General features: G+C 39.6%; 11 protein-coding genes and 2 long non-coding RNA genes across 41 annotated transcripts; 6 read left to right on the plus strand and 7 right to left on the minus strand.

The window, feature by feature from the left end:
* Positions 1-4,484: 4,484 nt before the first annotated feature.
* Positions 4,485-8,528, minus strand: LOC130177753 (TLR adapter interacting with SLC15A4 on the lysosome). Of its 2 annotated transcripts, none has more exons than XM_056389687.1 (3): positions 8,442-8,528; positions 7,114-7,955; positions 4,485-5,974 (listed from the first exon to the last, which is right to left on the minus strand). In XM_056389687.1, exon 3 carries the CDS (start codon positions 5,971-5,973, stop codon positions 5,032-5,034), a length of 942 nt encoding a protein of 313 aa, XP_056245662.1. In that variant the 5' UTR covers position 5,974; positions 7,114-7,955; positions 8,442-8,528; the 3' UTR covers positions 4,485-5,031. The 2 variants fall into 2 exon arrangements, with proteins under 2 accessions (XP_056245662.1, XP_056245663.1); XM_056389688.1 differs by lacking the exon at positions 8,442-8,528 and having other exon boundaries at positions 7,114-7,184; positions 7,868-8,236.
* Positions 8,529-8,698: 170 nt separating this feature from the next.
* Positions 8,699-11,390, plus strand: LOC130177755 (uncharacterized protein C13orf42). Its single transcript, XM_056389692.1, has 3 exons — positions 8,699-9,118; positions 9,206-9,350; positions 10,978-11,390. The coding sequence occupies exons 1-3, from the start codon at positions 8,699-8,701 to the stop codon at positions 11,220-11,222; spliced, it is 810 nt and encodes a 269-aa protein (XP_056245667.1). The 3' UTR covers positions 11,223-11,390.
* Positions 11,391-12,672: 1,282 nt separating this feature from the next.
* On the minus strand, positions 12,673-17,214 carry rnaseh2b (ribonuclease H2, subunit B). 2 transcript variants are annotated; one of them, XM_056389689.1, is made up of 11 exons: positions 17,002-17,214; positions 16,590-16,658; positions 15,739-15,846; positions 15,189-15,265; positions 14,772-14,886; positions 14,335-14,399; positions 14,113-14,218; positions 13,718-13,799; positions 13,579-13,624; positions 13,201-13,278; positions 12,673-12,842 (listed from the first exon to the last, which is right to left on the minus strand). In XM_056389689.1, exons 1-11 carry the CDS (start codon positions 17,063-17,065, stop codon positions 12,732-12,734), a joined length of 921 nt encoding a protein of 306 aa, XP_056245664.1. In that variant the 5' UTR covers positions 17,066-17,214; the 3' UTR covers positions 12,673-12,731. The 2 variants fall into 2 exon arrangements, with proteins under 2 accessions (XP_056245664.1, XP_056245665.1); XM_056389690.1 differs by lacking the exon at positions 13,201-13,278.
* A 204-nt stretch (positions 17,215-17,418) lies between these two features.
* On the plus strand, positions 17,419-31,364 carry LOC130177756 (uncharacterized). Its single transcript, XR_008829053.1, has 3 exons — positions 17,419-21,800; positions 26,801-26,939; positions 30,307-31,364. It is a non-coding gene; the product is annotated as an uncharacterized LOC130177756 (long non-coding RNA).
* A 19,389-nt stretch (positions 31,365-50,753) lies between these two features.
* On the plus strand, positions 50,754-64,159 carry LOC130177318 (uncharacterized). Its single transcript, XR_008828998.1, has 2 exons — positions 50,754-51,672; positions 63,391-64,159. It is a non-coding gene; the product is annotated as an uncharacterized LOC130177318 (long non-coding RNA).
* A 2,962-nt stretch (positions 64,160-67,121) lies between these two features.
* Positions 67,122-69,467, minus strand: trim13 (tripartite motif containing 13). 2 transcript variants are annotated; one of them, XM_056388928.1, is made up of 2 exons: positions 69,305-69,467; positions 67,122-68,652 (listed from the first exon to the last, which is right to left on the minus strand). In XM_056388928.1, exons 1-2 carry the CDS (start codon positions 69,335-69,337, stop codon positions 67,450-67,452), a joined length of 1,236 nt encoding a protein of 411 aa, XP_056244903.1. In that variant the 5' UTR covers positions 69,338-69,467; the 3' UTR covers positions 67,122-67,449. The 2 variants fall into 2 exon arrangements, with proteins under 2 accessions (XP_056244903.1, XP_056244902.1); XM_056388927.1 differs by lacking the exon at positions 69,305-69,467 and adding an exon at positions 68,751-69,298.
* A 751-nt stretch (positions 69,468-70,218) lies between these two features.
* spryd7b (SPRY domain containing 7b) lies at positions 70,219-77,644 on the plus strand. Its single transcript, XM_056388929.1, has 5 exons — positions 70,219-70,387; positions 71,552-71,668; positions 72,107-72,273; positions 74,070-74,172; positions 76,404-77,644. Exons 1-5 carry the CDS (start codon positions 70,282-70,284, stop codon positions 76,499-76,501), a joined length of 591 nt encoding a protein of 196 aa, XP_056244904.1. The 5' UTR covers positions 70,219-70,281; the 3' UTR covers positions 76,502-77,644.
* A 252-nt stretch (positions 77,645-77,896) lies between these two features.
* On the plus strand, positions 77,897-96,305 carry kpna3 (karyopherin alpha 3 (importin alpha 4)). The gene is made up of 17 exons (XM_056389270.1): positions 77,897-78,055; positions 80,765-80,809; positions 84,936-85,025; positions 87,278-87,307; positions 87,917-87,969; positions 88,059-88,154; positions 89,592-89,677; positions 90,391-90,477; positions 90,644-90,813; positions 91,134-91,178; positions 91,333-91,464; positions 91,592-91,720; positions 92,103-92,207; positions 92,504-92,575; positions 92,865-93,027; positions 93,290-93,384; positions 93,473-96,305. Exons 1-17 carry the CDS (start codon positions 77,987-77,989, stop codon positions 93,569-93,571), a joined length of 1,566 nt encoding a protein of 521 aa, XP_056245245.1. The 5' UTR covers positions 77,897-77,986; the 3' UTR covers positions 93,572-96,305.
* Positions 96,306-98,321: 2,016 nt separating this feature from the next.
* Positions 98,322-111,260, plus strand: LOC130177470 (RCC1 and BTB domain-containing protein 1-like). 3 transcript variants are annotated; one of them, XM_056389269.1, is made up of 13 exons: positions 98,322-98,619; positions 100,188-100,433; positions 101,951-102,101; positions 102,184-102,350; positions 102,752-102,910; positions 103,008-103,115; positions 104,018-104,160; positions 104,250-104,440; positions 105,477-105,603; positions 105,707-105,858; positions 105,966-106,096; positions 106,980-107,133; positions 111,152-111,260. In XM_056389269.1, exons 2-12 carry the CDS (start codon positions 100,308-100,310, stop codon positions 107,118-107,120), a joined length of 1,596 nt encoding a protein of 531 aa, XP_056245244.1. In that variant the 5' UTR covers positions 98,322-98,619; positions 100,188-100,307; the 3' UTR covers positions 107,121-107,133; positions 111,152-111,260. The 3 variants fall into 3 exon arrangements, with proteins under 3 accessions (XP_056245244.1, XP_056245243.1, XP_056245242.1); XM_056389268.1 differs by lacking the exon at positions 111,152-111,260 and adding an exon at positions 109,995-110,284 and having other exon boundaries at positions 98,323-98,619; XM_056389267.1 differs by lacking the exon at positions 111,152-111,260 and having other exon boundaries at positions 98,325-98,619; positions 106,980-108,406.
* Positions 109,071-118,292, minus strand: phf11 (PHD finger protein 11). 4 transcript variants are annotated; one of them, XM_056389264.1, is made up of 18 exons: positions 118,041-118,291; positions 116,707-116,811; positions 116,476-116,609; positions 116,294-116,322; positions 116,130-116,200; positions 115,720-115,790; positions 115,544-115,593; positions 115,386-115,465; positions 115,254-115,276; positions 114,916-114,986; positions 114,739-114,827; positions 114,605-114,630; positions 113,968-114,002; positions 113,814-113,878; positions 113,378-113,522; positions 111,398-111,748; positions 111,232-111,303; positions 109,071-110,083 (listed from the first exon to the last, which is right to left on the minus strand). In XM_056389264.1, the coding sequence occupies exons 1-18, from the start codon at positions 118,149-118,151 to the stop codon at positions 110,007-110,009; spliced, it is 1,605 nt and encodes a 534-aa protein (XP_056245239.1). In that variant the 5' UTR covers positions 118,152-118,291; the 3' UTR covers positions 109,071-110,006. The 4 variants fall into 4 exon arrangements, with proteins under 4 accessions (XP_056245239.1, XP_056245238.1, XP_056245241.1 ...); XM_056389263.1 differs by having other exon boundaries at positions 116,130-116,322; positions 118,041-118,292; XM_056389266.1 differs by lacking the exon at positions 115,720-115,790 and having other exon boundaries at positions 115,544-115,556.
* Positions 118,293-119,419: 1,127 nt separating this feature from the next.
* mcf2lb (mcf.2 cell line derived transforming sequence-like b) lies at positions 119,420-179,783 on the minus strand. Of its 15 annotated transcripts, none has more exons than XM_056389251.1 (33): positions 179,162-179,783; positions 164,215-164,298; positions 162,029-162,143; positions 158,212-158,302; positions 154,863-154,982; positions 154,622-154,738; positions 153,998-154,147; positions 153,762-153,886; positions 153,057-153,171; positions 152,860-152,979; positions 151,817-152,008; positions 151,549-151,740; positions 151,093-151,252; positions 150,234-150,295; positions 150,042-150,127; positions 149,790-149,856; positions 149,584-149,699; positions 149,368-149,437; positions 149,179-149,271; positions 148,996-149,088; positions 148,761-148,886; positions 147,624-147,845; positions 147,441-147,533; positions 146,847-146,937; positions 146,615-146,687; positions 146,394-146,500; positions 146,045-146,137; positions 122,894-122,959; positions 122,656-122,733; positions 122,083-122,192; positions 120,860-120,972; positions 120,664-120,767; positions 119,420-120,569 (listed from the first exon to the last, which is right to left on the minus strand). In XM_056389251.1, exons 1-33 carry the CDS (start codon positions 179,238-179,240, stop codon positions 120,490-120,492), a joined length of 3,603 nt encoding a protein of 1,200 aa, XP_056245226.1. In that variant the 5' UTR covers positions 179,241-179,783; the 3' UTR covers positions 119,420-120,489. The 15 variants fall into 15 exon arrangements, with proteins under 15 accessions (XP_056245226.1, XP_056245224.1, XP_056245222.1 ...); XM_056389249.1 differs by lacking the exon at positions 179,162-179,783 and adding an exon at positions 173,927-174,399 and having other exon boundaries at positions 146,615-146,684; positions 146,859-146,937; XM_056389247.1 differs by lacking the exon at positions 179,162-179,783 and adding an exon at positions 173,927-174,399.
* Positions 179,784-185,354: 5,571 nt separating this feature from the next.
* Positions 185,355-220,547, minus strand: LOC130177663 (phospholipid-transporting ATPase IH-like). 6 transcript variants are annotated; one of them, XM_056389567.1, is made up of 31 exons: positions 219,089-220,545; positions 209,192-209,314; positions 208,848-208,937; positions 207,448-207,528; positions 206,676-206,783; positions 204,420-204,548; positions 202,859-202,962; positions 202,695-202,745; positions 202,511-202,575; positions 202,338-202,419; positions 202,084-202,234; positions 201,781-201,978; positions 201,486-201,659; positions 200,569-200,735; positions 199,362-199,433; positions 198,440-198,513; positions 198,208-198,311; positions 197,370-197,551; positions 196,699-196,932; positions 196,366-196,543; positions 196,164-196,266; positions 195,482-195,627; positions 195,019-195,078; positions 194,275-194,402; positions 194,015-194,150; positions 193,522-193,545; positions 192,402-192,467; positions 192,023-192,126; positions 191,758-191,923; positions 190,920-191,034; positions 188,283-188,420 (listed from the first exon to the last, which is right to left on the minus strand). In XM_056389567.1, exons 1-30 carry the CDS (start codon positions 219,125-219,127, stop codon positions 190,957-190,959), a joined length of 3,417 nt encoding a protein of 1,138 aa, XP_056245542.1. In that variant the 5' UTR covers positions 219,128-220,545; the 3' UTR covers positions 188,283-188,420; positions 190,920-190,956. The 6 variants fall into 6 exon arrangements, with proteins under 6 accessions (XP_056245539.1, XP_056245540.1, XP_056245542.1 ...); XM_056389566.1 differs by lacking the exon at positions 190,920-191,034 and adding an exon at positions 189,521-189,726 and having other exon boundaries at positions 188,285-188,420; positions 219,089-220,547; XM_056389570.1 differs by lacking the exon at positions 188,283-188,420 and adding an exon at positions 189,601-189,726 and having other exon boundaries at positions 219,089-220,546.
* Positions 220,548-234,852: 14,305 nt separating this feature from the next.
* sox1a (SRY-box transcription factor 1a) lies at positions 234,853-248,723 on the minus strand. 2 transcript variants are annotated; one of them, XM_056389956.1, is made up of 3 exons: positions 246,995-248,720; positions 242,862-242,908; positions 234,853-235,956 (listed from the first exon to the last, which is right to left on the minus strand). In XM_056389956.1, exons 1-2 carry the CDS (start codon positions 247,835-247,837, stop codon positions 242,888-242,890), a joined length of 864 nt encoding a protein of 287 aa, XP_056245931.1. In that variant the 5' UTR covers positions 247,838-248,720; the 3' UTR covers positions 234,853-235,956; positions 242,862-242,887. The 2 variants fall into 2 exon arrangements, with proteins under 2 accessions (XP_056245931.1, XP_056245930.1); XM_056389955.1 differs by lacking the exon at positions 242,862-242,908 and having other exon boundaries at positions 246,995-248,723.
* Between the last annotated feature and the right edge of the window lie 39,635 nt (positions 248,724-288,358).

Here is a 288,358-nt window from a genome sequence, read left to right on the forward strand (position 1 = left end):
TTGGGGCCTTAGAGTGACAATATAAAGCTTAGTGTTTTGTTGAAGGACTCCAATTTTAAATCTAGTTTTAAGGCTTGTACTATTTCAGTTTATACTGTATTTACACTTTGTATAGCCCTAAATATGTATATACAGTCAGATTACCACAAAGTAAATACTAATTACTAACCACAACATACACAATGCATAGAGGGTGGAGCTAATAGGGGCTCCCAGCTCATTTTTGCCCTGGGGTCCCTTGGCCATTTAATCCGGCCCTGTCAGCAATAAGGACTCACAGTGGTAGCTGTTTATCTTCTCCATCTCTTTAATTACCTTTTGTATAAATCAATCAAAGATTAGATTTCACTAAAACCTTTGAAATTGAAACACCAACTTCTCTTTTCTGTTTTGGCTCCATATGTGCTTCTATTCGTACAGTGTATGTATACGGTTAGACAGCACAGTGAACTTCACTTACATGTGAGGCTGCTGTTATTTCTAACTTGCAGTGTAGTGCACATACACAAACTTTTTTGCATCAAAAGGAGTCATGTACATTTTTTTCCATTTTATTCAAGCCCATTAACCTTGAGCTTTCTGTGAAGGTATAAAGTACTTGAATATCTATTAATTTTCTTACAGCTTTTACATGAGGTAGTGAAAGACTGTTTGAAAGACAGTTTTTAAAGGTGTGTAAATATTGTGCTCTTGAGCTCAAAACCCCTGAACTTTGAGGAAATATGATGTTCAATTCAGTTCAGATTTTTATTGTTACACAAGAAAAAAATCTTGCAGCAAGATATCACAAAAACACAGTGAAACAATGGAAACATTAAAAGTGCTGATAGCAAAAGGGCAAAACGGAGTCCAGTAAAAGGTCCATGTGATAAACACAAAGAAAACTTCAATTAGAAGAATAGGTAAAAGATCAAAAATGATGTGTTTATTGCAGATTGGATAAAAAAAAAAAACTTCAATCTGTTTGACCTCATTTCAGAAACCTGTGTCTCTGACCAAAGAGATGTCAAAATTCTTAAAGGGAGGATGGTGCAGATTTGCAGTGATGGATGCAGCTTTCCATGTGACAAATGAGGCTGATTTTTTCCATAGATTTAATCTACTATTGGGGTCAGGATAGAGGGCCAGGAATCTTGTGGCTTGGATTGTACCTCATTGTTCGTCCTATTGCACAGAAGTTTCTTCTTAATGAATAAGTGTAAATGTAAATGGATCAGCTTACAACTTTCTCTCTCTTTCTCCTCCACAGAATTGAGTGTGAAGAATTAAGTCTAATCCATTCATAAAGATCTGGTAACAGATATATGACTGTAGTTGGTGATTTATATCATACAAAGGGTTTATAAGCAGATAAAAACAAGAGACATGACAAGGGATAAACGCTCCAGAAAAAGGGGGTTGTAATGTGTATGATCATAATCATTTTTCATTTAATCAACCATGTGAACAAAGTGTTGCTTTCAACAAGACATTATTATAAATGTGCGTATATCACAAAATTGTGATGTATTTGTTTTTATCACCCATTTTGCAAAATCATATGGGCAACCAGGTGAAATGTCATTGATCCTCAGATAAAAGTAACACCACCAAAATACAGTTTAAACTCGTAAAGAAGAATAAACATGAGTGAGTGAATAAAAGTGTTTTTCCAGTCAGTTGCCATCCACATTCACATGGGTACTGTGTGCTGTAATATATAGTCGTGCATTGCCACATTATGTTCCCTGGCTCTTTGAGCGCCAGATCCTGCTGCCCTGCTGTCTCTCAAGGTCTTTCTCAGTCTGCTCTAGCTTAGCCAAGGTCACCCGCTCTGCTGCAGGCTCCCTGCAACCTTGAGTGGCTAACTGACCGGGAAATGTGTGTTCTCCCGTTCTGCCACCTACGTATCTCAGTGTCAATCAGCCAGATACAGAGCAGAGCTGTCATTAAATGTTCCAGCACGCTGCCACTTGGACATTAGGTCATTCCAGTAGATATAATCTGGAAAAAAAACACATTTGCTCAAGGCCGTCCAAGAAATTTGCAGTAAGAGCTCGGCTTCTGAACAAATGTTAATTGAATTAAGTGCCTCGATATGCCTGTGTGATACATGAGTGTGTGTGTGTGTGTGTGTGTGTGTGTGTGTGTGTGTGTGAGAGTGTGTGAGAGCATTGCATTTGTTGAGGCTTTACATTCAAATGCTGATGGGCAAAAGTGTTGAGTTAAAAGCAAAAGACTGGAATTGTGTGTATATGTGTGTGCATGTATATCCATGTCTAAGTCTGTAAAGAGCTCAAAGGATCTTGACTATCAATAGGCCTTGACAAATTGTAATGGGAGTTTTTAAATTGCACCAAGGAAGAAAAACTATAAGTAAACAGCCTATGACTGTTCCAATTAACAAGGCTTCACACAGTCAGGTCTGAAAGTCTTAGACCACTTCCCCAATGGAAAAGTGGTCTCAGACTTTAGAACCAGTGTGCAAAAAGCTTTTTAAATAAAGGCAAGCCACAGAGCGCTACAGAGCATTAAAGCCACAATAGTGAGAGTGTATCTAGGACCTTGACTTTGATATGAAATCTTGTGGCCTTGCTTCCACCGCCCTCCATGTTAAAAGCTCTTTGTGACAAGGAAATTACTTTATGAACCTCTGAAAGACACTCCAACACTTCACCCTCCCTGTTAGTTTCATAGCTAGACCATGAGAGAAGTGTGTTTTTTCCATTTTTTAAATCACTGCAGTTTACCATTCGCTCCCTGCTCTTATTTCACAGCTTCTCCATCAGTTTTTGTCTCCCTTTTTCTTAAATAAAACTACTAGTAATTAAATTAAGAAATGCAATTTGCTTTTCTATTTATGTTGTATTTGCATGCAAATAAGCAAAACACAATGAAATGTTTTCCAATCTGATGACAAGGAGAGGTAAATAATTTGCATATTATGTGTAACATGGTGAAGGTTTGTGAATAAATATACACAACCCTCGTGTATGAGACTGCAGTATGTAGCTTTACCTTCAGCCCTTTAAACAATTCTCATCCTTTGCTGGAACAAGAGGTCTGTTTTTCATTTTTCCAAGGTCTGCGGAAAACAGTTTGTTTGAATACGCTCACACTGCCGGGTCTGGCATTGGGTGAATGATATTTATATGTGAGAGTGTGTTTTTGTTTAGGTCTTTAAGGACTCGGTTCCTTTAACATGTACCTGGAATGTTCAATCCGGATAGAGGCAGAAATACCAAACATGTGTCTCTGTGGCCTTGAGACTTCACAGGGCTCCGACTCAGTGCTCAGCTCGGTAAACACGGTTTCCTCCTGTGGTTTTCTGTTTGGACAGGAAACAAGGAAGCCGATCAAACACTGGCTCAGAAGGCCACGGCTGCATTGAGCTGGAATGGAGTCGCGGGACTTTCAAAGCACTTTAAATACAGGGAAACGTGAAAAATAACATGTCACTTGTTTTGTGCAGATCCCCTGGTTTACAGCCCTGTTGAGTTGCTCATTTGTGCTTGTGCAATATTTCCATAAAATTATTCATGCGGTGTAGATTCCCTTATCTCAAGTTTGTGTTTTGTTTACAAAGTAGAGGAAACACTATCACAAACACTGTATGAAATTTGGTGTTAATTCCCAACTACCTGCGTGCTACAGATTTATAGCCCGGTCCTAATGACATCATAGATTAGGAGCAGCAGGACAGAGGCGATAGGAAGCGTTGGCTGGATGGACAGACAGTGAGGAGGAGGGGAGAGTAACAGAAAAGAGATGAGCAGGAGGTGTATGTCAAAGTCATCAGGGTTAATAAGTTTGGTGATAATGCTTCCCCCTTGTGACTGTTTATTAAACTGCACACATTGTCAGAAAGTCACAAATGACCTCCATCATAGCAGGAGCATAAAAAATAAAAATAAATGACCAAGGATGTCAAAAATCAATTTCATTATTTTAAAAGCTGTTTTGATAGTGGTGTTATACTATTTGTATGACTGAGAGATCATTTGATTGCATTTAGCTTTGTACTCTGCTTCTCAGCAACATAGCCAATAGACATGACTATAATCCCTGCTCAGAAATCTACTCCCCACATGTTTTAAGGGGAAAAAAATTACTCTGCTTTTATTAACAATTTGAGTCTGATATGTTTTGTTTTTTTTTCACAAAAAAAGTTTGATTATTTAGTTAAAAATTCTTTAAATACATTACATTAAATGACACCTATTACATCTTCATTTTAGAACTTTAACAGTTGGAAACAAGATGTCTTCCACTTCCATGAAACTCTCGTAAGCTGAATATTGAACCATGATTGCCTTCCAAACAAGTTGTGATGCGACAAAATAATATGTGCACAATTTAAATTCATATTTAAGGTTGAGCACAGAGAAGAGATGAATGGGGAAACAGCCTTCTAGGGTCTGACTCTGCACATCCATCATTCAACATGGTGAAGGTCAAACAACCAGGTGAAGTAACAAAAAGCAAAAACACATTTTTGATTAGATTTGAAACTTGCAGCACAAGTTTATTCTGTTGAAATAAACAGTCTATCTTATATTATTTTGTTACCTAAATGACAGGGACGCCATGTTCTCCTGCATCTAACCAACAAAGACACATTTATAACAGATGAAGATATGGCAGTCATATGTGCAGTATATGTGTGTTAACAATAGTTAAGTAGGACATGACGTGTTCTGTTAGAAGTGAATGTTATTTGAAAAAAAGGGAGAAAGCGCAGTTTCAATTTTCAGGTCCTGTCTATGTTTTCCTTTAGGAAATGAAAAATGCACATACAGACATGCCACACACGTCTCACATACAAACATGCCAATTACATAACTGCATATTATAATTGTATTATTATATAAAATAAAATAATTAAAGAAAGCACAAAAATAAATACAGCACATTCTCCTGGCAATTAATAATTATATGCAGAACATTGCAACATCCTCTCAACAGCTATTAAAACAAAAAAGTAAAATAAAATGCAGTCATCAGTTTCATCTTATTTTTATCATGTCTAAAGTGAGTTTCTTGACACTGGGGTTACTCCTCCTTATTCTCTGTTAGCTGCTCCCTGGATGCCTCATTTGAAATCTGCAGTATAGGAGTGCTGAGCTCACTTGACTGCATGTCACCAGCCACCCGCAGCAGGCAGCTCACAACCATGTCCTTGGCCAGGTTGGCATCCAGGTTCCCTTCTCGACTCAACTTCAAAGTGATCTGGTCCAGGCTGGTCAGGACCAGCTCTGACTCCAGCAGAGGGCAAATGGAGTGTGGGTGAGAGTCTTCTCTCGCCATGTTTTCCATCATATATTGCTGGTACAGATCCAGGAGCTTCTGCTCCAGGTAGTGATTTAGAAGGGAGTTGGAGAATGGCCCCTCTCGCCCCTGGAACAAAAAGCTCCGATCACGACCACTCCCCAGTCTCCAACGATTGGAGCCTCCCCTCACTATATGCTGAAGCCCACCCTGAGATGTCTGCCCTGGGAGAGAATCCTCCACGGCTGAGGGGACATCGCAAGACTGGAGAAAGGGGCCAGCAGGCTGGGCATCAGTGCAAAGCCTCAGCTCACCATCATTAGCTGAGAGAGGCAAAACCTGGTCACCTCCAATGTGGAGGTCACTGTAGTTTTTGCAGATGCTCTGACAGAAGGAGGGAACCAAGAAAGGGGAATCGCCACCTGAGCAAGCCTGAGCTGGGATCTCTATTTCTGGAGAGATCTGTCTGCCTGGATGGGCTCTCTGAAGATTCAAGGACTGCAGAGGAGAAATGTACAGCTCCGCTGAAGCACTGTTGTCCATGCTACCTGTCGCCTCAGGGGAACTGCAATGAACAGGTGGAGCGCGTCTAGTGGAGCCTGACATGAGGGTGGCAGGTGCTCTTGGCAGCCCATAAGCACTCTGAAAAGCCTTTTGAGGTGCGGGGGAGTCCAGCTCCTCCAATTCAGCAAAGGCCATGCTTAACAATCTCCCTTCGCAAAGCATCCTGCAACAAAGAGCAAATACTCAAAAGGTGTGAGTCATCAAAGCACACTGCATGTCAACATGTGATAAGATGCAGCTTACACCATGAATGTAATGATCTATTTCATTTATATATACAGTTGGCCTATATATGGGGACACACAGCATGGACCAATGCTACATAGCACAGCATTATAGCCTCACCTGGCTTGCAATGCCTATCCCTAGATGGGCTTTTATACAAATACACAAAACTCAATGACAAGCTCAAGATCAGTCGTGATTACACGAGCGGCTACTCTTTCAAAGCTGTTTCAACTTCAGTTTAAAATATCTTGTTTACAGTGCATTCAGAAAATATTCAGACCCCCCTTCAGACCCGACCCCCACAAGTTACCTCATCATGGCAAGGCAAAAACAGAATTTCTGTTTCTTTGGTTTAGGATCTCTGGAGCTCAGCCAGAATGACATTCGGGTTATCCCCTGATTGCTCAGTTTAGCCAAGCAGCCATCTATAGGTAGAGTCCTGATTGTTCCACAATTTTTCCATTTCAGAATTATGGAGGCCACTGTGCTCTGGTCAACCTTCAGTGCAGCAGAAATTCTTTTGTTGCCTTCCCTAGATCTGTGCTTCGACACAATCCTGTCTCTGAGCTCTGCAGCCAGTTCTTTCAGCCTCATTGCCTGTATTTTTCTCTTATACACATTATCAGCTGTGAGACCTTATATAGACAGGCGGATGCCTTTCCAAATAAATCGAATTTACCACAGATAGACTTAGATCAAAGTGAGAAAACATCTCAAAGATGATCAAGAAAAATAGGAGGCACCTAAGCTACATTTCCAGGGTCTGAATATTAATGTCAATGTGATATTTCAATTTCTCCTTTTTTATAAATTTGAAAAAAATCTAAAATTCTGTTCTGTCATAATGAGATATTGAGTGTAGACTAATGAAGGAAAAAATAATTTCAATGATTTTAGCATCAGGCAAAATATGAAGAAAGTGAAGGGGTCTGGATACTTTCTGAGTCCACCGTATGATCCACTTTGAGTTCTGTGAATTCGCAGGTCGACATATTGATGCCCCACCTTACATCTTACTTATCTCAAAAACATTGAGAGATAAATCATATTACTCTGTAACAAATGTCTTCCTACCTTGACTGGATTCAAATTCTCTCAATCAGCTGGTCACTTGATTTCAGGCGCCAAATGTCCTTCCACAGTCTCTATCACAGCAGAGAAAAGCACTTCTTATAACCATTTCATTGTCTATCAATGCAGCATACCAAATGTGCATGCTGTGTTTGATTCAAAGTCTATATGGAGAGCAGTGTGTGAGAAGTGGTTGTTTTGTACCTCCCCAAGAACTTCTAGCTATAAAAAGAAACCACTGAAGTTATGTTTCTCTGTAAAAGAACAGGTGTGTGATTGAGGTTCAGTTAAAAGCAGAAAAGAAAGTCAAATTTAATATGATCAAAATATCAGTAAACAGAAACTTCTGCAGTTGCTGATTCCTGTTTTCATTTTCTGATGGGTCACACCACAGATTCTGAGTGGCCTCTCTGTGAGCGCAGTTAAACCTGCAGGTTTTCAGTGGAATAATAGCTCAGAGCTTCTACTTTACTCCCTCTGTTATCTGTCTCTGCAGCCAAAGCAGAAGTGTGACTTCATGCTCAGTTATGTATGACACATAACTCCCTATTTCCTCTTTGAAACCAAACCATCTCTTCAGCATGTTACAGTTGGACTGCCATAGTAACTTTGACCTTAGAATTATGTTTTTCCACATTTGATTTGAGCTCCTCTGTGGTATGAACTCATTTTGACTCTTTTATGTTGGTAGTGGTGTGAAAGTGAGGGAAACTTGTAGGCTATATTTATGGCCGGGATTTTTCCCAGATGAAAGCACCTGATCTGTGTATATAAGCCACCTCAGTTAAGACTCTTTTATTCAGACTTCCTCCGCTTGTGCCAGGGAAGCCCAACAATAGAAGAACCTGAAACAGGAGAGAACATGATCTATTATTGACAAAGTCAGGAATCCTAGACATGAATCAACACCACATAATTTCTTCAGTATTTGTTAGGTCATGTGTAGCTCATTATATAACTGATATAGGTCTCACAATTTTTTACTGTGTTTTCATGTTTGGTCCAAAATTTGGACCAGATAAACACAACTGCAGTTTATCACGTTTTTAAGTTAAAAACTGTCTTGTCCAACACAGTTTATAAACAGGTGGAGTCATCCTCACAAACAATTAAACTATAGGCCCACAGTTTGTAGGATTGCTGGCGGTTGGTATTTTGTCCACTAAAGTCAACCATGAGTCAGGATATCTGACTCAGGAGGGCTGCTAAAGGTAGTAATGGCAGCACAAAGTGTCGAGTTACCGACCCGTTGCTACAGCAATGTTGCTGAGCAACATCCGATAACAGTAAAGACATGTTGAGATCAGGTTAGACAACAGAGCTGCTTTTACCTTATGACACAACAGAGAAGCGGGTTGTCGATTTCAGCACCATGGACAGCGCTTGGTCCCAGTGAACAGCTCCAGCCAGGCTCAAAGGCATTTTGTTTGTTTGTTTGTTTGTTTGTTTGTTTGTTTGTTTGTTTGTCTGTCTGTCTGTTTCTATAAATATTAGTTTATTTTGAAGAGGCGGCTATGGATGGAAGCCTAACATACACTAAGGAATCTAAAGGCAAGTCTGTGACCCTGAAAGATTCCTTTTGAAAGGGATGTTCAGAAAAATCAATAATGTGTTCCGTCCCAACCATCACGGACACAGAGGGCGGGATGGTGGCGGTGGTGGGTTTCGGTCAGAGCAGGACTATCACAACGCCTGCACCGTCAGGCTGGTCCGCAGTACCTCCATGCTCGTGGTGGGAGAGAAAAGTCAAGCAGCCGCGGGCTCAGCAACTTTAAAACGAAGCAAAAGCACAGTGAGCATCGAGTCGACCTTGTACTACTATCAGAGACAAGAGGACAGGATATGGCTCTACTCTCAGAACCAGAACTGCCTGGAGTACCTGGAAGCACTTGTGGCTTTGAGGCGGCGGTACACAGAGAGTGTGAGTGACCTGAAAAGTAACGACATCAAGGCCACGGTGTCCTCCAGGAAGAAGCCTGCACCTCCGCCGCCTGATAAGGAAGAACCGGTAAGCTTATATCATCTCTCCCAGCACACACGGCGGGTGATATCACAGACACATGTTCTTTTTTTTTTCTTCTTTTTTTTACCACAGATACGAAGAGCCAAACCCTCTGCTCCCCCAGTCTCCAGCGAGGAGGACACTTTGCAGTTCTTTGATGCGGTCATCGCCAGCTGCGACAACGAGCCTCTGCGCAAACCTTACCTGGACGATGGACACGCAGACGTGGATTTCATAGGCGAGTTTGAAAATCTTCCCTATAATTGTAATGATTTTAGGATTTTGTCTGAGTATTCAACGCTGCCTCGCGGTAGATTATCCCCTGGGGTCAAATCCTAACTTAGGTTTTGAAGATAAAGTCTTTGTCAGCTTGTCTGGGTATCATAAATAAACCCAACTTTGTATAAAGTAATTATCTCCACCTGAACCAGCTCCCATATTCAAATGCATTAATAAGAATAGTCAAATGCATTATAGTGATAATACTCACTTTTACCTAAGTAAATGTTTGAATACAGGACTGGGGTATTTTCATTTTCTACTACACTTAAATCATATATACATAAAATGTGATGTATTGTTAGTGATGAAACCATCCAGCAGTATTCAAAATGAAACCCACATAGACCAGTTTACATTAAAATACTGTATGTAGTGATGTAGTAATTATAGTCCAAACACTGTATATGACATTACACTGAAAGGGCCATTTTGCATAATGAGTGTTTTTACTTTTGATACTTCAAGTACATTTTACTGATAATACTAATCTACTCTTGCTTACGTAAAAGTCACTTTTCCTTGTGACAGTTTTTTTTTTTCCTTTCCTGTATTTCTGATTTCACTTGAGAAAAGGATTTTCTTGAATGGTCTAGGTCACAGGTGGAAAGTAGCTAAGTACAAATAGTGTGTTAGGATGGGGCACATTACAAGCATTCTTAATAGTATATGGAGCTTAATGACAACATGTAGACCTGTGTGGATATGTAGGACCTGTATAGTACTTTCTACCTCACACTTCACTAAAAGGGAAAAGAGTATTTTTCCATTTATTTGAAAGCTGCAATTACTATTTACCCACCAGATTACAGTTTTTACATGTTAAACGCATAAACTCAAATTATATTTTTAATTACTGTGTATTAAAGGCTAAATATTAAGCTGGCAGTACTACCAGTAGTAGTAGTAGCATCACCTGGACCAGCTATAACCAGACCATTGAAATGCTGTTCACAGGTTAATATATCAATAATTTATAACACTGTGAGAGAGGCCACTCTTCACCACTCCTTTTGCCACTGATACGTTTGCTGCCATTGTTTCCAAACCTTCAGTTAAATACTACTTTTACTTCGACTTGTGAAGAATCTTTTCGCTCCAGACATTTAGGCATGTCCGTGTAAGGAAAGCAGCGGTGCAGTGAATCATGTTAACTCGGGCTCAGTTTGTCCAAGTAAGCCAGCACACACCAAGGCCATAAAGCTGAACTGCTGTACGTGAATTGAATGCAGTCATTGTTAGTGTTATTAATTACACCTGAGCTCTTCCCTCTATGACATGTCAAAATGTATGCTGTGAAAAAAGTCTATTCTTCAACCACTAGTTGTGTAGCGTAGGTAAAGGTCAAGTATGGTTAAGGATTGGAAATGCCGGGCATAATTTGTAAGATACTCATTTATACACTGGCCTAGCTCTTTGTGACTAGCTTTTTTTTTACCAGATACTTCATCTCATTTTTGTGATGCCTGTTTAGTTAGAATGAAAACATGAAGCATTTTGGATCTTAAGGTCCAGAAGTGAAAGCTACTGTAGTAACAGCTTCAGCCTCAGCTAAGGTCCTGGCTCTCTGCCCTTCTCTCCCACAGTGGCCTCCAGCTCAGCTGAACACGACCTCCACTCCAATTGGGTCTTGCGAGTTCCTCGGGTCGGGGATGACTCCAAGCAGGAAGTGGTTAGGAACTGTGCCAATGAAAGTGCCCCGAAGAAGAAAAACCAAAGCGGGTCCACAAGCAGCAGACTGCGACTTCAGAGGAACCCGATCCACCTGCCCAAAGTGGTGGAGAGCGCGTTCCAGACTCTGCGCTTCAAGCCCAAATTAAAAAAGCAGTGAAGCTTGTTGGACATTTGAAACCAGCAGCACTGCCACACTGCTGACGTAGAGCTCAATCGAGTATGTTTGAACAGACACCATGCTCTGGAAAAAATCCCTCCGGACATTTAATATATACATAAAAACAATTAAGCCTAATTTTAATAAAGCAAATGAAAATGAAACCTCTCACCAGTGTGATAAAAGTAATTCCTCCTGGTCCAAAAGGGGCCTTTTTCTAGACAGACATTTTGACATGTCATTGTAGAGAAACAGAGGTGTTACTGACATTGACAATGGCTGTTTTTAGTGTCCCAGTAAGTCATGCTAGTGGGACAGTGATCCAGCACGAATAATATCCAGACTCTGAAACTGAAACAGCTAAATGGAATTCAGCCATTTTATTATTTACACCTGTAATTTTGCTGTGTCATGCAAAATGTCCTAAGAGAAAAAGGTCTATCCAGGCCTATCATTTGTTTCATTCATCCTTTCATTTACAGTTGCAGATTAATATTACAAATAATCTCAATTGATATCGGATTGATAAGTATCAATAGGGTGCCACTTTAAAGGGGAAATGGTTTTTGCAGCATAGCCCAAAATAAAAATGTATTAATTCCTTCCAATATCTCAAGGTTACTTTAGTGTTTCTTTCAAGTGCTTTTGAATGAGTTTTGAATCAAGTAAGAGAAAAGTTCAATATTGTGACGGATATGTAATTTAGGTTGAGTACAGTTTCTGGTTCAGGCCTGCAGAGACTACATTCTACCCAGGTATCAAAGCCAACCGTAAAATGCAACAATAGCTCCTCAACAGCAACAAGTGCTGCGTGAATGCCTGTTTCATTCAACAGAGAGATTCACATTTGCAAGGCGAGTCCAAGGGCTGAGCTGTCTGAATAGTTCAAACCCAGCTAAGGTAATTCTGTTTCTCACTGCTTAAGATTAAATGGTGTTAAAGTTGAAGGGTAAATTCGGATAAGATGCAAAATATTACCTGACATAACCTTTATGGTATGCAGCAGTGTTGATATTTCTGCTTTTATTTGCCCAGGTTTTGAGATACCCGCCACTGAAATGTCTGATACAATGCCGCTGAATTAATTTTTCTTAGGTGCTTACGACATTGAAAAATATAAATAAACCATGACCTGTCTGCAGGCTAACATACCACTGGGGTTATACTTAAAAAAACTACAGGGGTGGAAGAAGTATTGAGTTGACCCTTGACTTAAGTAAAGGAAGAAATACCATATTCTGAAAAGTCCTGAATTCAGACTGTGTACATCAGCAAAATGAACTTAAAGTATCAAAGGAAAAAAGTACTCATTGTACAGAATGCCTCCTTTTAGTCTTATATTATTTATATTATTCTTTAGATTATCATATATTAAAGTAAAATAAATAACGTAAAATTATTATCCCATTTCCCTTCTCGAGATTCAAACTATTTGAAATGAAAATATGACTCATGTTTTCTTTTCTTTATTACAAATTTATCATGTACAAACCAGAAACTATACAACATTCATTTCTTTTCTGCCTTGCCCTTGGGGCTGAAGAAGGATGACATAGGCTTCATGCCGGTCTTGTCCACCTTAGCCAGAGTTTTCTGAGCAGCCGTCATCTTCTTGGGTGGCTGGAAGAAGGGGGGAAAAAAATCAATATGATAACTCGACGACCTTGCACAGAGACAGCAGGGAATTCATTACATATCGTGAACCTCAATTCAAGCTAAGAAAAACCACATTTGTACAAGGTAAGTCTCATTGACCCATGTGTATAAAGTCTACACAGCTTATCTACGGACAAATAATCTACAGACAAAGCTTAAAGAAAGCGGCCAACAAACAAGAACTACACAAACAATCACTCAAGGTTTAAAAGGAAAAAAAACAACTGCAGAGATAAAAGCAAAGAAACGACCACTTCAGGTTTTTTTTTTTGCTGCAATAATTGCTCGGTCTTTTCAGGCAGACGGCTCCATATACACTCACTTTCCGCGAAAAGTCTGCACTGTTGAATTTGGTGTAGTCCTCTCCGGCCTCCACCGGTTTATCTGACAGTTTCCGCTTCTGCCAAACGAGGAAGTGAGAAATGCTTTTCATGACAAAGAGCACACCTTTCACCAGAGAAACACACCACCAGCTCTAATGACCTCACACTATAGATGAAAAAGGCCCTAATAAGCAAAGTTAAAATCCCACAAGCAGTGACTTAAGATGGTGCAATCATTTCTCCTCAAAACGATGCGAATGCAGCAATAGAGTTAGAGTGAGACTACAGAAAACATTCAGCGTGGTTTTGACAGCATGCACAAAGAGGAGGATGTGTTATTCTGACTTCATTCATGTCTAAGAAAGACACTAACATACCTTGGAGGGCGGCTCTGTTTCCTTTGGGCTTGTGAGCTCTGGTAACCTGTGAAGGAGGAGGAGGTGCATGGCGGCATTATGACCATACCTTAGCACTACTAACAATCATGTTGTCAAAGTTTTAGATGTCTTAACATACTGCAGGTGTTTGAGGAGGGCTTTGCTCAGGTCTTCACTGATGTACTCCGATATCAGGCCGTGGGCATAGCGAAGGTAGTCCTCTGTGTCATGAAGATGACAGAATTACAGTGATTATCAATATAATACTAATTATTTTTAGATAATTTAAGAAAAAAAATGGAACTGAAAGGTGGAGAAGTGCTTCAGTGTTTTTTCACTAACCCTAACCCATAGACAGAAACTACGTCAGTAGTGCCATCTATTGGTCAACATCATATCTACTACAAAAACACAAGCTGGAAATGTTGGAAAAAATGGAAATTTGTGTTTTCGTCAGAAGGGGAGACTGGAATTTTACACAGTTGCAAGACACTGTCTTAAACACTGAAGCTCCCTGAAGATGAATCAACTTACCCTCATGGTAGTCTGATTCTGACTTCATTCTGACATATGTTGTGGATTTGACTCCTTCTCCCACTGAGATATTTCTCTTCTTGAGGGCAACGACTGTCCTCTCCACCTATAATAAGAAGTAATGCATTTTCACATGAACACATTTTTTGCCTATTGTACTGCAGTCAAACTCGCACTGTCTTTGGACCAACACAGAAAGATAATAGAATCAGTTATTAGTACCTTTTTCTTTAACCAGTTCATTGTCTTCTCTTGGCTGTATCGATGAAATTTCCGGCTTCCCACCTCTGGAAGAATGAAACACAGCATTTCAACAAAGTAATTAGTAAACCCTAAAACCTACACTGCTGGTTTGTGCATTCTCATTCTCCCGTTCATGTCCCCTTTTAACTTGGCTTAGTGCCATACAAGGTGGGCATGTCAAGAGTAGTGACGTATGTACTACAGGTGTCCCAGGTATTGTGTGTATAAAAGCAGACTGCAGTGAACATACATTGCGCTCTTGGTCAGGAACACTCTCTGTTGTTGGCTAGGGTGTCCACTTGCAAGTGTCAGAATAAACTAGAAAAAACACTCTCTTGTTGTCGGTCCTCTGTTTCCAGAAATTCCCACGACAAACCTTACAGTTGAGAGATATCGGCTTCAAAAATAAACTTGACCTTTTTCCTCGGCAATGTGGTGCAGGGTGGCCAGGGAACGTGTGCAGCTCAGCAGCCTTGAGCAAACTGGGAATTCCTCATCCATAACAACCTGATCCACAGGCTGGAACTTCCCCTGAGCAGCAGATAACATTAACAAAATAAAAGCAGATATTGTGACTTTCATGTGCATGATCTAAATTAAAAAATAGAAAAGATTAAAATAAAGTCCAATTCACGATCATTCATATACTCCCATGGTTATATTAGACACACACTATTGCTGTACAAAATTGTACTGTATATTTAGGAATATTAGTATATAAGATAAGTTATATATGAAGTTAAAGAATTAACTGTGAACTAGGCAGCATTACACCACAATGATCAGCATGAAAGCATCAACAGCTGTGACATGTTCAGATTTCTGTTTCTCACCTCTTTTCCAGCCGTAATCAAATAGGGCAAAATGAGATAGAGAGGATCCATTGGTGTTATGAACAGGAGTCTCCCATCTGTTTAACAAAAGAGACAACTGTAAAAACACAGAAGCCTGATTAACACACACTCTAATTCTGACCCAGAACCAATTAAAAGTAAGGAATAAGAATTCAACATCCACATATCATCAACTTTGCGATAAACCACCCAAACTCAAATAATTTAATCAACATTTCAGCCGGTATGTCAAGACTGCTTGACCAGTTTGCAGTGTGTGAACCTGATATTTGGCTACTTTGGCTACTTTGTGTCAGCAGCTCCTCTTTCTGGTTGTCTGTCTGTGCTTGGTGTAGTTATTTTATATGGACACTGTTCTTTTGGACATGTTAAATATTATTTTTCAGTTTCATTACCATTGCACCTAAGATTTCTGCATAGATGACTTGGTTCATTTGGATTTCTGTTATTTGTCTACCATACCTAGCAGGGTTTGTAATAATGATTAAGTTTCTTCAAAGTTTACACTACAAAGATTAATGAAACAAACCTCTTTGTACAGTCTGACCAACAAACCAGGAGTGGAAATCTTCTTCAAATGCTTTGACCTCATACAGCTGCATATCACCACTACCCAGCATATACAGAGATGCTGCATCTGCAGGATTAAAAAAGCGGAACAATATTATTTTCACTTCCACATTTGCGTGTACTCGCAACGTAATCAGACTGCGGTGAAAACTGAAAGCAAACGTCCATTTTATAGAATTCCTCATGTTGACTTTTACTGTGTTCTGACTTACTTTTAACAGATGCTAGTGGTTAGGACCGCAATTAACAATTATTATATTAGTATTAGTATTTGCAACAATTTTGACCATCAAAAAATCGTTGCAAATGCCAGTTTGTGACAAGCCTGGCTGTTGTAAAGGTAAAAATGTGGCATCTTACAACTCAAAGGCGGTCTTGCTGTATCTTGCTAATTTCGCACACACACATACTTAAAATGACACATATTGGATTTTGTGTTGGAATAATTTTTCAACTACAGGGAGCGACGTTTCAAAAAGTCTGTGGGTTTACTGTGTTTTATTTCTTTCTCAAAGCCAAAGTGCCAGGTTGCTAATGGTTTTCACCAGTGCTCAACTAGCTAAAACTCAATGTCAGTTTCTCAAATGTTAATACTTGCTGATATTCATAATCTTCTATGATGATAAACTAAATATCTTTTAGGCCCCTTTAGGCTGCTGGTTGGACAAAACGAGGAATCTGAATGCATCACCTATGGCTCTGGGAAGCTGGTATGGATATTTATCACTATCATCTGTATATACCATACGATAATGAAATTAATTGTTAGTTAAAGACCTAGATAAATGTATTACAACAAAAAAGTTAAACCTGTAGATGGATTCCTTAGTCTCACAAAAGCTGGATCACTGTCGGGCTTCTGTGTGTCGATGACAGAGTCTGTGCACATCAAAACACAAATCATGCACATGATAGCTCACTGTCAGCTCATTGAGAAAACATCACTATTTAATCTGTGGGAAATAATCTCTGTAGGGCTGCATGTCATTCTGAGAACAAAGCTAATTCACAGCATGTTATGCACTAATGAATAACTATCTAGTAACTAACATTAGCCGACTTTGTAGTTACGCGTTATTTCCTTTATCATGTAGCTAACCATCCATCACGGGATTCAGTAAGTAATGACAAAATTATCAGGGTCTATTACCTTGGCTAAGGTGTCTTATGTTTGTAGCAACTTAGCTTAGTTAGCTCACACTGACTGTACTGTTCAACCTACCTGCAGCAACGACAACCCAGCTGTCATTTTGTACATTAGGCGTTCGCTTCTTTTTAGAGGCCATTTTGTATAATTCAGCCTAAACGGATGAGTTTCTGTTTACGTGGTTTAGTACAGATATGAATTTAATTCTTTTCTGGGCTAAAACACTCTCGGCCCTGAGGAAAGTAAACGCTACTTTTCCAAACAACATGAGCTCAGAAAAGGCGCCTCTGTGTGTCCATCTGAGTTTGTACCACAGGAAAAAATGGGAGAAAATCATTCATTTATTATTGCACTGTGAGCCCATTTCTATTGTTTTTTAAATGAGCAACACTAAATACTTAGAAAAAAAATTAAATTAATAATATGCAGTTCAAAAAAGCTCAAAAAGAAGCGGAAAAGACACCGTGGTAGACGTTTAATTCACCCTGTTCACATTGCAGTGGTACGTTCCGTTGTGACGTCGTCAGTATGCAGTTCCTCAGTGAGACCGCTAGAGGTCACCCAAGACCTGTGATTAAAAACACAGTCTATGGTAACATTTGGGTTTGTGCTGGGCAGTTTACCTCCCAGTTGCTAATATGTGAGAATTATAGTTTACTCTCCTCAGAGAGCAAAACGGCCTCTGCTCTCAGGTGCAGGATGTTTGGTGACCAATCGTCCCTTGGCACATGTGCACATAACAGATTGGGGGATCCATCTGTCCTTCAGTAAGAGAAGGGCATCTCTCACTCTCACTCTCAGGATGTGACACTGTGGGTCCCAGTAGGTTTTCAGTGAGTCACTTGTTTTTTTCCCCTCCTGCACTGTGTATGTGCACGCTCAACTAGGGATGTGTAGAACGCTTGTGTGTGTTTCCTTCCCCGTTAGAGGACTATCGCTGAGTCATCAATTTGTTTAACTGTTCAGGGGTCCCTCTGATATGTTTATATAGCTTTTTTGAGTTGTGGATTTCCCTCTCTTCTAAAGACACCCACAGCACAGCCCATTAACAGGTTTTTAATTAGCTTGTTTTGGTAATGAGGAAGGGAGGGATTTGTGTGCTGGGTGACTGATCATTTAAACAATGCCATACAGTGTCCCTGTGGGGAGCAGCATGATGTAGAGGAAAACCAGAGCCTACACAGGATGACTTTTGGCTTAATGTCTCTCTGATTCACTCTTTTTTTGTAATGTCACCTCTTTTTGCATTTTCTTTTTGTGTGTGTGTGTGTCTTACCTTTGTGTCTTCCTTGTTTTTTTTTGTCTATTTAAAAGTAATATTGCCTTGAAGGACCATTTGCCCAGACTTGAGCAACACATGCTCTAAACCCTTTGAACACTGTCTCAACTCCTCCTTAAAATCAGTTAGATTTATGTTACTGTAGACTGCGGCAAAAAGAGCATGGGTGAGATATTGTCCGTGAATTACTTGTTTTATGGGTCCCGGGAGTATCATACACAACAGTCTGTGCAGCTAAACAGAATATTCCATGAAAGCTTTCTTTCTTTTTGGGCTGCTTGAGGGAACGTCTGCGTTTCTGACTGCCAGGGAGAACAACAGCAGCCTTTCTGATACACTGGACCACAGACAACCCCAGAGAGCCCAGTCCTCTGTCACCAGTGTGCAGACAAGAACAAAGTGGGTCTAAATTTAGGCCCTGATGTGGCTTTGTGGACACAGAGTCCGAGACCCCCCCTCTATCCTCTCCCAAACGCAACTCCACAATCCTCATCAATCATACATCCAACAAAGAGAATTCTAACACAACCAAGGCCATGACTGTTCTTTCTTTCTCCCCCTCAAGCCCAACTTCCTCCTTCTCGATGTAACTCACTTTTGAGCTCGCTATTTCTTGTTAAAAAATAAGATGATTGCAGTAAACTCCTCTGTGGAGGTAGGAGTGTATTGCTGCCAGCAGGCTGTAGACGGTTGGTCACACTCTGCTGAGCTCATTGAACAGCCCGTGGTTCCATCTATCTCTGTGGCCTCATTTGTGGTGGTCCAGTGCAAGGTGACAGGTTACAGCTTACATATCGACTCAGCCCTGAGCTGCCATGTCACCACAATGTGCTGTGCATTAACAAGGGTGTATTTTTTACCCTCTTCATAGTCAATCTCTGAGATTTATAGAGTGAGAAGAGTTGATTTCAAGAGCATACATATTCACCATAGTGCATTTTTAACTGTCATGGCTGCCAGGAGAAGCAGGTTATAAATAGAAAGAAAGCATCACTCAGGGTGCCACATTTTCTGTATAGATACAGACATTGGCTGTTATTCCACGCAGCTGTTAAAGCCACATTACCATTTTGAATTCCCCACAGATGTAAACTCCATCTTTAGCTCAAGGAGGTAATATACACATCGATACACTCACAATAGACATGCACACACGTACACACACATAAAAACAGATGTGGAGAGAATTCCCCTTGGCAGCAGAAGCCTTTGAGTCATCATCTGGGATTCCCTTCCTCTCACTTCCAAATATGGGTGGGATTGTGAGAAAGAGGGAGGCAGAGTGTGGAAGCAGAGTGGAACCCCCTCGTGATGTCAGAGCTGTGGAACAGTGAGGCTCACGCTGACTGGAAATCCACAGGAAGGAATGTCGGGAATGCAAGGATCACCGAAACGCTTTTTCCTCCTCACGTACGTTTGTAAAGTCTGGGTTGTAGCACTCATGCCTCATGTGCACCCACACACATTCACACACACACACACACACACACACACACACACACACACACACACACACACACATATAATGTTTTTCGCTGGTCCTCTCACTGGGGAGATATTCCTTCCCGTAAAGACTTCTTCCTCTTCACCCCCACTCACCCCGCAAGATGGTGACTCCTTATTCCCAGCATCAGCTGCTCTGTGTGAGGCCTCTGGATCAATGTGGTATTTCCCTTCGCCCTGAGTGAGAATGGTGTGAGGCCGGGCTTGTGCTCAATGAAGCCCTTTATGTTTTGAAATCATGCAAATTTGTTACTTTTTTGTAATAATCACAAAATTGATTTGCTGCAGTACTTTAGTTAAGTATGCTTTTCGCTACATTTCAAACTTTTTACTTCACTACATTTATCTGAAGGTTAGTTTGCTTGCAGAACAAATTCAAACATAAAATCAGCTTAGAAAGATTTAAGTTGAAACCACCCAACCAGGGCTCTGACAACATGCTAGATGTCCCTTGGGGCATAAATGAACTGTGGGCCGCTATTGGCGTCCTTGTTCTTCCCACTCACACACCTGTTGTCTTGAAGAACCCATCGGGTACAGTAATTTACCACACACTACTCCCATATTTGAATACTACCTGCCCCAGGTTTGCTGTGTGTCAATTAGTTTGTGGTAATTTCACACAAATATATTTATAAAGTCAAAAGGTGTTACATTTTGACACAAAACAAACCCTCAAGAATAGCCAAAAACACACAAGCCTTTTTAAAGGAGGACTATATAACATTTGTTGAGCAGCAGCGACAGTGGCCTCGTTACTGGACGCAGGCACATTAAAATGTGTTGGGCGCTGAGTCAGAGCGGTGAAGGGGTACTGGAAACAAGAAGAAAGCAAAATATCTTCAACTGAGGTTAAAAGAACAAAAACATCTGAATCCACAGCAGTTTTGTGCTAAAATTTAGTCTCAAGGAATTAACTTTACTCCGACTGAGTGAAGCGGCTGGGAAGGGTCAGCAGGATTGGCAACTCAAGCCCTGGTAATAGGCAGTTAGTGAGTTACCCAACATGTGAATATGTTCCACTAATGTTACAGTCATCTTCACACACTGTGGAAAATACAGTCTGGTGGCTGTCAGTATGTAGCTCAGCTCTGTTGATGACCAGCAGGTCGTCTGGAACTTAGCTCTGCTGATTATAAGCCAGCTTACATATCAACGAGATAATGAGCTAAAGAGCAACTGTACCAGTGAATTACATGATTCATTGAAGGGGCTGATAAATGAGATAAAGCAATTACGATGCACATGGCAATAAATGTGGGTATTAGGTTATTAGAGATAAAGTTACGAGAAAAACAAACCTGGCCATTGTAGTTGGTGTAACGTTAGTTTACTTTGTGACATTCTCCCTCCTAACTTTAAATTATAGCCACAAAAATGACAGAAAACACAGAAAACAATAAGCACAGGATTGTTGCAAATCTAAAAAGTGATTGTGCCAAACCATTTTAGAAAAAGTGGGATTTAGCAGCCAAAATCATCAGTACATCATTTGTATTGCTTGGAAATTTACCTTTTGTTTTTCATGTGAAAGAAGAGAAAGAAGAATGTAGTTGTCTGTACATTTAAAAGTTCAGAGTCTTGCTTGTTTCTTTGTCCTCGATCAGAACTAGTTAATACTACATCCTGTCCAAACCAGGTGGCAACCTCTGGGGCAGAAAAATGAAGCCAACACGGAAGTGCCAAAAACTGCAGTACCTCCAATGGCCACTTGAAGCTGGCTCCAAAGGCGAGTATATCCCCATGGTGTTGAATAAACATGTTTACAGCCTGTTACAAAAAACGGTTTTAGTCTCTATAGCTAATTTCCCCCTTCATGAAAACTGTAAGGGGGTGATTTTTTTTTTATATATAACTCACGCATTTAAATTTTATTCAGGCTTAAAGTTATGCATAATTGGGGGCGTGGCCGCTTCAAATGTCAGGTGGGTGTCGTCACAGTGCTCGAGCTGTATCCTCGGCGTCACGTCAGCTAACTCTGCGCAACACCGCACGGCCGTATTTGTGCCTTTTGGAAGATTTTTATGGCTTTCTGTCGGATAATTGACCGACAGAACGTGAGGTAGTCTGTATTCTTCCCTTGTATTCTGAGGTGAGTGAAATTTTAGTATTACTTTATTTATATGTCAGCACTAATTAGCAGGTGTTGTCTGCACTCACCATACCTGGCTTGTTTGCTTAGTTAGCTTACCATCGAATTAGCCAGCTAATGAGTTAGCCTTAGGTTAGCCTGTGAGCAAGACACCCAGATGCTCAGCGTTGATAACAATGTTTAAGAGAGAGTATGCTCGCCCCAGTTATTAAACTGCCATGCACTGAAGTCTGGGCTCCGTACACGCCCCATCTCTTTGCCCATTTTTGGATTAGCCAGAAGGTAGACCGAATCAGGAACCACCAAGATGGCGACGGAAGAGCAGTAAACTTGAAGGCCCAATCCCAATGTCCCCCCTAAGCCCCGAACCCGAACAGACTTAATTGAATTCACCTGGTAAGCGATTGAGTGTGAGAGTCTACAAGGGCTCAAAATGGTATAAAGAGGATTGGGACTTTTGTGACATCATGTTACTTCGATGACGCCAAAAAATGTTGAGTATACTTGTGGGTTTGGGACATTACATTTTTCACTCCCTCCCTTTGCTCGCTGTTTGTAAACAAAATATTAATGTCGGGTAAGATCTGATAAAAGCGTATTTTGAATAAATCATCATGCCATCATAGTATAAACAGCTACACACAGTTCTGGCTATGAATCATCAGTGAGCTATGTGTTTGTAGTTACATGATAATTTCTTTTCTTTCTTTTTTAAATTTTTCAATGTTAACGTTAGGGTTAGTTCCTTACATACTTGTTTGTTAACCGTTCTTCTAACTTCTCCTTTTTTCTGTTTCATACCAGTTGTTTACCATTTTTTAATGCTTCCGGGCATCCCTTGGTAGCCATGGTAACTCTGTGTTTAATGTCACAGCACTATGAACTGTGGGTAATTCCCTCAGGCAAAGTCTGCAGAAATGTGGACTTAAGGAAAATGTTCATAAATGGCTCAATGTTTCCTAGAGAGCCTTCATGCGCCTCTAAGTCTGTGAGGGTGGACATTGGGGATTGTTCAGAACTTCAAAACTGAACTTCACAGACCTATAGATGAAGTCACAGAGGCTACGTCCATCTTTATTTGGAGCCTATGGTCCAAACACATTGGAAATCTAAAGTGTTTATACTTGTACTGAATGTCTATACAACACACATTTTTAGACAGTCTCTCCAGGAAGACGCTCATGGTGTTGCATGTGGTTGTTCACATGAAAAGTGACAGAAATAAGAAGGAAAAAAGAGCTAGAGGGAGAGTTCAAACACTGGCTCCTCTTCTTGTTAAGCAGTCACACACTCTTTTTTGTCATTTTTATATTGTTTAGTTAAATACAACAAACAAAGGAGCCCTTCTTCCTGTTGTCAGGAGGTTATCATCATGTTTTCTAGTGCACATGTGGATAATGTCCGCATACACATATCACTGATTGTAGTATGAATAGATAGACGTCCATGTTTGCTGTCTGCATCCATCAGAAGGTGAGCAGAAACCATGAATTGGCCTTAACCAAGGGCTGTCAGGGCCCTGAGAGTCTGTGGCCCCAGGGCAGGTCTCCACTTTTCTTAGTTAATAATATAGCCTTGCACCTCACGATGAACCTTGTCTAGTTTAAGATACTCTGTTGAGTTTTTGACTGAGAAGCTGAATAGCTCTTTTTGACGTAAAGTTACAGGAACTATGGAATTGTAAGAATTAGCAACAGGAACTAAACTAGGAACTAAAAGTCCCTTTTCTACATTCAAAGAACTGTGACGATCAAATTACTTCAATGACAGATCAAACAATAGGGGCTTTTGAAACTTCACATATGAGAGAACGACAGCAAAGAGGGACTAAGTTGTTTTGTGACTGATGGTTTAAGCAAACGTAATGAATGAATGAAAGTAGCTGTTTTGATGAGTGGGTTCCCATCTTGTTTGAATCTCACGAAGATCACTTAGGACACGAATCGTATGACACACATTTTTGCCAATGGTTTCACACTGATTGCGGACGGTGATAATGTTCCAAGAAGAGTAGCACTGAGCCAGTAAATTGCAGGGAAGAAAACAACAAGCTAGCAAACGTGGATGTGGAAATGAAATGAATTCAGCAGTTTATTAAACCTCAATAATACACACAATGCTTTTTGTTGAGAGACACTGAATATAGAAGATGCTTGTTAAAGGGAAAACTCCACAGGGTACCTATAATGGGTAGGTTATTTAAAACTGAAAGGAACATTGCGCTCCTAAGACTTCTAGTCTTAGTAGAGCAAAACATTTTATATTAGGTACAAATTACTTTGCCATTTAGGCATTTGCTACTTTTTAGTACTGGAATTTGCCTATTTCTTCATTGTGTACCTTTCACATCTGTTTTTGAATTACTCAAAGTATATTAATCATGGAGGTTGGGCTGAAGTAATGAGGAAAAATAACTGATCAATCAACATGCAGAGCCATTAAGCAAAAATACTAAAGATTCACTAATTGCAGATTGTCAAACGTGATGATTCATGACTTTTCTTAAGAGTTTGTCGCAGCCCCACATGAACGTTGATGTGTGGGATTTGATAAAAATTGAAACTTTCACTCTTTCAGGGGGTGCTGTCTGTCCCAGAGACTTTCATCTGCCCATGATCCCTGCCTGTCTCCTTTCTCCCTTCTCTTTCCCTCTCTTTACTCTGTCCCGCCGAGTAGACGTCCCACAATACACTATCCCCAACCCTAATTATTGTTTACTAGGATCAATCTCTCTCGCTCTGTCTCACTCTCAATCTCTCTCTCTCTCTCTCAATCTCTCTCTCTCTCTCTCTCTCCCTCTCCCTCCCTCTCCCTCCCTCCCTCTCCCTCCCAGTGTAACAGGGACCAGAGATGATGTGGTAATTACATCTGCCGACTGCTGGTCTGCCGCAGACGGCTCCGCAAGTCTCTATGCTGAGAGAGAAATTAGAGACTGCTCAGCACATGTCCAGGACTGCAATTAAAATAAGTACTCTGTGTATGAAATGTGTTTATTTGTTTATTTATGAGACCCCTGAATTCCAGGGCATGTCTGTTTGCTTCTAAGGCTGGGTCATGTCAGGGGATGTGCACCAAAGCCCCTGTTGGAGAGTTAGGAAAAAACAGCTGTAGTGGTAGTTCTTCTCCCACTGCATTTATTGTTAAAGCATGTGTCTCTGTTTGATACTGTTTTGGTGTGATTCACATTTTTCCACAAATGTACTTCATAAATGGAAGCTAATATGAGACTTCAATATTTTTATTAATCGTATGAAGTGAATATCTTCCAACGTTACAGTCCTTATATTTCAAAATTCCCTTTATGTTTTTCCCCAGACAGTGTGTCTGGGATTAGCTGCAGTGGAGGGATCGTAACACAAAAAAAGAGGGACTTTAAACTAAAAAGACTGTAACTTTGGAAGATACTCACTTGATTTTACTTTAACTCAGACTGCTGAACTTTAGCGTGCAATTTAAACTGAATGTGATTTCGGCCCCTTTTCATTTTTTAGGGAGGGCCCAGTATGAACAGTTGATTACAGTGACTGATAACTTCTTCAATGTACATATAAGGATGTGAGTTTACTTTTGCCTCTTCTTCCTCTTTGTGGATGGTACTAGCATCTCTTAACTCCATAAATTAAGACATTGTATCTCGTTTCTAATCCCTACAAGTGTAAAGATTACACATTGTGGTTTTACATTATGTGTCGGACTATTTCTTGGCCAGAAACAGAAACTACCTGGTATTCTGTAACCAGCAGAGCCTCATATTTACCACGCAGCTGTGAGAGTGGTATCAACCTTCTCAATCTAACACTCAGCAAGAAAGAGAATAAGCATATTTCCCAAAAGGTTAAAATATTTCTTAAATCGTCTACCCGTGTCTTTTTACCGTCACTTGTAGCCAATGTGGCTGCTGTTCAGCAAAAGTTACATAGGTTCATCTCAGTATTATATCTTATTTAATTAATTTACTTAATGTTGTCACTCTGGTCCTCTACATTATAATTCTACTCTGTACCTACAACACCTATTACACATGTTTCTGTCCTTAATGAAGCAGTTCCTTTCTGTTGCTCCTCCTATTGTTTCTCACCTTTTCCATTTTTCAAAGGAGACTTTTTTTATTTTATTTTTTTCCTGATCTGAGTCAGGACAGAAAGTTTTAGATTTTGGGCTATGTATTAAATTGACTTGATATAAAAGAAAACATGGAGAAGAAGTTGTTTTGAAGAGGCTGGACCAGGAGAGATTCAACTGTAATTACACAAAATATCTTTCTTTTCCAAAACTCTGTCTTTCACAGATATATTGAGAGAAAATCACAGTTTTATCAAAATAAAAAGACACAACTGGTAACTACACTTTCAGTAAATGTACACTAACTGTTTTCCTTGACTACCAATCCAGCAACAGGACTTCCAAAAATCACTGAATCTCTCAAACAAAGGAAAGACCCACTGTTTCCTCATCTTTCCTGATAGCTGCATGTCTCCCCTTTCACTTTGAAGGGGTCCAATTTCAGACACAAAATAGTCAAGGGGACCTAGAGCTGCAGAGGGGCGCTTTCTCCACTCCCAGATTTATGAGCTGCGCAATGAGACAGTCGACAACTCAGGCCATTAAAAGATTATCTGGATTTTTCACAGGCATACTGGGATAATTTGGGAGCAGAGTCATTATGTTCATACCATATAAATCTACAAGGTGGAGGGTGACACAGTGGGGAAAGAACAGCCTATTACAGTGTATTTGTGTGCATGGATGTGTATGTTGCAGTATGTGCTGTTACATGTCTGTGGTTATTTTGTGTTTCCCCCTTAAGACATAAATTCTCCACCATTTACATCCTTCTTCGTGCTTTTCTTTGTTTGTAGGACATTATAATTTTGATACCAAACCACTGTCATCATGTATTGCACACCATCTTTTATCAAAGATAGCTGAATGATTTAGCCATGAGGTTTTGAGTGTTTACAAGCAGCTTTGCAATTTAATCATCTTCACTTCTTTTTCAGCCCTCTCACACTCCATGATCTGAGAGTCATTACTGGAACGGAAAAGCAGATGCTGGATGAGAGCAGAGGGCAGACCGAAAGGCAGACACATGAAGGTGTTCATGTTGAGGGAGGCTAAGCGACTACACAGCAGTGACAGGTACCGGATGGCTGAGAGCCCCGTGTATAGCCTTTAACTTACCTCAGAAGATGGATTGACCAGGCTGCTTCATAAAATAACAAGTCAGTCTTTTAGTGAAATTGTTCCCATGATGGATCTATGCTTTTATGTCAGAACTGTCATTTTTCCGCCAAACTAAAACGACTCTCATCATGATTTCATGTGCTCTGAAGGACTTCACATTAAGGCATTGCTGAATTTCTTGAGCCAATGCACACAATCAATGAACACATTGGCATTTTAAACACAATCATCTTTAAGTAATGCATGAAATTGTGTATGTAAGCAAATATTTATACAGGGATGTGGATGGATAGACAGTGTGTAAGACCACTGACTTCATTATTCGTGACCAGAAAGACAAAAAGGTAATTCATGTGACATAAGGGTTTTGGCCAATTTCCATGCTATAGGTAATGACTACCTTACTTGCCAACACCATTATCTCAGAGTGTGAACAAGAACTTTAATTTTACCAATAAGCTCGTCTGACTGGACAACAATAGCTGAAGCAGACGCTTTCATCTCAGTAGTAAAAGTGGTAATTACTCTCCTGACTGGACCCAGTCTCACACAGTCTGCATTTTGTCCTTGGGTTTTCATGGATAAGGGTCTTGGCATGAACTAGCCGAGTGTAATGTAATCGAAAAAGGCAAAACCATGAATCTGGTGGTGTGATGTCATCACTATGAGACACTGTGTGATATCATAATTGTGAGGTAATGGCGGGAGGGGTGTGCAAGTTTATGACTTTGGCACACGCTCAGTTTACCGTCGGCCGACTGCAACAGGGTACTAATGAGAATAGATGGCCTGCCTAAAGCTATCCATGTGTGCCTGTGTGTATGAGAGGCAGAGTGCACATGTTCATACTATGATAAATTGATGGTTATTGACCGAATGATGTAGTCAAGAAAGGGTTGATGCAAGGACCTACAGGTACACACCAGGGGACGGACACATGAGGAAAGCATGTGAGGTCTGGAGTTTCACATGAATCTGATTCAGTTTTCCATTGACACATAGTGTTTTTAGACAGTGTCTCAGGCATCCAGACAATACAAATCCACTCACCAGATGAGTATCATTGTGAACTCAGCCAGTCAGAATGAGCAAAGGTTGAGTCTATTTCCAAATTTATTCTGTGGTCTGAGCAATCGCCACGTCCTCTCACACATAATTTACTAATGCCTGAGTTTTAATCTACCTACTGTCCTGAACCGGTCGCTAGTTAGTTTGATAATAAAGCAATCAAAGTTTCTTCAACCGTTGGATTTAATGTCACTCACTCTCAATGAGAGAACCAGTTGAGTGAATAAAGTATAAATTGCTAAGTTACTCAGGTTTTCTCATGGTTTACATAACATTGTCATTCTGACAAAACTCCTCAGTGTAATTTGTTACTTTAGTCTACGCTTTACATATGACATCTAATGCACGTCTGTCCGTCCCAGAGGAGGGATCCTTCCTCTGTCGCTTTTCTCAAGGTCCTGTCCTGTTTCCCCCTGTTAAATGTTTCTCTGGGGAGTTTTTCTGTATCCAAACTAAGGGTCTAAGAATAGAGGGTGTTATATTCTGTAAAGACTGTAAAGCCCTTTGAGACAAATTTGTGATTCTACTCTACATTGTGAATAGGTTGTTGAGCAAATCACCTCTTAAAAACGAATGGAAACCAAAGTAAGTCATTTTTTCCCCTATATTTTGATCCCAAATAGTTTTCTCTTTTGATTTCATTTGTGTTTTGTAAGTTCCTCCTTCTCTTGGCCTCTTTATGACAAGGTCACTGTAAGGGGTCAACTCATGCAGAATGCCAGATCCCATCTACTAATGTTTGGACATTTGGAAACCGAATAAAAGAAATGTCCTAACTGATGCAGACATTCAAAACCCTTTTTTATATCATATATTGGTGGCAAATTATTTTAGTTCTGAATCATTTAATGTGAAAATTATTGCTGTAAAGCTCATAGAAAAAATTGGCAAGCCAGTATAAGATTTTTCTTAACTCCTTTTATATGAATGCACATATGGAGAAAATCTTAACCTCAGAGTTACACTTGCAATAACCTTGCTCAAGCAGTGGGCTATATGGTGCACAAAAGCACACGACACACATCGATACAGTCCTTATGATAGAATCAAGTATCAAATCCAGATCTTAATTTAATTTTTTTTTCACGGTTAAAAGATACAGGCAATTAGTCTCACAAAATGCATCCTATGTTTTCAGTTTTTTATTAAATTGGTAACATGTTTTCAAAAATGTTAATCCTGACTACCTAATTGGCTGCCAAATTTGACATGGCTCAATCTGCAGCGGTGACCCACTGTTTCATTGTCAATTACAGTGAGTTAGAAGTGAAGGTGTGACCTCACCCAAACGATCACATGTGCCAAAGTCACCCTGCAGAAATGACATCATGGATAATGATGTCATCCCAGGATTCCAGACCCTCTCCCATTCCCGCTTAAATGCTTTTAGGCTTGGCTGCACACACATACACACATACACACGCAAACACACACTCATATACGCACGCACGCTCAACACTCAAGCGTGTGTGTGTTTACACACTGGTGCTCATACACACAGACTGGCACGCACATACATGCACACATACACACGTAGGCAACACACACGTGCGCACACCCACTCGAGGAGCCTCGCCCAAGACTGAGTCGTGATATAAACAAGACAAACATACAACAGATGCGATAAGGATGTCATTTGGCCTCAGAACAAATAAAACAAGTCTGCAGAACTAAACATGCCTAATAATAAGCTTGTAAACCTTCAGTTTTCTGACAAAAGCCAGGCCGCAGCTCCTCATATTCTGCCAGGAAAAAAAGCTACTTTAAATCAGACTCTAAATGTAATTACATTGAGCTTATTTTAAATAAGCCAAAAATAGTATTGTAGGCCACTGTGTTAATGTTCTGTAGCTTATATATAGAGTTCCTCACTGAGTAAAAAAAAAAAAAAAAAACCTTTCCTTGTGTGTAAAAAGAGTTGTGTGTTTAGTTACAAACTTTTAACACAGCCAGGTGCCTTCTCTGAGCATGTGTACTTCTGGAGTCTGAATATTAAAATTGCTATATTATCTGGATTTATATTGAACTCCTACACAAAGCTTGAGTTGACAATTTGTTGAGACTGTTATGCTTCTGTGCATTCATTTAGATAGGCTGCACTAAAATTTGCGGTGTTATGATGGCAGCAGTAGATTACAATTAAACTAACTTCCTTCTCTCTCTCTCTCTCTCTCTCTCTCTCTCTCTCTCTCTCTCTCTCTCTCTCTCTCTCTCTCTCTCTCTCTCTCTCTCTCTCACCGAAACCCGTACACAGGCTCCCCCCTGGTCTCTGTGCCCAGTGCCTGACCTTAGTAAATACGTGGCTAATTTGAAGCATGTGGCGGCAAATTGGAAACACTAAGCTTTTAAAACTGTGGACTTTTCTTTTGCACATGCTAATTCCTCCCAGGAGATCCCATCAGATGAAATGACCCAAAACATGTCAATGTTAGGGTGACATTTGGGCCTACAGGGTGAAGGGGGGTGGGTGAAGAAGAAGGGGGTTTGAAGGGTGGACAAAGAGCGGCTGAAGGGCAGAAGAGTGAGTTAAACAGGGTGTGTTTAAAAGGGGGAAATTCATTCAAGTTATCCCTTAATAAAACACCACTGCTGCTCTCCTCCCTCTTTTATTGTCTCTCTCTTTATCTGTCACACACACACACACACACACACACACACACACACACACACACACACACACACACACACACACACACACACACCTCCCACGCACAGGTGGAAATTCTTAGTGCTCTACCTCCTGTTCAAGGGAGAGCTGCATGTTCCATATAGGACAACAGGTGCACACAAGGCAGGAGTGCACATGCACTTGTGCGTGTGTGTGTGTCTGTGTGTGTGTGTGCTTGCACGCGCTCATGTTCAATCTACGATTCTTTATTTTGAGAAGTGCAGAGAAAGAGAGAGAGTGTGAGCTTTTGGGCAGGGTCCACATCTCACTCTGGGTGGACTCCTTACCCAGCCCCCTCAATACTGCAAAAAATGTCCGGCCAATTTAGGTTATGTCCACACTAATACTTTTTCCTTTTAAAACAGTGATTTAACAATGAAAACAATGTTTGTCCAGATGACCATTTTATCCCCGTATCAGAAATAATATCCATCCATACTAACACACCTGAAAGTGCTTGTCACATGACTAATGTACACTGGGAATACACCTGCTGGTGTAAACAGGAAGCAGATTTGTCTACTCTGCAGTTGTTAGTTAGTTGCAGGAAATATTACCAACGAGGAACAGCAAAGGCAATTGTAACCTTAAAATGCAAAATTTAACTGCATGAGCAAAGACAATAAGGTCAGCAACACATGTAATTTGTTATCTATGTGGTATTCATCACTGGTAGTCTACGCTGATAAGATCCAATCAGGAAGCAAGGCAGGTGTCTGCGTCATCATTTCAAAGATCTCTCTTTTTGCCTGCCCAGACTAAAACGCAACCCCAGAGTTTGTCAAACTAAAATGGGGCCAGCAGCGTTTCCAAAATTCTCTGTTTTATGAGGTCGAAAATTCCGGAGTCGTGTGGACGCCAGATGTAAACGTAGCAAAAGTGATGCATTTTAATACAAATAAATTGTATTGGTGTGGACGTAGCCTTAGTCTTCAAGTGAGGTTCACAATCGTCCTGTTTTTCTCACTATCATATTTGCCTATAATATATTTCAAATTATTTACTAAAATAATTTCCTTGTTTACTTAAAATATGTGTAAAAGAGGAGTGTTTCAAGACACAAGTTGACTTCACGGTATCAAATCAGAGTACTCTAAATGAAAAAACAGGATTAAGTGACATGGAAATGCAAAAATTGTGTTGCACTTTAACACACATCATCACCACATTTTTATTTACATAAAATAAACAGTCATCACAAGAACTCTTGTTGCAGAAATGTTGAAATTCAATTAAATAAACACCTCTAATTTCAGATAAACTACTAAGCATCTCAGTTGCCTTGTTTTAGTAATTAGACCATGTTATAACAAACAAACAGTCTGCAGCTGTGCTAACATCATCATGCAGACATGTTCACATGAAGAAAGGTCAGGAGGATCACCAGAGTTATTGAGGTGCATCCTCTGGGGACCATGAATGTTCATCTAAAATTAGTTGAAATATTTCAGTCTGGACCGAAGAGACAGGCAGACCCACATTGCCATCTCTAGAGGAATGCTGCTAGCTAAAAATTCAATTCACAGTGTTGCATAAATATTTAGAAATTGTTAAAATGGCACGCTTAAGGTCTTGAAAGGGAATATTTTTTGCAGTAAATACTATCCCTCTATGCTTGGCACAAAGATGATGGCCCCAGTTTTCCAACAATCTGGAGGACCTCTATCCCGCTTCGTTTCAACAGACGAGCTTCTTTGTCGGTCTAAATTTAGCCCTGGTCCCCTCTGGAGGCTGGAGCAGGTGGAGGTGACGGGGGCCTTGGCCTGTACTCATGGGACAGACGGGTGAACGCCATGACCAAAGCCCCGGACCTCACAATCTAGTTATAGAAATGATAATGACATCCTCCATCTCAGCACACACACACCTCTAAAAATGAGTCTGTTATGGCCTCAAACTGATGGTTATAATCTGTGTCATGCTAGGTTACAATCCCAAACTGAAAACAACAGATTTCACTGGCAGAGTCTAAAACCACTTATCAAAACTCTTCAGCACCACCACATGAAAACCTCCAACCATGCCTCAATATTTTCAGACTTGCAACATGTAATTTGAGACCAGCTTTTGTGGGCACATAGTCTCCAAGGCTCACCATTGTCCCCTCGATAGAAAAAAACACACACACACACACACACACACACACACGCACCAAAATGCTGCAGCCTTACCTTTCTGCCATAATGACTCCAATATCTGCTACTACACATGATGTCTGTCCCCAGCGTTTCTCATTTCAGAAACTTGCTGATCCCCATATTGCTGGCCCATTCACCAGGATGACATCATTGGTTCAGACCGTGCCAACTGTGCTCAATAAAGCCCAGGCGTGTTTCAGTGTGGGAGTGCCTCTGCTGCATTGAGACTTGTATGAAAGACGTGAGTGAGAAGATCTTTGTACTAAATTAGTCATGGTAAAAATTTGAGAGTATAGCTTGACACCAGTACTCACCTAGTAATTGTAATTAAGAAATTGAATCATTATAACAACATCCTCTCCTACCTAAAGTAGATGTTAGTGTGCAGGCTGAGCTCAGATAGGGGAACTGCTGCCTGGTGATGCCTTATATTGTAAAACGGTTTGTAGTAGGTTCTATTTAAAGAAATATGAAGTGTTAATTTGTGAGTTTTAGAGATGCTTGCAGGTGGTTTGAGTCAGTACTACCAAAAAGAATGATGGTATCAGTCAGTTCAGCCAGTGCACACCACAACATATTTTTATGTTCAAATGACAAAGCCTTCAAGCGGACGTAGGAGTTATGATAGGAGCAAAAGAGGAAGTAAGGTGCCATTATCATACAGTGACAGAGTTTGTGCAGGGTGGAGGTCAGGGTGGGTGAATGGGTCAACAAAACATCAGACTTTAACAAGGGAGACCACTATTTGATTCCTTTTTCAAATCGATAGCTGCCGTCGTTTCTTGTTTTAAAGTATGACCAAGATCATTCCACAGCCCTAACCGCCTTTATTATTGTAACCATCATGACAAAAATCCCCCAACCTTAACAAGGTAGTAATTTTAACATAAACTATGTCCTTTCCCTAAACCTAACCAAACCTTAACCATAGCATTGTCACATTGTAAAACTGATTTATTTCTCAACAGTGCATTTGTAATGGTTTTAGGTACAGAGAAATGCTGTTGTCCTGCTGGTAGGAGCATCAGGACAGAAGACACTTCTACATGTCATTCTACAGGGCGTGGACAAACACATTTTGTCATTTAGGAAGAGGACTTAGAGGGGTAGTCTACATTCCTGCTGAAACATGGCCTTTAGTATAAATATGGAGTTACAGCCAGTAGCAGGTTAGCTTATTTTAGCATGGAAACAGGGGAAAATAGCTAGCCTGGCTCTGTCCAATGGTAACAAAATTAGCCTAACAGCATCTCTAAACCTCACTAATTAACACTTTCTATCACATTAATATAATCCATATAGAAAGCAAAATGAACAAAACAAAAGGGGTTTTACAGGGCGTTATGTGCAGGAGTATTTCTTGGCTGGGCGCAGTGACTCCAAGATACAGTTCAGCACACAACGCCCTTAAAACCACAACCTCTCCTTTTTATGCGTCAGTTTTGTCTGGATTTAACAAACAAGATACAATATGTTAATCTGAGTTTTAGAGGTGCTGGTAGACAGATTTTGTTACCAATTAAGACAGAGCCAAGCTACTGTTTAACCCTGTTTACTGTCTTTGTGGTAAACTAAGGTAACCAGTACAGATATATTGATAGTCACATGAAACTCTCAACAGTCAAGTGAATAAGCGTATTTTTCAAAATGTCAAATTATTTCTTAAGATCATTAATTTATCGGAATTTTTACACCAGACCGTGAAGTCTTAAATATAATGATTTTAACAACAGACTTTAAATAATAAAATGATTCAGACAATCTATGGCATTCCTCCATGTACCAGTTTTTATCTTAATGACAGTGTATGCTGAGGCTTTGTGGTGTTATGGTAGCAGCAATATTGTGTAATTAAACTAACTTGCCCCTCAGAGCCCATCCCCTCTCCAAGCCCTCCCCACACCTCCACTCTTCTTTGTCTGCCCTCACATCACACCACTACTGCTCTAAAGAATACCTCACCTCCTTCTTATGCGTGCGTGCGTGTGCGTGCGTGTGTGTGTGTTTCTGCCTTCCTGGCAGTCCGTGTCTATCGCCCTCATTCTCCTTGCTCTGGTCTGTGTGAGCACTTGTGCTAGCATGGCAGTTTGGCCGATGGTCTGGGTATAGCGGGTGTGTGTCAAACAGCACCTTCCCTCCGAGGAAAGAAGCGGAGGGAGGGCTGCAGGAGGAGGGGGGGGCACACACACGCTCACACACACATAGCACAAACACACATACACTGCATGGTGATGTCATCTAAAATGACATCATCCAATGGAGGGGAGCCAAGGGACCTGATGGGTTAGCATCCTCCAGTGAGTTAAAGGGAGAGAGCAAATAGGAGACACAGAGAGTGAGACTTGTAAATAAAGAGAAAGAAAAAGGAATAGACACTGTGAGAGAGACAATGACTGATCTGAATTTCAGCTCTTTGTTTTCTACATGACTGCGTCTCCTTGTTCAATCTTCGCAGAGCCATGCGTCTCTCTTTTAGGAATACTTGCTTTATTTCCATTTGCAGGTGTTACCGTCCTGAGGGAAGTATGCATGAGTGCAGCTAAAGTGCAACTAGAGTGCAAGTGAATCAATACCAGTCAGCGAATACACACTCACATATAAACACATCATACACACAGCTACAATATCTGCCAGCCAGCACACGCATACAAGTGTACAAGTGCATGTGCTGCAGTAGTATACTGTACATGTAGCATATGAGCACATGCTATATGCACGACAACATATTTACACGTGGACACATAGACACAGTCTCACAAATAAACACACTATCACACAATTAGTAGGGACACCTGTGTCTCTGCGTGTTTCCATTGTTGTCCACTTGGCTGTGCTGTGCTCCACACTGTGCTCCCAGCATGCCTGCCATCTGAAACCAGACACCTATGGACCAGCATCCTGCTGGAGTGATACACCTCTCCTTCTCTGGAGCCACTGCCGATGCTGAGGACATTCCACTTGGCAGACACTGATGTGTTCTCTGTAAAAAGCTTACTTTGCTCTATTTATTTGATAGCATGGTTATGATTATGACCACTTTTCTTTGTAGCAGGGTCATATCTTTTTAACACTTTGATTAACTGCCAGTAACACTCTGTTTGCTTTTAAGACAGTGAATTGATATATGAAAGCTGGTGTTTCTAATGCATGATGATTCAATCTTCCTTATCGCTCACTGCTGTCAGTGGCAAACTGACTCAACTGTATAAATAGAGAGGCATGTAGTGTGGGACAGAGAGGAGCAGGGATGAGCGATAGGAAGGGAATGAGGGAGGGCTCGTCGTGATGTGAGGGTGTGAGTCCACAAAATGGAGGAAAAATTTGGTCAGGGATAATCAAACAAAATAACCAGAAAAGAAGAAGCAGACAAATGTTCTTTTTGCCCTGACCAGCATCTATTCTTGGCAGGGTTATTACTCACAGCCATCAGATTTAGTGGCCCTGCACTTCTTCAGAGCCTCATCAGATTCGCTCCTTATAACTTAAAACGCTGGCTTCAGTGCAGTTACTCGTGTTCAGCAAAGTTAGCAAGAAAGATACACTTTAAACAGAAAAGAGGAAGCAGACCATTTTAGTGATTATTTCCCCTTTAAGTTCCTTCTGTTCGTGTAGTGTTTTGTTGAAATGTCTGCTTGCATGCTGTCCCATCCTTGACTTTAAAAAGCACAGCACATGTCAGGCAGACATGATTAACACAATAAATTGATCATTCACAACCACAGACCTGCATTTACTCACATACTGTACGTGCTGTGAGAACAACATTCTGATTGTGGGGTCAAAGAGGTCATCAAAATGTAAATGTTTACTTAAATCACGGGGAATTTCACTACCTACCGCTCCCCACACTCTGCCTATTTTTGGTCTTATTTGGCGTATCTGTACCCAGTCCAATCACCATCCACTGTTTCTTACCTTCTGTCTTTTCGCTGCAGTATCGGTATGGCAACATTGGCACAGGCACACTCCTACTCTCTTCCGATCTTAGTCATAGGCCTCACTCATGAGGCACCAGCTGAAGCCCTCCAACAGTTGATATGTTTGGTCACTTCCGTGTGTTCTCTCTCTGCGCCTTTATCACTCTTATACACACACACACACACACACACACACGCCAATGGCACCTGTGTCCAGCTCTCAAATGAGAATAAAAAATGAAACAGGATTCAATTTAAAGCAGTCTCCTTGTTTTATCCGGTTTAGGTAAGTTAGTTTTTGCATGTGTCCATATAATGCTGAGCCTTTGTAGGTCAACAGAAAGGGAACATATATACCGTTGCAATTAGCCATTGTATTCAGGTTTTCAGGTTTGGCTAAGGCCTCTAAGTTACCTGTTGATTCCCATTGTGCTGACAGGCTGAGCAGAGTAGGAGAAGGAACTTATCATGGGAACACTTGTTGTCTCTGGACACCAGCCCATAAGCACTGTGAATATAGGCCACCTTTTGTGCTTGCAATAGTTTGCATTGAGTGTCGACCTGCAGTGTGTGACTTCCTGTTAGCTTGTTTCAGGTTATGCTATCTTCATTACATAACCATAGACCATACAAAAGATAAGAGACAGATGTTGGTAATTTTGCAATGTATGTTACAGTAATTGATTCTTAACACTTCATCTGTGCTTGGATTAAAGCTCGGTCTGTGTTGCAGTTATACATTTCTGAATCATACTGTACATCGTCATCAGGAGAACTGAGCTTTGTTTTCGCAGCTCTACATAGGTTGCATGTAAGCTTTGCTATTAATATTTTACTGGTGCTTTTAAGGTACAGTGACATCCAAGCCTCAGGGAAGGGAAAGGAATAATGTGGTGACTAATAACGGCTTCAATGGGCATATGGGTACATGAGTATTGTTTTAAGACAAACTTTAAAAGCGGTGCCCTTACTGTAAGAGTGCAGATTCTGCAAAGCCTCAGGAGAGTGACCGCTTTCAAATCACTTCTCTTTCACCATAAAGTATCTTAAAGTCTTGTTTTATGGCCTGTCATGTCACTGTTTGTGTTCATGACTGTCCTGTTCTTTTCTTCATGTAATGCACTTTCCTTGTTCAGCAAAACACTTCAGAAAAATACTAATTCAGTCCAGTTTGTCATACTATCTTTACTGAAGCTGTGCCGTTAAATACACCCTACAGCTTTATATTGTGGCAAACACTGTAATTGACTGAGTGCTTTTGCACACTGAATATCTCCGAGTGTATGTTGTGACAGAGACAAAGATGGAAAAAAGAATAAAGAGACCTTTGAACCTAGGCAGGCAACTTGCCATTAAAAAGTATAATTGGAGGGGTCCAGGGAAGGGCTCAACATGCTCTCAACCCACTCCCCACTAAATGGCCAACGGTTTATTTAAGGGGACAAATAGGTCAAACAGTCTCCAATTATCCCTCAATCGAAGGCAAGGATTTTCTTCTCCTGCTTTTTTTTTTTCTCCTTTTCTTTCCTGTGTGTGAGAGAGCAGCATCGTTCCAACTCACCAACCAGCGGTCTCTGTTGACCTAGTTCTGCTCTGGACACAGGGTGCTTTAGTAGGGACAGGCCTCACCCACTGTCTCCTCTGGGCCTGTAGACAGACAGTCCAGGACGTAAACATATTCACTCAGAGTAAAGCTTTACGCTCTCACATCCATAACCCCTCTGACATTTTATCCATCAGGTTAATTGAGTGAACATCATTGATCTTGGATGGCGTCCCCAGTTGACAAGGATGCCATTGTCAGAGTGACAGTGATTATGTTTGCATGCTGGCAGTGCATTTTCAGTCTATATAGCATGAGTGAAAAGTGAGACTGTCCTGTGCAACTGTCAAGATCTTACTGTAGATGTCTAATTTAGTTTAGAAGGAATTCACAGTGACTGAAGCCACCAGATGCAGGTTTACTTTGACTCAGCTGCTGACTACATTTGAGCCCAGGCTAATATTGAACACGTGTTCAATAGCAGATTGTTTAAGAGAAATGTTTTTACTCATGACATTTCCACCGGGTACCATACTAATAACCTAAAAACCTCTTTACAGTCTGACAGGGGAGATGATTTGTTACCAGTATGTCATGTGCGGCTAGAGACACACACACACACACACACACACACACACACACACACACACACAGAGAGAGAGAGAGAGAGACAGTTGCTGAGTTTCTCGTTTTGAGTAATATAGATTCCTCCCACTCAATATGACCTTTCAGTTGCTTCTCATATTCTAAATATCTTAGTTAAACATTTACGCAAACGCTCTCCTTTTTACGCTCTTGGGTCATGTTTGCGTTTTGAAAATGTTTCTGATACATAATCGATTAAAAAGTTAAAAGAGGAACATTTTGTAATCGGCTGTGACAAAGCGCAGAGGAGGGACGATCTAAATCTTGTAGCTTTATCTTCGGTTGCTTTTCCTCTTTTTTGTAAGACTCTCCAAACTGTGCGTAAAACATTTGACATCTGAGTTGTCTCTTTTATTAATCCTTTCAAATTCAAACTTCAATTCACATAATTTGCATGAAAGGGTATTAACTATTGGTTGCAATATGATATGTCATAACTTTGGCTTGAAAGCCCCGTGAGAAGGGAGAGGTCAGCGCTGGTCAACTAGAGAAAGTTTAACGATGTCCTTTATGCGCATCGCTCTTAATTTTTCAAAAAAGTCAGCATTTAGGTGTTAAACCAGAACAAAGGAAAGACGGGGAACCTACATAAACTCTCTGAAACAATATGTGAGTTTGTTTTAAGGTAAAAAAAAAAAAAGGACCTGGTTGATTGACATATTTTAAAGTGGAAATTATAAAACCTCTCCACGACTATTTTAGACGACTCTCGTCGCAGTCTTGTTCTTCATCGATGACCTTTAAGGGGAACCGCAGCCCATCAGATGATTTTACTACTGTTTCTTCTTTGCATTCTGACTGTGCATCAGCCCACACATCGGGCAAATATTCAAATACTGCTGCATAACTGTGAGGCTGACACTCCCAAAAAACACGCTCACACGCAGTTAGGCATCTTAACAGTTCCTTTTCTTCAGCCCTGTCAGTTGGTCACTGTCATTTACACACACAACAGTACACACAACTGAAGGTGTGTTATCAGTCAATACGTGTCAGTAATAAGGAAATTGTATTATGTGCGTATTTAGAGCTTCATTCTGTTTTTTTCAGCTCTCAAAGCCTCAAGTTTTAACCTCATTTCGTTTTTTTTTTTGTTTAAAAAAAAGTCCTGTCGAACTCAACAAATAGAAGATGTTAAAAATCTGCTCATGACAATTAAATATTTGCAGTTTTACCAGAGTTTAGCGAAATCGAATGGTGACTATTTAACTGGCTATAATCAAGCCCCATTTTCAGTAAAAGGTTTTGTTTTCCCCAAAGAGAAAAAGACTCACACCATGTTTTTCCTGTAATTTAGTCAAACCGGACACAATTTCACTACTTCATCCAGTAACTTCAGTATTTAAATGTCCTCATGCACATGAAGCTGCATATATTTCAATGCAATTTTCGAATACAATTCTCATCAGAGTGCAAATGAGCTCTGTCAACACTCGTGAAGTCCAAAAACCATTTTATTTTTCATCGTATGTTTTGATTTATTGTTTTATCCCTTTACAGCACAAACAGTGAAGACGTTTGTATCCCACTCCTTATAACAGATGACCTGTGGCACACAGCCGTACAGTGGCTGCTGTGCACCTGCTGTTGTGGGGACAAAGTGTGAAACCAGCATAAATCAAAGCTTTTTTCTCAACGTTTTAAAGTTGGTGTTAAAAAAAATAAGCTCACCTGGTCATTTAAGACGTGGTGGCGCAGCGCTGGTTGGACAGTAAGGACCGTGTCAGTGGACTGGCTCCTCAGTAGGCTACTGGGGAAAGAGTAACCTTTTGTCTGCTTATGATAACAAGCAGCATTCTTCTGGTCTTGTCCTATCAAACATACAGGCTCATGCAGCGTTGACGGCTGCTTTAATCCTCCCCTTCGTACACTTTAAAAAAAAAAAAAAAAAAAAAAGTGAGTGCACAGTTGGTGGGCAAAAGTGCAGACTCTGCAAAGGTAGCTTAATATTTCTATGCCTCAAACAGGATATTTATTAAAATCAAACTCCTATATGCTTCCAGAACTCTACAAAAGTCTCTTACACGGTGACAAATCAGAACTTCTCAGGCTTGTACATCGCCCTTTTACGCATATTCTGTTTTATAATGCTTGTCTGTATATGCCACACTTATTATACACTCTCAGACTTCGAGGTTGTTGGCTTATTGTGGAGTTCCTAATGCAAAAAATCCTTCACAGGCCTTGTTTTTTTTAAGTCAGTAAATTTAACATAGCTTGAAAGGAGTTTGTAAAGCCAGGATGCAGCCTACAGTAGGCCTGAAACTGCAGGCCTGCATGCACAAGGAATCTTTGTTATGAGCTGTAAACGCTCACAGTTCATTTGTTGTGATTAAGCTGCCACACACATCATATGTGGATTTTTCTCTTCCCTTATTCGTCTACAACCTTTGAAATTGGCATCCTTGTCAATGAAATGTGCAGCCTTTTATTTCCATCGCACCAAACATTTTTGTCACAGCCTCTCGCGCTGTCAGGTCAAAATATTTTCAAGGACATTTAGGAGCTGAAGGCACTGGCTGCTTTTCATTTGATATAGGACTGATCTGAGCGGGCTCTGTTAAGCGTATACGCTGCTAGCCGTCAGGCTGGATGGAGAGAAGAAGAAGGGCGTCTTGATGGTGACTTCACTGACACCAACAACTTCCTGACGCAACGCTGCTGTAACAGCGGCGGGGAAACAGGGAGCTCACCTTTTTATCCGATGAACCTACATGATCCTATTTCTGCATAGTAAGCCGCCTCAGCTCCCCCTCCCCTCGGTTCCAAGAACAGCGACGGGCTCGTTATATTAAAGGGTCTGTTCGTGTCTCAATTTTTACAAGATGAGGGAAAAAGCCTCTTTTGTTACACTATACTTGTTGCATTGCTCTGTGGTCCTCGTTTTTGTCGTTAGAAAGCAGGAAATCAAATTACCTGTCCTGTAAGTTGTGTCCAAATTGTCTCTCCATCTTTGTGTTTGATAAAAACCTGCTTCCGCTCTCAGAAAGTGAACTTTTCTGCCTCATATAATCTGTGACAGAGAGCGAGTAACCTGTCGAGAGAAGGAATGGGTAGATGGGATAATTACTCAACTTCAGTCCGGCACTCAGGCTGAGGGAAAGGTGAATTCATGTGAGAGCAAGAGTTTTTTTGAGTGGAAGGAAATCTGAAGTCTCTATAGGCCTACTCCCTGCTGGGGAAGCGGCAGTAACGCGTTACTGAGCGTGTCGTTACCGCCCTGTTACTGTCCGGGAACTAGCAGAGGTTGAAGTGGAGAGGCGTATAGGCTGCATGCGTTCTCGTTTTGAAGACTCCAGCTCGGTGAAGTAACAGAGTGAAAGCCTGTGAGCGCCATTGAAAGCAAGAGAGGAAGCGTGTCTGCGGTTCGGAATCTGTAGTTCTGTATAGAAATCCAAGTTACCGAGCCGGGCTATGCAAATGTCCCCGCTCCTCTACGCGCGCACGGGGCGCACCGATGTGTAGTAGCCTGATCTTGGATAGCCTATCGGACCCGGGCACCGTGTGCTGTGCTAGTGTATTTCACTTTGAAGGGATGCTGGTCGTCCCAGACACGTGAGCTGAGCTGATGAGACGACTTTATCGCGGATTTAGATGAGGGGTTCTCTGTGCGTTAATGGCCAGGCGTGCGAACTAGGCTATGGTGCGCTCAGATGTTTTTTTTCTTCTTCTTTCTCTCTCTCGGTCGCTCTCTGTATCCACCGCTCCGCCTCCCCCTTTTCGCAACATTGACGCAACCAAAAATACTGGAACAAAAGAAACAACTTCCTTGAAGCTTTGCTGAAACTGCACTTAGTCGGAGAATGGAAGCTTGTTGTCAACTTGCCTTGGATGGAAATGTCGAGGTGAGGGTGTCACCAGTGGCCGGCTGGCAGCGAGGGAGATGCAGTCGATCACTCCGAAACGCATCCAGGCGATCGAGTAAGTGCCATTAAACATTCAGTGGAGTAATTTCAACTTTTGGTGTGTGACCTCTCGACTACTTGAGTTTGCCGTACGGTGTCAGTCACTGGAAAAATAAAGTCGTTTTGGTCGATTCTCTGCGACACTGAGCACAAAGTAAAGCCCCTTTAAGGTAATGCTGTCGAATTGACGAGGTAGAATATAAGTTATAGGCCTATATATCATAATCACAGTGGGAGATGTCGATGTGCATGTTGTTGTCAATTTGACAAGTTTGTACTCTTTTTTGACAATTTGACATTTAGGGGCCATTGACAACGAGGCTTTAACTATTCTTCTGTCAACCTAAAAGACTGGGGCTGTAGGTTTAGTCCTAATCTATTGTGAACAAGAAACCAGTTTGTATGAGGTGGATGTGAACAATCACTATTCGAGTGAACGTAAATGTGTTTGCATTGACAGGACTTCAACACAGGCTCCCAGTTTATTATTGTTATTCATGCAGCAGCCTTGAGCAGTCGCCGGTTGCATGAAGATCCCTGTGATCAACAAACATGTCCACAACAGAGCAGCAGTGCGATCATTTTATTCCACAGATATGGTGTCATCATTTCTAGGTGCTGTGTCTAACTTTGCTTCGAGGTTCGGTCCGCAGTTTGGGCGGACGATCACTCCGCTTTGTCGCGTCGGTGTTTTTACTGCATGAACAAAGAACTGGATGGAGTAGTCGGCTCGGCACAGAGCGTCGGTGGAGAGCAGGCGGGCTGTTTACAATAATAACACGATCGCGATGACGTCACGCGACTGACAGCGGCCTCGGCCAATGAGAAGGCAGCGTAGCCATCAGCAACACGCTATATTTGGAAAGTGGTTACATCATCGAGGTACAACAGCAGCCTGTGTAGGGAGGGACTTCCGCAGGAATTCTCAGTTTGTAGTCCAGAAACAGGACAATGAATAGACCAGTTTTGTTTTTGGAGCTTGAACTCTGATATGTTTTAGGGCTCACATCCACTTACAGAGCCTGTTTATGCTTTCATACAGCCAAGATGCTGCTAGGTGTGCCTTAAACAGTGTTTATGACTGTGTCATTACAATGCAGTCATGCTCAGGTAACACACATTATAACTGAGTAACCTTTCAATCTGTCAGCATGCTTCTAGTTTCAATGCTAAAGATACTTGACTGGTGAAGATTTATGAGCCTGCTGTTTAACTCACATATATACATAAAATTTCTCAGCAAAAGCACACTCCTTAATGTCTACTGATCCCCCAAGATGTCCAGTAACTAATGATTGGCGGTTCTGTACCAGAATCATTGAGTGCAATGGCTGCATCTTTTTGTAAAGTGTCAGTTTTAGCAGGATAGGCGTATTGATACTAGCTTTAAAGATTGCAACCACACAACATGCAACTGTAGCCACCAAGTGTCAAAGAATAGATTTGCCACAGTCCTCAGCTCCTACAAGGACTGAGTGACAAAACAGCTAAATTGGTCAATCACCTTGCTTATTAATAAAAATTATATCAACTTGGTGGACACTTGACTTCAGTGCTACAAATTTGTTCAGACACATCAGAGCCAATCACCAGAAAGGGCCAAACGAGCTGCAACAAAAGAAAAGCAACTGTGTCCAAAATTATTTTCAAGTTCAGTTCACAGTTTTGAGACGGACTGAAGTTATTGCAATGAAATCCTATGTGCCCGTGACAAACTGCATTACTGCTTGATTATTATAATCACTATTTGTAGTAGCAGCGGTAATTGTATGTTGTATGTATATGTTGTAATATAATAATACATGTAAGACTGTAGACGGTTATGTCCTTAATTGTCTAAATGTAATGTTATGTGAAGTATATTCTTCAGTTTAGATGTGAACACTGTGAGCAAGTACATGCGGCCAGGAGTGCGCAGGATCTGTTTTTTTTTTTTGTTTTTTTTGCCATTTTGTTTATGTGCAAATCCTCTCATCTCCATGAAATTACATTCAAAGTTTCTATCAATGCAAAGTATCAATATTAGTATCAGTGGCACCTGCTCTGATATTATTTGGTGAAATTCAACCTTAAATTTAAGGTATTGTCCATCACTACTATACTATAAGAGCGGAGTCACTTCTCACTCTGATTTTCATGAGAGCATAAAATCATTAAATATAAGCAGTGTACCTGAGACAAGGATCCAGGAGCTATGGTTGTTTGTCGATCTTTTTAATGTACATTGGCCTAATGTTTAATGAATATTGGACTTTGATTACCTCAGTGCAGTTGTAGAAAATGTAAACGGTCATCACCCTAGAAAACTATGTTTTTTCTAGCATTAGAAAACATTAAAGTACCCAGTGCGGTGACATTAGCGTGATATCAACTGTAGAACTACCAGCCAGTGTAAACACACTTTGCAATTTTCATCATCATAAACTAACATAAATCTAACATATTCAATGTAACATGATTTTAGAGGAAACTAATGTCTGATTTATGGAAAACAAGAATACTGGTTGTGACAATCGAGTCTCATTTAGCTGATAAAATGAGTTGACTCCTGAGTATATTAAAAATGGGGGGGGAAAAAGCCTTAACATTTTGTACACTATATGTGCTTTGTTTTCAACATCATCTTGTCATTCCAGCAATCACTGTCCATACTGTCTGATAACTTGAGTTTTATCCACAGTGATGCCTAAAATAATTGCACTCGGATTGAACTCTTCTGATAGTTACAAATGTGTGTTGGAATGTATTAAGTATCGCTTACAGTGGAAATCGGTGTGTAATGGTGGCTCGTAAATTGTTTGTGAACACAGACTTTGGGCAAGAATGAGGACATAATCTAAACGTTATCTAAATACTGATATTTATACAATATGGACATAGGAATGTTGTTGCACACTCATGAATGCAATGTATGAAATCAGTCGGAAGATGCTGTGGTTTGTAACTGCACTGTGGTTAAAGTTACATGTAAGAGATAGCAACTGAAAGACAAAATAGAGCTTGGACAATCTTGTAAGAAAATAAATTGTCTTGTAGGACAGTCCAATGAGTCTCCTTCAGCCTTTTAAATGTCATTAGAGCTAGTGACCAATGTTATATACAGTATAATCCAGTATATTAGTTTGCAAATAGTCTATCGGCTATGCAGATATTGCTTATTCCTCTGTGACTTACTGATGTCGCTTATAGGTACACCTGTCTATAACCTGACTTTTAAAATTCAGTATTAAGATTCAAATGCACACAAATGTGCATATAAATATTATTGATATCATTTATTTATATTATTTCCATCCAGGTCTCAGTGGAGTGTTAAGTCTTATGGTGAAGCTGCTGTTCATACCATACTTGGCTTTATTTTTTTTGGCACCGTCATCCTCAAATTTAAAGATAAAGAATGTCAGCACAAAACATCCTCAATCACCAGCTTCAGGCAAAAAATAGCGCTGTTAACATCGGCCTTCAAAAAACTTATTCTTCAAGGGCCTTCTGTAACTCTGCTGGCCTAGGATTAGATCTTGCTTGTGTTTAGCCTTCTCTGTAATCCCTCTCAGCAGTCTGCCTCAATAAAGAAAAAAATACGAAGGGGTGTGGACAATCCAGTCAAGATAAAAAAATAAAAAAAATACTACTAGAGCAGGAAGCAACATGAATAATGTTTTGTTGGGTGATTTAAACCTGTCCCAAAAATAACGATAACATTTGTTTGGAACGGAAAATGTCTCTCACCAGATTGAAACAGCCCCAACCAGTGCACTGGGTGTTTGATTCTCGATGTAACACATGTCTCTGAGGTTAAACATGTTATATTTTTTTAGCACATGACTCTACAATTAGTCTGCAAAATAGTATTTAATACATCCAGTAGACAACTGGTGTTAACAGATGTAACAGCAGCCAAAAGCACAGTTTTGGGGTGAAATTAAGCTTCTCTTGAGAATCTTGTCAGTGACTGTACACTGTTAGCAGACTACACATCTCTTGCAGTGTCTACGTTCATGTTTTTGCTGAGCCTTTTGCTATTTAACAAGTCTCAAACCAGTGACTTTCTTAGTGGAACATAACTTTACTCTCGTCACTTTGCCTTCCTTTCCTTTTACCAAACACTTTTACCCTCCTGTGTTCATGTTACCATTGCAGCTGGCTGAGTTTTTCCCCTTAATTGTGTCCAGTTTGTAATGTAATTTTAGCCTGTTCTATGAATTATGCCCACTTAATTTGATCGCTATGTGTGAGAATGTCTGTAAGATTATAGAGAGACTAAATATAAAGGGCTTCTTGTGCTGTAACATATGAAATTGCTGGCCAAGCATGTGATAGTGTTTAGCCGAACCCTGGCTATCTGTTCTTTTGCTTTTACTTTAAGTTAAACAATTAATTTGTCATGAGATTAGGTTAGGAGAAAGTTTGACAGAAAGTAAAACAAGAAACAATATTTCATCATGTTTTCTCACAGCAAATGCTGATATAAACATGTTGAGTGTGTGTACACTTTTTTATAGCGCCTGGGGGCTAATGTGACCACCTTACAGCCTTTGTGCTAAAAAGAGGTCAGAGGTCTCTGTTGTGTTTTCAGGGTGACCTGCTAGTGACTATTAGCCATTGATAAATGTGATGTCCCACAAGTGTGCAGGCCGGACCCCTCCAAAGGGGGAGGTTTCATAACACGCCCCACACTAACCTCCCCGCCAACCCCACCTCAACTAGTGCATACACACACACGCAAACACGCACACTCTGCCCTGCTGACAGGAGCACAAGGGGGCAGCTGCTACAGATGTCTCATAGAGAGAGGGGGAGGGGAACCAAGGAGACATCAATGGAGAGTCTCTCTCTAGTATGGAGTTCTCAGTGGGGCTCATTGTGTTCTCTAAAGACCAAGACGAGGGAATAGGCCACATTAATATAGTAAGCCTATAGTCTCTTATACTTTCTTCTAGGGTGTTGCTCACTTTGACTGTTGTGTTGCTTCATGCATGTACTGTGTTCACAAGAAATTGTCTCTTGGTGTGCACTGCCAAGTGTCAGTTTACACAGGTTGATATTTACTATGAAGAATGAAGTTTTTTTTTCGTCACTCTTCTTTGTGAATTGAATGATAAAAGGAAATAATTTAGTTTCAGGTTTTACTTGAAATGATGGGGTGTCTGATATTTTTGGAGAATGGAAAAAAATATATTTAAAACGATGATCATCCTAAATTCACCTTTACAGTGAGAAAAGTAAGATTGATTTAGTGTTACTGCGTACTCTCATTTCAGCCAACACCCATGACGAAAGGTGATTTCACTGTATTGCACATTCAACAAGACTGAAGGGAATTCACCTACTGGTGCCTCAAGTTGACATGAAAGCTGCAAACTGTTTATTTGCTTTTAGTCTTTTGTGATAGGGATGTTTTCAAGGTATCATTTAGTATTTTCTTCATTTCAGTTATATAGAGGGATCTTCTGAAAGGTTTTGCTTTTGAAACTCTTGAAGCTTGTTGTGGTTTGAGCTGTCTATTTCCCCATCATTTGATGTGATGCAGTCCAATGTCTGGTGGTGTGCTATGGCTATCTTTTGATTTGCGTGAGGGAAGAGAGAAAGAGAAAAAAATTCATAAAACTCCTCTTTGAATGAGAAGCAGCTGAGTGTAACAGCCAACTATGCACGCAATTTATCTGACATGAAATCAAATTACATTGAACTAAAACTGCCCCAGCATGGCAACTTTGCAGCCAGGTTAGCCTGCTGTGCTGAACCCCACGATACATGACACTGTGGCTCTTGTTCAGCTCGTCTACCAGAAGACAAGGGAGAGCCCCACTCAGTCTCAACCCTCCTAATGAAGAGATGCATTATGATGTGATTTCATTTGGGCCTGCAAAAAAAGCTGCTGTGGGTAACAGAGCAGTCTGAGTAGCATGGTTCATTTGTGTAGTGACATGTGACTTGTGTTTTCGTGAGTCATAAGGATCTCCTGCCTAATGGAAGGCAGTGTGTGCTCATGTGACGGTGACACAATGCAGGATGAACTGTATAGTATTCACCAGCGCTCAGCTTGGCTACTGTTTGGCACCGCTAATAGGGACCCATGAGTATCTTTTTATCTTGTTAATTTTTGTCGTAGTGAAACTAAGGAAACCACAATTTCTGTTCATGTTACTGACAGGATTTGGCTGAACTGGTTACTAATCTTTTGGAAACATACAGTACTAATCTGCAAATCTGCAAGTACTGCATATGTGTTTCTGTAGATATTAATGCATGTACATCCATTTGTGTGCGTGCGTGTGTGTGTGTATGTGTATGTGTGTATGTGTGTGCGTGTGCGTGCACGCGCGCAGTGTCTTTGAGTACTGCATCATGATCTTCCCTATGGTCACAGTGGTGTTTTTGCTGGCTCATCTCTGCTTCTCCACATGCCTGTTTAACAACACAGAGCTCCTCCTTACTGGCTTCCTGTCCAAACCAGTTTATCTGTAAACAAGTGTGTTTTTTTCCTCTCCGCCCCATTGTCCACACTACACCAGAATGCATACACAATGGGCGCCCTCTCTCTCCCAGTCTGCTTTTGTACTCCAAAGTAGGAAACATTATGTTTTACTACAACACACAGCAATGCAAAGAAATTATATGTTTCTTCATGAGGGCTGAAGAAATATAAAGTTTAAAATGTCATTAGTATGAAATGGCATCTGTAATTGTGTAAAAATTTTTCAAAGGGAAGTAGAATTAACTTGCTTAAAGTTGCGTTCAGGAGATTGGTCTCTATTCACTTAAGCAAACCCCACAACTAATGGCAGGTTGCAATTAATTCTTTTTCCAGTGCACCCTGTTGGAGCCAACTACTGGCATAGCAGGTGAATGTTGTGCATTGTTATTATGTGTGCATTGGGATGAAATGGCTGTCTCTGTTTATCTTGCCCGAGGTACACTATGCTACAGTAGATATGATAACAGCAGGGTTATTGTGGCAGAGCCCAACCCGTCCGTGCTTTGGCCATTGCATATACACCACAATGTTGTGTGTGCTCATGTGGTAGCGAAGCTTAAATTGAGTAGTTACACCACAGAATTTACTTATGGAATTTGTTTCTTATAAGCTTGATACCCCAGTCCCTTTGAAAGGTGTGGAAAACAAATCAGTCAAGAGTAAAAAAAAAAAAAAATGGGGCAACTGAAAAGGAAACTTAATTAAAATTAGAGAGGGCACTATGATGTCACAGCAATTTAAGATAAGAAAGCAATGTCCTCATTCAGACTGTGGAAAATAAACTAAGACAGAGCGTCTTTCAAACCAAACTCCACAATATGATCAAGAACAGGCTCAAAGGAGAATATAACAGCTGATGTCTATGATTACCAACCTCTTTACCTCACTGAATCAGAGTTAAACCTTTGCTGCCTTTTGTTCCCTGACATGATTTTTTTCACATCTTCTTGGCCTTGGGACTTAACTTGTTGACCTAATAATACACATATACCAGATGTTATGTTAAATGTTCTGTCATCTATAGCTGCAATAAGGTGTTTTATTTGGCTATTCTTTGATTGTTTTTGATAGGCCCGTCACTCCAAGACACACACTATTGTTCTAACTGCAGATAACCACCCATTCCATAAATAAGGGACACACTTTGAATAGACATCCATACTGCTTGTATCAAGGATGGTTATAAAAGTATTGCAGTGTAGCATTCTTATACACTCACAGGACCATGCCTTTATATGTACTTTATATGAAAAACTCTCCTTTTATTTTGCCCATACAATGTGCTGTAACATGTAACATGTGAACTAGAAAGTGTGTGTTTATGCATGTACATTTTAAAAAGTGTCCTTAGCTATTGACAAAATACATGTACATTTTTATTTAGGATCCCTCTGGTAAGGAATAATTGGTGAGTGAAAGTGCAATAGCAGAAAGCTAACACATTTTAATCCAGGTCATCTGGGTGAATAACAGTGTATTTAAACCATGAGGCCAATAGCAGCTCTCAATCATTGCTGTTTTGTTTTGGATCACTATGGAGTGAGCCATTGAATTTGCTCAGTTCAGTTGGTACCATGGATATTTATCATGCTAAAAGGGACAGCCTGTGGAGCTTTAATTAAAGTTTTTGTCATTTTTATTCACGGGTGGTAAGAAACTTGACAAATGATCATGTTTGGTATAACTTTTAGTCAAGGAATTAGATGCAACTATGATATTTCTAAACTGCATACAATATTTATTTTGGTCTATGAGTATAGTTTGTCTATAGTACCTAATAATGTCATTAGTATTTACTTTATTCAACTTTTTTTCTCTCAATCTCCTGTTGTATCACCATGGAGTTTTGTGGACATTCATTTTGTGACTTATAAATGTTGATTTGTATTACTAATAGTGCATATAGTCGTTACTAATGATAACATTAATTTAATATCAAAAATCCTGTTATGAACAAGTTTGAAGGTAAAGGCTTTCGAGTGATTGCTGTAAAAGTCGTTGAGGGACGTAAAGAGTTAATTTGTCGCTCTCTGTTGAACGCTGTGATGGGCTGCGAGATCATTCGAGAGTGCATTTTCAGCGTCCAATCAGCTGCGCGGAGTCCACTCCGCATTCAGCCAATAGGGAGAATGGGAGGCTCTATCGAATTTGAATGAGGAGTGTATCTTTCGGCGCCATTTTCGAGTGAGCAGCGATTGCCTCAGCAGCTGCGGAGAGAGGATGCTGCGAATATATGAAGCTGTCGCTGAGACGGGGAGAAACCAAGCGCTCAAAATTAAACTGCGCTTTTAGAGAGGGAAATCACGTAATTTCAACGGAAACACAGGTAACTGCAGCCACAAACGATTGAAATTGATTTTAATCGGACAAAATAAACGGAGTGAAGGAGAGGAATACGTGGAAAAGAGAAGAGACCGACCGTGGCGGGGAGACGTTAGCCATTTGGCCAGCTTTGTCAGCTTGTACTACTCCTAGCAGCTAGCCTGCTAGCTTAGCGTGCTAGCACATAGAGAGGGATTTCTGACTTTGCTGCGCTGTAACGGTAAAAAAAAAAAATGCGCTCATACAGCGGTCCGTTTTATCCAGGAGGTGAGGGGGGCATATTAGAAAAATACACGAATAGATGGAATATTATTTTGTATGGACGAGACACTTAACTTAGGGGTTATTAATCAGAGTTGAAGTAAAATGGACTATATTTTTTTCGCATTGGAGCCCAGTTTTGAGCGGGAGGTGCAAAAGCAGCCAGGCTCGAGCAGAGGAGAAGCACGGTCGGCAGTGTCAACAAATGCACACGGCACCTACACTGGCTTGGGAGGGAAAAAATCAAAACGAGAGACCGAGACAGACACAGTGCCTTTTGTGGTAACATAATTTTTGCCAAGCTTGTTAGCTAAGGTAGACTTTTTTGTCCGAGCTGGTAAATTGCATGACGTTGTGTTTTGTTTCAAACGTATTTTTGGATTGTAAGAGAGAGAGAACACCTGGTAAGTTTGTAATATTATAGGTTTGACTTTACAGTCAGTGATGCCTTTAGTAGTAATGACGGAGTTTGTTTTATTTTCCCATCTGTGTCGCATAGTTGATGTTAAGCTGTATTTGCAAGCTTAACCTTACTGCTGACAGCTCTTGTATTAATATAACTACGATTAATAATTAACTTGATCTCATCCAATGTTAAGTACTTGTTTCATGTTTGTATCTGTGAAAACGTTTCAGTATCTTAAATTAACGTTAGGTGATCAACGTGGCTCTCAGCCAAGTGACAACAGTCATAGGTCGCAACTTCTGATGGTTCAACTTTAATAGCTGTGTTAAACGTTAGACGAATGGCTGTCATAACCACTAACGATGCAGTAAAGTTGAATTAATGTTAGTTAATAAAAAATAAGAATTATATTGTTGGTTGTGGTGCTGCTCGTGGCTCGCTGTAATGTTGAGGTTTTTTTTTTTTTTTTTTTTTTTTTTTTTTTTTTTTGGTTTAACGTAGTTTGATGCTGAAGGCTTTTCAGCCATTGCCTTCTGTCTGATTTTGCCTTTTTTTGCCCTTACTAGCCTCGCTCCACTTTCTGTGTGCCCTAGACCCTGATTAAATTCAACTACATTGAAGAAAAAAACTCTCTTGTGGTCTAATCGGTTTAGCAAGGAATGACAAAATTGAGCTAATCATTCATTTCTGGAGAGGTTAGATGTGTGATATTTTATACTGCCTTATGCTTCTCATCATGAACATGACTACTTGACTGTTACAGCATAAGAGAGGAAAAGAGAGGCTGCATATAATTGTGAGTCTAAACCCGCCCCTTCTAAGTAGAGATCGGTTTAATGTGTTACATAATGTGAGGCCTTCCTATCTTTTACAGTGTTACATTTATTTAAACAAATAAGTGTCTACATTGTCAAGTATCATGTTCAAAATTCTAAAAATTCCTTATTTAAATTAACCACGTTGAGAACATGAGACAGAGTGAAGGTACTTATGTCCATTTTCCCTTGAATCTGTTTCTTTAGCCAGTCACATCTGACAGTGTGCTTACTAATAGCATTTTTCCAGGATTTTTATTTTGTTATACATATACTGCAGAGTAAGGATAGGACTTGAGTTTCTATTTCGATTAGATATACATGACCCGAATGAAAATGTAACTAAATACCATAGTTTTAAGTATAGCTGTCTTAACTGAAATCGCAGATTGTACCCTCAGTGTAACAATTGTTGCAGAAATGGGACAGCATTTTCTCAATGAAACCACCCCCACCCCCCTTTTTAGAATGATTTTTATTTTTGAGGGTATTTAGTTGGAGGGAAATTAGCCAATGTGATAGGAGGGAAAGATCTTTCACAGCCACATACCAGAGTAAAGAGGTGGAGGAGGAAATTATTGTACTATGAGATCTGATGTGTCACTGACAAGAAAACTTTAATTTGGGGGTGTATGAAACACAATGAATATGATGACATAAAATGTGACTGGCATATGATTATCTGCCTTAGGAATAAATAAATTTGTTATTTAATGTACACCACATGGTGTATTTAAAATTGATGGGCAAATTATATTTATCCCAGGTTCCCATCTTACTCTAGAAGGGCATGTATGTTAACTGTCATCGCCAATATGAAATACACACATAATGATAAAAAAAAGTCCCCAACTGTTTATTGAATATATAAATATATAAATAAGCTTCTTGATAAATTGATCTACAGAGGGGAGGGGGAATTCCGATCACAACATAAGGTGGGGTGTGTTTTGAAATATTATTTTTCACATTACCTGATCTAATGGATGAAAATTGGTGCTTGAAAAATGTAATTATTCAAAGCTCAATATCTAATATTTTTTACAGTATGGATTCACAACATTTTGTAAATTACTATTCTGGTATATATCTTTGAGTACATTCACATACAAAGTTCATCTGGTGGCTTATTTCTTGCTAAAAGTTGAAATTTGGCTGTCTCTGTCTTTCATCATGTGATTTCACCCAAATAGCTGATTGCAGTCTTAAAGTTAGGAAATCAAGAAGCTCTTGTAATGTAAATGGATAAAAATAATACTGATGGATGGCTATTAAAAGTGGCGATATGAAAAAAATTCTATTGAAAGTGTTAATGATTCACAGTGTCAGTCTAATTGTTAAAATGGGGGGGGAAGCTAAAATATATATTATGACACTTAATATTTCAGTTGATGCATCATTGATGATTATTAAAATCAAGTTTCATCAAATTTAGTTGATGGAAGCAATGCAGTGTGGGCTTATTGCTAATATTGTTGTTTCATAAAAACTACAGATTTGAATTTGTAGATCTAATCTCTAGAAGGGAGGCAGTAGCAGTTTGTCAAAGTGGAATTTTAAGATCAAGAGTCTTAGTAATATATAAACGTTTACTCACTGGTTGGCTCATTTCAGAATGTGTATCTGTTGTGCTCATACAGGTGAAATAGGTGTAAATATTTTGCTCATTCTTTTGAAGAGGGATTACAGCATTGTTGACTCTGTCTCTGTATGCAATTGTCAGATTAGTACTGGTGTATTTTAACAGTTTTTATTTCTGTGGTGCCTACAGTTAATCTCCTTTAAATGCTACAGGTCTATGTCTCCCCTCCGTTCTCTGGTATTTGCCTTTTCACTCTCTTTGTAGAGCACCGTTGTGCTGTTTCAGACTGTTAGCATGACATTCTGTGACTCATCATTCTGTCTTCTCAGACCCCTCCGGCAAAATGGGCTCCCACCCCCATTTCCTGGTGAAACTGTGCCTCTCTTCTTGTACTTGCTCACATGTGTTGTAGCTAGGCTACAGAGAACCCCCACCCTTCTCTTCCTTCTTTCTGCACCACTCAGCACAAACTTTATAGTATTCAAATTTGCTGTGATGGGAACAGGTTTTCACAGGTCTTGTTGGTTATTTTCCAGAAGTTGGCCTTGGTTTCAGTTCTATGTCTCAGCAGCATTAAATAGAAGCTGTCAAATGGTTTTATATGCATCACTCAGTTCTCTCACAGACATAACTTTAGTGCTGGAATAATCTAAATAATGGTAATTCTAGGTAGACCTTAAATTAAGATGTAGTTTGTATTAAGAGGATGACTCCTGAAAATGAATGTGTGTTTACTTTTTTTTCTCATGTATTTAACCATGAAGTTAAGGCTGATAACACTAGTGGCAGCAGTGCACCATATGAGGGTGCCAGGCCCTCGCATGCTTCTTACAAGCATATGTTTTGCATTGGCTTTGATTTTTTGCATACAGTATGTGCTGCATCACTGTAGTGCATAGGGCTTTACACCTGTTTTCATTAAATGGTGAAAAGATTAAAAAACAGTTTATAGGGATTGCAGTAACATTTTTAAATAATTGTCAGCTATGTGCTTAACTGCTGTTATGGTTTGTGTGTATTTCACCACATTTTCAGTAAATCCGGTAAGTTGAAAAAGTAAGTGGGATTTTGTGGCATACTAAAGCAAGATCTGTTGTGTACACACTGTTGTGTTAAGGCTGGCCAATTAGCTGCTTCAAAAATGTTACTTAATTTTCAAAAGGTCAAACAATCTTTTCTTAAAAATCAGGTCTTTTGTGGCTGTTGCACTCAAAAAGTTGTAGATTCCCTTTTATTTTATTTATTTATTTTATTTCATTTCTTCCTGTAGTGACAAAAGCACTTATGAACTTGGACAACGTGTTTAGAAAGGGTACGTCAGCTGTTACAGTGCTGGTGAATTCTCTGCTTGATAATTAAATTTTAGGTAGTAATATGATAACCTGCAACATCACTGGCAGTAAGATCTGACATGGCAAGAGTATGCCTCCTCTGACTAGACACACATGGTGTTTTCATTTCTGCTGCACCAGCCTTTTTTCACCTGAGGGTGCTAGATTAGCCTACAGTATTAACATGTAAGCAATTAGATTGGAAAGATTTATAATGATCCTAAAATATTGGTGGTTGGCTTGTGTGTGTCTGTTTTATTAGCCCTAACTTGGTAAGCAGGTAACACCTCACCCACTGCTCCACAGTCAGGCAGTGTGCTTGGGTGCACAGAGACCAGATACTTTGACACACACTGTGACTAACAGTGTCTTGTTTAGTCCGTTTTAAAAGTTTGATTCAGACAACTAATTTGGTGTATTTACAACCGTAATATTAGCAGTCATAATTTTGGATTTACTGCTGTAACTAATGTTGATCTGCTGGTGTGTAATTGCCACTGTCTGTGCAGTTGTAAGTAGGTAGGTCATGTCTAGCAAGGAATGTGGTGAAATCTATAGAAATATCAAAGCCTGCATTTACATGTGATTCTCTTTTTTTAATTTTAATTTTATTTTAATTTTTTAAATATAAATATGCAACAGCCATTATACAGTTTTATTTATTCTTTTTTTTATTTATTTGTGTCAATATCTATACTCAATCGTCAATAGTGTAACAACAAAACTTTGAAGTCCTTGGAAAGCCTTATTATTTTTGGTTTTGGTTGTGGTATGTGTTTACCAAACATTTTTACACCGTGGACCAGAGTAATGTCAGTATCTGAATTTGACCAAGGCATTTGAATTGGAATATACAAAAAACCGAGTATAGTCTGTGTGTTTGTGTAGTCGGTGTATGGGTGTGCCATTCAACTCTCGCACTTAAGCTTTGCTTCCTCTTTTGCCTCTCTTGCTTATGTGTGCATGCACATACAACATACAGTGCACTCTTTATTGTATATTAATTTCTGCCTTACTGATGATTGTTTAAATAGTGATTCACTGTAAAGAAAAAAATATGGTAGTCATATTAAAGGTAGTGGAAGTTATCAAGACTTAATTTGTTGAGGTGGTTGTAGCCATGCTTTTTTTATAGTTTAATGCTATTGGTCAAGTGTAAATCAGGTCCTCATGTCGTAGTTTTGAAATTGCATCACAGTGTACTGCTTTGTCTGCATCCTGTTTATTGCTGCTCTGTCTTTCGTGGCAGTAGGAGAAAGCTTGAGACAGTTCAAATGAAGTAGTAAATAGCTGGAGAGATTAGAAATGAATTTGCTGAAGAATAGTAATATTGAGTTGAAATGCATTGTTTATACAGTAGGAGCAGGAATAGGAATTGTGTGTTCACTTTAAATATTTCACCAGACACATTGTGGACACACTGGTGTGTTTAGAGAGATGACAGATACTGCTGTTGGTCTTGGTGGAATCTTATAATGTGGTCCACACTGGTAAAAAAATAAAATAAAATAATAATAATAAATGGCTTCAACTATTAGTAAATCTTTGAGGACATGCACTGCCCTTTTGTAAGACATGCTTTCAATAACTAATTCAAAACAGCACATTGAATCATATTAATCATTACTTTATATGTTAGAGGGTTTTTGTGTTTTCACTAGCCAGTTTCAGACATTGGTTAATTATACTTTTCATTTATTTATTACATTTAAAACTTAGTTTCTAATCCTTTGTTCCAAATAATTTTACTTATTAGAATAGATGTGTACCTCAAGTGTAAACAGTCCTTCTGTCACAGTCATACCTGAGAGTAAATCGAGGGGGTGGTTTATACCTGTGGAGTGCAATAATGAATCAGAGGTCACTCTAATATCTGCTAGTGTTGTCCTGTGAAATAGGGTTATTCAGTTTCCGATCCCAGGTATGTGTTTTCACGAGTCTCTAGAGTTTTCTCTTATTCATTTGACATGATATGGCTGTAGTTTCCAGGGAATCCCAGTCACTCTTCCTGTGCTCTGCTGGACATGTTTTGCTGGGTGTGCAAATGTAACAGGTTTTTCTAGGATTCACACATACCATTATAGTAGTGTGTATGCAACAGAGCAGCGCTTCATAGGTAGCATTTCTGTTCTACAATGAACAATAAAACTAATCACCGCCTCCTGGGTTGCTTTTAGATTTGCACACCCTCTCTAAGTATTGCTGAACACTGAAATATTAATTTTTTTTTCTCCATTATTTACTTGTCATCACAGTAAATTGCTTTGTTACTATGGAAGAACTGGTTTAGGTTTTACTACTGTATAGATCTCATGCTGTGCACATGCTACCCCAGTAGCTGATGAAACAATTACAATTTGTCACATCTTTTAAAGTGGTGACATGGTGAACATAGAATATTTGTAGTGTGTGTGTTGCCAAACACAGGACAACAACGATGTGGCTAGCTTAATACCTGGTGTTTATCTGGCTTAAAATTTGACAAGTAATGACTGTGTAATTGTGTAGGTAAATATTTTTGCACATTGCATCTACCTTAACATTCACTGTATCCTGGACTGATGGCTAAACATACTCTGAGACTAGTATTAATCAGTAATGTTTGTTAATTGTTATGGCTGTTAAACTAGGCTGTTGTGTCTGCAGATATTTAACCTGGAGTTGTTTCCTCCCGTGCCCCAATGACTAAAGATAGAAAGTATTATGGACATGAGAAACTCATATTTGCATGGATCTTTTCAAGTGGATAGATGCGATTGCCATTCAGGTTTTTTTTTTCCCACAGCTTAGGATGTCATTGCAGATCTCTCTTTGGTTTGTGCTTGTACAGACAGGGGACTGTGTAACACAGACTAGAAGAGGCCAGCCCAGACCACTTGATCCAGGGAGGTGATGGGCTGTCATGTCCATGTCCCTGTACCCGATGGGGTGTAGGAGGTTACTTGACCCTCAACCTCAGGGTCAGGTGACTCTTTGAGGCCATTGTATGGGGAGCAAATGTTGTAGGAATGGGTTAAAAAGGCTGAGCAGTGAAGGTGACATGTCCGGGCATGCTTCCTTAAAGGAAAGCAAGAAAAATAGGGAGAGGTTAGAGTCATTGATGTGAACAATTCCACTTAGACTTGTAAAGAAATGATCAGTTAAAGGGAAATTATACATCTTACCTGGTTAGTTCCTTTGGGCATGCATGTTTTGTAATTTATTAGAATGAACAAGGTAAAATTGTTATGTCATGACAGCTTCAGTTTAATTCAGTACTGTCTGAGCCTCTAGGTAAATGAGCTAAAAGAGGGACACATTCTACAAATGAAACACAAGATTAGGAAATGATATGCTGTATTTTCTGTATGCAAGTCCAAGTTAGTGTACATTGTGTGTTTCGTGTGTTTTTCTTCTTTGTGTCATAAATAAACAGTCGGGGGGTCTATAATTGTAACTGACAATAATTTTTATTATCAGTTTTGTCTTTTTTTCTTATATTAATTTACTAATTAATTGGTCAAATGTTGGAAATGATGTAAGGTGCCCCTTTCCACCCCAATTTTCCAGAGCCCATTTGTGTCTTCAAATTTCTTATCGTGTGAACATCTAAAACAGGTGATTGAGTTTACACAGATGAAAGCTGAAAACCCTAATGTTTCCAAAGCTGAAACCAGCCAATGTTTGGCATTTTATCTTTTTTTAAAAAAAAAAAAAGAAGAACAAAAAAAAACAATTTATTGATTTAGGTTTTCTTTTCTTTTTTCCTTTTCTTTTTTTTGCACACAAACTTTTTTTTTTTTTTTTTTTTTGGCACTGCTTCCAATAGCTGTCTCTGTTCCCCCTTTTTTGCCAGGAGATCTGGACCTTGACAGGAGATGTGGACCCTATTAGCCCAGGGCTAATGCAAGGAGATCACAGGAGTCATACCCTCAGAGATCTAACAATAATACCCCCTTGATGTGAAGTTGTGAACTAACCACAATATAACATAACATGGTATCAAATGTCTTGCATATAATTAGTTGACTTTTTGATACCTTGTATTTTAAACTGTTCCCCCATTAAGTGCTCTGCACCAATTTAACAGCATTGGTTATCAATTAACGTCTTTTTTTTTCTTTTTTAAAAAAAAATTATTATTATACATTTTTTAAAAGATAGTAATTTGTAATTTAGACGTTATACCAAATTTTGCGATGGTCCTGCAGGATTTGTGCAAAAGATGCATTTTTGAGATGCTAGGTATAATTTGTAAAATTGGTTCTAAGTGTAAACTATACATTTTCTTGGGAGTGCTTCATTTTCATACTAAATTAGCTTGTATCATGTTTTTCCATGCTATGGTTGTAAGACATTTTTTATGTTGTGGCATAAATGTCATTTGTAATTAAAGGTCTGGGCTCCAACTCTCCAATTTAAAAAAGCACTGCACTCACTGGTCCTCGCTGTCTTCCCACCCTCCTGCTACTGTTAAGTGTGTCTGACTTTAGATAGCATTGTTGCACCTGTGTTTTCAGCCTTTTGTCTACCTAACAAATTCCAGCTGCAGTGATTAATGTACTTCACTAAGAATTGCACGTATTATGCTTTGAGATTTAACGATGAGACAAATGCATATCAGTATTACTAACATACAATGTGCATCTTAAAACTCTGAAACCCTCCCATTTTATTATTATTTCTTCCCTGCTTGCACTAAGATTGATTTGACATTACAAACCAATATCTGTGGTTTAAGCCTCTGTGCAGAGATGCACATGCAGTATGTAATGATGGCACTGGGGGTGAAGTTGATGAAACGTCTAGGCCTCTGTCAATTTTACTTCAGCAGTTGCACAGTTTATGTGGTAACTGCTTAACATTTTCTAAACTATACCACGGGGTTTTAGATTGACTGCTGGCCTTTGCACATCTTATCTGTTGTTTGTGCAATCAGTGAACAGTTTTTTTTTTTTTTTTTTTGGGACAAATTTTGTTGTTGCATGGTAATGTAATTTAGAGCAGGGACCAATTTGAAAACTGCCTTTTGGTGGTTGTGGGACACTGACATCCTTAGTAAACAGGAAAACAACCCAATTCATATAATCCCCTCCCAGTGTTTAGCTTCTGACTTTGTCAGACAGTATACAATGAGAGCAGTGCCTTTGTGTGGCTGACCCTGGCATCTTAAAAAGGGCTTTTTTAAAATATAAGTTATCCCCGCTTTGCATCTTCATTACTATGACAAATATAGATAGAATAAAAGCTACAAGTTGTTAATGTTACCTTTCCCCAAACAAATGAATGAAGTAGCTCTTTTAAAATAAGTCGTCTCTGAGCTGTACTGGAGTTCGTGTGAGAGAAAGAGAAAGACTGCACATCTTGTCTTTTTTTTCTCTTTGAGAAGGACGTATGTAAGAGATATCATTAGGTTCAGGCTATCCGGTCCATTTCAAACCAAGGTCACAATAATTACAGGTCCATTGAGACCTCTAGTGGCAACACAATCATTGGACCCCATCACCTACAGGATTATTATCAGGATACAGTTTCTTAACATATTTGCATAAAAACAAGGTTTTGTTAAAGAAGATTTGGTTTTTAGATTCTCAAAATTTGGTCGATGTTTCCCAGGATAACCTAAAGCATCTTACTATAAAAGTTGACACATTCTTGTATTTGGAAGTGGTACCTTTTATGGCAGTTTGATTCCTCCAGTTGACTAATTCTATTTTTCAGTTGCTGTTTTCCATGTGTGGGGTAATTTTTTCACTTTTGTTTTCTATTTTATACGTATATATGTTTTGGCTTATATACAGTGGTTTCTGTTGGGTGAGCACTTAGCTGAGTGCAATGGAGTAATAATTATCTTTGAACTTAAAAGTGCTCATCCACTGAATGAGATACTGCACTATCCCTCTGACCAGTAACCATATTTGTAAATCTGGTCACATGTGTTAATAGTTCTAATGTGTGCTACTAAACATGAAAATGCCACGGTATTATAGAAGTACACTCTTTAGAAAACGTGATTTAATTCTGAGTCATGCAAAGTATAGATTGGCTTTTTTTTCTCCATCAACCACTTGTTTTCATAGTTCTTAGCTGACACAGACCAGTATGATTAGTTAATTTATTTATTTTTTGCCTTAGTCTTGTAACGTCACCTATGCTACTAAACCATTTTCAAATTGGCGAATGCAGTCTTTCCTTCTAAGAGTTATAGTTTTGCAGCTTTTGCTTTTGGCAAAAATGTGATTATTTTAAACGTCACATAGTTTTACTGTTTGTACTAAAATGCAATCACATGTAATGTTCAACTGTATTGGAAAAGGAGTCTGCACAAATTCTTGGACTTAAAATATGAAATTGCTTCAGTGCACTAAGGCCCTGCTCAGACCTGGCATTAACATGTGTCGTGGATGATCACAAGTGGACAGCTTTAAGTACATCAGTTCACATCTGGCATTAAGATGCCTGTTCAGTGTCCACTTGTGCTCAGATCTCACCTCCCTTTACATCATTTCTGTGTAAGTAAAAACCAAACGCATTGTTGTTAGTCAGTCCAACTATGACAGACAGGGCGAGCCACCACAAATCTATATGATGCACTGGGACGTGTAAAAGTGTTTTTCAGTTCATTATGAAACTGTAGTTGGACAAATTGTGACAGTGACTCAAGTCACGTGACTGTGACAGAGGACTGCAGTTGAGTAGGTGGTCCTTCAATGTGGCCCAGGACACATTTGCGTTCACACTCCAGACCACCACCAAATGTGGTCTGAGTGATTGGATCTCAGTTGAATCCTCAATGCATCTTGGGTGTGTTAACACCTGTACTTAGAGCTGTCCACTTGTGATGGGATCACTCAAGAAGCATGTTAATGCCAGGTCTGAACAGGGTCTTAATGGCCAGAATGTGGACAACCCTACCCATATTCTGCTTGATTTTCAGTCAAGAGGAGTCCTATTGTTACAGCATACAATGTCATTGTAGATAACTATGTGCTTCAAGTGTTGTGGGAAAGCCCATTACTGTTTACATTTGACAATGCCACAGTGCATTAAGCAAGATCTATAAAGAAATGGTTTTCTGATCTTGGAAGAACTGTCCAGCAGAGAGCCCTGACCTATCACCCAACATCAGTGTCCAACCTCACATTGTTTCTAAATAGGTGTAAATCTCTGCAGCCAGATTCCAAAATGTTGTGAAAAGTTTTCTCAGAAGAGTGGAGGCTGATACAGCATATACGTTTGGTTATATGGTGCACTTGGATTATTGTTAATAATCAATTTTGACAGGCTGACCTCAGAATTAAATTAACATCTACTGTATTTTGTGTGTGTGTGTGTGTGTGTGTTTCAGTTGGAGAGCCTCGCCTGCTTTCGGAGTGGACAGGAGACTTCGATCTGCAAAAGATGCTGATGATCATCTGAACGTCCTTTAGGTAGATAAACGATAGGTGATAAGTCTGTACCCATCTGTGAACATATGGTAAGGACTTGAAGCCTGGAAGATGAAGAGAGTGCAAACAACACAGTAGATGAGAAGAGCTGGAAGCGGAGGGACCATGACTGCAGTTCTGGCAATGCTGTAGCAGCACGGAATGGTTTGTGGGTTACACAGAGATGCAGGCCATACTGTGCTGCAGCAGTAAAGCCTGAATGTACAACCTGGCTGCCACCTATCAGTTCTTTAACATGCTGCCTTTGTTCAGTGATTGAAGTTTGTTGTTTAGTATCACTCTTGCATACACAGTAGTCTTCACTGTCTGAATTAATGTCACATAGTCAGCTGTTTTCCTGATAGTAAATTTATCCTTCTCATTTACTGGTCGCTTTACTGTAGCAGCACGTAAATATTGGAGTTAAGACTAGCTGAAACCTCCAGTATTGATCGTGCTGCTGAAGCAAAGCTGACCACTCACAATCAGTGCAACTGACCACCCAGTGTACTCAGTCAACCCTGGTGGTGTTAAACAGTGGATTTGCTTAAGAGATGCTCACAGGTACATTATTTACTCACACATTCTGAGTTAATACGATATTGTTTTGATAGTTAAAATGTGAATACAGCATATTTTTACATTTCATTGTTATGTCTGCACACTTGCAAAAATAAAATTTTAAATGGGGTTTTGTCTGTAATGTGTTTTGAACATGACTAAACTTTTTTTTACTGAATGCCATGCATTTAGTATTGATTTTCTTTTAAAGTAATACTTAAAAGTGTTAGTTTTGCTGACACTGAAAATAATTAACATGGCTTTAAGTAGCACTGCCATCTACAAAGAAGAAATCATGCACACTGGCCTGCGTGGCCTTGATGCAGCGCTACTGGAATGGCGGCCTGTTCAACATGTTCACAGACAGATTTGCTGCGGATTAAAATCATTACAGTTTTATTGTCGACTATACGCCAGAATTCTTTCTGAAATATCAAAATATAAATATATACAAATATTCAAGTCAATATATTTTTCTGTTGAAGATATTTTATAAGACCGATTTCTTCTCTTAAAGGCCCGATTGCCCTGATCGTCTTTGGTATCTATTTTGTCGCTCATAACGACGCAGTCGCTTTACATTGTATATTGTGTCGGCCTTATGCCAACAACCCTATGATGATATATTCTTTGCAGGGCTGAGACACATTATATGGTGTCCTGTGACTGCTGTAAGCCTCCATTTTAAGCGCGTGTGAACGCCATGTAGGCATCTCTGTACCAGGACATCCGACGACAACGATAATCCCAAATCAGACGTACCTAATAAAAATCACAACATTCATGTTTTACGGGCTTTTGGAATAAATCGCTGGCTTTTGTAAAAAATTTGGACTGCAAGCTGCAGGTGAACTCGCAGGGTAAAATAAAGCACTTCAAAATCAGATAGGTGGAGAGAAGAAGCTGAGAAGTGGTTACACCTGTTTACGAAATCGTATAGAGCCGACCTTGGTTTTTGATGAAAATATTTGAAATAAATAAACGTGTTGCACAATATTACTTAAGTGATTACATTTTACACGGTGGCCATGCTTTTTTTTTTCTGACAAGTTTAAGGCCCAGTGATATTTTGCTGTATACTGAACAAACCTACGTTGCATCGGTTTTCTTCCATTTGGCCTTGTGGGCCTTTTTATTGATTCTGAATTCTTAGATTTGTTTGTGCAACTATAATTATAAATAAACTAATTATAACTAAATTACGGGATTTGGCAAAAAAAGTTTTTTTTCTAAGTAGGAAGGCTGCTTGGAAATGGAAAATAAATTTATATCAAATATATATATTTTAACATCCGGGCGTTTTGTTATAGGAGGATAAGCCTGAATACAATAATATGCCTTATTTTATAACGCAATGGGTACAAGGTGGACTTTGAAATTACATTTTCTGTGTGTGTGTGTGTGTATGTGTGTGTGAGAGTGTGTGTGTGTGTGTGTGAGAGAGAGAGAGAATTAATAGCATCAAAGTAATCCATCAATAATTTTGTAAATTCTTAAATCATTTCCTAAATACTGTGATTTAAATCTGAAGTATGTTTGGATTATTTCGCGAATTTAGGAAAGCTGCTGACTCCGCACACCGAACATCAAAATGTGGAAGCAGTCTTGATAATGATGTCCGAATGTCCACATTTTGTCTTACACTTGTTAACTTTCACATTTTTTGCCATTTTTACCAACCTACATGTAGGTCGTGAATATTTTAATAATCTGTACAATTGTACAATTATTCACTCAATAGCATAGTCACCCACAGGATTTGATTGCGCTTGTATTCTTTGCAACCATACTTTCCGGAAAATGTGAAAAATGCTTTCTATGTAAAAAATAATATTATAACAATAGTAGATTATATTGAATAAGCTGTTTAATCATTAAACAGGTCTTTACTTAAATTACCATCACACGCTAAGACCCACAGTGTATAAGGGTGTGGGACCTGATCCAGGGATGTGATCAGACACGGATAAATATTATTCGCTTATTTGTTCATTTAGTCACGTGCACTGATTGTGTACATGGTGACTTGAAATTTATTTTGATTAACACTCACCATAGGCCCGGATCTGATTTAAGTGTCTGACCGTGCGCCTTGGCTTAATGATCATTTTTCAGAAAAGTCTTAGTTATACACCGTTATTCACAATAGTTTCTTTTGATTTGGCTTGAGTTAACGTTTGTAAGGCTATATTTAAATTTGCGTGCAGTCACAATTAAAATATTAATGTGGTGTGGTACTTTTATTTTCATCCTATATTTGCCTGGCAACAGAAGGCTATATATGTACCAGCGTGTCATGACGTACATCCTGAATTATGGTCAGTGCTGACATCACGGATTCACTTTGTGGTCTGATCTTAGGATTTTTAAAAATGTATTTATTTATTTATTTCAAAATGCATATGCTCAGGGGAACAAATGAATAAAAGGTTACATGATCAATGTACAATTCATTGTTTGTCCGTTTGCTCCGACCTACTTTAAAGAAGACCACAGTTGGTGAGAAGCCAAAGATTTCACTGAGCAAACCCTAATTTAAAAGAACTTCAATTTGCCTGCATAATTGCACTTTGATTTTAGGCTTAAAATCACGTTTTCTTCATATTAAGATGGTAGAAAATATACTTTTAATTTAACATCCTGTAGATGTTTGACTTTATAGACCGGAACAAGTCGTGCTACGAATGACTCGCATGAACCTTCGCAAGTAAATTTTGTGCAGAAACGAAATGACTGCCGAGTACGCGTGTCAATCATGTAGTCTTAGGTAAAGGTGTATTATCATTGGGTAGAAGAAATGCAGTTGCAGATTTCATGAAAACAACATAACACCACGGGGCCGTGTTCTTTTTTACCTCTCGCACCGTGTCTGCAGCCTGCTGAATATTTCACACGGGCCCTGTTATGCAACGTTTGTAACCTTGAAGAGGTTGCAGCATCACTGGTGCGGACGCGCTCTGCGGGGAAGAAGCCATAGATTACACTGTATACTTGTTTAATTACTCACTTGCGTAGTTCACTGGCTCGCCACGGTTCCTAAATAGATGTCTGATTTGGCCTGTTACACTAAATAAAAAATCAAACATGGATGTGTCTTACATTTCTCAGTTTTATTTATCAAGATCATCTTGGAGAAGTATAAAAGTGTCATCGTATTAAGAATAGATCGCACATTTGTGGAAAGAGGTGTGATTTAGTGTCTGTCCTATGTAAATGAAGGCTTGAATCTCTGAATGAATGATTGATTCTGTGGCTTCAGAGAGGTTGAGCAAAAAAAGAGCAAAAGACATAATAAACAATTAGATAAACAAATGTTTACATATGCTCAGGTGCATATTTGTCACTACTTTTGTGCATCACACGGGTCACTTGGGAAACAATTTGTAGCTGTGAGTGCGTGAGATGCCACAGGCTAGTAATTAAAACAACTTACAACTGCCAATAAAACTGACAGTAGAGTCAATTAAGTGCACGACACATTCCTGGCCTGCGCTCATTAAACTTGTGCACATGTCAGTCATTTCCCGCAGGTACACAGCAGTGTGGCTGAGGTGCGAGGAAACTGTAGTAAGAAATGGTTCAATCTGAGAGGTTACGTAGGCTGTAAGGTTGTGCGGCTGCAGCAGGAGCAGAGTTGACAGCAACAAACTCATAAATAAGGTGATCCACCGAGGCGCTGCCATCCGTGAGCCCCCCACTCTGTACGAGCCATTCTCATGGGGGACTGAGATCTTGTCCACGTCTCTGAGCCTTAGTGAATCCCACTTTTTTACATCGAAATTGCGCACAAGGGGGCCGACGTCCATCTCTTTCCGGGAGGGCAGGGGAGTCTCCTTAAGGACCTGTAATCTCTCCCGAAACTCCTGCATCTGCTGCAGAAAGCACAAGGGGTCGGAGACGCTCCTGAAAGACTCCGCGATGCTGAGCGCCAGTCTCTGCTCTTCCAGTGCTGCGCTCAGCTTGGTGATCTCCGGGTCATATGCTTGCATCACCACCAGCTTCAGTGTTTCAAAATCGGAGAGGATCTCATTCTTTTTGCATTCAAGTGCACTGATGAGCTTGTCGAAATAGTCTGTTACCTTTTCTGCGTCCTTGGTCACGGACTGAAGAGCCTTTTTCTTACTGGTTTGTAGTGTCTCCAGGCAGGACAGGATATCTGCACTCTGCCAGCTCTCCACCCCGTGAAGCAGCTCTTCAAACGCCTCCTTCTCATGGTCATATGCCTCCTCCAAGGAGCAGAATTTATGCCCTTTGTGGTCATCTGTAGTTGCGCAAAACCCACAAATTAGTTTTAAGTCCGTGGCGCAAAATATGTTAAGAGGCTGGTCGCAGTGTTGTTTACAAGCAGACATCTTAGGCAGAACCCTTATTTTGCTGTACTTCTCCACTATTCCGCGCAGAGAGTAGTTGATCTGCAGGCTGTTTGCGCCGTTGTGAGGGGTCTCTTTGCGGCATGTGGGGCATTTGAAAGGTGTTCTGAAAGCTGGACCTCGGTTTCCTTCCAAGAGTCCCTCCAAGCATTTCTTGCAAAAGCTGTGTGAGCACAGCAAGACCCGTGGGTCCTCGAAGAGACCGCAGCAGATTGGGCAGGTAAGTTCCTCTTCTAGCTGCTCCATGGCATCCTGTAAACACATTACCCAGGCGTCAAATCGTTGCCTAATTTAAATAAAAGAGCAATAAATCAACACTTCATAAAATAGACTACATAATACGCACTCACACTCAGAGATGCTGCCACGTAAGGGAGCAGCAGCAATATATTACACACGAAAATGCTGTAGCATCACAAAGGATACAGATTTTGCAGTCATGTTCCAGCTGTGTCTGGTGTATTCCCATCCTCAAAATGAAACTGACTTGCATTGCTGTACCCGCGCAAAAGGCTGACAGGCGCTCTGCCAAAGGCTCCGTTTGCCAATCTAATGTTAAGTAACATCCTGTGTTTGGTGTCTCTCTGTAACCAGCTGGCGTTGTAAAAAAAAAAAAAAAAAAAAAAACTTAAAAACGCGTCGCAAAACCAAGCTGAATATAAGTCAAAATCAATGATAACTTTACAGACGATTTTCTCCTAGCTTTGTATTACAGAGTAGCAGGACGGTGGTTAGCTGTGATGAATCCTAAATTATCGCCGCCTAACCAATCCAATGCGACAAATTAGCGACAAACAGGGTTCACGTTTGCGTTGCTCCTGTTGGCAAGGTACTGAAGGAGGGCTGTGACAGATTTTGCAAGCGCATAGTAACATGCAACTACTGGACCAAAAGAATCACTCACCAGCTGCTGAGACGCACAGTGCAACGCAATCATGGCGCTTGTTGCTGTGCAGACTTCGCCCTTTCCGGGTATGGAGTTAACTGTTTCAGTGGCGCACAGAAAATTAAGATACGCTGCTTCCTCGGTATTTGCCCACACGTACACCCACGAGCGTGATACGATGCCATTAATATGAAAGCTACTGGTATTTCGATTTATTCGACAGTTTAATTTTGAACATGACGGATGTTTACGTTTTTGTCCCTGCAGGGTAACTTGCAGAGGATCCCTGCCAGTTGGATGGGGGAGGGGCTGTTGCTATGCAAAACATTACAGCGTGAAAAACTGTCAACTAGGTTTTAGTCCGAGCTTGGCACCACAGGCTTTTTATACTGCCCCACTTCAGTCACTCGTGTGGGCACTTGTCAATATATGCATGTGTAAACAGTTAACACGATAAAGGCGCCCAAGTGCATCAACTGGTATGAAGAGTAAACTTCAATTCTGTGTCGCACTGAACAAAACAAGTGGCAGATTATCTGCGCACCGTGAGCGAACAGAAACGGAAATAAGCTAGAAACATCAACACCATTGGCTTCATGTTTCAGCCAGTTCAAATCAGCCTCTTAGAGTGCTATTCACTTATCAATTTATATTAGCATTTCAGCACTTGTGCACTACTAAACATTTGATGTTTTCCTCCCAAAACTCACTTTTTGTTCACTTGTGATTATGTAACTTCGATATCCAATAGTTACTTAGTCACGTGTAGAAATTTTGACCTTGATTTTCTTCCCTTGTTTCCATGCCATCAGGAGCAACTGCCTATCTTAGCCACTGTGATTGGATACAGTGGGGTAGCGGGGGCTTATGTAGCTCCGACCTCTGCCGCGGTGTGTCGCTGTTGTTTGAGGGGAGTCTGACGTTTGAACGGCGAGCGCTCTTTGGTTTGATGGTATGAGTTTGTTTCCGGATGTTTAGCTTAGTATCGGACAAGAATGGCTGCGATGTTTACGTGTTGTCTAGGCTGCTGCGGAGATGGCGGATCCGGGCATATTCCCCTCAAAGAAATGCCCACGGTTCAGTTAGATACCCACCACATGGGTAAGTGAGTTTGTCTTTAATTTTCACAACTGATGTACAGATAGTTTATGTCTTCACACGTCGACATGGTTGTGTCTGTGACTTGATGGTTTGCTACTTCCGTTACCATTAGCTAGCTAGCTAACTGTGCTATTGAATGTTTTGTGGCAGAGTGGTTGCAGACAGTTGTGTCTATTAAACAAACCGTCATTATACCGCCCATGAGGTTATCGCGTTGTTTTATACGACACGACTTGGCGCAGCGACACGAACAAATAGAAAAACTGGGAAATCTGACCGCTTCTCTCTTGCAAAGACATGACAGATAGTTTTCAGAATAGACATTTCTCAGTTTTTCACCAATTAAACTTTAAAGATCCCCTCAGTTTTACGGTAAACACAGAAACTTTGATTCTACACTGCGAAGATCAAACATACAATGGAAGTAACAATAAGAAAAATACATTTTTGAGTTGAGGGACATGAGGTATTATTTGTCTGAGTTGTATTTCATTAATCTTAGCTAACCTAACCTCAGATAAGCAAGGATTCACAGGGGAAATGCAACTGAAGCTTTAACTTATTATAATATAGTGTCGAGTGTTGATTTTGAAATACAACAACTGGTTATTGAACATAAACCTAAAATACTCCTCTTGAATAACTGACCCACCTTTTTACCCTGAGGAATATCTGGATTTTCAAATGGCACCTGCAGAGAATTCATACTGTCCAACAATAATAATAATAGTAATGCTGACACGATCAGCAGATAAACCAACCACCAAAAAATTAATCAACAATTTTGATCTAAAAAGTCATGTATTTATTGTTTATTTGTTTTCACTTAAAAAAGGTTCAATTATTAAAAAAATATAGAGATGTTCACAAAGACCCTCACACATATGGAAACACATTTTACCTACATATAGTCAGATATAGATAGATAGATAGATAGATAGATAGATACTTAATTCATCCCCTTCATTGGACAAAGCAAACTGTTAGAAGCTGAGCACTTGGAAAATATAAGGATTTTATAATATTATGACTAAATAATTCCTTGATAATTCAAGAAATAGTTGACAGAGTAGCTAACAATGAATATCAGTTCTTGTCAAAATTACTTATATGAATTGTATGTGTTTGAACTGAAAAATGTATTCTTTTTTTTTTTTCTTCCAGGCACAGATGTGGTCATTGTAAAGAGTGGTAGGAGGATATGTGGCACTGGAGGCTGTCTGGCCAATGCTCCTCTGCACCAGAACAAAAGTTACTTTGAGTTTAAGATCCAGTCCACCGGTAGGCATTTGGTTTTTAGTTGATCACCCTACTCTCATACCTCTCATGCCTTCTTTCCCTTCCAGATTGCCATTTTCTAGTGCATTCCCAGTGGTGGTTATTGATTCTGACACACTGTACTTTTTAGTAGCTACACTATCTTGTGACTGCATGAAAACTGATGGAATTCTGTTTACTCACAAGGACAGCATCTGAAACCACGAGATATTTTCTTTCTTCCACATAAGATTTTAAGCAAGACCACCCTCATGCAGCTTCACGCTAGTCACAGACTGGTTTTGCTATGTAACATTTATTTTTCAATATGCTATGTATGTGAATCACACCTACCAACTTTTTATTGCAGCTGGTCTTTGTTATAAATATTAATGCGTTATAAGCTTTGTGTTTTAAGTGTTTGAAAATAGCAGGTACTTTAGTGTTGTGCTTTGTGTTTAGGTGTGTGGGGAATAGGTGTGGCCACGCAGAAAGTGAATCTTAATCAAGTGCCTTTGGGCAGAGACACAAACAGCCTAGTCCTGAGGCATGATGGGTCTGTGTACCACAATAATGAAGAAAAGAATCGTCTACCTGCAAACAGCCTTCCCCAGGAAGGTGACATTGTTGTAAGTTCAAAATGTATTTTATTTGATCATGAATTGAAGTTTGAGACCAAATCTTTGAATATTTTAAGTGTTACCAGTTGCTTGTCAAGCTGAAACTTTTTCTTATCTCAATCTTCATCTTGTCAAATAAATCAGAACTGGCAAGTGTAAACACATACAGACACCAAATTTATTAATGAACTGGACTCATGAGCAGGGAAACCGGTTCCAATCCAAAGATACCTGTTGCCTGACATGGGGAGTGACATGATTTTGTGCAGAGTAAAGGTGCACTAATGCTTGCTGGAATTCCTTTTATCAGTCTAGTCTGTACACATATTGAGCTATCTCATGGTCTTCCAACAAGCATGTGACTTTAGATTGTGTGTATTTACAAAGTTAATCAACCTCTAAAGACTAATCATCTATTAGGAGTACTGCAGGTAAGCCTGTTCCAGCAGGCCTCTGAGAGGCACAGTAGTAATAGATATTTTGGGTTTTTCCTATCAGAACTCAATGGACAAATGGACTGTGGAGCAGTTTGTGTCCTACGGGTGCAGGTGGTTGCAGCACAAAGCACAGCAGGGGCATGTGAGAGCTGTTTTAAGACACATGCCGACCTCTGCCTGTCAGTGTCAACAAGTGTGTCATTATCTGTATGGTGGAGTTTGCCACTTTTTACCTGTTTATTATAAGACAAATCACATTTCTTTCTTTTTCCCAGAGCTAAAAGCTTTCTTGATTTATACTTACTCATGCTCATTTTATGACACTATATGGCTCGGCTAAAGAATAGACCAAAACAGCTTGGAGCTACCACAACTGGAACTTAACACTGGCTAACTTTGGAGACCCTCTAAGTCCTTTAGTGGCAGTACTGTATTTTTGTGAGATGTATCAGACCCCCACAACCACCACCACTATATACATGTGCAAGTGTACATAAGACATGTATGCCGGCGAATGTCGATGAACTTGTCATACTGCAAACTAACTAATTGTGCAAAATAATGGGAAGGAATTCAGGTTAGCTAGTGAAACTGTTATCACACCCTGAATTCAAATATACAATGCTACCACCACTGAGATCCATGCATGCAAATATGCAGTGCAATAAGTGTGTGTTTATGACTAATAGGCTGCAGGTTCATGGAGCAGTGTGTAAAACTCACATGCATTGTCATCAGTTCACTTTATCATTTATTCCTGGACAATGACTCGAAGCTCTGACTTTGTTCAACACATATTTTCAATACAAAGGTCTTTTTTTGATGGTTTTAACTGATTTAGGCCACACACACACACACACACACACACACACACACACACACACACACTTCAGAGGCAAAAGAGGCCACCATAAAGACATGTAATACACAGATTTTGTGCAGATACTAAAATCATGCATTTATAAAGTCTATGATATATTAATAAAATGTTGTCAGGTAGTGAAATCCTTAATCTACCAGAAAATGTGTAATCATGTCATGTATTTATATCCCAATTTGTGTCAGACACATTTTCTTCTTTGATAGAGTCTCATTGTAACTGCAGGAAGGAGAGGAAGGCAAAGAATACTGCAGGACAAAACATATACATACTTGGGTTTTGATTTTATTTGGCTAAACCAAGCCTTTCCTGCTCCTCTTGAATTAGACTGAAAATAGGAAAGAGTCTCAATCTTCCACTAGTTTTCATCAGAAACTTTGGATAGCCAGGCTATAAATATGAAAGTTTCTTTTTGACAGTTAAACCAGGTTTAAATGTGTAATCATATTCACATTGATTAGTTTTAAATTTTTGTCTATATTCCTCAGGGCATCACATATGACCATGTGGAGCTGAATTTATACCTGAATGGAAAGAACATGCATTGTCCTGCCTCAGGAATCCGAGGCACTGTATACCCGGTTGTTTATGGTAAGTTTATTTGTTGGCTTGTTGACTTGTTAACCAAGGTTTGTACTAATTTCTTTAAAATTGAAGCTAATTTATGTGAATATTATTGACTGTGGAACTGCTTTCTCAGAAATGCCATTATAGCGGTTACAATTTTATTCCACTAGAGGGCTGCATTTGTACATTTTTACATAACATTGGCCAGCTCGGGTCATTACCATGGTCATTAGTTGTACTTTAGAAAAAAAAACTTTTTTTTGAGCACAAACAGATTTTACTTTCCCAAGAGTGAGTTACGTGAATGAAACCAAATAAGGTCTTTAGAAGAAAGGGGCAGTCTTACCACATAGAAACAAGACATGCAGGTTTTATTCTAGTCAAAAGCTATAGCAGATGATTTCACTGACTGTCTTGCTTTTTGTTGCATGTTGAGCTAGTCAGTGAAATCAACTGGTGAGTTTATGTTGGAAAGAAAACATGTAAACTGTTGATATTTAGTGGTAGCTTTGTATGTTACTGGCCTACAGCAACAATAATGACTAATTTGTTTGAGCTTTCTTGTGCAAATACCCTAAAGCACTGCTGCTTTTTTTTTTTTTTAGAAAATAATATCCATGTGATCAGAGCATGACCCTGGGTGCTTTCATAAATCTCATGTCAAACTATTAACTTTATTTTCTGTTGTGTATGAACAATAATATTATCCATATCCAAAGGGCAAGAGAAACTTTTTTGGCAATCAGGATCATGACTTCACTATTCACCATATTCATATTCATGTCATTTACAGCAATGTCAGCTATCTACAACTCTTGACTCAATTTTGTAATAATTGCTCCTGAGTTTTCATGGGAGAACAACTGTTTTTCTGTTTTAAACTACACTTTTGAAATGTGGGGCATAGACAGTATCTTATGAAACCAGTGAATGACACTTATCTCAAGTGATAACTAAGTTCCTCAAACATCGCCTCTGCTGTTGCCACACCTCCAGTTGATAACTAGTGAACAGTACTGTAAATTGGTGTGGCTTAGAAGTGGTGCTGCTTCTCTAGCTGAGAACCAATTTGCATAACAAGTCAATTACAAGTCTGACCAGGTATTTTAAGCTGAATTTGAGTTGATATCATTCTAGCACCCTAAGATTTCAGTATTATGAAACTTGAACAGTTTTAATGTTGACATCTGTTCAAATGAAAGGCCTTTCTCAGGGCTGATAGCTTGTCAGAGCAGGAAAAACACAAGTGTCAGTGCTAACATCAGAAACTACAACATCTTGTAATGGGATCACACCGCAAAGCCTGTCAACATTTTGACGTTCCAACCTATAAGTACTCATAGTCATTACTACATTATTACATGACTACTCAGTACTCATGGATCAGACCACACTCATCTTCATTTGAAAAAATCTGTCCACAGACAGACATATAAACACCTACCAAAGTAGTCAGAACTGCTACTAGGTGTCTTCAGGACAACAGTTTGCCATGATTAAACACACACACACACACACACACACACACACACACACACACACACACACACACACACACACACTCTCACTCTCACACTCACACTCACACTCACACACTCGCAAGATGAAAACAATACTAGCAATGCAGTTGCGACGGGTACAACTGCTTTCTGTTTACATGAGCTGGTTCCAGGGTCCTGGTGTTGTGCATGTCTCTCTGTCATGGCTTAGTGGGGCACTTGATGAAACTGCCATCATTAACTAAATTTGTTTAATCTGAGCTTCTCCTTCCATGACAATTTTCCAAATTGAAGGAAGTTTTCTCAATCAACTTCTTACTTTGAGTGATGTGGGCATACACACAATTGTCTGCACAAGTTAGAATAGTTTTGGTTATTTCATATGAAGAAGTTTTGCATTTGTGTTTTTCTCTGTTCTTGTCTCACTGGGGTGAATTAGAAAAAGGTAATAACATGAAGCAACATTTCAATTAAAACATGAACAGTCTTTTGGTTGTTTGGTAATGTTGCCAGGCCACTGTCAATCAAACTTGATCAATCCACACCCAGAGTCCCAGTGAAGCAGCTGAGCCAAAGTTTTGTTAGTTATCTCTTAATGATAATATGTAAGCATGGTTTTTCTGATGTTATAGAGAAATGTTACAATTTTAAACTAAGTTTCTAGTGGCTTAAAGGTAAATATAAATGTTGTTGTTTAGGTAATAGGTTAACATTTACACAATGTCTAAGCTTGTGCTTTCTCTTCTGTTGTTGCAGTGGATGACAGTGCCATCTTAGACTGCCAGTTTAGTGACTTCTATCACACACCTCCACAAGGATTTGAGAAGATCCTCTTTGAACAACAAATCTTCTAAAGGAGCACTTCAGCCTTAGCCCCTCTTTACATTGTTGTCCTCCTCTATATCTCATAGCAACCTCTGTGGCACTACAGTTTGGCCTTGATTGAATGTTATCTCAATGTGTGGCTTGAATGCCTGTTTTGTTTCCCTTGATTACTCTGTCTTGCTACTGCTGCTCTGGATTGATGTTGGAGTATCCTTCAAGAAGTGGGGATTTCTGATCATTGTTCGGCCGTGATGGGCTGCTACAGTCTATGCTGATGGGAAACTCAAATCATTACCTTGTGTCAGTAGTAATCACCCTGTATTAACTGAAACACTTTAAGTTGCTGTCAACATCCTCAGTCTGTGAGTAGATGCCAGGATCAGAAGCCATGTCTGATTGACAGTGCTTTATAGTCATGTTTTTTCATATGTAATCTACTAAATGCTAAACTGTTATCTGGCTCTATATTTATTTGTATTTATTTGAATCACAGATCACAGTGATATGTTAATTTAGTTTGACAAAAGATGCAATTTCTGGGCCATCAAGAGTTTGTGGACTAATTAAGGATCAGCTTTCAGGACTGACATATCATTCAACAATATCCCAATTATGTTTATGTTGCCTTCTTTATGTAAAAATATAATTAAAAGTGGGGATATCGCAGCATTTCATGTCACTGCTTCAATTTGAGTTTAGACAGAGATGGTTTAATATACGAACTCCAGTACACCAGTGCACATTCCAAGGAACAGACAGTGGCTGAAGTTGACTTTTCACTGAGGTATGCTGAGGTGATGGTGCTGGAAAATGTTTCATGAAGTGAAATGTTTCTTAAATTCTGTGAGACTAATATGTATTAAGCCTGATTCCTATCAACTCACTTCTATGAATAGCCATTTAGTTTTCCCACACTTTTCTTGTCATGAAATCTTTTTATGGAGTATTTATTCTAAATATCAGAATATTACCAGAGCTGGTGCTGGTTGTCTCTGATTAGAGATATATGGCTAAAAATGTCAATCTGTTGTGTTGTATTGGCATTGCATATCTGCTGCTGAAGTGTGACCGCTAAATATTTCAGATGCTCGTCTTCGTTTGCACTAATGATGTTATTGTACAAGCAAATCCAAATATTGTTGATTCATTAAACTTTTGTGTCTGGAGGCATCCTTTTTGAGTCCTGAGTAGTTAAGTTGCGTATCATCATTGTAATAATCAGTGTAATTATCCGCAAAAATGAAGACAGGTTGCACAGCTCTCACGTTTCAGGATGGTTGCTGCGGCCGATAAATTGTGGGTGAATTTATTATTACTGCGTCGAGGAAGCCGTGGAAACCAGGACAGCCCGTGAAGGAGTTATGCGTTAACTCCTCCCCTCACTCTGCGATTTGTTACGTCGTCCTCCCCCTCCTCCCCTTCTCCGGATCCAGCATCAGCATAGGAGCTGCCGTGCCTCGTCTTTCACTGAGGAGATCCAGAAAGCCGGAGTAACAGCTAAACCCCTTACAGCCATGGCAGAAAACGCCGGCTTGGAAAACCACCGCATCAAGAGTTTTAAAAATAAGGGACGTGATGTCGAGGTGAGCTGACATTGAAATGCGCATGTAAATACCACGAATCGAATTAGTTTTACGTAGAAAGCGACAGTCTTTGGGCCTCGTTGGGGAGCCTGGCCCCGGCTGCAGCTGCCTGCCAGCTAGCTAGCTAGCTAGCTAACTAACTAACATAAGCTATCGTTAGGAGTTCGCCATCAGAAGTGCTTATTTGCCTATATCCGGTTGTCGGTAAATCCCCCCTAATAGATTTGTGATGATAGTTGTCGCATTGACACAAGTTGATGTTGGTTAATAGTAAGCAATATCATAGTTGGACCGTAGGAAATGGGAGAATTAATGGATAGCGATGTAGCTGTCACTGCCAGCTAACGTTAACTAGCTACTTGGATGGACACCGGTCGCTAGCGAGGCTGGGCCTGGCCGGCACCCTAATCTTGACATTTGCTATGTTGTACATCCAACTGACCTTAAGTCACACTAATGCTAACTAGGAAACGTTACATATTTTTGTCATTATTAGTAAGACGTCGGATTATGTTGAATTAACGTCACACGGTTAGTCCACATCAACCTTAACCAAACATTGCCCCTCCTTGTTAGCTTGCTAACGTTGTCAAGCAAACAGCTAGCATGTAATACCAGGTGAGCTAGCTAAACTGAGCTGCTAGCTAAGTCACTAAACTGTTAGCTGAACGGTAATGGTGCCATGACCTGGGTTTTGCGGTCCATTTTGATGTTAAAAAACAGCAAATATATTGCTTACTAAAACCGATGAATGTCATGAAGTTACAGTTTGGTTAGAATTCTTCAGTGAGAAATGGTAATGTTAGACTTGATTACAATTAGCTTGCAGTTCTTTTAAATATAACTTTGCCTGGCGTTGTAAGGCTAGCTCTCAAATTTCATTACGGTTATGCTTAGTCATTTTTTCAAACACACATTGCTATAATAACGAAATATGAAAGATAATTGTAGGTGCCTTACTGACATGTCACATGTTCTAGAAAACACCACTGGTGTACTTTGTGTCTTACTGGTAAAGCCTGAAACGCTGGGCACTGCAGCATCATTCAATTAACAAGTGTAATTTTAAAATTCAGTGACAGCATTTATCTGTAATGCTCATTGACATGAAGACCAAACCATTTGGCAAAGGCTGTGTTCAGACAAGCCAAGGTAAGGGAAGCTAAAAGTGTTGGACCAAAGGAAGACGTCACAGGAAATAACAAATATCTAGACTTGTTTAGTCTGTATATTTTATGCATGTAATTAATTGATATGCCACTCTTAGCCTCATAGTTAACCAGCAAAGAGAGATGCTTGTGCTGGGTTATTCTGATCTATTGGTAATCCTGAGATAATCCTCAAACAAAGGTATGTCTGAAAATGGCCCCTCAAAATCCATCAGGGTGCTGATTGGAGTTTCACCATCAACTGCCTCAAAGCTCAGATCGATGACCCATAGGTGGTTGTTTTGAAACTCAGTCAGTGTGACAAGCACATGGCTACTATAACAGGCAGACTTTGCTAAGTACATTCCTGATGCTATTTCAGGCATAGATGTCTGACATGGGTCCTCTTAAGAGCCACTGTATGAATTTGAGTTTTCCTAAAGGGATGACTCAGGCTAAAACAGGAAAAAAATGCCAGTTTGGGTTTTATTTATTTAGGTCAGGCATAACAGATTGCTCGTCATTTCTGTCATCATTAGAAACAGCTTTGAATTGCAAAGCAGTAAAGTCTCACATGCTCCAGATCATACTAAGAGCCACCTTTGTTTTGCTGTATATCATAAAATGTAGTTATGGTTGTCATTGTCAAGTGTTAATCCCAAAATATCACATCTTTCTTGCCTTGCGAACATGCAGATATTATTTAATTTTCTGTAGGTTGTATCTACTGTGGTGCCTCTATGATCTCCAGCAGTTTTGTAATTGTAAGCATATATTTATTCTAACTTTGTATTTAGGTCCATATTTCGGGTATATCAACCAACAGACTTAGGCAAATTAAGCCAATATAAGTGTATTGGCCTGCATTCATTTCTCTTGACTGTCAGGCAGGACTATGGTATTTTAATGTTCTGCTGTCTGTAAAGGGACATTTTTTGTTTGGGGCAGTATAGTGGCATTGTTATTATTATGCATTGGGTGGGAGACACCAATCTGCTCTACAGCCTCCTGAGTTATGACTGTCCCAGATTGCGTAAGAGGCTATTTAGGAAGGCAACATGAACCTCTTCAAACAGTCACAAGATGTTAGACCATCTCAAACTGTTCAGAATGAACTGGAAACTCAACAGACACTCAAATACAGCAATTAGTTAAAGTGTCTTCCCTCACTTTTTAAGTTGTTTTATAGTTGCCTAGATGTTTTACATAATGTGTTGGTGATGGTTTTTTTCTGTTATGAGTCACAGATTTATGCATAAATCGAAAAAAGTCACGTACTTGAGTAATGCTGTTAAAGTTATGTCATTTCAAATGATTATGAGATTGAATGGATGAAATTAAGTTGTTTATTAATGAAATGGAAATCGAATGGAATACAAACAACTTGATAACTTTTTTTGATCATGTTGGTTTTTGTGATTTTCCCATTGGGTCATTTTGTTATGCATTTAAAAGGCTCAATGTATATTTATCCACAGCTGTATATGGTTGAATTTCTCAAAAATGTCAAAAAACAGCAGTTTTCTCATTTACTGTCTTTCTTTTTGTTTCTTTGTTACAGACTATGAGAAGACATCGAAATGAGGTGACAGTTGAGTTGAGAAAGGTGAGAAAAGATGCACCATCTGTCTACACACACATAAACCAAGCCTCAGTCAGAGTATTATAAACCTGCCACAGATTCCAGACAAGTGGAGTTTAACATACTGAGAATATTGAAAATGCAGACTGAGCCATTTTATGTTGAGAACCACTGGGAGGTAACTATACAGTCTGTATGCAAAAAAGTTTGCTAAAAGGTGCAGAGTTGAGCATTTAAGTTCATTACATCTGGAAGCAGTAGCCGCCCATTCCATTACAGGAAGACATTTAATTCATCATTAAAATCAAAAACCTTGCTCAAACCTCTAGTGCATAGGCTGAAATTTTCACAAAGCCTCATTCACCACCCACTATTACACTTGTCTTTGAAACTGATAAAGCTTTTTTTCATGAGAACTGTTGCAAGTCATGTATTTTTGGTTTCCATTTTGTCAATACTGCTCAGAGGAACACCACTCCTCCCATAGTTATTAATTACAGCACCAAATATCAACAATCCAACATTCACACCTACTTCACACTATGATTGATCAGCTGAGAGGTGAGAAAGGAGCCAAGGGTTGAACTTCTCTCTTTTGCTCTCCTTTTTCATTTGTTACACAACTATTAGTGGCACTGGTCATGTGAACAACCAAATGCAACGCTATGATTGACTTCCTGGAGGGACTGTCCGAATGTCGAACATTTCGTCTTACTAACTAGTTCTATAAACTAGTTCAGACAGACCATGAACCAACCTGACATGGATATATTGATAATTTATGGATTTCTGTTGTTGATATGTAATGGTGAGAGTGAAGCCTTTTTTTGCTAAACTTCGTAATTGGGTCGCAATGGGAGATCCAGAGATGAGTGTTCACTACCTCCCAGTTGTCATTTACACTTGACAGCTATCTAACTACAAAAGACCTGCTTATAAATGATGTGATGTTTGTTAACAGACTCTGTTTGGTCTTATTTAACAGCAAAACATGTCACAGCCACACTTGACTTGTTATCGTTTCAAGTAGAATATCCAGTTGATACTGTAGGATGTTTCTTTCCTGAGGAAATAATTTTTGGCTGAGCATTAATAGAACAGACATTGGCTTGCAGAGGCAACAATAACAGTCAAGTTTAATTTTGTCCTTTGGTTTACTGAAATAATTAAACTTAATTAGCTACAGCAAATTAAATTTGTTATATTGTAGCCTGAATAAATTCATAGGCACTATTCTTACATTTGTTACAGAACAAACAAATCTTATGCTGTTTTAACCAAATGGTTTATATGTTTCTTTGCAATTCCACCTAGATCTCATAGATTTTCAGACCCAAAAAGGACTAAATTAGCTTCAGCTTTTTCCTAAAAATTGTAATGTGATTGTGATTTTACACTGGACTATTGTTTGTTGTTGATTTGCTGCACTCCCACTGTTCCAACATGGTGATAGTATTGAAAAGAGAGATGAATCTCCATTATTTTGACAGAGCATTATTGTGTGTTTTGATTTTTTTTGTTCTGAAATATGAGCAAGGGGCCATATTTTAAGAGCCATTTTACAATATGCAATTTGTGCATATAACATGTTTTCCCCTTTACCCTGCACCATGCACTAATAAATGAAACCATTTTTATACATATATATATATATATATATATATATATATATATATATATATATATATATATATATATTATTGCAACTTTCAGCTGTTTTTTGAGGATGTTATCATGTACATCAGCTGAACGGTGTTGGAATTTCTATGATATTTGGTTTTGAGTGCATACTGCTTGTTTCAGGGGATATTTGCCTTGATTCTGATCTTCACTTAGTAAAACCCATTCTCAGTTGAATTTCCTGTTAGTTCAGTAGGTTGCCTTGGATAGATGTTGAGGATCATGCTGCAGCTTTAGGATGGCATTGTCCAAAGAGATTTGAAGCATTCACTGTGATCTGAACAGTATGCATTCATGTTGCTGCCAACAGCCGTGACTTCATTAGCGAGCTGGTTCCACTGTCAGCCATACAGGCCGCCGTCACATTTCACAGATGAGGTTTTACACTTTGAATCACATTTTTCTCCACACAGTTCTCTCCATTACTATGATATGGCTGACTTTTGCCGCATCATCCAGTAACACTTTGTAAATTACTTAAGTAAAAACCCATCAGAGTTCCACAACCAACTGTGACCTGGTTTTTCTATATGTGAGGTCCACAGGAGGTTTTTTATCTTGTGATGAATCCCCGGAGGTTAAGTTGGTGTCATTTTCTCTTGATGGTACTCTGATAGAACCATGTTATACATCCTACAGATGCCTCTTAATCTGTTGGTGGTTGTTCTTTCACCTTTACAAGTATACATCTGTCAGATCATTTGCAGTCGCTGAGCTGTAACCTGTTATAGCAGGGGGTGTTTGATGATATAATGATGATGATATATTTAAAACAAAACCTCACTCTGTTATATCAATATAATTTGGCGAGTATAATATTGATTTGTGTACGCAAACTCTGTCCAGAGTCAGAAGAAACTAAGGCTAGACTTCGATTTTACACTTCATAGCTGCTTCATTGACACTCAATAGGAGACAGCCTTTGTGGACACTGCATGGTAGGATATTTCTTTCCGACACTAATGCAAACTCACTAGACAAGGTGTGCATAAAAATCATAGATACAGTAAAGTTAAACTTGAAGCAGATCTTCAAGAAGCTGCTTGTTAAACTCAGACTCAGCACCTGGATTCCAGTTGCAGAGTTCAAGTACTGAGATCATTGGCTCTTGAAGGTTTGAATACAGTGTAATGGGAGTTGAATTTTAACTGTTGCCTTGTCTGTTTGCTGTTTTTTTTTTTTTTTTTTTTTTTTACTAAGAAATAAGTTCTGTCATGCAGCTTTTAAACTTGCTCATGGATCTGAAGTTGTTTTCATTTTCACACACAGTTGCAGGCTGATTTGGGTTTGTAACAGATGCATAGATTGCTCACATCTTAGCTGGGTTCATAGATCGTTGTGTCTGTTTAAATGTAATTATCTGACAACAGGAAGACCAATCTTGATTGTCACATTTTTCTCTACTGAATAATAGTATCTATCTAGTATCTATCTAAATGTATATCCACAACACATTTAATGATCATTTTAGTAGGGTCCATCCTTATTGATAAAATATTCCCACAGGAATCTCATCATGTGATATTAGAGTTGTTCCTTCTTCCTTTCCGGGAATAGGAAAGGCGTATGTAGGTAATGGGAGATGAAGGTGCCCTCTGGTTCTGGGAACTGGGTGTCAGACAAAATGGTAGAAATTGAAATGAGTCATTGCCAAGTGATTGCTCAGTACAGTTTAGTTTTCACAGCTCAGCATGGCATAGAATTGACTCCATGAAGAAAATCACAGCATCTAAACACCATACTTATTAAAATGAACATTTAGGTGACAGATTCACATGTAGACACATGGCTTTGTATAGAGCCACCTGAATGGTATTGGTAATACTAATATGTAAAACTCAAGCACACTTAAGCACTGTGCTTTCAGAGTAAGCCTGAGAATGCTGGTAAACAAGCATCTAGAGCAGCACAGTCATTTGGAGAGCACCGTCACAGCCAGGAGTATTAAAATATAGAGCGTCACTGTTGTGGAGTGCTGAGGTGGTCTCAAGTCTAGCACATTCCATTTAGCTGGATCAGAGCAGCAAGAAGCACTGCACTAGCTGATTAGTCATCAGTGACGCACATCAGTATGATGCACAGGAATGTAGGGCAAGGGAATCTCCTCCTACCACTGACTCACATACCCTGTAAATTGATGGGAGGTGTGGGTCCTCCTGCTTGTCTCCGTGTACATGTCTGTCTCTGTTTTTCCATCTTGAATGCGGGGGGGGGGGTTGCACAGTGTGTTAAGGTTCAGTGTCCTTCAAAGATGAATGTGTGTTTGCTTTGTGGATTAGCCTGCAGACAGATTTCTCAGACTTACCAACTTAGAATGGGATTTCAAACTTATGGGCTCTAGAAAGTTCAAGTTTGGAAAAGAGAAAAATAGTTTTCAAGGTAAACCTGTTACTTTAAGAATTCATGAATGCATTAATGAACACGTTCATCTCCCCTCATTGGTCTTCTGTCTTTTTTTCCCTCTTGTCAGAACAAACGAGACGAACATCTACTGAAGAAGAGAAATGTCCCCCTGGAGGAGAGTCTGGAGGACTCTGATGTCGACTCAGACTTCAAAGGAGTAAGTGTGGGTGTCTGGGTATGTGCTTGAGCGAGAGAGATGTAGTGAGACCGGACTGTCTGGATAACAGGTCAGAAGTGTTAAAATCAAGTGGGCAGTGTACTTAATGTGCACTGTGTGTGATACTGACTAGAAACAGAACGTTAAGTAGGAATAAAATGTTTCTTTGAGGATAGCTCTGTTACTGGGATTTCCTCCTATATAGAAGCATTTACAGTGCAAATTAAATGTAAGTTTTCATGTTATGATTTATTATTTCAAAATTAAAAGGGTCAGTTCACCCAAAAATATTTTCTCCTTAGTTGCGATTGAAAGTTCATTCCTGATCTTGGGAAGAGCAGATGACCAAAGTTAATTTAGTGGCTGTTCTGTAGCTTTCAGTCACACATGATCTTCCCCAGATGGAGGTTTCCCTATTGTCATGAAATTGTAAAAGGTCAAATTTCTAAGAAGTATAGCAGGGTCCAAAAGTCTGAGACTGCTTGAGCAAAAGTGGCCTCAGACTTATGGACCCCCCTGTAGTTCCATTTGATGGCTTAAAAAGTAAAGAGCTCAGAGAGTTTGGGTCGGGGTCAGGGTTAGAGAACATTTACAATTCCATGGCAACTGGGTAAACTCCCAACTGCTGAGGAACGTTGTTTAGCATGTACATCCACTCGTATATTTGGGGATCCTTAATAGCTACTAGGTGGCCAGTTTGGTGAGTTTATTTTGTTTTTTCCTAGTTGTCGGTCAATGCCGATTTCAGTTTTGTAATATCTGCTGCTGAAACTTCCAACACCCCAAAACAATGAAGGTGACTGGAATTTTGTTTGTGCGCCCCACAGCAATAAAAAAATGTTTGATGTTTGCACACTCAACAGCAATGTGTCTTTCCAGTAATAATGTTCTGGTTTTTCAGGATCCACATACCTGGGTCACAGTTTTTCTATTGAAAAATTTATTATAAAACTGATGATAGCATGTACTGTGTATTATCCTGAGAAACCAGGAGAATGTTTCTAGGAAGATGATTTGCTATTAAGGTTTTTTTTTGTTATATATAAATGTTTCTTTGCTTTGAGTACCACAGATGAAATATCATCCGAATTGGCTTTGCGCCAGAAATCTAAGGCAAATCTTCAAACTAGTGCAGATAACATGAACCCTTTAATTATCCCTCACTCAACTAGAGAATTTACAAATATACTATGATTAATAAAGTCTGTGGTTTGTAGGTCCAGAGCTTTGCTCCTAAGACAAAATCATCCTGTTATGCTACTAGTTCTTCTACAAAATGTAATGTGTATTTGGGCAGAGACATGTTTTTTCTCCAAAGCCAGTGATTTCTGATGGCATTGTTGCTGTAGATAAATGATGAGGAACTGGCTGCAGAGGAAGCCAATCTGTGCATCTTAATTACAAACTGAAATTACACTCTCAACTTGTGGCTCACAGAAACATTAGTGAGAAGGGATAAAGGAAATGCAAAGTGCTAATCAAAAACTGGATTAAATAAGTTTGTTACACCACATGTCCAAGCCTTTTCATCCAACATTACTGTTACCTCTGTTGTGTTAGTTCTGTGTATTAGGCACAGAAGTTCTGTGAAAGTCACATGGGAGCTGTGATTGAAAGCTAATGCCATCATTGTTTCATTGTTTGTTAATGTGATGAGGTTTTCCCATTTTTGAGCCAGTACAGTATTACAGAAACTTTAACATAACATTAAATATTTAACAAAATATCACTTTATGTTGATACTGAAACAAGCTAGCCTGAAGGTGGGTACTTATTTCTTTGAGCCCTGTCACACTGAAAACAGAGAGGGTGCAGTTCACAGTGACTTCCTTCTTATGTTTCAGTTGAAAGCAAAAAAGCCAGCAAGAATTTAGCATATTCTGCATTTATAATTTACATGTCAGACACCAAGGTGCAGTGGTCAAGCTCAATATAGGCACAGAAACCATTTTTGCCTATTTATATAACTTAGTATTTATATAATTCAGTTTGGTATGGGTACTTACACTTGTTTAGTTTGTTATGCTGCAAAGGTATTTAAAATATAATTACGTCAACCTCACATCAAAATAGTATCCTCCACATTTTATCTACTGAGATTCTGTCATCAATTTTTATTTGCTGGTTAATACAATAATGTTCAAAAGGAGTAACTACAACCCTGACATTGAATGGAGTACACTTTTCAAATTATGACAATGCTAATGAATTACAAATAATTAATAATATTCCTCTATTTCTTTTTTGTGCAGCAAAATGTTACACTTGATGCCATCTTACAGGTAAGAGTTAACATCATTCAAGCGGTCCCTTATGCAGTACTGTGCAAAAGTAAATTAAGTAACTTCATACAAAGTGTAATAAACTGAAAAAAGTTGAATCAACCAGTATTTGGTCACCTTTTGTCTTTCTAAACAGCACCAGTTCCCTTATGTGCACTTTCACGCAATTTTTCAATGTACTCAGCAGACAGGCTGTTCCAAGCATCTTGGAGAATTTGCCACAGTTCTTCTGTGGATTTAGTCTCTGTCTTCTGTCTCCTCATGTAATCCCAGACTGACTCTGTGATGTTGAGATTAGGGCTCTGTAGAAGACAAACCATCTGCTGCAGGACTGATTGTTCTTCTTGCTGAAGATAGTTCTTTATGACTCTTGCTGTATGTTTTTGGTGTATATCATGCTGCAGAATGAGTTTGGAACCAATCGGATGCCTCCCTGATGCTGTTGATAGCTAAGAATCTAAACATCAATCTAAACAAATGCCTAAAATGTTTGCACAGTACTGTGCATTGGCCTTTTACAAATGTAACAGCTGTAGCCTCTTAGTTGTTTGCCTATAATGTTGTTCTAACATTTGTTATGGCCATCGCTCTTGCTTCTTGCATCTACAGAATGCTACCAGCGATAATGCAGTGATACAGCTCAGTGCTGTACAAGCAGCCAGGTGAGTTACTGACAGAATACACACATACACACACCAGCTGTTTTTATATATGAAGTTCTTGAGATTTCTTTTTTCCTGCTTTTTGTTAGAAAACTGCTCTCAAGTGACAGAAACCCTCCCATCGACGACTTGATAAAGTCTGGGATCCTGCCCATTTTAGTTAAATGCCTGGAAAGGGACGACAAGTAAGTCTGCTTCCAAAACAGTTTGTGTTTGTCGTTAGTCTTACTTATGTCTCATGCTGGGTGTTCGAGTTGATACGACTGGAGACTGGTGTGCAGTTTGTGATGGATTACTGATGCCTGCCCCATCAAGTCTTTGCCCCAACAGAGACTGTGTGTCTGTGTGTGTGTGTGTGTGTGTCTGTCCTACTGTGTCCACACGTGAGAGTGTGTGGAGGAACGCAGGGCAGTTGGCTGGTCCTCTCAGTCCAGGCCAAGCCAAATATAACAGCATTCCTGTCTCTTGGAGTTCCCCAATTCCCAGGACCTTGTGTTCACTGAGGGGGCAGACTGAATAGTTGGGGTTGAAAAAAGCATTTAAGGAAGAAGTTGTAAGGATTTTGCTATGACAACCTGAAACATAAGGCATCACGTTAACAAGGTACACAAGCCCATGTTGGACAATTGTGTCATTTTTAGTTTGTACAGAATCCAGAAATGCAGTACAACCCATGTTCATCCATCAAGAAAAATAATTATCTACCATGTTGGCCCTAGCATTATGGCAGAAAGACAAGCCAGCTCAGCTTGACATAATGATGTACAGAATTACAATGAAATGGACAGAATTAAAACCAGAACTACTTGACATGAACAACAAAAATATATTTTCTGAGGTCTTCAAATTAAATCTGTGAATTCACAATAGGGGAGAAAATAAAACCAACTTGTCCACAGGCAACCACAGTGGCAGGTTAAATCACAAAGAGTACCACACACTGTTTACTGTTTTACATCCCACCTAAAACTTAAAAAACCAGTAGGAACTCCAGGTTACAGCCGGTTGTATGATGATATATTTAGTGGGGTAGACAGACTTACCACCTTTTGCCATGATTTACTAGTATTTGGCTGGTAGCTGGTGTGAGGATCAAATGCCACTGTTTGATGTCTAATATTTAGTGATCTTTTTTTTTTTTCTTTTTTTTTTTTTTTTTTACAATCAATTTATGACTGTCCTCCCTTTGAGCACAGCCCCAGTTTACCAAACAGCATGTGTAGGCCACTGATCCATCCAGCGTTATCCACCACACAAACTCTGTTTTTACCAGGATTTCATGGAGAGTGTGAAACTGGTTATTAATCTCTCTTTATAGAAACCAATAATAGAAAACTCCTCTATGTCCTCATGAGCAAACATTTTTTAATTAAAATAGGGTTGAGGTACATTGCTCTAAAAAGTCCTTCTAGTACTGGCAGCCCAAAAACAGATAAGTGTGTTAGGTGCTTGGGGGATGAATCACTCTTGGAAAAAGATGTAAAGGCAGCTGGAAAATCAGGAAATGTGCAATTCAGTGTTTATCACTATTATTTAATTTCCCCCATTATGTCCCAGTCTGCTGTGAAACTTTTAAACTAAACAAGCTTTCTTTACCTGGTTTTGTTTTCTTTGTCCTCCAGCCCCTCTCTTCAGTTTGAGGCAGCTTGGGCTCTGACCAACATTGCGTCTGGGACTTCAGCACAGACTCAGGCTGTGGTTAAATCCAGTAAGTTGACCCCACATTCTGTCTTCCCTGATGTTACCCCTTCAGTCTGTGTTTGTGTACTGTCTGCAATCTGCCAAGCAAACACATTTATTTGTTTTTTCACTCAATGAGGCAGTCATTTTTTGGAAGATGGCTTTGTTTCAAAATACGAGTGGTGTGTTATCTAATAAAAACAACATGACTGGAGAGTAGGAACCATGATCAGTATTCATATGATTACCGGGCTGTCACAGAGAGAGGATATGTTTACTTAAATCCAAGTATATATAAAATACAGTTTTCATATGTTTTTGTGTAAAGATTACAAATTTCCATCAAACCTTTCTGAATAAAAGCTGTGTGTTCAGCTTCAATTGGTCTAACTTTCAAGAATTAAGGGCTAGCCTTAGTTAAACTTTTTTTTTTTTTTTTTAATTTGTTTATGTGTTACTTTAAAACATTAAGATTTGATGATTTACCTGAGCGTGGGCATTGGTTGTGTGGCTTTAAATGGGCATTTGCATATACATACATATACAAATTAACTGGGTCATTACGTGTTTTTATTTTATTTAGATTAACTGGACGTCCTGTCCAGTTGTCCTGTGACAGTGTCATGGATTCATATTTATTTTATTTGACTTTGAATGTGTCCAGGCAACAGAGCTTATCACTGAAGTTGCACAATCTGTTACGTTGGGCAAATGTTTTGATATATTGATGTTTGTGTCCAGATGCAGTGCCCCTCTTCCTGCGACTGCTACACTCCCCCCACCAAAACGTTTGTGAACAGGCTGTATGGGCTTTAGGAAACATTATAGGTAAGTATAGACAGATAGAAGTTTGTGTGTGTTTGTGTGTGTGTGTGTGTGAGTGTGTGTGTGTGTGTGTGTGTGTGTGTGTGTGTGTGTGTGTGTGCGTGTGTGTGTTGATGGTGTGGAAGCAGCTCTTCAGAGTTATGTTGACCTCTGCCCTTTGCTTGCCCAGGTGATGGTCCACAGTGCAGGGATTATGTCATCTCCCTGGGTGTGGTCAAGCCCCTGCTTTCATTCATCAACCCATCAATCCCCATTACCTTCCTCCGCAATGTTACCTGGGTCATTGTTAACCTCTGCCGCAACAAGGATCCACCACCACCAATGGAGACTGTGCAGGAGGTGGGTGGGTGTGCGTGTGTGCAGGCTTTCATGTGCCAGACAGATGGATGTTGCTTTGCAGTTGACTGTCGCTGCAGGTTGAGTCACAGAGAGTGTTTCAGTAGCCAAATCAGCATCAACACCCAGTGGAGTTTGTAACTATAAAGCTCTTCTGGCGCCATTTGAAGACCATTTGATGTCTGGTTTTGACAGCTATTCATTTGTGATTTTTTTTTTCTTTCTTTTGTCTTTTCACTGCACCCTGTTTTTGCCTTCATCTGATCCATCTATTCCTCTGCCTACATCCAACCCACTCACAACCTACTTTTCTTTCCCCACAGATTTTGCCCGCCCTCTGTGTGCTAATATATCACACCGATATAAATGTAAGTATAAGAGTGAAGAGTGATTATCAGTCATTTACTGTTTACTGATTCCAACAGTTTTCAGAGAAAAATCCCAAATCCTTTCTTTGTTTTGCCAACTTGCCATAGATCTTAACTGCATACATTTTTTTGTGTTTTGTGTGTCTTTGTTTAGATCCTAGTAGACACAGTGTGGGCTCTGTCCTATCTGACGGACGGTGGCAACGAGCAGATCCAGATGGTCATTGATTCTGGAGTTGTTCCATTTCTTGTGCCTCTCCTCAGCCATCAGGAGGTGAAAGTTCAGGTGAGGCTCTGTTTTATAGGGCCAATTCACTAGTTTTTGCCCGTCTGTAGAGAGATGACCATTTTCATTTTCATCATCCATGAATTAATAAGATTTTCATTCCTTCTCTTTGTCCTAAAAACTACAGACGGCAGCGCTGAGGGCAGTGGGAAATATTGTAACAGGGACAGATGAGCAGACACAGGTTGTGCTCAACTGTGATGTCCTCTCACATTTCCCCAACCTGCTCACACACCCTAAAGAAAAGATCAACAAGGTATCTTTTAATTGCTATGGACCCTCTTGTAAGTCTAAAATAAGGTTTGAATAGAATATCATAGCCACAATTTATTTATTTTTGATTTTGTATGTCTGGTGGTTTTTTATGGCCTAGTATGGAAACAGGAATAAGGTTTCTGCTGAAATCATTCTTAATGAAGGTTTCACTTTAGCCTTTATTGTTACAAACATGTTCAATGGATTTCCATGTTAAGGTGATACAGCCAGATACGATATGTGGAACGATGTGTAAGAGACTTATGAGTTGGAGCCAGCACCAGAGTCTTGGCCAAACCCAAAAATGACGAATGTCACTGAACAAGTATTTGTGTGTGGAAGCTTTAGTGCTGGTTTTAAATTTGTGATGGCTCTGTTTGCAGGAAGCAGTCTGGTTCCTGTCCAACATTACAGCTGGGAACCAGCAGCAGGTCCAAGCTGTGATCGATGCTGGCCTGATTCCTATGATCATTCACCAACTGGCTAAGGTTTGTTCACAGTGGAAGAGCAGAAAAGAAATTCTTTAAGCTTTATATCCTATACTCTTTCTATTCAGTTTTCTCAACAGATGGTACCAGACTCGATGCACAATGCTGGCATTGATTTTATGTCAGTTGCATCGACACATTCCACATTTTGTAGCCGGTGAAGCAACACAACTTTTGATAAATGAAAAACACACTTAATGCAAACGTAGCCTAGATTTTCTGTGAACCTTGGCATCGTGCTTTTGTAGAAAAGACCCGCTATGTGTACATCTTAGTGACAGCCTGTCTCTCTACAGGGTGACTTTGGCACTCAGAAGGAGGCAGCATGGGCCATCAGCAACCTCACCATCAGTGGGAGGAAAGACCAGGTGAGCTGGGCTTTGGGACCATTGATGTAGAAATGTGGTGCATGTGTTTAAAAATGTTTGCTGATATTTTTTATTCAACATAAATATCTTTATTTAAACTGCAGAAATCACGCTTAATATGTGAGTCAGTCATTTAATATTCTATCATTTCGATAGAAAATGTTTACCCCACAATTTCAGTTTATGTAGGTCATTGTGAGTGAATTATAAGGACATGTTCCACACTTGTAACCATGTACCTATGTTGTAATCAAGTATGGATGTGGTGTGTATGTGTGGGTTTGTGTAGGTGGAGTTTCTGGTGGAGCAGAATGTCATCCCTCCATTCTGTAGCCTGCTGTCAGTGAAGGACTCCCAGGTGGTGCAGGTAGTCCTGGATGGCCTCAAGAATATCCTCATCATGGCAGGAGATGAAGCCAGCACCATTGCTGAGATCATTGAGGAGTGTGGAGGTCTGTTTCTTGCATTACTCCTCAGTCTGATCTCTTTATTTGTCTGAATTATCTTATAATTTTAAACGGTTGTGTTTTTTGTTGGGGAAGTTGTTGCATTTTCTCAATCAGGGACTAGCATTGTAAGATTTTTTTATATATAATTTTTTTTCAATATTTGGCGAATAAGTGCATGTTTTTCTCAGTCATTAAAAAGACAAGGAGAAATGTTACGTTTGTCATTGTTTTGTGTTTTTTTTTTTTTTTTTTTTCTTTTTTACAGGTTTGGAGAAGATAGAAAATCTGCAGCAGCACGAGAATGAGGATATCTACAAACTAGCCTTTGAGATTATTGATCAGTACTTTTCAGGAGATGATGTGAGTTTACCACCAGTGATTTTACACCTTAAGATTTTCATCTGTTTTTCCTGTGCAGTCATCAAATTATCATGCATGTCTTTTTCAGATTGATGAAGATCCCAGCTTGATCCCTGAAACCACTCAAGGAGGAACCTTTAATTTTGATCCAGCTTCCAACATGCAAACAAAGGAGTTTAATTTCTGAAAGCCAGGATGTTTGGTTCAACCAGCTGCACGGGTACTCTGTAATCACCCCAGACATTCATCCATCTCTCCTCCAACCTGGCAACCTGGTACCGAAGGATTTACTTAGCATCACTTCAACATGGAAACTCACCACTGAAGGATTTACCCACCTCTGCACTGCGGGGTGTTTTTTCTTTTTAAATGGTCATCCTTCACAGAACACGGCAACCCTTCATAGGAGTCCTGGTCACTCAACAGGCACCATCACCATCTGGCAACCTGCATCAGGAGGATTGTCAGTATTCTCTGCCAGTGCTTCTAAATATCACACAAAAATAAAAACCAGAAGGAAGAAAAAGCCTTCGTGGCCAAATGTCAAGTCCTCACAAAGACAAAAACACAAGCACATTTCCAGACATACACACACACACACATATACACTCTTTTTGACACCTAGAATTTGTGTGCATACTTCTGTTAGAAGCCATCATATCACTTATGGGGAAGAAATACTGCTGTTTGTTTGTGGTTTATTTTTGTGCTTTCCCTCCCCTGGATTGTCCTCTGGTGTTACTTCACCCTCATGCACGCACACTGACATTCATGTACACACATCAACACACTTAGTCACACTGATACCTGATGGCCGGGCACCCAAATAACCCCCTCTCACCCAGTTTAAAGAGTTAATCCCAGAGCTAAGCCATGATTAACCACGGACCCCCACTGCCCTCCCAGGAGATTCCTGGGGCAGGTGGAGGGGTGACAGGGCTCTAAGGCAAAAAGAGGACTCCGTGGCAAACTGACTGATGGGACTTCTGACTCAATGACGTCACTTTTTTTAATGTGACCTCTGTTGAATTATCAAACTTAATGTTTGTTTAAGAAAATCATCAAAAATGTGAAGAAAATGCCATAATATTTTTTTTTTTCCAATTCATACAACTGTAAGACCTGCTAATTGCCTGCTTCTGATTCAGCAGAGCGACAACATTTTTGTTTTTTCCGGATGTGAATACCTGTCACAGGAGGAAGCAACTTTAGGTGAAGGCGCAGAGACTTAAGAGAAAAGGAACATGTCAGCTGTAGCATTTATCCCCCTGCCCCCCCCCACAGGACATCCATTTGTGCAACATGAGCTTGGTCACGCCTGTGATCCAGTGAACTGTTTGCTCAGGACTCCCCTGTAATGTGAAACTCAGAAAGGGGGTTTAACAAAAAACTAAGAAAAATCAAACTTAAATCAACCCAAATTGCTTATCTGACTTTAAGCTTATTTTAATTCTTTTAAACCTTCAATCAAATATTTTAGGTTCATGTTTCAGCTTCCTCTGGTTGAGTCTGTGGAGCTTCCATATGTCTGTTTTTGTTTTTTCCTTCTCTTCAGTCTTATGCACACGTCTGAGAGGCATATTGATGTCTGCCTGCAGAAAGGGACCTATACTCACTGAAGACTACGCTTGTATAAGGAGTACAGGTCCTGAACTTTACTATACTTAACTACTTTCAATGAAGAGGTCACATGTCATCACTCAATTTGAATAATTGTAGAAAAATGTGATGTGTATCTCTCCTTGCCGTCTAATGAATATATGAATATATTTACATAAAGCCTGTACAAAGCTGCTGCAGCTGACAGTCATTGGATGGACGATAACCTTACTGTCAAAGATGGCTGGGGAGGTTTTTTTTTTTTCTTTTTTTCTTTTCTTTTTTTTTTTTCTTTTTGAAGCAATATTTCGTTGTTTCATTGTTTTTATTTTTGACTTGCATATGTATTGTGATGACATGCTGATAAATTGGAACAGGCTGTGTTTTTCTTCTCTTCGTAGTGGTGACGGGCTGTTTAAAATGTACCGTCCCATGTCCCAGTTGGTGTGTTGGTTCGGGTTCGAGTTGTCAAAAGTCTTGAGCCCGACCCTAGCCCTGGTCTCGAAGACTTTATGATCCTCTGGATGGCTGCTAACTACTGAGAGGGGGTCATAGCAGGGGGGGGAGGGGGGTCACACTGGGGTTTTAAATATTGGGTGGGGTTGTTATGAGCAGCCCAGGCTTGTTTTTGGGACTAGCTGTTTATTACTGAACAAAACTATAGAGAGGGTGTACAGTCATGAACTAGCAGACTAGACCGAGCCACTTTAAAGATTTACAATTTCGTTGCCTTGTATCTGAATTTGATACAAGCTTATGTTTGTTGCAAGATTTTTACTTGCTAATGAAAAGTTGTTTTAAATAAAATAATAGGAGAAAAGCAACAGACAGCGTTTTGGCCTCTGATTGTTTATATCTTTTTATAAATTTTAGATTGAATTCTTCTCTTTAAGGTGGCTCATTGATGCTTTCAACTCTTGTGCATATTAAAGACAAGAATGAGTTGAAAATCATTGTGCCTTTTGTTTTTCATTTCAACTAAAACTAGGTTTTATTGAATAGAAAAGATTCTTTGAGCGACTGGAGAATTTTGAAATGGGAGATGTGGCTGCAGTAATATTATGTGGCCTCCCTGTTGTTGGAGTTTGCCATGGGAATGGTCAATGCTGCTCTCTGCTGTTGAGAGTAACTGCTCCCCTCCAATCTTACCCACTGAACATTGTAACACACCATTTCTCCCACTCACCACCCCCCCCTCCCTCCCCACCATATTGCCATATTTCAGTCAGGGGATTTTGATATCATCTCCTCTCATCTCGCCCTCAGGACATGATCTGTGTTTCTGATCCTAACCAAAATAAACTTGCTGTTTAGCCGCTGGATCCTCCATGCCTGCAAGTGTTGTGATTCACACATACAGTAGCTGTTGGTTAAATTTAAGTTGCATGAATGTGAATGTGACTAGCTTTTAACAAAGAGATTCCAAGTGTGTGAGAGACAAACCCATTTTTATTTTTTTTTTTTGGTTTTTTTCATGCTGTTGAATTTGTTATCAAGATCTGCACCACTTCTTCTCTGTGGGTTGGTCATATCTTGTCAAACAGAGTTTTTAAGTTCTCTTACTCCTCATGGTTTTTCTGTGATGTGCTCTTTACATTACAGGTGAGATCTGTCAGCAACAAAAACAGGATGGGAGTCATGGGGTCATGATGGTGCTGGATTCCTCTCCTCCTCCAGGTGATGTTTGTAAATTCACCTCATCCCAAAGAAACATCTGACTCGTGTAGAGCAGTGGGGACCTCAGTCTGGTTTCTGGCCCACACATTTTCACTGCTGAAAATGAGGTTACACTGAGCACTTGGAACCGCTCATTGTGTATTCAACATGTTTTGTTTTGTAAGTGGCATAGTTTCTGTCTGCTGAATCCATGCACGTGCCTTGGTGAACACACTGACTTGAGGGTAATGATTAACCTCAGGCCTGCAGACTCTGAATTTGGGTTTTGGATGGTGTGTTTATCCAGAAAGTGCATAGTAAGATAACAGGTCTGTAAGTGGAACATCTACGCTGCTCGACCTAGATCCAGATTCCACAGGCCCCAGGTTTACTGTGAGGCAGTTACTTTGGTAATTTCATTGCAATTTTTGGGTACAGTATATGCGCAGACACAGAAAGATGTAAATTGAAATGGTAAGGGCCTTGAAGCAGCTCTGGCTATTTACCTAATCAAAAGGTCCTGTCTTGTATAACTACATCAGCATCCTATTTTAATGTATGCATAATAACCAGAAACCGACACAGCAAAACCTGAGGCAGGAGAGTTTTCCATCAGAGAAATGATCTGAGCTGAGATCCTGAGTTCACGTTTGACCTCGGAGAAACAGCAGTTGACAAAACAATCGCACCACAATAGCTGTTCTGGAGCTTTCTATCATGTTACACAATCTTCCTCTGCAGATGGAGGTGCCCAAGAAGATTGTCTTTGATAGTTTTTTTTTTTTTTATCAGTTAACTTCTCACAAAGTGAGGTAAAAAGAAAAAAGATTTCCTTTAAAATGGCTCCAGTTCTTCTTGGTACACTTGCACATAGTTTTTGGCAGCTAGGTTGTTCCGAGCATCTTGGAGAAACTTGCCTCAGTTCTTCTGAGGGTTTAGTCTTTCTCGTTGTCTCCTGTCTCTTCATGCAATCCCAGACTGACTCCATGATATTGGGATCAGAGCTCTGTGGGTGCCAGACCATCTGCTGCAGGACTCCTTGTTCTTCTTGTTGCTGAAAATAGATCTTTATTACTGGCTGTATGTTTGGGGTCATTGTCATGCTGCAGACTGAATTTTGGACACCTCCATCTTTTTCGGACACGTCCACCTCCATCTCCTGTGGAAGACCATGAGCTGTGATAGAATAATTTACCAGGGGGTTCCCCAGCAGGTTAATAATTTCATCAGACACAGAAACCCACATGTACAACTGAAAAGATAAATGTATCATTTAGCTCTTAAGAGATAATGTTTGATTTAAGAGAAAATTAGTTGGCAATGCATTTCATAACTGACTAAAGATTTTTTTTTTTTTTTTTTTAAGCAAAATGCCCAAAATTCACCAGTTTTCTATTATAGGAAATGCAACATTTTTGAATTTTTAACAGTTGGTTAGAAGAATATGTTAATTTCTGCTTCAGGTAATTTTATGTACAGAACAATAAATCATTTATTAAGGAAAGTAATTATTAGCTGCAGCCTTACAGTACTTCTCTGATGGGATAATCCTGCTTAGCCCAAAGTATTCTGTGTTATATGTATACATATATACCAAAATCATGCAAGCCTTAAACCTACGGGCACCGGGGTTTTGGGGGCCCCTGAGCAGGTGCCTGTCTTACCCGGTTGGTAATCACAGATCGTAGTACTGACTATTAAATCGATCTTTATGTGGAAAAATAGGTGAAACCACACTTTACTAGCACGGCCAGGATTCAGCCCATCCGGTCTGAACTCCGTCTGCAACCGATTATTTTGGTCTATGATGATGTCACGTGACATTACTTTTCCTCCCCATTTCCGCAAATAAACGCGAGCGCAGGAGAGTGTGGCGGCTCCAGTCGAAAGTGAAAACAGACGGCCGCCACCGACTCGTGTGTCATGGTGAAACCGTCAGCCGCAGCCGATAACGACGACAGTCACGGGCCTATCTAACAGGTGGGTTGAACTCTTGTGTTTCTTCATTGTTTGTAATTGTCACCGGCTGCTTTCTTCTGGCTAATTTGCTAACCGTAGCCAGGTGGAAAAAAAACAAAACTAGTCAGCTCAGATTAGAGAGACTTTCCAAGCGGATCAGTCTAGCACCAGCTCCGCTCACTTTGCTGTGTTGTGTCAGCTGGATAGTTTGCTGAATAATGCGTTTGTGACAATGGCCAACGTTAGCCAGCCAGCTAACTGTTGTCATTTAACAGTGAAGTGCTCCATGTCTGCTCGGTGTTTCATCTGACTCATTACACAGAGGGAGGGGGTAAGAGTTACTGTTGGTTTAGGACACTCCAACCTCCCAGACATGGCTAATTAGACTTCATGTAATTGGTGAAATAATGTAAGAAATTATTAAAACTCATTACATTATTATGTCATTTCATAAGTAATCTTCATAATAGCATAGTTTTATAGCGGTTCATTTTTATTTCATAATGGAATTTTCCCCAATACTACTTCAATTTCATGCCATTTTTGTTATTTCATAAAGTCACTCTTCGTGACAGTGGTGCTGTCATGGTCCTCTGATGAATTTTAACTTATTTACATGCAGTTGTGTAGTTTAATCAGTAACTATATATCATATTCAATTACCTAAATTCAGATACTGCAGTATATAGTATGCATTAAACTGAACTGTAATATAGGGTGTAAAGGTGTGTGTGGTGTTGTCAAAGCCTCTGCACCATCTATGGAGCAGCTCCAGGATTTGTTTCATCACCACTGCCTGTGTCTCTCCTGTCCAGCTTAAGACAAGGCTGATTCAAATTCACAAACTACTACTAAGTTATGCAGAGCTACAAAAGTAAGACATGATATAATCTTTTAAGATGGATTTTTTTTCCTTGAAAGACCAGATAGGGTTCATTAGAAGTAGGAGAGTCCTGACTGCTTCACTGCTTAGACATTGTCTGAAGAATAGTTCAAAACATTGTACTATCATTTTAAAGAAACCGAAATATATGTTCTTGAAGTGTGTATCCTCTAACTGGGTTAGGACATCTCTAGAGTTCTCTTAAATAATTTTGGAGCTGACACCAATTCCTAACTCTGAATGTTTATCCATAGGCACATATATTAATTATAAGGCTGAAAAAATAAATTGTATTACTTAAAAAAATTATAAAGAATTTTAAAGCACATAAAAACCAAAATCTATCTGAGTGGCTTTATACACACTGGCCCTGATCTCTTGGGACTAATGTTTCACCACATGACCCAACTTCCCTTTAATCTTCTCAGGGAGATCATGTGTGGGGTTCACATCATTTCTCGCTAAACTGAACATCAGTGCATGTGTGTGAAGTGTGTTTGTCCCAAAGCATTTAAACATTTAACAGTTTCACAAAGTCACAATGCTTTGACTTTGCTGTAAATTCCTTTTTTTCCAAGGATTAAAACTTGTGCCAATATGTAATTCTCCTTTTCCCATATTTGTGTGTTTAAGTGCGTTGACTGAATGGTTGTTTATATAGTTTGGAAAATTTCTGACTGTATATTTTCACACCCACTCATAACAGCAACTGCAGCACTGGCATCCTCGCCCGCCCAGACCCTCCCCCCGCCCCTGCCCCCTGCCCTGCCTTTGGACTGAGGTTCTTCCCTCCACCCCGCTGCCCTCGCATCAAACTCACAGCATCATGGTGGATGTAACCAAATGGCCCCTTTTCAATCTGATGGGGCCTCAGGAGCTCTCCACCATACGGAAAGCATGTGTGTTTGGAACGTCAGCTAATGAGGCCATCTACATCACTAATGACGATGAGGTGAGAGGTCGAAGGGAAAACAAGGTGGTGGTTGATATTCAATCATTCAAGGGAAAGCGATTGCTGACCTTTTAAAGGTGATGATGTGAAGCTTCCAGGGTTGCTTTGAGAAGTTAACTGATACACAGCATATAGTTAGAACCATTAGCTATTAAACTACGAATCATGTCTTCGTTACATTGCTGCCATTTTCTTCAGCATACTGTTTAGATTGGTTTCCTACCTTGCAAGCAGCTACTGGTTTCAGTTCATGCCACATTCAACTCTAACAGTAGTAAAACAGGGTAACTTCAGACAATCTACCACAGAGGAAGTTTACTCTGCTTTATTATCTTTCTGTCAGTGCCACAGTATTGTAGCAACTTCACTATTGGTTCAGTGTCACTGCTCTCATTAACCTAGTTTCCAGCAGTGGCAGTCAGCCATTTTCAACAAAAAAAATCTCTGGTGCTGAACCAGTAGTGTACAGTTGGTTTAGCAACCAGCTGGTGAACATAGTGGGGCATTTAGCAGCTAAAGGGGCAGATATTTCTCCATATTTCTTGCTGCAAAAACAAATGTGAATTCAGGAGTTTCTGGCTTTGAAAAGGGTGCTACTCAACAGCCCAACTGTTTCATCCTGGATATTAAACCTTTTTATTTATTTATTAATTTGTCATGTGAAACAGCAACTAGATTTACCAGAATTACTTTGATGTCATTGTTGCTCCGGCTAACAGATGCTAAATGACTTAATGTGGTAGCAGTTGTGGTAGGGCTATGTGATTGTCTAAAAGATAATGTCACTAATGAAAAATGACATTATGTAATAATGGTAAAAAAAAAAAAAAAGAAGGTAAAAACTACCATTATGAAATCAAAATGAACTCCTATAAAACTCTGTCATTATGAAAATGTCTAATGAAATGACATAATGTTGTACTGAGTTTTAATAATTTCTTAAATCGTATAAAGTCTAGTTAGCTGGGTCTGGGAGGTTTGTGTGTCCGAACAGCGTTGCTAAACCAACAGTAACTCTTAATACCCCCTCCCTCTGAGTAATGAGTCAGATTAAACACAGAGCAGACATGAAGCACTTCACTGTTACATGAAAACAGTTTGCTGGCTGGCTGTTTATATATTTATATATTTTACACAATTTAGTCATATGATTTATGTATTTCATAATTATTTATTCAATATTGAACAACCCGGGGCTCCTTTTAATAACTAATGCTAAAGTAAATATCAAAATAAACTCTAGGCTAGTGCTGCTGTCGTTGCTTGTCAGCTCTCTGTGTCAGTGCTGTTGGTCTGTACCGAGTTGTGTGTGTGTGTGTGTGTGTGTGTGAAGGTATGGATGGTCAATGGCACAGGATCTTCTCGTGCAGCTTTTATCAACGCTACTGCTTATGTTGATGTTTGTGTGTCTGGTATGTGACCTGTTACCTACTCAGCTGACTCCGTCTGTCTCTGCTTAGCCCTGCTTATCACTTATCCACATTACATGTTCTCCTCCCTCCTCCTGCCACTCTCAGGTGTATGTGTTCGGATTGAACTGCAGTAACTGCCTGGGAACAGGGGACAGCCAGAGCACCATTGTACCCAAGAAGCTGGACTTCCTGAGTGGGAGGAAGGTGGTCAGCCTGAGCTACGGCAGCGGACCCCACATCCTGCTGGCCACAGAGGGTAGCTGCACAAAATGTGTAATCCTCCTCTTCACAGTTGGATTAAAAAGTGCTGTAGGACGACTAATCTCTTTGTATTTCAGACGGAGAGCTATTTGCATGGGGACATAACGGCTACAGCCAACTGGGAAATGGAACAACCAACCAAGGAGTTGCTCCAGTGCTTGTCTCTGTCAACCTGCTCAATAAGAAGGTCACAGAGGTGGCCTGTGGTTCTCACCACTCAATGGCTCTGACTGACTCAGGAGAAGTAAGTGTCAAGGGGAAATGAAATTGTTACTTTTACAGAAAAATTATGCACAGAGCTGAATGGAAGCCTGTTTAAAACCTTTGTAATGACACAGGTGACTCAGCTTTGGTCAATGGCCCAGTGGTTAATCACACAGACCATTATAGGACCCTGAGTCCAGTCACAGCAAGAGTTGATCCCCCTGACCTGAAAACTTAGAAAGCTGTTTAAGCTGCAGTGTATTATCATATAACTATATATATTAATATAACACTATAATTATAGTAAAGATATAATAAAAACATCATTATGAACTAGTGTCATATTGTTATAGATAAGATAGAGATATTTAACTCTGCATCATTCAGAAAAGCCAATAGCTCTCATAATCATCTATCATCATAAGCATCATTGTCTGCCAGGTGTATGCATGGGGCTACAACAACTGTGGTCAGGTGGGCTCAGGCTCCACAGCGAACCAGCCCACACCCCGCAGAGTGTCCAGCTGCCTGCAGAACAAAGTGGTCGTTGGTATCGTCTGTGGTCAGACCTCATCTCTGGCAGTGGTGGACAACGGAGAGGTGATTGCTTAGTTTGTACTGGAGATATAAAAGATGTTGTCTAGTGATATCCGGAAAAAAAAAACAAGCGCTTATATTCTCTTCTTGGCTCTGCAAGGTGTACGGTTGGGGCTATAATGGGAATGGACAACTTGGACTTGGAAATAATGGGAACCAGCTCACTCCCTGCCGACTTGTGGGTCTGCAAGGTTTATGTGTGCAACAGGTTTGAAATAACACTCACACACACAAACATTTTGATGAACTTCTCAGTACACTTGGACACTTAAGGGGGAGATCTGACATCATTACGTAATCATATCAATACACAAAGAACGATTCAATCCTTCTGGATGCAGCTAGTAGATCTCTACAGTTAGATTCAGCCCTGTCACCAGTTACAGTTCTACTCATGCAGTGCTATTGAGAATCATGTTTGTTTATCATTTGAGATACTGCCATGAAAGATTTCAGAAGAAGTGCAACTTCTTTAACTTGACTTCTTAGTGACTTCAAAATTCATTGTTAAATGTGTGATGAATATTCTCAACAAACTCAAACATGTAAGTGCTCTAATATTTTGCCACAAAAATGCCTCCGCAGAAAGAGACAGGAAGAGTTTAGTGAGGGGGAAACATCCACACTGAAAGCACCTGAAGTAGCCGTTATTAGATGCTAAAAATAAATACAGGTGTCATATTGAGGGATGATGATGCGCTGAAGCCTGTATCTGTGTTTTTGTGATTCACCCTTTGCTGAATTGATTTAACCTCATTTTAAACATGAAGTCACGCACAACAGTTTTAATTTGGTGTATCATCATGCCTCTGATGTACACAGTGTGTTTTCCGTTTGCAATGCAAACTCCAAAACATAATTAATCATAGTATGAAACAGAACAAATACTCACATATGATAAATGACTCAAATTATCAAAATTATTATCAGTATGTTTTCTGTTAAAAGATTGGGAACTTAAAATGGACAACTCTGTATTTTTATCTTTATTCAGTGTAAATGAGAATTTTATTCTTTTTTTTTTTTTTTTAAATGAGAAAACCTCTTTTGTGCGTTACGTTGGCATGTTAACATGGTGGACCCCACATGTAAGTTTTATTTCCTCTCCAGATTGTCTCAGGCTATGCCCACTCCTTGGCACTAACAGATGAGGGGTTGCTCTACGCCTGGGGTGCCAACACGTATGGACAACTGGGCACCGGCAACAAGAGCAACCAGCTGAGCCCAGTTCAGATCATGACTGAGAAAGAGAGGTGAGCATCACCACAGATGAAATAGATCCTCCCTCCACTGTCTCGTACACTGACACTGACTGATTTCTCTCCTCTGGCTTCTTTGACAGAATTGTCGAGATCGCCGCCTGTCACTCCACTCATACATCGGCTGCAAAGACTCAGAGTGGTCAGGTGTATATGTGGGGCCAGTGCAGGGGCCAGTCCATTGTGCTGCCTCACCTCACGCACTTTACCTGCACCGACGATGTCTTTGCATGCTTCGCCACCCCCTCAGTCATGTGGAGGCTTCTTTCCATGGGTAAGACAAGAACAGCAGCAGTTTTTCTGACATTTGACTCCATTAAACACAAATCATGTGTCTGTTACTAGAGACTATTTTCCAAAGCAAGTTTTTGATTTATTTCTTACCCTCCAGGAAGTGATTAGGTTTTAGTCCACGCTATCAAAATCGACATGCACAGACTAAACTTTAGACAGGTAATTCATCACAGAGGAACATTTAATTTAATTTACTTTACATAAATATCATGTGGTAATGTGGCTGCAGATGTTAACAGTTTTGAAAGCCTCTGTGTTTTTCCTGAAAGAGTTTCCTGAAGAGTTGTCCAAACACGTTCATGTTCGTACCTGCATATCTCCCCTTGGGGTACTGCATTAAACATATAACAATGTAACATATTGTTATAGAAAAACAAAACTTTATTTATATGGCGATTTTAAAACCAGGCTTATGATGGTCTTCAGTTATAAATTTGAAGGAATAGAAGTTTTGTCAAGTTTTAAAATGAAGTTTTTGTTCCTTGAAAGAAATACTCCATTTAATTGTCATTTACAGGCCTTTTTTTTACAGCCGACATTTTGACTTGTCACAGCAGGAAAAACATAAGTGTTACCGCTGACTTTGGCACTGTAATGTTCCAGTAATGTTCAGTAAGCCGTGACAGTGAGCCAGCATGAACAATACCAGGACCCTGAAACTGAAGCCAAAATGTCTGCTGCCTACTATTGGAAAATATAAACCGTAGGCATTGACTGAAAGACTTTAGGTTACACTAGCTTACCATTTAATTTGAATTGTTTAAGGGCAGTTTACCAATTTAGCCCTGTGTCAGTCTGACCTATAATTAGAGCCAAGTTACTTGAAACTTGAAAGGAAATTATTAGGACCATGTTAAAAAAAAAAAAAAAATTAAAAAAGCCCCGTCAAAACGACATAGGAAGACTGGTCCTTCCTGTATAGCTTATAAAAATACCAGTGGTTGAAAGTTACTGCTACAGCTTTTATCTCTCTAATGCCAGAAGCTGATTTGTGTGGGTGTGTTTTCTCGCTCCAGAGCATGATGACTTCTTGACCGTGGCTCAGTCTCTGAAGAAGGAGTTTGACAACCCAGAGACAGCTGACCTCAAGTTCTGCATCGATGGCAAATATATCTATGTCCACAAAGCCGTTCTCAAAATCAGGTCAGGATTTTCATCTCACAGCTGTCCACTTAAGTCATAAAACTATAAAATAGAAACAATTCAAAAGTAAGTAATATCTGTATTCATCCTCATCATTTTGCAGGTGTGAACACTTCAGATCCATGTTCCAGTCCCACTGGAATGAAGACATGAAGGAGGTGATTGAAATAGACCAGTTCTCCTACCCGGTCTACCGCTCCTTCCTCGAGTTCCTCTACACAGATAACGTGGAGTTACCTCCTGAAGATGCTATTGGTCAGACCCCCTCCCATACACGTGTCACTTCGTAATCTCACATCCTGACATTTATCTGTCAGTTGTTCCTACTCACAGTGTTACTGCCTGTGTCTGTGCTCTATCAGGGCTGCTGGATCTGGCAACTTCGTATTGTGAGAACCGCCTGAAACGACTTTGTCAACACATAATCAAGAGGGGAATCACTGTTGAAAACGCCTTCTCCCTGCTGTCGGCTGCTGTGCGCTATGATGCAGAGGTCAGTCTTCACCATCAGTCAACACACCATCATCTGTTTATTTATTTTTATATATATATGTATATATATATATATGTAGAAAGCAGTAAATATCTTGAAATCCACATCTAAAGCAGCTATTTTAAAAGTAGGACAGAAAATGTTTCATCCAGTGAAAAGGAAACAAGGTCTTTGTTTTTCCATTAGTTTTTCTTTTTCAAGGAATAGTTCAGCATTTTGGGAAATATATTATTTCTTTATTATTACTTATTTACCTCATGCTGAGAGTTAGATGTGAAGATTGATACCAGTCTCATAACTAAACAGTAAATATGAAGCTACTGCAACCAGTTATAATAGCTTCACATAAATACTGGGAACGGGTAGAAAAGGCTTCTCTGTTTAAAGGTAACAAAGTCTGCTTTGTACCTGTGGAATAATGAGAAATTATACCTTTAAACCACAAACAAGGTGACAGAAGGAGGCAATTAAGAACCTGCTGCTGCTCATTCGAACATGGCAGTGAGGACATGTCCTGCAGAAAATGAGGTTACAAGGTATCAGACCGTAGAAATCAGCTCCAGTCACTTATTCCAGTGACAAAAGTCCACAAAGTTCTCCCTAAGATCCCTGATTCCTTGGTCACTCAAGTAGGAAAGAGAAGGGTCCCATACTTAAAAAAATGAAATTGCTATAAAAGTCTAAGATCTGCAGCATGTATTTCTAAATATATTTGTTCAATAAATATGCGTTGTCTCGCAGACAACCACACATTTGTGGGAGAGTGGTGGGACAATCCACAGGATACGGGAGTTATTCAGAGAATCTCATTCATATCTTTGAGAACATTTTGACCTAAACAAGGAACTCTTTGGTTATTTGTGCTCTTCCCTTTGTCATTCAGGACCTTGAGGAGTTCTGCTTTAAGTTCTGTGTGAATCACCTGACTGAAGTGACCCAGACTGCTGCTTTCTGGCAGATTGACGGCAACTTGCTCAAAGATTTCATATGTCGAGCCAGCCGCTGTGGAGCCTTCAAAAACTGACCTCAACCCCAAGGTAATGATGGGAACTAACGCAAAGGATGCTGTGGGACTCTGTGGGAGTAAATTCTCAAAAGATGTCATCACCCCCAGTCAGCTGCATGTACCTTCACTGACAGGTGGTCACACAGTGGAAATCTTTAGATTATCACTGTCGAATCTGTTATTTAGCTCATTCCGGACTAGAACCTGTTTGTTCATTACATGAGCTGTACGGACTGAGATTACAAGACACAGCTGACAGGTAGCAGCATCATGTCAGAGTGCAGTGATGGTAGTTGTTTGCCGCAGTGCCTGACTGCCTATTAATTTACACATATTGTGTAAAGGAGGATACTATTGCTTGATCAAGTTGTTTCTTTTTAACTTAAAAGGTTTTTGCCAGTCGCCTATTCACACTTTACTTTTCTATTTTTTTGTTTAATTGACCAAGTTACTCCCTCAGTCTTTGCACTCGTATTCTTAATATGATTTTGTTCCACTTAACTAGAAGACCATATTGTAGTTTGGATGTGGCATCTGGATTCATGGGTTTCAGGCTGAGGTATGAGACTCTGTGCACTTGTAGTTTTCAGGACAGAATGAATATTTTGAAGACTGGACACTAACATAATGAGCAAACAGACTGAGGCATCCAAGGCTCGATTAAGTCTGTTTGGGTCAAACTCCAGTCAGTGATTATTAGTTCCAGTGACTTCCACAGCTGTGATTCTAAGGTGTGAGCTTTTTTCCAGGTTGTAAGTTGACCCAAAGATGGGAACTCAGGTTTTAAGTGAGATTCAGAACAGAGTGATTCAGTCTAAAACTGTGGATTTCACTTTACATTTGTGGATTGCATAGGTTGGAAAGTTGTTGTTGTGCATCTACAGCATAGCATATATTAAGCTTATTTAGTTTGTGAGTTTTTAAACGCACAAAACAGATAACTGGCTGTGGAAATGCCTGGTTGCACAGCCAGACAAAGGTATGGAGCCACTAAGATTCAGTTTAATGCATGTAGCCTTGCAGAGGCCTGGGCTGAGTGGGCCTGGACGGAGATTTTGAAGGACACTTGTGCAACTGCATGACATACCTGCTGGATGTTGAAAACAAGATTTTACAATATTAACATTAATAAAGTTGTTTAGTGAGATCTACACTACTGCCGTGAGTATTTTGAAGAACATATTTGCTATTTACTTTGCAGGACATTTCTACTTTAAAATCAATAATAATGTTTTATTGATATGAAGTGCCAGTTACATTTTGTGACCTCTACAAACAAATGAATAAAAAGACTCTGATCTGCTTGTGTTTTCTGTAAACAAGTGTTTTTCAGTATTCAAAAAATGTATTGCAATAAACCAAATTGGAAAAGGTGATGGGTAATATCAGATAAAGTACAATAATTGAGTTTGACAGGTTATTAACATAGTGGATCAACCTCTTTTGTGCATCTATAAACCACAAGATGCAAACCACCTTCACAAATACACAATGCAGCATTCAGGATTTATAAAGTGATTCCACCACCATAAAGTGTTTTGTTTCATCATGTGTCAAACTAAATGATCCTCCTACAAATAGTCCTAATTATTTCACCCAGATGTGTTACAGATGTTCCCAAAGACGTTTAGAGACCTTCAGATCTGCATATTGTATCTTGGATACAAATGTTATTCTGTATTGTTAAGATGTTATGTTGAGATCATGTGGCCACTGTAGGTTCTGCCTGTTTTTCCTTTGAAATTATTTTTACTTATGAAAATCTTTCAGTCGGCGGTTAAATGTTGGGATAGTTTTTTAGCACTCAAGAGCGGTTGTTCTCTCTGTCATTATAAACAACTGGAAAATATTATTATGTATTATTAATAGTTCAAAGATTTGAAAAATGTATATTATACTAGGAGCAAACACGAATTATCTGATGATATGTTACAACTAGTTAAAACTTTACAAAAAAGATTCAAGAACATCTTTCAGCTTCAGTTTTTATCTTTTACAGTTATAAAAATATATTCCAGAACACAAATTCATTTTTAATCATAAATGTAAATGTAAACAAAACAAAACGTCTGGATTTCACTGTCCCAACAGGACACAGAAAAAATTACTTGTAAACACTGAGCTGTAAACTGCAACATTATTTCAGCTCTCCTGTCCATGGTTTACTAGTTTGAAGATAAGATCAGTCTGTTCAATCACTGACAACATGTAAAGACAAAGAACTGTAATTATAAGCAGTTTGGGGAACAAGGATCTTGAGAGACTCTCACTGATCTATATAAAAACACACTTTAAACGTAAAATTGACATAAACAAATATTTTTTGTTTTTCTACTGTGGGTCATTAGGTTTACTATAAAATATCCTCCATTTTAACTACCTTAAGAAAAAGATCATATTAAACAAGATCTCAGTTGAACATAATGAAAGCAAGGGAACTTCAATGTAAACATATTTAAAGAATTTAGTTTCTAGGGTTGGATATGGGATGATTTCAAGACAAATATTCTTTCCAATTCTTCATGTTCAGTAAAGCTTTTGAAATCACTTTTCCCAGACTTATTTTTGAAAATGAAACAACTCTTGTGTACGATATCTTTTAAATGGAACTGCAAAATCTTCATCTGATTTCTAAGCATCATGATCACCGGCTGAATTCTGAGATGACAATGCAAGATTCAGCCTTTTTAATCTTAAAGTGATTTTGAATTATCAGTGCCAAACATTGGCAGTTTTATATTTCCATATCCAGCACAGCTTTCCACTATTGGAAATTAACGAAGGTACAATCATTAAAAGAAAATATACATATACTGTTTGTGTAAAAAATTCAGAGTAAATACAGAACAACAGTGAGAAGGGAAAGGTAACTGTAACCTTGATCTCCTCTAGCTGCTGATGGACTCATCTCCTCAGTGCTGAGACGACCTTCTTCATCGCTGCTGCTGCCTTTGTCAGCTCCATTTGTTTCTGTTGTAACTCTGTCAAAACAATATATTGTTATTTATAATTTGCGCTTTCATTACTATAAAAAAAGGTTAAACAAAAACTGAAGCTGTACTTTGCTATTATTAGTTAAACAGCCGAACATTGTGGTGAAGTGGCCTAATATGCATTTTTTATCTTTACTGCTGTCATTGGTTTTCATTATGTAAACTGCAATTAAAGATTGACCATAGTCATCTGTTTCTCTGTCATGTTTAAACATGGCTATACTTCCCTGATCAATCTACACTTAATATCCCATAATGACAATGCGTAAACAGAATTTTAGTGTTTGCAAATTTATTAAAGAGTAAAAACTGAAATATCACATTGACATAAGTATTCAGATCCATTCTCATATTTTGCAACCTCAAACATGCAATTTTAAGCTGTGCCATCTTTCTTCCAATTTGCCAGTGCAAAACCTTGGTGCAGCTCGGGCCGCAACTAATAGTTATTTTCATTATCAAGTAGTCTATCAATTATTTTCTCTATTGATCATTTAGTCAGCTCAAACTGACATCCTTAATCTGCTCGGGTTGTTTGACCAACAGTCTGAAACCTGCACATATTTCATTTACTATCATATGCTGTATGATGAAGACGTGCAGTTAGATTCTTGAATATGAGAAGCTGGAACCAAATATTTGGGATTTTTGCTTTAAAAATGACTGAAACAGTTAATTATCTAAATAGTTTTAGCTGATTAATTTTCCTGCAATCTAACCGATCAATTGGTTAATCGCTGCAGCTCTCAATGCAGCCCATTATTAAATTAGTTTTAAGGCCAAACAAAGAACCTCATACATCAGTAAACATCCCCTAAAAGCCTAGACACTAGGAACACTGTGAGATTGCAATGAAATTTACTGACCAGACAACAAAATTGTCTGCAAATTTTGGTGCCAAAGAGAGGTCAAGCTGTCTAAAGCAAAACGTGTGAATCTCTGCAGAGTGCACTTTTTAAGAGGCTCAGCTCTACATTGTTACATTACCTCCACTTTTATCAGTCTAAACTACTTCAGCCTTTGCTGAATGCTAAAATTGCATATATGTTTTCACAGTGATGCTAAACTACTCTTGACCAAGTGAGGGACAAAGGTACCAACCCACACAGAGCCACACTGTTAAGAGTGTACTTCACCTTTCTGCTGCTTGGCCACGAGCTCTGCCAGCTTTCCAGAAGCCGCCATCACTGTTAGTGCAAGATCATAATCTGTGGAAAAGAAGAGAGAGCATAAATGTATGTATGAGTATGAGACCAGAGATGTTGTCCCAGCAACTTGTGAGTATACTGAATCCTCTCTCACCCTTCTGGCTGGCCTGGTCTGACTGAATTCTGCTGGCGATATCGTTCATCTCATTAATGAAATCAGTAAAGATGGCCTGTGTGCATCCTGCCACGTTACAGCTTTTCCAGAAGCTTGGGGAGTCAATGATGAGCTCTGGGTCAAAGCAACGGCCCTTAGGACAAGGAGACGAGGAGATGAGGGATACACACGTGGATTCAGGAGGAGGCGGGGAAATGGCCGAGCTGCTGCACTGAGGTGAGCCAGTAACACTGTGGGGTTTAGAGTGGCCAGGAGAGGGAGAGGGAGGGGCCCCAGTGGAGCTTTGCTGTGGGGCAGAGGGTCCAGCGACGTGTTCATCAGGACTGCACCCTGAGAAAAGGGACAGCCCCATGTGTTATCACAGCTTTCATAACATCACAACTGTATGTTTCAGTGTCATCATTTTTGATTTGATATTTGAGTAATTTCCAAACTTCCTGCAACAACAGCATCTTACTGGGCTCACTAGAAAATGGTTTTCCACATATTATTTATTTTGCCCAAATTGATTGTATCATTCATCCAAACTCTGTAAGGCTCTGTCTGTACTGTGATCTGTAGCAGCGTAACTGCTCTCTTCACTGTCGTGACCAGGCACATGTTTTTGAACATTTACAAATGGTATATTAATAAGGATATGAAAGGTTAAATGTATGTGCACTTTCATACAACATATGCATATAACCATGAGGTCAGATTGCAAATGTGTGATGTCAAGCTGTTGCAATCTGTTTTTTTGGGGTCTTTTTTAGCATGCCAGCAGCAGGGCTGTACGAATGGCACTGTTGGTGCTTTGGTCCAGACTGAAATATTTCCACAAACTACTGGATGACCCTGAGCACAAACAGAAGTGAGCCCTGTAAAACCATGTGACTGTATAATATGTGCAATATAAACTGGAGTCCAAAAGTCTGAGACCACATTCAAAATATATTCACATAAACCTGGGAATAACCAGCAAATTTGAGGATTGAGAAACATTTTAAAATACAAGGAGAAATATTTAAGATTCTGCACTATTTCTAGGTCAGCAATAAAATTTAAGCATTGAGGCATTGAAAAATGCCTCAATGCATTTGGGCATTGAAAAATTTAATACTGAGATCCACTCAGATGGATTTGATCTACTCATCAGTAACTCAACTTGCAGCCAGTGTTCACCTGTTATAAATAAGGCTGTGGCTCCAGCTTCCAGCAGATCATAGCTTATTAAGTATCATTGTGATGATGGGAAAAATAGCATCAGAAATAAGTAAAAGAGTCATGAGTCAAATTGTTATTCTGGGCAAAGAGACTTCCTCAGCATCAAATCATGGTTTGACTAAAGCTTAATGAGGGGGCAGTTCATGGAGCTCTAAAACGCTTTGCAGTAAGTGGATCAGTTGTATCCAAGCACAATGAAGCAGACCTAAAGTGACCACGCCATTAGAAGATCAATGCATCAAGCTTAGTTCTCTGAGAGATAGAAAAGCAACGTCATCACATCTATAGAATTTACTAAATAAATAACGCAAGACTCCAATCAGCAAAAGTACTGTTAAAAGAAGACTGTCTTGTGGTGGTCTCAGAGGACGAGTAGCAGGTTCTAAACCACTTCTAACGAGGGAAAACAAGGCCAAACGCCTGAGGTGGGCTAAGAAATACCAGAATTTCACAGTGGATGAGAGAAGAAATGTTATATTTACTGATGAATCCAAGTTTGAGATTTCTGGCAGTAACAGAAGGGAGTGTGTAAGGAGACGAAAAGGAGAGAGAATCAAACCGACAGAGAAACATGGTGGTGGGAATATTCACATCTGGGGGTGTTTTGTATTATCTGTCCTGTAAAATATTTTTTATAACACTTCTACTGAATCTGTATCTACTTTTCTGAGTTCCTGACACACTTTTAAAAAGTTAATGTTATCATCTCACTGCATTTCAAACAAACTGTTCTGCCACAGTAGGAGTAAAACTTGCCTTCATCTTCTCTCTTTTTCTCCTCCGCTGCTTTTACCAAAATCACTTTGGGATATGCTGTCGATACTGTCTGAGGTGAGAGTGCAGAACTTGTTGTTGCCTCCGTGCAGATTTCCACAGGAAGTAGACTCTCTGACTCAGCATCCTGAGAGTAAGCAAACATATATCGTGTCACAATCCTGTTCTGCAAGTGATAATGGTACATCATACTATCAATCACATATAAGAAGTATATATATTCTGTGATCAAGTATCTTTTGCAGGCAGGCTAATTCAAATTAGCCTTAAGAAGCTATAAAGAAATACCATGAATATCAGGTAAAAGACTAAATAAATTAGAAGAATTGTTCAAATGTGTGAATAACCAAAACATCATATACTTTGAAGACAGGAAACATGTTTGACAGTAATAATGCACTGGACAGTAACAACTCACTGAATCTACGGTTGTTTCATCTTCATCTTTATTTTCAAATTCATTCTTGACCTTCAGTTGATTTCCTAAAGGGACAGAGCAGGAGTTTGCAAACCACTGGTATACAGCATCATGTCTTAGCTATATATACACAGAATCTGGCGTGACTGTTTACCTGAGGTGCACTCTGTTTGACACTCTGTGTCTTTTCTGTGAAGGCAGAACATCATAGAGAAAATTATCTACTGTGATCCATGTTAATGCAATCCGATACAAAAGGCCTGTACTAAAACTACATTTTTAATAGTTGTTTAATTAAAAAAAAATTTAATTAAATCGATTTGAATTAACTTAATTGAGTAAAAGTCATGAAATAATGTGATGTCAAGAACACCTGGAGGGAACTTCTAATTTGATACAAACTCAAGGATGAACCAATTAGATTTTGGAGGTCAAAGGTCAAGGTCACTGAGGCCTCACAAAATGCGTTTTTGGCCATAACTCTCAAGAATTCATATGCTAATTATGATACAATTTAACACAGATGTCTACTAGGATAAAATGATGTAAAAAGTCAGAGGTCAACTTCACTGTGACATCATAAAACACTTGTAGCCATCATTCAACGCTGTAACTCAGGAACAGGAGATTGTTGATATTTACTGCAACTTGATTGGTTGACAGAGGCGTGAGGTGGTAATTCTAGTTATGGTCATATAGTGCACACTGCAAAAATTATTACACAATGTAAATAACTAAAAATAAACTTATTTCACACTCATTCTCAATGAATCACTGAGAGCTGGTCTTACCTTATAAACTGAGGCGTAGTCAACAACTGAATGACAAACAAAGAATGAATGATGGAGAACAAAGATATATGATTATTAAATATTATTAAACAACTCTACTGATGATAATAGTTAGGGATTAAGATTGGATTTACATAGTTCTCTGGAACAGAGTTTGCACTTTCATCTATATCGGACTCTAAAGGGGCGAAGATTTCCATTTCTGTGTTGGGTTCATTCTCATCTGTAGAAGAAAGGGAATCATATAAATCAGTATTGTAACAGGTTGATTAGTTCATTAGTTTACATTCTCTCACTTGCAATTGGTTAACCTGAATGTGAAGAATCAGATATTCTCCTTGTCTTGGCTGCAGATTTATTTTTGGATTGGTTCTCCTCCTGTCTGTGACAAAGGAGAGAGATCAGGTATCTTTCACAATTGTAATAGGTAGACTTGACTGGGAAGGTGGTGGTGCTGTATTAAACAAAAGCAAGGATGTAATCGTAAAGAAAAGTAAAAACTGTAGATGATTGACAAATCAAATACATTGTACATAAATATAATTATTTAAGCTGTAATAATGGCCACATTCTACTCAAAAGTCTCAAAACATCAAAGAAAAAAAGGTTTGAACAGCCAAGTCCAGGATGCAAACGATCAAACACTTACCTGTCATTGAAACTCAACCGTCTCTGTTTCAAATGCAAAAGCAAAATGATTAAAATCATTGAATCGTTTTAAAGAGATATTAAAATGATATTAAAAAGCTTTATTTAGAGTGACTGAGAATAATATGTAAACCTTGGAGTGCAAATGCGTCGTACTGCTGGATGAGTTTGAGTCACTGCTGCAAACAGATGGTCTGGCTTCTGCAGCATCGTCTGTCAAGGAGAAAGATGTTTAGTCTGTGACACTAAGAGGTAGAACAGGAGACATGAGACACTCAGAACAGGACTTACCATTGTTGTTCCTCTTATAGGATGAAGGAGCATGTTTGTCACAATACAACCTAAAAACACACATGTCTACTTATCACAACGTGATCAGATATTGATGTTGAGAGCAGATTAGAAACACACAACAATTTAGTTGTAGAATTACAAAGGAAGATGTTGCAAAATGTGAACATACTTACATAATAATGCTATTAGACAAACTTTCCAAACTGATATTTCCTTCTGTCTTCTCACAGGTGAGACAATATACCTCATGAAAATAAACATGGACATCATTACTTCCTAGACAGTCAATGCAAACATTTAAACAATTACATGTATACTGACAAATCTCATGAAATCCAATTAACAAGTTTTGCCTGTTGACACTGTTGTGCAAAAGCTATAAAGCTAAAAGACTAAAAATACATCCATGTTCCACATCAATGTTCCTTCGATACCATGCGCTATTTCTGTGACATTTGCTGTAAACTACAGTTACCAGCTGTTTTAGGAAATTGCTGATAATTTTTTATATTATTTTTTAAAGGTTTGCAGTTTTCAGTGATGTGCTTTACGTCTATGTAGGAGATAGATCCATCAATCAAACCTTAGATGTTCCAGCTTCACTGGGATTTTTGGAGGTTCCATGCCCATTTACAGAGCCGTTGTATTTCGAGCCTGAAGAATTCAACACATAATATCGCATACGTTGAAGAAAAAAAAAAAAAAAAAAGGTCACAGAAAGGCAAAAATTCAGAGATGCCCACTTACTTTGTGAATGGTGTTTGAAGCAGAATAGCCTGATGCATAAACACAAAACACATAAAAGAAGTTTTAGGAAAATGTATATTTAACTGCAATGACACATAGATGTTTCTTCCAACAAATAATGCAAATGCAGGACAGGTGTTTTCTAGATATACAGGTAAACAGACACAGTATGTTGCACTGACCCGTACTTCCCATTGTCTGGGTCTTCAGTAATCTCAGCTCGCTCTTGAACAGCACAGGGGTAGTGGAAGGACTTCTTGCAGCGTCCGACTTCACACCCAGCAGTGGCACCCTTTTGCTTACATCTGTTACAATACTAATGCAAACAAATGAGTAACACAACTACAAATAGTTTCAAGCACACAATTAGGGGATTAGACCTGTTCAGACTGGACAATGTCAGTAATCTTTACCAGTTTGCTTCCTCGTTTGACCTCGTTCATCACATCCTCAACGGAGAAACCAAACAAGTCATCAAACTCTGGTGAATTCCGACAAAAAATACCCGAGGAAAATAACTGTAAAACAGAAACATGTCTGACACTGTAATTCAAAGATACATTATGTAAGTGTATCAGTTGTAAATGAAGTACATTAAAATCACAAATGAAGAGCAATACTGCTGTTGTGTTTTAATGCTTAAGTGAGTTACCCACTAAATAAAATAAAATTACTCTTCCACAAGAGGGTGACAGATTTTATGTTGGTATAACCTGTTTTTAAAATGATTTCTACAATTTGATGTCACTGTAGGGACATTCTTGACCTGTTTAAATAAAAAGACAAAAAAAAGTTATAGTTGTAAAAGAGATTTGCCAAAAATTGTCCCATTTTACCCGAGATAACCCTACTTAGTCCTTTTTTTTAAAATTTTTTTTTTTTTTTTTTTTACAATTGGTAACATGTATTTCTCAATAATGAGTTAACTGTTTTCCAAACTCTTCCCACAGTTTAGCACAGCAAGAGTCAATGTGGACTAAACGGTGACTCACTTTTCATTGCTCTGACACAAAATGCATTCAATAACCATGTCTTTCAAAATACATTCAACTGTTTCCTCACTCAAACTCAACCACCACTAAAACTGTGTATTTATAGAGCCCACAAAAACAAATCCATCATAATACAAAATTACTGTAAACTGGACTGTAATTTGCTACATCCTGCTGTCTACATCTAAACAGAAATATAATGATAAAAATGACCTCTATGACAGATTTGTGCCAGTTGAGGAAAGAGGGAAGATTCCCAGCACATCCCAGGGGTGTGTCACTTCTCCTTACACAAGATTAACTCTTGTTCTGTGCTGCATGTCAGCAAAGAAAGCTTTGCTTAGGGTTTTGATAAAGTGAACTTGGTGTAGAGAACTGTGTGTTTTCAAATATAAAAAAAAAAATGAAATAACTAAATTTACCAAAAATGCCAAGAGTTCTGCTTCTTGGCAGCTATTATACCACCTCTGCCCTCTCATCATTTCAGGATGTGTGGGACAGCTCCGCACTTTGCATGCAGGGCATAGCATGTGGAGGAAGGTTTCTACTGCTGTTTGTGTACTTTCATCGATCTCCATCTTCTCAGAGATCGATATCAAACATAATACGGTTTCGTCGTTCTTCATCGTCTGCTTTTAGCAAATGTCAGTGCTAAGCTTTTAACAGATTTAGCCAACTGCTAACTTTAGCTCACTAGCTACTCGTTGGAATTGAATGAAAAAAAAAAAATCAAGGCCAAATAAAATTATATTCACCAAACAGTTCTGATGAGCAGTGACTTGATCTTTAGTCGACAAGGCTCCGGTTACCTTCGTCTCCTCGGACCGGTTACAAAGTACACAAAGCACTTTACGGCCGGGACTCATGTTTACCGACTGTTAGCTTGTCTGAAATAACCTCTTTATCTATCTTCAAGCCCGGTAAACGTAAATTTAATACGCCCACGTTACTTCAACGCTTTGCTCTATGCTCTTCCACTACTTTCTCGTTTCTCCGCCCATTAGTACGGTGGGTGGTTGCCAGGTTGTTGCCAGGTTGTAACCACGATATCCCCCCATCGAGCTGCCAAAACCCCAAAGGGCATTTCAATCTTGTGAGAAGCTATTTTTGCAAATAAAACTAACGTGTCCTGAGAAACTGTTGTTACAGATCTTCTTTATATATCTATATTGTGTTTTCCCCATAAAATAATCTGTGCTGTAACCGGGAATTTAGAAATACTGTGGTTATAAACTAAATTACCTTACTAAAAACATCTTTGGCTAGGCACCAACTAAAAACATCTATGCTCAAGGTATTTAAAAATGTCCTATGTTAGGCTATATACATTTAATAATTACTTTTTTGTGAGTTTCATCAGAAGGCGAAGAATACTGAGTTATTTTTATTTTATTTTCATTCTTTGCCCCCAAACAGTCCAATTTAGTCTAAGTCCTATCAAAACCCTATCATGTGCAATATGTGTGTAATTGTAGGATGTAAACATTTCTTTCAGTAATTACAAAACCCTCAAAATGTAAAGAAATATTAATGTGGACATGCCTTTATATTATAATATTTCCATAACGTACAGATAACACAATTTTCAGGGACTTTAATCAGCTCATTTCAGTTTATTTCCAGTAGTCTATCATTAAAATTATCTTTCGGCATTCTAAAATACTTTATATGTTAGTTTAATTATACCACAAACACGATTTTATGTTCGTCTCTTTTTTTTTTTTTTACACCTCTAAACGTTTCATGTGGAGAGTTTTCTGCTGTAATAAACAAATATTTGTTGTGTGTAGAAATGTGGCCACTTGAATGTCAAAAATACATTTACCTATTTAAAAAATGGCTCTTTTGGATAACAATGGTATTTTTCATGGCAGTGAATTTTCATACCTCCACATTACCTTTGAGTCTTTGGTCTCCACCTAGTGTAAAAGGTGGGTTTTAACAAAACCTGGCAACCGAGTTCGGCAATTTGAGTTTCGTTTCTGGTCGTTTGACTGTCTGAAGGCTCAAATGTCTATCTGTATGTGTATTAAAATCTGATCATAAAATTTATAGGAACATCTAGAATGTTTTTTAGCCACAGACACAAAATGGATCGATATTTAGCCATTCAGAGACACACAGAAACAGTGACTGAATTATCACAAGTCATTTATATATAAAAAAAAAAAATTAGACAAGTCACAAAGTAGTGACATCACCGTACTTAATGTACAATATAGCATCTCCAATAAACATTTCATGACGGACAGATATTAATGAACAATATCTACATTCATAACATGATCCCTTCACAGGGAATAAGTTAGCGATATACAGTGATCTCTGATTATTCACACTGAGAAACATTTTTAAACTGCAGCGTACATGAAAACCCACAGAGTTAGACAATGAAGCCATCAGAGACTTGAAAAGACAAAAGCTCATACACAGTCAAGTCCGGACAGCTGGTGACATAACAGGTTCCTAATGACAGGCTGACAGAGAGAAAAATGGCAGACAGGAAGAGAATAAAAAGAAAGTAAGAAAAGATGACATGCCAATTTAAAATTGGCTAAACATACAATATGTGGGCGTTTTCATTTCTTACAAATAAATAAACATGTAAAGGGGAAAAAAAGCAGAGGACAGAGGTGATTAGACCCTCAGAAAACATTCATTCAAGCTAAACAAGCTGTATGCATTTATCTCTTGCCCTCTTTTCTTATTTACAGTAATGGCGGAAATGTAAACTCTTGGGTGAATTAGTGCAGATGAACACAAAAACAACTGTCATCCACGTTTGATCACTAATCTTTCTCCATTTTTAATGCGAACACAAATAGATGCATTAACTGAGATCAGTCCTGCTGGCCCATTCATACATCTATTACATTAGAATCACACAGATCCTGCATAAAAAATAAACAGACAAGTGTGTGACTAGAGGAAGATCATTTTACTATACTATGAAATTACTGTGTGTAACATATGCATCTAGGCTGTATCTTCACTGTGCAATGGCACCACAGTCAAATCTATAATGTGCCATTGTCTCAATATGTGGTGCAAGTGCGTGATAAAAATCATGAAAAAAATACAGCTTTCTGTGGAAACCTGACAAAATACTTATGAGCACTGGTGTTGGCATTACAGCACAGATAGCCACATGATGCTAGCATTGAAGAGGGCCGTTTGGTGATGGAGGAAGTGCTGAGCAGTTATTCAGGGTTTGATGTCAGAGAAGCTTGTGTAGGTCTCGCTGCAGCTGGACGATGTGCTGAGGTTTCCAGAGCCACTTCCTTCTGTTGGAGACACGCATGTATTGAAGATTAAAATTACACTTGCATGACAATTGTGTGTTAACGTCTCACACAGTAAATTTCTATGTTTGAATACCTGAGCTGGTGAGTGACTGGCAAGACTTGGACTTTCCAATGAGTGTGATAAGATTAGCAGCAGCAATCCAGCCCTCCTTAGAGGTGCTAAGGTTACGTACAAACCTGTATGACCACACACAAAAAAATAGTATTATAGTAGTGCTGCTGTAATTATTTTTATTTCCAATAGGCCACAGTAAAGGCTGTATGCTCACCACTGTCCATCATCTCCCTCTTTGACCAGCTGCACAATGTCTCCATTCTTCACTGAGAGCTCTTGAGCGTTGCCCTTCTCGTAGTCGGCGATAACTGTATATTTTCCGGCACACTATTCATAATGAAGCAAACAAGATACACAGTTGGAAAATCAGGAGCTTTGTCAGATCAAAAGTTACAGTAACGCCTAGGATTAGTTCGTGCTATGAATAGAGAAAACAATTCAGTCAAAACATGTGTCACCTTTAAACCTTAATTAATCATTATTTTTACATTAACAATGGATCAAATGATGTTTCTGGCAGCAGCATGCAATGCTTTTCTGCAAGGAAAGTTATGATAAACCAGTTGTACGCTACCTGCCAGCAGCAGACAGCACGCAGACTAAGGTAATAACTAGCTGGTGAACATAGTGGAGCATTTAGCAAATATAGAGCCAGATTATTTTCCTCAGGAATTATTGAAGATCAAAGTAGAGCTAAAGGGAGAGTAAATATTACACTTAAATTCATCAGGTGACTAAAACCACTACTTCTTTGGTCTATGTCTGCTGGATATATGAACAAGAAATTGTTTGCTAACATGTTTAACAAAACAACTTTATACTGTGTGTCAGTGTTGTGTTTACAGCTTGTTCTGCTGCCCCCAAGCGGCCAAAAAAAAAAAAAAAAAAAAAAAAAAAAAAAAAAAAAAAAAGCTCTAAATAAATGAAGCATCTTATATTTAAATATAATTCTGTTTCATATTTGATCAAATGTGAAAATCCACAGAAAATGGAAAAAATAGGACACAGTTGTAAATTGTCATACAGTAAGAGTTATCTTCTATGGGCAAAGAGGACAGTGTTCACTGGCAAATGTATCACAAACCGATCATGTGACATGTACAGCTGCTAATTATTCCACATGTACTGTTTCAACAGACTTTTAACATCACATGGTTTCATGGCTTGTTAAGGCCTTTTAAGGGAAACGTCTGTACATACACTTATGCAGTAGATACCCACAGACAGACTTGTTTTTGTCACTTAGGAGAACATTGCACTATTTATTCCCTGGAGACTTACCTTAACTACAACCATACATACCTAACCCCAACCCTATGCTAAACCAAAGGGACACAAGGTGAGTACCCATACTTTGATTGTGTAATCAGGCTTTTGTCTCCACAGTGTGATTAGGACACAGGCAAGCTGACATGTTTGTCACGCATAGTGACTCACCAGCTTCTTGCCGTTTTCATCCTCTGGGTCAGAATTAAGAGGCTCCTCTGCGCTGGAATAGCCATCATGCTCCTCTGAGGCATCCAGTGACAGGGAAGCCTTGTTCCAGCCTGAGGGGGGGAAAAAAACAGGTGATTAGTCTACAGCAACATGTAACTTCACTCGCTGTCAGACATGTGAGTGGCCAGCAGTGACAGATCTACAAGAGTGAGGGAGTGAAAGGGAAAACCACAAAAAGCTCTTGAACAGAGAAGGTTGAGCAGCTAACCCCAGGAATCCCAGCATGACACAACCAGTCCCACAGCTATTATCAACTCTATTTTTCTACAACAGGGGAGGTGGACATGCAGCTCTATATTTTAAATTCCAAATGAAACCAAAATATAATGTGGCAGGCAACCATGTCTGTCAGTGTATCAGTGTGCATTTATTTGATTCTTACTAAGCCTGAAAGAAAGGTGAAGATTTCAGATGGGCAAAGCAAAAATAGAGAGAGACGGTCTATAGATTTTTATAGTAGTGAAACAGTGGACCCAACACACAGCCAGCGTGAGGCAGCTCGTGCCAGTGTACCTCTCCACTTTGTCTGTAAGAGACTAGAGGTGCTGAACCACCTGGCCCTGCTCAGGTGGAGGGGTGGAGGACCTGCATCTGAGGGACAGGAGGCAATGGAAACACAGCCAGTCACTCACCCTGCAGCAGCTACAGCAAATCCAACTCATCAGTGCTAGAGACCCTGGCTGTGCTCAGAAATCATGGATGAACAACAAACGAGATGGGGAGGTACGCACTTGTTGCTGAACAGACTAACCTTTGAAGCCGAAAGGCGTTGGGTCGCTCTGGCGTTTCGTCTTGTGATCAGGGCTCGTGGGGGATCCTACCATGAAACAGGAAAAAGAAAAGATGGGTGATTTGTTGATGCAAGAAAGAAACCACACCCAAAATACTGACAAGCAAAAGCTAGAGTAAAAAAAAAAAAAAAAAAAAATCAAAGGGAAAAACTGCAATTTAGCTCTGATTACAATGACACAGTAAACTTGAAGAGAAACTGATACGAGGATAAACTAATTCTAATAAGGAGGGAAACTGCAAAATACAGCTCAATGTTGCAATGCATTTTGGAAGCAACATTACACTGCACTGGATTAAATAAAGCTGGGGTCTAGAGCTGTGTGATACCTGGAGACGGGAGGACTGTCATGGGTAATGTAAAACTTTTATCATCAGTAGTTGGGGGCTCTGTGGAGGGAAGCATGCAGTATTTGACCTGCTGAGCAAACATCTTGAAAATAAATTATGTCTTCACTCTATTCACTATACACTTCATAGACAGTTCAGGGAATAGTTTGAAATTGGAAATTAGATGCTTATTTGCTTATTTACCTAGAGTTAGATGAACAGATCAATACCACTCTTATGTCTGCATGGTAAATATGAAGCTATCGCCAGAAGCTGCTTTGCTTAGCTTAGCATAAAGACAGAAAGCCGGAGGAAACAGCAACTAATTGGCAACTCTAATGTGACTGACATTTTTTACACCTTTCAAAATTATAGCATTTTTTTATGCCTTAGTGTACTATTATGTTTTTAGATGTTTTATGCCTTAATATACTATGACAGTTTTTGATGATTTTGTACCTTACTGTACTAGGATGGTTTATATCTTACTGTACTGTCACATTTTTTTACGTTTTTATGTCAAATTTTTCTATGCAGTTTTTTGACGTCTAAGTCAAAATATACTATGACATTATGTACCTTACTATATTATTATGTTTTTTGAAGTTTTTATGCCTTGCTGTACTATGAAGTTTTATGTTTTACTATACTATGACGGTTTATGTCTTACTATACTATCACATTTTTCGACATTTTTATACCTTATTATACTATGCAGTTTTTTGATGTTTTTGTGCCCTACTATACTATGACGTTTTTATGACTTTTTATGCCTTACTATACTGTTTTTATGCCTTAATATAATATGACGTTTTTGTCTTACTATACTATAACATTTTGTGCCTTACTATACTATTACGTTTTTATCCCTTACTATACGTTGATATTTCATGTCTTACTATACTATATTTTATGCCTTACTATACTATGACTTTTTTGACAATTTTATGCCTTATTATACCAAGACGTTTTTTGACGTTTTCTTTACTAAACTATGACATTTTTATGCTTTACTATACTATGTTGTTTTTATTAATTTTTATGCCTTACTATACTATGACTTTTTTATGACTTTCTATACTATGATGTTTTTATGCATTACTATACTATGACTTTTTTTTTTTTATACTTTTAATGCCTTACCATACTATGTCGTTTTTATGATTTTTTATGCCTTACTATACTTTGACATTTTTATGCTTTACTATACTATTACATTTTTATGACTTTTTATGCCTTATTATACCATGACTTTTTTATGAATTTTCATGCCTTACTATACTATGACGTTTTTATGACTTTTTATGCCTTAATATACGATGACGTTTTGATGACTTTTTATGCCTTACTATACTATGACGTTTTTATGCCTTACTATACTATGACGTTTTAATGACTTTTTATGCCTTACTATACTAATACTTTTTTATGACTTTTTATGCCTTACTATACTATGACGTTTTCATGCCTTACTATACGTTGTCTTTTTTATGCCTTACTATACTATGACGTTTATGACTTTTTTTGCCTTACTATACTATGACGTTTTTATGACTTTTTATGCCTTACTATACTATGACGTTTTTATGCCTTACTATACTATGACGTTTTCATGACTTTTTATGCCTTACTATACAATGACGTTTTTATGCCTTTTTATGCCGTACTATAGTATGACATTTTTATGACTTTTTATGCCTTACTATAGTATGACATTTTTATGCTTTACTTCGCTGACGTTTTTATGACTTTTTATGCCTTACTATACTATGACGTTTTTATGCCTTACTATACTATGACGTTTTTATGACTTTTTATGCCTTACTATACTATGACTTTTTATGCCTTACTATACTATGACTTTTTTTTTTTTATACTTTTAATGCCTTACCATACTATGTCGTTTTTATGATTTTTTATGCCTTACTATACTTTGACATTTTTATGCTTTACTATACTATTACATTTTTATGACTTTTTATGCCTTATTATACCATGACTTTTTTATGAATTTTTATGCCTTACTATACTATGACGTTTTTATGAGTTTTTATGCCTTAATATACGATGACGTTTTGATGACTTTTTATGCCTTACTATACTATGACGTTTTTATGCCTTACTATACTATGACGTTTTAATGACTTTTTATGCCTTACTATACTAATACTTTTTTATGACTTTTTATGCCTTGCTATAGTATGACATTTTTATGTTTTACTTTACTATGACGTTTTTATGACTTTTTATGCCATACTATACTATGACATTTTTATGCCTTACTATACTATGACGTTTTTATGCCTTACTATACTATGACGTTTTTATGCCTTACTATACTATGACGTTTTCATGACTTTTTATGCCTTACTATACAATGACGTTTTTATGCCTTTTTATGCCGTATTATAGTATGACATTTTTATGACTTTTTATGCCTTACTATAGTATGACATTTTTATGCTTTACTTTGCTATGACGTTTTTATGACTTTTTATGCCTTACTATACTATGACTTTTTATGCCTTACTAAACTATGACGTTTTTATGCCTTACTATACTATGACGTTTTTATGACTTTTTATGCCTTACTATGCTATGACGTTTTTATGCCTTATTTTGCTATGACGTTTTTATGACTTTTTATGCCTTAGTATACTATGACTTTTTATGCCTTACTATACTATGACGTTTTTATGCCTTACTATACTATGACGTTTTTATGACTTTTTATGCCTTACTATGCTATGTCGTTTTTATGACTTTTTATGCCTTACTATGCTATGACGTTTTTATGACTTTTTATGCCTTAGTATACTATGACGTTTTTATGACTTTTTATGCCTTACTATACTGTCGTTTTCATGCCTTACTATAGTATGACCTTTTTATGCCTTACTGTACTATGACTTTTTTTTTTTATATACTTTTAATGCCTTACCATACTATGTCGTTTTTATGATTTTTTATGCCTTACTATACTATGACATTTTTATGCTTTACTATACTATGACATTTTTATGACTTTTTATGCCTTATTATACTATGACATTTTTATGACTTTTTATGCCTTATTATACTATGACTTTTTTATGAATTTTTATGCCTTACTATACTATGACATTTTTATGCTTTACTATACAATGACATTTTTATGACTTTTTATGCCTTATTATACTATGACTTTTTTATGAATTTTTATGCCTTACTATACTATGACGTTTTTATGACTTTCTATAATAACGTTTTTATGCCTTATTATACTATGACTTTTTTATGAATTTTTATGTCTTACCATACTATGTCGTTTTTATGACTTTTTATGACTTACTATACTATGACGTTTTTATGCTTTACTATACTATGTCGTTTTGATGATTTTATGCCTTACTATACTATGACTTTTTTATGACTTTCTATACTATGACGTTTTTATGCCTTCCCATACTATGTCGTTTTTATGACTTTATGCCTTATTATACTATCACATTTTTTTTTGATTTTATGCCTTACTATACTATGAAAGTTTGACGTTTTTATGCCTTATTATAATATGACATTTTTATGTTTTACTATACTATGTCATTTTTAGGACTTTTTATGCCTTACTATACTATGATGTTTTTATGCCTTAACATACTATGTTGTTTTTATGACTTTTTATGCCTTACTATACCTTGACTTTTTTATGACTTTCTATACTATGACGTTTTTATGCCTTACTATACTATGACGTTTTTATGCTTTACCATACTATGTCGTTTTTATGACTTTTTATGCCTTACTATACAATGACATTTTTATGAATTTTTATGCCTTACTATACAATGACATCTTTATGCTTTACTATACTATGACATTTTCATGACTTTTTATGCCTTACTATACTATGTCGTTTTTATGCCTTCCCATACTATGTTGTTTTTATGACTTTTTATGCCTTATTATACTATCACGTTTTTTGATGATTTTATGTCTTACTGTACTACAAAAGTTTTTGACGATTTTATGCCTTATTATACTATGCAGTTTTCTTTTAAAATGTTTTTATGACTTTTTATGAATTTTTATGTCTTACCATACAATGTCATTTTTATGGCTTTTTATGCCTTACTAGACTAAGATGTTTGCCTTACTAGACTAAGACGTTTTTTGATGTTTTTATGCCTTATTATATACTATGATGTTTTTTGATGTGTTCATGCCTTAATATACAATGCAGTTTTTTGACGTTTTTGTGCCTTAATATATTATGACATTTTATGCCCCACTATACTATTACATTTTTGACTTATTTATTTTGACAAGAGCAGACTGCAGCGCATCATTCACTCTGCTGAGAAGGTGATTGGCTGCAATCTGCCAACTCTCCAAGACTTGTACACCTCCAGGACCGTGAGGCGACCAGGAAAGATTGTATACGACCCTTCCCACCCTGAGAGACTGTTTGAGTTACTCCCCTCTGGCAGAAGGCTGGGGTCCTTCAGGACCAAAACTTCTCACAACAGAAACAACCTCTTCCCTACTGCAGTTGCCCTCATTATCGAAGCTCCCGTGAACTATTGCAATAAACCCCTGTCATTGTGCATAGTATACATATTTGTATTGTATATATTTTTATTTTTCTATTTATTTTCTAGAATATTTCTTCACGTTGTAAATATTGTATCTTATTGTTAAATTTTTCAATTCATATCAAAGACATCTCACTGCAATAATTCTTTGTTTCATCTTTGTTTATATTTACTTCTTACTCTGTTGATTGTTATGCACCAAAACACAAGAGAAAATTCATTTTCTGTTGAAAACCTACTTGACAATAAAGCAAATTCTGATTCTGACTCTGATTCTATACAATGACTTTTTATGCCTTATTATACTATGATGTTTTTATGACTTACTACTACAAAACAATATGTAATAATATATTAAGTATATTAAGGCATAAAAAGTCATAAAAACGTCATATTATAGTAAGGCATAAAAATTCATAAAAACGTCATAGTATAGTAAGGCATAAAAACGTCATATTATAGTAAGGCATAAAAAGTCATAAAAACGTCATAGTACAGTAAGGCATAAAAACGTCATAGCAAAGTAAGGCATAAAAATGTCATACTATAGTAAGGCATAAAAAGTCATAAAAAAGTCATAGTATAGTAAGGCATAAAAAGTCATAAAAGCGTCATAGTATAGTAAGGCATTAAAACGTCATAGTATAGTAAGGCATAAAAAGTCATAAAAATGTCATAGTATAGTAAGGCATAAAAAGGTCATAGTATAGTAAGGCATAAAAAGTCATGAAAACGTCATAGTATGGTAAGGCATAAAAAGTCATAGTATAGTAAGGCATAAAAACGTCATAGTATAGTAAGGCATAAAAAGTCATAAAAACGTCATAGTATAGTAAGGCATAAAAACGTCATACTATAGTAAGGCATAAAAAGTCATAAAAACGTCATAGTATAGTAAGGCATAAAAAGTCATAAAAACGTCATAGTATAGTAAGGCATAAAAACGTCATAGTATAGTAAGGCATAAAAAGTCATAAAAACGTCATAGTATAGTAAGTCATAAAAACGTCATAGTATAGTAAGTCATAAAAACGTCATAGTATAGTAAGGCATAAAAAGTCATAAAAACGTCATAGTATAGTAAGGCATAAAAAGTCATAAAAACGTCATAGCAAAGTAAAGCATAAAAATGTCATACTATAGTAAGGCATAAAAAGTCATAAAAACGTCATAGTATAGTAAGGCATAAAAAGTCATAAAAACGTCATAGTATAGCAAGTCATAAAAACGTCATAGTATAGTAAGTCATAAAAACGTCATAGTATAGTAAGGCATAAAAACGTCATGAAAACGTCATAGTATAGTAAGGCATAAAAAGTCATAAAAGCGTCATAGTATAGTAAGGCATTAAAACGTCATAGTATAGTAAGGCATAAAAAGTCATAAAAATGTCATAGTATAGTAAGGCATAAAAAGGTCATAGTATAGTAAGGCATAAAAAGTCATGAAAACGTCATAGTATGGTAAGGCATAAAAAGTCATAGTATAGTAAGGCATAAAAACGTCATAGTATAGTAAGGCATAAAAAGTCATAAAAACGTCATAGTATAGTAAGGCATAAAAACGTCATACTATAGTAAGGCATAAAAAGTCATAAAAACGTCATAGTATAGTAAGGCATAAAAAGTAATAAAAACGTCATAGTATAGTAAGGCATAAAAACGTCATAGTATAGTAAGGCATAAAAAGTCATAAAAACGTCATAGTATAGTAAGTCATAAAAACGTCATAGTATAGTAAGTCATAAAAACGTCATAGTATAGTAAGGCATAAAAAGTCATAAAAACGTCATAGTATAGTAAGGCATAAAAAGTCATAAAAACGTCATAGCAAAGTAAAGCATAAAAATGTCATACTATAGTAAGGCATAAAAAGTCATAAAAACGTCATAGTATAGTAAGGCATAAAAAGTCATAAAAACGTCATAGTATAGCAAGTCATAAAAACGTCATAGTATAGTAAGTCATAAAAACGTCATAGTATAGTAAGGCATAAAAACGTCATGAAAACGTCATAGTATAGTAAGGCATAAAAAGTCATAAAAACGTCATAGCAAAGTAAAGCATAAAAATATCATACTATAGTAAGGCATAAAAAGTCATAAAAACGTCATAGTATAGTAAGGCATAAAAAGTCATAAAAACGTCATAGTATAGTAAGGCATAAAAACGTCATAAAAACGTCATAGTATAGTAAGGCATAAAAACGTCATAGTATAGTTAGGCATAAAAAGTCATGAAAACGTCATAGTATAGTAAGGCATAAAAACGTCATAGTATAGTGAGGCATAAAAAGTCATAGTATAGTAAGGCATAAAAACGTCATAGTATAGTAAGGCATAAAAACGTCATGGTATAGTAAGGCATAAAAAGTCATAAAAACGTCATAGTATAGTAAGGCATAAAAACGTCATAGTATAGTAAGGCATAAAAAGTCATGAAAACGTCATAGTATAGTAAGGCATAAAAAGTCATAAAAACGTCATAGCAAAGTGAAGCATAAAAATGTCATACTATAGTAAGTCATAAAAACGTCATAGTATAGTAAGGCATAAAAAGTCATAAAAACGTCATAGTATAGTAAGGCATAAAAACGTCATATTATAGTAAGGCATAAAAAGTCATAGTATAGTAAGGCATAAAAACGTCATAGTATAGTAAGGCATAAAAACGTTATAGTATAGTAAGGCATAAAAAGTCATGAAAACGTCATAGTATAGTAAGGCATAAAAACGTCATAGTATAGTAAGGCATAAAAAGTCATGAAAACGTCATAGTATAGTAAGGCATAAAAAGTCATAAAAACGTCATAGCAAAGTGAAGCATAAAAATGTCATACTATAGTAAGTCATAAAAACGTCATAGTATAGTAAGGCATAAAAAGTCATAAAAACGTCATAGTATAGTAAGGCATAAAAACGTCATATTATAGTAAGGCATAAAAAGTCATAGTATAGTAAGGCATAAAAACGTCATAGTATAGTAAGGCATAAAAACGTTATAGTATAGTAAGGCATAAAAAGTCATGAAAACGTCATAGTATAGTAAGGCATAAAAAGTCATTAAAACGTCATAGCAAAGTAAAGCATAAAAATGTCATAGTATAGTAAGGCATAAAAAGTCATAAAAACGTCATAGTATAGTAAGGCATAAAAACGTCATAGTATAGTGAGGCATAAAAACGTCATAGTATAGTAAGGCATAAAAAGTCATAAAAACATCATAGTATAGTAAGGCATAAAAACGTCATAGTATAGTAAGGCATAAAAAGTCATAAAAACGTCATAGTATAGTGAGGCATAAAAACGTCATAGTATAGTAAGGCATAAAAAGTCATAAAAACGTCGTAGTATAGTTAGGCATAAAACGTCATAGTATAGTAAGGCATAAAAATTCATAAAAACGTCATAGTATACTAAGGCATAAAAAGTCATAAAAACGTCATAGTATAGTAAGGCATAAAAACGTCATAAAAACGTCATAGTATAGTAAGGCATAAAAACGTCATAGTATAGTAAGGCATAAAAATTCATGAAAACGTCATAGTATACTAAGGCATAAAAACATCATAGTATAGTTAGGCATAAAAACGTCATAGTATAGTAAGGCATAAAAAGTCATAAAAACGTCATAGTATAGTAAGGCATAAAAATGTCATACTTTAGTAAGGCATAAAAAGTCATAAAAACGTCATAGTATACTAAGGCATAAAAAGTCATAAAAACGTCATAAAAACGTCATAGTATAGTAAGGCATAAAAAGTCATAGTATAGTAAGGCATAAAAACGTCATAGTATAGTAAGGCATAAAAACGTTATAGTATAGTAAGGCATAAAAAGTCATGAAAACGTCATAGTATAGTAAGGCATAAAAAGTCATAAAAACGTCATAGCAAAGTGAAGCATAAAAATGTCATAGTATAGTAAGTCATAAAAACGTCATACTATAGTAAGGCATAAAAAGTCATAGTATAGTAAGGCATAAAAACGTCATACTATAGTAAGGCATAAAAAGTCATAAAAACGTCATAGTATAGTAAGGCATAAAAAGTCATAAAAACGTCATAGTATAGTAAGGCATAAAAACGTCATAGTATAGTAAGGCAAAAAAAGTCATAAAAACGTCATAGTATAGTAAGGCATAAAAACGTCATAGTATAGTTAGGCATAAAAAGTCATGAAAAGGTCATAGTATAGTAAGCATAAAAACGTCATAGTATAGTGAGGCATAAAAAACGTCATAGTATAGTAAGGCATAAAAAGTCATAGTATAGTAAGGCATAAAAACGTCATAGTATAGTAAGGCATAAAAACGTCATAGTATAGTAAGGCATAAAAAGTCATAAAAACGTCATAGTATAGTAAGGCATAAAAACGTCATAGTATAGTAATGCATAAAAAGTCATAAAAACGTCATAGTATAGTAAGGCATAAAAACGTCATAGTATAGTAAGGCATAAAAACGTCATAGTATAGTAAGGCATAAAAAGTCATAAAAACGTCATAGTATAGTAAGTCATAAAAACGTCATAGTATAGTAAGTCATAAAAACGTCATAGTATAGTAAGGCATAAAAACGTCATGAAAACGTCATAGTATAGTAAGGCATAAAAAGTCATAAAAACGTCATAGCAAAGTAAAGCATAAAAATATCATACTATAGTAAGGCATAAAAATGTCATAGTATAGTAAGGCAAAAAACGTCATAGTATAGTAAGGCATAAAAAGTCATAAAAACGTCATAGTATAGTAAGGCATAAAAACGTCATAGTATAGTAAGCATAAAAACGTCATAAAAACGTCATAGTATAGTAAGGCATAAAAACGTCATAGTATAGTTAGGCATAAAAAGTCATGAAAACGTCATAGTATGGTAAGGCATAAAAACGTCATAGTATAGTAAGGCATAAAAACGTCATAGTATAGTAAGGCATAAAAACGTCATAGTATATAGTAAGGCATAAAAACGTCATAGTATAGTAAGGCATAAAAAGTCATAGTATAGTAGGCATAAAAACGTCATAAAAACGTCATAGTATAGTAAGGCATAAAAAGTCATAGTATAGTAAGGCATAAAAACGTCATAGTATAGTAAGGCATAAAAACGTCATAGTATAGTAGGCATAAAAAGTCATGAAAACGTCATAGTATAGTAAGGCATAAAAAGTCATAAAAACGTCATAGCAAAGTGAAGCATAAAAATGTCATAGTATAGTAAGTCATAAAAACATCATAGTATAGTAAGTCATAAAAAACGTTATAGTATAGTAAGGCATAAAAACGTCATAGTATAGTAAGGCATAAAAACGTCATAGTATAGTAAGGCATAAAAACGTTATAGTATAGTAAGGCATAAAAAGTCATGAAAACGTCATAGTATAGTAAGGCATAAAAAGTCATTAAAACGTCATAGCAAAGTAAAGCATAAAAATGTCATAGTATAGTAAGGCATAAAAAGTCATAAAAACGTCATAGTATAGTAAGGCATAAAAACGTCATAGTATAGTGAGGCATAAAAACGTCATAGTATTGTAAGCATAAAAACGTCATAGTATAATAAGGCATAAAAAGTCATAAAAACGTCATAATATAGTAAGGCATAAAGAGTCATGAAAACGTCATAGTATAGTAAGGCATAAAAACGTTATAGTATAGTAAGGCATAAAAAGTCATAAAAACGTCATAGTATAGTAAGGCATAAAAAGTCATAAAAACGTCATAGCAAAGTAAAGCATAAAAATGTCATACTATAGTAAGGCACAAAAAGTCATAAAAACGTCATAGTATAGTAAGGCATAAAAAGTCATAAAAACGTCATAGTATAGTAAGGCATAAAAAATCATAAAAACGTCATAGTATAGTAAGACATAAAGAGTCATGAAAACGTCATAGTATAGTAAGGCATAAAAACGTCATAGTATAGTAAGGCATAAAAAGTCCTAAAAACGTCATAGTATAGTAAGGCATAAAAACGTCATAGTATAGTTAGGCATAAAAAGTCATGAAAACGTCATAGTATAGTAAGGCATAAAAACGTCATAGTATAGTGAGGCATAAAAACGTCATAGTATAGTAAGGCATAAAAAGTCATAGTATAGTAAGGCATAAAAACGTCATAGTATAGTAAGGCATAAAAACGTCATAGTATAGTAAGGCATAAAAAGTCATGAAAACGTCATAGTATAGTAAGGCATAAAAAGTCATAAAAACGTCATAGCAAAGTGAAGCATAAAAATGTCATACTATAGTAAGTCATAAAAACGTCATAGTATAGTAAGGCATAAAAAGTCATAAAAACGTCATAGTATAGTAAGCATAAAAACGTCATATATAGTAAGGCATAAAAAGTCATAGTATAGTAAGGCATAAAAACGTTATAGTATAGTAAGGCATAAAAAGTCATGAAAACGTCATAGTATAGTAAGGCATAAAAAGTCATTAAAACGTCATAGCAAAGTAAAGCATAAAAATGTCATAGTATAGTAAGGCATAAAAAGTCATAAAAACGTCATAGTATAGTAAGGCATAAAAACGTCATAGTATAGTAAGGCATAAAAACGTCATAGTATAGTGAGGCATAAAAACGTCATAAAAACATCATAGTATAGTAAGGCATAAACACGTCATAAAAACGTCATAGTATAGTGAGGCATAAAAACGTCATAGTATAGTAAGGCATAAAAAGTCATAAAAACGTCGTAGTATAGTAAGGCATAAAACGTCATAGTATAGTAAGGCATAAAAATTCATAAAAACGTCATAGTATACTAAGGCATAAAAAGTCATAAAAACGTCATAGTATAGTAAGGCATAAAAACGTCATAAAAACGTCATAGTATAGTAAGGCATAAAAACGTCATAGTATAGTAAGGCATAAAAATTCATGAAAACGTCATAGTATACTAAGGCATAAAAACATCATAGTATAGTTAGGCATAAAAACGTCATAGTATAGTAAGGCATAAAAAGTCATAAAAACGTCATAGTATATAGTAAGGCATAAAAAGGTCATACTTTAGTAAGGCATAAAAAGTCATTAAAACGTCATAGTATACTAAGGCATAAAAAGTCATAAAAACGTCATAAAAACGTCATAGTATAGTAAGGCATAAAAAGTCATAGTATAGTAAGGCATAAAAACGTCATAGTATAGTAAGGCATAAAAACGTTATAGTATAGTAAGGCATAAAAAGTCATGAAAACGTCATAGTATAGTAAGGCATAAAAAGTCATAAAAACGTCATAGCAAAGTGAAGCATAAAAATGTCATAGTATAGTAAGTCATAAAAACGTCATACTATAGTAAGGCATAAAAAGTCATAGTATAGTAAGGCATAAAAACGTCATACTATAGTAAGGCATAAAAAGTCATAAAAACGTCATAGTATAGTAAGGCATAAAAAGTCATAAAAACGTCATAGTATAGTAAGGCATAAAAACGTCATAGTATAGTGAGGCATAAAAACGTCATAGTATAGTAAGGCATAAAAAGTCATAAAAACGTCATAGTATAGTAAGGCATAAAAACTTCATAGTATAGTAAGGCATAAAAACGTCATAAAAACGTCATAAAAACGTCATAGTATAGTAAGGCATAAAAACGTCATAGTATAGTAAGGCATAAAAAGTCATGAAAACGTCATAGTATAGTAAGGCATAAAAACGTCATAGTATAGTATAGTAAGGCATAAAAACGTCATAGTATAGTAAGGCATAAAAAGTCATAGTATAGTAAGGCATAAAAACGTCATAGTATAGTAAGGCATAAAAACGTCATGGTATAGTAAGGCATAAAAAGTCATAAAAACGTCATAGTATAGTAAGGCATAAAAAACGTCATAGTATAGTAAGGCATAAAAATTCATGAAAACGTCATAGTTATAGTAAGGCATAAAAAGTCATAAAAACGTCATAGCAAAGTGAAGCATAAAAATGTCATACTATAGTAAGTCATAAAAACGTCATATTATAGTAAGGCATAAAAAGTCATAAAAAGTCATAGTATAGTAAGGCATAAAAACGTCATATTATAGTAAGGCATAAAAAGTCATAGTATAGTAAGGCATAAAAACGTCATAGTATAGTAAGGCATAAAAACGTTATAGTATAGTAAGGCATAAAAAGTCATGAAAACGTCATAGTATAGTAAGGCATAAAAAGTCATAGTATAGTAAGCATAAAAAGTCATAGTATAGTAAGGCATAAAAACGTCATGGTATAGTAAGGCATAAAAAGTCATAAAAAACGTCATAAAAACGTCATAGTATAGTAAGGCATAAAAATTCATAAAAACGTCATAGTATAGTAAGGCATAAAAAGTCATAAAAACGTCATAGTATAGTAAGGCATAAAAACGTCATAGTATAGTAAGGCATAAAAACGTCATAAAAACGTCATAGTATAGTAAGGCATAAAAACGTCATAGTATAGTTAGGCATAAAAAGTCATGAAAACGTCATAGTATAGTAAGGCATAAAAACGTCATAGTATAGTGAGGCATAAAAACGTCATAGTATAGTAAGGCATAAAAAGTCATAGTATAGTAAGGCATAAAAACGTCATAGTATAGTAAGGCATAAAAACGTCATGGTATAGTAAGGCATAAAAAGTCATAAAAACGTCATAGTATAGTAAGGCATAAAAACGTCATAGTATAGTAAGGCATAAAAAGTCATGAAAACGTCATAGTATAGTAAGGCATAAAAAGTCATAAAAACGTCATAGCAAAGTGAAGCATAAAAATGTCATACTATAGTAAGTCATAAAAACGTCATAGTATAGTAAGGCATAAAAAGTCATAAAAACGTCATAGTATAGTAAGGCATAAAAACGTCATATTATAGTAAGGCATAAAAAGTCATAGTATAGTAAGGCATAAAAACGTTATAGTATAGTAAGGCATAAAAAGTCATGAAAACGTCATAGTATAGTAAGGCATAAAAAGTCATTAAAACGTCATAGCAAAGTAAAGCATAAAAATGTCATAGTATAGTAAGGCATAAAAAGTCATAAAAACGTCATAGTATAGTAAGGCATAAAAACGTCATAGTATAGTGAGGCATAAAAACGTCATAGTATAGTAAGGCATAAAAAGTCATAAAAACATCATAGTATAGTAAGGCATAAACACGTCATAAAAACGTCATAGTATAGTGAGGCATAAAAACGTCATAGTATAGTAAGGCATAAAAAGTCATAAAAACGTCGTAGTATAGTAAGGCATAAAACGTCATAGTATAGTAAGGCATAAAAATTCATAAAAACGTCATAGTATACTAAGGCATAAAAAGTCATAAAAAGTCATAGTATAGTAAGGCATAAAAACGTCATAAAAACGTCATAGTATAGTAAGGCATAAAAACGTCATAGTATAGTAAGGCATAAAAACGTCATAGTATAGTAAGGCATAAAAATTCATGAAAACGTCATAGTATACTAAAGCATAAAAACATCATAGTATAGTTAGGCATAAAAACGTCATAGTATAGTAAGGCATAAAAAGTCATAAAAACGTCATAGTATAGTAAGGCATAAAAAGGTCATACTTTAGTAAGGCATAAAAAGTCATTAAAACGTCATAGTATACTAAGGCATAAAAAGTCATAAAAACGTCATAAAAACGTCATAGTATAGTAAGGCATAAAAAGTCATAGTATAGTAAGGCATAAAAACGTCATAGTATAGTAAGGCATAAAAACGTTATAGTATAGTAAGGCATAAAAAGTCATGAAAACGTCATAGTATAGTAAGGCATAAAAAGTCATAAAAACGTCATAGCAAAGTGAAGCATAAAAATGTCATAGTATAGTAAGTCATAAAAACGTCATACTATAGTAAGGCATAAAAAGTCATAGTATAGTAAGGCATAAAAACGTCATACTATAGTAAGGCATAAAAAGTCATAAAAACGTCATAGTATAGTAAGGCATAAAAAGTCATAAAAACGTCATAGTATAGTAAGGCATAAAAACGTCATAGTATAGTGAGGCATAAAAACGTCATAGTATAGTAAGGCATAAAAAGTCATAAAAACGTCATAGTATAGTAAGGCATAAAAACTTCATAGTATAGTAAGGCATAAAAACGTCATAAAAACGTCATAGTATAGTAAGGCATAAAAACGTCATAGTATAGTAAGGCATAAAAAGTCATGAAAACGTCATAGTATAGTAAGGCATAAAAACGTCATAGTATAGTGAGGCATAAAAACGTCATAGTATAGTAAGGCATAAAAAGTCATAAAAACGTCATAGTATAGTAAGGCATAAAAACGTCATATTATAGTAAGGCATAAAAACGTCATAGTATAGTAAGGCATGAAAAGTCATAAAAACGTCATAGTATAGTAAGGCATAAAAAGTCATGAAAACGTCATAGTATAATAAGGCATAAAAACATCATAGTATAGTAAGGCATAAAAACGTCATAGTATAGTAAGGCATAAAAAGTCATAAAAACGTCATAGTATAGTAAGGCATAAAAATGTCATACTATAGTAAGGCATAAAAAGTCATAGTATAGTAAGGCATAAAAACGTTATAGTATAGTAAGGCATAAAAAGTCATGAAAACGTCATAGTATAGTAAGGCATAAAAAGTCATAAAAACGTCATAGCAAAGTGAAGCATAAAAATGTCATAGTATAGTAAGTCATAAAAACGTCATACTATAGTAAGGCATAAAAAGTCATAGCAAAGTAAAGCATAAAAATGTCATACTATAGTAAGGCGTAAAAAGTCATAAAAACGTCATAGTATAGTAAGGCATAAAAAGTCATAAAAACGTCATAGTATAGTAAGGCATAAAAACGTCATAGTATAGTAAGGCATAAAAAGTCATAAAAGCGTCATAGTATAGTAAGGCATAAAAACGTCATAGTATAGTAAGGCATAAAAACGTTATAGTATAGTAAGGCATAAAATGTCATGAAAACGTCATAGTATAGTAAGGCCTAAAAAGTCATAAAAACGTCATAGCAAAGTAAAGCATAAAAATGTCATACTATAGTAAGGCATAAAAAGTCATAAAAACGTTATAGTATAGTAAGGCATAAAAAGTCATAAAAACGTCATAGTATTGTAAGCCATAAAAACGTCATAGTATAATAAGGCATAAAAAATCATAAAAACGTCATAATATAGTAAGGCATAAAGAGTCATGAAAACGTCATAGTATAGTAAGGCATAAAAACGTTATAGTATAGTAAGGCATAAAAAGTCATAAAAACGTCATAGTATAGTAAGGCATAAAAAGTCATAAAAACGTCATAGCAAAGTAAAGCATAAAAATGTCATACTATAGTAAGGCACAAAAAGTCATAAAAACGTCATAGTATAGTAAGGCATAAAAAGTCATAAAAACGTCATAGTATAGTAAGGCATAAAAAATCATAAAAACGTCATAGTATAGTAAGACATAAAGAGTCATGAAAACGTCATAGTATAGTAAGGCATAAAAACGTCATAGTATAGTAAGGCATAAAAAGTCCTAAAAACGTCATAGTATAGTAAGGCATAAAAACATCATAGTATAGTAAGGCATAAAAAGTCATAAAAACATCATAGTATAGTAAGGCATTAAAACGTCATAGTATAGTAAGGCATAAAAACGTCATAGTATAGTAAGGCATAAAAACGTTATAGTATAGTAAGGCATAAAAAGTCATGAAAACGTCATAGTATAGTAAGGCCTAAAAAGTCATAAAAACGTCATAGCAAAGTAAAGCATAAAAATGTCATACTATAGTAAGGCATAAAAAGTCATAAAAACGTTATAGTATAGTAAGGCATAAAAAGTCATAAAAACGTCATAGTATTGTAAGCCATAAAAACGTCATAGTATAGTAAGGCATAAAAAGTCATAAAAACGTCATAGCATAGTAAGGCATAAAAACGTCATAGTATAATAAGGCATAAAAAGTCATGAAAACGTCATAGTATAGTAAGACATAAAAACGTCATAGTATAGTAAGGCATAAAAACGTTATAGTATAGTAAGGCATAAAAAGTCATAAAAACATCATAGTATAGTAAGGCATAAAAAGTCATAAAAACGTCATAGCAAAGTAAAGCATAAAAATGTCATACTATAGTAAGGCATAAAAAGTCATAAAAACTTCATAGTATAGTAAGGCATAAAAAGTCATAAAAACGTCATAGTATAGTAAGGCATAAAAAATCCTAAAAACGTCATAATATAGTAAGGCATAAAGAGTCATGAAAACGTCATAGTATAGTAAGGCATAAAAACGTTATAGTGTAGTAAGGCATAAAAAGTCATAAAAACGTCATAGTATAGTAAGGCATAAAAAGTCATAAAAACGTCATAGCAAAGTAAAGCATAAAAATGTCATACTATAGTAAGGCATAAAAAGTCATAAAAACGTCATAGTATAGTAAGGCATAAAAAGTCATAAAAACGTCATAGTATAGTAAGGCATAAAAAGTCATAAAAACGTCATAGTATAGTAAGGCATAAAAAATCATAAAAACGTCATAGTATAGTAAGGCATAAAATGTCCTAAAAACGTCATAGTATAGTAAGGCATAAAAACATCATAGTATAGTAAGGCATAAAAAGTCATAAAAACATCATAGTATGGTAAGGCATAAAAACGTCATAGTATAGTAAGGCATAAAAAGTCATGAAAACGTCATAGTATAGTAAGGCCTAAAAAGTCATAAAAACATCATAGCAAAGTAAAGCATAAAAATGTCATACTATAGTAAGGCATAAAAATGTCATACTATAGTAAGGCATGAAAACGACAGTATAGTAAGGCATAAAAAGTCATAAAAACGTCATAGTATAGTAAGGCATAAAAAGTCATGAAAACGTCATAGTATAGTAAGGCATAAAAACGTTATAGTATAGTAAGGCATAAAGACGTCATAGTATAGTAAGGCATAAAAACGTCATAAAAAAGTCATAGTATAGTAAGGCATAAAAACGTCATAGTATAGTAAGGCATAAAAAGTCATAAAAATGTCATAGTATAGTAAGGCATAAAAACGTCACAGTATAGTAAGGCATAAAAAGTCATAAAAACGTCATAGCAAAGTAAAGCATAAAAATGTCATAATATAGTAAGGCATAAAAATGTCATACTATAGTAAGGCATGAAAACGACAGTATAGTAAGGCATAAAAAGTCATAAAAACGTCATAGTATAGTAAGGCATAAAAAGTCATAAAAACATCATAGCAAAGTAAGGCATAAAAATGTCATACTATAGTAAGGCATAAAAAGGCATAAAAACGTCATAGTATAGTAAGGCATAAAAAGGCATAAAAAAGACATAGTATAGTAAGGCATAAAAAGTCATAAAAAAGTATTAGTATAGTAAGGCATAAAAAGTCATAAAAACGTCATAGTATAGTAAGGCATAAAAACGTCATAGTATAGTAAGGCATAAAAAGTCATAAAAAAGTCATACTATAGTAAGGCATAAAAAAGACAGTATAGTAAGGCAAAAAAAGTCATAAACGTCATGGTATTGTAAGTCATAAAAATTTCACAGTATAGTAAGGCATAAAAAGTCATAAAAAAGTCATAGTATAGTAAGGCATAAAACGTCATAGTATAATATTGCATAAAAACGTCATAAAAATGTCTTGGTGCACAGACTCAAAGACTGAGAGTGGCTGAACACCTCAAGTCCCTCTCCCTGGAGAGTAAAACTGTTGCAAAAAATCTTGGCATAATCATGGATAGCAATTTAAACTTCAGGAGTCATATTAACCACATCACAAGATCATCTTTCTACCACCTAAAAAATATATCTAAGTTAAGAAGTTTTCTATCAAAACCTGACTCTGAAAAATTAATTCATGCATTCATAACTAGCAAATTAGATTACTGTAATGGCCTATTCACTGGCCTCGCAAACACAAGCATTCGACAATTACAATTAATTCAAAATGCAGCAGCACGTATTCTCACTGGTACAAAAAAATATCAACACATCACACCCGTTCTTAAAACCCTGCACTGGTTACCCATCAAAAAAAAAATATATTTCAAAGTCCTCCTGTTAGTTTATAAAGCACTAAATGGTCTTGCACCTCAGTACCTAACAGACATGCTAATTACCTACACACCAGTAAGATCCCTCAGGTCCACAAACACTAGTACACTAGTCATTCCCCGCACCAAAACTCAGGAAGGGGAGGCTGCATTTTCTGTTTATGCCCCACGCAGGTGGAACAGTTTGCCTGAGGCAGTAAAGACTGCCCCGTCAGTCAATCTTTTTAAAAATAGGTTAAAAACTTTTCTCCTCTTAACAGCGTTTGATTGAACGTGTGTGTGTGTGCGCTTGTCTACTCTGTGCTATTTGTATTGTTTTTTTTATTTATTTTTTTTTTTTATTGTTTTGTTGTATGCTGTAAAGCGCATTGTGTCTGCCTTGTGCATGAAATGCGCTCTATAAATAAAATAAAATAAAAAAATAAAAAAATAAATAAAAATGTCATAGTAAAGTAAAGCATAAAAATGTCATACTATAGCAAGGCATAAAAAGTCATAAAAACGTCATAGTATAGTAAGGCAAAAAAAGACATAAACGTCATAGTATAGTAAGGCATAAAAACGTCATAGTATAGTGAGGCATAAAAACGTCATAGTATAATAAGGCATAAAAAGGCATAAAAAAGACATAGTATAGTAAAGCATAAAAATTCATAAAAACGTCATAGTAAAGTAAAGCATAAAAATGTCATACTATAGCAAGGCATAAAAAGTCATAAAAATGTCATAGTATGGTAAGGCATAAAAAGTCATAAAAACGTCATAGTAAAGTAAGGCATAAAAACGTCATAGTATAGTAAGGCATAAAAAGTCATAAAAATGTCATAGTATAGTGAGGCAAAAAAAGTCAAACGTCATAGTATAGTAAGGCATAAAAAGTCATAAGAAAGTCATAGTATAGTAAGGCAAAAAAAGTCATAAATGTCATAGTATAGTAAGGCATAAAAAAGACAGCATAGTAAGGCATAAAAACGTTTTGGTATAGTAAGCCATAAAAACGTCATAGTATAGTAAGGCATAAAAAGTCATAAAAACGTCATAGTAAATAAAAGCATTAAAAAGTCATAGTATAATAAGGCATAAAAAGTTAAAAACATCATAGTATAGTTAGGGATAAAAAAGACATAGTATAGTAAGGCATAAAAATGTCATAACAAAGTAAGGCATAAAAAGTCAAAAAAGTCATACTGTAGTAAGGCATAAAAAGTCATAAAAACATCATAGTATAGTAAGGAATAAAAACATCATAGTAAAGCATAAAAAGTCATAAAAGCGTCATAGTATAGTAAGGCATAAAAAGTCATACAAACGTGATAGTGAAGTAAAGCATAAAAACGTCACAGTACAATAAGGCAAAAAAAAGTCATAAACGTCATGGTATTGTAAGTCATAAAAAAAGACATAGTATAGTAACGCATAAAACGTCATAGTATAATAAGGCGTAAAACGTCATAGTATAGTAAGGCATAAAAAGTCATAAAAACATCATAGTATAGTAAGGAATAAAAACGACATAGTATAGTAAGGCATAAGAAGTCATAAAAAAGTCGTAGTATAGTAAGGCATAAAAACGTCATAGCATAGTAAGGCATAAAAATGTCATAGTATAGTAAGGCATAAAAGTCATAAAGACGTCATAGTATAGTAAGGCATAAAAAGTCATAAAAAAGTCATAGTATAGTAAGGCATATAAAGTCATAAAAAAGTCATAGTATAGTAAGGCATAAAAACGTCATAGCATAGTAAGGCATAAAAGTCATAAAGACGTCATAGTATAGTAAGGCATAAAAAGTCATTAAAAAGTCATAGTATAGTAAGGCAAAAAAAAGACATAGTATAGTAAGACATAAAAATGTCATAAAGTGAGGCATAAAAAGTCATAAAAACGTCATAGTATAGTAAGGCATAAAAAGTCATAAAATCGTCATAGTATAGTAAGGCATAAAAAGTCATAAAAACGTCATAGTAAAGTAAGGCATATAAAGTCCTAAAAAAGTCATACTGTAGTATGACATGAAAAGTCATAAAAACGTTATAGTATAGTAAGGCATAAAAAGTCATAAAAACGTCATAGTGAAGTAAAGCATAAAAATGTCATACTATAGTAAGGCATAAAAAGTCATAAAAACGTCATAGTAAAGTAAGGCATATAAAGTCCTAAAAAAGTCATACTGTAGTATGACATAAAAAGTCATAAAAACGTCATAGTGAAGTAAAGCATAAAAATGTCATACTATAGTAAGGCATAAAAAGTTATGAAAACGTCATAGTATAGTAAAGCAAAATAAGTCATAAACGCATAGTACAGTGAGGCATAAAAATGTCATAGTATAGTGAGGCATAAAAACGTCATAATAAAGTCATAGTACAGTAAGGCATAAAAACGTCATAAAAATGTCATAGTATATTAAGGCATTAAAAGGATAGTATAATAAGGCATAAAAACATCATAGTAAAGTAAGGCATATAAAGTCCTAAAAAAGTCATAGTATAGTAAGGAATAAAAACGACATTGTATAGTAAGGCATAAAAAGTCTTAAAACTACATAGTATAATAAGGCATAAAAAGTAAAAAAAGTCATACTGTAGTATGACATGAAAAATCATAAAAACGTCACAGTATAGTAAGGAATAAAAAGGTCATAGTATAGTAAGGCATAAAAAGTCATAAAAACCTCATAGTAAAGTAAGGAATAAAAACGTCATAGTATAGTAAGGGATAAAAAGTCAAAAAAGTCATACTGTAGTAAGACATAAAAAGTCACAAAAACGTCTCAGTATAGTAAGGCATAAAATGTCATAAGGCATAAAAGAAACATTGTACAGTAAGTCATAGAATAGTAAGGCATAATAAGTCGTGTTATAGTAAGTAAAAAAAAAAGTCAAAATATCGTACTGAAGATACAAAAAAGTCAGAAGAACGAAAGGCCCAGACAGAAAGGCCCCAGGCCAAGGGCTCGAACCCAGAACCTTTTCAATTATGGAATTATGACTCATTATAGTATGACGTTTTTATGCCATTATACAATACAACTTTTTATGCCTTATCATACTATGATTTCTTTATCGGGTGGGTCGGTGAGCAGTGGTTAGAACTTTCGTCTCACAGTGAGAAAGTTCTGGGTTCCAAGCCCGGGCTTGGGGCCTTCTGTGTGGAGTTTGCATGTTCTCCCTGTGACTGTGTGGATCATTGTCAGGTACTCCGGCTTCCTTCCGCAGTCCAAAGACATGCGCATTAGGTTAATTGGCAACTCTATTGCCTTACTATTCTATGACTTATGACATATATTTGACATATATGTCCCTATATCAAGAGTGATGTTACAATATGTGTGACATAAAAGAGGATATCTTATTATGACATATATACATTCTCTGTATATATGAAGATATAAGTTTATAACATATACATACATACATATACATAATATGAACATATTCTCACAGGCTTTGGGATAGATATGTATATATGTGACATAATGTCTATAATATAAACAGACATACTAAAATACATGTTTAGGTAGACATACATGTCAATATATGATATTGTTCCAATTTCTAAGAGGTTTCATATATCATTTTTACAAATATAGGCTTTACTTTAAAAACATTATTTTACTTCATATGTACATATATTTCATATATGAAAATGCAACACATATACATATATTACATTTGCGCATGGGCATTTCTGAATGTAAATTAATATCTTGTTATGTTAATAAACTGTTTTGTTGAAGGCATTAAAAAGTCAATCTCTTTGTTTTAAAATGGGTGGCGGTGTTGTTGCGTCCCTACCAATGTTGAGACCAAACTTGCGCCTTTGGTAGCAAACACCACCTGCTGCCACCTCTAAAGCTTACTAACTAACACGTTACATATATCCATTCTGTTAATCTGTTCAGAAACTGAAGTTTAAAAAGTGACAAATTGTGGATTATTTCATGGCAGAGAGCTGCAACTTTCTTTTTGCCATCACCACACACACTTAAGAGTGGTATCTAACTTGTCATTGATATCTCAGCAAGAAAGCCAATGAGAATATTTCCATAATGTCTATTGCTTAAATTACTCAAAATACAAAAGTCTTTGACTTCCACTAAATGGAAATTTTCTCTTTTTAATTGTACAAATGCAGAAGATGATGTGATGTGTTGAATATGTAATCAATAATGACCTGCAGTTACCTTTCTGAGCTTTGAGGTTACTGAAGCCTTGTAAAGTAAAGCGTTTTTTAGCCACAGCAGCTCTGTCTGAGGTAGGGCTTGTCACAGCCTCATCTGAGACAGAGGAAAAACAAGGATACAGGACGTACACAAAGAAGGAAGGAAGGAAGAAGGAAAGTTAACCAAGTGTAAAGGAAGAAAATCAATATAGAGGGAGAAAGATATGTTTTATCATCAGAAGAGGGGAAGCAAAGAGGTACAGTGGTAAGTGTAGTTAGTATCATACATGTACTACAAATGCTAAAGGCAGATTTGTTAAAAGAAAAAAAGATGTGTTGCATCCGTCTCACAGGATCTCTCTTAGTCTCACCTTTTCCTGTGGGCTTTGGTGAAGAAGAGGAGTTGACATCAGGGCTGCAGGGTTCAGCTTTCTTCTCCTCTCCCTTTTTAAAGCTCTTCTGACCGGTCTTGAATGGACTGTGGGGAAACAAAAGTGGAACGTAAGAATCTTGAACAGTCTCTGCAAAGACTGGCCAAAAGACTGATTACTTAGGGTTCACTTTTAAAAAAGCCACCACAAATGAAACTCACCTGAGACTTACTGTTGCACTGGGCACAGGGGGGAACTGGAAAACCTGGTCTGGTGCCCTCTGCTGGCTGGCTTCTGAAACACAGAGGGAGAATGTAAACAAAAACAAGAATTGTACTTTCATAATCATTACAGCTAAATCATTAGTCTCACAGTTTCTGGTTAAAAATAGATATTAGTGTAACCATGACCTGAAATTGGACATTAATTTGAAAAAAAAAGAAAAAGTTTAACCTCTTTCTGTACCTCTGCATGCTTCCAGCTGAGTTGTCAGAACCTTCCTGATCTCATTTACCCAAGTGGTTTTTACTTCAGTTGTTGGTGCCTGAAATAGGACAATTAAATATTAAAAAGGCTGAGTGTAAACTGTGTAACGCTTGTCACTGTTGCCAGGAGATAGACAGCCCCATTTTTAAAATACAGTACATTGTACTTAAAACATAAACCCTGTCTTTATTTTGCAGCACATTCCTGAAAAGGCTCAGTAATTTCCTAAAACCAAACATTACTAAAACAATGGTAAATTGTTGGGGATCATTTTCAGCCTCAGGATTAATAAGTGCAAGTGAGAATTTATGGCATCAGGAAATAAATGAGGGAGTGACTCAAAATAAGCAGTTGTAGTGAAGGAACATGTCACTCAATGCAACACTGTGACTGACTGTTTTTAATATGTTTTGGACAAAAATTAGTCCCTTTGGCATAGTCCAGAGGAAATAGATTTTGACTCCATAGAGAATACTTGTCATTTTGGTCATTTCATGGGATTTTTGACAATTAGAAAAAGTTTGAATATAAGCAGACTCTTAATTTTTACGTGTTAATTACCTGAACAATATAAACCTCTTCTCTTGAGTTGCACCAGATTTCAAACTTCTTGTTGTCTCCCTTTGCATTCTCAGTAATGCCCACTGCACTCATCTGTTACAAAAGATAGCCAGGTAAAAAATGTAACATTTTTTTTTAATACAAATGGATGGCTGTTCATGACACAAGTGTAGAGATGCTCACACTCAGTGACTGTTTGAAGCTGTATGAGGGAGCTTTCTCGTAGCCTTCCCCATTCTCCTCCCGCCTCTTGCAAAAGAGCAGGGCTTTCTCATGGAGGAAGAGGTGTCTCTGCATGGGCTTGAAACGGGCCAGATCCTTAACCTTGGCATGGCCTTTCTTGTGCTCCGTCCACACGCTGAATGACCCTTGCATCAGCAGCTTTCCCAGCTCACTCAGATTACCCTGAGAAAGAAAAAGATGTCTTAAGATGGAGCTGATTGACCACATACTGCATATGTTCTAAAATACTGTATAGAGGCCATCATTTTAAATATTAATACATTGTTTAAACAACTTGACCTTTGATCCATTTAATGTATCTGTGTCTTTCCTCTGAATAATGTCTCTACACTTGGAAACCGCTACCAAGTACACATGTCCATACTGTATGTCTTGTTTTGTCTGACCAACAGTCCACAAATCAAAAGTGGTTCAGTTTCAAGTCATGCGCGACAAAGAAAAGCACCAAATTCTCAAACCTGAAAAGCTGGAACCAACAAAATGACTTAAGTTATTATTTCAATTATGAAAATGGTTGGCTGTTAATTTTCTGTTGATCATCTAATTGATGAATCGACTAATTGTTACAGCTCTAACAGATTTATTGTTGAAAACAAGATCTCTTTTATCCCAAATTCAACAATATTTGCCACAAATAATCATCACACATGAAGTGACACTGAAAAAGAAAGATCATGCCTGATACTACTCTTTTATCCCATTGGACTATTTTGGTATTGTGATTACTGGGTAAATGCTGTGTGTAGTTTTTATTGAGAACTATATAGAGTATACAATTTGATTTTGTATTCTTAGTTAATATTTAACGTGTGGCCAGTTTTGTTGTTGCTTTTCTCTTTTTACTGCAACAGTTTCGCCTCTGCCTTTTTGATGATCATTTCCTTCTTTAAACGACTGAGACCATCAAGCGAGTGAGACCATCCCTGGACATCACACTTCACAGATGAGTTTGGCTTTCACACAATATCTTATTCAAAGGCTACGCTCAGCATGTCTTTGTCTTCCATTTTCTATTGGTGACGTATATCAAGCATCTGTTCTGTGACTGATGAGCCTGGATCCTGTTCAACGTCTAACCTCATATCCTGTAATGGCGATGAGGTGCATGGAGTCATTGACGGCCTTGAGGATGCCCAAGATGGAGGTCAGCGCCTCCTGCAGGTCAGCAGCTCCCTCACGGCCCTTACTGTACTTCAGCATTTCCTGTAGTTAGAAAATGTAAATAAGAACCACATGGATAAAAGAACTCAAGTCCCACAGAAAACACAATTTAACAAACCAGTTGACTTGTCGGTAACAGACAGTAAGATACCTTCAGTAGCAGCTGATATTTGGTGATCCTCTGAACAGGCTTCAGCAGATAAGAATCTAAACCCAGTTTATGTTCCAGCTTTTTCTGACACTCCTGAGGCAACAAAACAGAAAAGAATTATGTTAAATAAAACACACAGATGGACATAAAGCTCAAGAGCAAATTATCCATCGGTCTGTTCACCTGGAAGAAGGCGCAGTCTGAGCACTGCCTCCAGAGGCTTTCAGAGCGAGGCTTATTGTGACAGTACTTCTCATAGATCTGCAGGTCTGTCATCTGAGGAAGGAAGTGCAAATGATTTGTGATCAGGAAAACCCCATCAGCAGCACTACTGTATTCACATCTGTGCTGAAAATCTCAAAATTCACTCACCCTCTGTAGAAAACACCTTCCAACCAACTCTGGGCAGTCGGTGTACAACTCCAGCTCTCTCAGAAACGTCCTGGAAACAACAAAATCATGACAGAGAAAGTATGAGGAAGAGCGAGACAAAAGATAAAGAAGAAGATTGATTGAAATGCTGTTCCTGCAAAATGTCACAGTCACAGCGTAGGTATCATCAATGACAGCCAGATGGCGCTCACTCACCTCTTGTGGAAGTGGTAAATTTCAGGCATGTTGCCAAACAGAATCTCCTTTTTGTTCTGCAGAGGAGCAGGGATGAGGTGAGACACTGCTGGATTATCCATCTCAGAGGCATAACCCTGTGAGAAACACACAATCGCAAACATGAAATTTCAGGCACAGGTATAAGACTAACAGAATATGAATCCCTCTGTGGAGTGAATAAACACCTGCAATACACAGAGCAGCTCCTCTACATAGGCTCTCTCAGTTTCCAGCAGCTCGTTCATCACGTGCCTGTAGACAGGGAGGATAGAGAGTGAGGCAGGCACAGAGGCAAAAAGAAGAGGGATCAAATAAAGGATTTGGTGGATTCAGAAAAAATAGATGCACAGCCCTATAGATAATGAGATAACTTTTCACACAGTCCATCTGCCGTGTAATTTGATTACAGATGAAAGAGCGGCAGCTGATCCCCTCACCTCCTGAGCACTGCCAGGTTCTCCTCCTCCTCTGACAGAGAAGCATGTCTGCTGTTATTGTCTCCATTCTGCAGTTGGCCTTTTCCCTGAGGGGGAAAAAAAAACACAACAACATAGGATCAGCATGATAAGCAACAGACAATACAAACCTAACAGAACAAGTGGACAGACAGTGCGCAGACACGAACTCACTTTCTCACAGTTGGTCCCAGAGTCCGACTCTGAGCAGTGTTTCTCCTGCTGAGCTCTGTGTGCTGTGGATGAGAAAACAGAGTCATCATTTTTAGGTTATTAAAAGCATCAGTCCAATGCAATAGTTGAAGCATTGCACATATATTTACATACGTATATATAATTACATATTGTAATTCTGAAGATCATCTGAGTGATACATTTCTTGTACAGATACAAGAAATGTTTTGGCTTTTTATTTTATTGGAAATCACCGACCCATAATAAAGTAAGTATAAATTGTGATCATTATAATGGTGCATCTGTACCAGACAATATACTGTTTATTTCTCATGTTGTCACTGTCTGTGTTTTCACACATGGATAAATAATGCTGCAAACATCTTGGGATTTTGCATTTGTTATGAAAAAAATGTTTTAAATGATATGGTTTTAGAGATTTAATAGTCTTAACATATTCATTGTTTTATATTACAAAATATAAAATAAAAGCTTTGTCCTGCTATGCATAAGCTAAAAGCAATAGCAAGAATTTTCAACCTTATATGCAAAGAATTTCATGATGAAACAGCCAGTAGAATAAAGCATTTTTCATTTCTTGTTAGAGAAATCTCTAATGTTTCTGAATTCACAAGTCGACCTACCTATTGTTCATTTACAATTTCTAGGTTATTTGTGTCTACAATGAAAATTTCTACAGTATATGCTATAAGTGAGATAACGTGAAATATATGTATAGGGTTACACATAGTGCAAATAGCAATGTGGTCATGCAAAGAATAAAGAACATAAAATCCTTCTGAAAAGACTTTACACAGTGTAGAATAAATGGCTCATGTGTGGCTGTGTGGAAACTGACCAGGTGAGCTGAGAGGGGATTTGATGAAGGCCTCTGGTCTGGGGGCTACCGGCTGCACCGGCCTGGTTTGTTTGGCTGCTAGCTTCTTCAGGCTGACCCTCCTCTTGTCAAACATCTCCTGCATAGATACCTGCTTCTGGAAAATCTTCTCCACTTGGTCCTGACACACAGGAAGTCATCAGAGCAGTGTCAGTACATCATCATATTAATATTTGATGCTTGTTTAAGTAACTAAGTGATCATTTGTTTAGTATATTAGAATCAATAAACCAGTGCCACAATCAGTGGAGACCTGATACCATACTGATGTTAGACAGATGTGCACAATAACAGTGTTCAATGGACAATGGTCATATCTATTTACAATAACTGCATCAAGTTGTTACTATCTATTTAAAAGTGACAGAGTGATGTTTAAAAAGTGCAACATACGTTTTCTTTGGTTGGTCCTCTTACCTTGAACTGCTGGTTGAGCACAGCCTCATATTCTTTCCAGATGGTGCTGAGGTCTGTCAGCTGGTTCTGGCCTGCGTTATCCAGATAACGCTCCAGCTCCTGCAGGGCTAACTCAGCCCCCTCGTGTGACTGACACTTGTCTACTGGCTGAGATGCCAGCAGGTATATGCCGTCATCAACCCATTTAGAAGCCTGGAGATGACAGAAGGTGGGGTCAGAAACAAGACAAGGAAACTCCACTAGGAGTGTCTGTGTGTTGTCTTCTCACCCTCTCCAAACATTGATGTAGCTCCATGGCTTTGAGAAGATGGTCCTTCTTGGCCCTCAGGCTGCTGCTCACGCTCTCGCTGACCGCTCTGAGCTCGTTGCATTTGGGCTGAATGGAGTCTTCAGCATAGTGCGAGTTCTGGATGAGTTCATCACCCTCACGAGACAAGGCCAAGGCTCTGTCCATCACCTCCTGTGGAGCAGTATGGCGTGACAGTAATTACCTCTGCAAGGGTGCTTTCACCAGTCCTCTAGCAAACTTCATCTGATTTTAACCAAATCTGCTACACATCCTGATGAGCCTGAAATCTGGAATCTCCTCTTTACATATTCTCTACATTTTTCCTATATTGGCTATGAATTTTTGTGATCATAAATTCCAAATATTTTTGAGTCCACTGTGCAATTGTGACCAAATTTTTAGGAAACTATGAACATAAACTGCTACATTTTATGGGATTTTACCCAAAGACACTGCTATTTAGAAATGAAATTTTTTTGCACTATCAATTCTTGTGCAAAGCCCTAATATTCCCAAAAAGATCACTTTCCTCTTAGTTCCTCTATGAGAATAAAGGCCATCATCAACATGCTTCACATGTATATTTTGATTCAGATCCAGATTAGAATGAAACCATTTAAAAGATTATGCAAATTATCTAAATTTAAATTTAGATGACTGTGCAGCCTTGGCAGAGCATTACACTCAGCTTTGTTAATTAAACTGCTCATTCACACCTTATTCAGGAAGCTACTATATAGACACTGTCATATGCACGGTATTATGAATATGATTGTGATGACAAAATGATATATGATGACAAATTATAACAAAATGTAAAATGGTATTACAAGCTAAATTTCTATTTATTTTCCAACCTCCTGATGACAAAAAGTCTACCTGTCAGGATTATTGGAGTGACATTAGATGATTTGTAACAGAGACACAAACAGAACTGTGCATTCAACAAACCAAAATATTATTCAGCTATTCATGCTATGGTTGGACAAAGCTTTGATTGTGAGGGGTCAGGTATTACTTACACAGACTCTCTCCTCATAGGTGGTGAGTTCACAGAAGATATGTTCAGCGTGGGCTGGGCTGATCCCAACCTCAGAGAAGGTTGCAAGTTTCTCAGACACCTGATCCAGCAGAGCCCTCACCTGCAGCAGAAACACCTCAGTCAGTTTTCAGGTTTGAACAGGGATCATGTTGACTGAGATCTAGTACGGAGGCTCACCTCTCTGTAGTTGTGCTCAAAGTGGCGCAGTTGGAGACACTGCTCCAGTTTGGTGTGATGCCTCACCCAGAACTCATCGAAAGCCCTTTCTGTCTCATCCAGCTGAGACAGCAGTCTGACAGAGGAGCAGAGAAAGAGATGGGAACAGTAAGAGACAGAGATGGAGATAGACTGTAAAAAAGCAGGCAGTTGAGTAGAGAAAAAAATGCAGTGGGGGAGAATGAATAAAGTACAAAATGCACTACAAATGCTGACTGAGGTATTTGGATATTTTTCCTGTGTTTATGTGTGTGCATGCTATGTAAAGCTAATGCCTGTTGACAAGGGAATCAGTGCCTTTAGTGCTGCTCAAAATACTGGCTGACCTCAAAGCACACTGCCTTGGCAAGTGTTACTAAAACTATACTGACGGTAGGAGATGAGACGCCACGAACAAATTACCTGCCATCAAATAACTCCAAAGTCTCCTGGCTTTACTCTTTGTTAAATCAGATACACCACTGACAGTCTGTATAACAATAGTGGCACTATATTTTTAGTCCAACTAACATATTATCAAGTCACTGCAGTGTTGAAAACTGTTGACCTAAAAACACTGACTTTTCCTCATCAACAGCGAAAGAAACTCACAGCACTAATTTGTATGAAATGGAGACAAGAAAAGAACAGCCATCCTGCAGCACTACGAGCTCTTGTGGTTCTAACCTTTGCACTGTAGCTAGGTTCTCTAGTTCATCCTGGTTCATGTTGTGGTCAGGGTCTCGTACTACAGGCTCATTGATGCTCTCCAACAGCCTGCTACCCTGACCCAGAGCCACCATCAGATCCTCCTACAGACACACCGAGACAGATTGAGGATAATCCAAACAGATAAATGATGTATTGTATGTAGAAATATACAGAGAAGCAAAGCAAAGGTGTGTATGTATATGAATAGTTACCTTCATTTTTTCTTTCTTGTTGGTGTGTGTGCTGAGCAGGATGGTTGTGGCCTTGATTTCATTTGGGAGTTCAGTTTCAGCCAGCTCAGTCCCAAATGACTGCAGGATCTGTGCCGTTTTCTTTACCATCAGCGCAAAGCCTTCAATAGCCTGACGTATACAAGACACAACAGAGACTGTCTACATGCATGTTTGTGATGAGTCAAGAAAATGTGCAGTGCCTTCATTTTTTAGATTCAGGTGCTGCAGTATGATGCTGATGTAGTGAGACATGAGGGTATTTTTCATTGACTGAATATTTTGTTTCAGCATCTTTGGTCATTTTTCTGATTTTACCGAAGTGAAGATTTTTATGGAGGGTTTCCACCCTGAAGTAGAAACATGTTTTGTTCAATCAACTTTCATCTTGTCTATCTCTCATCTATCTTGGCCTGAGCTTCTTAAATCTGACGAAGTCTCTTTGTCTCCTGTTTATTTCATTGTTATTTGTATTTCTCACCTTTTACGTGCACTCATTTCACTGTGTGTATTATTTTATTTTTAAGGCTCCTTGTAATGACTGTGTGTATTTTGCCCATGCTAGTAATTCAGTGTAGGGTGGTGTGTACTGTACAGTGTACATACAGTGCGGTGAGAGATCCACTTCTCGTGACAGTACTCCTGTGTTCCCCCGAGTTCCTGGGTCAGCTGGGTGCGGTCGATGTAGGAGTGCAGCTCAGTTATAGAGCTCAGCATGATCACCTGAGACAGAAACACACTCTTACCTATATGTCATCTGATTATAAATAAGATCAAATGTCAATATTAATCATTGTGTGATATATATACACAATGTTTCCACAAGTGGGAGAGTGACTCCACTCACCGGCACCTTCATCTTGAACTCATCCTTGTTGAACTTGAAGAGGATGTCGGACAGTGTGCGCTGCAGGAGGGTGGTGGGCCTCAGAACCAGGACCAGCTGGAGGTTCCCTGGGAAGGAGCCCTGAAATTAGGGAGTAGATGGAGACTGTCACCGATGTAACAAAGCAGAAGGGATCCTCCTCCACTGTGAGTCAATTATACATCACACTTCAGCCAGACGTGTCCTGTTCTTTTTTGCTGACAGCCAGCACTTCCTCTATATTATTCCCTCCTTTTGTCTCTGCATCTGTCTCCCACATGAAAACTCTCACTCAAACACATTCGAACATGCACATGGAGTGTGTGGAGTACAAGCGAATAGGGAAGGTAGTGGGGGATGCGGGGGATCCTGTGGCAGGGACATTAATCTTCATGTCCCCAAGATGCCTTTGCATGAATAACAAGGCAGAAAGAACCAGCACCAGCTCATAGATATGCACAGGCATGATTACAGTCTACCCAGCTGGCATTGTTAGGATTTAAATTAACATAGTTTTGATGCATTTGTTAATACAGAATGATGCACAGGGTAAACGTTTTACTTTTTTAAAGCCCTAAGAGGCAAATTTATGATTTGTGATTTTGGGCTGTATAAATTAAATAGTCATCTCTAACAAGCATACTCAGCATAAAGCAAAGAATCACTTGGCTTTACTAGACACTTTGGAACATCCATATGAATCCCCTTTTCCTCATTTCTCATGCTATGTATCCACCATACATTCAACTCAGCCAACAGAACAAATAAAACGCCAATTTAAATGTCCGGATTGACACCGACAGACTAAGTACTGCTGTGAAAGCACTTGGATGATGGTTGAGGGTGGACACGGATCTCCCCGCCTGAGGCAATGCAACTATTAAAGCAGCTTTAATTAGCTAATGACCTAAACCGATGCTTTGCCTGATTAGCTGTCCTCCCCAAGTGAGTTGAAGAATGCTGTTCTCAGCAAAAATAAAAATGAACACTGTTAATAAAAAAAGGCTTAAGATCTGCACCGTTAATGGAATTATTAAATCAATTCAGTGTTAGTCCTTGCTGACCCGGTGGAAAGAGAATAATTGTGTTGAAAATGGTCACTCACCATATGGGTTTTTTTGCCTCCACTATTTTCTCTGGGGAAAAAAAAGGGAATATAAGGCCTGTAGCAGCATTGTCTGTGTCAGACCAAAACACACCTGACGTAGCAATACTAGCACCACACGGGTGGGATTATTTAGTCTTCTTTAAAGATTAAACTAAATATTCACGCCCACTGATTTGTTTTGTGTAGGAAAGAATGGGTTTAGGGGTAAAGGCCCCAGACAGGGTAGAGAAGTAGGAAAGTAGTGAAAGAGACTAATTCACTGCTGATTTTGATTTTTTCATGCGATTTGTTAGCAACAAAAACAATACAGAATATCTATGTATAATGTATATTGTAACCATTCAACCATGCTGCTCAGATCTGTCATTACTGGCAGTTGTGGTCACGGTCTACATGTTCTTTGTCACTGTCAGACTGAGATGAACGTGCACGCACGCGCGCGCGCGCGCGCGCGCACACACACACACACACACACACACACACACACACACACGAAGAAGAGCCAGATAAATGAAGGAGAGGGGGGTATGCTTTAGGGACCAACACTGTAGACTTCATTAGGATCAGCCTGTAAACACACATCGTGTCTGTCATCAGATCAAACTCAGCCATGCACAGCAACGGGTAGCTTTCCATGAAACACACTGACCCACATTCACACAAGCACATGTGTACACAAGTGTGCTCATATACATAGACACAACAAGACAAAGAGATCCACTCAACAGCAGAGACGTTCTCACTCAGATCCACACACATGTACCCACCGACTAAATAACCCAAATACATCAGTGTGCTTTGAATATGATTGAATATAGACCATGAGCTAGTCTCCACTGTACACAGATAACAGCAGCTTAGAAAGTCCAGTTTCCATCATGATGTATTTAGCAGGCTGGCTGAATCACCCCAAACAGGACATTATTGCAGGGATGACTGAATGCCCCCTATTACCAGCCTGTCAGCCCGTAAAAGTCCCCCTTGTGGGATTAATAAAGCTTGATTTAATTCGAAATGAATGAGTGGGTCTCTCATGTCTCTGGAGACAGTGGGTGGTGATATTCATCTCTCATTCTCACAGACGTTTCATCTTTTCGTGTAGCCCTCTGTGTTGATTTATTATTTTTCTGCCAGTAATGATACACCTGTGAGGATCTGTCCAAAACAAGTATTAAATGACTTCAACATTTTTATTCTATACAATATTTCTGAAAAATTCAAATGTTCAACAATATAAATTGACAACAATAAACATGTCTTCACTACACTGGCAGGGAATATAATGGTGGCATTGCAATGAGTGAAGCTGGTAAAGCTGTTAAAAACTGGGTGCTAGTCAACTGTCCATTGTTTTATCCCCAAAAATATGCTAAGAGATTATATGATGGGGGTGATTCTCTCTCTCTCTCTCACACACACACAAAGATATAGATACGCTCATTGTCCAAAGGAAAGGACTGAAACAGTGAGAAGGACCAGAAGGTGGAAATTAAATGATTAGTTCTGATGCTCAACAGCTAGATTCCTCTTATTCAGCAACATGGTGACATGTCACATGGTTAGATGAACCATTAAAATAGAAAATAAATGATGCACTAAATGGAAGAGAGACAACATGTAGCAAAAATATGCAGCAGCTCAACACAGTACAAAAAAAAAAAAAAAAAAAAGACTCAAATTTAGGAGGCTAATAGGATAGATCGTAAAATAGGCTGAGAATTAGGTGTCCATTAATTTTTCTGACTCATCTAAAGTAATTAAGTTAAGGCTTTTTTTTTTTTTTTTTTTTCTTCAAAAAATGTGTTATTAATAAATCAACTTGAAGAGATGAGTGATATTTAAATGAATGAGTGGAAAAAAAAAAAAAAAGTCATCTCCTTCTGTCTTTTCTGGTATGTGACTGTTTATTTTGCCCCGTAGCTATGGAAACACATGGCACGCTGTGATGGTGATGGGACAGAGTTCAAGGGTGGTGTTGGCTCATATCAACCCCCCAAGGTGGTGGTGATGATATTAGTGGTGTAGCTGCGAAAAAGAGACAGGGATGCTCCAACACCTCTCTGTGGCCTGACAAACCTGCTCCCCCCATGGGTGAGGGTGCAAGGCCAGTGCCGCTCAAACCCTGGTCCTCTCTCTCGCATAGACGCACAGACACAAAGACACTTACAATGCACGCAGGAAGAAAGTGCATGGTCACATCTGCAGACACAAAGGCAAACTTACTGCAATACGGAGCAGGGTCCCCTTAACAGCCGCCCATTTGTCTTGCCGGCGATCAATGACCAGGATGAAACCCACGCCTGTCGACGACAAGCTGGAACACACAGAGGCAGCATGTTTAACACAAATGACACACTGGTCCGTTTGACCCACAGAGATAGTTCAGGGGTCAGCACCAAAGTGAACGGCAAGATGAGATCATATAAACTGACTAAACTTTAACCAAATAGCCACTTTTAAAGACAGAAAAGTAGTTAGCCCACAAAAAACATAACAGTAATGAAGAAAAGACAAAACATGAAAACATGCGGTGAAGAAGCCGGGTGCTTGTTTACAGCTCACTGTTTTGTTATGCTGCTCTTTATCTTCTTAGACAGCTGGTGCAGTCCATAAAAGGAGATGCTGTGAAGCACCTCCAGATTTCTTGGCCATCAGCCTTTAGCCCCCTGTACTCTCTCTGCGCACCCCCTTCCCCTTCCCCCTGCCGTCGCTCTGGTCCCAGAAGAGAGGAGGGGGCTATACATCAACAATCACATGTGCAGCTCACCAGCAGAATCCCCTGTGCTTACCTGAAAACATGATGCACCTACAGCATAGGTGACACATGCGCACCTTAGCACTGTCAGTATCTTTCTTGCAGAAACATGCCAGTGATCTTCAAGTATTTACTTTCATGTCCTCCATTTTACAACTATCAACTGCACAAACAGGGTGGCAGCAGATTAAAAGGGGCACTCCTTACGACAAAAAAGACAAATAAAAAACACAGGAGATGAGTAGATCCCAGCGTGTGCTGTGTTGTTTGAAGGGGGAGGGAGACGAATGCCTCAGACCATCACAGAATCCAGCCCCTGCATCCCCTGTGCGGCATCTGTAAGCTGTCCAATGAGACACTGGGAGCTGCTGGGACACAAGCCAATCACAAGATGGCTGCAGAATGATGAGCAGCTCTAGTAGCTAATCAGTGGATCCTTATAGAGGTGGGGCAGGAGCAGGCTCAAAGAGGATGGCACTATAAGCATGAGGGTTTCAGTTATTAGGAAACTACAGAATGTTTATCACTGTCTGCCTCTCTACTTTATACTCTCTCTCACTGTAACATTTATATTCATGATGGCTCTTCTCATCCTTTCTTCCTGTACTTTCCCTCCCCTTTCATCTTTTCCTATTCTCTTCCTCCATCATCCCCACCTCTCAGCTCTGCGTACAATCACCTACACAGACTCTCACAGCCACTCAGGCTTTCAAAGCACAATCTGCTTTACATCTCAGCCGCAGAGGAGGAGGGAGGGGAGTGGGACAAGTGCTTTTCTGCCTCTGAGACATTTATGGCTGCTGAGATGAGAGGGTGGTTTATGGTGAACATACAGCAGCACAGGTAAAGGAAGAACATCAGAAGAGCCTGATGAAATGGGCCTCTGCAGCTGCTACTAAACCACAATGACCCAAACTGCGTGTCAGCTGACACGACCCTATTTATTTTTTCAATAATACATGTCATGGTATATTCACATATGTTTGTTATCTGTTCTGTTTCTTATTGTTGTATTGGGGCAGAGGGTGTAAACTAGCTTTTGAGCTCACCAACATTTACTCTGCACTTTTCACAATTTGAAAACATCCTGTTCCCCTACAAATAAACAGTGTATGTGATCAGCATTTAGACTAATTCAGTACTTATACTGCATCAAAACACAGTTCAAGGAACGACTTCTAATCTTGTTTTACAAAGAATTTTGAATTTATAAAAATGTAAATGGACACATTATAATTATCATACTGTGTTGTAAACATACATCAAAATTCATAGAAATTGCCTGGTGATGTTGTGGCTGCACACGTGTGTGACGAGAGTCCTAATAATAATTGGATTGCTCAGGTCAAAGTGAGTAGGAGCACCGCAAGCTGTGAGTTGAGCTGTGAAAAAGCTCTGCCTAATGGCAAAGCAGTGATGAAGGAACTTTGCTGCATGAATGCATATGCAGACATAGCAATACACACACTGCTATACCCCTCCTCCTTCTTGAGTACTGAGCATAGCAGGCAAAGTGACTGTTTGAATACAAGGGCACTGGTATATTAAATTAAAAACAGATTAGATAACCATGAGCGAAGAAAGCATTACAAATATGTGAATGCACATATGCAGAGCCAAGGAGAGATAAAATGAAATAAGGAACATCATCTGTGCAAGGACACAGTAATTAGTTCATTTACTGTGTTTGCAGATGCAAAGCCTGATGTAAATCAATTAGGATCCAGAAAATCAAACAAGACAAAAATGAATTCAATATTCAACACATCCAAACTTTAGCTGTAGTAAAAATGACATTTATGGTTGATATATAATGTGATTACAAGCATGCATGTTTGGTATGATAGAATTAACATTTGAAATCATGCATGCAATTAATATTGATCCGAATGTATTCATTTAAAAAAATAGCAACAGCTGTTCAAGGTCGTAATACACAGATGCAGCATATTTGCCCCTGGTTGAAGAATATATATATGCCCTATCGGGGGTGTTGGTCCCTCAGGTAGCTCCAGACATCTGTTTCTGTGTTCACAACAGCTTCTGTGGATGACCCCCCTTCAGATGACCGGTAACCTCTACACACCACAGAGGAGGTGAATTTAGACACTTAAAAATAGATGAAAATTGTATTTGCCTGTTGGCTGCTTTTCAGCTTGGATTTGGGGGGAGAAAATGATTCTCGTGGCTCAGAAGTTGAACAGTAATTCAGTGTACACATGAAAAGTTAAATCCTGATGGATATAATAAAGTCTTGGTCATGCTAAAATCAGAAGGAATAATTTAAGCAACATGAGATCAGCTAAACAGACATAAAGGCCTTTAAACACAAACACATGCACTGTGTGCTGTAATACAGATGCATGTCTGTGCAATTCAACACACACACACACACACACACACACACACACACACACACACTCTCAACTACCTCAGAACACGCTGCACAGCTGTCTGTATGCATTATTCAGATTCAAACAGTCAGAATTGCTGCAGTTTCTATTTTTGCAAACTACTCAAGGCAAGATGAAGGAAGGGCATGACAGACAGGAGGAAGGGCTAAATCAAGAAAGTTAAAATTGTGAGGAAAAGATGAAAATGAACAGGAAAAGGGGACAGGAGATTGTTTTCTGGGGGGATATTTTGAGGAAAGGGTGGTCTTCTATCTTCTCCCCTCCCCCCTTGTGTCATCTGGTCTACCCATGTGTACAAAGACAATCTGCAGAAGACTGATAAAGACCCTGGATTATGACTTGGCCATCTTATTAATAATACAGAAATCACAACCTTTTACAGATATCTGTGCAAGGAACAGGCCGTCTCATCCACTGAGCAAAGCCTCTGCACGTCTTTATGAAGTGAAGCTGTGTTTAAGTATCCACTGCCACCTACAGGCATACTTCATACACAACGGTATATTCACAAACTGTAGTTTTTATCCATATACTTCATACTATCCTTCCTTCATCCACACATTTTCAATTCGCTTGACTTGCATGTCTTTGGACTGTGGAAGAAAACCCAAGATGATGCAACACCACACAGAAAAACCTCAGTCATGTTTAAACTCGTAGCCGCGCCATCTTCCTCATAAGACTGTAGCATCAAGAGAGAGATTAAACAAGTTGTTGGTGACACCAGGAGAGTTTATAGTGTGAAAAAAGCAAGTGATGTTTAACAAAGAGGGGTATGAAATAAGATGAGGAGAAAGTGATGTGTGGATATAAGCAGCAATCTCAGATTTGTGTGTTTGCATATGAAAATCAGCTCAGTGAGGGACTTTACCTGGGAACACTAGTCAAATAGGTCAGCACGTTGTGAAACTCTCTGTCGGTGATCTCTCCAAATGCAGGGAACTCTGGGAACACAATGATAGGGCTGCCATTGTCTCCTCTCCCCCCTAGAGAATGAACAAAAAAAAAAAAAAGAGAAACACCGATACTGATACTTTCCACATGAATATATAGGACTTATGCAAGAATGCTTTGTGCGTATCGCCTTGGGTATAATCAAAGCAAAGACAAAACCATTGAAACTCATCATAGCTTCCATTGTTTCTGGGCTGCTGTCAAGAGCTTTGTCAATCAATCTGACAAGGTCTTTTGATATTTTACAGTAAACAAAAGAGAGCAGTGACTAAGAAGAAACTGTGGCCACATGGGGGCACTGATGTTAAAGCTGTGGAGGCTGTGGAGGAAAAAAAAATCAGTATCCCATCATAACAAATTAGTCTCGTCCACTTACATCTACAAACAAGCAAAGATATGCTGGTGATCTGACATGAATTAATTCCTTACCACAGTGCAGACAGACTGCTTAGTCCTAAATACAGGGATTTAGAAAAAGAAATGTTTGCTAGACGCTTGATCACTATGGGATGTAAATCTTCACCACATCCCCTCTTATGCTCCATGGATTAAAAGTGTTTTCAGCTATAGTATTACATTATAAAAAATCAGATACACGTTGATGGAGATCTGTGAATACTATTTATTTATTCATTTTTAAATGTGGGGTTCCCTGCAGATCCATCTTTTACTTTGTCACTGTTCCTGACTCTTCCTGTGGTGCTTATTTAGAGAACTGAGGGATATTCCTGTTATTCCTTCCCCTTTGGTTTGTCTAAGGCCTGTACAAGAAATCAGTTTGAACCCTCTTGTTCTCTTCTTTACTCCTCTTCTGTCACATTTGTAACATTATTAATGCAAAATTTTACACATTTACTAGCCTTGCATTACACGCCTAAAAAAAAAAAATTAAGCAAGGCTCCAAGTGTTGACAGTTGAGTGTTAAAAATAATTTTTAAATAAAATAATAAGTGATATCATCTCATTATCTTACCCCCTTATTGCCTCATGTTACTACAAAATTCACCTTAAAACCCTGGTTTCAAATCTTAAGCAACTCTCTTTAATGTATTACTAAATACGCAACAATCAAAGACAGCATTTAGAAACTGTTCTGAATAATTAATTATAAGGAGTTTAACAATTAAGAATACAGCAAATCTGCTTCCTCAGGACTGTGTGGGTACGGTTTTTAAGCAAACACGTGCAACGAGATTTTGATGTTAAATCCTGATTGGAACACAGAAATATGTGACATAGCCTTTCTCCAACTGAACTCCAGGCACTTAAAACCAGTGAGAAGAGCACAGAGAAAAACAGAATAATACAAAAATATAGAGCAGAAAGCTCTTATGTGAAATAACCAAAACTGGCACAAGGTTGTGTTCCTGTAGGACCCCATCACTTATATTAAGAAGCCAACTGAGAAAAATGTTTTGAGGGCTTATCTCACCTCACACACACACGCACTCACGCACTCCTTGTGTGGAACAGCTGCTCTGTCAGCGCATGTGACTGGAATATCAATCTGTCTGCCTTTTCTTCTCTCATTGCTATAGCAACAGCAAGTGCATGGTCATGGTTTCAACGTCTGCTTAGATCTTTGTCTGCAAAATGGTTCCCGACTCTGCTGCAGCCACGAGGTCGACTCTGTCACACACACACACAGCTTTTTTCTTTTCTTAAGTAATGTAGTAATGAATATAATAATAGGTGTCACAGATATCCAGCAATCTCTGCAACAGAAGGCTCAAATATTGTGGGGACGAAAACATGATGTTTATCATGACCTGGACATTTAGAAGCAGTGAGTGAAATGCAGATCAGGCAACAGTAGCAAATAACGCAGTAAGTATCTGGAGCAAAACCTGTCAGCCAGTGAAGAGGAAAAGGAGGGAAGTGACATTTGAATAGCAAATCATGAGTGCCAGGAAAAACTGTTTCCGTGAACAATGCAAATATCAAGTGGAATAGTTAATATGTAATGATTATTGAAATGGCAGAGATGAGGAAGAGGATAGTTGGTAGATTGATGAAGAAAGAAATGGACAGCACATGGGTTGCACTCAACTCAAGAGAAAATGGAAACACATGCTGATACAGACAGAGCAAGAGGAGTGTCACCTGAAAGGAAGGCAAACTGCTTCTTGAGGTCAGGGGTGATGTCAGCAGCTCGGAGAGGACTGCTGTCCAGCTGCATGATTTCATCTGGAAAAACAGAGAGAAGTGCCAACATTAGTGACACATCAGAGCTGACGATGTATTTCATGGCATGAAGCCTGAGACCAACTTCTCAGCTCTGTTTCATTATCAAGTTTGTTTATAATATGGCACAATAATTAGCATTTTCACACATAACCATGTTCTTCAGGTGATGTAAAGTGGTCCATTGTCATATATACTATGCACAGGCAGAAATAAAATGTAACAAATTTTCACAGAAATTTTACTCTGGAAGTAGCATTTCAGTGGTGATCACAGCTCTCTAACCCCCATGGACTCCCTCCATGTGGATTAAAATAATCAGATTTAAGATCCATTGCCCCAGTAGGAAATGGAGATTGTAGTTATACCAGGGCTCAAACTGGTGGTTGAACAGCAGACACCGATAGGGTAAGGGGGGGCTCAGAGGGGGGCATTAAGAGTCTAGCCAGTGACTTTTTGGCCAGCTGACACACTGCATACCTTTATTTATTTATTTTTATATATATATATATATATATATATATTATATATATATATATACACACACACACACACACACACACACACACACACACACACACACACACACACACACAACACACACACACACACACACACACACACACATATACATTGCAATACCATTACATGTAAGAAATTCTTACAGTAACATTCAGTAAGTAGGCAAATAATTACTTTTCCATTGTGGTCTAATTTGTAAGTCAAAGCACAAATGGAGATATTTATTTACTCTAATGAAGTAAATGTAGGTTAAACTGGGAAACATCTGACAGCTGCTAGTGCCCACGAATACTACGCATTAAACATAAACAGTCTCCATGCTGTGAACAGTGTTTGCATTGATTTGTATTCAGGAAACTTTTGAATGAAGACTGGCCACAGTTCAACTTGAAACTGAGAGCTACGCAAGGGAAAACAGATCAATAGAGGAAAATTGTTGACGCAGAGTTCTTTGGTATTAGATTATAAGGCTGTTGCTTTGCGTCTCTCTCACACTATTCACAGTCACATAAACTAAATGTTCACATCCAATAATTACATTTTACAAGGTGAATACAATTTAAGATTCACCTTACCAGTCTGAAAATGTATCTTTTTAGATCTGTGGCATTTACAGAATACAAGTTATTTATCCTCCCATATAAAAGAAACAAATGACAACATTCGCATTTATTTCACTACATCCATGCACTCAGTTTCATGTCTCTTTATTCAATTGCTGTCTGTTATCAATGTCCAATCATACCGACAAGCCTGAGGGAAATCAAAATAAGCTAATAAGGTACACTGTTAGAAGCTACTGTAAGGTAACACATTTTCCTTGGGGCACTTTGACAAAGAAATAATTGTTTTAAGATGCAGTTCAACTATACCAGTAAAGATAAAAAGCTTACTGGCCATGTTTAAAGATGCCTGCATGTTTTATATCTAGTTCGAGCCGAATGAGGCCTCCATGTCATGAAAGCCAAGAGACCACATCTCAGGTTAGAGCCAATACAGTTCAGAGTCATAAAAACATGAGACATTTTATGATACTGTACTTCAGGTAAAATTTGGCTGAAGCTGTGAAAATCAGGAGGAAAATGACAAGGAGGGCCATCTAGAGACCAGAAAGGCCAGGAGGTTATGAGTAGGGAGTTTCTCATGGTCACTGACATCCTGTAAAAGTGGTTACAGTACAAACATAGACAGATAAGTTCAAGTAACAGCACCGGAACAATATTGACTTTTCATCTTAGTCTGACTTTGTTTGCTCTGTTTTCCTGAGGCAGCCTACACTGACTCACCATGCCACTGCCACGCTGGAAATGTTGTTCAATACAGTTCATGTCTTTCAGGATAAAAAAAATAATAAATACTTTCAGAGATATAACACAGTATAAAAAAGGTAACAAGTCTCCCCATTCCTTTGTTTTGTCAGAATATTATTGTACTAGCATGGTAAACTCGAAGAGACTCTCAGACGAAACACACATATAGTCTCAAAGAAACTATACTGACACGACATAGATGGCACTGTACCTGTTCTGTGATGCATGACAAAGCGCTGACACCAGGCTTAGACCCAGACCCAAGACACATCCACCTAGTCTGACTTCATACTCACTGGAGCCAAATCCATCACGGATTATCACATTGTATCCCTCAATGTTATGCGTGTCGTTTCCGTCTTTCTCCCGTATGTTCGGATGACTGTCTCGTTACTGAGCATATCCCTTTCAGTTTGAGCCCTCCTCTGAGAGCAGCTTAAACAAACCAAAAAGGCTTGCTGTTACTCTTGTTTGCCAATGAAACCTATCAGGTGACTTAGCCTTGAGGTATTACTACACTGACATTCATTGCTTGCCCGCTCTCTCTCACACACACACACACACACACACACACACACACACACACACACACACACACACACACACACACACACAAACGGGGACAGGACTTGTGTCTTAGTTTGGTCTCCTTTAAACCTTTTTCCTGAGACCAGCTGGTGCCATGACTGTTCTGTCAAAACAACATCAAAGATTTTTCCCAGGGGACTTAAAGGACCATACCAGGGTTTTTGCATGTGTAAGCTTGTTGACAACTATATAGCACAAATGTCAAAAGTTTTACATCCCTGTTCAACACCTTTGTGTTTTCTTCATAGCAGTATGATAAATTGGAAAGAAAAAAAATGAAGGTGCATCTGTCTTAACAAACCACTAAAAAGCATGTTTAGACCTACAGTACAAAACGCTGCAGGATACAAGCAGGAATACTTTGGAAAAATCTCCTTGTTGCGGCGCGCAGTGATGCTCTGATATCCAACACTTGAGAAAAGTGTGCCAAAAAGTATTTGTGGAGATATGTTGCGAGATGAACCACCCACACACCCACCCACCCAATATGGGCACCTCATCTGAAAATGCTAGTGTGAATCTGGTGGTTTCTTGCATCAAATTGTTGCTGGTTTGCTGATCTTGTGCGACAGGATCAGATGTGTGGGCAAGGTCAAGCTAAAACGTTGGTTAGAAAACAGGTGGCGCAAAGTGGTCTGTAATTATAGGTTAATGAGTTTACACTAGTCCACTATGTCCAGGAATACTTAGACACATACACACACCTTAAACACACATGCACAGTGTTTTGTAAATTGTACATATTACACACAGGCAGATAATTAAATAGGCAATTCCAAACCTGGAATTAACATCTTAATAACGCAGTGTGACCTAAAAGGTGATGTTCAAATCACACTCATCAGTTACAGCAATCTGTTTCCTCTCCTCCTCCACTGGAAATGCTTCTGTCTATGATACAGCAAAGGTTGCACTAGCTCATCTATAATAAATTAAAAGCCTCTCTGTTGCTGGACAAACATATTGATTGCGTGCATTTTTTCTGTCTGCTCTTAGAACCAAATCACTGTTGTCCTTTCTATTCTTACCAGACCTACAGGGAATAAGGTATCTGCTATCTTGTCTATAGACTGGATACAATTTCCAATAACATCTGTAGTTAACAGATATTGATGAGAGACAACTGACTGATATCTACTAATGTTACCTGAGACACAGCTTCCTTTTCTTCTTTTCTTTGAAATTAACCTCAGGCAAGGGTGTGTGCACCAAAATGGCACCTGAAAGGAAGGCAAGCAAGTGGAAATGAGACTAGATAAATGACCCATATCTGTGATGTTTGTAATTTGGTAAAGCAGCGTTGCCATGTTGATGATGTCCACTCGATGCCTGAGGCATTTGGACACAAAGCTGCATCTACAGAGCGCTCACAGGTGCTGACACACTCCTTATGGACTCAAGTTCACACAGAAACCTCCATCAGCTCCCACTGTCTGACCCTGCCTCCCTCAGCCAGCCACGCCTTGCCCCCAGCTACTCCCACACATATCAAATCAAACCTCCCCGCCCCCGCCCCCCACCTAAGCCAGCAAGAGCTCGACTTTGTTTCCAGAAAGAGGCTATTCTGTTACTGAAAAATCCCCTTCTTAAAAGATGTCAGAGTTTCAGTCACTTCTTAGTGTCACTTCTTGTTCTACATTTACAAAATAATATCCACTAAATTTCCTCTATATTTGTTTTTACCCACCCCCCACCTTTCTTCTGATCATTTTGGGGACTTCCTCCCAAACTTCCAGTCACCATTCACACAGTATTATACAACCCTTAAAAAGGCCCTCTGGCCACCTGAAAGGGAGATCCAGTATCAGATACTACTGTATTTACAACAAAAGGACAGTGAAACCTCTCAAGTGTGAAACTGTCTGTGTATATTGACACACAGGCCACATCCTCCCAACAGGAGAATATGTTTTGAAGCTCATTGACGATAAGGGCTTGTAGTGTTTATTTTACTCACATTAGCCTGTATTGTATTACATGATAGATAATTAAAAGATACCATTGTATTTGCTGTTTTAATTCTGGGATAAAATGACATAATTACAGTGCTTTTTATGCTCTTTGCTGACAAGGTAATTCTGTTAATGAGAAAACACACATCCTGAACATAAAATGATTCCAACATACCCAACAAAAACACTCACATACACACCACCTGCTGGTAGAGGCACTAATGTTCTTTAAAAGGCTTAACGATAGGGATTAGTGTCCACTCATGCTCACGTTTGTGGGTGATGAGTCAAACGTTAGTGGGTCACAGTCACACACCTGGACCGCCTGCCACTACTGATGCAGATTAAAACAGGACTCGAGCAGAAGGCTGCTATCCTAGTTTGCCAGACCAGAAAGGACAAAAACACATTTAAAAAAAAACCCAAAAAACATCTCAACTATAAAAGCTGGTTATTAGACCGTTAATGTCCTTCAGCCAGAGCTGCTTGTTTCTTCCTCCTCCTCCTCCTTCCCTGCCGTCATATAAGAAATTATTCTAAAAAGATAATAAACTCTGGGTGATGAACAGATCATAGTTAGGAGAGAGAAGGACAAGGAGCGGTTGAAGCCCGGGAACAGAGAAGTGGGGGAGGGCAACAAGTGGAAATAAGGGGCTTACAGTCATGGAGGAGGGGGAGTAACAAAGATGAAGCAAAGCACTAAACAGGGCTGAGCAGTGACAGGTGAGTCTGTATGATATCATGATATATCAAAGGGGTGAGTGGGTTCAGATGACGGTTAAAAAAGGCAACGTCCATGATGATGGGGATGGTTAACAATTGCACATCTAATAAATGATTACATAATTAAGGATGGAGGTTTTACAGAAAAAATAATCATCCTATAGAAAGTAATGCAAAATACATAAAACAGACTCAAAAGCAACAGCTCTAGTGTTTTTGTTCTACCTCAGGCCATCAAGACCTAATCACGAGCTTTAATACACTTACTCATGGTTCTGTCTGTATATGGCACAGTAATGCATCACTGCTGATTATTATCACAGTGCTATCTATACCAGATCCCACATACATGCAACAGACAGATGGGCAGGGAGCATTTGATTCCTCTGTGCTTCACAAAGCTCCTCTACATGTAGATTTTATAAACTAAAAAGTAGATATTGCTGACACTATAAGGCCAAATATACTTGAGATTTCATAAAGGAAAATATAAACAAATGCAGCATCTTTTTCCCCCCAATCTGAGCACTCAGTGAGGGCAAAGGTAGAGTGCAGCTGACTCAGAGAGAGGAGGACAGGTGGAGAATGTTGTGTTAAGATAACAGAACCAAACTGTGGTTGATATAATACAGGAATAAAGTGCTCCAGGTAAATACAGTATGGTGACAGAAAGGCAATGAACATCACGTGATACATGGAAAAAAAGGGGTAAGAGAAAACAATAATAAAACATCTGACACCTACCACACAGCCAGTGGCAACAGCGTGAAAATCTGTAGTATCTTTCCACCTCCTCCAGAGAGATCCGTACGTGACCCCCACCTTTCTCTGCTGGCCATAAACACACATCAAACGCTCCCTCATTCGCTTCCTCTTTGGCCTCTTCAGTTTGATCATCAGTCCCTCCATTTTTTACTGGTTTTGTCTCTAAGTCCGCTTCCATCTCACCTTCCTCTTGAGTTTGACTCCCTCCATCGTCACCTGTGCTTCCCTCTTCTTGCTCCTTGCTATTTAGAAAATCTATATGTCCTGTAATCATGAACCAGTCCAACTCCTCTACGTCCGTGCATTCATCAGAACCTACACTCACCTGCCCTGCTAGACTCAGCTCTGAATCTGCTTCCATGCAAAACCCTGAGTCTAACTCAACCTCCACATCCTCCTCCATCAAGAGGCCTGAATCTGCCGTCTGCTCTCCTCCCATTCTGCTGCTCCAGGCCACTTCTTGTTCACTCCTCTTCTGCCAGACTTTTTCCATGCAGGTATCGCAAACGTTATCACGGTTACAATTTCCCTCTCATTCTGACTCCACCTTTCCAAACTCAGCCTCTCACTCTCTGTCAGGCAACAGGTGCTCTACAGCCTGCAGGATGTCACTCAGTAACTGCAAGGACTTCCTATTGCAACCTCGGGTTACCATCCCTGTACACAAAAGCTACAGTGTAGCACTCAACCCCACCCTCCCTGCTTGCCCGACTACCCCTATCCCTCCCCTAAAGGACAATTACCTGACCCCTCCTGGCTCAATAGCAATGCATCTAACCTGCTGATGTATGACTCCGAGTCCTCTAAAAAGGGACCCAGAAAGTCAATAAATGCTTAAAGTTATGTTATGCTACAGTATGTTGGGTGACAATGTTCAGGTACTGCAGGTACTGCAGCTCCCAGCACTCATTTACCTAGGCCAACAAAGCCTGGGCTCCTCGTCTGCCTTATCTCAGGATATGTGGACCAAAAGTACAAAGCCTCCATTCTGACCAGCCCATTCAAACACTGCCTACATCCCCATTTAACCATTCACAGACAGTATCTATTCAAAGCCTCTATTCTTGTTTATACCATTCAAAAGACTCCATTCTTACAAACTTACTGAAAGACTTAATTCTAATGAGACCCCTCAAAGACTGACACTGTTTCTTAACAGAATGTGGCATTTTAGATTCCTTTTGAATGAGTTGTGTAAAAGATATATTTCAGTTGAAAAGAGCTAATAGACACCACTCTGTCTCCCGGTTCGGTCATTATCTACTAAAAGAAGTCCAATGGTGTGAAAAGGTTTGAGCAAGAGATGTTTGTATTGCATGGGTAGGAAAGCTTGAATCTGTATGAGTGTGTGGGGGCAGTGTTTAACATGTGTGTTTGCTCTATGACCGAGGTCATGCTTGAGGTTATCAGTGTCATAAACCTTGAGAGATAAAAACTTAAGCAATTAGGGTTGGAGATCTGCACAACTTAAAGTGAACAAGAACAAAGGGACAGACCGACAGATCAACGCGCAGCCTCAGTCTAATTTAGACACTGATTCACTGTGTTTTCACCAAAGGCTAGTGTGCGAGTACTGGAGCTGAAAGCAACTGGTGAACCAAATATAGACTTTTCTCCAATTCAGAAATGTATCTATCAGCATGAAATGACAGAAAAAGACATGTTTAACATACAAATCCAAACAAGTATCACTTATTGCAAGACATGACCTTTTTTTTTTTTTCTTTTTTTTTTCTTTAGGTTACTTTTTCTCCTCTAATCGCAAAACCAATGCGATCCCCCACTGGCTTCCCAGCTGTCAACGCTGACAAATGTGTTTAGTTTTAATCAGTCATCATAAATCCTAAGGTCAAGCCAGTTTTTGTTTATAAAGTCCCAAAAGCCAAGTTAGTCCCTTTGCAATCTGTAGGACATAGGATACCCTCCCTGCTTAGATTCTCAATTCAGTAAGGAAAAACACATACACAAACTTGAAGAGGATAGGAAACAGGAGGGATTCCTATTCCCAGACAGACAAGTGTTTGTAGGAGTCCAATTGGCCGACATGATAGCTTGTTGTCTGCTTTATACCTACCATATTCAAGTGTTGTCTATAATTTGTTTTATGATGTCCCTGATGAAGGCCATAAGCCAAAATGCGTCCGTTAAACAATACAGTCACAGGAGTTTTGACCTCTTCAGACATACAATAGACTTCAGTGGCCAGAATAGGAGTAGTAGGATTGCCATATACAGTAGTCTACCAGTCCAAATTCACTAACATGGCATGGTACAAAGAATCCATTTGATGTTTACAAAATAGAGACAAGATGATTCTTTGGAAATAACTAAGATCTTTTTCATTTGTTCTGAAGCACAGCTCATTTTAAGAATCAGCAGTGGGTAGAATAACTTGCAGATGACCGTTTTCTGTGAGTAAAACACAAATACAAGCAAGCTCATAAAAGCTACTCTGAAAAGACTTAACAAATAAAAACATATCCCTACTCTCACAGATTTTTGTTCAGTACCAGTGCTCGTGGCCTCAGTCTGTAAAACCAAACAACTGAAGAATAAACATGATTCCTCTCTTGTATGAATTCCCCTTATGGCTGATGACTTTAACAGAGCTTAAGGGAAAGGAAAGAAAAAAAACTTTCCCCTGAAACCACACAGCAGACAAGAACAACATGCCGATATGCCCTACCATCCCAGTCTCTGCAGGAGTTCTTGCGGCTAGCAGGGCTGAAAGGGATGCCAGCACACATACCGATGTACATATGCAGAGACACGCATACACTCAATCTATAACTGCCAGGCACAGAAATAGCTCAGGCAGTACAATGACAAATTTCACGGGACAGTATAAACAGAAATATCTAAGGATGACCTCTATAAGGGATGAAGCTGCATCACAAAAACAAAAATTACTTTAAAAAATAAGAAGCTATAGACATTTAATGAACATGCAAGGTTCTCACGTTGGCAGGCAATAGTTTACACATGCACATAAAGACACAAAGTCAGCTTGTCCTTGATATAGAAAAAATATATAAGTAGCTTTCTCATACAGACGCACAAAAACAGCATCGATACGTCTCCTGACTCACATGGCTTAAGTGGAACCATCGGCATCCCACTATCCCACTGAGAAGCACTCCTCTTGGCTTTCCTCACCATGCTTTTTTCGCTGTGTGTCAGAAAGACCAGGGAGAGTCCGTTTCTATGCAGTGGCAAAACCAAGGTCTCCAAGTGGTAACAATCTGGTTGACAGGACACCAACTTGAAAACTCAGCAGCTTTAATCAGCAGTTCCTACTCCTTTGCACCAGCTTCTCTGCTGGTAAGTTGCTGTGTGCAGCGATTTTTGCATTTGCTGAAGAATCTGTTACTGCTACGGAAAAATGTCAGGGCAGCTGTCGAGATCTGTGTTGGAAACTGAAGCGGCTGTTTAAGCAGCGCAGTCACGCACTCACACACGCACCCAGACACAAACTGTTATACACACAAAGAAAGACAGAAACAGCTCAGTGGGGAGCAAGGGAAGCCCACAGGAAACGCTGTGTGAAGCTCTGGGCATGTTGCCCTACAGAACTCTGGCTACAGCTTCAATCAGGAATATATTACGTACAGACATACATACAGATGCATGCTCAGGCATGTAGACGCATAATCTCAGATGCAAGTTTCCAACGCTGGAAAGTTGGAAAAAGTGCACACACACACACACACACACACACACACACACACACACACACACACCATACACTCTCCCTTCCTCTGTCGTTCTTACCGTCCCAGTCTCTCCAAGAGTTGTTGCGGCTGGTAGGGTTGAAAGGGGAAGGAGTGCCCAGTCCAGAGATGTCCAAGTTCTGGATCAGATGACTGAGCCGGTTCATTATCCGGTACGACGCCTCACCACCCTCCCGCAGAATCTCATGCAGAGACATGAGAGCGGCTGCTGGTCTCACACACTCAAACAAACTGTCATCCAGAGAGACCCCTCCTGCACCTGCAAAGCTCCGCTGCACACTCTAATAGACTCAAAAACACAGCCCCCAAATGCAGGCATGGGAAGGATCCTTTCTAGTTGTAATGTGCCGGGGTCACTCAGGATCAAGCCGACATGCTCTCACACGCATCCTGTGAGGAGTTGTCTGCACTGGCTACATATCAGACAAGACCAGGGTCCTCTGCAGAGTCACATTGAGGGCTCGAGGAAAAAGCACACTGTGATGCCGGCAAAACCAAAAAGAGCTGAGTCACTGTCTGCACAACCTCTGAAACAAACACTGTTCACACTGAAGGTGAGAATGGGGCCCAGCTCTGCACAAACACACACTCTGATGCACACACCAACCCTGTCGTCAGTGCAACTATTGACACATCAAAGTAGCATAGGTTTCCAAGGAAGGACAAGAGGGGAGGAGGGTGGAGGGGAGCAGAGGGCAGCCGGTGGAGCACAAATCCCCTTCTGCTGCTCGGGCTAATTATATTCCTCCACTCCTTAACTAATCTGCCTTTTCTTTCCCTCTTTTCTGTCTCCCCAGATTCTTCCCTGCATTCATTCCTGTTGATGGAAAAAGCATAAACACTGCACACAATCAAATCAGCATTTGAAAGAATAAACATTGTGGTGTATATACACAGCTCAGGGTGTGTTGTTGCTCAATATGTAGACAATAACTCAGGTGGAGGAGCAAACAGAGGGTCATCCTTAATGGGAGAGAAGCGTAGTTTCTTTCTGGCAGTCTTATAAGTGTATGCGTGTGTGTGTGTGTGTGTGTTTGGCTGTGTTGTGTGGTTAAAGCTGGCAAGCAAAAGGCAGTTTGCAGTTTACAGGCTTCGAGTAGAGAAGAGAGAGGAGCTGCACTCTCGCACATACTGATGCCACTGCAGGGGATGAGACACAAAACATCAGGTTCCTATTCAGTGACATTCACCGCTATCCCTCCCCCTCTCTTTTTCAGTTCTCCTGTTAATGAGGTCTGATCCTTCCTTTATGGCATCTCCCACATCCTGCTCGCCACCTCATCGATCGCCCATCACTGTCTGTGTGCACCCACACTGACTTCACACTTGCGTGTTCATGCAATTGGGGGAACCCAAAAATATACACATGCGCACAAAGGCTCAGACGACTTGCCTCTCTCCTCTTATCAACACAAGTTACCATCATGACTCATACATAATGCACTGATACTTAACTGAAGCCAATGAAATCCTCAAATACATAGAATAACAAAAGTCTACAGTCATGCTAGTGGCATGAGCCTGTACTTTGTGACAGTGGTGCTTTGAGCTATATGCAGCTTACAATGACAATGTTAACACTGTAATGTTTAGCAAGAGTAATGATCAACATGTTCACATTTCAGTTAAGGAAAGTTAAGGAATCACCATTTTCTGGCTGCCACATTTCACTAAACACAAATGTTAACCTCATGTGCGTGCTAATGTAGAGAGGAAAAGTCAGGAGATCACCAAAGTCATTAGGATTCATCCTCTCAAAAATGTTTGCCAGTCAATCTAACAGAGATTTTTCAGTCTGGACCAAAGTGGTGGACTGTCAAGTTGCCAGACAGACAGATATTGCCATCCATAGAGTCATGCCATTAATGTGGCTAAAACTCTGTTATTCATCCATTTGTATTGCCACAACATAAACATTTGGTTGTACTGACAAACATGATGGAAGTGAATATAAACCTTCAGTAGATATTAATCTGAAGAAGAACATTACAGGTGACATATTTTGTTTGATAGGAAAAATCAAATACATTGTGACCAGTCTTAATGAAATACAATGAATTAAACTGAGAATCCTTTATTACTGAAGTACTGTCCCTAACTTTAGCTACCTGAGTCTCTCTGACCATAGCTGCCTAGTTGGAGACTAATAGTGTCCTGCTGGACCCATCTGGCTGTACACCTGCTCTGCCTTTAGGGATGAACAGCACAGCTCACGTAGCGCGACTGAATGAACCCTTGACCTCAAGCTAAAAAAGGAACCTGACACTCACATTATGTTAAGGTCTCAAATATAACCAATTTATAATAACAAATACACTTGTGAGAACATTGGGCTGGTTTGAAATAAAGTTCAGACACTTTCAAAAACATCAGCTACTTCTTAGCTCAGCAACTACAGAAGTCTTACTCACATATACACACACACACACACACACACACACAGTCATATCAGCTCAAAAAAAAAAAAAAAACCTTCCAACCACAAATTTGTCACCATTACCACACGATAAGTAAAACAGCCCCCAAAGCATTGCTGGCTGCAGATGAACACATTCCTGCTGGAAAAGCTGAGACCTGTGACGCACTGAACTGGATGTGTCCCTTTAAATCAACTGGAAGTAGGTCAAATGCCCAGTTAGAGAGTCGAGGAGAGGCTTTCTGTGATTAGAGCTGCAAGTAACAATTACTTTCATAACTAATTAACCTACTGTTTTTTTTTGTTTTTTTCCATTTAACTGATTAATCATTCCCTTTATAAACTAAAATGCCTATCACACGTTACTAGAAGTAAATGTATATCATATTTTTTTGCCATGCTAACGCCGTGGCTGTGTGAAGAGCAATGTCAGTCAGCATGTCCACCACACCTCAGCAACTGTTGGATGGATTGCCATGACATTTGGTAAATACATTCACATTCCCCTCAGGATTAACTGAATAACTTAACTGGTGATCCATTAGCTTCTCATCCAGCACCATCATCAGGTCAAAATTAAATAGGATGCTGAACATGGTAAATATTTTGACTGTTAGTATTGTTTCTGTCTATCAGTCAATAACCTTAGTTTGTTAGTTATTTATTTACAGTTATATGAAAAGAAGAAATGGAAACATTTATCCATCCCATGAATTATTTTTGAGTCTAGGCCAAGCTCTGCGCAGTGCTGACTGAACGACTACACTCATGGATGGATGGACTGGATCACTGCAGCTGACTATTTAAGAAATAAAGATGGAAAATAGCCACAATTTGGGATGCAAATAGCTCTTCTTGATCTACATCAGTTTGAAGACATTTCATGTTCCTACAGATCGTCATTGTTCTCTCTGAAGAGAAGGAAAAATACTGGGGTTCTGTTTTCTTTATTTTAACGATAGAACACTTCCTTTCCAGCTCAAGGGAAAACGAGCAGTTCCCCATATTAGACAATGCTAAATTCTTTTCATCCTCAGTTGACTTTGTTTCCCTGAATCTCTCTTTTCCTCACACTCTTCCTCTCTGCTGTCTTCTGTGATCAGCGTTAGACTCCTCTCTGAGCCGATTACAGTTCTCATCCTCCTGCCACAGCAAATTCCTGTCACATTTCCTTCTAAACAGAATGCTCCCAGCAACTGCATATCTGCAAACGTTTAGTATGCTAGCACACAGTTATTGACTGTACCTGTAAAAGCAAGCTATCACAACTGTTTTTCATCATTTGCATTTCATTTTGCTTTTAGCATGTTTGTAGTGGAGTGATGCCACCTCTCAATCTTTAGTTTGAGCATTTTCATTCTTCTAGCTTGGGCATGGCTATGCCCCCCCCCCCCCTTCCTCAAGTCCACCCACTCACTACTGCCATACTTTCACCATCTCTGGTGCTGGGAAGGAGAGAATTGAATTGGAGCCCACTGTACTGTATAAATGATTGTGGTGAGCTGCCACCACAGAAAGCTCAAAAATTAAATGGATTGTGTGTGTGTACAGAATATGCATCTATTAAATATTATTCCACTTCCTAGCTACAACACTGTACCTACCGTAGCTGTACATACAGTTGGTACAGCCAAAAAGAATAAAAAGAATCATGTTTTATAAACAGTACGAGTCAGTCAACATTAAATGTGCAGCCATGGCTTCTGTAAATGAGGTAAGTCCTCCAATGAAACAATATCAACACCACATGAAATGAAAGATGTACCATCAAATTGTGTTTCGTCTGTGTGCATTCATGCTTGTGAGAGTAGCTGTGTGCTAGCATTGAGTGGATTAAAGGAGATCTCTATAAATGGATCAAAATAGAAGAGAAGCAAACATCAGAAATCATATTAGTGGCTTTAGATAAAGCAGAACAATCTGTCATTTGATCAGGAGTGATGCATCATGAGGCTGCAGGAGCAACATCAGGACATCACATCTACAGTCTTGGGAAAAAGGGTTCTGGTGTCAACCTCAAAAATGGCTCAGAAATAGCTTTTTTTCCAAGGACTAAATAATGAATCTGCACCGCACCCAGACATGAAATGCCTAAATGTTTTCACTGCAGCAGCTCCTATTTTTCATGTGAAAGGCCACGGACGTACACAGTAGAGCTCAAAAACACTATAGCTCAAACCTGACAGCAAAATCTACTAGGTGGTGTCACTACCTGTAGCTGACAAGTTCATGTTAAGTAATCTGTCCAGGGTTACAGAGGTGTGTTGATCATATATAGGTCACTGTGTCTCCAATGTCTGCCCTCAAAAGCTTTTCTGATCAAACATACACCAAATACTGTAACCGATTAGGGTGGAGCACTGAGGAAATAGGCCAGTGAGGTAGTGTATCACAACACAAATTAACCTGTTTGCAGCCTGTTTCTGCATATTTTACAGACATCCGTGTATAGATTACACGTCAGATGCAATTTAACATAAAATGTTAAATTACAATGATAAATGGACAACCTAACTGTAAATAATAATATGTAGTAATTTCAATACCTGTTTCACAACACCGTGTTATGGGATCAAATAATATGGGTTAATATCACATGCCCCACTGCAAGCACAAGCAAGTCCTCTCATAAAAACACAGCCTGCTGGCCAAACACCTGCCTAGCTAGAGGCAGAAATAGCATGAACAGCAGCACATTAAACCTAATGTGGTTTCCTGCAGAAACAAATCTTATTGACATGAAAATCTTGTATTTAGAAGTACTTCACCTATATCCATCCAATCCATGACAAACCTGTATAATTCTGTGGAATCAAGAACACAATTGTAGTTTGTGTTGGATGTGCTTTTGTCACCCACCTATGTTTTGGGAGACGGTCCTCAGTCTCTCCAGCAACTCCCCCAGGGCCATCTCCTCTGTCTTCATCCACAGGATCATCCTCCAGAGGGACAGCGGAAGACCAGCTGCCCAGCCAAAAGACACTTTCACAGGAAGAAGAGACAGCTTGCCTGCTTTTCCCTGAACGATGCTTCGGAGAGCAGATGATAGTGAAGAGGATGGGAGAGGGGGACTGTCGCGGTGAGAAGCCCAGCCGAGCAGAAGGGAAGAGGGGGATGCAGCAGGGTAAACTAGCCCAGGATGCAACTGCCTGCCTGTAGTCTTGTTTGACACACAGACGCTGGAGGAAGGAGATTCGAGAGAAAGGGGGTGTGTGCAGCTTGGCAGTGTTGTGATGCTTGTGAGAAATGGATGGTTTCGAGGATGGAGAGGATGCTGCAGAGACGGATGAGGGAATGATGCTGAAGCTGCTAGGGCTGTGACAGCTCAGCTGCAGTGACGAGTCCTCCGCAGAGGGGTGCAGAACACAAGGATGCCGGCAATGGAGGTGGGAGGAGGTGGAGCAGGAGGCAGCGTCATTCACATATGCACACGCACACTTCAGCTTCAGCACACATGATGGTGCAAACCTGTGCAGACCTGGCAGACAGAGAGGGGGAGGGGCAGTGAAGGTCAGCGTTGCAGTTAAAACACAAAACAGCCAATGCAATAGTGACATCCAGTGTGGAGAAGAGGCATAACAGCTGCATCGTGAAAGTCTCAGCCACAGAAGCATACACATTACTACTGGTCATGCACCATTGATTATGCTGCATTGCCACCATGTGACGACACATGGTTATGACAAAAATCATTGCGCTCCTTTATAATAGGGATTTTCCTGTTGGATTTCCACCAGACTGCAATGTTGGTCTATTAAAATGTTGAATAAAAGGTTTGTGTTCATTTGATAATACTTACCACTGTTTATGAGGTTTAAACTGAACTGATGTAAGTAAATATCATTCACTAGTGCTCAGCCAGTATATCCCTATAGACAATTATTAGTCACACAGAGACACATACCAACAAATCATAACAGAGAAAATATAGATGGAACAGGAAGACATTACATATAGTTGTGAAAGTCAAGTATGTTAGTATTGCACTTCCATACAACTGGGGCAGCTGTGAGGGGAAGAATTTTAAAAACTAGAAACTATCCCACTGCAATAGGATTGCTGCTTTTGTACAAGCTTAAGCTAATCTGTGTTGCTGGTGTGAGTTTGCATGAAGAAGCAGTTAAAGTATGAAATATGGAAAAAAGGGATGAAGAATGCAAACTGTAGTTCACGCAGTTAAACACATTCAAAAGTGTGTTTGATTTAACACATAAATAAACCAAATCATATCAATGATCAAATAATTAGACATTTCATAGCCACTCAACCTGGAAAGCGATAACTGGTGTCATTTCTTAACCATTGAGTTTATTGTAATCATCTAATACTTGGTATTTTCTCCATGTAGGCTATAATCAGTTGACAGTTATCTTCATTAGTCTTGTACAATCATGTGTTTTGTGTGTATAGTCGTGTACAACTCATCTCGCACAGGTGGTAATAGTCTGGAATGTGTTATACTGCACAATATATACACGATACAAAGTGCAATTATCAAATCATTTGACACAGGGTTGTACAACAAGATGGACCATGAGAAATAATTTTATTTTTATGACTTCTTCGCTAGCTAACTTAGATTAGAGGGGCGCAAGCAAGCATGGCACATGAAAAGCTCTCCCTCTCCTTGGGCCTCGTGTACAAAACCTTCTGTAGAATAAAACAAAGCTGGAAAGATGCGTACGCACCAATACATTCAAATGTATGAAACAGTGCGCATGCAGGATTCCACAGGAATCGTGGAATTGAACACACGTGCACAAAAACTTAAGGTGGCCCAGAAGGGTCAACACAATACAAAAGCCAAAACACAAATGCAAAAGTCACAACACAAATACAATTCAAAGCACAAATGCAAATTGTGACATGTTCAAAGTAACAGCTTCTTCATTCAATGGGACACACGAACTCAAACGTCAACATACAAGTAGGACAATGAAATTAGGCAATTAGGCCCCCTAAGCTGGCAGTTTTCAGTATACAACGTGAAAACCTACGGAAGAATTATACTTTCTTTGGTGTGGGAAATGTGGCATGTGCAGCGTTTTTAAAAATCGTCTGTTTCCAGTTTTACTCTCCCATTTTATGCCGTCATTTAACATTAGGCAGTTGGGTGGTACTCCTGCCACTTTGAAGCTGATAGTTCAAACTCTAAGTCACTTTTCTTTGGTTGCCACGTTGTGTGACAAATGTGCCTACATTCCGGAAAAAAAACTAGCTACCCTGCGCCCAGTCAAGCTAGCTGCGGGGGGACACGGCCAGCTTGCCCCCACTTCCGGAGAGGACCCTACGTCCTAATCTCTTCGACACAAGCAGTTTTTCCACATGCAGATATACAAAAGGTTGCTTTAAAACGATTATTATAATAATATAACTATTTGTGAACACGACTTTACAGCCTGACAGGACCAGATGCCAACACATGACAATAAGTTCACCTGTAACTCCCGAACCGCAGGAAAGTCTGCTCCCCTGTACAGGTGTATTTTCACGTCAGGACGGACTGGTTAAAGTAAGCCATTAACATTAACTGTTTTGGCCGAGGTCCGCTGGAACAAGCGCTAACGTTAGCTAATACAATTCAAGTCTGCCCCAAAAACTATAGAATACTCTTCTTCTCACCATCCAATTTTCTCCCACTAATGATACTTTAAAGAGTCTTCAGGCTACGGAAAATGAAGTAAATACATGTTGCAGGTCTGATTTATAGCCACCTACTCAGGTGTGTGGCATCTTTGACAAGGTCCCAACTCCACCCACCAATTTCCTGGATCAAAGGGAACACTTGATTGCCAAGCATGTATCGCATTATAATTATTTTTGTTCAAATACCCACACCTGTCATTAATTAACTCATTTAATCCCTATAAATATGACCCCACAATGAATGTTGTGCATCATTTCAAGGTACTAGAACAATATTCATGGACCACGTGTCAGGTTTTTTGCATATTGTCATCAATCAAAATAACTCAGAACCTGTATTTTTTTTTTTACCTGACACGCATGAGAAATTCTGTGAAACTCTCTCACATCACCAAGTTACTAAGTAAGTACTAAATGATTCTATTAATTCTTTAACATCCTTTTAAATATTGAGTTTAACATCTTCATAATTATTTATCAATTTGCACTGTTAAGGATAAATAACTTAAACTTAACTGATTTATAGATTCAGGATGTACTGGAGAATTTGATATCCTCTTTTCATATGGCCTCCACTGTTGAAGTTAGACGTTACTTTTCAACCAAGAGCTCCTGAAATGATAAGTGTGCTGAACTGCATTTGGATCCATAAAAAATATTTTTTTCTTTGTTACTGTGAAACACTAACAATTTGTAACACCATTCAGTTTCCCTATATCATATTGACATTATTTGCCATAATCAGCAACTCATTATGTAGAAACTGCAATGACACAGAAACTGCAAATGTCTGAGACCCTTTAGAAAATGTCATATGAAACCGACCACAATCACACTACATGTATGGGAGGAACAGACAACACAAGTTGAACCATGCAAATTGTACACTTTTACACACATCACCACTAGGAAGAAAAATAAATGACTGACTGTTTTGTTGTTGTAATGTTTAACAACTAGCAAATCTTTCATTTCAAATGTTCCCCAACAACAAAACTCTACAATTCAAAGAAAAGTAACTGCAATTGAACTTGAAGAAAAATATAATTACTCAAATTGCAGAAAGCCACAACAACTCTGAAACAAAGAACAAAACACAGGTGCACTAATTGCAGACTGTTAATGTTTGCACATTCATATAAGCCAAAATACAGGGGAACAATAATAATTGATTTCATCCAAAATGTGAGAGCCCTGAAGCTGCAGGACCACACACTCCACATATACTGCACAGCAAAATTGCAATAACCTATTACAGACCCTCAAGATCTTGAGCACTTCTTGGACCATGGGCCACTTACTGTAAGATACAACAATGAGGAAACAGTCATTGCCATCCAGCCACTCACACATATAGCAGACAAAAATCCCGAAACTGTGGAGCTTTAACATCTAACCACCATTTATCTCTTAAAATGTATTTGTATCTAACAATATTGACGTTCACTAGTGAAGTGTTTTTGTTTTTCATGTTTGGTCAGACAAATAAAACTACCTGTTAGAGTTCATTGTGTAACTTGTTTCCTTTTGACCACTATTTAAGATGGAAGGCAGCACTGGATCAGGATCTGCCAGAACCCCTAAGTGGACTTTGCTTTGTGATTGAATTTTCACTGTCAACAAGATTCAGTATTATGTTCCCTGATGTGGAACCAGGGGATGAGGGGAAGAAACAAATATAAAAAGTGTCCCAGGAGGAAAGAAAGATTAGGAGGCAAAGGACCAAGGACTTCTATTATTAAACACAAATTAAAATCACAGCACAATGTAACTCAAAGTGCTGGTTTCAAATGAACTAAACAACCAGGTTTTCACAACATAATACTAAAAGTCAAACAACAAAAGAAATCAGGTAAACAAGGAATCAAAAGCACCCGCCTTCACAGCACGGCGTACACCTCACAGCTCTCATGCTGCCACACACTAGTGCACTGGCTGGGCCCCCTCGCTCCACTCTTATACCTCCCACTAATTGGTGAGTGGGAACAGCTGCGTGCAGCTCACCTCCTCTACTGGGGGAGGAGCGATACCTGGAAGAGGGGGAGAGAGCAGCGACACCCGAACACTATTGGGGTCGTAACATTCAGGTTTTCAAAAAAGGTCAAATTGTACTTGTAGCTTCAGTGCCACTCGCTGTGTGAGGAGGTTTTACAGTTTTCTGCTCTGTATCTGTTCACAGATGTTGACAAAAGTGTTACTACTTTCAGTGTCTTCACGTCACCACTGATTCAGCAACAAATGAACGTCTCAACCAGTTTACTTTTCTTGTGCTGTTATTCATATGACTCTGGCAAAGAGATCCAGTGTTCTGACGAGTTTAGCTGCTTACTCTCATGGACACACAGGAAAGGGAAAACCGGCAGACATGAAATCCAGAAAAACATCAGATGCAAGTGACTACAAAATCCATAAACTTTAGCTGCGAGTGAAGGAACGTTTACAGCTAACGAGCTGCAGCGGTAAGTGAAGATGAATTTCAAGTATAAGTCCAACAGCAGCTGTGCATGAAGTTCAAGTTACTAATAAATAATTACCCACCTTTCATAAACATACAGTTCATTAATTTGAAAGCAATTATGACTAAAAGGCTTAAATGTCACATATAGTATTCCTGTGCCCAAGGACAGTAAATCAGTATTATCTGTCCTAAAGCCACAAATTGGAGAATCCTCAAATTGTATCAAAAGTGTCAGCGGTTTTGTATTTAATTAAAACATTGATTAAATGTAACAAGTGACAAATGAAATGTGGGATGCATGAATTGCATTACTCTTTTTAGTTGAACCCCTGTTGAGTGAAAATGATGAACTAATCCAGCAGAAAAACATGGAAGTATAGACTTGCTTGCAAATGTCAATATTCTAAACAAGCCAAATGCTTGATTGAAGTTATATAGCTGAAATTACTTTGAGCCACCGGGGGAAATAAGTTAGCCCACCACTCCCATAATCTGCAGTAGCTGGGTAGTGTACGCCCAAACAAGTCTCATCCAGATTTTAAATTGGACGTAAAGTTTAAAATTTGAAACACTCATTTTGGTGTGACAATTCTGACACTCTGATACTTAAAAAAATAAAAAAATAATAATAAAAAAAAAAATAAAATAAAATAAATAAATAAATTTCCACTGTGAGTCAGTGCAATGCTAAATGTGTGTGTGTGTGACTAGTGTTTGAGGGCAGGTGCAGATACCGAATGGCTTGATTAAGGGGAATGAAGATCAGGTGTGTTAATTGGGATGCGGACACAGACTGAGGTCTACTACTAAAAGGGGCGGGGCATGACAGGGTCTGAAATGACAGGATAGGGTAAATGGTCAGCCATTGATAATGGCAGAACAAATACATAAATGACAGGGTGAAGCTGCTGTTGTGACATTAATAATACACAATGAAAAGAGGACAAGTGTTTTCACTCTTTCTTTATTACAAGCAGAATGACAATACAGTGCTTTGCCCTCATTTGCTACAGACAGGCTGGCAAAAAGTCAACAAGTGAACTTTTAAAATCTTTATTCCCCCCACCCTCCCACCAAAATAAAGGTAGTTTCTCAAAACCTGTTTAGTAATACAAACAGTGCTGTACTGAAAGTATGATATGAAGCGTGCTGCCCAGAGCACAGAAGTCGACATTTCAGACCTTTGCCAAGCTCAGGAGTGACAGGATGAGCACCTGCTGTTGTGCTGATGGACTTAGAAAAGCAGTTTGACATTCTAATCAGCAGTAAAAGGCTGGTGTGATAAACCCATTTTCAGACAGAGGCTGACACCTACAGACAGTTCATTCCATGTCAAGTTATTTGGTCACTTTCTTTTCTCACCCACTACAATCTTCTTAGAAAAATAACTTGTGAGGAAGAGTGAACACTTACAAACCCCAGTCGACAGACAATAGACCTTGTTTTTAGGGGAAAACTGATCTCTTGTAGAACAAAGTGCAGTGTGTAGACCTATTGATAAATCTCTAATGAATCATATAATGTATATGTTGCTCTTATTTTGGTTACAAACTTAAACACACATTGTAACTGAGTTAAAATATAGTCTTCTCTCTGGGATACAAAAGTAGCAAAAGAAATTCTCACAATGGCCAACACAAAAACAAAAAGTAGTGAAAAACTGAGTTGTGGAGGACTCACCTAAAAAAAAAAAAAAGTTTGTTTGAAGAAGTTTGAAGAATGACTACAAAGAATTCCCCATCACATCATTAAAGTACAGCGAGGTGGAACGCTGTATAACAAGCACAAAGGCCCTTCATTTAAAACGACCATTGTCTGGATGTTGAGCCCGAACAGGTCCAAAACACTTGGTGGAGGTTTTGTGGGATTTGAGTGAGACAAATTCAGACCTCCAAACAAACTGGTAAACCATCTGTGCCCCAGTAAAAAACACTGAACAGCTGTTTTTAAATCTATACATGTTGGCAGATGGTGATGTGTACGAAAATAAACTGTATAAACATACAAAAATGCTTGAGAATCTGACATTCAAGACTTCCCGAGTCAGTCATTCGCTATGCAACGCAACAGATATGCTTTGGACAAAGAGGACTTCAGATGTTAGAAATGCAGAAAAGAGGTTCATCCATAATGAGCTACAATCTTCAGCTGGAGGACATGATGGACAAATCAGTTCAACATTCTCACTGATTTGATTGTGACATCGCCGATTCAAGTCTCCCTCCTACTTACAACAGACTATATATAACACCCCGTCTCACTACAATACACATATCAAAAGTTACATCCATACATAAACAGTGACTGCCATCAATAATTTTAGGACAATACAGAAAAACTCATGGATTAATGCAACACAGGGAAAACCCCTTATAATGTGACTACATGACATTAGCATTCTTACATTTACTTTTGCATAACACAGAGCATGGCAGCAAACGTACAAGCACAATGCAACAGTGAGGAATAGCATGTCATTCAGGACATCATAAATAAAGACTGCTGCTGTTACCCTACATGGCCACATGGAGGCGGGAGTGGGTACAGTGTGCCCATTGTTCATGGGAAAGAAAAGGTGTCATGATATAGTTTGTGATGAATGATGTCTGGGGATGAAGGCGGATAAGGAACAACTGAGAGAAGAACAGATCAGTGTGCAGCAGAGAGATCCAACATGAAACACTGGCGGATAAGAAGGGAAACAAAGCGTGACAGTATCATGATGGTAAAAAGAAAGCTGAAAGAGGAATAATAGGCACACTGTACCAGACATATATGCCCGCTGAACCTCCTTGTACTCTCACAAACTTGTTTAAATTGAGCTAGAAATATAATCCACTGAAAATGGGTTTCTATGAATTAAGGCAGGGTGGTAGAATACTGCACATCCCTCTTCAGATTTTCCCCTTTTCTCTCCTCCAGCTGATGGGTGTGTGTTTGTGTGTGTGTAAGGCTTAGTAAAACACCACTTCTGCTTTTTTTTTTTTCTTTCTTTCTTTCTTTTTTTTTTTTTTTAACACATTTCTCCTTTGGCTCCTAGCCTGCTGCTGTGTGGTTACCTGTAAGGCAAAGGTGTGTCACATAAAAACATACAATAACAGGCAAATTCATGCATACACTCACACACATGCACACTCACGCACACCTAAAGGGCTGAGCTTGATGACTGCCCCTTACTTGGCCAGACCACATACTGTACATAAATGTTTTCAACAAACATTTACAAAAGAAGCAAAAAAACAAACAAAAAAAAAGGACACAAAAGTGGAGGAACAGGCAAGAATGTGAGACTGAAAATGAGGACGAGGAATACAAAAATGCCCGACTGTTGACATATTGAAACTTGACAGTTCCATAGTGCAAGGAATAATGCACCTTCACGTGGTTCCCCTTTTTGTTCTTAGATTTTTTCAAGTAAGAGTTTGAGCAGGAACTTTGATGAGACTAAGACAGGGACGACACTGTAACAAAAAGATGTTACCAACGTATGAGGATGAGGAGTCAGAGCAATAATATCTAAAGGGTTGTCCACTCAGGTGTATTCCAGAAAATGCACATGGTAAACTCAGCATGGAGTGCCCATGCTTTAGACAAATGTGAACGTGTTTGTATTTTGTTCTATAAATCCTTGATCCTTGAGGTGCAGATCTTGGTCGCATATCTTGGGATGTACTACATGCTGTGTGTTTTTAACCGACAAAGAAATCACATACACATAGTTTCAGAGTGTTGCATTTGTGTTCACACGGAGGTCTCCGGCCCTGGAGCGTAGTAGGCGAATCCCGCCCCTGAGAGACGGAGCGTGTAGGGGCTGAGGGCGCACAAGTCTGCCCCTCCCCCTTCTGCCAAGTGGGCCAGTAGTTTCTGGGGCAGGGAATCAGACCTGCGGAGCGACAGCGTCTCGGCAGCGCCAAGGTGGTGGTGAGAGGAGTCCGTGCTCGTGCCTTTGTAGGATCGACGAGACGACAGTGGAGTCAACTCGGCCACGCCACCTCGCGAAAGCCTCTCGTGATCCTGCAGAGAGAGGGAGGGAGGACGCACCGTCACCAGACAATTCAACACAGAGAAGACAAAATCAAAACAACAGAAACAAGCAAAAAAAAAAAAAAACGATGAGAAAACGTGTGAGACGGCTTGATGTATAAGATCAGCAGAACAGAGCAGGGTTATAATCAGAAGGTAAAGGTTTTAGATATCCAGATGTTTAGTTTGAAATATTAATGACCTCATACCGTGGACCCCTGGATCAGATTTACTGAACAAACTGAACAAAAAATTCAGTAAGTGTGGATACTATACAAAATTGATCATTATATGAAACCCTCTGAAAATTCCCATCGTGATTAATAGTCATGTTAGATTTAGCATGCTGAAGAAATGAAGACGAAATTCACACTTGCAATTTCACCCTCCAACACCAGATGTCATCAGTGTCTCTGGTACAAAATGACACTTCTCAGATGCAGAGTATTTGGTTTGCTGAGGTGCCTGGGCAACCTGGGTAAATATTTTTCAGCATTGGATTAGTCAGTCTACTAGTGGCACTGCCTAATAAAATATGAGCTTGGTAACTAATTAAATCGGTATAAGTCTCTAAAACCTGACATTTCATATTACATAATTAAACCTCCTTTGATCCAGAACCTTCACTGTTAGACCCTCAACTTTACTTTGACATCTGTCGTAAGCTACAGTCCAGGACCAAAACCAGTCACAAGTTTACAACTTGTTGGAGCCCACGTGACAAGTGGCAATGGATTTAAAGAAGCCTGGGTCTAATAAAGAGAGGATAAAATTTCTAATTTGACTGCTACCCAGATCAAGTTAATTCCCAGCTGACATGCGGTGAGAAGGACAGCACGCTTTGAAACCAGCACTGCAGAGTTAATTGGATATTGTGATTCCTGAAAGTAGGTTTGACGGAAGGAAACTTGTCATGCAGACACACTTATGAAGGCCCAGCCAACCCTCCCCTCCTCAAGCCCAAGCCATAGCATGACAGCATGCCCCACACAATGCACAGCAGCAGGCAGCGTCCTGGTAGCAGCATTAAGAACCCGACTCCCCACTGTCAGTGCCCTCTGTGTGCTGTTACCACGGTGATCATAGCCCACCTAGGGGGGGGGGGGGGACTCTAGGGTTTGATGAACGGGGTGCTGTGGCTGTGTGACATCATGGAGTCATAGGTCCTAGCAGCTTTTTCTCCACTGACTCCCTCACAGGTCCTATCAGGGTGGAGCGGGTCCTGCTCACTGCCTCCCCCTCCACCAGCAGGACCAGGAGCCACACAGCCCTCCAGGGCCCCCGCTGTCCTTACCTTCTGTGGGTGACGTCAAAGGAAAGGAAGTGATAATGGAATCTCCTCAGACCTCACGTCTTGTATTTATTAACATCCAGCTTGTGCTTAGAATCTGTTAGATCTGACTCGAGTCCTCACCTAACATCAGAATGAAGCTCAAAATGTGTTTGGAGTGACTACTTTTCTCTTCCTTTGTTGTGTGTGGGAAAACTGTCAACCCTGTTAAACTGATTGAAAAGCAATCCACAACAATCACCTGCTGCGGCTTTTTGGTACCTCACTTAGGTTATGAACTTCAAAACACTGTCCTGGTTGTTTGGCTTAAACAAATAAAGTGCAGTGAGGACACAGTTACTCTATGTTCACTATACTAAACATCTTTTCACCTAGTCACTGAATGTGACTTCCTATTAGATCCCAGTCTGTCTTCACTGAGGAACATGTGTATTTAGCACTGTTTAATTGTGACCTGATGACACATTTAAGAAACAGGTGTGAACAGCACCATGGACCTTTAGCATGGATCTTTAGCAACACTAGGTTGCTGATCCTTGATTTGGGATTGTAAAGCTTTTCTGTAAATCAGATATGGGTTAGATAGTTAACAATTAGTCTGAAATGGTTTAATAATTACAAAGAACTGCAAAAGGGCTGCAACTAACTTAATTTGAAATTAAGTGTAAATGAATGTAAAAAAAAAACTGAACCAGAGAAAGTTTTGCAATTTAAAAGTTACTTAAACTGTTAATCTATTGACATCTAATGATATTTATTTTTTCCAGATCCATTCATTATTTTCATGATATGAATAATTATTAGACTATTCAATGAGCCTAAGCTATTCTTGCCAATGAGTCCTAGGAAATCCTAGCAGGACATCATCCTACCATCCATAACATAACATCTTCCAAAAGGAAAACAAAAACAAAAGACAAGGTGACAACATGAAGACATGAACACATGGTTACATAACAGTAAATATGAAAAGGGACACCAAACACCAAACACAGGAAATATACAATGAAAGGGTGATTTCATAAATGGCAGGAATAGAATACTATGAATGTAACCTGGTTCACACACCAGACATTGTGGCATCATCAATAGCACCCTAGTAGTTAGTTTCACATTAGGCGAGGTGTCAAAACAGTGATAAGTGGTTTACACTGCAACATGCCACCATGCATACAGAGATGAGGGCTTAAAAGAGTCACCTCCTCTTCCTGCTCCTCTCTCGTCTCTCTGGGCCAATCAGAAACTCATTCTGCTGGAGGACTGAGAAAGCATGAAGATGGTGGACGGCTCCACAGTAAGGCACGGGCGAGTGGACTGCAGTTACCACGAAAGTGCGAGTGAGTGCGGAGGGCAGAGTCACAACCACACAGGAGCAGTGGGGAAAGAAACAAGAGAGGAGAAGAAAAACGGGAGAGTGATGAGAAGGGAGGAAGGAAGGAGAAAAAGGAGGATGGCAGCGGTGAGGATAAGGCATTAAAGGGTGATTGAAAGGAAAAAGGGAGAAACAATGGAGGATAGTGTGAATTTTGATTAGGGTGGTCCATTAGGGTGCAGTGACAAGGGAGAAAAGAGAAGAAAGAAAGAGCACAGGAAGAAGAAATCTGTCAGACCCTTCATTCATTTTTCCATTCATGGTGAAGCTTGCTTCACAGGAAGGTGAGGTGAAGCCACAGGGAATAGGAGGTCAAACTAAATCAAGCTGATGCTCAAAGCTTTTAGGGGTCTTAATGGTCTTCCTGGATGATTAATAGAGTGGAACAGATTTGAGGCTTATTCATATGGTTTATCACTATCAAAATATTATATAGTATGAGCCAGGATTTAAGAATTTCAGTTTGTGAACCGAAATGCAAAAAAAACAACAAATAGTTTATCTTTTAAAAATGGGAAAGCATTAATTAGTCATTGGTTAATGGCTTCAGCAAAGCATTTAGTTAAAAATATAGGCAGAAACTATAGGGAAAATTATAAAACAAAACTTTGGAACAAGACTATTCAAAGCTTCAGTTTCACTGTGGAGTTGGTGCCGAGATCTACCTGTGCACGTTCGGTGGCTGTGGGACACATGGCCCTGCAGAGGACCTTCTTGATGACATCTGGCAACAAGCTGACTGTGATAAGTAGGATGATGCTGAGCCAGGCCGGACCACTAGACAGCATCTGCATGAACACGTAGTACATCCTCTGGTAGTTCAGGAAGGGCCTGGGCAGCAATACGAAAGACAGAAATGGATTGGTTTTCTAGAAATGTACTAATTAAAGTAAAGGTTACAGATAATAGTGAAAACAAAGGACGTTATACCAAATGATGCCTCCCCAGAGAAGAGAGAAAATAACGTAGAAAAGAAGTGATCCCCAGATGACAAAGTGATTGATCCAGGTCCAGTGGTGTGTGTCCAAGGCAAGCTGAAACAAAGAAGAATATATACATAGTAAACATCCAACCAGTCAATAAAGCCATTGACTTTGCCTTTAGGCTTTACTGTTGTGCACACTGAGCAGCCAGTGCAGTCGATTATTTATGTAACATAATAGTTAACATGAGCGCCCCGAGCTTGTCCTCGCATACAGTCATGCACACGTGCATTGGTAATGAACTCTTTCAAATGGAGGGATTATTATGCAATACAATCGACATGAGTGAGCCCCCATGTAATATCCAAAGACTCATGCTCACACACCTTGAGCGTAACGGTGAACACCAGCACAGTGAAGACGAGAGTCCCGAATGTCCAGTTCCCAAACATCTGCGAGGGGGAGAGAGGAAGAAGAGGGTAAGTGGCTAAATCAAGTCACATAACCCTGCTCATGGATTAGTGAACATCCTACGGTTTTACAGTGCAGACAGACACCTTCACGTCATATCTGCTGTGGTGAGAGGTAATCTGTTAGGAAAAGAGTATTCTCTGCGACTGTCTTTTAAGGTTTGTGGGCCAATAAGCCGAGAATATTTTCAGTTCACCTCTCAGCATCCACATTTTTTCTACCTGCTGAAATCCTAGGAAGGTTTAAGCAGACATCAACAGTGAACAGATGGAATGAGAGTTGGGGGGAGAGAATGAAGGAGGGTGGAGGAAGAAAAAGATCAAGACAAAGAAACTGGGGAGTTTATGTAGCCACAGCTGGTTGTTGGTACCAGTAACTGTGCTAGAATTCCTTCATTCATTATGCCTTTCCTTTTTGAATGGCAGAATTTTTGAGAACTGCTGTTTTACACCTGTTTTTTTGTTTGTCTGTTTGTCAAAAGAGCAGAAAGCACACAGGATGAAAACAATTCAGCCACTCCATGAATGCTGGAGCAGTCAAATTAAAAACCAACCAACCTCATAAACTGCTATCACAAACACATGGACAAACGCACACGCACACACTCACGCACGCACTCACGCACGCATGTACGCGCGCGCGCCCGCGTGCACACACACACACACACAGATGCACAAACACATTAGACAGAAAAAACAAACAGATGTTGGATTTTAATCTATAGCACATACTAGCAATACTCTATCTACTACAACAAATAAACACAAGGATAATGTGGGGGGGGGGCATCTAAGGTTTCTACTATGTCAGTGGAGTTGTTAAGATCAGGTACTGTGCAGGATTCAGGGCTTTACAGAGATTAGGGGAATAATGGAGCACAAGAAAACTACACATTCAAATGAAAGTGCATGGATGATGTGAAGTGAGAAAGGATGAAACCGGATGAAACGGTCAAACTGAAAGCTTAAACGGTACGACAGGAACTAAAAGAGCGTGAAAGACAGAGAGAGCTGACAGGGAGGGAGACAGGCTTACCATCTGTGTGTTGGTGGTCATAAGCTGAGGAAGAAGAAGAAGAGGAGGAGGAGCAAAATAAAGAGAGAGGAAGCAGAGAGAAGGAGGGGGAAGAAAAGAGAAAAGAATCAGGACAAAGGGTAAAATGAATTTCAGGATGTTTCAACTTAAAAAACAGGACCAAAGGCAATTAAAAACAGTCGACATGATACAAATTAACAATACAGAGAAAGATGCTATTGCGTTGTCGATATGAATGGAGATCCAATGTTGCTGATCTATAAGGGAGCCCCAGGACAGAAACCTTACTGTTACAGATAACAAAAATACGACCGCCAAGTCACTTAACACTTAACTCCTCTTTCATGAAAATCCAATGGAGATGGATGAGTGTTTGTAAAGACAGTACTTTCTTTATATCCATTATCCTCCTTTAATTTCCCAAAGGGACACCTCAAACACCCCACAACACTTGTTTTATTTTATTTGTATTCGCTTCACCAAAGAGGCTCACCTGGCCGTTGCTGGTGAAGGTGGTGTTGTCAAACAGGAAGTAGGCACCAAAGAAGAAGATAACAGCGTCAAACACTCCCAGGCACGTCCAGTACAGGAAGACCGGCCAGCGGAGGAGGGAGTTCTTTGCGATGTCCCTGCGAGAAAGGGCCAGAAAAAAGGAGCATTTGAGTAAAGGCAACAAACCTTTTGTTGGAACAGTCAAATGATATTTTAACCAGCACAACATTTTTGGGACGTCAGATTTTCTTCAGACCACACCTGTACAAGGAGGGATCCCGCTTGAGTGTCTCCATGGTGACGTGCTTTTCAACCAGGCTGTAGAGGAGGATTGGGAGTGAGGTGAAGCTGATGTTGTACAACGTCAAATAGGCGGTGTCGTACAGAGGCTGCCAAGGGACAACATATACAGCATTACACATCTGGAACTAAAAGGCAGTCTTAAAATTCAAAGCCGAATGAGTTGTTTTCTTGGCCACTTGGGACAACGAGCAGAAAAACACAACATCTGACATATTGTGTTTCTGGCAAAATACAACTCCAATATTGTCCAATATTAATTCTTCTTCAATTAATTATTTATTTATCTTTTTAATACTATATTGGACTGTCAGCTATTTGGTGCTCTGCAGGGACGTGAAGTGTGTTTTTTCAGATCCTTTTCACTGTAAACAGCTGGTAGATGCTCTTAAAAACAAGACTGATGAAGCAGAATTTGTTAGCCAGAAAACCAAAATAATGACGTAAAAGATGTTATAATGCTCGGTAGAGTTTAGGGGAACTACAGAATGAGGTGATGAACATCTGTGATGTCTATGAACAACACCTTTCACATTAAACATCATCATTGTTGACATAAAAATGCAGCTTTAAAAGTAAACATAAAAAACAGTTTTGACAATGTGAAGCTAATTTAATATATGATACTGTGAGGATACGTAATCAATTTACATACTACACTGTGTGCCTGCATACTGTAACCCCAGCACAGTATAAACAACTTACCTGTTGGGAAAAACCACAGAAGAACTGATACAGGAACTGAGGAAAGATGAAGCATACATTCTGGAAAGATTTAAGAGTTGGAAAAACAACAAGTAGAGAAAGTGATAAGCTTGTGACAAGTACATGTGAAGAGATTTGAAGAATCTAAAAATGCTACTATCTACACATTTCTGTTTAAGCAGAGATTGCGCTATAAGCTCACTGAGTGGGCCGCAAAGAGCTGGCCTGCCAAAAGGAAAAAATGAATCAGTTGGCAGGGCACTGCTTTCTGTGGAAGCCGCCCACACTGATCATCGTGGCCATGAATCCAGGAGAGAATGTTGCACCAGGGATTCATGAATCCAGTAATCTGTCAGAGTAGCTGAAAAATCTGGTTCTTTGTAACTCAGTGTTTCACTGGGAATTACGATAAAGTGATTAAAATGTGTGAGCCACTGGAGTACACAAAGCATTTGTCTAGTACCTTGTAGAAGAAGTACTGAACAAGCTCAGCAATTCGGATGTAGTAGTAGTGGCCATGAACAAGTAGCATCTTTTTAAGATGTTTAAACTTGGGGATGGCGTAGTCACTGTTCCTCGCTGCCTGTCGGCCTTCTTTACCCATGATGCCTGGGGAAACATAAGAGGCTGTTAAATTTAATCTGATCAGGAATGTAACAAAGCCATCAATGAGTTATTACTATGTTTTATTGGCTTAATTTGCAGGTATATTTGACCATTTTTAAAATCAAGTTTAATATATTGTTTTTTTTATAGCTTATATATGATTTATAATTATTTCATTTCAATTTCTGCTTAAACATTTTAAGCAGAAAACTTCACAATTAAATAACTCTTATATTCACCATTTCAATGATCTTTGATAATAAAATGTATCAAAAAATATCCTGCAAATATCCTGAGTAAAGATGATCAAATTAGAGGGATGCTTTGCAAAAATGTTTGTTTACATTATGTGTCCGGGTAAAAAGAAGAAGAAGCAAATATTGGCTCATACAGTTTCATCAGATTTCTTTTATACTCCAATAACAATGTCAGAAAAAGCTTTGAAAATCAACTCAGGCTCTAACAGAAACAATGTCTTTCATATTTTAATGGATGATTTGCCAAATTAGCCACTAATTAGAGGAGTGAAATCAGCTCACCAATGCCCACATGTGCTTCCAAGATCATGCTGACATCGTTGGCTCCATCACCGATGGCGAGGGTTATGGGGTGCTCCTTGGAAGCTTTAATTAGTTTCACAATCTGCAGAAACAAAAACCCCATTTCAATCACTACAACCATTTATCACTTAGGAAGGTGCCTGGAGTATATTGGTAAAAAAAGGAAGTGCAGTTCTGTCACCTGTGCTTTCTGCAGTGGTGCCATGCGACAGCAGAGCACAGCACTACAGTTGCGACAGATCTCCAGAAAGATCTCTCTGTAGTTGCCGTGGCCTGCACTCTCCTGATTAGGCTTTAATACGGCAGACAGAGTGGCCCCGTCGATGATCAGGCCAAAGTCGAGACAGTCTACCGACAACCTGGAAGAAATGATCACAGACCAATCAAAAGGAGGACTTATGTACACACAACCAATTGTCAATGTGTGTGGTCGTGAAATTCTGATTTGAACAAAAGTAAAGTGTACATACACTGTTGATTGATGTGTTAGATATACACATGCAGTGTCTCATACCCAGAAATAGAGCGTTGTCTGAGAACGGTCCTGTTTAGTTCGAACAGAACATCATGCAGACTCTGCTCCTCTGTGCGTTTCTTGGTCAGCTCCAGGATCTGCGTACTTCGACGGAACAGCTTACTGGCGTAGCAGGTAGCCGCCGCCGTCTCCATCTTGTCTCCCGTCAGGACCCAAACTTTCATCCCAGCCTTGTGCAGTGACTCAATGGTATCTGCAGCTTTCTCCTGGAGCCTGCACATCAATAAGTCAATGAGAGTTTCAGCCTGCAGTCGGGTAGGTTAGAGCATCCATCAGAACTTCAATCAATTACCAACTGGTGACAACTTATCAATGCACGACCACCCCTGTCCCTGCTCATCACCACTTTATCTATTAGGCAGTCAAACTGTCGGTCAGTTAGGGTCAATACTGAGGTCTACTTTGTCAGAGGACAAACACATTTGGTATCACAGCATAGTGAAGAAAGGAACCAAACTGTATTAGTTTTAGTAGTAAGTCACCTCTCTGAGCTCAGGCTGAATCTTTTTTGGCCTCATGAGTCATGATAACACTTTGAGGACGACTTCATGACTCATTAATCTTCCCTTCTGTCTCACTGCTTTTAAATCTTTTCCTTCCACACCCCCCCAACCCCATCCCCATCCCCCCACCCCTCCACAGTGACCAACCTGTCCTCCACTGCTGTAGCACCCAAAAGCACAAAGTCCCTCTCGATGATGTCATAGGCCTGTGCCAGCCTCTGCTCCCTGTCCTGCAGGGCCATCTTGGCTTCGGTCAGGTGATGACATGCCGCCTCATATTCTGACTCTGACAGCCGTCGATAGGCGACGCAGAGAGTGCGCAGCCCCTCCTGGTGTCACAGTGAGAGATGAAGAGACACTGGATCTGTGATTTCATATGCAACCATGTCACGTGACCCTAACTAAGTTTGTCAAAGATAATTGTGTTTTTTTTACACATCCAGTTGCCACAGAGCAGCATTAGTATTCATTTATTGCTGTATTCACCCAATGTAAGTCCATTATTTAATCTCCTGTAAGCTCTGCTTTGATGTTCAAAACTCCTGAGGGAAACATCTGACTCTTTAACTACTAAATGCTTCACCACGCTCACCAGCTAGTCACTAACTTTGTCTGCTATTTGGTCCTGGGCAGGTAGCATACAGTGACTTTTTTAAATATTAATTTTTCTTTAAGATGCCGATGGATGCCTTTTACTCTGACTTAAAAAAAATCTAAATTAACTTTAAATTGAGCTTTTAAGTTTGAGCTTCTAAAGTGTTCAATGTTTTGCTGAATTTTTGTCTTTGCAGGAGCATTGAAGTTATCATGAGTCACTGAAACTTATATTTCTGAAATTCTTTTCATATTTCATGAGGCAGAAGCTTGTAAGGATACATTACTGCCCTTAAATTACCAGTCAATGATATTTATACTAAAACTGGACTGATGTGATGTAATATCAAACACATTATATATTTACACTGCTTAATCTCTTTACACTTACGACAGCGTTCTGCTCCACCCGGGCTTTCACTTGCTCCACCTTCCCAGACACCACCCGTGGAAAAATGGACGAGTCTGCGCCCTTACAGAAGAGCAGGTATTCTCCTGAGAGCCCCAAAACAACATATACACCAAAAAACATTTTTAACAAACTGCAAGACTGTTCTAGTTTCGTAAAATGCATGAACATAGCTTTGGTTTCTGTTTCACTTCTGTGTCAAAGTCCTTCTTACCTGAGCTTGACTTGACTATGACACTCATTCTCCTCCTGACGGAGTCGAAGTTCAGCACGTGGAGCAGCTGAAACCTGAAGGAGAGACAGCACTGGGGGGTTCACTTTTGTTAACACTCTTGCAAATGAAGTGAAATATGTCGACAGGAGATTTTTGATTAATTTGTAGTAAGTACATATTCTAATTTCTGGTCAAGCTCTAGTCTGTTCTTGTGCAGACCCCAATGTGGTGATGTGAAAAAAGAGGGTACGATAAAAAACAGAACGCAGTCAGGTATTGATTGATTTTATCTGACTTTTGAAAAAAGGTGCTTGTCTGGCTTCAAATGCCACCTTCAATATTACAATAACATGACAATAATACAATAAAGTTTGATAGTGTTCAATCAAGTAGGTTTTCGACTGGTGTGGTAGTTTGTGTACTGGGCCCAAAGATTCAGTTTCCTTATAAAGGCTTAAAACAGCAAGTGTGAGAATACTCTAGAACCTTTTTGCCTTTCTATTGCAAGTCTTCACATCACTGGTTACACTCCCTCCCCTCTCCCGCTCCCTGTTTCCTTAAAATAGCTCACTATTGACAGACCACTGCAGAGAGTGATGGAGAGAGAGGACGGTTACATGAACACTTCCTACGGATCACAACATTAGACACTTTCCACAAAGCTACCCTCTAATGGAATCTTGCTGCCTTTCATTCTTACTGATCATCTGGAGCATTTTGATCTGATTGAGCAGTTTCTAAAAACAACTCTCTGCCCAGTCTTTTGCGGTTGTAGTTTTGTGTAACCTCTGTCCAACACGAAACACAATCCGAATGGCTGCTTCCTTCCAGGCAGATGATGTACGAGCGCAGCTCCCATCAACCGACTCACTCCTGCTTTATCTCCTGTGGTGTAACCACAACGGACACTTAGCAGACCAACCTTTCAATCTCGTCATCTTTGTTGAGGATCTCCATGTAGTTGTCTTTCAGCCTCAGATAGGTGTAACCCAGCCTGGCAACGAGAGTGACGGAGGAATGATTCATTACAGTCTGACAGAAGGTATCCATACACACTGAGCAGTAGTACTCATTTCTATCACACTTGGAAAGGCTGCAGGTGTTCTGACGCATTCAGTGTAACAGGAGCACAGCTTACACATACGCCATCTTAAGTGCTTCACATCTGCGAAAGCAATACGTGAGATTGCTTTCGAGTTTCGTGATTGACCACGTGACCGCTCACACATCTTTCTAAAGCTACGTTCAGACTGAAAATAGCACTGTGTTGAAAAATAATTAAAAAAGTAAGTTTTCACCAGCACTGCTACAGGTACTGGTGAGAAGATGAAATACGACCAACAACAATTTTAAAGCTAAACAGAAGCTAAAACACTGCACAGCGGTTTAAAGAAGGACGATACAACTCTGTCAAAGTTTTACTGCAGCAATCATCTCCTCCTCCACCTCGGGCATTAAGGGTAGAAAGTATTTTACCAGGGGTGCTCTTGTTTGATTGGCCAATAATTTCTATTACCAGACGGCATTGCAGCAGAAGCTGAGCCAGGACCAACTTTTTTTGTTGAACGACCCTGCGTTTCTTTGTTGGCAACGCAGTTGTCTCATTGAAATCAATGAAGGGACTGTGTTATTGACACAAAGCTAATGACAGCAGAACACAGCAGAAGACGTACTGGGCTGAATTCAAGGACATTTTTCAATGCGTTGGATCTTCTTCCCTCCATCTCACTGAATTTAAAATGAAACAATGTCTGTACGGTGACCCTTTAGTGCTATAATGAGGTGTTGACATCTACATTTGTTAAAAAGTGTAGGGCTAGTATCCCTTTTTATACATCCTCCCCTAATTTTAGGACATTGTAAATGAACAATTATCTTTAATGGCTAAACAGCAAAGTTGTTCTTGACTGCCTAAAATCACTCTTCCTAATGTGTTGTGAAAAAAACGAATTTACCTGGTCTCCTAAAAATGGGGCAGTATGAATGTAAAAGGTTACAGTTCTCTCACAGTTCATCTGATGTGAATGTAAACACTCTCAAATTGACAAAAAAAAGTCTGAACATTTTGCATTTGAAGGATCGATGTGCTAGAATGCAACACAGCTGAAAGTGAGTGTTAGAGTGTTTACCTTTTCATTCCCTCCACCAAAGCCACCTCATCCGGCGAGGAGGAGATGTAGAAGGAAGTGGGCCTGCCCTGGTGGATGCCTCTCTTGATGCCATCCACCGTCTCCTCCTCCTTCACCTGCACCGTGTGACACAGACACAATGCCCGGAAAAACAGATCCTCGTGTTCCTACGAGGCAGACGCAGACAAATACAGAAACATACTTAATACTTAATCTCTATTTTATTCAGGCAACAGTTAAGTTCATCCCAAAGGTTCATCACTGAAGTAAAATACTTCCTGATACGTTTTTTCCCTTTTCAAGCAGTAATTTTGGATGCGAGTTTGGTGCTATTTAGTCACTGCTGTGGTATTTTTTTAATTTATATTTCCTTGAAAACATAGCAACAACACAGCATATCTATGCAAATCTTTGCTTAAGTTTTCTACCCATTTAAGTTTTGGCAGGGAGTGCACTTCTCTTTCTCTCTGGTCATCTGTGGTGGCGACTGCTGCTTGTGCTGACTACACAACTTTTCTTCTATTAAATCTAAACAAATCGCTGTTGCCGCTGCCAAAAACACAAAGCTCATCACTTTTCTGTGTAACAGAGGACTTTTTTCCCCATGTAAGACATGGAGGTTACAAAGAAAATGATGAAGTTTTCATGAACTGGATATACTGTAGAGGTCGTTTACTTCAGCAAGGGAAATGCAAAATAGACATTTGTTTATATTAAGATGTCAGTGGAAATTATTGTAATGGCCCTCCTGCCTGAAATGTGACATGTTAATCTGCAAGTGTCTCTATTCGGTAGCCAAGTTAGTACAGCCAATTTTCAATTCAGGCTGGATTTAGAAGCCTTTTTACTTTACAAACACACACACACACACACACACACACACAAACACACACACAAACACACACATACAGACTTACTCTCCTGTATCCTCCAGGTGAGGAATCAATCATGTCTATACTGGAAGCAGCGCTGAGGATTTGCCCGTTGCAGATGGCATGCGGGATGTAGACGTTCCCATCGACACAACATTCAATAAACTCCATGTTGTTCTCAGTCAGAGTGCCTGTCTTATCAGTAAACACATACTCCACCTGGGAGGGAGGAAGGGTAGAGTAAGGGCATGGCTGCTGAAAGTTTACATTCAGATATTGTATGCAAATGTTTGTTTGTGTGTGTGTGTGTGTGTGTGTGTGTGTGTGTGTGCTGATTTACCTGTCCCAGCTCTTCATTCAGATCGGAGGTGTTGACCTGAGCGCCCTCTCCCAGCTCTTCATCAAACATCTCCTCATCCCAGGTGATGAAATAGGAGCCGAGGAATTTCTGCATCTCCACCGTCACGTACATAGACACTGGGATGATGTAATTAAACAAGACCATGAAAGCGAGGAAGTCTGTGAATGCTCGGATCACCTGCGGTTGGGAGGAAGAAAGACAACAGCGATGCAGTTTTAAGAAAATGAGATTTGAGATTAGGCGGCAATGGTGCGTTTTCAAAGTAGAGGTTGATGAACGGACCACGTGCCGCTGGCGCTCGTTCTCAGTTCTGTGGTTGTACCAGGGCTCATCTCTGTCAGGAGACCACTGCCAAGCGTATTTCAGAACAGTGTTGATCACCGCTTTACTGATTAAGATGCACAGATACACTATGAGAAAGGCATTCATCGACCTGCAGAGAGACAAGGGTTGGGGTCATGGATCGGGAACCTGAACCAATCCACAAAGAACAACTCTAAATTATGCAGTGAGAGGAGTTTAGACATTAAACATACTTTTCTACAGCGGAGCGCTTTTGAGATTTAGACTGGTAATTGAGCGCCATCTTGGTCTCCATGCCAGTGTAGACTGCAACAGCTGAGAGGAGAGAAAACACTGAGTTACCAAGACAATAATGACATCAGCCTTTCCTTTAACTGTTAAGCAGTGTGAATCTGCAATTTACTACCATAAATATGTTGTGTGTTCTTCAGTGTGGCTCCTCTAAGGAGCAAGTTCTCAGCCCCAAGTGGTCTGCAAGAATAAAACAGAAGCCCTGGCTGTATTTATTTCAAAAACACCATTAAAAACATTTATTTAATCAGAGAAAAAATTCAAAACTAAAGGAAAAGTATATTAAAAAGTACACTCACCTAGCCACAGGCTCTTCTTTGTCCTTGTAAATATTGATCCGTCCCACAAATCTGTGAAAGGTCACAGCGAAATCAAATCAAGACATATCAATAAAGGAAGATTCATTTCTAAGAGGTGGCAGATCTGTGTATAAGATGCATCAGGGAGTGTGTGTCAGACTCACTTGTAGAGGTCAGGCTGCGGTTGTTCACATTCAATAGTGGCATGTAGCGAATCCACCTCCTGCTCTGTTCTAAAGGCCATGGTATCTGGTACAGCATAATAGGTCTGAGATAGAAAGGTGGAGGAAGGGGGAAGAAGAAGAAGACAACAGAGGAAAATGTCACCCATTGCCGCTAATGAGAGCAGGGTTCATTTGACTCCTCAGCCTGGCTTCCTGCAGGTTTTCTAAATGACCAGGACAGCCAGGGAGGTGAGCTGCTAATAAAGCCCTCCCCGGGTCAGCAGAGGAGAGCATGCTGGGAAGGTGAACACAGCGGGAGGTCGCCCCGGGGGCATGTATGAGGAGGGTGGGTGGAGTACTCTTCGCTACACTGTGGGATATGTGTGTGTGCGTGCGTGTGTGTGTATGCTCAGCCATGCATATGGTCATGTGAGCGACACCGATGAACATCAGAGAGGTGAAAATGTGAAACGTGGTGTGTGACATCTTCTGTGAGTCTGAGTGCATGTTTTGATTGAAAATTGTAAGGCTGCAACTAATTATTCTTTTCATTACTCTGCCAATTATTATCTTCATTAATCAATTTATATTTTGCCATTATGTCAGAAAAGTGAAAAATACTAAGGTGACATCTTCAGACTAGAAGGGCGCTCATTAGAGCCTGTATTGTCTGTCAGATCCAGATAATTAGCTGGATCTGCACCAAACTGTACAAAGTCATAGATGTCAACACCATAAATATTTCTGATTTTTTTAGATCCATAAACTATTTCCTGAAAAATTGACAAAAATCTTGCAATGTTAAGGAAAATTATAAAAAAAATTGGATCTGCCCCTAACCAGATCTTTACCAAAATTTAATGTGTTCTTCCCTGGCCCATGCAAATCAGTTTGGCACTTTTTGCATAATACTGCTGAAGAATAAATACTCAAACAGACACGGGTGAAAACCTAACCTCCTTGGTTGGGGTGAATATTGCTGATTAATTATCTGTCAATCTAAAAGATTAAATTACTAAACATTTATCAATCCAGATCAGTTTAAAATCTGGAGCCAAAACCACAAAACTGTCAGTTTCTAAATGAACATATTGGAGGGAACTGAAAATTTCCAAACCGTAAACAGGTAAGATATAGTGTAAAATCCAAATGTGCTTAGTGAAACTATTGTATAGCATTATATAAGTACGAAGAAGAAGAAGAAAGACTAACTTCCCAATAACACATAATGCCTGGCGACAGTGCTGTTGTTTTCTTTTGTTGTCACTGACATAAAAAAGGTTTTCCCACTATATGTAAGTATATAAAACACTGTGTAACAATGCTGGTAATGCCATTATACTAATGTTATTTCAAGAGTAGGAATGCATTATTTGATGAAAAAAATGCTGGACATTTTAGCATTTTAGAAGGCCTTAATATAGCTGTTTAATTTCCCAGACATTTGAAAGACCCATGTTAACCTTTAGGTGTTTCTTTTTAGGGATTTAAATATGGTAACTTTAAGGTTAAGTGAAAAAAACCATTATTATAGTTAAAAATCAGGCACTAGTCCTGGCACCTTGTGACTAGACTCTCCATCCAGGCTGGTGGTGGTGACATAGCAGGTCCCATCATGACGGCTCGAGGAGAGCAGGATGAGGTCACAGGGGAAAGTCTCGTCCTCCCTCACAATAACGATGTCCCCCACCTGACGGAGCAGGACAGGCACATCACACACCCCGCAATTTTTGTAAGTATTTTGACAAGAGGTTCACAGAAACAAAGAGTAAAAGACACACAGACAGACCTGCGGGTAATCGTCTGCTCATCCTTTAACATCCCTTTTTTTTTTTTCCAAAGGATTAAGAAGTTGCATAACAGATTATGCGAGCGGAGCAGGCTTAAGCTCTGATAAATCCCATCTCCACGGTGACCATACACATGACACACGCTCTCTGATTTTGCATGATTAATATATTCATCATTATTCCTGCTCCCAATTCACACTCTAATCCTCTCTGTTTGATCTACAGAAGTGAGAAACCTTGGTAGAGAAAAAAAATGCAAAAGACGGAGAGACAGATGGAGAGAGAGGAAGAAAGAAAGGACTAAGTGAGAGAAAGACGGGGACAGTGACAGATTGAGACAAAACAGACAGAAGGAGAGCTTCTTTACATGTGAATGTAAAATGTCTGTCCTGATTAATCAAATTCAGTGAAAACTACTACTATGGTAACATGAACTAACACTCTGTAACCTTTAAGGCTGTGTAGCTGTGTCGAAGCCTCATTCTGAGATGACCCTTTACATCCCACACACTCGACAGGAGCAGCAGACGCAGCAGAAACGAGACCCACCAGCACCTTTTAAATACCCTCTTCACACAATGGGGAAACAAATCTGAAATATACTATACATTTACATAGGAGATGCTGAGCCAGACATTCACATTATGCAGCACCTCTGTTTTCATTCACGCTGGGATGATATGAGAGAGATTTCTGCAGCAACATGCAAGCTCAGTGAAACTGGTTCTTGCTTTTCAACAGAAATGTTGACATTCAATCCTGCATCTGGTACCAGGACTATGACTACTGTAAATAAAACTACATTAATGGGTGTCTTATTTCCTCTACTCTATCATCTCTTTATCATCCTTTCAATCTGCAGCATTGCCTGAAAATGAACACCGTTGGAGTCATTCATTTCCACGGTAGAATTTATATGGACCGATAGTGACCACAAACAACTCCAACTTCTTTTCATTTATTTGTAGCCAATTTAGATGAAGCCATAAAGAAATTCCCTCAAGGCATCACTGAGATATTGTGTTCACGAGAACGGCACCGACCGATGGATTTGTATTCTGATCGGTCGGATTGTAGCCACATTCTGATTTTATTAATCAGAACACGTCTGCAAACCGACCAATCAGAATACAGCTACAAATGAACCAATTAGACTACAAACCCCCCACCCAACCAGAATGAGGCTACAAACCAACAAATCAGAATAAGGCTACAAAATGTCACCGTGACCCTAACCTTTGACCTATGACCACCAAAATCAAATCACTTCGTTCTTCAGTCCAGGTGAATGTTTGCACCAAATTTCTAAAAATTCCCTAAAGTCCAGCGCTGGCTGGTAACACCAGCCTTTTCCTTTAAGACTTCGGTCCTGGTTATCAACCGATATTACACACGGTAACTGTGAGTGTGTTTTAATGCTTTAGGTCCAAGAGTTTAGTTCCAAATGTCACATCCATCTACCACTGGAGCCAACACGCTTTGAGTCTCTCCAGTAGAGGAGGCTGCAGTTTCAGGACATTTGTAGGACTCTAGTTTTTCATGACACTGCCACCTACTAAGTAACGATTTGTTTTACACATGTGCGTAGAACAATGCTAACCCTACCCCTTACCATAACTCATTTAATGCTAAATTTCAGTCATATAAGACATATCCAGGAATTAGACTGAGCCACACGACCAAACAGTGATCTACTGTTGCATCAGAATGACATAGGAGAACATAAGGGAGCGATGACAGGAATATCCAAACTCATGAAATACATCAGTCCTGTTCATTCTCCAGGGACCTCTTGCATGGTGTGCCAGGGGACACCGATTGTTCCTCTACTACTACTTCAGGGAAATTAATGGCGGGAAAGAAAAGAGAGAACAAGAGAGGAAGGAAACAACGTTAGAGAGGACTGCAGAGAGGAAGAGAAGGGGGGAGTGAGAGCGACAGATATAGAAAAAGTCAGCTATGCAGCAGTACAGTGGTGTTGCTTTGTGGCCTCAGGTGCTATATTGCTCTAATGAGGCCATTCTTACCCGTAGCTTGTGACTCTGCGTCCTCACCACCTTCCCCTGCTGCACCACGTCCACCGGACACTCGTTTATAGAGCAGTCAGCTTTGTGTCTGAGCCAGTCCTCATAGCCCTGAGAGAGATGCAGAAAGAGGGATGCAGCGAGAGAGATTGTGAGGGAGAAGGAAGAGAAAGCCAATGTGTTTGTTGGCAGGGTAGAAACACAAAATATAGATTATTGTGCAGAGAGAATCAGGGCCAGAGCGTAGCATGAGATCAAGAGAGAGAGGGGGAGAGGTGAAAGTCATACGCTGTAATTAATTAGCATTGTGCTCCCTGAGCTTAGTGACCTCTTTCCTGGATTTCTAGCCAACACATCATGTTTTAGATTTATGTCCCAGTAAAGCTCAGGCTTCCTTAGCCAGAACAGCTTCATCTATCACTGATAGTACCCCATCCCTCAGTACTGAGATGTGGTGGAGAGGATGCATCTCCCAGGGGCATGGGATACTCAGCTAGAGTGATTAACAGAGGAGACCATTCATTATCATATTTCTCACATCACCACACATATTCAATGGCATGTCCTTTCGCTCAGAGAGGAATGCGTATATACAGATAATAGAGCAGCCGATTGGTAGAGAGAGAGAGAGAGAGAGAGAGAGAGAGAGTATGTGTGTGTGTGTGTTTGTGTATGTTTGTGTGTATATTTGAGGCTGGGAGTTAGTGTGTGTGAGGGGGATGATCGTTGAAGGCAATATTTCCTGGAAATGTGAGCATGTTTGTGTGTGTCCTACCTGTTTTATGGCGGTGACAGTGATAACAAAGAAGAGGGGCAGGCCGCTGGTGACTGGGCTGGTGGGGGTGTCGATGATAAGCTGCAAGGAAAAGAGGAACAGTGGGGGGAAGATGCAAGGGATGGGGGGGAGGGGGGGGAAACAGAGAAGAGAGGGGAAAGGATGCCAAGTAATGCAACGCTGAGTAAGGAAGTGCAGCAGGGAAAAGCTTCTGTAATAAGGAATCAAGCACCAATCTCACAAAGTTAAAGTATCAGAGTAATCAAATCTTGTTTTATGTATCCCATCTGCACTTACAGGAGGGCAATACAGCAAAGCAGGAACTTTGCCGTCAACAAAAAAAAGAAAAAAGGAGCACAAACACTGCTGCTGTGTGCCATGCCCAGTTTGTCTCATTAAGAGGGTGCAGTATTTCACATGCTACTGATAAAACATACAGCACACAAAGACCCAAGCAGCGGCTGCATTGCATTCTGGTAAACTGCTAGTAAAGAAATCGATGATGAGTTCGTCAGCATGTAGTGCAATGTAGTGTTTCTCTTTGATTCGGATTTAGACAGACGGACAATGTGCAGTACGACGCTCATCATTTCAGGATAATATCATGGTAGCAATTTCAGATTATATTGGTAATTCAGGTAACCTCAAGAACAGGTGCAGGAATTAACTGTTCATCTTGGATAATTACTCTTAATGTGAAACATTGAAGGCAGGGTCTTTAACCAACCATGAGTTAATTTAAGGCTATGAGGGTCAAGAAACGTCTGAAAATGCAAAAATGTCATGTACGGCAGTTTGTGGCTCATATGGAATGATATTTTTCTCCGTTTCAAAGATCTACACAATTAAAGTCTACGAGAAACTATAAGAAAAGTTAGTCAAGTAAACTTACTGACTGAATTTTGGTACAGACACTGATGTTCCAAGTAAAGTCCTGTAAATTTAATCAAATCATCTGCTGTGTTTAAAATGTTTTCATCAGATTTTCTGGTTCCATAGATTCAAGAGCAAATAAAGCCAACTTTAAGTTTAAGTTTTGAGCTTCGTAAATTTTAAGTTTTCTTCAAAAAACTACAAAAAAGAATAATCAGCAATCTCATCTACACTACATGGTTACGTACTGTATGTATGAAAAATATGGCCAGCGTTCAGCTGTCTGAACTTCTCCAGCTGCCCTACAAATATCTTGATGCAAAGCCATGGACTATAAATAAACATGGGCCAGTTTCACTTAGGAAAGAAAAACATTACATCACAAAAGTGGCCATTCATGAGATCATACGAAGTTTTTTTTGTTTTTGTTTTAACAAATGGAGAGCTAGGATAGTACTTCCTTCCTTAGCTGTATTTTCGGATTAAACAAATTTACAAACAGGTCGTAGTTTTCATGAAAATCTCACCTGGACCAGGAATATGACCAGGAAGTAGAAGTTAGCGATTCTTCTGAACTGCTCAAACAGGTTCTTGGGGATGAAGTTCCAGAAAGTGTACTGTGGGACAGAGTGACAGCAAAATGACTACCACACACATAAAAACAGGGAGAGAGACAATGGTGCATCGTAACAATCCCTCTGGCAAGACTAATGCTGACGCACAGCTTGATGAACATGAGAAGAGCGAAATGTGTCATCCTTAAAAAACATGGCCACAATAGGGATTACATGGTTGTCTGAATATGAAACAAAGGAATAGCGTGGTGATGAACAGTGCTGTGGCACTGACTCATGGGCTGTGGCTCGCTCACCTTGGAGGAGACAATGCGGTTGTCGGGGTAACGCTGAGGGATGTAGGCCTCAGCTCCCGGAGGGGGTTCTTTATGCCCGATGTACACCGTCCGGCTGTCCACCCAGTTCTCCTCCCCCACACACTGAGGGAGACAGAGATGATATATACTGTAGATATAAATAGCAAAACAGGTAGAGAGGAAGAAATGGGTTGAATCACACTGTTCAACTGCATTCACTTACAATTCATGACCTACTTACTATTACCTGACTTGTATTTTTATAACCACATTGATTCAATTTAAAATTAATGTCACCAACCCTCACCAACACTTTACACTCATACCAAAATTTCTATAAACCATTCTTTTACCAAATGCAGACTGACACAGTATGAACAATACATTGTCTGCTACATATTTATACATCTGTAGTTTATAATTATTATCCGAAGTTGAGTCTTCTGCCACACAGAGCTAATATACCAAATTTTATAGGATGTACAATTTTGTATTTTGTTCTCAGCAATAGCAACACTAATGCTGAAAGGATTAGGGGAATAGTCAATTGCCAACTATACTGATAATCCATCAATTCCTTATTAAGCAAAAATGTCAATGATTTACTAGTTTTAGCTTCTCAAATGTGAGGGTTTTCCTGGTTTTCTGTTTGAGATCACACAAAATAGTAAAGATGCACGGATGCATCAGATCAGTAGTGTGGGGCCGATACTGACCTTTTTAAACCGATCGGGTATTGGCCATGATGTGGCCGATCCACAACATCACGTTTTCTTAGTTAATTACACTAATTTAGTCTCACAGTAATTGTGGCCTCATTTTAAATACAAAATAATTCCAATGAGTTCCACGCAATGTGGTATATAGATTGTGAAAAAGATCAGTACCCTGCATCAGAAGATACTGAGTTGAGGTCTGGGAATCAGTATTTGAGGTCGGTATGTGTGAGTGTGTGTATGGAAAGTACGAATGTGTGAGTGTATGGGTGGATGTCGCATGTAAGTGCTTTGAGTGGTTGATAAGATTAGGAAAGCACTAGATAAGTGTACGCCATTTACCACTTAGTATTGAGAGAGAAAAAGTTGGATTGGTATACGGCCACTAAACAACTAGTTTCGATTTATTCCTCAATGAAATAAATCAAATCAATGAAACAGACGTAATATCAATTATAATGAAAATGTTATTAATGATTAATTCCTTTCAAAATTTCGATCAGCTTAGACAGACACTGTCCTGGATTTAACATTGCGATAAAGAAACAGAATGTTACACAAGACTGTGTTACACGACTTCAATAACTTCTTTTAACAAACAACCGCGCAGACAAGACAGGGCCGACTAAAGGATGAGCGTATGTTTGTTGATGTGTGTAGGTGGGATCAGCTCTGAGTCACACAAGTGTGGATTTGTCATTTATCTTCTCAATTCTTCCTGCAGGACCCCTCTGCAATCTGCACTTCACTGCAGCCGCTCATTATTCTTTTTCCTCTGCACAGGTCCACAACAACACGCAACTCTGTGAATCTAATGTCTAGATACAAAATAATGAATACATATTGGATCGTGTGCATGCAAACCTCCATCTCTGTTCATCTCTCATCTATATTATGTCTAAGTAGCCCCCCGGGGACCAACACAGTGCATTCTGGGATTTTAGCGCAGCACATATTTTTTCCAAGGTGTCCTTCATTAAAAACTATTGTGGGACAAGTGCTCTACAAGAAAAAAACAAGAGTGAAGCGACCACAACATTCAGCTGTTTGTTTCCATCTGGCTTCCTACATGGCTCCTAATGCTTTGGCCTGAGTGGGCAGTGTGAGCGTAGCCTTTGGCAAAGCAGTCTGCCTGACACAGCTCAAATCAGAAGTGTTGACCATTAGCAGAAAAGTTCTGGAACAAGCACCTCAGTGGAAGCAGCGCTTCGCTGCTTTAAATGTCCTCAACATTTTGGCAGAGATATAGCTCATCATTGCCAATGAGCAGAACTTTTAATGTCTTTGTGTTAAGAGTCCACATGATGTAAATTTAACACTCTAATCTTGTTACACTGATTCCCAGTAACCTTGTAGTCGAAATCCATAAATTTTAACAAGCATAAGTTTGGACACAAGCTCAAACGAAGGCTACTTAACTTTTCCTGACTGAAATCTGCAGGAAAAAATAGCAAATCACAATAGTGAAAAGCTCCGAGTCACACATCTAAACTTATCCACTGTGATCAACAGGCGCTTAGCAGGGGGATAAAAATAGACTTGAAGCCAACAGTGTCAGCCGGCTTGAGACCCCTTCAAAACATTAGGAGGGCAACATGACCCAGAGAGATACAGTGAAATGGAAAGAAAGAGAGAGATGGAAAGTGAGGCGGAAAAAAGAGAAGCAGACAGAGGGGGAGCAAGCAGCAGGGGCAGGAGTCGCAGGGGGACAGAAGAATATGACACATAATGACAGAAAGAAAGAGTAAAACCAAGGCAGATTACACTTACAAGTTCCTTTGTAAAGGGAATGTAAATGACCAAAACAAACTGTTAAAAATACATGCAATCTGTTGTAGAGATATAGAGTGTCATGTTCACTGGTCTCAAGTCAAAACTGTGTCAGTAGAAGGTCAAAAATAACTCCCTGGATCCTGTTCTTCAAACATGCCTTAAATAATGCGCGCTAACATCATGTTAGCTAGCTAAAATTATCATGTTAAAGAGGCAATATGTCAGTATTTTAGTTTAGGACATTAAAAAATTAACTAAGATTATCAACAGAATGTGAGGAAATAACAGTTTTGACGTTTTGTCAAAGACGTCTATGTGTTGTGTCGCACGGACATCTATTGAAGTTAGCATGCGGTCTCGTCTTTGTACCTCAAGAAGCAATATTAGGTCAGCACTGTTGCGTCTAATCTGCCCTCAGTCCAACGTGAGAGAATTGAGTATTAGGAACTGACTATAAACCTGTGTTGCAGCTTTCCGCTCTCAACGACATTCCTCAAGCTCAGCTATTGATGCTGCTGCTCTCCCTGATGCTCCTCAACCTCTCGTGGTTCGTCCTCGTCTCCTGCCACCACCACATCTGTCCTGTCTGACTGGGCAGACTGGGTGTGACATTGTCTTGGTCGTCACTAACGTTAGTTAACGTTGTCCCAGTACGTCCAATGACCACAAGGGAAGGAGAGGACGGAAGAGGGACCAAAGACTGCATTTCCTTGTTTCTTATGATATGTGTGGACACCGCAGCTTTTTGGCAATATGCTGCCCCCTATTTGTTTGGAGTATGAACTGGACAGTTGGCTAATTCTCACACATTGCCTCTTTAAAAACTGTTTATTGCTCTGACAACATCTTCAGTTATAAATAATCAAATCAAGTGTGCAGTAAAAACACAGGCTCTTTATCTAGGGTTGGACAATAAACAAACTTAACAGTAAGCGCAATGAATCTGTTACTAAAGGACAACATCCACAGTTTCCTATAAAACACAACTACTCTAACTGAATCCCATAAAACAAACTGAGGATAGTGACAACAAGCAATAATATTAGAACAGATGCTCAACCAGCAAATCAACATACAGTCTACTCCAGAACAAAACAAACTGGTCATATTGTTAAAATAATTAATCAACACAAGTTGATAACAAATGCATTATATCAGGGAGAGAGGATGTTAAATGAAAAAGATCAATTAAATGATGACTTTAAATGACCCCTCACACAAAGAAAACCATATTTTACATACAGGTGGGCTAGGCAGAAATTGAACATTATGATTTACTGTCTTAAATGAGTGATTTTGAGCAAAGTGTAACTTTTAGTAACAATTATTTACTGAGATTGATTTTTGTTTTACACACATGTTTGGTGTCATACAGTGCAACGGTGGATCATCATTTGATCCATGTTGTGGTATACAACATTTCTGGAAATATTTTTTCATAAATATTATAGCAGTTTCAACCATATCTCCCATCTACATATAAGTCAACATAATATCCACCTCTTTCCACTTCTACTTCTGTTTAGTTTTTTCTCCTAAATACGCATTTCCCTGATTTGATCATTTATCCCGTCATCACTCTATCTGCACTATTTCCTCTCTTAGCGAGTGTCACACCCTGACATGGTGACTGTGGGAGAGGGATGGAGAAAGACGCAGAGAGATTGCATTGTGGTTTGTAGTTATCTGATCATTAATCCTCACTGATCCGTATCAACCCCCGGCCCACTGTTCCCTTTTCATTCTACTGCTCCATCAGACAAAGTGGCTGGCTGGTTGGTTGGAGGACATGGAGGCTTTGTCTTTATTAACAACACTGAAACAGCCTCCTCACAGAGAGGCTGGTCTTACATCAATCATCAACAATGACAGGATGGATTTGATAACAGAAAACGTCCCACCACTGCAACTTTTCCTTTTATGTTTCAAACTGTACAATGGTGCACTCTCTTGGCTGGATGTTTTTCAGCTGTTTAAACTCTGAATTCATGAGAGAGAACAGATGCAGGTCTGCTATTTTTAACATCTGAAATGCTGCTTTACTATTTCTAGTTCTGGCTTTCTCTCGTGGCGTGCCTAGCATTCACAGATGCATTGCTCCATAGCCTTTTACAGGACTATGGATGGGTTAATCTTCATAGTGGAAAAGTGACCCCTGACCCCAGTACCGCCAGGATCTATCCATGCTGTCTTCATGATGTGGGTCCTTTCTACCACAGAGGTGTAATAAAAGGTATACACCATTAGCCGGCTTGATTAAAATGATCATGTCTCATCCCTCCTCCACCGTCACACCATGCTGTGCTGCAGAGGCACACAGCATGTTGAGCAGGTATCCTTCATTAACTCACAGATCAAATTCCCCTGACTGAACTCTTCCCTAATGAACTGCTCATGTCAGCTGGACAGAGGATGTAGAAACATACAAACATGGTTACACAACACCCATGTGCAGGATGTGATACATTTGAGTAGATTATCAATTTAACAGCCACCATTATGAGAATATAGAAAATGATAATTGGAAAAATGTTACTATTGAGAGCAATTTAAAATATGAAGGTGCAAATGTTTCTGAAACAGTAACAGCCATGTGGCCGGTTGTGGCTGTTCTTTGTATGTTCAGAGCCTAAATGTACGAAAAAAACAGTTCTCACATAGTTCTCACACATTAGTCGTTGTGAATATTTATGGCCCCTAACTACCAGGTGTGACTGTAGACTAGCTAACTGGGCTAACTGACAAAGCCAATGTCGCTCGCTAATATACAGTATGACCAGTTTAGATTGAAAGGTAAAAGTTGAATGGACCCTTCATGAATTGTTCTTTCATAATGACATAATAACACAAATATCCCCAAAATAACAAAACATTACGCAAAATAACTAGTTGAATAGCATTGGATAGGTGAGTTTCCAGTATAAATAACTGATTATTTTCATTTATACTTTACAACATTACACAACTGCAACTAGCTAGTAGTTACAAAGAACTTAATAATAAGGATTTTACACACAAACCTAGTAATGAATTTATGAATAGCTGGCACGACCTAATCCTGTTTGTGTATCCGAATGTATGAGCAAAGTTTCACTGATCTGATCAGAGAAAGTAGCATAATTGCTTATCAAACCCTCTCTGTGTAAATTTTGGGTAGGAATGTTGAAAGAAATGCAATAACTTATTGGTAGAAGCTCGGGAAGTCTGCCATAGCATTGGGCAAAGATAAAAGGAGCCTGGAGACCTTGATCAGCTAAAAAGGAAGGAGGCTACCTGTTCAATATGCACTCCACTGCTACTCATTTGCCATTAATCACCATAGCAACACAGTATGCCGGCAGCTATGCTACATCTGCAAGTTCATAACAGAAAGAAACAGCTTCACACGGAGGCTTTGTTATGTATAGACTGAAGATCAAATGCGTCGCATTTTCTCCTTAATTTAATGCAGTGAAACTGGATTCGACAAGATATTATGAGATTTTAAGGAAAATATGTAAGTATTACTATTCCAGACAATATCCCCAGGATCTCCTTGGTGCTTTTATTTGGTTCAGCTAGGACTTATTAAAAATCCTTTTTTCTGGAACAAAGTAGAATGAAAGAAAAAAACATCAAAAGCAGCGGCGAGGAAGAAACTAATTAAGTAAGGAGATGGAACTTAGCTCAAAGGGAATGTAAGTGCCATTAGCTGTTATAATTATTTATTAGAGAATAATATTATGGGGAAAATGCTTCACAGGTGCAGACAGAAAACACAGACGTAGCAGTATTTTGGTTTGAAAATTTGGAAAAAGTAGTGACCTTCAGCCAGTAGACACTATCTCCTCAGCTGACACTGATGACAAAAGCCACCAGACCCCTGATGACGCAAATAACTGTATATCTGCAACAAAATCAAAGGATAAATATTAGGAGATTACTTTAAAATGACAAAATTTATATTCCGTTGTTGCCCTAGCTCCCTCTCCCACTTGACTTGCCGTGATCCAACTGTTACATAAGTCTTTAATCCAGCTGTGCTACTTCTCCTCTCCCGTCCTCCTCTTCTCTCCTTTTTCTCCCACCACTGTAATCTGCATCCTAAAAAACCCTCTTTCTCATCTTGTCTGCTTTCAGCGCCGACAACATGCTAACACAGGCTCGAAACTGTGCCTTCTAATGAAACGTCTGTCTTCAGGGACACGCTGTGGGAAACAGAAATCATTCTTACGAAGCAGCACGCCAATGCACGGCTGTTGTGTCTGATATACAGGCTGGCCAGCGGGCAAAGCTCGGCCCAAACACAAATCCTCTGTGTTTTTCTCACCTACAGCCTCTGTCTCTCCTCCGGGGCCCCAACTCTAAGGGGGGCAGGGGACAGGAATAGACTGCCCTTAACTGTTTGTAGCAGTGCGAACCACTGTGGTAAACAGTAATCTAGCAGGCTGTGTTCGGCCTTTCAACACCAGCCCGGGGACTCAAAGAGCTGTAAAGTTGCTAGAAACCTTTCTAAAGCCCTTCAGCACTCCGGGACCTGCTGCCACCTTTTTGATCAAAGGCAGACATCGCTGGCCTTTCTCTTTTATCTGCTGAGGTTGTGAGAGGTCTCTGCAAGAATAACAGTTACACATTCAGAGATAAGATGTAAAGGAGGGTGAGGATAGAGGGGGACAAGGGTAAATCAAGCTGAAGGCAGGAGAGCGTAGTGGCCACGAGGCTGATATAGATCAAAATGCTGTTATCACAAGAGACCATTACATGACATAAAAGGTAAGCTGTACAAATAAGAGGATATATTGAAGTTCCTATAAGGTATTAGGTTTTTTTTTTTTCAACATCCCCCACATATAAGCATCGTTCTTATCCAGATCATGACCTCATACATTTCTCACGTTTTGTGCCTGTCTGAGGCATAACGCCATCGCTATTATTATTACTACCAGACGACAAAAAGGGCACGGAAGAGAGGGGAGTGGAGACACTTGCAACAAATGCACTGACCAACACGCGCACACGCACACACACACACACACACACACACACACACACACACACACTAACACACACACTAACACGCACACACAATTATCTGTTTAAACCACTGGAGGTCATTTACCAGATAAATTAATTATAAATAAAAATCTCTTCCTGCCATTTCGTGGCCCTGGGTCAGCTGACATACCAAGAGTGCACACATACACACACTCCTATTATACTGTATATCTTATTGCATGAGGGCTTAGCATAGCTTTTATTCCAGCAGAGAGAAAAAAGTTGAACAGATTTAGGTTATTACGCAACAAAATGTCCCATTTAAACTTCATGCACTGCAAAACACCATGACACCATATTTTTCTTTACAAAAACTATTTACCGAACTGTAAAGGCTCAATTCACCAGCGATTTTTCTTGAGTTAGAAAACAGACTTATGAGCAGGACAGAATGCACCGCCTTGAGAAAATTTAATTTCCTTCTCATTATAAAGTGCTGCACTGGATACATCTGAATAACTGTCTGCAGCTAACAATAAAGTTTATCAGGCAAAACAGTTTCCCGCTGCAGAGTGAAAGCTGATGCACCAGTGGTCAAGATGTAGGTTTAGTAATAAACATGTGAACACAGGTCATAACAAAGACTGTTGTCTTTTATGATTAAATTTCTTTTTTGGGTGTCTACAGTACTTTTTAGTTCGAGTTGTTTAGTTCATGTTTGTTTAAGTCAGACCCTCGCATAAAAATACGTCAAGGACAAACCACAAGTCAGTGACAGCGTGATAATAAGGGAACAAGATATGAAGTGAAAGGCTCATAAACTTGCCCAGTGGAGTAGAGTGAACTAAATCAGACGTATATCCTTTAATGGCTCAAGGTGATTTACAAATTCTGCATTTTTTTTTCTTTCTTTTTTTTGATAAACGTATGAAGGCGTTGGAGGCTGGTTACATTTGGATAGTGACCTTGATGTGAGTTAACTGCTCTCTGTCCAGAGAAAAGGCTTGGACGTCGTGCTTATCACACGCAACCTTGCATGATGTAATGTTTGTTCTTCTGCATAGTCTCACTAAGGAGCAGCTGTTCAGAATACGGCAGGGTTAACAGAGGGTGATTCGCAAAGCAACACAGGCCCACATATACGTCAACCATCTGTCCAATTCCAAATCAATATGTGGATAGTTAAATTAATGATTAATTCCTTGTCTACTTCATAATGTTGCGGAGTGAGGATGCAAAGGGAAAAGGGTGAGAGATGAGGGGCGTCTTCAATAACCCCAGCCCTCCCTCCTCCTCCTCTCCGCCTCCGTGGTGGATCTGATTTCCCCTGATATTAGCCCTGCTGGAGCATCCGTCAAGCTCCCTACACACTGTCACCTGCCCGCTGCACACACAAATACACACACAGTGCACACTAATGTGTACAATACAATCTTGACGAATCAGAAACACACACACACACACACACACACACACACACACACAAAAGCATGCACCCTTGCGCACAGACAGATAGTTATCTTCAAAGCACCTGAGCCAGTTTTAAGGTCAGGTTAAAGGGTCGCAGACTGTATGCAGCAGATGTGTCGATACTCCAGAGGTGCCCAGTCTGATGAACATCACCGGGCCCCCTGTCAGAGTTGGTTCTTACTAGACACTTTTTTTTTTCTTGTCTTCAATTCAGCTGCCCACAAGCCAGCTGCTTCCTGCACTGGAAGATAATCAGAAGCTGCTGATGGCGCCGGCCTGTACAGACCACACCATCCAGTAACACAGTTATAGCTCACCATCATCCGCTTTGATATGATGTGGATATTTCCTGCTCACAGAGAGACTACATCACCAATTAAAGATAATGAAGTGGCCCTGCTGTACTCTGTCTTTTAGTGAGAGTGAGTTTTACTGAGCACCTCTATTTTAACCTGCACAACTTTCTGCTCCATCAGGCTGGAAGTGAGACCAGTTCACAAACTAACGCAGCAGAAAGAGTCTCTACAAAGGCCTCTCAAGTCTGTATTGGGATTTATTGCCTATGCAGACCAGGGCAACTGGAAGCCATGAGATAGTTTAAGCATGTTGTAGTTCACTAAAACAACTTAAGTGGGCCAGCCAAGTTCATTTCTATTCTACACATTCACCAGCCGTCACTGCATCTGTAGCCACTGGCACATTCCCTATTCAGCCTCACAAAAAACATTGTAAAGCCCACAGTCAATGGCCTGCCAAAGCAGCTGGAGTGAAATGTTTATCATTGCAGACGAGCAACGTGTTTACCCCCCCACCCCCACCCCCCGCAGGGTGGTGTGCAATCCAATCTGCAACTCATTTCATAGATGCAATAGAAATAGAAAGATGAAACATGCATTATATACAGGATATACACACAGAGCTACAGTTGTGACAGTGTTGACAGACGGGAGGGGGGGGGCCTTACGTATCTGCTGATGATATTCCGGAGCAGGGTGAAATCCATCCTTTAGACAGCTCCGGCGGCGACTAAACTGTGCAACAGAGACGTGCAGCTCTCCTTGGGTCTTCGTAAACGCTACCTAATGTGGATCTTTCCACCAGTATCCATCGCTCACCACCACCACCACCACCACCGGCGCCGCCGCCGCCGCTGTGTCTGTGATAGCGAGGAGCAGCGGTCTCTCAGTCGGCTGTTCTGATTTTCATGGCATCCCTGTGAAGAGCCATGCAGCGACCGAGCGATCACAACGACCCACACTCACCCTGCCGCTGGCTACATTTCAGGAGAGACTTCACCGCATGCACACCTCCAAACCTCCGGCTCGTCTCGTTGCTAACTCTCCGTTTGATGAAGTGTTTTATTCTTGCAGGGGACAGCCTGTGTCCCGCTCTGTGCTCCGGCGGTGGCCCTCGGTGTAGCGGCAGCGCGAAGCGTCCACAGCGCTCACCCGTCAGATGACTACGCTACGCATGCGCACTGAGATTTTCTCGCATCCCCCGGAATATGTCTGTGTAGTGCACTAAAAGAAGAAACCACAGTTTCACATGCTCAGTACAATTTTGATGTTCTTGTACTGTACTTAAAGTTTTACATTTTATGCATTACGTTTTACTTCTACTCCACTAATATCAGACCAAACTACTGTAGCCTACTTTTTTACTCCAATAGGAATTTGACTCAGTTACTAGTTACTTTACAAATTAAGTTTTTTACATGCAAAACATGTGAAGAGCTTGTAAAATATGATACCTTCTTATAAAATTATACTACCCAGCAATATAGCCTTCAAGTAGCTGAAACAAAAAACAATATCCATGCATGTCATTTTTCATGTGAAAATGTCAGACATCTGTGGTTCTAGGATTTGCAACTGTTAATTTAATAATTAATTGGGCTGTTGGACAAAACAAAAGTTGTGAAAGTCTAGGGGCTAAAATTGAGATCCACCTCAATCAACTGCAACAGCAAACTGCTATATATATATAGTAGTACTTCCACTTGTTCAGTTTTGAATGCAGGACTTTTATTTGTAATAGAGTATTTGAGATTATTGGAGAATTTGTGCAGTGTGGTATCAGTAAATTAAGTGAATTATTCCACTGCTGTCCTTTACTTGACGATAAAAGCAATACTACAATGTAAGTAACCCATTACAGGTAAGAGCTCATCATTCAAAACTTTAGTCAATTAAAACTACATAAGTATTATCAGCAAACTGTACTTAAAATTAAGTAAATGTAACAATACTGGATTGTTATTCAACATATAAGCAGCATTTTTACATTATATGCTAGTACGTACATCATAAAATATATTCTTTATACTCTGGGGTGGTTGATTGTATGACAATGCAACATTTATATGCTCATTATAGGTTTTTAAAATCTTATAAATCTACCAATCTTATGTGTCATGGATGTTGTTAATAATTTATTTGAATGGTTCTATAAAGAATTAGAAGTAAGAAGTAAATTATTTATTAACCATTAATAAAGCCATACATGCTATTTATGCATTTTGATCAGATGATTTATTTAGCTAAGTTCATTTGTCACAAGAATGACACAATAACATCCAGGACTTATTTCCATTTAAGTCGTTGATGCAATGAGGACAAAGATGCAGGAGTCCAATGACTTGTTGGACAAAATATTAATATCATCATCAAAAAATTGACTCAAGCCAAAAATGTTGAATGTACACAGATTAGCAAAAAATTGAAGTCTGAAGAACTGTCTGTGTTATGTAACAGGGCTGATGTTCACTGCAGGCACACAACAGCAAACCTGCCGTTCTTGTGCCTTTTGTCACACTATGTAACTTCATGTAACCGCATTTGTGAACAAGAGAAAATCTAAAATTAGCTACGTCTCAATATAGGGGGATCCTGTGGCAACAGGGCGGCAGGGTGTGATGTCTGCCCCAGACGTTTCATTTGCCGAGTTATGACTTTCAATTAGCACAGACACTATTAATAATGCATGGGGATCCAGCACTTTCAGCTCTGACCTACTAATGCTTGATGCCGCTGTTTACCTCCCTCAAGACCCCAGGGCACTTAGTGTCTAATGATGAGTCCGCCTCAGTGGACAGATTACAACATGCCCTTTGTTTATGCATGTTGTGTTTTATGTCATTGTCATGTTGTAGAGATAGGTGTATCCCTTTCTTATCTATTTGTCCCTCAAAAAAAAAAAGCAGAGTGGTGAATTAAAAAATGTGGGAGGGATTAGGCAGATATCAATATACCAGCAGCACACTGTAGCTGCTGTGTTTATCACATAGTTGACTGACTTACTATTACTGTTCCAGCTGAGTGGAGGAACTGGGTCATTGTTCATTCCTTCCTTCTGTCTTCTGTGTGTGGGCGAGGCAGCGCTACATATGGGGCAGTGGGTTACTTTCCTCATGTTGCCATCAGTCCTGTGTTGGCTGAATCTGCCATCTGTACTTCTGGACAGTCCTCTTGGTTATTCACATATATCTAAGATAATGAGAACGAAGCAGAGAGAGTTACTCTAGAAATCAAGCAGTGTCAGATTACTTTACAAACACATTTGTGGCTGCAGATGATGATGATACTCATTATCTGCACCTGCTCATCCTCAGCAGGGCACACGGGACTCAAGACTAACCCAGATCGCACTTAGACTAAAGGCGGTATGCAGCCAGGACAGACCGCTAGTTTGTCCTACACTAACTTTTAATATTAGTCATTTTAGGGTTTGGAACTCTTGGCACAGAAAAGTATAAACTTTTATGGACTATGGATAAGGCCAAGGTGCATAAAAAGTTGGTTTTAGTCATTTCATTAATTAAGCATAGGAGTGTTGGTTACATTCTGGTTGTCTGGGCATATAATGAAACAGGTGGAGAATCTGCTGTGTGCACTGCACTAAATGAAAACTTGGAGGTGACAGAGTACATACGAAATGCACACAGGGTTGCAGGTGGGGGGTAAATACGTGCCAACACAAAACTAGATCATAAAAGGACCTGTGTACAGAACACCTAGTGAATATACATGCAGTCTTGTATACAGTCTTATTGACAGTGAAATGAGTGTGATTAAAGTGCAAAAACATTTTGAGGTGGTGTATGATGGTGGCTGTATTGTAGGATAGACTTTGAAGAGCTCGCTCCAAAGACATGTCAGACAATATGCAACTGTTTTTACAGGCTGAGTAGTAGAGAAGAAGAAGAAGAAGAAGAAGAAGAAGAAGAAGAAGAAGAAAAAAAGAAGAAGAAGAAGAAGAAGAAGAAGAAGAACAAGAACAAGAACAAGAACAAGAAGAAGAAGAAGAAGAAGAAGAAGAAGAAGAGGAAAGAGGCTCAATCCATGCTGACATGTTGCATATTAGCTGAAACCTTAAACTTTCTAGTGAAGTTTTTTTCAGTGGTAAACAGGTTTTTAGCTTCATTTTTTTGCAAGTGTCTTCTAATCATCGCAGCTCTTGTTGCAGTGTGAGCCTCTGACTCTAGACTACTGTCAGCAAAAACACCGGATCCTATTATGCTGTAGATATAAATGATCCCCGTATCAATGCACTGCACCAATGTCTGTGGAAAACAAAGAATATGGAATGAAGGTTCGTGAAAAAAAAAAAAAAAACTGCATTCATTTCGAATTGGCAATAATTTCTGCAAGGTTTGGGATCTATAGATACTCTGACAAATCCCAGGGGAGCGAGCACATTGGCAAACATATACAGATATCATTATGTAAGTATAAAAGTCTTAAGCATAAAATTACCTGTAAACATATTTGAAATCTATTAATTCATTGGAAGTTCGTTTGTTTATTAATAATAATAATAATAATAATAATAATAATAATAATAATGGTAATGCCAATTTACCATACATTAGATGTTACAAAACGTGACAGGAACAGTCTTAGATAGTGCATCTGATATTCCCACGACTTTTTCTAGAAATAGCTTAATTACAAACTCAATTATAAACCAAAACACATGAATAAATGAATCCTGACAAGTGTGCCAAGTTTCCTGAGTTTGTAGATTGTAGAAAACAAGGATGAAGGAGACGTTATTATAAAGTAGTCATCGTAGCTTCATAAATCTTATACTTTATACGTGCTGTATGCGCCTCAACAGTGTTTCAATTTGGCTGATCGTATTTGTGTTAGATGCACTGGTTCATCACAGATCCACAAAGGACATTAGTTTATTATTTGAAAAACAAAAGGGGCTAACACAGCTGGGTGATAAGTGGTCATGTGTAACAGAGAAGAGACTGTAGGATAAATGAGCCAAGAGGAGTGTGCAGTAATCTCAGCTATTTGGTGTCATCTAGTGGCCGTTATGCAAAAACACATTACTTGCCTCAGTGCAATAATGCTCTCATGTACCCCATGGCTCTGTTGGTGTAGATTCAGGTAATTTGGCAGCTAATTAATTGCTTTGATTAGTCATAATTGGAGGACCGTTAAAGCATGAGTTTACTCTGTATCATGGGAGAACAAATTAACAGAAGGTGACAATTAGGCCTATAGTCTTTTGTCTGCTGTTTATTAATTCATGAAACTTCAACGGTGTCAACAGCCATATTAGACTGACTTGTTGTTACTTGACTGAATGAGTTTTGTGTGTGTTTGGTGTGCGAGTGATTGCTTGAGTGACTCAGTTGATGAATGAATGAATGTGCATCAGAGTGAACCAGCTTATGGGGTTTATGCGTGACCTCTCGACTCATGTCAGAGGTTAGCAAATGTGGCAAATACAGCTTGTGAGACTAAGATTGTGTGAGTAAGCACTGTGCACACTGCAGGACGCCAGTCCCTCTCCGAGCAAAGATAATAGGTGTGTTTGTGTCTCTGGCGGTGCTTATGTGCGTCACATGCTTTCTCTCTCCATGCCCAGTCTGGGTGCCAAGAGAGGGGCTTAAACCTGCGTCTGGAGATGGAAGCTGTGGAGATCCCAGGGAGCGGATGCTTGGCACCGTGAAATAGGATTTGGGAAGGACCAAAGCAATGAAGCGGGAGGGAGAAGAGCAACTGCCAAGTCCTCTCTACGGATTTGGTGCCCCCCTCCTCACCCCTTAAACATATTCAGTTTGTGCACACACACACACACACACACACACACACACACACACACACACATACACACACGTGCAGATATGAGGGAGAGAAAGAGAAAGGGCGATGGGGGGGTTGCGAATGGAAAGCGAGAGAAAAGAAAAGCAGAGAGGGGAGTATAATAAGAAGAACAGTGTTTGGAGCAATAACATAGTTCAGTCAGAGAGACAGTGACCTGAACATGTGTTCCTCACTGTACCCAACTCATACAACTCACTAATCCTGCCATGGCTTTACCAGGTGCCTCCTGCCTGAGTATGTGTGTGTGTGTGTGTGTGTGTGTGTGTGTGTGTGCCTACGTCTGTGACATGTCTGCTCATATGTGTTTGGTTTCTTGCAGCCACTCTGTGTAGATCATCTTCTATAAGTGACAAATAGAGGTTGACAAGAAGCAGACAGACACAGGAGGGAGGAGTGGGGAAATAAAGGGGCGGGGCTACTTCCATGGCTGTCAAAAGAGGTGATTGATTTTTCCGCCCCCTGTTATCAAGACCAGCAGCCGCAAGGACCCCTAATACTCCCCTGTTTGACTCTCTCCCTCTCTCACACACACGCACACACACACACACACACACACACACACACACACACACACACACACACACACACACACACACACACACACACACACACACACTATCTGCAGCTCAACATGCAGAAAATAGACCTATCAAGTATCATCTGCCTTTCTCTCTCTCTCTCTCTCTCTCTCTCTCTCACGTGCTCATAACAAATATCTAATCAGCATAGTTGGCTGTGTGTGCATGGAGCAGAGAGAGAAGAAGAAAAGGAAAACATAGTTGGCTCGATTTGCCTGTAGCTGACAGAGGACAAGAAAGGGAAAACAAAATCAGTTACGAACCCAAAGCACGGATGACTGAGGAACTGAGATGATGCAGGAGAGCAAGTTTTGATGTATTTGAACTGAGGCTTCGAGACATTTCTGTTTCATCTCACATCTCTCTGTTTATCCCAGTCCTTGCTGAATTCTGATCTGAGGGGAGCATCAAGCACCGAAGTTGATGGCGTTCTGAATGCGACCTTTTTAGAAGTTGTTCAAAGTGGTTAAATCAATGCGCAGTGGAAGTGAGGTGACAAAAGTTTCAAGGCAAAACAGTAGAGCCCTCGCATCGCTCTCCTCCTCACACTTCCTCTTTCTCTCTCAGCCTTCAGTCCCCTTTCCTTTTCTTGCCTCTCATTCCCTGCCCTCTCCAACCCCCTCTTGAATGATTTCTAATTTTGTTTTTTTTTTTTTCATTTTTCTACAAAGGACTTGTGTAATTTTGCCATTACTCATATTATTGCTGGTGGCTGCAAACTGAGTCTTGGCGCCATTCCTCAGGGGTAATTGGAAACTGCAGGTGTGAGGGGGCACATTAGCATACACGAGCCTTGCACAGCATACAGCTTCAGTCCTAATGGCAGCATGAAAAATACATCTATCATGCTAATGCAGAAGAGACGGATGTGTACTGTAGTTACACCACTGAGACCAGTCATAAAAATGTGATATCCTGTGGTGTTAGTGAGCTTGTGCGCTCTTTTCCCAAAGTGTGTGTACCTGACACACAAAAAGAGAGAGGAGAGCGAGGCAAAGTAAAACTGACAATCTGATACTGCCTGTTGATATGACGAGAATGCACATGTAAATACGTATTAAACATATGTTATATGTATTATGTATATGTTTAATATGTATTAAACATATTTACCTTACTCATCAGAGGAGAACAAATATTTGATGGATTTCAGGACTGGTCACTTATGTGCAATAGACTGTTAAAATAAATATCTTACATATAATATATAATTGCCCACTCATTTCCTGCCTTTTATAGCGATTAGGGCTACTGTTTTTCTTTTAACAGTATTTCAGTATTTTAGAGAAAACATGATGAAAAGGGACAAACAGCAGCCTGCGTTATTCATTTGTGGAGGTAAAATGATTAAAAGTACTGAAGTCACTGAAAACTATTCTTAATACTGTTTGCATTGCATGTTTGTGTTTGCATTACATAATTATAATGGACAAATTAAATCTCTGCAGATGCAGCTGTGGATCGAATTTGAATTGTCAAGAACGTCAGGAAAATTGCCAGCTGTCTTATCTTTAGCAGATGTTTACAATATGAAAGTAAGAGGGAAGAAGAGAAAACAGTTCACAGCTGTTCATTATGTTAAATGGGAGTTTTGGCGTAAGAAAAACAAGTGCTGTGTTTAATGTAGTTGTTTTGTACCTGAATTCATTATTAGTTCATAATTTGAGTTGCACACGCAAACAGTAACCGGGCCACACACTGAAGGACACGTCAAAAGTTTCCTCTACAGAAAATCTGCTGTGTTGTATTGAGTGTGGCTCCATCCTTTGTGTGAACTCACTGTGGCGTCGGATGGAATGTAATTTCTGATGTGGCTTCACGGTTTTGGCATCTGGTTTTCTGGGTTTGTGCTGCTTCATTGATAAATAACTAATAAAAGCAATGACCAGGCCAATGGCTTGATGACAAAAAAAAGAAAGAAAGAAAAGAAAAATATAAGTACACATACCCATTTGTGGATAAATTATTCTGACAATTACTTTTACCAGGATTTTAACCCCTGACATTTGTTATTGTGATGTCACCTGCTGCTCAATTTTTACTCTACAAATAAAAGTTGAGTTTTGGTCACATTTTAATTTACAATTCCACACATGACTCACTTTTCTAGTTCTAACATGATAATAAAGAAATGAAATGACCTCAGTCTGCTGCTGTCATCAGGTAAGTTTACTTTGAAGATAAGATTTAAAAAGCTTCAATGAAAAATGTCCTATCTATTGTTGCATACAAAATATTATTTGAAAATTCTGTAGCAGTTTAATATGTGAAATACATTATCACATTTTATGTCTTTTTTCACCACAAGCAGAAAAAAAAATCTCACACATTTTTGATCAATTCATTCAACAGATAATTTCTGCCATTTCACCAAAGTCATAATTCCAGGCATGGATAGTAGTACTGTCGGATATGTTTGAGTCTGACTTCTTTGAATGTTATGTAGCCTACTGAGAAATTATGATGGCTCTGTTTATTTGTGATAACTGCAGAACATGTCTAGTATGTTTTTGACTTTAATTAGATCTACTGCTGGTATCAGGTCACCATCATCAGTCTCTTCTCTGTGTTTACCATGTATGTGCTCACAGGAAATAAAAAATAAAAAAACAGATTGGAGAAAACTTTATAATGATTAATCCACCACAAAATGCCACAAGTGTAAGGAATAAAAGAACAGCAGGAATATCAAATGCTCAAGTATTGTAATGACATTCAAATTGCCAAAAGTAATCGCAGGATATTTTGTATATCGGGATATAAAGAATGTCACTACGGCACACTTTGCCTCCAAAAAAGAGGAATTCAAAGCAAAGCGAACAATTTCTTCCAAGGAGGTGAAATAATAACCCCATTTAGACCCCCCACAGAGTGCGCATAGGGTGTGTGCCCCTTCAACCTGCTAACATGGTTAGCAAGTTGAAGGGGCACACACAAGTCTGTATGTTATTACCATATCCACGCACACACAGACTTGCAGGGTCTTTCTTTGTCCTGTCTGCAATCTGCAGTTTTTCCTGTCTTTAGAGCAGAGCTGAGACAGCTTGTTAAACAATGACATCCGCTGACTCCCAGACCCCCCGCTGAGCACATCTCCCTGCAGTTAGGGATCCATGGAAGCAAACCAGCCATCACTCGACTTCTTCAGAGAGGCCGTACTTACTTCACACTGACAGACTTGAGCTACCTCACAGAACATGCATGTGCACTGTGGATATACAGAGGGATAAATAAACACGGGTCAGAGGCAAAAACATGTCATCAGAAGAACCCGCCTCTTCCCTCGTAAATGTGAATTTGAAAACCAACCACGACCTTTCCTACTTTACTTAATATTAAAGATGAACGGAGATATACATGCAAGCACCTGGCTGCTGGCAAACAACAGAAAATGACCAAACTAGAATCCCAGAGTTTAGTTAAAAGTTAAAATGGAATTTACATGATCATTGTAATTTTTTAACTAAAAAGGCCTCAGTAGATCGCACACCTCCGCTAAGGCCAAACAATATAAAGCCTGATCTCGCAATGTTAATGAAAGAGAAGAAAAACTCCTGAATCTGCCCCCTTAACTTGATCTGCACCAGAAATCAATCCATCCCTTCAACAACTAAACAACTAAACAACTAAAAAAATTAAACAAACAAACAAACAAACAATACACACGTGAAAACATAACCTTGTTTTTTTTCAGGGGAATATAAAAGTGTATCTATTACCCAAATGCATCAATAGGTCTGGAAGTGGCTCTTCTGTGTCTGTGTGTGTGTGTGTGTGTGTGTGTTTGTGTGTGTGTGTTTGTGTGTGTGTGTATTATTGACTGAGGTTTGATTCTGAAACTATAATCATTGAAATAAATACTTAATTCTATCTGAAGTAAATCCACCAGATGTTGTTGCTGTAAACGAAAGGTAAGCAGGTGCTTGTGCCGCTCTGCCTTTGTATTTATTGGAAACTAGAGTTAAATGGTGGAACTGGAAGCAAGATAAAATAGTGTCAGACAGTTTTCATAGTCTACTGTTTGTTTTCTTCAAAAATGTGTATGTGTAAAGTGTTAAATGTCTATGTGTGTATGTGTTTTCTTTGCAGGAGGTCGGGATACTCGTGTGCTGACTGACTGTGAAGGATTATTATGGGATTAGGGGTGTCTCGGTTACCACTGTGAGATGATAATCACAGTGGCTGTCCTCTGATCTCTACAGGGATAGGAGCGTCAATCAAACTGGAGACACTCAGAGATGAGGGGGGAACACTGCTGTGACCGTGAACACGTGTGTGATGTTTTTCTCCGCGCTGGGCATTACATTGTGCTCATGTGAGGATGTTTTGTGTGAATCAGCTTTAAGGTAGTGTTAGTGTTTTTTGTCTTGCCAGCCAATGAGTGAATTTATGTTTTATGGAAATAAAATATGGCCTTCACCTCCCTCCCTACCTCCAGATGGTCCCTGTGGAGAGAGGGTGATTATCTGGCCCATCTCAGCCAGGGAACCTGAGAGTGTTGATGTTGGGTGGGCAGTGCGGTGCCACGCCAAGCCTCCTGTCCCCAGGAGCCTGAATACGATCCCCTTTACCTGCCCCCTGTCTCTGGTCCTCTTCCTCCCTCCTCCACTCCACCACCGGCTAGACTTACTGCAACTCCCCTCTCCTCCTCCTCCTCCTCCTCCTCCCCCTGTCTCGGCCCTGGGATAGACTTTCTTCCACCTGACAAGGCTTGGCCTGGATCACTGGAATACCTGGACAGGTTAGTCTACTCAGGAAGGTGTCAAGTGCATGCATGTGAGGCAGAGAAGAAGAGAGGGAAAGAAAAGGAGAGAGGGAAAGAAGGAGAGGAATAAAGAGAGGGTAGTTTGTAATGCTTAGCAACCTATCAGGAGCAAAACAAATAGGCACAACATGGTTGTTGGGAACTTGGCAGGGCGCTCTGCTTCAAAGTCCTCTTTAGTAATGCCATGAATAAATAACCAGGGGTCAGCAGCTCCGTTAATAAAGTCTTCCTCGTTTTGATTTTCAATCTTCTCTCCCTCCTTTCTCCCCCCCCCCTCTCTTCATCATTCTCGTCGCGCCTGCTAATTAGGCCAGGTCTTCGGTTTCCCTGCCATGTGTGATATGAGTTTATCGGAGCTGCCTGTCAGGCTGCAGGGGTCAGAGAACGGTGTGGCCATGAGAGAGAAGCAAGAGGATCGGAACTACAAGAGATCCCGGCTGAAACATTTTGTTTTCAGGTTCAGAGACGATGTTAACAAGAATTTATTACGGGACAACTAAACGATATTTCAGCTACTGTCTGTATTTAATTGTTTCATTATTACCAATACTGTTGCAGTAAAATTAGTACCACTAGATCTACAATTTAATTCAAAACTGACCTGAATAAAGCTAAAGGTCATTTCATGCTTGCTTGATGTGACACTTAATAAAAACACTTCCATGGGTTTTCAAAGAAAGGTGCTCTGCTGAGCACTTTTTGTGTTTGAGGACTAAAGGAAGGGGCTCCCTGTGAACTCAAAAGTTCACTGTGTTGAAGCTCTCGACTGAGGTTTTATATTTTTTCATTATTTCTTTTTGACACCTTTGCTGTTGAAATTTTAGCACAAAACGTGCGACATGCAGCAAATACCGTCTGTCATGATTTAATCTTTCCCAATATTATTATCTCTAAGATTTAAAAATGAGACAAAGACGACACTGATTAACACTTCAACTACACCTTCTGTTTTAATTAGTAAGTTTTATTCTCTGATCTTATGTGAATAGATAAAGGTGAAAACTTCAAAATAGTGGGTCAACTATTTCTTCCTCCATTGGAACATATTTTATATTTTTCATTCAAGTGTTTTGTTTGCCGTGCAGTTCTTGGAAATGTAATCACTGATACCATTACACACACAGCAGCTCTCCAAATGTATGTAGGAATAACACAATGTCTTAAATAATCATTTTTAAATGCATGGCCTCTTTAGAACGTCAGGAGGTTCATAAAGCAACAAAAACCCAGTTTGAACATAACTGCACTGAACTCATAATCTAATAAAAACCTGGTAGGTTATTCATAATGTTACATTTGTTATAATTCTGTTCCTTTGTGTGCATGGACAGAAACAAGTAAGGGCCCTTGAGCTCTGAACATCTTTCACCTGCAACAGAGTTGAGCTGCATTTAAAGGAACGAAGAACTTCTTTCCTCTGAAGCCTGTTTCTTTTTGTGCGGAATAAAACATAAGATGCTGCGATTCGGGTACAAAAAGAGAAAATTCCATGTATGCAAAAAAAGTGTTTGTATGAGCACATGTAACAGTGTTGCTGCCATACAACTTCATTTTGAACTGGGTTATATTGTTATTGCATTTGCTATGATATTATAATTTGTTCTAAACGGTTCTTTTGTTCTGTCTCGTTTCAAATTACCTTCAGTTGTGTGAGATTTTTATATATTAACTTTACATCTCTGCTTCAATTTTCTATGATTTCCGGTCCTGCAGCAGATCACCAGGACACGCTGCAGTGCATTCAAAAGAGGGCAGTGTAAGCACATTTGCAGGGTTTGCTTGAGGCTTTCCCCATATCTCTCACATAAACTATATTCTAATTTCTATGCACATGTACTTGTACGACACCAACTTGTTGTTTTTTCTTCTTTCTTTTTTCAAACGGAAAAAATCTATTTGTCAGTGCCAAAACAGTTGGAGAAAAAAAAGAGAAGAAGTATGACTAATACAATTTCAACAGACATTTCAACAGTCAGATTGAAAAACCCAGTGGTCAAGCTGTGAGGAGAAAGCTGCACCTTGTAATTGCTGCAACACCCACTGACCCCTGTGCAATGTGCATCGGCATACCCCTTGACTACATGTAAGAAAATTGCTTCATAGTTAGTGCATTATTGTTTCAGTGATCGCAGAGAGGTTGCTTTGCCTGGCCCTGGGTGGCATCATTAACACAGTCTGGAGTAACACGTTTAAATCAAATGGCATTGTCACAGGTGTAACTACTGCTGTTCATGCATGTGATTAATGTCCCCTTTTTTGATTAATTTCCTACGTTGGCTGAGAAGCCCTCGCATTTGTGATTAATGAACCCGCAGCCTAATATAATATAATGGTGGTTGGTACATATTTTGTGTGTGTGTGTGTGTGTGTATATTCTCCCTCTGACTGCTGCCCGTGTGCAGCATCCTTCAAATCCCAGTTGAGTCAACGGACAGAGCCAAAGGTCAGGCTAGAGGGAATTAATACACGCCGCATGTGGACTCTGCTTATTAAAAGCTTGAGTTTGGCTCAACATGGAGTCACGATACGAACAACATATTGCTCCGAGTGCTACAGTAAATCTGACAACAAAGACAAGAAAGCAGACAGAAACTGGCACAGTTCTAGAATGTAAAGTTAGTGGGAGGCTGATACATTAATCCACACACACACTGACGCTGCTCAGGTCCCATGGGTCTGAGCTTCTATCTCTGCCTGAGGGCTGGGAAGGGTGTGACCAAGATGCTGCAAACCAGAGCCTCACACTCCTCCACTGTTCACAGAACTGAAGGGGGGGAAAAGTGTAGAGCTTTGGTTATACTCACTGTTGACCTTGTGATGTCTAAGTCAATATTCTCTCTCTTTCTTTCCTCTCAGGCTCCTTCCCTCTACGCTCCACCTTCCCCATATCCCCGGTGGTGACAGAGACAGAGGACACAGGGGTCTGTAATTAGCTGGTTGACCCCGGGGTTGGGTTGTGTGACCCCAGCAGCCGTGAAGCGTAGATCCAGCCTGATCAGATGAGTAGTTCTGAGGGATCAGTGGTTGAAAGACAGCCGCCGCCGCACCTCAGCCAACCCAGTCACATTAGCCAGCGCGGCCGAGACGGGCACAGTTACAGGAGCCCAGCTGCCGGGCCCAAAACAGAGTCACAAACACCTGTCTGGGTAGAGTACAAACATACAGACACATGCTTTTCAACATCCACAGACACCGATGCGGCTGCAAAACACACTACCTGCCACCACTCAAGGAAAGGAAAGGAAAGGAGAAGGGGGGGTGGGCTGAGGGGTAACCTGACCCAGGTAGGGGAAGGATAGGGGAGGGAGGGGATGGGAGGCGAGGGAGGAGCAGTGCTGGCCCTTGGTCAAGTGCCTTGTATTCCACAAACAGATCGCATCCAGTTACACTCTACCTGAGAAGCTGAGCCTGAGGAGAGGATTCAAAGGAAAGCATGTGGAGCTCCCCTCCCTTTGGTGCGCCTTCTTTGGCTAATGGAGATTTCACTTTTAGAAAACACATTCTGATTTCTCTCTGAGCATGTATCCAGGGATTTAGTGAAAATCAAGGTCAGTTCATGTGTAATTGTGTTTTTTTCCTTTTTTTCAGCCTTAGAAATATTAAAAGCATCGCATTGCCGTCACAGTGGTACTTACGAACAGGTCGATAATTGGTAAATGTGGCTCAGCTGTCTTTGCTGCCTTCTCTACTCACTACACTAATTAAAAGCAGTGAGACGGGAGAAAGGGAGAGAGTGTCATCAAGGACACGCTGGGAGATGTTCACCTGAGACGGCACAGTCACTCACGCTCCGGGCACATCAGTATGACCTGATCACCGGCGCTGTTTGAAGCTATGACAGAGAGAAAGGGAGACAAAAGTGTCTGGATTTGAAACTGTTGCCCTTGGGGGGAATAAAGAGATAGAGAGAGGAAATAGAGAGGAGAGAGAGAGAGAGAGAGAGAGCACATGAAAAGAGAGTGAGGAGATGGAGGCAGGGGTAAAGAAAACATTTTGGTCACTGCAGAGGAAAAAGAAGCAAAGACTACAGAGAGAAAGAGAAAGAGAGAGGGAGAGAGAGAGAGTGTCCTCTACCTTGTCTGTGTGAAAGTTGAGGCCTCCTGTTTAGGACACTTATTATTTAGTCTCACTTTCCATTGCTCAGCGCTCATTCATTTCTACCTCTTTACCTCTCTCAAGTCATCATGTTTACACAAGCTGTTACTGCCATTTCCCTGTTGTCTAACCCTCTGCTGTTTTTCCTCCTTTCCCCTCTTTCTTTGTCTTTTCCTGCTGGTTGGAAATCTGCAAGGCTTGCTCATCGGCGCCAGCCTCTGTTAATCCCCTCCCAAAGCACCTTAGCAACGCTAGGAATTTAGAGATGCTAAAAAAAAACACACGACGACAACGACAACAACTGTTCTTAACACTGGGCTCATATTGGCAAGTGTGTCCACATCTTGAGATGTGTGTGTGTTTTCCATAAGTAGTTCAGAACAATCTGGAAGGGTGTGATAACCAAGGATCTCTCAAGAGTGTGTGCGTGCGTGTGTGCGTGTGCATATATGTGTGTGTCTGAATAAGTGTGCACAGAGTGGGAGTGTATGTTTATGTGATATAGTTCCTATAACACCAGCAACCTGGTAATCACTGCATGTAGTCACCTGAGATGCTCATTATCTAGTCTCTGTACACGTTCTGTGTCTGTTCGGTGAGTCTGCACCTCAGCGCACACACACACACACACACACACACACACACACACACACACACACACACACACACACACACACACACACACACACACACACACACACACCACTGGACTTGAGTCTCACAAGTGTTCGTCCTGTGTTTGGCTACACACACCTGAACCAGTCAATGATAGACCAGGAGGCTGAGTGAGTGAACAAAATTTAAATTATCACAGAAAATTGTGAAACAATTTATGTTATTACGGCCTCAACTTTGATGTTAGCCAGGCTGATGAAAAAAAGGAAATCAATAAAGCAAGGTTATATCACTCATAGCAATTATGTTGTCAGTTATTTTCCATTTGTTGGCTTTGCAGTTTTTACACATCAACACAGATCATCCCCCCACCTCTCTCCTTCTCTACCCAAAATCAATTACTTAGGGGCAATGGTAAAATAATTGAGGGCACATTTAGGCCTTGAAATTAATACATAGTTTAAATGTTAAAACTTTTCTCTAACTTCTCACTTTGAAGTATCAATTTATCTCTCAAATTGAATATGAAAAAAAAATGATTGAAAGGACAATATTTCATTCTTGGGCAGCAATAAGTTTATTTTTAAGTTTGTTTAATATGTAGTCTCTTTTTTTTCCAGCAAAATCTGTGTAAGACAACAGACAGACAGAGAGTAGAATGTAATTGCTGAGTGCATAACAAAGACTTGTCTCACAAGGTGACATTTAATCCATCAAGAAAACTGTACTAATATTTTCATTTTTGCAAAGAAAAAGAAGAAAATAAAGAAGATAAAAAATAGAAATATACATGACATGTACACCCATGCACAGGAAAATGTTAATTAGAATCTAAGAGCATATCCTAATTATAAATATTGATTTAATTTCCAATTTGCTTGATAAAATATAGTCTAACAGAAGTTCGTGTTAAAGTGAAAATCACCTGTTTCACTTTCCTCTGTCCAATCATGATCTGGTGCTTGTGCCAGATCTGTGAGCATGTCCTACTGGGCCGGTCAAACAGCACATTAAACACATTCCAGGCTGTAGAAATATTCATTACAGGCATTTTGACGGATTTTACAAATCTGAAAATGCAGCGGGTTCATGGAAAACATGCCAACTGAGGGGCTAAGAGTATTAAGACAGTGAAGCTGGCTCCAGTGGAACGGCATGGAGAAGCAGAGCTGCTGCAGACTCTGCTGTTTGTTTTTTGTTGTTGTTATTTTTTTTTTCCCCCTGTTGTTGTTTTGTTCTTTGTTTGTAAGTATTTGTTTTTGCTGAGATGGGTGAAATACAGAGCTGGTGTTTTTTTGTTACATTCGATCTTCAGGTAAACCACATAAGCAAAAAATAAAATAAAATCCACATGCTCTGAAATCTGACACTGCACTTAGATACAAAACATAATAATAGTAATAATAATAATAATAATAATAATAATAATAATGATAATTAAGGAGTTTAGAGGAGGAAACATCACAGGGGAAATAGTGAATGAAAGAAATTTGGGGCTCTGACTGTTTCTCTCTGACATTTTCCAAAAGGTCTTTTTTCCCACAGCACCCATCTCCTCGTGCTCGTCATAATGATGGCCTGCCAGCAGAGGAGACGCCGTGCTATCTGTAAATCACAGTCCCCCCACACTGCTCCATGTCCACTGGTGAACACTTTGCTGGAAGAGAAAGACAGAGCATGAGAGAGAGAGAGAGAGAGAGAGAGAGAGAGAGAGAGAGAGAGAGAGAGAGAGAGAGAGAGAGAGATGGACAAAGAGAGGATGTTGATTTGTGATGATATCAAATGTCAAAAGTATAATAATAATAAATGAAGAGCTAGCAGAGCAGAATATACAGAACCCTTTAATTTCATATTTGGGGTTATAATGTAATATAGAAATACTGTGCATAATGTGTACATATACTGTACATATTCATAGATATAAAGAGATACACACACATACAAGTACATGATCCAGTCAGCTGAATGCTTAATAGCCAGTATGTTATCAATTCAATTACAAATTAATCAAATTTATCCCACAACTTAAACAGTCCGACAGCTGACAACAATCTAATGGCTCTGGAAACAAATTGAGTAGGGTTATAACCATTAAGAACAATTTATCTGTGCTGCTTGGACATATTGCTGTGACATATACATTCTTCACTTGTTCCAATCTGACCTATCTAAACGACCCAGTTTGTTGATCACTTGACCCTGCAGAGTTCAAAGGTCAACCTGTTCAAACAGCTATCAGCGCGCTGCAGGTTGCAGCAGGCACCATAAAACCGCTGTTTCTTATCTGAACCCTTTGACCCCTCATTAACCCCATCTCTGCTGTTTGGAGAATTATCACCTGCCACAGAGGAGCAGAAATCCTTTACAGCATCTGGTGGGTTTGTACACGTGTGAGCCAGTGATAGAGAGACACTGCAGGTGTGATGTGCACCACGTTTGATTGAGTGAATTGTCGAATCAGTGCGAGTCAGTGAGAGCGAGAGACTGTCTGTCAAACAGTGAGCTGGTTGTGACGTGTAGCAGAATAAGACTACAGCTCTACTTTGACGAAGCAGCGCATTGAGCAAAATGCTAATGTCTGCATACTAACACGCTCACGGTGACAATGCTAGCATGTGGCTGCGTTCATGTCATGTGGGACGGATGGTGGAGCTGGAAAAGATTCCCATGCTAACAACTCGCAAATGCTCACGGCATCAAGACAGTTGTATGATCACAGACTCTGGTTGGGTGAGAATTGAAACACTGTGGGTTGATAATATAACAACAGTCTTTGGCTGATGTAAGGCATCAATATTTGTTTGGTTTTCTGGCACTTCTGTATTATTAAGTGCCAAGTCGGATATATAGGAAATTTCAGAAAAATCCAATTATGACATTGGATATTGACGTAAAAGCTGTTTACAAGTCAGAAACTTGCAATCATGACAACACAAAGCGGACAAATTTTGAGCTAATGATGGTGCTGGATAATAAACTTAAGGAATCTTTAAACTATCTACATCTTTCAACAATTTATTCAGAGGTGAACATGTATTGTGTACCAGATTTCATGGCAAACCATTCGATAGTTGTTGAGATATTTCATTAAAAAACACAAATGTCAGACTCATGGTGTAACTAGAGGGAAAGTCAGGGGATTGCCATCACCTGAGAACCGTGATTGGCTGTACAAAACTTTGTGTCAGTGTATCTTTATTATATTAAAGAGATATTTGACCTGCTGGTGGTGCTAGAGGAAAAGTCAACATCATTAGGGTTGGTACTCTGGGGACCTTGAATTTCTGTATAAGACTTCATGGTAATACATCTAATGTTTATTGAGATATTTCAGTCTAGACCAAAGCAGTGGACCGACTAATGGACAGACATTGACTTCCCTAGAGCAACTCTGCTAACATGGCTAAAAACCCAGTACAGAGACAGAGAGAAGAGGCTGAATCATTCTTCTACAGAGGTGTTCTTGATAACACTTCTGTCATTTATAGTATGTTGAAGTGGGAGAGATGAAAGTAAGAAAGAAATAGAGAAAGAAAGTGAGAAAGTGATAGTACGCAGGAGGTGTCATTACTTTCAAACGATACCAGCTCAACTTTCACCCCTGAGCCACAGAACACGCTGGACTGCAAAGTTTTTTATTACAAACTAAACGCTTTAAAGTGTGTTACACATTTAGGTTTGTCTGCAAAAGAAGATTAGATATGATCAATGCTCTCACTGGTTGAAAAAAAAAAGGAACTAAAAGAAAAGAACTCTGCTGATCTGCTTTATTGTTTATATTCAGTGAAGAACAGGAAGCCATTTTGCACATTTTCATTAACGTTTTTAATTCTAAATTCCACCTTTTGCTCCTGGGTGCGTCCAACCTGCGCTGTCAAACAACCCTTAGTTTGTTTGTCTGCCAGACTCCATGAAAGAAACTCTTTGTGGAACCACTTATGTCGAAAGAGAGAGAGAGAGAGAAAAAAAAGGGAAAAACTAGCAGTGAATCCTGGGCTAAAGCTCCTTCCTTTGAGAACATAAACAGGACTGTGGAAGATACTTAAACTTATCATGTGACCCTTCCTTGTTGTTCTGTTTGCCTCAGATGTTTGGGACACTGCTATCAAAGTGTTTGTCTGATCTAAAAAAAAAAGAAAAAAAAAAGAAGGCACACGGAGACACTAAGAAAATGAGGTTTAACTCTAAATGATCCAGGCTTGTGTGATTATTCACTGGATTTACAGCATATATTTTACAGTTTAAGTCCCACAACCTCATATCCCAGATGTATTAACTTCCTGCTGGGTCTCATGTTATGTTACAATATGTGCCTATTCATGGCAGATTCATGGCAGCCAAACAGGGTAGTCTCCATCAGAGTGTTAGAGTTTTCTCTACACTGGCCTCTCTAACTTGTGCAGCTCATTCTCATGCGATCCATTGCACCTTCATTATGACACTGTGGTGGGAAATGCTGCAGGCATACTGATTCCTCATTCTCTGGAGCAGAGTTCTCATTTTAAAGGAAAAATAGCAAGTTTATTACAACTTGGGTTTTATTTTCATAGTTTTGCCCAGTGGTGATATTGGTTGTGATAACAGTGTACTCATCAAAGTAATTTCTGAGATCTCAAAACACCAGAAACACAACCGGTCAAACAGTCAGACAGGTTGTAAACAAGCCAACATTTTAGCCGCACTCAACCACTACATTTGCGAGTCCTCAGAACGATAGCATGTCAAAGTTGCAATGGACAGTTTGAGTAGAAATCTCTTGTTTCAGCTTTGTTTTCTCCTCCAAATAAGTTTGGCTAACTTGTCTGATTGTCTGGCTGCCGGTGTTTCTGCCTCTGTTGGACCTATTGCATCTATTTTTGGTGACGTTGCCACATTGTGAAATCTCAGTAATTACTTTGGTGAATACAGTGCTGATGGACAGAGCTATAAAAGAAAAAGTCAAGTTGCAATAAACCCTGGCTTTCAATGCACACCTGCTGAGCTGAAGTACTGTATACAAAAGGCTTAGTAAAGTGGAATATGAATTGAAGGATATGGTGATGAATCATTAACCTCTTAGCCAGTCACATTACTGGTCTCATAACACTAACACCACTGATACTAAAACGGTAGGGCATGGCAATCACAGTGGGGCATGGCAGAACACCAAATGGAGAGACTTGGACAGTGCAGAGCTGCAAGACCTGAGAGCATTGCACAACAAATCTGTAGCCAAAAGGCAGATGGCTTCTACAGCTGAGTTTGTTTCAGGGGAAAACTATATCAGGCCTCTTATGTTGCCTGTTCTACTTTGCAACACGGTGATCTAAAAAAAAAAAAAAAATAAATCTGCAGAATTATTGTTATAGAAGCTGACTCTGTCGTAGGCTTCAATAACACGATGAGAACCGGAGAAAAGCTGTTTGTTATATGACATCAATCCAATACTTTTGCTGTCATAATTCTGTATCAACATCATATAAATAAAAACGTATTTTATAACAATAAAACATGAAACACCAGAGAGGCTTTAAAGGAGGCCATGACGCATAGGATTAATGTGCCCATCATCATCTCCTGCGTGAACGGGCAGAACACTGAGTTACAACCCAACAGTCTGATGTGTGTAGAGGTGAGTGGGGTTATTCTGTGGCAGCCTGGTGTCGTTTCCACAAGATTTAATCAAGGCGAACACAGTGGATCATCGTGCATGATGACACTTGTCAAACTAGAGGCTGTAGGTTTATCATTTATTATAAATGATGAATGATATGTCCTTCTGCCTTCAGAAAGCAGGAGGGCTTAAATCAATTGAAGAAGATCAGTACAGATTACTTTACTGGCATTTCTACTATGCACATTTACAACGTACGTGACGCTAACGTAAATGCATCTCCTGGATACCGACTGTATATCCAAAGTATTTCAGCGTTTTTCTGCACTTGTGGTGCATTTCCATTATAGTTTTCCCTTATTGACAGAACTAAAAAAATTTCAAGCTGCGTAACTTCTATTGACAGTGCAGGGGCGGCGTCGTCGTCCAAAACGTCGCTGCATCATACGGCAAAAGAGTTGAACCTGCTTTGGCTGTTGCTGCGACGCAGTGTGACGTCACCCAGCAAGACGCTGTATTGGCCACTCACACACATGCAAGCTCGTTCCTCCAGCCGGACTCCACAGATCATATTTCACCGTCTCGCCATTGCACGAAAAAACTCCCCCACCAACGCAGCCCCTTGGATTGTTCTAACACGCGGCAAGTGTTTGTCTGAATGCGGCCTCAGACCCAGTTTACACCAAAATACCAACAACTTGCTTTGTGCAGCTTCATTTGAATGAAACGCCCACTTGTTCGTACCTCTCCTCCCACACCATGTACCATGTGCCATCTCAACATGAAAATACTAAAAAGATGGGAAAAAATAAAATTTAACATTTAGGTGAGTTACATACGCTAACTGTACTGCTACTCCATTAACTTTATATACTTCTAATTTACTTTGATTAAGACATTTAACTGTTAGATTTCACTGACTGGCAATATGTTTTCCAATCCAGGAACTGTGACCTTCCTATACCGTGGAGAAGTCAAAGGAAGGAAGTCTGGGTGGATGATTTGGCGTATGAAGTACACGACTTTGACACTGAAACCCAGAGAAAGTGTTTGACTCTGACACAGGAGACTGCTGTCCACAATCCGGCTCCTACAAGCTGTCAGCAGTGGTTTCTTTTACCCATGATATTCACCTGATCGTAACCAAGACGTTTCAGTTGCCCAAACTTAAAGCTACATTAATAGACGTTTTGGCCACTTGGGGGCAGTGGGACAAGCTGAAAACACAACCCTGATACATCATCACCTTAAAGAGTTGGCGGATATTTTAGCAAAGTGTTGTCTGTTGCTTGAGGGAAACGTCTGGGTCTTTAAAATACTCCACTATGTTCACCAGCTAGTTGCTGTCTTTGCCCGTCGCCTGCCAGGTGCTGAGCAGGGAGTGAGCCCCACAGAGCTGTGGGGAACTGCACAGTCCAGTGATCAGTTTCTGGTTTGTCACGAGTGACCCTTTTTAAATTACATATATTTGATCAGTTCTTTCTGTGAATATGTTGATGAGTCCATCTCTAATTACTGTTAAACACAGAGGTGTCCAAGCAAAAAAACTTTCATATGAATCAGTTTTGTAACAGTCGAGTGATGTGGATCTTCTGCAGACTGAGCACTTATAAAGAAAATCTTTTTTTTAAAGCTGCCATGAACAAATATTGAAGTGAAAGTGAATGAAATATGTTCCCAAATTTCATTTAGGTGTACCAAACACTTTGTGTTGGCAGGAAACAGTTTGCTGATATGTTGAATATATAGTGATAACATTCTAAAAGTGTAAAACAGCCGGTGATATGTTCTTTAAAAATGTATTTGTTTGATTTAAGTAAATTGATTTACTCCCATGTGAGATTAAATTTATATGCCTCCTTATTTTTCTGCAGAAAACGTAAGGACAATAAAATACAATTGAATTTTCAGCAGCTTTTCCAGCTAGAGCACGTTTCTGTTTCGGCATGGCCGAACCACAGAGGAGAAATTTGGAGGGTTTATGACACCAGGAGTTTTTATTCTACAATTAGACTCATATTATACATGTTGGGTTATTTAAGATTCTTCTGAGATTTTTAAACTTAATGTCTAAACACAAGGAGTCAAGAGTATTTTCCATATGGACAGTGTAGAGAAACATTTAGATCATAATAAAATGTAAATAACTGAATTAATTAATAAAACGTAAATTTCTGGGTTTTTCTCTAGAGATTTTTAGAGGCCAGAGAAAATGTTTAAGGGTCAGGTTTGTGATGGGGGACTCTGGACTCATGGCTTTAGTAAAATCCTGGCTACAGCCCTGATTAGGAGTCTCCTCGTCCTTTCATTCTGTGATGGACAGTGAGGCCACTCAGTATGCTGCCCCCCACCCCCCTCCCAAACTTCCATCTTCTTCAAACTTATTCTTTCCTTTCTCCTCCTTCCCCCCCAAAAAAATCCCCGGTTCCTGTGGAGCGGCTGTTTTTGTGTGGTCCCAGCACTGTCCCGTTTTTATCACTCCTCTGATGGGTTACCCCGGTCTCCCTCGCACCTGCGCCGCTCCCAGGTCCCTACAGGAATGCGCTGGGGCTTGTAATCGCCTTTGTGGGGGCCATTGAGTTGTACGGCTGACTGAAACTTCCCAACCTCACAGCGCGCTGGCCGCTGAATGGGGCTCAGCGTGGGGCGGCTCTCCAAACCACGGCCGCTGCCAAATTCCTACAGTGGCGCTCCACAATCACTCCAACACAGGCCCCGATATACCGCCAGGCAGGAGGGACGGGGAGGGGAGGGGGGCGGTGGGTCGGGATGTCGTGGTGGTGGTGAGTGTGTGTGTTTGTGTGTTGGGCAGAGAGATGGAAAAGTAACTCCAAACAAGACAGACACTTATTGCGTTTTTATCGCCACTCTGGATGGACGTGGCCCGAACATGTATTAGCTTTTTGTCGCTTCACGATTAGTTGTTCAAGTGAAACTGTGATTTTAAGTGAACAATTTTAATATCTCACCTCGTCAGAAAGTTCCAGGGCGGATGCTATTCCAACAACGGAGAAATCTGAAAAATGAAAAATAGAAAATGGGGGGAAAAAAAAGTATTCGGTGAATGCTGGACAAAGTTTGAAAATAAAGCAATTTCTCATAACTTTCAGTACATTTGTGCTGCGTTTCGGTGCATTAGGTCTGTGTGCCGGCATACAGCGTGGTAGCTGTGGGTAGATAGAGCAGCACCGCAGGATTAAGAGGCAGCAAGATTGTTAAACATGTCAACGTGTAATTGCACGATAAGGCCCTTCCGAGGAATTCATTGGCCCAGTTGCTTTCTCTATTCCGCGCTAATCTCGCCCGGCACATTCGCTCTGTGCAATCTGTCTCCATAATCTTCTGTGACAGAGCGGGCGACGCGAGCAGCCTGCTTGGTAATTTTTTTAGGAAAGGGGGGAGGGGGGGGGGCGCGGAGAAAATATGCAGAGGCGTGATAAAGTGACGCTAATTATCCCCATTTAGGACAGGGAGTGCAAGGGATCGGGGCTTTGCGAGCAACCGAGTGTGCGCTGGAGCTGATGGCCTCCTAGCACGGAATATATCGGTGGCTACAAGATAAGAGTATAGCACGGTGGAGAGATTTATTGGCCGGTCAGCTAAACACACCCGCACGCGCACGCACACAAACAACCACACACACAACACACACGCACACACACGCACGCACGCACACATTTACACCAGCAACCATCCGCTGCCACATAGCCTGCGTGTATACGTTGCACCCTACACTTACCGCTCTTCCAACCTCAAGGTGTAATTTATTCGGGTTAAATTTGCCAGAACGCTCCTCTTTTAGCTTGGCGATGCGCCGTGACGCGCTCCGCCTCTCCGGGCTTTCAGTGTTTAATCCGCATCTCTTCACATCAACAGATAAGATGGAAACAGATGCAAAATACGTGAGGAGGCCATCCCCCTGCCGCACGCTGCGCGGTGGAGTGCAGAGAGATGTCTCCATAGATGCAGGTTCTTTTAGGTGTTTTTTTTTTTTTTTGAATTTAAACTCATTTCCAGACATTGTTCCTCTGATTTCTTTCAATAGATTAACGCGCAGCCAGACGTTACACGCTCTACTATGAGGCCTAACAGGTTTAATTGACATACCATGCAAGTCTTCATCAGTGTGAAATAGGCCCTTTAACTATGTATTTGAGATTAATTGATTTTTTTAAATGCCTAAGTAGGCATAAATTTCCCTCATTTGCATGTGTATGGCTATTAGCCTGTATCTACATATGAGGCATACAGGCAATAAAAATGTACATGTCAAATCCAGATGTGGCCTATCAGAAAACCAAGTCATTTTCAGACTCATTTTCATTATTCTAAAAGGATTAATAATCTCAATGACATGGGTATCTGTCTTTTTCTCTTAAACACCCATCTGCTCCACTGTGAAGGTGTTTTTGTCAAAAGTCTCAGTCACCTAAAACCAACCAGCTACAGCTTTGACATCCTGATGAGTCATCAGTGACCCCTTAATAGTCTTGTCACGAGTGTGATGGCTGCTGGGAAGTTTCAGTGCAGCCCGTGCAACAGTTTGTCTGGATGGTTTAATGGTTGAGCTCCTTGATATCGGCTCGAAATATCTGATGCTCTGTTTTGTGCACTGAATCAATTTTGACAAAAGTGGCATTTTTTCACCCCCCCCTTCTTTTCCTTTACAATGGCAGACGGTTCATCACCCCCACCCCCCTCTCCACCCCTCCCCCTCCTCCCAACTATCAAACTTGAAATGATGGTTTAATTCCCTGTTTGTGCCCCGTGGAGTTTTGCCAGTTCTCTTTCCTGAATCTATCAAGTGTCAAGAGTAAAATACAGAAACAACTCTCCCACCGCCTTACTGCTGCTCACCTGGTTGGGAACTTGCAGCGAGGATACAAAGCTCGGGTAAAATAACAGTTCTAATTGTGAATCTCCTGATTTATCACCTCTGAACACTGTTTATTTGTTCAGCAAGATGACCAAACTGCTGCTAAAGAAACTTGACTTTGAGAATGTACGTGGGCCATATCCTCTGAGCTGTTCTACTGCTGATCACCACGCAGCAATTAATATATAAACGAAGCTGTACTATCTATTTTATCTCCAAAGTATAAACAATTAAATGGCAAAAGAGAAGATAACGAGGATGACAAAAAAAAAAACCCATGTCGCGAGGGCAGTGGATAGAAAATAAACCAGTTCAGATGAAATAAAAATGAAAATCTTGTCTTTTTTTTTTTTTAAATAATCCTTTTATCAATAAACTGTTCATTATATGGACCTTTTACTGTTATTTCCGTCTGAGTCATGAGTTGTGCCAAGTGTTCAAAACAGAAGCAGCAAAACTTCACGTTGAAATTCACCAAATTTCTCTCAGTGCATCAAAATGATATGAATCTTTTTCAGTGATTTACTGTTTAAATTGATATTTGTAATCTAATATTTCTAAATATAAACCCATATTAAAAGAAAAAAAAAAGCAACAGCATATCCGAACCTATCAAACCTCTACAGGCTTTTGATAGGTTGTTGCATGTTTTCGTGATTAAAACTCTGATGTGATCTGATCAAGAGAGGGTGTCTGACACAACAAAATTAGCTTAATAAAAATGTAATTACTGATCATAATAATGTTATAATAAACTATAAACTGATTATAAGAAGTATTCAAATTTTGCTGCTTACATTTGCTATAAAAGCAGCCTCCTCTCGTGGCAACTACAGGGGTGAAAATGAAAATTAATATCATGATTTGAGTGAAACCTTTTGTTCTCGTGAATAAATGAAGACGTTTCGTTATAATAAACACTAACAGGTGGTTTGTGGTAGGAGGCCTTCTCACACTCTATATGAATCTGATTTCTTTTAAAGGAAATGTTGAATAAATTAACGTGTAAGGAATTATATTTGTATGAAAGGAGGATGTGGGCCATCACATTGGCCTGTATTAAATATCCAAAATGACGTGAAAATAGTTTGGCCTGCATGCCACTGGAATAGAAAAAAAAAGGTTTTTACAAAGTGTAAATAAATTTCTAATAACCCACATAAAAGTTTAGCTCATGAAACAACACCAGCCTGCCGAAATGGTTCGTTACAGGCCTACAAACTGTAGCTTTTACGCGCAATTACGCACAGACAATTAGGCTCTTTTAAAGCTCATGGGATCTGTGTCCAGCAGCGGTGTTAAAATTTAGAGGCTATTTTTTTTTTTGTCGAGAGAGGAAGCTTGATGATATTGTTGTGTCCTAAAACGTGAAAACACTCCTTCAAGAACACTGTGAAAAATAATCAATCTAAGACCGTTCTCTTAAGAATCAAAGCAACATCTTGTGAAATTTATTCAATTCTTCTTCATTGCAATATCAGGCTTTTCACTCGCAGAAAAGCACTTAAATTACAACAGCAGTTGCCCGTCATCCTTTGAAATATTAAAATTATTCACAATTTACAATAATTAGAGTGTTACAATAAAAAGAGATGATTTCCAAGAATTAAGACACAGGCTTCTGCAAATGAACACAAATATTTAAAGAATGTGATTTTCCCATATCTTTTAAAGCACTTTCTTATGATTATGACACTTTATCTCATTTTCAAATAACTTACAAGAACCCCAAAAATTATGAGACAATTGAACCAAATACCCCCACGTGAACCTGGCATAACCCTCAACTAAGACTGTGAAGTAATGGACAAAAAGATGATAGCACAATAACCAATATCTCAGCATCATATTCGTTATATAATTCCACTGGTGGCTATTCAAAAAAGCCGAGATGAATATGCTATTTACCCTTCATTTACAATATCATAAACATTCTGTACAAAATGCAGGTAGTTCTCGGGACCGGGGTTATTTAGAAAAGAGGTAAATATTTGGTTATGTGTTCGTTTGCAGTTTTCAATTATTCTGTGAGTTCTAAATGTGTGTTAGAGGGACCGTCCCGTTCACTCCAGCCGTGGCGCTCTGGTAATGCTGCGGCAAGGCATGGAGTCTACTTTGCATTGACGGGTCCCCCGGCTCTCCGGTCGGTAAATACATGCTTATCATCTCTCTCAAGTCTCCGGGGCAAGGACCCCGTGAGTGTGTGCTGCTGACGGGAGGGCTTACACTCGGCTCCGATTTCACCAGCGACCCTAACGTCCCCATGGCAGCTGAGGAGGAGACGCCGGAGCCCTGGTGCTGTGTGTAGGTGATCCCGCCGTAGCCGGAGGGAGAAGCGTTCATGTAGCTCTGAGAGTTCGAGATGGGGCTGTACTGCAGGGCTGTCATATCGTAGCGGTGCATGGGCTGCGGGTTGTGTGAGTGATGGTGGTGTGAGTGGTGGTGGTGGTGCGCTCCGCTCCCCGGGTGCTGGCTGTAGGCTAGCTGAGCCTCCTGCATCATTGCTGCGGCCGCCGCGGCTGCAGCCACCTGCCCCGAATACGCACCGTTCGCCCAGCCGTTCATGTGCGCGTAGCCGGAGCTGGCTGAGCCTCCGTGACCCCCGGGGCTCTCTAACCTTTGCCCGACCCCCGATGAACTCATGCCGACCCCTAAACCAACTCCACCGCCCCCACTGGGCCCAGAAAGCAGTCCACTGGCAAGGGAATATTTGTCCTTTTTCAGGAGCGTCTTGGTCTTCCGTCTTGGCCGGTACTTGTAATCCGGATGCTCCTTCATGTGCATGGCTCGCAAACGTTTCGCCTCGTCAATGAAAGGTCGCTTCTCAGCCTCGGACATCACCTTCCACTCGGCGCCCAGCCGCTTGCTGATCTCAGAGTTGTGCATTTTGGGGTTCTCCTGTGCCATCTTTCTCCGCTGCCCACGGGACCACACCATGAACGCGTTCATCGGTCTCTTCACCCGTTCCTGATTCGCTTTGGACCCGCCGTTCGGCCCCGTTTGCCCCGTGCTCGTGTTCGTTTGGGGGCCGGGGGAATGAAGGTCAGTTTCCATCATCATGCTATACATTCACCTGGTTTTAAACTTCGCCAGCAACAGAGAAAAAAGTCTATTTTAAGATAGGTCAGGCGCGCACAAAGATCGGGTGCGCACAGGTCGACTGAGTTACAAAATAGATATTCTAACCCCAAATGAATCAAATACGAGATGAAAATTAATCCGAAAAGGGATATAAAATGTTTTCCAACCAGTATTTCACCCTGTCTTCGCCTGGGTTGGTTCACATCCACTGTGATAGAATGCGCATTTGAGCCACTTTCCCTGTCGGAGTTGAGAAGTTGGTTAAAGCGGCGGCCATATGATGCGCACTGACAGCGGTTAAATGAGCCACAAGCGGCCAATGAGGCTCTAGCAGCAGAATGATTTGCATGGCGTTTGGTCAGGTGACTAGAGGACCATAGAGGAAGAACACACCGGAGGAGGAGGAGGAGAAGGAGGAGGCAGAGAGGAGGGTCAATCCCACAAATAGCACAAGGCATTTGAAATTTCCAAACACGCTTTTAGAGACTTCACCTAAACAAAAATAACTAAGATTTGTTAGCAGTGATGTAGCGGCCAAGCGGTGGGTGCAGTCTGCGATTACGATGACTCAAACATCTCAACACAATTTAAAATATATAGCCGACATATAAATGGGAGCCGAATTTTAAAGTAAAGCTTCCGTATCAAGCAGCAGATTGAGTAAAAATATTTCATATTCACTCTCCACTTTCTCTTCATATTCGTGCCTGAAAGTCGAAAACATTTTCTCTCATCTTTAAAAGCTTATTCTCACATCCACTTTGCGTCCGAGGAGCCCGGGCCCGACTGTATTTGTATGCCCCGGAATTACACTACAGTCTATCCAAACCAATTCAATTTCAGACGACTTGATGCTCATCCAGCGGCTCAAAATCTATTTCTCAGACCATCTCTCTCTCTCTCTCCCTCTCTCTCTCCCTCCAGGTGTGTAATTAAGGTATGTAATAATAGTAAGTGTCAGGGAGTGAAATTACACGCACTCAAGGCAGAAGATGATGTGAAAGAAATTTGGTAAAAAACTGTTGGTCTAAAGAGGAGAAGCCCATAAGGGTGGATAGCCATATAATGACGTGAAATTGCCGGGGCAAAGCGCCGTTATCGCCGTCTGCTGGTGATGGTGAATGAGTCCTGGTCATGCCTCTGAGAGCAGCTCAGCGTGGAAAGAAATGCCACATGTAACCTGCTCTGCCTGGACTGTCTCTCTCTCTCTCTCTTTTTTTTTTTTTTTTTTTTGTTAAATGTGGCTGTTCCATTTTATGTCTCTTATTTAAGGTGCAGTCAAACAGCCCGTCTGTAAACCACCACGCAGAGGGAAGCGGTCTACGTGTCTTCGAGTCCGCGCATATATAATCCAGATTTCACAGCTGACCTCCTCTGAAAAGCCCAATCAACCTCTAATTGAAAGGCAAAACGAAATACCACTTCCCGCGGCGAGACTAACGATTTAATCATTCTATCGTCCTTTGCTGTTTTTTATTTTAATTAGAGCTTAGCTTGATATAGCTCTCTGCTCCGGGCCTGAGGGAGCGGGATCACTCGGACGGATCCATGCGTCTTTGGTAATGGGGTTAACGGGAGATCACAATGGTCAATAGACGCTTCCAGTGGTCCGGGCCATGTGGCTGAAGGCCCCGAGAAAGATGACAACATAATGATGACAACCCGTGCCAGTGAGCATGGCACCAGAGAACAGACAGAAATAATAACAACTACTGACTGCACACTTGTAATGAAGATATGTAAAAAATAAAATTGCACAATATTAACACAAATTCATTTAAAATACGTAGCCTGTAATTTTAAATTCAATAGCCTAGTAAAGATGAATATTTCAACTAAAGCAGCCAGGAACAATACAAGCCAACAGTGATTTTGGCATATTAGTTATTTCAAAATTGACTAAATATATTCACCCTCAAACTTTAGACTGAGAAGTTGATTTTAAAGCACTGACTTCATGTAGGTCTAAATTCTTTAAACAATCTGATCGAGTGATTTAAGAACTGAACGACAATAATCATTTATTATCAGGCTATTGTTATTATTAGTAGTAGGAGTTGTCCTCATTGTGGAGTGGATTTAGGGCTGTACATAGAGGATTAGCCTCTACAGTGACACTGGGACCCCGGTGGTCCCTGTTTACTCTCTCTGACGCCCCCCCTCTCCATCCCCATCAGTTACTCCTCTTTTAACAAACCTCTTTTGAAACCTCCTCGCTCCTTTGTGCGCGGCCTCTGCAACAGGATGTGTGCACCGCGAAGATGGTACACGACTGGGGCCAAGGGTCAAAGCAATTATCCAACACACACACACACACATACACACACATACACTCCCCACCCACAGAACAAATAAATATAGAAATAAGAGGATGATTGTAAATGTAGACAACTATAAGCTACCAGACTCACGTGCAGCGGCCAGTGGGTGTCATTGTGTTTTTTCAATTCTGCCCCCCCCCCAAAAAAAGTAGTAACTCATGCACACCAAAGTCCCAAAACCCTTGACCCCAGTATCTCGGCTGCCGCCCTTTAATCTTTGAGCTTATGCGTGGCTGTGCGTTTGTGCACAAGCGAGCACGCGTGGATGTGGGTGGTATTGGATCTTGGGGGGGGGGGGGGGCTGAGGTCACCTGCTGATCACCTGGACACATACAACGGGGTTCACATGGGTCACTGAACCGATCATAAGAGATAGAGAGAGAGTGTGAGAGAAAGACAGAGAGAGAGACAGAGAGAGAGAGAGACAGAGAGAGAGCACCTGTTTGAGAGCTTCCATCTATACACAGTAAAATCTAGAGATGCAATGATCAGCCCCCCCCCCCCCCCCCCCCCCCCTGCCCGCCTACTGAAAAGTAAAAACACTAAAACACCGACAGAGTCATGTAACGTAAAAACTGACGGCCACTAACCGCCAGTTTAACAATTCATCCATCAATAAATACTTCTACGTTTGACATCACGCATCAGATTTTCCTCTTTAATTCAGCCAAAGAGAGACGCAACAGAAACCAACCACAGTCCGCAACAGATCAGTAACCGATAATATCGCCTCGGAAAATCAAACTGAGTCGGTTCAAGAGCAACTGGTAGCACCAGGAGCCACAGAGCCGCGCGCTCTGAGCAGCCGAGCCCATGTGGAGCTCACTTGTCCCAACACAAAACGACAGCCCGCAGCTCGGAGCACATATTTATCTGCACTGAAATGAACGTTGCCAATAAAGACGTTTATTTCAGTAGCGCCGTGAGTGAGATCAGAAAAACCCTCAAGTTCGCTTCACCCCACTAATATTATTATTATTTTTCTCCCGGCATTAATTATACTTCGCGTTTTAAACCAAAAACACATTCAACAGACGGGTGAAGTGATAGTGCATGTACAGGTTAAAATATTTATAAACATTTCCTTTTTTTTTTTTTTTGGCGTACGGAATTGTCATATGCAAACTTACGCATGTTCCCCTCGTTCCCTCTACTCCAGACCAAGTGGGCAGATTTCTCCCTTCATACTCCTAAAGCCGTCCTAAACCCTCCAAAGCTTCATGTAAGACCGCTACTCCCACTACAGTCTGGCCGCTCGAGTGCCAAGGCCATCCATACCCGGTGCCCAAACCCACTACTCAACACATACTGAGGGGCAGAGACAAGAAGAAATGACATTTATTATACACTCTAAAAAAAGACAATTCCAAGTTATTGTTTCTCTGTGCGAAAGGGGCTTGCTTCTATCATAATGAAGCGTCTTTTGTGTGGCACAGAACAATACAAAACAAGTATTCTAATAAATAGCCACTTTTTTTTTTTTTTTTTGGCTCTCCAGGATGAATGGGCTGGAGCGGCGGGGTTCTGAAAGGCAGCTGTGCCGCATTGGCGGAGGAGGGGCGAGGACTTGGCGAGGAGCCTCGCACCCCCTTCCCTCCTCCTGGATACTGACTCCCATTACTGATCCTGGAACAGAAAAGGATGCAAGGGGGGGGGGGGGGGGGGGGGCGCAGGGGAGGGAGGGGAGGGGGGGGTGACTTTGGAGGCTGTTTTTACTCAAGACATACACCGTTTTCAACAATGTGATCCTGGAATCATCAAATATTGGTTCATACTGTGAAGTCCACAGTGTCCAATTAGATTCACTTTATATGAACCTGCACAGCTTGCAAGCATGTGGTTCTGACAGCTTCTAGGTGGGGAAACATCTACACACGCGCACACACACGCGCGCACACACACACACGCGCACACACACACACACACACACACACACACACACACACACACACACACACACACACACACACACATTTTGTACAGCACACATTCAATACTATAAAACACCGCTGGGCTCTTTAAACATTTCGTATTTAAACACAAGTCAACAGTTTTGAGATTCAACACTGTCAGTGTCTGTTTCAGAAACACAAACACAAACTAAACCCTGTTGATCACCTCACAGACGACTTTCTTCTCAGTTTGGACCTCTCGTCCCCTACGCTCTGTGAGCAGAGCCTGGTTGCGCAGCTCCTTCAATGTAAAAGAATCAGGCACACTGCTGCTGCTGCTGCTGACTCCTTTCTTTTGCCTGTTGCAGAGTCCTGGCTTCGGGGCTGCCAGAGCTGACAGACTCCCTGACTTAAAGCTGCTGTAGCTGGCAGGTGTCTTTGCTGCTTCACACGTCCATCTGCTAACTTGGGGAGCCAAGGTGAAAAATTTGTGGGTGTTACAAAAGTAGTTTCTTGGCTTTCAATTGTTTAGGAACAAGAAGTGGCAACGATACAGATGGTTAGAAGTGAGCATTCATTGCTGTATAATGACTTTGTGAGATTACGTGGACAAACAGTTTGCAAGCATTTGGTTGTCCATTTCCTAATGTCGCCTACAAAAATCTCTCATTTTAAAGTGAGACTAAAAATATGCCTTAAACAGAGGGGTGTCACCTTTTAAGATCAACTGTTATTCCCTGACATACAATGTCATGATAACACTTGTTGTAGTTCTTGGCTTAGACTCAATAAGCCAGTGGTGGATAACCAACCTTTTCATTTACTTTCTGTCTGGCACAAAGACAGCCTCGCTGCAGATTAAAACAACTTCTACGTCCTGTCATTTTCAATGATTCACCAGAGATTACTCTGTCACTTTGTGAGATGTACTGCATCAAATAAGTACTGCACGTAAACCATACAAGCAGGAGATTGACACAAAGTGGTAAACCTAAGTAAAAAGGGCAATGTTGAAACTATTCAAGCGGTGGGGGGGGGGCAAGAAATAGAATGAGAGAGCGAGAGAGAGAGATCAGGTCAGGTTTAGGCCTGAAAGCGTTGAGGGAAGAGTGAGCCAATTGGCTAAAAGCAGAGGTCTTAGCTCAGTTCATTTGGGCTCTCTCTCCAACACACTATCTCCATAACAACACTCAAATACACAAAGACCTCAAAAACAGCAAGAGGCAACAACAGACAAACATCACAAAAAGCCGAGGGATTGATACTGCCCCATAAAAGAAAGTATCATTTGCTTTTAGACCCTCTCCTAAATGACTGATGATGATGAATGATGATTTTGAATTTATGGGGAGACAAGAAAGCACTGACAACTATGAGGCACACACTTGTATAAGAGGCATGTGATTTGTTATGTTTTCAGCTGTATTTCCACATTTCCAAAAGAAGAGAATATAAGACAACTCTATTTTCTACCAAAGTGGAAAACTGTCTTTAGCTCACCAGGACATGAAAGCAGCATATGATGTGTAAGACAATGAAGGTGACAGGAAAGTATCAGAATGTGAAACGAGAATCAATAAATTAAAAGTTTCGATCAAATGATAAAAACAGTGTCAGATGTCAAAATGTAAAATTAGATGCTGTGGAATATGAGCTCATATTTTGTATAAATGAACGGTCAAGTGTTGAGAATATTTCAAGTTAGCAACGGCTAAATATGCTGGACTTACTAATGCCTTTTAAAAAATAACATGAAATCCTTATTGATTTTAGAGCGGGACGGTAACCCCAAACTGCCAAACTGAAAGTGCGATTTTTCACAAAGAGAGCATAACATGCCATTCAAATCTGGGGCACTCTTGTCTACAAGCAATTTGTTCTTTTGTTGCTCCATGTGCTCTATTTTCATCTTCTTCTCTTGTTAGAATCGCACGAGACGAGCATATAAGGGCTTGATGGAGTGGTGAGTCAGAGACAGGATGACATGAACAAGTGAGAAGGAGAGGAAGAAAAAAGGAGAGAGCAGTGAGAGAGGGAGGGAGAGAGTGAGACCAGGGAGGCCAATGTCAATCCCACAGCAAACAGCAGTGGATAATCATGGGCTTTAGGAAAACACTGTGTCCATAATGCTATTACCCAGGATTACCTACTCCAGCAGCGAAGGCGAGACTCTCTTCACAATGTGCCACAGACCTTTCAGATAATCATCTTATCACAGATGACAAACTCAGAAGAAACATCCCATTATTCAAGGGGGGGGGGGGGGGGGGGGGGGGGGGGGGTCTACAGCATGTTTGGATGAAGACATATTGTAAGCCTAAATTATTCGAGTGAAAAAATATCAGATTCTGAAATTAGCACGCCAGTCGCTTCCTCACTCTCTCACTGTCTCTTTCTCCCAGGGCGCTTTCTCCTTTTCCCGCAGGGCAATTAGAGACAAGATTTTATGCATTGTTCAGCTTATCAATTAGCCATAACACCTTCCCCTCTGATTGGTCTGTAATGAACATAATGGTTTTAACAGTCAGGAGTTGCAACTCTTAGAGGTGCTGTGCTAATGGTGTCGCCACGGCGATGGAGTCACAGTAACAGCTCTGCGGAAAAGCAGGACGGAGGAGGAGGAGGGGGGGGGGTAAGTCAGCTCTCCCTAACACATCTCTAATTAGAGCTCACAGTCAGTCATTACTGATGTAATAGGGTGTAACACTAATGGCTATCAGGCAAGCCCCCACAAACAACAGAGGGGGGCTCTTGTAAGGTGAGAGGAGCAGAAAATTTATGGAGGAGGAAAAAAAAAAAAAGAAAAAAGAAAATCGGGAGATTATGGTGAGGAGACCCGGTATAAATGGAAAGTTGTGGTGTGGAATGGTGGTGGCGGTGGGGGAGTCAAAGAGTGAGGCGAGTGATTAGAGGAACGTGTGCCTTGTGGTATATAAGGTTTTTAAGTACAGTAGTCAGACAAGGTCAGGCCCTATTAATGGAACATCTTTCTTGATGGTGAAATCTGTTAGTTAGACCCTGGTCAAATATAGAGACTGACAGGACAAAAAATGGATAAAAATTAAGGGGGTATGATGAGCGGCTGGCTGGTTGAGGGGAGGCAGAAGACAGAAAGAGAGCCAGAATGACTGTGAGGGAGGAAGGCAGTGAGACAGAGTCCTAGTTAACCACTTTGGCACTTAGACCTTGTTAGCACTGATGCACTCTGTTGCCCATTCAGCTAGTGATGCATGTTTTTACACTTTTCAGCACTAAATTGCTGCAGCTGTAGAAAAACAGAGTGACAGATGTAAAGATAAGGAAGGTGGATGACAGGAGACCAACACCGGAAGAAATGGAAAGAAAGCTATGCATTCTCCTCGCCGTCGCTGGGGAAGAACCAAAGTTTGATTATCGGGATGAATTACATTACTTTGTTAGTAATAATAGTTATATTATTTATTTATTATTATTAAGTAATAGTTAATAGTTATTAATCGTTTAAAATGGCCTTATTTTTGTGTAGATGGGGAACTACTGTACATAACACAATGCCTGTAGTTTCATTGTGAAGGGATATAATGCATTTGTTGTCAGAGTTCTGTTGTCCGACTTTCTTAGCGGTTATTTAAGTGGACCAAGTTACCCTGAATACACTGTCCTTGTGAGTTCACTTTAATCTATCTCACTAACAGTTAATGCCAAGAGTAAACTGTGTTATAATATAGTTACTTTTTATGGAGAGGTTTTCAATGTGGATATGGTGCGTATGAAAAAGGGGCATTAATGATTGATTTCCTGTGTGGTAAGAACCAACGATGTAAACAGCATGATTTTAAATGGCGGTGTACACCGGTGTATCGGTTTCACGCCAACAAGACATTATAATCATTCTTCACAACTGTCATCAAAACAACTTACTAGGGATGACCAGACCAAAAGTATTCCTACAGTTGGCTATAAGAAAAAAGAAACTGTTAGTTCAAGTCATTAGTCACATATTCATGATATCAATTTAATTATTATAATTATAATCAATTTTGGGGTTCCAGAACTGAGAAAGGATGTGAGAAGTAGCATGGGTAACACTGTGCAACAATACAGAGAAATACAAAACTGTAATAATAAACTTTTAAAATATAAATTATATAAAAGCACGAAGCGAGCCGCCTGTTAACGACACCGGAAACAGCGGTAATGATTCTGAATGTGTCGGAACAACCAGCAAGGAAACTGAACATTTTGTTGTTTGTTCCATCACAATATAGAGAGAAATGCACAAACGAGGTAATTTATCTTCCCCAGTCCACACGAGCACTTGGATAAACCTAATGGCACAGATTTATCTATCTAATGTGAGAGTGAGCAGCCATGCTAAGTGGCTAATATTAGGCTACTTGCATGTTTCAAATGATACACCTTGTTTGAGGGCAACCGATGATATGCAAATGTTTTCCTGCAAAGTTTGTAAGTCATCTTCTTGCGGTTGCCTCTCCAAATGATGTCACACTTTGGATTTTACTTTGTAATTACTATCTAACAACCACAGGTACCAGCAATGTAAATGATGTCCCTCCATGAGTGACTGACTGACTGACTGACTCAGTGTCACCGTCAGTTTGATTAGCTTCAGTAATTTTATTGCTTATTTTTAATGTAGGTACCTTGGAAGAAAATTGAAAGTACTCATTCATACATTAACAAACTGAGACATTTGTTCTGCTAATAAGATAAATAAATTATTACTTTAGTATTTATTGATAAACTCATGTTACTGGGGAAATTGGTTCACTGTAAACCATGTAAATGACCAGTTTGAGTCACTAGTTTGCTGCTAGTCCACTGAGGATATGACGTTGATCCTTGGAGGAATATTGTAAGTGTAACCTATTGTGTAGCCTTACCAACAACAGTGGCAGCGGCTTGGCCTTTGAGGGAGCTGCAGGACTTCAGGGGGGTCTATTCCTGAACTCAGCCTTGAAAGTGTGTTTGTGTGTGTCGGTGTGTGTGTATCTGAGACTTCGGGGGTGGGAGGGCTCCTCAATTGCCTAACTATAGTCCCTCACCCAGAATTTGAAATAAGGTCATCGTCCCCGGGAGGCCCCAAGTCAAAGCCTCCCTTCTTCACCTGCCCTTTAACTCTCCTCATCGCCTCCTTTTCTTAATTTAACTCTTCACCTGGGTCCCATGCTTCCGTCTTCTCCTCACTTCCTTATCACTCTTTCTGTTTCTCCTTTGTTTATACGGTAATGGCGTATTCCTGTGGTATGTTTCACAGATACAAACACTTCCCAAAGAGAGCGCGAAGACCAAAGAAGAAGAAGAACATCACAATGACTCACTCTCTTCGGTTGTATCAAATATTGTCCTTCACCTTAACAGTTGAAGCTCGATTTTGTTTGTTTGTTTGTTTTTGTCCTGGCCTCTGCAAAAAAAAAAGAAAAAAAAAGAAGCTTCTAGTAATGTCATTGGGCGTTAAAACTATAATGTGATTGGAAAAATGAATTTTATGGATTAGCAAAACAATGGCATCGTTAGTAGATAAGGCAGGTAATAAGTGTATGAAAGCTTGTGGTTTGTGTGTGTGCGTGTGTGTCTGTGTCTGGAGCAGCACAGATGCATATCCAATAGGACGCAGAGTGAGCAGGACAATAACACACCATTCTTATGCTAATCAAGGAGGCCATTAATGTTTACATTCAAAATCAGGCCTTCCAAAGAAATACATTCACTCCCTGCTAAACTAGGATAATTAGTTCCCTCTTAAACCCATATTCCATTAACTCAGGTGAATCCATCTGAGTTTCATCAAATTTCTGCTTCATTTTGCATGATAATGCAATTTAAAAGCAAATGACATATTCAGACTACGTGGGGAGGGAGAGCACCTATGAGAAAATAATATACGTGTAAAAAGCCTGTCTGTTCTATTTTTTCATGTATCTGTAAATATTTAAAAGTGTTTCCCATAATTCAGCGTGACTGATTTATGCATAAATTACATTTCTAACTGTAAACAGCTTATTGGTGATTAGCGACTGATGTATTAAATGCCCCCTGCTAGTTTTCTGCACACTTTGTATATTTGACACCTTATATTACAATGTCACCCTGATGTTGTAAGGTTGACACTGTGAATCTTCCTCATTTGAAGGGGCTTATATCTACGGGGAACCCCCCACCCCCACCCCACCCCAAATCAGCAGTGAAATAACAGACAACCACCTTTAGCTTCTATCTGCTGAGTGACGTACTTATGTTTGCACTAAAAGGGGGGGAGGGAGGGAATGTGAATGTAAAGGTCGCTTGATTCACATACATGCAAACACAGGCACATGCATGTACACACAGAGCTGAGCAATGGACGCCTGGGCAGTTCTTTCCTCAAGAATAGCTCTGCAGCATTTAGATTTCATCCAAACAACTTTGTGGCACTTGTCTCAAGTCAGTTCACTTTCTCAATAGTGTGTGAATGTGAGTATGTGTGTGAGTGCAAGAGAAAGAGTGTGTAATGTGCATGTGTGGGAGTAAGTGTAATTTTATTTCATAAAAATTCATAATGATCAAAATGATCCAAATCATCTTATATTTTTACCCTTTATGCAACGGCTGTTTTCGTCCTTTATAACACAGACATTTACCATCTTAAAAACACTTGTGATTTATATAGGTAGGTAGCTTTACATGTCTCTCACTCCATCTCTCTCTATCTCACCCTTTCTCTCTCTCTCTCTCTCTCTCTCACACACACACACACACACACACACACTCACACACAGTGTAATGGATAGGAGCTGGCTGAGGGCGTCTGTCAGGGGCGACTGTTCTAATCAGAGCAGTGGGGAGAGAGATAAAGGAGAAAATAATGAGTGTGGCATCAGGCCTTTCATAGCGCAACAAAAGGCCACGGGATCAGATAGACACACACAATGTGGAGAGGAGAGGAAGGGAGGAAAGGAAGAGAGGGAGAGAGAAGAGAGAGGGAGCGAGGGAGGGATGGGAGGAGGCAGAGCGGGGAGAAGGAGAACGAGGGATGGACAGGGAATGGGGTTTGCTAATAAGCCTTCTTGCACTGTAGGTGATGTAAGCAACAGTAGGCGACATTTGAAAATGAAATCTTATGTCTGGCTTTACGCAAAAGATGCCGTCAATGGGGTGGATGGACTTTTCTATGACAACATCAATCATTTTTGCAGAGAGCAGTCCTTCAGTGCGAGCTGATTATAAATGCGCTTTCCCGTACGCATCCTCCCATTTTCTGTCTCAAAATTCTTTGTCGCCCTCATGCCCTCTTTCTTCCTGCTGATTAGTGCTGCTTCATTTACTATGTGTGATAATTTCCAGTCATCCTTTGATTATTAATGCTTAATTTACCCAGATTACACTCCTTTGATTATTAATGCCTAATTTAGCCTGATGACTCCAGTCATTAGACAGTGCCCAAACTGAAAGCAAACAACCTTAGTGGTCTTCCAATGTACCGATACAGCCTCTTCTACAGATAATGATACTGTTCAGAGAAGCCAGCGGGCCTGTGAGTGTTAAGTCAGTGCCCACATTTTTACCCAAACTCCCATCAAACTTTAAAGAGAAAAGAAATACTAATTAGAAACTGCAAGCTAGGAGAAATGAGCAGGCAGACTCAGAACAGAAAATCCTATTCAGAGACTTAATGAGCTTGTCGAAGCTGAATAATTGATTTCTAATTCTAGCCTGCAGCTGTTGACCCAACCGGGGAGTGTTTTGAATGGAGCTGAAATATGTTGCGCTCTGACTTGGCACTGTTGGCTTTCTGGTAGCGGAACCATAACCAAACACTCTCATGTCTACCTCGCACTTTAAGGTTTTTATTTTGACTCAGATGTAAAGTTTTCACAGTTAATTACTTGATTTTGGTGCACAAACAAACATAATCAGACTCTCCCTTTGAAATTCACCGCAGGTAATTCCCTTGACAACTTAATCCTCCTTCAGATCTTGTTCAGTATTTTAGACTGGACACAATTATATAAAAAAGGCTGTTTGATTTTCAGCTGTGAAAGCCCAGCGAGGTAAAGTCTCCCATCGTACAAAGCATTGGGAACCACTGTCCATATCAGATTGTAGGTGTTTTATGTTTCGCTCATTTGCTGCGGAGTGATTCTTTGTTGCCCTGTGTGGACGATCATATCCTGGGGGCTCTGGGGCAGGAGCAGCACAGAGCACCCTGTGTGTGAACCACAGCCGCCCAGCGTCCCTGTAAGATGACCTCACGGAAAATAGGCCTAATTATTGCCGTGACAGCCCATGCTATCATATTCTGCCAGATCAGTCACTACATAGGAGGGAGGGGGGGGAGAAAAATTAACAGAAATATATACCGCCGGGGCCACCAAACCCCCCCCTAAACTGAGCCCATTTATTTTTAATACCCTAATCAGCAGGTCCCAAACGTGGCTTGGCTCTAACTCACCCACACAGACAGGCACAGGTGAGTACAGGTAAGGCAGCAGGGAGAGAGGAGGAGGTGGATGGGGAGCAGAGAGGCAGGACGAGGTGGTGGCTTGAACTGAAGTTTTGATCAACAAATACAAACTTTGCTCACTCGTGGTCCATCCTCTAGCAAAATAATTGGCATCAACTGAAAAGTTGTCCACACACAACCTCAAGTATATTTTTGAATAGAAACTTTCTCCTACTTGTGTAGTAGATAGAGGGATAAAGTGGTGGTGGAATAGAGAAGAAACAGGGGGGCAATAGGAAACAGTAATTACAAGATACAGAGTTTAAGGTAGACAGCAGTGATTAACTCAAGGACTGTCCTATTCCTGAAGCCATAGTCATTAGGGCTGGATCATTATATGATACATTTCAGGGCTATTTGCCTGGTTTTGTTCCCAGAGACAGTATTCCAAGAGACACCCTGGGAATGGGACATACTACACCAATTGCTACCTCCGTGAGAAAAACACGGCAAATATCAATGCTCCGTGCTGATGTGTGGATGACGCTGATGCATTTACCTACGTGCTTCCATAACAGATGGCTGAGGTCACAACACAGGATTGTGCAGAATCAGAAGGTTTATACAAAATGTTTAAAGGTTTAATCTTTTGTTCGTAAACTGTGGAATTACCCTGGCCTTTCTACCTTCGTTCCATGCACTTATTACAGTTATTTACTACTTGGGTCTTATATTTAGGTTTGCTCTCTTTTCAAGAAACAGTTTTGAAGGACATCTCAAGACTTTTTCTGTGACATGAGCCTAGTATGTTGGATGGGAATAACACTGACTATTCTATTACTGCAACAACTGCAGTAGCCTGAATAGATAATGAACAGATAATTGGCATATTAACAGCAATACAATATTATGACTGATTCTCTGTGTTTTGTACCACTTACTGTTGTGGCCAGAAATAGAATAAAAGTATCACAAATCTAAAACAGTCTATTTATTAACTAGCCAACTCAACATTGTTCATAGGTTGTTTGGATGACTAATGTTGTAAAAGCAATAAACCCGCAAGTGTCGAAGTGTAAAAATATATATATTTTATAATATAAAAATGTGATCTCAAAGGCTCATTCACTTACATTTCTTGGTTGTCGGCGAACATTTCAAAAGTGATTTTATCCAAGCTTTTGTTTAAATTCACTAAGTACGTGCTATCTTCACCAACCTGACATGATTCAGGGAGTATTCAAAAGCCCACTACTTGAACCTTTGAAACTTTCACAACAATAAGTGCTGCAAAACACAGAGAATCAGTCATAATATTGTATATGCTGTTAAATGCTAATTCAGAAGTCTGCCAATTGTCTGCACTATTTGGATTTTTAGACTTCAGGCGACTGCAGCTGTTGCAGTAATAGAATAGTCTCTGTTATTGCCATCTGACATACCAGGCTTATGTCACAGAAAAAGTCCTGAAAATGCCCTGGAAAATTATTTCTTGAAAAGAGGGCAAACCTGGCTTTTGAATACACACATTAAGGGTGTTTCAAAACAGGACCAAGAGCAGCCCATATATTTCCACCCTTGCCGCTCCGACTTCATCCGGTCACTGAACGTTGCTCTAATTCCAGATGCCAGCTGTAGCAGAGATCAAACAGTTTGCTCTCAGCAGCAGAAAAAAAATGAGAATGTCAAAATTATTTTCCAGGATGACACAATGTTTTTCAGTATATTGTACTATTTCTCACACTTTCTGTGTGTTTTCAAGGACTGGAAAATTGATCTAAAATCTTCCAGATTATGTGGGTACACCTTTAATTCTATATTCATTGCTTAGATCTGGAAACAAAGGGACATCGCTGCAACGACATCCAATCTTGCAAAACACAAGAGGACTCAGACAGTTTGTACAGTATGTAAGTATGTAACCTCTTTATGTAGAGGTAAAAGTAAAAGCAGGTACACAAAATATCTAATTTTATTGTATAGGAAAACTGTGCGCGAACAACTATTTCAGCAGTTGGTCTGTCAGCTGTGATAGATGTCTACAATGGATGATCCTTTCAAATTAAACTACTAAATGATTTCCTTGATCTCTAGAAGAACACATGGAGAAGTGTTTTCTGATCTGAAACCCCTATCGACAGGATGACACACTTGCTACGTATATAGCATCAAGTGACAATGATGTGACAAAGTTATGGTTAAGGTTCGGTGAGGTTTAGGCACAAACAGGACTTGGTTACGACACATCCATCCATCCACCCTGGACCCTCTACCCTACACAGATTTCGTTGCTCTCTAATGACATCACCTGACTTCTCTGGCTCTTTATCTTGATTACTACAGTCACTAGACTAAACGACGTAAACATATGTCGTTTTGGGAACACTTACTGAAACAACCAAAGCTGTCCTTCGCAGATCTCACCGATTAACTCATTAAGTATAATGTTACCGTAATCAAAAAACAATGGCACAAATTACAAAAATTAGATCAGGGTTAAAAAGAATTTCTTGAAATTTGTCGGACCAGGATGATAAGACAGAAACCTCTAATTAAACAACTTCACTATGTTTGAGCTTATTAAAGCTGTGAAGAAAAGGTTAACAGGTGCAAACACACACACACACGCACACACACACACACACACACACACCACACACACACACACACACACACACACAAAAAAAAATCAGGCAAGATTAATAAGCTAATAATGTGATTAATTCCACTGATTACAAAATCAGCTTTCTTGAGACAACTTCAATTTCAATTGTGGTTTTCCGATTGTGTTTGTGTTTGTGCTTGCATGCATGTGTGTGTGTGCGCGCGTGCATGTGTGTGCGTCTCCGCTGCTTTTTGCGGGGAAAGAAAAGAATACAGCAGTAGCCCTTGTAACCCAGCCCTGCCCTCCACCCCCCAGCCCCTCTCGCTGTCACTGGCCATGTGTAGTGTGTAATAGGCACTGACAGTCGTTGGGCAGGTCAGTAACCCTGTGGCCCTGTCTAATTGAGGCTAAGGATCCCGGCTTGTCCTGCCATCTATAATTAACCACATCATCTGCAGCCGTATGAAAGATTCAGCTGGACTGGGAGTGGCCGACACATGATCCCACTGTTGGTGTTTACGGCTTGTGTGTATAAATGTGTGTGCGTCAGTGAACGCATCGTAGTCACAGTGACTCCGAAGAATCTTCTGATTTACCGAACAGATGAAATAATAATTAATGCCAAAACGTGCTGTTGTTCTCTAGACATTTTATGTAAATGTGTGCACGCATTTAACCCTAAAACTGAAAGTGATTTCATCAAATGTATGTTTCACTTGAGACAAGTTTAGGGACTATGTTATCATGTTTTTGAGATCCACTAAGTAGAGTCAACAAAAAACCTCATGAATCCTCTCTACCTTCCCCTCATTCCCAACCCCCCCCTCCATACCCAGCTTGATCTTTACCGTGACAGAAACTTGAAGTGTACTCTGCCCCTTCAAACACCTTGGCTCTGCCTTCCCCTGCCCTTTCCTCCTCCTCCTCCTCCTCCTCCTCCTCCTCTTCCTGCTCCCTCAGCTCTCCCGGCTCACCCTACCCCACTCAGCTCCTCTCTCTTTCCTGTCGATGCCTTTGAAATACGGCTTTCAAAAATGCTGCTTTTTGAATTAATGAATCATTTTTCGCCAGGTGTCGTTGGGGTGGGAGGTAGGGGGAGGGGGGTGGCGGCAGGGGAGGGGGGCAAAGGAGAGGGAGTGGGGGCTAATAAATACACAGTGGAGTGAGTCTCACCATTACCAGTCTCTCCTCTCCCTTGCCTGACACACCTCCACCTCTCCCCACCCAACGCACGCATGCACACACACACACACACTCACACACACACAGACACAGACACAGACACACACACACACACACACACACACACACAGACACACACACACACACACACGCCTTTGCTTTCCTCCCACACCCCTCCACCCCTAGCCCTAGATGAAAGGCCTGGCTCGTTCCTGTACCTTTAATTTAAAGCTGAAAAGGAAAACGAGAGCGGGGGTGCGAAACACGCTTATGAATATGGAGAAAATTGAATGAGAACCGTCCCTTTGAATAAATCAGTATGAATGTCCCCTGGCCTTGTTAGGAGGAAGGTCGCAGGAGACCCTTGGATATACAGATGGAGAGCAGCTTGATGGACCAATGCGTGTGTGCCTGTTTCATGTACTATATATATGTTGTTATTATGTTTAAAGAAGTTTAGACGGTTCACGGTGCTTTTATTGTCAGAGAAAGATGATTTGAATCATTGAGCATATGGTTGTTATAATAGCATATATGATGATTGGAGCTGGGATGTCTGAGTGCTACATGGCTATGGACGGAGAGCAAAACAACAGTGAGATGCGAAAAGATAAAGTGATCCCCGGATCAAGAGAAAAGAGAGGCATCTGAGCTAAATGCGTCATAGCAAAAGGTCTGAATACTTATGTTAATGTGATTTCAGTTTTTCCTTTTAAATGAATTTGAATTTCTAAAATTCAGTTTTTACTTTGTCATAATGGGGTATTGCGGGTAGATTGATGAGGGAAAAAAATATATTTTTTATTAGTATAAGGCAGCAACATAATAAAATGTGAAAAAATAAAATTAAAAGTTGTTTGTTGTATTGTTTTGAAATGAACAATGTTTACTTGTACATATAAAACAAAGGGGTGAATGAAAGTTTGAGGGCGGTGGATGATTTCTGATATTTACCGCCGCCAGGTCACAATGGCCCTGCGTTCTCTGAGACATCAAACACGTTAGATCTTCAAGAAGAGGAGGGACCATGAATACCCTCCTTCTCCAAAGGCAGAGCTTTTATATCTTTACTCTTCAAACTTTAACACCAAGAAGGATGAATCAAGAATCTTTTAAGATAAACACTGAAATAAAACATGTTTTGGAAATCTAAATTTATATTTGTTTAATATATAGCTTCTTGTCGCTATCTCCTCATGCCCTCAACCATTTCAAGATGAAGTTCCCCTTTTTCTAGCTCATAACTGTTTTGTTTTTCATGTATAGATGACATTTTGATGTATTGTCTTTGTACTTCTTGAATTGTGAATTGCTTTAAGATGTTTCTCACCCTGGGTGGGTTGGATGGCCAACCAGAGGCTGTCAGCTTATTGATTGCATATCTGACTTTGTCTTGTTGAATACATGTTGTGGCTTTGAGTCAGTGTGCAGGAATTACTTTTTTCATTTATGCTACTTTTTCAATAGTCTCACAACCATACATGATGTTAGTACAATTGAACCCCTTGACCTATCAATATCAATCAATATCAATAATTATCACGCTGGAATGTGTGAATATTTGATATTGTATCCATTACAAACTCTATAGGCAGGTTTTTCACCAAATCATTTAGTACGTATGTCTGTTCTGACTGCTGCTCATTTACATGCTCGCTCCTGTTCAAAGTAACACAAAATGAACAGCCCTGCTTATGTCTCATTACCACATATTAATTATCAAATTCAAATACTTATATTTCCTTCAACAGCCCCAATGAACAAAACAGAGAGACAGAGCGTGAGAGGTGGAGGACGGATGGAGACAGAGGGGGGGAGCAGATGATTGTAAGGATTCTGTATCATTTTGAGGTTGTCTCTAACCCAGTCCTCTGTCTATTGTGAGACGGAGGCAGGGAAAAAATTGAATTCCCAGCTACTTTGGTGAACAAGGAGACACTGACTGACACTCATGAGTTAAATGCTAATTGAAGGCAGCAGAGGTTTGGATGTGAGCTCTGAGAGCGCAGCCTGAATGGCACACAGCCTTGGACTGAGAACACCACAATAGAAGGAGCTAAAAGCGGTGCGCATACTCATGCTACTAGTGGGTATGCGGACACTCTTTTTTGTTGTTGTTGTTGTTGACAGAGAATAAGAGATGGATTCCATTTATGTACATACACACATGCACACACACAGACACCAATATCACTTAAACAATCAGTGGTCTGATAATAATATTATAAATTTAAGCAAATAAATAAATTATTTATTTTTTATTATTATTTATTTGGTTTATTATTATTCTGAGTGGAGCACTCATTCCATATATTATTCCTATGCAGATACTTGTTATTTACTTTAGTCTTATAGACCAACATTTGCAATACTTGTAAGACATCTAAAAGACTAAGATACTTTCATTTTTACATGTTGTATTATTGTTCTTGTTTGCCACTGACCCATACAAATAAGTGAAGGTAAGGGAATGTGAGATCATCTAAAATTTTTAAGTTTCAAGTACTTGGAAATAATCACATCAGGAAAAGTGGGGAGGTTTTGGCAACAACTCTAATAATCAAAAATCCTGTTAGTTGTCTTTTTGTTTTAACCTTTAACCAAAATGTGGGGTGCAGTTCCAAGAAAAGTTGGACTATACACAAAATCAGCCAAACCATCGCCAGCAGCAGTCACTAAAGGAATTACATTACAGCAAGTGCCACGAAACAACGCATGTTTACGCTCAAGTGACAGAGCCCTCACGCCTTCTAGCAGCAGGAGTAATTATAATGTGAACAAAGGAGGAAGTCAGGTGATAATATTATAGTAAGACAAAGGTCAACAAAACCAGACTTAAACACAGGAGACCACTGTTCATAACTGTTCTGTTTTCTACTGACAGTCAGTGTTGGTTTCTTTAAGCCACGACCACGATGGTTCCATAACCATAACCGTGTCGTTATTGTAGTAACCATGACAACAGTACATCATACCTCTGCCCACCTTCAACCTGAGCAGCCCCAATCAGCCAGATTAAATGAAAGCACCTGTGCTGGTATGCAAGGCCTTTAAAAAAAAAAAAAAAAAAAAAGAGTCTTATTTCACCTTGGGCAGATTTTTTCATGGCTGAATAAACACAGCTGCAGCTCATAATTAATAATTGGTGAGTTTAATTTAGGCCTTACAATTTATAATTCTTGGTTACATTAAACTCAGTCTTCAGGAGACACATGTACATCCATACATTTTTGCTGGTGCTGGGTAAAAAAAATATGTTTAAAACATAGAATGCTTGAATACTGCTGCTTCATTCCCAGTTGTTTAGTCTTTAATTTATAAGTAGACATAACAAAAAGTTTTTACCGCAAATGGTCTTCCTCAGGTAAAGGTGAGGGTGTGAACATCTTTGTTTATATAAGGACGTACGATGTGATGCGTTAACCGAGCAACTACTAGCATGCAAGTGAGAAGAAAACACAGTGGCCATAAGTTCTCTGCCGCCAAACATGGGTTCTGGGAATGGGTGGTGACGCTGGTGGTGATAATGGTTGCTTGCAAAGAGCTTCAGCCATTATTGCATTTATGAGGTTAGCGTACCTTTTGAGCGGCGCCACTTTTTCATCCTCTTATGTTGAACCGAGGGCAGACTCGTTGTGCAGTGACTCACTATTGCAACGTAGTATTACGAGACGGCACGGACTGTTGCTAGCTGGTTAGCATGCTAGCTGGAGCAGAGGAAAAGAAGTCAGAGAAATAAAAGCAAAATAACAACGTTGTTTTCCACTGCTGGAGTCAGCTTGTGGTGAGAAAAAGGAACAGTTTGATGCTGAACCCGTACACATTACTTACTACATATGGCACCAACCACACCATCGTGAATGTGCTAGCCAAGGTTGTGACACCGCAGTGTGCACTCCCATGGAAACGTTTTTTCTACAAGGCTCTCACTGATTCGTCCCCCGTTATGCGCCACAGTTCAACCCTTCTGTTTATCTCCTCATTCAGTTTTGAGGAGAGGAGGAGAGCAGGTCAGCGGGAGAAACACAGAGCGACATGCTCATTTGCGGTAAAACACTCAGTGAGGTCATTAAATCCCTTGCCAATTGTTCATCTGACCCAATCCAATACCTGGAGAGGTGTTAGGATTTCCTCATTGCCACCCTGTGTAATGTGTTCCATGGGACTGCAAGAGATTGGTGGGATGTTGGGTGCAATAAAATCAATTTCCCAGATTCTAACAAGGGAGATTCTGACTTGCTGGGGTGTGCCAACTTTCAACCTGTTAGATCAAGGTTCCCAATTTGTTTCATCTGTCTTTGAGGAAACTTGCAGGCGCTGGAACCTCAAGCGGAAAAGGACTTGGATGTTTTCAACATCTTGTGGAATCCATGCCACTAAGAACTGAGGCTGTTTTGAGAGCAAGGGGAGGCCCTACCCAGTATTACTACCATGATCCTAATAAAATGCTGAGTGTATTTTAACTGCAATGGTAGTACGCTACTCTTACAAATAGTTGCTGATTTATTTAAAGTGCAGGGGTGGAACTACAGGTTGGAAGTTGGTAAGTGAACAACTTGCTGGGACTGTGTTACAGCTCATGTAAAGTAAGTGGCTGCTAGAGGTTATAACAAGCAATCATTCACAGCAGTTTACTCAGTAAAGAGATTTGCAACACAAAAAAGTAGTGTTTTTGTTGCATAAGTATACAATTTTGAGGCTTGTAATATACAATAATAAGTGACTAATTTCAATCCTGTGTGCTTGATGCTTGTAGAGGCGTCTGATCTGCAGAGTGAGCAGGGAAATGGAAGAAGATGATGGTGAAGAAAGTCAGGAAAGGGAAGGTTGCTCTGAGAAAATGGATGAGGAGAGAACAGATGAAGAAGTGGGAAAACTGAGGGAAATGGCAAAGATTATTTTCCAGAGATTATCCTCCCCTAAAAAACGACGCCATGGATCATCTGTGCAAGTAATCCTCATGGTAACAGAATCACATAGTAACCGTACAATACCTTGATTCACACGAAATTTCATATAGTGCAGACTTTTAAGGCTTAATGCAATTTTCGGTACTCAAATCAGGATGGGTTTTTTTTTTTTATAGCTTGCTCTCAATCCAATTATTATTGTTTTTGTAACATTACTTCACGATGCCATGTGCAGCCCAAGTGAACAGTAAGCAGTGCTCTCAGTTTAGCTGTGATGCAACCAATTGGTGGCCTCCAAGGTCAAATTTACCTCGTTTTATATTCGCTTTTATGTCCACTGCTTCTAATTCTTTTGTTCTCTTGAAAAGTAATGTTCATTCATATGGATTTTGTAATGTAAAAAATTGTTTGATTTCAATGTGAACATGGAGACACATTTAATACCAGAATGCTTTAATACAGCATGTAGCATAGCTCTCCAACTGTGTCCTTTTCACTGAGCACTGAAAGTGTTACATTACTTATAGACCTTCAATATACAAAGTGTTTCTTCAACCAAATGCTACATGCCATTTGAGAACCACTGAAAATACCAAAATGAAAATTTCAACCCCTGTTACAGCCTTAACATTATTCCCTCAATAGCAGATTCTTATTCTAAAGATTCACACTTGGATTTACTTAACTTTCACCTGCCCTTTACAAGATCCTGATCTTATCTTTAGGATCGTTGCTCCTTCTTCTTGCCTGGACTAAAAGACTGATACTTTTCACTTTCTAGCCTGCATATTTCCATGGGATCTCAGGGGCAGTGAATGCCAGCACAAGATAAAATGGGGTCTTAACAGCTGCGTTTATAAAAATGGATGATATGTAGACCGCTGAATACCAGTTAAGTGAAAGGTCTGCAGGGGTTCAGATTATGCCATTCATTAGGGTTTGTGGAATAAAATGTGATAATATTCCAGCAACATGAGATACCACTTAAAGCTGATTTTACCTTGGTTTGAGCGAATGCTATATATGTATCAGCTGTCAAAGATATTCTTCTCAGCCATGAAATTGAAAAAGTGGCTCAGCATTTCTTCGTTTACATGTCCATCTGTCTGTCATGCACAATATCCTGGTTACTGTTCAAAATGATGCATCTCATTCTGTTTACCAGTCAGCTCTGTTTAAAACTAACTTGTGATCTTTTAGTATCAGTTTTTGAGTTTCTGAGCAAAATCTAATGGGCAACATAGAAGTCTAGTTTTTGAGGCTAATGGCTCAGCTCACACAAATCTCTTAGTTTTGCCATGTAGAATCAGTGTAGTGCAGTAACAGAACACCCTGAGCACTACAAGTCCACAGACTGCATGTGGAGAGATGGGAAGAGTCAAGTACTGCGAGGCTAATTAGTTTTCCAGCACAGTATAAATGAGATTATTTCACAGCACAATGTTTCTAGCCTCGTTCTTGGGTTCAAGGCGATGACCTTAATGTGGAGAGACACAAGTCTTTTCTTTCACCTCCACCTCTCACTTCTCCATCTTTCACATTGTTAAAAAATTTATATCGACTTTTCCTATCTCAGCCATGAAAAGGGACACTGCAGTACATACACTAAGCCACAATCACATAACAGTACGGACAAGGACACAGAAGAACTGAAACTAATTTCCCTTTAGTATAGCCACAAACGTTGGGCAAGCATTCAGTTGCATTAAATTCTACATTGAGGTTGCAAAGGGCACAAATAGATGGCGGTGGCACCTAAATACATTTGGTCTCATGTCGAGAGCCTGTACAATGCATGCAAGTGCACACTTATGCACACCCTCAGAGACTACATGTTGGATGGAAAAAACTACATTGTATCTGAGTGGAGCTAAAATTGCATTGATTTAAAAACAAGGAAAAAGGTTTTTACTTTTTTTTTCTTTTTTTTTTTAAATAGAGAAGCTCGTCTCAGGGCCATGCACCTCTCTCTTAGTGCTGTGCTAATTACAACCTTATTAGCCAGGAAGGACTCAGGTGCTGCAGAATCCTTCAGTGAGGGCCATCTGTGGCTGACAGTGCCAGGAAGGCCGTCTCATCCAGCCTCAATAGCTAATGAACAAACACAAGGATTTTCTTTCAGATTAATTATCGTCACAATGAATGAATTCCAGGTCCTTTTGGTTGTCGTTCTCAGCATATCATCTTCCCATCAGCCTGTCAATCACCTCAGCCCACAAACAAACCCCTATCTGTCGACACAAACACAGATGCACACTGTCAAACACACACAAACACAGATTCACCCAAACACGCACAAAAGGCACACACACACACGCACCAAGACAGAAAATCAGATGAGCTAATTAAGATGTGGCGGCTGAGTGGGAAGTAAACTCAAACAGGGCTGGACAGATGTCTCACTCTGGTGACTTCAAAAGGGAAATAAAGGACACAGGGCCATGTAATGTGATTTAGATATAATACTTCCAGGTCAGGGGTGATGGTTAGACTGCTGGGCAGTGGGAGAGCAGCTGACAAGCGTGTAACTAACCATGACGGATGGGAATTCAATGGACTGCCTACTCTACACACTTTGAGCTAGACGGGAACAAATTACGTGGCTAACCACCTTGTCGGCTAGAGCAGAGGAGAAGATTCATTTGCTCCCAGAACATTTTTTGACACATGTATGGACTATAATCAAGTCAGACAAGACAGTATTGTGAGGGAAAATCCTCCTCTCTGACCCTGCGACAGTAATGTCCAGTCACAACAGAAGGATATGATTAATGAGAAAAAAATGCTTTAGTGTTCCTCCCACATTCAAAATATGTGACAATGATGTCAGGTTGCAGAGAAAGGAGATCAACATTCAATCCTCTAGTGAACTGAATGTTTAACTACAACTTGTGTGTGTTTTAGTAAATTTTTAAGTCAAACTGAAATTAAAATGTATTTTTTCTAAATAAAAATAGTCTATATCATTGATGTTTGTTTTGACTTGTGTACTTATTTGGTGAAAAGTGTAATTACCAAAAGAAGAAATTCAAGTTTTGTTCATTTTTATTCTCCTATAGTGCAGCATGCATTAGTACTCTTTGGTTGATCTCCTAATTTCATTGGCAGAAAGAGTTTGCTATATCACTTAATCACTTGGTCATATAGGCTGTTAACCAGCTCAGCGGTTACTTAACACAGTATCTACACAGTCGGTGTAGCAAAAGCAGCACATTATCTGAGCAGCAGCAGCAGCTTCAGTCCTACGTAAGAATTTACACAGAATGCGTTCAGGTACAGAACTGACAATAGGTCACGTGTAAACTAGAGGAAAATACACCTCAGATTATGTTGATGTGTATAGCACAAATGAAACTTGAGCTGTTACCGAGCCTATGTAGACAGCTGGATTGATTAAATTATAAGTGTTCACTCAGACACACATGAGATGGATGATCTAAAAACACGACTGAAACACCTCTTGTGTAGACCTACTGTTGGTGCATGTTTATGCTGTCAGACCTAGTGCGTAAGACATACTGTCCGAACATGTCGGATGTCAAAAGTGTTTATACCAAACGTGATAGAGATATGGGAAGCCCAACATTAGCCCAATAACACTGAATATTTTGAGACACAGTTGAATCCTTGGCTCCTTTCTCACATCAGCACAACTGGCCAATCAAAGTGTGAAGTGGGTGTGAAGGTCTTATCATCAGTTTTAGACGGTAACAGACACAGACCACCCCCTAATCCAATGTTGGAAAGGTGTGGTGTGAGGGGGTTCCTGAAGTTATCCCACAGCTTGGACAATGCAAAACGGCCCCTTACAACTTTAGATTTGAGGACCTATCTTAACACATGCCATGATTTACCAATGAGACCCATGAAAAACAGCCAGCTAACGCTAGCTAGGACGCCATCTTTGTATAATTCGGACCAAACACCGCTTTGAGTGTGCAGGAACTGCCGACACAGCAGGTGGTGAAAGAATATGAGCGAAATGTAAGGGTTTCTTGTTAGCCTATAGCTTTCCAGCTTCTACTTTCAGAGAGGACTATAATCACCATGGGTCCACCCAAATGTTAAATGTTGTAACAGGACAGACATCAGACATCACTAATGATAAATTACCAATACTATGTGAGCTTGTTGAAAAAAGCGACAAGCATCTTGTATTTAGCATTCAGGCTACGACATGCTACAGTCAGTAGCACACCATGGTAGCTGTCAGCATGTCCCTATGGCAACACTGACCCCCAAATGTCAGCCAGCTGCTGCCATGGGAAGTATCCACCCAAAGGCCTGAAACTTTGTGGCCATTTCCACAAACATGTCAAAACTGATTTCATCCTTCTTTACTAACTGGAACTTATGCACAGCAGCTGCAGCACCACTGGAGTTCTTATTTGCTTCCACAAATTGTGAGTATTATGTTACTATTTTGTCATGATGATAAACAATAAACCTGTCAAACTACAATCTAAATAAAATATCATCCATTCTGCAATTATAATTTTCTCACAAACTGTATGAAAAAATCATTTGGGAATCCTCGGGTTGGAGAGAAAAGCAAAAGACAAAGACATTTTTTAAGCTCAAGAGAAATTAGAGGTGAGTGCATATGGGGTGAAGACTTGACATAAATATCATGAAAACTAACAGAAGACAAGGGGAGCATATAGACATCAGTAAGGAGGAGGTGAGGAAAGGAATTAAGGCAATGAAGGGTTAAAACATTTCGCCTATTGTGCTCCCACTCTTTCGTACACTGAGAAATTAATAGGAGAAATTAGCAAAGCAATTACCACTTTTAATTGGAATAATTCTCCTCATCCTGTCACAGCTGCATCCAGAGGTGTACTTTTAAACCTCCTTGTACATGTCTTTCTCACCAAACGCTATTATTAATTTCACAGATTTCTGTGGACCTCTTTTAGCCTTTGACACCTGAACCAGCGAGGGTGAACTCTGTACTCTGCACTCCATCACTTCTTCATCTCTTATTCTTAGAGGAGGAAACAATGATGCAGTCATTTGTGACAGAGGAAAGTGGTTGCAATGAACAAATGAGCTTTAATGTTGTGTACAGAAACCCGACGGTCAATACAACCTTGTCGTCACTGTCATTTCACCTTTTAAGTTTGACTCAATTTGCCTGTGCCGTGCAAATCGTTCATCTACTTTAGATAAGATTAAAAATTAACTTTTTTTTGTTTTTACACATAATCACATAGATACTTGGCATATTATATTAATACAGGTGATTTTTCCAACAATACACATGTCAAAAAATTGCCAAAACTGATTGGTCGGCATGGACCAACACTGTAGAGATTGTTCAGAGGGAACACAACATGAAACATGTTGACAAAAGTGCCCATTTCTCATGGAATAAAGCCATTTCCACTGTAAGGCTGCTGTTAATAATGAAATAATGTAAATATGGTAATCACACAGAAGGGTTGGTAGATCTTCCCACTGATTCTTGTATCACAAGGTAAATGCAAGAATAGAAACACAATTACTGTGGGGAATATAATTGAAGCACAATATCCAGCTGATCAAACAAACTATGACATGTAACCAGGAAAATTAAGAAAGGAAAAAACAAAATGCTGATGAGTTCATCGTTTCATTTGACTAAAAATTGACCACAGGAGAGAAGGGACTGCCCCGACCTCCGCAGTGTCAGGAGAGGCTTGCTCACTGTTGCTCAACACAAGTGTCTTAGCGATTAATTGATTAGATTGATCTCCGAGCGTTTCACTTGAGATGGAATCAAACTGTATTTTTCACACAGGAAGGACAGACGGGAACATCTGTTGCCCCTGATAGCTTTGACTTATTTGACTTTTCCTGACACAGAAAGATGGGTGTCTGCTTTGATGCGTCTCAGAAACATTAGCCACAATGCGTTAACCCTGGCCCACGGCAGCGATTCCCACTGGGGCCACTCAGAAAATGTCCTGCCCTGATGGGCTGATGGGAATCAGAGGAAATCAATAAGCAATGATAGACTTCTGCTGTCCACTCAGCTAATCCTGTTAGTGATAGCTGTGGATTTAATCGAATGGTTGCACACACTACAGACGCTCAGACACTGAGACAAGTGTATGTGTACACACACACACACACACACACACACACACACACACACACACACACACACACACACACACACACACACACACACACACACACACACACACACACCTCCAAGTACACTTAACCCCATAACATTCTTATGGATAAGATCTGCAGATCTTCCTCACACTCACTCCGCTGTCATTTTGTTGAAACAAGCAGCAATTTGAGAGACAATTCATTCAGCAGTTAGAGGAGACTCAGTCAATTTAATAAATCCTTTGCTCATAGTCCAAGTTGGACCAGATTGTGGGAACATTTTCATTGGAGATGAAGACGTAGAATAAAGACAAATTTTGTCCCTATGATCATTTGATAAAGGATCTCTTTTTTGATATGGAGATCAGTACAATGCATGGCAGTGTATGGGAAGCTGAGCAGAAATGGACTTTGTTTGACAAAGACGATCTCTCCACATGCTGTATACATATCAAAGTGACATAAACCCTGATAACTACTCTCAATACATGAGCCACACATATGTTGCAAAGTATTTCTGGGTTAATACTTTAACCCACCCTCCTATAAATGAATAGACACTATAAAAGCAGGCCCCAGTGGCACATGTTTAAAGGTACATTAAGAGAGCACATCAATTGTAGATGACATAATCCCCAGCCCTCTTTTCAGTCGCTCTCTCACTTCCTTAATCTCTTCGTTCTTTAACCCTCATCTTCTAAGAGGCTGAAAGCTCCCTTCATCTTCTCCTCAAGCTAGCAGAGAAACCACAAGCTGCCTGGGGAGAGAGGAGAAGAAGAGGTATTACTGAAGTCTGATTAAATTAACACTGTGATGCAGATTTCTTGCCTTTTCCTCTCTCTTCTCGCCTTATCCGACTGTGTGGCGTCTTTGAAAATTAGATGAACTTGTTACATGAGGGTCTGCGCACGTATAATGTGTGCGCTTGTGTGTGTATATGTGCATCTGCTTTTAATTAATTACTCGTGTGTGTCATTAGCAGGATCCATGACTTGGGATCCTGATTTGCATAGGTGTCTTTGATAAATAAATAAATATAAGATAATGCGAGTTAATAAAAGACTGGAGTGTTCCTCTCTCCACCTCATCCACCCCCTCTAACCCTCTGTAACCTCCAGCCTCGCCCGGCTCTCCTCGAGGCAGAGAGCGGAACCATCCCCTGTAGAAGTACTTTAATTACAAGGTTCCTACATCCAAATAACAAGAGGTTTACATAACTCCCGCATGAGCTGCTCATTATTCAGAAACTATTCTTGCTATCCCTGTCTCCCCCCTCTAATACAAATGGTGTTCAACAATGTGTGAGCTCCCACAATGCACTTCCTTTAAGTTAAAGTGAAAATTAAGAAAAGTTCACTTTGTGTAACCTGACGTCCAATTTACCTCCGTACGTGTGAACTGAATTCCAGCTCAGACACTGAATAAATTCCATCCATCTGAAGCTAATTAATCATTTCCACTCTGTCTAATATTGCCATAAGAAAGGTAATTAGTTGACACTCTGATTCATAGAATACGGCACCTCTCATCTAGTGTGATCAGTACAATATGCACACAGTAACGAGAAATACAATCCAGATCCACGAAGAGTATTAATGATATTCAATACAGACACTGACCAAAAGAATATATATATATATATATATATATATATATATATGTATGAAGATGATGGTATAAAGAGAACTAGCTTGAAATATATTCACTTAATATTAAAGATCAAAGTCAAGTTAGGAGTCTTAGTCAAAAATCTACCAAACAAAGTTATTTTTCACCTATTACTTAACAATCAAGCATGGTTTACAAATGAGGAAGGTGCTGTCAGTCACAAATTAGGTCCTCTGTCCTCTACAGACATTTAACAAACTGAATATACCATCCACCTCTCCATCCAATCTGTCTGTCCCTCACAGAATTTGCAGCACCTCCTTATATCACATTTGATTCTAATTTATCCCAAAAAAAAAAAAAAAAAAAAATTGGCGACGTATGGAAATTGTGCAATTTTATTACTTCTGGCCATTCAGTGTCTGAACCAATGCCATTGTCCTCCTTCTTCTTCATTGACCCCATCCTTCCTCCGCCCATCTGCTCCAACAAGGTGATGTTTATCTCCAGCAGGAGGAAATTAAAGCCTTGCTTCATGAGCAGCAGATATGCAAATCTTATACAGTGCAAATAGATTGCGGAGCTCACACAGTGGACGGGGTGTATTGGGCCGCCCATTGAGCCCCATTGATTTGAAATCCAAATCAAGACGTGGAATTACAAGACACACATGTGGCTTCCTAAAAAGAAAAAAAATCCAGACTTTTACATATTAAGTAAAAATAAATAAAGAGGAGAGAATGAAGAATTAATGGTGGATCTAAAAATTAAAAAACAGATTATTTATTCAGCTGGTCCATCAGGGCAGATATGATTTAATAACTCTTGTTCGACCACAGGTGAACGCTTATCTGAAGCTCCGGCGCAAACAGCATGGAAATAAGTTCCTCTGATATCACCATTATACGGGATATGTATTTTCTTGAACTCACAAAATTGGAAAGTAATAGTGGCTATGCAAAATGCCTTGCAGTTGTGGAGTATGTAATTTTGATATGCATTAGTGTTATTGTCAGGCGGGGTGTATGGGCTGTTTCCTTGTGTGATTGCAGGTCTGGCTTGTATTGTGGGAGGGAAGCAGACAGGAGAAGATAGTATTAAACCTGTCCTTGCCATTCCAATCGGTCTGCATGTTCCTCTTTATCATTCTGCAGTTTCTATCCACTTACGCTATAATTAAGTTTCCTGACCCCTGCCTTGCAGCCTTAACTAGGCATTGGGAAATATACAGCCACTGCAGATCTCTTAGCCTGATGTGCTCTCCCTCTCCCTCTCTTTCTCTCCCCTCCTGCCTCCCTCTCTCGTCTCTTTCCCCGTTTCTGAAAATCTCTCTCTCTCCCACTGTCTCTTTCTTTCTCCGAGTCTCCATGGCACTGTAATGGAATAAGAATTATTAATCGAGTAATTGTGTGGAACACATTAGTTTGCATTGAATTTCTCTCTCTCATTTTCGATGCTTGATTATCAGGCTATTGGGCAGACTCTACCCCCTCCCTTCACCTCCACCCCACTCCAAACACATAACACATGCCCACACACACACACACACACACACACACACACACACACACACACACACACACACACACACACACACACACACACACACAAGGGGCTAGATCACACTTCCCTAAATGGCATAATCTCTCCCTCTTTCTAATGTGCATGCATGGACACATGCACACACACACACGCACACACACACACACGCACACGCACACACGCACACACACACACACACACACACACACACACACACACACACACACACACACAAACACACACAATGGGCTGAAGTGCGTGTGTTTGTATCACACCTAATGTGTGTGTGAGGTGCTGGAGGAAAAGGCTCCTTCCTGATTGGAAGATTTTTGTAATGTCCCTTTAACCTCCAACCTGCCTGATAAAAAAAAAAAAAAAAAACGCAGGCGCACAGAAAATAACCTCCAGCATATGTACAAACATGAATAACAAAAATAGAAAAAAGCCTAAAACCCTAACATCAGAGGCAGGCGTGCTGGCATTGACATTCATCATAAAAAACCCCTCTTCAATCATAATTAGTCTAATTAATTTAAATCAGTGTTGGATGCCTATCTAAATACAGTGACAACACAAAATGAACATCCCTGCAGCACATAGCCTCAGCCTATACGTTCCCATAGTGAAACACACCCTCGTAGGATTAGAGCAGAAGAATAGGGGGATTATTATTTCATGACCTTTCAATCCGCTGCCTGTCAGGTTGAACTAAAGCCATATATGCTGCTGGAGGACTAATCTCCTTCTCCCTTTGTGTCCGCAAGGGATGTGTCATTTCTTTATCCCCTCTATCCAGATTTACTCCATAAAATAAACTTCCTAGCCTGATCTGATAAGAAGCCATCTCCTTACCGGGATAAGGCTGTGGTGCCTCGCCTCCCTGCTTCCCCGTAGCCGTATTTTTGGGTGTCAGATAACTCAGACGGGGATGGGAACAGTCAGGAAATGCCACTTTGTCTGTCTGGGAGCAGGTGACAACAAAACGACAGTGACTCTGATTAGAAAACACCCTCCTTCTCTCCCCCACCACCACCACTCTCTCTTTCTTTCTCTCTTTCTAAAACCACCAAAAATCACATATTATCAACACTTGCCAGGTAGTGTGTGAGACACAAATAAATTGATATTTGGAGGCACACATTTAGACACGCCAAAGTCGCTGCATCACAGACACACACTCATGTTGCTTTTGTTATCGGCCCATCTTAATTACTGGTAAGTCATCACTGCTCCAGCTGTCAGTCTGAGCCATGATCTGCTGATCCGACTGCTGCTGTCTGCCCGGCCTGTCTCCCTGTTTCCCCTGCCTCATTGTCTGTTTAATTTTTTTTTTTTTTTTTTTTAATTATTTAATGGACCTGAGTCATATTTTAGCTACTTCCTTAAAGCCACCACAGACTGCAAGGGTCTTGTTATTCAGTTGGATGTTAGATTTGATGCACACCAATATTTCAGGCATTTTTATGAAGCATACCCTCCCCTGTTGCCTAAAGGTCACAGCCTACAGGTGGCAGAAAGAGCATTATGGATTTGAGAGGCAGAGGTTTGCAGCAGCCTGGGTAGTCAGCACTAAAGCAACTGCATTAAGTGAAAACTTAAAATTTATCCTTGGCCCTCAATAAATAAATCTATGGAAGCCAAAAACTACAGTGTTAGTGATTGATGCCGGTATTAAACAATTTGTGATGTAAAAAAAGTTTTAAATCATAACCAGGGGGTGACCATGCCTAATCAAACTACACAGAGCCATCATTAGTCCACACTCCTCAGCCTTTACTATTTAAGATAAAAAAAAAAAAAAAGCTCTTGAAAACAACAGAGGGAAAGCCATGGACCAAAAATAAAATAAATGCTTGCAGACAAAAAGAAAAAAAGGAAGAAAAAAAAGAAACATGTCATGCTGTGCAACAATCAGCAGCAGGGCTGATTTTAAGCAATTAAATATCAGTAAACTAAAGTAGAGATTTGGGGCTGAAGCAAAAATAAATGTTTTACTGGCTATTTTTAAAGTGGTGAAAATGTATTAGGCCTGATCAGATCAAATCAACACAAAATTCCTTTGATACTCCTATAGTATGTTTAGTGTCTTCTGTCGGTTTTTTTTGTACTTTATAGACACCGTCTTGATCTTTATTGATGTATTTTAGTATTATGATATTCGTATTCGTTAATTTTTTTCGGTGTGATTAAAAAAAAAAAAAATTTGCGTCCATTTCGTTTGTTTCTGCTGTAACAGAGGCTGTGGACACAGCCACTCAAACTGACCAATTTACCCCAAGTGGAAGTGTTGCAGTTCATTGGGAGTCATGCAGGCGCTGAATTGTCCTCCTGCTCCGGACCTCTCGCCGCGGCCGGACCTTAAAGCACCTATTCATCTGCTCCTTTTGATTCCGGGCTACTGTTCCTCACCTCCCAACTCTGCGCGGTATTATTGCTCTGATTGGCACGGCGCAACATTTCTGCTTGTCTGCAAAACCGGATCAACACACAGGCAGCAGCTACGTCCTCAGTTTTTTTTTTCTCCTCTTCAACACGACACAATTGAAAGGCAGGTGCATTTTCGGAAAGCTTTGGCTATTTACGCGCATACTGTATCACCAAATTGCTTTAAAAAAATTAAGCGAACGCGAAGGAATTATACAAAAAAAAAAAAAAAAAAACCTCCAGGCTATCTTAAAAGAGACAAAAATGTCTCTTTTAAAATGTCAGAGTTATGGTGATAAGAATCTGAGGATGCAGGGAGGACTTTGGTGAGAAGTGACTAATTACCCTGTGGACCGTCCTGATAGTGGAGAATAATTAGATTTACACAAAAGACCCTAAACCAGCATCTGAATAACAAGAGCAACATTTTCAATAGAAAATTTAATTTGATTTTGTTGCGAGCTCCCTCCGTGCACTCGAAAGGGAAAGTGAGAGAAAGCGTTATAAGGACAAAACAAAAAAAAAAAAAAAAAAAAAGAGAGAAAGAAAAAACGTCTTCCCGGGACGGTTTCATGCCTGATTTGGTTGGAAAAAAGCTGACAAAACCCACAGTAATCAAAAGAGGAGTGCACGGCCTGCACGGTAGCTTATATATTCACAATTAGAGAGCGATTAGATAGCACAACATATTGACTAAACATGGATTAAATCAAATAGCCTGGCTTATTATGACAGCAGTACCTCCAAGTTTTATTATCATTTCCCTTAATTGTAGAGAGAAATTGGTTTGAATTAAAAATACAAATGTTTCCTAAAAAAAAAAAAAATCTAATCAAAAATAATTAGTGTTTCAATAAATCACAGTAATGGTTCTGGGAGTAAAAATACTGAGAATTAAAGCCAGTTCAGAAAAGTCAAAAAATGACTGGAAGTGAAGTTATTTGTGTAATAATAAATAAATCATACACAAATACAAATGTAAAGGATTTCAATGATCATAAGGCCACACAGAGTCACATTAAACTGGCTCTGACATATTCAATTTAAAGGTTTAAATCCACTTTAAAAAGGAAAAAATTACAAATTACAGATTGCATTAAAAATTTTTTAAAACAGCCTCCAGTGGGCAATTTGTAATCTATATAGTGAGGTAGAAATAAAACAAAAACAGGGTGAAATTGATGATTATATTACACAAGAAAATTATTCTTCCATCACTGTGTAAAATATCCGCTTTTATCATAGCCTACATAGACAGGCATATGCAAACTATGTAGGCCATACTACATGCAAATGGTGTAAGAGTGCTTTAGAAGATTAGAAGATAGACACCCGGCCCACAGTGGGCTGAGAGGAGTGGGCTCTCCTCCAAGACTGTGTCCTATCTCCTCAGGACTGAAAAAAGCATCCTAATCCTTTACCTTTCATAGTGATCTAAAGCCGATTTAAAACTGTCACTACCCTAGTTTGTGTTTATTTCATGTTCATCTGCAGCTCAAGGCGATACTCTGCACACCCACTTATGACATGAGCAAAAAGCTGTGTGTGTGTGTGTGTGTGTAAGTGAGAGAGAGTGAGACCAAGAGACTACAGAACAAAAAGAGAGAGAGAGAGAGAGAGAGAAAGAGGGGGGGTTTCATGCAGCATGCTGACCAGCAGATGAAGGAATACCCAGTGTGTGTGTGTGTGTGTGTGTGTGTGTGTTTGTCTGCGTGTGATCTGACAGTACTAATTGTTACATTTTCTTTTTATGTGTTCAGACCATGTGGTTTGAGTCTCAGACATCCACCTCTTATTTCATGCACCGTCTAACAAAACCAAGCAACTCAGCTTGAATTCACTTCCAAAAATACACACTCCCACACAAACAGATAGTCCACAAGACAGATGAGTAAACATTGTCGCCCTCTGTCTCTCTATCTCTCTCCCTCTCTCTCACACACGCGCGCACACACACACACAATAACACAAACCATTGACCGCTGAGCTGGCAGGCCCACAGGCAGACCACCTTCCTCTTCTCTCCCTCCTGCTCCTCAAGGCCTTACTGTATTATTCTGTAAGCAGCAAGAGCCCAGCATTGACAGAGCTAATCACTGGAGAGGCAAGGCCTCTCTCTCTCTCTCACACACACACACACACACACACACACACACACACACACACACACACACACACACACACACACACACATTCACACTCACTCACACACAATGATTGACACACAATGGCAGTGAATCTATGCAGTGCCCCCCCTGTCTTGCTTTTTGCTTTCTCTCTCCCAGCTGAAAAGACAAGGGGGGAGGTTTGTGAGTGCGTGCATGTGTGTGTGTGGTGGTGGTGGTGAGGTTACAAGGAGTGATGTCCAACAAACCGAGGCGGAGCCAGAGGAGAAGTGAAGACGGCAAAAGATGAGCTTGTGACTAACGCTGTTGCTATCCCTACTCCTAATCCCCCCCACTCTGTTAGGTGCAGCAGCCAATCTGGAGAGAGTCTCAACCCCTCTCACATGAATATGATCCCTGTGCTGGCTGAAGCCCAGTGAACCACTGATCCTGTTATCATCTCACCCGAGAGAAAGAAAGGAAAATGAGAAGGAGAGACAGAGAAAAAGAAAGGGAATAAGGGAGGTGTGCTATTTATTGTTTTCACACACCTCTTGTGTCATCTGCCAGCGCTTTGACGACCCATAACCCCGCTCTCTGCACTTAATTCCTCTATAATTTTGAACCTCAAGGGACCTGTACCGAGTATGTCATTCATATCAGTGTCTAAGCTCAGGTGAGAGAGAGTAGTTGCCCGTTAACTGTAAGGTTTGTAGTTCAATCCCCTCGCTTCTACACGTTACAGGGTCTTTGAACAAGACACTCAACAAATACACAAGAAATGACTGCAAAGTACTTTTCTTTAATGTTTTTAATGATGACAGAAGGTTGATGGCACTAGTTTACAGATCCATAATCTGACCTTCTCACTGATTCGTTCAAATCTGAAAAACAGCAAAACAGTTTTCTTTTGTCAGATGTTTTTAGCTTGGAAGACGACATAGAAAGCTAAATCCATAATAGCAAACCCAAAGTCTCATGAAGGAATTTGACATTCTCAGCACTTTTTTTGTATATTGTTAGAGTTTACTTTGTCACATAAACCTTTTTATTGTATTCTGTGTTGCATATATAGTGCCAGCACTTTTAATGTCTTCAACTGTCCTGTTATCATATTGTGTTTATATTTTATGCTGCCTTGTTGAAAAGGGTTTTCCTCTTGTGGGATAGTAGAGATCTGATCTGATCTGAACTAAACTATACCCCAAATTGCTCTCATTGAGTGTGTGGGCAGAAAAAGTGTATGCTAAATATCAATGTTATAGTTTATTGACTCTCAGCAGAATGATGTCATGAACACATTTCTGCTTTCCAAATGAATTATGCCTACAAAAGTGTAATTAAAAACTAACAAAATTTGTTACTGAGGAATTTGTAAAGCATTACAGCAGAGTGAAATTAAACATGATATTGCATATTTGTCATATAATAATACATGTCAATATTGGAAAATATCCTTATTAATGTGATGATAATGATATCAGTCATTTCGCCCACCGCTAGCATGTGCCAGAACTAAAGTACTGAAATCTTGATTTATTTGTTGTTGTTTTGACATGGTGAGGCCAGTCGTTTTCTGGCCGCCATGCGCTGGTTGCCCAAGGCGACAGGAAGCAGTGTGGTTAATTAAAGAGTGGACAGCACTCCAAACTCCACTCACACACTCCTGGTATTGTCATAAGCACCACTCCTACAACACACTCCCTCAAGAGTCATTTCCCTCTGTTTCTTAGGACATGGAGGGCCGTGCCCTCCAGGGCACTGAGGCACACTCTGGTAATTCTCTTACGGACATGCGGAAGCACGGACGCGTACAAGTCCGCAGCAACCATCTCTGCATAGACTCATCCAGATAGCCAGCGGATAACACTTTCAATTCAGCTAGATGTTATCGCTTTCCTTTTCTTAGAGAAATATGAACCTGTCACATGGGGCGATCTTACTGATTTGTTACATAGTTCCATGTTAGATAAATCCAACAAAAGGGCCAAGGCCTTGCCGCCTCTGCATGCAGAGTTAGAACGACTGCAGCACTAATCAGTGGGAGAGGATCACATCTGGCCTGACAGCAGCTGCATCACTGTTTAGAGGAGCTGCCAGTGTGAGAAACACACAGGTCGATTCCCTTTTCTGCCTGGACAGAGTGGGTGTTCTTCTAATTCATTTCTTCTTTCTTAGTCCTTTTCTTTGAGCTAGCCAATTAACCTGGGTGCAGTGCACTAATGAGTTCCCTCTGGTGGCTCTGCACTACTCAATGGAGAAGAGGGAAGAGCAGGGTGAGCCAAAAGGGAAAAGCAGAAAGGGGTCAGGGAGGGATAGCACAGGGCTGCAGGGGGGTGAAGAGGTGCAGACATGGCAAAGGCGAAGATGGGCTAAGAGTTTGAGAAAAGGGCGAAAAAGGATTGAAAAAGGGGTGAGGAGAAGGGAGGGGCGAGGACTGAGGGCTTCAGGGCAAGGAAATATGTGATGGGTTGATGCAGGAGGAGAGGGGACAGAGCACCATCCAGTTGGCCACTGCGGGCCTATCACCAAGACATTGTCAACCAGACAATGGGCTTATCAGCCTCCTTTTCACACCAGTCTGATTAACTGGGAGGAATGGGAGGAAGAGGAGGGGAAGGGAAAGGGTACGTCCTTGTACCAGCCCAGTAAATGTCAGAAAAGGGGCCAGGGACCCGAACTAGCCTCATGGAATGAGTATATGTCATTGAGAAAATGGGGGCAGTTTTAAACCCACTGTAAAACCAACATCCCCACTGTATGTGTGTTAGCCATGTATGGAATGGAAGGCGGTTCGGCCGTAATAAATCTACAACCTTTGTAAATGTATCTCACTGACCAGATTAGCAAGGAAGCGATAAGCACCTTTAAGCACCATTAGCTAAATCTGTGTGTGTCATCAGTCACAGAAACAGCATAAAGCACAGTGAGGTGCAGTTTATAACCATGTTAGTTAGATAAGTTTAGAAAGGATACAGGTAAAGTAACCAGAACTTCTCAAAAAATGTTTCACAGAAAAATCAGCAATGCACATATTTTCACCTTTTTGTCTGACTTTTTATTCCAGCAGTAGATAATTCAGTAGACTTTTTTTTTTACCCCCTCTCCCCCAAATCTTGCACTTAATAATCAACAAAAACAAATCAAATCACACCTCTGAAAAAGAAAAAAAAAGCTAAAATATTGACAGAAAGCTAAGAAAAAACTAAAAGAAACCAGCTTCATATGTGTCATTTTGTGGTCGTATGTGGACTATTAATTATGTATGAATTAGCATTATGAATTGGAACAACATTATTTGTGGGTAACGTTTATAGCTACTAACACATATTTGTCAAAAACGTCTTGCCTGCCAGCCGCAATTTTGCCAAGCTTGGTGAGAGCTGTAAAGAACAACAAATGACTAAGAGAAGGTTTCAGCAAAATTGTTTGTGTCATTGTTCAATTAGTCTCCTGGGATATTGATCCCGGCTTGTTTGTTTACTTGCTTACTGCTTCCCATTTGTACGGCCTTGACAGCCATCTGTCACACAGAGGGACAGTGAGAAAAGGGAGGCAGGAGGTGACGGAGTGGGAGGGGAAGTGTTTACAATCTGAGTGTTCAGATAAAGGTGAATACAAAAACTTTCAATAGGTTGTGAGAGGAGACTTAATATAATATAGAGGGATATAAGGATGGCAAAGAGATCCTGCGTTATACAGAGCTTGAAATGTTATTCAAAGTAAAGCTTTTTTAGAAATATAAATTCCTAATCCAATGAATCCATAAAAGCTTATTTTCTTGTTGCTCAATGATGCCAATTCAGTGGGGAGTGTTATAAAACCAATGCTTGGAGTAACAAGTGGTTGTACTCTTCTTGCTCTTCATTTCCTCCTTTTTTCTCCATTTCTTTTTTTCAGAAGAAAGGATGCAGTAATTAGAGGGTAGACCAGGTGGAAGCACACAACTCAAGAGCCCAGCGCTAGCTCACCCTCTTCTCCACAGGAAGATGGGAAGAGGGAAATGTGGAGGAGGGTGGAAGAGGGTGGCCATGACTGGAGAGGAGAAAGTGGCAGAAGAATACATCTAGGTAAAGAACGAGGAGAGGGGGAGCAGCAGCCTGGCTTGGGAGCATATTGGGTCAAAGAAAATAAAACGTGTCATTTAGCCAAAGAAAGAAGATGAGAGCAGTCTGCATGATGGGGAGGTGCGGGGGCTAGGGCTGGGACGGCTGGGCGAGGTGAAGGGGAGGTGGAGGCGAGGTTAGCTGTTAAATAAGGTGGGGGTCATAAAAGAGGGGGGTGGATGCCCACCGTGATACAAATGAGGGGCTGCAGGCAGGGGGGCCACCCACAGTACAACTTGGCCAACAAAGGTGCTTCTGTCTTGGCCTCCCTCCTCCACAGACCTCCTTGAGTGGGCAGGATTCCATTAGCAAGCTGCAGAACCTGGGGTCTATTCATCCGCCCGTCCAGGCCTGACTGAGTGTGTTCGCGAGCACACAAACACACATGCACATGCACACATACACAATGACCCACACACGTGCTCACCAAGCACACATGCATGCACTCATTCACAGTCACTCACTCACACACATACACAACACCACTAATTAATCCGCAGATTACCCAGCCAATTATTACTACACTTGTACTAATTAGAAATTATTTAAAGCATTTCCCAATTAGGGTTTACATGCTCAGTTGGGCAGGAGTCTGCCTCGATAAACCAACTGGTTTTATAGTGGGGGAAAAAACGGCAAGCTCATTCATATATATACACACACACACACACACACACACACACACACACACACACACACACACACACACACACAACACACACACACACACACACACACACACACACACACACACACACACAGATTTCTGGATCTGACTGTGGTAATCAGGCCGTCTCAACGAGTCCCTCTCTCAGGACGAGGGGGATGAGGACAGACAAGAGGAAGAAAGAGAAAGAAATAAAACGACAAAAGACATGCTCCTTCAGTGCAGCAGCAATACTGTAGGTCGCTCTTGTTAGGGCTGGGGACAGTGATTAGGAGAGGCCACAATAAGACCTGCCAGGAAACACATGCCAATTACGTTACCAGGAGAACCACGGGCCCTCATTGCTATGGGAAACCCACTAGTTTCCGCACCACACGGCCCCCTCGCACACATACACGCACCCATGGCCTCATCCGCTAGCTTTTACAACCCTTTGATTACATTACGACATGAATAAGGGGAGGCCAAGAAAAAAAAAAAAAAGCAAGATGGTAGAAAAGAGGAGATGACACCACAGTGCAATGGACAAAATGATTGTGGTGAGCAAAGATGGCAAAAGGAAGAGCAGCAGTTTACATTAGAGATCAAAAGTTGGTTGCTGAGAGGGATAAACTTTTACA

This window comes from Seriola aureovittata, chromosome 11, assembly GCF_021018895.1.
Source record: "Seriola aureovittata isolate HTS-2021-v1 ecotype China chromosome 11, ASM2101889v1, whole genome shotgun sequence".
In the NCBI taxonomy this organism is placed as follows: domain Eukaryota; kingdom Metazoa; phylum Chordata; class Actinopteri; order Carangiformes; family Carangidae; genus Seriola; species Seriola aureovittata.

Excerpts from the sequence above, each read along its gene's own strand:
- LOC130177753 (XM_056389687.1), bottom strand. The coding sequence starts at position 5,973 with ATGCTTTGCGAAGGGAGATTGTTAAGCATGGCCTTTGCTGAATTGGAG.
- LOC130177755 (XM_056389692.1), top strand. The coding sequence starts at position 8,699 with ATGTTCAGAAAAATCAATAATGTGTTCCGTCCCAACCATCACGGACAC. Across the intron at positions 9,119-9,205 it reads CGCCTGATAAGGAAGAACCG|ATACGAAGAGCCAAACCCTC; the intron begins GTAAGCTTATAT and ends TTTTTACCACAG. Across the intron at positions 9,351-10,977 it reads CGCAGACGTGGATTTCATAG|TGGCCTCCAGCTCAGCTGAA; the intron begins GCGAGTTTGAAA and ends TCTCTCCCACAG.
- rnaseh2b (XM_056389689.1), bottom strand. The coding sequence starts at position 17,065 with ATGGCCTCTAAAAAGAAGCGAACGCCTAATGTACAAAATGACAGCTGG. Across the intron at positions 15,847-16,589 it reads ACTAAGGAATCCATCTACAG|ATGCAGCATCTCTGTATATG; the intron begins GTTTAACTTTTT and ends TTAATCCTGCAG. Across the intron at positions 13,800-14,112 it reads AGAATCAGACTACCATGAGG|AGGACTACCTTCGCTATGCC; the intron begins GTAAGTTGATTC and ends TTCATGACACAG.
- trim13 (XM_056388928.1), bottom strand. The coding sequence starts at position 69,337 with ATGATTGCGTTGCACTGTGCGTCTCAGCAGCTG. Across the intron at positions 68,653-69,304 it reads ACTGTGCGTCTCAGCAGCTG|GATGCCATGGAGCAGCTAGA; the intron begins GTGAGTGATTCT and ends ATGTGTTTACAG.
- spryd7b (XM_056388929.1), top strand. The coding sequence starts at position 70,282 with ATGGCTGCGATGTTTACGTGTTGTCTAGGCTGCTGCGGAGATGGCGGA. Across the intron at positions 72,274-74,069 it reads CCCAGGAAGGTGACATTGTT|GGCATCACATATGACCATGT; the intron begins GTAAGTTCAAAA and ends TATATTCCTCAG. Across the intron at positions 74,173-76,403 it reads TGTATACCCGGTTGTTTATG|TGGATGACAGTGCCATCTTA; the intron begins GTAAGTTTATTT and ends CTGTTGTTGCAG.
- kpna3 (XM_056389270.1), top strand. The coding sequence starts at position 77,987 with ATGGCAGAAAACGCCGGCTTGGAAAACCACCGCATCAAGAGTTTTAAA. Across the intron at positions 88,155-89,591 it reads TGCCTGGAAAGGGACGACAA|CCCCTCTCTTCAGTTTGAGG; the intron begins GTAAGTCTGCTT and ends TTTGTCCTCCAG. Across the intron at positions 91,465-91,591 it reads ATCAGGAGGTGAAAGTTCAG|ACGGCAGCGCTGAGGGCAGT; the intron begins GTGAGGCTCTGT and ends TAAAAACTACAG.
- LOC130177470 (XM_056389269.1), top strand. The coding sequence starts at position 100,308 with ATGGTGGATGTAACCAAATGGCCCCTTTTCAATCTGATGGGGCCTCAG. Across the intron at positions 102,102-102,183 it reads CATCCTGCTGGCCACAGAGG|ACGGAGAGCTATTTGCATGG; the intron begins GTAGCTGCACAA and ends TTTGTATTTCAG. Across the intron at positions 104,161-104,249 it reads ATCATGACTGAGAAAGAGAG|AATTGTCGAGATCGCCGCCT; the intron begins GTGAGCATCACC and ends CTTCTTTGACAG.
- phf11 (XM_056389263.1), bottom strand. The coding sequence starts at position 118,151 with ATGAGTCCCGGCCGTAAAGTGCTTTGTGTACTTTGTAACCGGTCCGAG. Across the intron at positions 115,466-115,543 it reads CTATAAGAGGAACAACAATG|ACGATGCTGCAGAAGCCAGA; the intron begins GTAAGTCCTGTT and ends TCTCCTTGACAG. Across the intron at positions 111,304-111,397 it reads AGACCAGGCCAGCCAGAAGG|ATTATGATCTTGCACTAACA; the intron begins GTGAGAGAGGAT and ends TCTTTTCCACAG.
- mcf2lb (XM_056389247.1), bottom strand. The coding sequence starts at position 174,083 with ATGTCTCTGCATGAGATTCTGCGGGAGGGTGGTGAGGCGTCGTACCGG. Across the intron at positions 154,739-154,862 it reads AGTTCAAGATGAAGGTGCCG|GTGATCATGCTGAGCTCTAT; the intron begins GTGAGTGGAGTC and ends TTTCTGTCTCAG. Across the intron at positions 151,253-151,548 it reads TGCTCAACCAGCAGTTCAAG|GACCAAGTGGAGAAGATTTT; the intron begins GTAAGAGGACCA and ends CCTGTGTGTCAG.
- LOC130177663 (XM_056389564.1), bottom strand. The coding sequence starts at position 219,127 with ATGGATTTCACCCTGCTCCGGAATATCATCAGCAGATAC. Across the intron at positions 198,312-198,439 it reads CATAGTCAAGTCAAGCTCAG|GAGAATACCTGCTCTTCTGT; the intron begins GTAAGAAGGACT and ends TGGGGCTCTCAG. Across the intron at positions 195,079-195,481 it reads TTCAGTACTTCTTCTACAAG|AATGTATGCTTCATCTTTCC; the intron begins GTACTAGACAAA and ends AAATCTTTCCAG.
- sox1a (XM_056389955.1), bottom strand. The coding sequence starts at position 247,837 with ATGTATAGCATGATGATGGAAACTGACCTTCATTCCCCCGGCCCCCAA. Across the intron at positions 235,957-246,994 it reads TGGTGAAATCGGAGCCGAGT|CAAAGTGTTCACCAGTGGAC; the intron begins GTAAGCCCTCCC and ends TTTCTCTTCCAG.